A 238,313-nucleotide genomic window follows, 5' to 3' on the forward strand; every position below is an offset into this window, starting at 1 on the left:
CTCATACAATAAATGCGCATATATAAGCCAGAAAATATATACTTTCAGATCGAGGGGCGCCAAACTAAATAGATAAGTTTGAATTTGAAATAAATTGAATTTTCACTAATACTTACCTGCAAAAAGTACTATTTACTAAGACGTCTTGTACTCATGTGATTAATATTATTATTAGATCTTCGCCATAAACAAATTCATGTGTTTAATTTGATTTAGTGTTTGCTGTCAAGACCCGAGAGTTTTCACAAACACCCCGTAAATATATTGCAGCTCCGCACAACTTCTCTGCCGCCCCTCGTGCACAAGCTAGTTCCGGAGCTGTGGCACCTCGAAGGACCTTATCCCATCCGAACGGGTTGCCACACGGAAGCGGGCCAGGCAAACGCTTGGCACGTGCATTTCATTTGATAAATGTTGTCGTTGTCGCCGTCGCCTTTGCCTGATTATGCAGCGCAGCCAGCTATGTGTTTTCCCACTGCCCGACTGCCACCAACCGTTGTGGAGTCACCTGCCTCCTGCCCCGCGCCTCCTGGTCCTGCATCCGCCGTGGATGCCAAAAACTTGCCTCGACTTCCGTTATGCAGGGTATATAACCGACTGGGTATATCTTTTTATTGCACACGCGCGCTTGAATATAAACCGCAAAAAGGTGAGGAGCGGAGAGCCTTGGGTTTTTGTATGCGGCATCAGGTTTTGCCTGTGTGTAAAATTTACACTGACATGAGCTAACTAGTCCTGTTTTTGTCCCGGTGTGAGTGAGTATCTCTAGGCTGTGTGTGTGTGTGTATTTGTGCCTGTGGTGCGGTATCTGTGTATCTTTGGAAGCGGCACGTTGCCGTTGTAACTTGCAACTTAAATGCGCACGTGATGCGCTGCCTGCGCTTGCTTTATTGCGTGAGCTGCTCGAAAATTAACAAAGTTTTTCCTCAGGTTCCTCACTTTTCATTGTTTTTTTTTCATTTGACGCACTCAAAAAAAATCTTGGTATGAAAAGTACTAGAGGTAAAACTCGAAACAAATCGTGAATTCCCATTGATACAATTAAATTTTTTCTTATATTCTAAAAGTGGTTTCACATCATAACACCACTGATACATTTCTTTCAGTGCAGCGCACAATATGAATGAAGATGCCAGCGAGACAAGTGCGAATGAGCACGACCTGGCATAATATCACGCATACGACACGTTGTCGCAGCGAATTTTTGATAGCTACTGCAATCAGCTAAGTGAACGACGGCAATCAGGCCAACGGCATAACAACAGCGAGGAAAATGATTAAACGGAAGCGGAAGCTGGCAGGCAGGCAGCAGATTCGAGTTTTCCAACTTTCGAATGACATTTTTGCCAATGCCAGAAGTCGATGCATTCGAATTATAATCAGGTTGGCTTTGGGAAAACTGGCGAAAACCCGGAGCAAAAACTTACGCTCGCGAACAGAAATGGAAAGTCTACACAGACACCCACATCCACATCCACATCCAGTGAGGATGGGTGGATATCGAAATCAAATCACAGCATCGTCAAATGCATTTAGAGCTATTTGCATTGCTTGGCATTCCTTCTGCTCGCTGATTCCTGCTCCTTGATTCCATCCGATTCAGATTCAGATGCAGATGCAGATGCAGAGGCAGAATCAGATTCAGATGCAAAGGCTGTGCGCCTTGGCATGTGTCTCTAGATATTTTTCCTTTTGCCATCGGCTTTTTTGCTGGTACGCTGCATTGCAAATTGATTTTCATCGCCTTGGGGACATGCATTCGTTTCGTTGACAGATATTCAGCTGGAATTTTATAGTTTGTTAGTTTCGACTCGAAAATGTCAAAAAGTGTAAGACAGCTTTAGAAAACGAATATTGAATGAGTTCTCAACAAAATTCTAATTACCAAATTTGACCAAGTTTTATCTGAAATAGAGTTCGTAAAATATAGCAATTTAAAATTCTTCAAGATTATTTAGTGCAATAATTATTTTAACTTTAACAACACGCACATTTTTGTATATTTTTCAGGCTATATCCGTTTTCCTGTTGTTCAGATATCACAGATCAAGCACTTCTTTTGTTAATCAACAAATGGCAGTCATTTAAGCTTAACGCGTTTAATGAACGCGTATAAACAAAATTAAGTGCCCGAGTTGGATTTCGACCTGCATTATTAATGAAGATAATAAAAAGCGTAATGTGTTTGCAACTGATTATGGCAGCACAAATGAATCAGGATGAAAAAAGACCAATTGTAATTCGAAGCAGAATTCAATGTTTTTTTTATTGTGTTAATTATTGAAAATAATTATGCTTTAATCGGCAACAAATGTATAAATAATTGCTGGGGCAATTGGTTGTGCCTTGAATATTCCACATACGACATGTGCGCCAGCCATATGTTCTCAATTTCGCTTTCCACGCAATTTTAACGTGTTTGCGTAACTAAATTTCGTTGAGCAACCATTTGATCTATGTTCGAAAGTTTGTTATAATTTTAGTCTTTTGTTTCCCAAAGCCCGAAAAAGTTTGCCAGGAAAAACTGTTCTCAAATTGAGCCACCAGCCACGTGTTCCTGACTAAAAACCAACAAGAAACTTCTTCTTTCATCTGCTTTTAATTGAACATTTTTAATTTATGCACAATAAAAACTGATTTACCGCTAGCTACCCGTTCGGCTAGAAAAAGTTCAACTTTAACTTTTTATGACTGCCCCAAACAGAAAAAATTATGTCGAGAAGCACAAAAAGAAAAAAATCTGAGCCATAAAAGCGACCAAGGTGTGTGCGCCTGTGTGTCTATGAAAGCTAAACTAAAGTTTTGGTAGAGCAACTTTTGGTTTTTAGTGCCGGCAGCTTGGTCCATTTTACAGCATTTAAGTGGCCATGAATTTCCCGGCCAGTGAGCATCGGCTGCCGGCAAAGCGAGCACGTGGCTCCATAAAGACAACAGGGATTCGGTGCCGAACTCACCCAGATATCAGATATTCCATCCCAAAAGTCGAGCCACCTGCATCCACCTTTGTTTTAGTTGCGGCCATTTCCTCCATTTTCCCCGCATCTCAATTGGTTTTGGTTTTAATTCCCAAAACACGTGTGCACCAAAATTGTTTTGAGTCAGTTAGCGTCGAAACGTGGCAGCAATAAATGGATCAAAGTGAAATACTTTAACTGAAAGCTAAAATTATGTTTTGATTTTCAGATGAGCAACTAGTTTTATATCGCAAAAAGAAGTGTAAAATTGCAAAATTTTAAGAATATCATTTTTAAATGCAAATATATTTCGTAAAATATTAATTTAGACAGTTATTTCCGTTAACAACCATTTCAAATAAGATTTGCATGCATTCTTAATTTTTCAAATGTCTAGCCATAAGAGTACTATAAACTAATCCACCAGCCCATAACCAAGATGAATCTATATCTGGCTTTCATCCTGGCTGCAATTTCTGGAATTTCGTGTGCTCCGCAGCCTGGAGGTGGTTTCGCTCCCTATATATATGTGTGTAATCCACCGAATCCTGCTTGTCTGCTCTATAAGCCATTTAATGATACAAGGATCTAGAAATACATTGTGAATATAAGTAAAATATGGAAGACCTTACCTAAAGTGAGTTTAAATAAACTTATCACAAGTGTTCCAATTTCGCTTACCTTGGAAAAAAATCAATATTACTAATGTAACTATTAAATAATAAATTTATAAACGATACTCGTAAAGGACGCACATAACACCCTCGGCGTGCACTACAGGGTATGACAAATGTAGCACAACAATGCATCACGCTGTCGGAGGTTGGAGGTGGTGGCACTTTGCATTGCATTGTTGGGTTGACAACTGCAATGAAATGACGAAGACGTATGGCTACAGGAATAGGGGGAACTACCCGAAAGAATTGGGAGGGGAGCAGCAGGTGAAGCTGTTGGATTCGCCTGTTTTTACTACAGTGACAACAAGCTGGGAAGAATCCTGAGCGACAGCCACAAACAGAAACAGACGACACTCAACCCGGTCTACATATCCGTGGCTCCGGGATGTCCTGGCCATCTGCATCCAGCTTGTTTGGGATTTTCACATTTGCCACATGCAGTTTGCACATAGTGCAACGCCTGACATTGATGTGACATGCAACACATTAGACTAATGAAATTTCTGCATGCTTGTAGCCGCCTGCGAAAAAGGGTTCCGCTTTTACGCTACCAACCTTAGTATTAGCACTCAAAGAATCCAACTTACCATTATTCCATCCCATAAAAGTTAAAGTGGCTGGCCGACACAATTTACCAATGCCTCTGGCCGCCGGAATCGGTCCACAACTCACTGTTTTAATTATATTTGACTCTGTCTTCGGGGACACAAGGCTCATTAAAATGTGCTGCCTACTTTCAGGTGGGCCACCAAAGACATTTACCTTTAATTGCGGCCATAAATATATTGTTTGCTCTTCCTAAGATTACTTCAACATTTTGATCAGGTGTTTTAAAAGTCTAAAACTACCATCTTTATAAGCTGCACTTATATAATCTTCAATTTTTTCCCAAGGCTTTAATAATTTATATATAAGCTGTACAAGCTTCAGTTTGTATAGTGTATTTAAAATTTGTGCCTACCCCAGTTATCATCGATTCCACTTGAACTCAAGTTTGTCCACGTGCCGACAGCTTGTAAGCTTATTTGGGCCACCTTTTTAGACTCTTGCGAGAATTAATTTTGTTTCGTTGTATTTTTTTAATGAGTGTGTAATTAAAATGCGGACAGGCCAAGTAGCCCAATTGTTGAGAAGAAGGTGAGCAGCAAAAAGGAATATGAGTCTGAGTGGGAAATACGAAGCCGCTGCAGAATCGTCTACTGAATATCAAAGACAATTTTAGGCTTGAAGTGGCAACAAGAAAGCGACCCAGAGATTGACTAAATGTTGCATTGCCTGACTGACAAACTGGTCGAGTCTGTAACTTTCAAGTTGAATGATGAACTGCAGTTGAGTCGAGAATTGTCTGTGTCTGAGAACTGAAAGGCGTTGAGTCTTCAACTTTAAAACAAGGAAAAATTGTCTTTTCATTCTTTTTTTAAGCACACTGAGGATTAAACTAGCACAAATTTCAATTAAATAATACAAAAGGTTTTATATCATTTTTTTTATATTTTAATAGCGTGTGTGTACCTGTCATTCTTAAAATTACACTTTAACAATTTTTTTCGGTTTGCACAGATATTGTCAATGTCTGAGGAAGCTCCAAAACTGGGCTCGAGGCAATTTGGAAAAGTGGAACCACCTAACCTGATGATTCTATGCCATGATGAGGCTTCTGCCCCCAGCAGTCATTGCCATAAATCAACTCAAGTGCCTACGCCCCAGCTGATTTATTTTGGCCCGGCAACTCGTCAGATTCTTTGAGGCCAGAACGGAGTTTGGGGCTCAGAGGTTGAGGCATTTGCCTAAAATATTTAACCGGCACTTGTGCACAACAATTCCAAGTTTTCCTGCTGTATCTTCCATTTTCATTGCCATTCTCTGCCACTTTCTTTTTTTTTTTTGTTCTTTTATTAAATTCTCAAGTGGCATTCGAAGTCGAATTTCGTGCGGCCCTTTGCCTGTTTTCTTTTTGCTATTTTCAAGTTGGTAGCAACAATAAGAGGAGAATTTCATTGTCAATTTCCGTATAATGCACAATAATAATATAACAAGCGGAGCAAAGAGCAGAAACAACAACCATTTGCGGCTAGTGATTACCTTAGACATTTTGTGGCTCGCAAATTGCGCTGTTCCCACTGCCGCATCGCCCAAGGGGATGCGACCTCCGACCCCTGACCCCCCAGCCCCAACCAACCCCTCTGCTTCCCTGAACTCTGATTGTTGTTACTGCCGCATTTGAGTTTTTTTTTATACAAAACCAGAGCCGACGTGCCTTCAAAGAGATCACCATCAGAGCGAGAAGGTCGAATTTAATTTTTAAGTGTGTGGCTTAAAGTTAACTGGAATTATTAAATAAAACACAAAACATTGTTAAGCTATTTAAATATGTAGTACAATTTTTAAAAGAACTATGTTAGTATTTCTTTAGTTTTGTTACAACACGTTTTGAATTCTTTCCTAATTGGCATTCCGAAAATTTAAACAATCATGTTTTCTGCATTGTTAGTTTCTGGCATCCGGTGGCCATCAGTTCAATTTTCCAACACGACTGACGTTGATTACTCGTTTTAAATATCAACAAAACAAGAGCTACTACAACGATCAACCAAAATCCAGCAAAACGCACACGAAAAGGCAACATGAGAATTATTCACAAGCAAACTAGATTGGGTGAACGGGGCGAATGAGTAATGCAATATTGCAACTGACACCTGGCCGAACTTTGTTCTCTTTGGTTAATGCAATTAGATGGCAAATTACAGGCAGCTGAATGTGTGTGTGTGTGCGGGAGGAAGGGGAAAAGAAATGAGGAAAGGTTAAACAATAACATGGCAGGCAAACTAATTAAAAAAAGTTTTTTTGCCCTCCAACTTTCGACAGGCTGGCCTGTTTTGATGCTTCGGCAATTTCGGGCTAAATAAATACACACAGCGAAACCGATACCACAGAAAACAGAGTACCGAGTATGGAGTACAGAGAATCCAGAACGCACACACACATATTCACACACACACAGACCGGAAACTCACAGAAGCCATTTTGTGGTTTGTGCCACGCGTTGTGCTAATGAGATTTTGATAGAAGTTTGAGAGGCCTGAAGTTCCAGAGGAAAACGCCCTGAAAACTGTTGACAGTTGCCTAATTAAAAGGCAATTCCTTTGTCCGCTGTCAAATTCGCAAAGCAACCAAAAAAAAAAATAGAATAAGCGGAAATTTGTCGGAAAAAAAGTGTAACTTCATCTGCAGATGCAAATTTTTTGGTGGATCCATGGTGTTGGATTTAATTCTGAATCCCCATTGGGATGGCCAACAGTGGAGTGCCAGTGGCAGAATGGTTGTGATAGCGCCAGTAAAGAGCATAATTTATAAGCAGCGAGTCATAGGGACTCAATGTTGTTGTCATGTTGCATGCAAATGAGTTGAGCGAAAGCCAAGGGACCCATCATCCTGCAGAGGAAGCTGCCAGAATCTCGTCACGCGGCTCCTGTTGCAAATTAAATGTTTGCCAGATATGAGAGCGCTTCCAGCAGCAAACAAGAAATGCAACTTTAAGTCAATTTTTAGCTTCATAAAAAACTATCTTCCGTGCCAAAATAAAAACTTCTGGTATCTTTCTCGATACACTCGAAGCAATGAATGCCATTTTTAAATGAATAACAAAACAGTTAAATAAAATAATAATTAAAATGGATTCTTCGGAAAATAAAAGGTAAAGTTTTCACTTATTCACATACTTACCCGCATTTTAAAATATGTCAATAGGTTGGGCATTGCGTTCTTGTTATTTGCTGACTTATGTTTTACTTATTTAATGCTTCGCTTTTTGTATGCAACCACTTGGTGAAATAACATAAATTTCCGCTTCCCTTCCTCAAACACTTTACTTATTATGTGTTTTTCTTTGCGCTTAGCCCGAATAATGGCAGACTTGGCAAGGGAAGTGCTGAGAATCGTTGAGGGAAAATTCAGCAGCTGACTGACATAGTTTTGCAGCGAACTCATGCACTTCTCCTTCGTCCTGCCGAAGGTCCTTGCTGGCTGCTCGTTGCCTCGGGCATGGAAAGCATTGAAATAAATCTGAGCAAGTTCCTTAGTGCAAAGTTTGCTCCTTTTGGCCGGTGGAGAAGTGGAAAAAGGCGCTGATGGAATGAGGAATGCGTCTGCGTCGTCTGCTTCTGTGTCTCGCCGGAGGCCAGCCAAAAGTGTTATTTACCTTTTCCCTTTGTTGGCCAAATGCCTTGGGAAACTATGCAAAGTTCACTTGCAGTTCTCCACCAGCACTTTGCTTTATGTTTGTCCTGCATAATTAAACAATTGTCAGGCAAATTGTTGCAACTCCCCGTATGCAACGGCTGGCGGGCAAACAAAAGGTTCATTTGGCACAATGACAGAGGTGATCAGGCAAATGGCGCTGAGCCGCCGGTGGGCTTGAAAAAAATGAGGGCGGAACTTTAACTAAATGGTTGCCGGGAGAATTGCCATTTAGCCAACTCAAATGGAACTGCTGACACACATTCCACTACCGGCATCCACGCCCAAGATGTTGGCAAACATTTTAAAAGCAACTAAAAATAGCAAATGGCCAAAATGAGGCTAATTAAGTTGAGCTAAACAATTTGCCAACGACTTGCGCAGGCTCTGCTGCTCCAATGGCAGTTGGCCAACTGCTTCTAGTTGCCAATTTGATTAACCGTTAATTAATTTCATTATTAGACAAGGCAAGCATCGAGAATCGGCCGATGGGGCGGGGGCATCGCAATTAGTTCGCTAAACTTTCCGACAGCTGCGAACGGAAATTGTCAGAAATTGTGTGAGTAGCATACGAACACTCAGCGAATTTTAGTCTCTTAACAAGAAGTTAATCAAAACTTAAGAAAGCACATTAACATTACATTACATGCCAATCTCTTCTAATTAAATTTTTTTCGATTTTCCTTTTTTAATATTATTCACCTGTTCATTATTGTATTATTTCTCCTTGACATAACTTTTGTCAGTGCAATATCCCGGAAAGTAAGCGATACTGATGTCTATTAAATGCCGAAACTCGTTGCATAATTCATTTGCTCAATTATTGCCAAATGAGTTTCGCTCTTGAAATTTGCATTTATTTGCTTATAATTTCCACAACAATGATTGCCATAAATTTTGTAAAGCTTTTACCCACAGCCCTAATGTCTGCGGTTTTCCCCTGGAAATCGAAGTCGATAGACAAAAAACACCGGACTACAAATTGCACAGTCAGAGAATCGAAAACGAGGTAGAAAAAAAGTAATCCCCTGAGCATACAAATTGCAAGGCGAATAAAAAAAAAGAAATATTCACTATAGCGCAGTGGGAAAAACAAAATTGTGCTTAAAATTCACAAATAAAAGCCACGTAACATGCAAGTCAGAAAAACCGAAGGGGTAGGTTAGTTAGGATCCAGGAAATGTCCGTTCCGCCGGACAGGCAAATATGCAAAAACTGTGAATTTGTATTTCAATTTTGCGAGCGCACAACTTGCCGAGCGGGCAGCCGCAAAAATGGTAGCCAAGTGGATGGCGAGGATTCACCGACAGGTTGAGCAGTTCCTGTCCAGTTGTTCAGTTGTCCGGCTTTCAAGTCCGGCTGACCGGTTGGGCTGGGGTGGCTCTCTGGACTCTGGAACCGAAGCGAAAGGGGTCTGAATCAAACTGACACAGCGCATTTGAAAATTGATCACCGGAACATCCGTGCGCTGACCGGAAATGCACAAATACTTGCGTGATTTATGCCAACGAGTGCGTATGTGTGCGTGGGCCGTGTTCATGTCCGCTTCGGTGCATGAATAACTGTTTTACATCTGACAATTGTTTGAAATTTCCAAATGATTTCCATTGGCATGCCACTTAAAGCGCGGCTTTAAGATATCAATGTCACGGTGGAAATATGATTGATGGACAACCCTGATTCAGTAAGTCACCCTTTAAAGCACATAGGTTATATATTTAATATGCCTGCAAGGCACTTAACAATATAATAAATGTATTAAAATATAGATTAAAATCCTAGTTAGTATGTCATATCAATATGCAATCAATTTCTCATTCAATCACTACCTGCCTGCCTTTAAATCTTAAATCACAATCTTGGCTCTCAATTTTCCTGTGAATTTATTCAATATGCAGCTGCAATGAAATCTTAAATTCATGGATCTGAAATTGACAGGTCCTGGCTGAGAGCAGGTGGAAAATAACGTTTTGCTGAGGATACCATTTTCGCCATCCTCGATTAGCCAGCTCGCCTGTGGTCGCCACTTGTCTGCGTCTTAGCCATGATGAAGCTGGCAAAATCACCTGGCACGGACCATTTTTCAGCTGGCGCTTATTAACTTATTTATGTGCCAGGCAGCCAACGCTAGTAAAACCACCAAGTGTCAGTTCAGCTTTTTCGGGCATCCATGTCCTCTGCTAGTTATCCAACTAATGGAAAATTATGTTGTGAGCTGGAAGCGAGCAACTGGCAATATGTCAAGTCTGTCTTAAAGTTTATTTCAACTTGACACTTGGTTTGCCGTCGTTTTTTTTCTTTTTGCCTTCTTTTTGCGAGATAGCATTTTTGCTGTCGATTTTTCGGGGGAAGATTTGACAGCTGCACTTGGGATTTGTGTGGAAGTTTGGTCGCTGTTCAATTGCTTGAAAGTTTCGCCCGGAAAAGTTGGCCAATAGCTGACAGCCGAATGCAGGGCTATAGATAGTCACTCTTGCCACTTACCACTACTCTGCCAATGAAAACATTAATTATTTCAGCTGTAACACCAATCCGACCAACTTTCATGACAGGCGGCGAACAATGCCGGCGATGACTCCATAATGAGCATAATTAAACCGCACAATGTGCAGTTAAATTATAAATTAATTGAGCTGTGTATGGGTTGAAGGGCAATTGCAAAAAAATTGAGGAAATAAAAACCACAAACAAAAGCGGACCAAGAACTAAATAAAACAGTTGAAACTATTGTTTACATTTAGACAACTAATTCATTTATGAGTCATATGAAGTATAAAAAATGGGATTAACTTAATTTGCATAACATCTCTATTTTTTGTATCGGCAACTTACAATGGGAATACTTAATCAGCAAATTTCAATTTTCATTTACAAAAACTTTACGGAGGCCGAAAAATAAAATTCCTACAAATTGAATGGCTAACGAGCCAACATTTTATGACACATTTTTCACTGCAAAACGCTGACAATTCAATTGAAATGCAACTTCGGTGGGCGGGGCTGAAATGGAGTTTTGCAATGCTGTCATCGAAACCCCGCCCATTTGACAAATGAAAAAAATGGGGCAACCACCAGGAATAAAACTCGGTCCAAAGAAATTAAAACAAGCAGCAGGATCTGGGGAAAAAGAAGTACGGAGCGGAGCGGAACGGAGGGTTAAAGGGTTGTAAAGCATTCGAAAAAATGCAAATATGTATGCCAATGTAAAACAGAGCTGCAGCCGAGGTACCGTCATATAAAAGTGCTCCAGTTCTTTCCTCCTATTTTTCCAACAGCCAAAAAAGGACAATGGGGGGAGGACATAAAAAATGTAGGGTCGGGTGGAATGGGTGATAAAGAATAACCCTACTGAATGACATGACTAAAAATACATAAAAAAAAGGAAATTCCAAAACAAAAGAAATGATGAGAGTGTTGATGGAAACCAAGGACGCAGGACTCGGAGAACGAGGGACATCGAAGTGGCAATGCACTCGCCAAAAGCCGAGAACTAGTTGAAGATAATGCAAACCGAAAAAAAACCCGGAAAATTGAAGGAAAAAAGAAGGGAACGAAAAAATAAATAAAATGGATTAAAAAGCGGGAATAATGGGTATGAGAAGACATATTTCATTTAAATACGGGGAAAATATACAATTAGCGAGCAAACGTAAACAGAGAACGGAAGCAGACGGAAAATTGAGGAAAATGAGAAAGGGAAATGTTTGGAAAAGCTTTTCTAATTTAGTCTGACGTTAAGTATTGTGTATTTGCAGTGTGTCGGCGTTTGGCACTGTTTAATAATAAATAAAAGTAATATTAAAGTCAAATTTTAACTAAAAAAAAATATTAATAATATGTCATGATCATCGTTATGTCCTTTCATCGCGTCATTGAGCAAAGTATATGTACGGGTATTATGGCATTTTCTTGCTTTTCCAACCGTTTTTGCATGACATAAATTAAATTGCACATTTGGTCGGTTCTGCGAAAAATTCGTTTCTGCGAGTTCGTAGCTTTATATATATGTACATACATATATGCGTCCCCACTTTATGTCCTTGCACGAGATGCAATATAAAAACGAAATGCAGCCAATAAAATATTGACAGCCAGTTGACCAAAACGTAGCCAACGGAAAACTTTGTGTAAACACGAAAGCGAAAAACAAGACACAAGTTATATATTTGATCGGGCGGCACATATAGTAATTTGGTTTTTTATGCAAATATATTCTTTAGCCCATCTGAGCTGCAATCGGACGCTCATTAGCTGCTTTTCAGCGGACTTAACTAGATTCCAGATACATAAATTACGGGCGCGCGAGTCACAGGATGTTACAATAAACAGATTTATAAATTGCCAGCAGCAGCCAGCAGCTGGCCATAATTTATGGCTGTGGGTTGACAGACATTTTCCCCTTTCTCGCTAACCGATTTCTCGTAGCTTACGGAGCGTCGTCCTGTTTTCCCAGGATACCAGACGGTGGGGGGTCCGGTCCACAGGTTAGACAGTTTTCACCGAACTCTTCTTTTTTTTCTATATTTTTCCGCTAATTGGCAATGGCGAGCCGCCGTTCATTGAGGTTTTCCCTTGAATTTCATTTTCTTTTTAAAGATTGAGAGAAGTTTTTAATTAGTATACCAGTTTTTTGCCAGCATGCTTGAAGTAGCTCGATGAAACGGATGATGGGCGCACACCTGCGGCGCCATTTTCCACACATTTCAGCATTTTTCTTTCAGCTCGCCGGCATCTTATCATTTATCAGCAGTCGGGGAAGATCAAAAGCGAGGCGAGCCATCAAAAGCAGGGATATATATACTATATATAAAAGGAGGCTTCAGTTCGCAATTTCTCACCGTACTCGGTGGCCTCCTAAATTCCTATCTAAGCCAAGTTTGTTATGTGGGTCGAAATGCTGCGACTGCTAGCCATGCCATTTGCCCAAATGAAACTAATTTTGTTGATTGTACACTCGCGCTGGAGGAATGGAGCACCAGCAGATGCGAGGATGCGAAGCTTTATAGCCATCGACAGTTGATATATGAGCGGTTGGGGGCGTGGCATCGGGTTTTAGTGGCTCCTGCCAGTTTAGAGCAATCTTTTCTCGTTTTTTCGTACACATACCCAGTGTTTTATGGGTATATTGTGTGGCAAGTGGTGGTGTAATATTTTTCACTAAAAATACCTAAGAGATATGTATAACTTGTTTCCTACTGGGTATCTGTGTGCCATTCACAACTTACCTCACTAATCCCATCCCATTAGATTGCCTGTCAAGTGAGATGTCGGAAGAAAGTGTAGCTGTAGCTGTTGTGAAATTATCTTTAATTGATTGAAATCTCTTTGTCTCGTTGGGCAGAATTACCTCAGTGGAGCTGTCTAATCGGGGCCAAATCAATAGGGATAGTGGCTGCAATCAATTGGAATCGGCCCATCAGGGGACATCATCATAGAGTAATTCCCTTTGTCCCCGGCGAATTATTGATGCCTGAACCTGCTGCATTGCTCTCTCGTCTTATGACATTTTATTATACCAATTAGGCCTTCGTCCTTTGCATTGTTTCATTCTCCTGTCTCGTGACAGACATTTCCCGGGTCCATTGTTCCCTGCGGATGGAATTTTCTCGTTTTCCCATTTCTGCTTTGTGTTGGCCCTTTCATTCCTGGACTTCGCTCGCCTTTGCATTTTCTTACACCTATTTCAGCTGATGACTGCTCAGAATTTACGGCTCTCGATTGTGTTTTAACATTTATTCATGGAGTGTGGGCAAGTGGTCTTCGGACCGTGTCCTGGTTGTGCTGGCTGTGCTGGTGCCACTTCACTGGCAACACACATTTCTCAAATGTTGCAACACTTGTGCAACGGTTGTTGCTGCTGTCGTTGCTCTTGCCCCATACTCGGCACACAAATGACATTTACATTTTGAGCACATAATGTTGACAGAATTTGTAGCTAGCAGTTTTCCTTTTTTTCAACCTATTTTTTTATTTTTCCTACCTGTGACCAGCAGGAGCCCTCTTGGCCCTGTAGTATTTTTTCGGGTGATAATTGCATACGGCGACGTGCACTCGACAACAGCAACAACGAGTGCACTACAAGTTGGATGTTGCTGCTGGTGTTGCTGTTGCACTTGCTGCTGTTTCTCATGTTGCGAGCAACTAACAACTTCCTACTTATAGAGAAAGAGACCTTCATGGCTTTTATTTCTGCAGAGGCAAGCGAGTTTCACATGGGTAGCTTGCACAGAGAGAAAGTAACCCAAGGTATTTGCCCACAAATCATACACAAATTAAATAAAATATGCAAAGCAGGATTTTCCAAATAATTATAAAAGTGTTTAGATGTATGCATGGCAAAAAGACAGTAATACAGACTTCCTGAACCAAATACCTTGCTTATCCTTGAGTTATTAAACAACCTTTGTGCCGCTTTTTCCAGTATTCGGTTTCTAATACAATGTATTTTCCTGTGTGTATTTTTCCACAAAGGCAAATTACCGAATGTCGAAATAGGCAGCCAAATGAAAGAGAGAATTGCTGGCCAACGGCTAAGGCCGTTTATCAACCGAACTGACCAGCAGACCGACAGGCAATAAATTAAAGGACCTAAATATAAACAGCTGATACAGTTGCTTATTTCGATGGGGATGCTGCTCCAATCCCATCCAAACCAAATCTCACTTCAAAGAGTTTGCTGGCAAAAAGCCGCTAAGTCGGGATATGTTACCCCAGTTGTGATGGCGCAAAAAGGCCTTAAAAGTGCTCTCAGGGGAGAGAGAAAGCCACTTTAGACGCATGTGATGCGATGATCAAAGCACAAGGCTACAGACAAGGGCGAACTTTATTGAACTAAGTTTGCTACAAAGCCACCTGTAACCCGACGGGGGTCAGGCAAGTTGGTAAGTGGCAAAAGGCAGATTGTGGCCTTAAGTGGCTGAAACGTAAGTTGGATTACAGATAAATCAGCATCAAGATGAGCAGCTAAAAATAGAGAGTTGCGAGGCGGAAGGCTAACAAGATTATGCAGTTTACAGAAAGTTGGCAAAAAAGTTAGCTTCAACTAGAAAACCGTGGCATCACAATTATTTCTAGTCTCAACCGCAAGCATAACGAATTATATATGAACATATATATATGAATGTAGTGAAAACCTATAAGTAGAACTCAAATATATCTAATATAATAGTCACACAGTTTGCTCAAGTTAGTCATGTCGTTAGCTGTATTGACTTTTCTAGTACTCTGTGGATTTTCCTTTTTGGGGCAGCATCAGGCAGTTGGTAAGTGCAAGTGCATTATGTGTTTAAATAAATTGTTGAATTTATACCTAATAAACTAAAAACTATTGTATGGAGTTTGATTTTTAAATTTAAACTATAATTTGTAAACAAGAAACGAATTTTCCCAGCTGACTGCGGTGCAGAAACATCCGATCTCTGGAGGGATGATACGGATTTGGACGAAGGAAGTTGCAGTAGAACCACGTTAAATAATGATGGGGAAGATTCATTTGAAAATGATCAGTTTATAAAAGAATCAAAAAAGGAAGGGAAAAACAATGACAGCACTAATTCCGAAGTTGAGTCACCACTATTTCAGAATATATTAAAGATATTCAAGTTTATATGGCAGGTGCTGAGTATTTGGATAAATTGGAAGTAATAAAGGCGATAAGGCGTATCAGCTCACAGATCCTGCAAATTAAATTGCTTTGTTTTTTTTTTTCCAGGATATATTCCAGTCAAGTCTTTCTTTCCGTCTTCAGCTATTGTTTTACGGCTTTGTTCCAAACTGTTCTGTTGACGTTTCAGCCAGTAGCACTCTTTTATTTCCTCAGCGTTTTTTGTTTTTTTTTTTTCTTGTTTTTTACTCATAACCCCTTGCTGCATTTTGCAATTTAAGTTATGAAAAACGTTTCGTTTCGTTTGGCTTTGTTGTTGAATTGCTCTGCATTGTGGCTTTTGTTTGCGTTGTTGCTTTGCATGCATTTCACATGAGCCGGCAGTTGCCGCTTTCCATTTGGTTTATTGCGAATTTTATTGTTTTACGGTAGTTTATGGCAAATGCCATACAACGAGCCGTGTAAATATTTGTTCTAGGCCGTGTCCCCCACAATTCCCTTTGCATTTTGCCCAGCATCAGGGCTTCGTTTGAGCCAATTTTCACAGACACAAACACAGACTCGGGATACAGGAGCATGCTTAAATATGCACAAGTTGATAAAGTGAAATGTTTGCTGGCCCATTTCAATCAGTTTTATGCTGATAACCGACCGAACTATAAAAAGGCAAAAACCATGTTCATGCTGAGTAACATTCGCAATTTCCACACACAGATTACTTTATTTAAAGCAACGTGGGTGGTTTCTGGTCGGAAAGCAGAATATGTTTTCAAATTATAAAATATATTTAATGTATGATTGAGAAGGAAACTAAATGAAAATTTAATTGGTATGATATAACTTTTGATATTTTTCAAGAATTTTGGTTATAATAAGAGTGGATATGTTACATTTAAAAGACCATTTATTGAATTCCCCATTAGTATCTAGTTAAACACGATGTGCCACAGAAATAAATACCCCGACCGTATTCACATGCAACAAAAGTTAATTATACTATATAAATAAACAGAGGTTGACGGTGACTTCTGTTTGGGCTATTAGGCTAATGGGCTTGCGCAAAACTTTAGCCGGCCCAAAACAAACGAGCCAACAAACAAACCAACTGCAGTAAAAACAAAGCGTGTAGAAATAATGTGCTAAATGAACAAAGCACCACTTTTTGGAAAAGTGGCTCAACTCTGAAATAATTAAAAACTAATTAAAGGGGCGGACGAGTGGTGGGCATGTGGCAAGCTGTTGTAAAACTTAATTAACTAAATGAGTGCAAGCGCAACAACAGCTAAAACAAAATCGCCATAGAAGTTGTTGTCCAAGCGCACACACGAGGCGTATGAGTAATTTAATCATGTTTCATGCTGTCCTGGCCAAGAGAAGTCGGTCCAGAGCGCTGCGTTTGTTGACACCCACAAAATGCAATTTGCGCCACAAAAGCAAACAACGAAAATCTTAGAAAATGGGGGAAAATACGAGGCGGCGGCAAGCAAAAGTCAAACAAAGTTATATTCCAGATTGGATTTTAAGTTTTCGGATTAGTTGCAGCTCGGCAGATGCTTTTAGCATAATAAGAGCGAAAGAAACAAAACAGGAGAGTGCGTATGTTTACTAAGTTGTAAAATTCTTTACACCATCACAGTTACTCCTCAAAATTTAATGAAAGTAAATATCTGCATCCTCAGTTTATTTTCCCCTTTAATTGTTTATTAAGCTTTAAATACACTTAAAGATATTATTTTCAATTATAAATCTGGATAAGTAATTTAAAAAGCTAGTATGCAGTTTAAGGAGTGAAGGTTTGCTTATATAGAACGCGAACGTAGTCTATAAATTTAATTTTACTTTCGATTTAAGGACGCTTTTCCTGTGGCTTTTACTTGTTGTACTCCAAGCCGTCACCTCGTCACTTCGCCTCGGGGCAACATTCTGCTATTGACTTGCATATTTGCGTTTCCACTCCAGTCGAATCCACCCACCTCCGCCAGCCACCTCACCTGGTCTGAAAAGCACTCCACGCACGTGCCATCAAAGTGAAATAGAAACAAACAGGAGAGGCAATGGGATGCCAAGGATCCCAGGGATCCCAAGGAGCCAGGTTTGTTCTACGCTTTTTCCTTTGCCGTCTGGCTTAAGTACGTTGTTTGCCCAGGCGCAGACTCTGGGTATATATAGACCATACAATGCCCAAGGTGAGAAGCGGGCTGATATCCATAAACAAGGACCTCTAGGACTCGGACTTCATGTTGGCCCCTGATGAACAGCGACAGCTGCAGCGCACAAGATTGAAACCGGAAACAAAAAGGCAACTCCTCCGGCATTCATTTCTCACAAATGCCTCCGTTCATTGTGGGCCACAACTGATTGCAACCGGTGGCTATAATTCATTCACATAGATGCACTTGCGACTGAGCTCCGGCCCGGATTCCTATACTGAAAACGCTTTGGCATAGACAAATCTGCGACTCGAATTGCAACCCGCGGTGATTGAATGGCATTACTTTGGAACTGGTCGACTGGGCTACATATTTGCGATATCCAGCTGCTGGACGTCCGTCTGCCAATGGCCACTCAATTGGATTCCAAAGGCATCCATTGTGTGGTCATTGGCCAGACCCAGCCTTTATATGCTTAATTGAAACGGCGCATGTCAGAGTCAGATTGGTATTTCTGCATCCATGCGTCAATCATCTATTACTTCGCCATTAATCATTGTATTGAGTTGTTTTGCAATATCAAAACATAGAGACGTAGAATAAATGTAAGTTTCATTTGCACATCTACCAATCAACTGTTCCAAATATCCAATTTTCCAACTGATCTAGCTGAAGACAAGAAATTCATCTGCATTTCCATTCAAAATAATGCGAATACTACTTACACGAGCGTATATACGTAATACTATATGAAGTTGTGGCTCCAAAACTGGCATAAAGGGATTTGCACATGAAAACCCTTTGCATGTGTGTCCTGTCTCACTACCGAAATGCAAATTATCCAAATCCCCCAAAGGTCTGTTGCCATTTCGATTGCGGCTCGGCTGTTGCCCTATCGTCCTGTTTATGCCTGATTAAAGTCAAACAACAAACATATTCTGAGCTGCATTTACCAGACAATCGTATAAACATATACACTTGTGGTCATAAGAATAGAATTCCTTATTAGTTGGCAGATCTACACATCTGCCAAGTATTTCAAGCAAATTGTTTTTACTCCCCTTTTTAAACAAACAACTTTTGTTTATATAGTTGGTCACCCTAATTGATATATTACCTGCTTTGGAATACTTGTAACTATTGTTTTCCACACAATTATATATAATCCTGCATCTCTGGCCCGAAAAGTCCTCTCTAATCTATGCAGAGAAATGCTTGACAGTGCCTTGTTGTGTGGCTCAACTTTGGCCCCAATCCTAAATCCTTCGTGTCCTTCGTGGCCAGGATTTGCTTCTCATTACCAAGGAGCCCCCATTGTTGGCTCCACTGGGGAGAGCACGTGTGAGAAAGGTTGATGGCCGGGGACATGGGTTTGTGCAGTTTGGTGCTCGCCTTCTCCGCTCCCAAATTATGCAAATTGCTCGAAATTTTGCATTGGATAATTTCCCTATTTGCCCGTAATGCTCAATAAAAAAAATACAAACACAAAAACATTTTATGACCCAAGAGACCAACGATGGCAGAAAATGGCTGAGCAGAAAAAATACTGAACAGTTGTATAAATGCAGCAACAAAAATAAAAATAATATAAAAACAGAACAAACTGCGACGCATTTAATTAAAAATGTAATTACCCATGCTTTTCAACAGCCACAATGCTCGAAGCGGTAGCCAGAGGCTATGAAAACATTATTCGGGAAATTGTTGCAAATTTAATTGTTAAATCCAGCTATATTTTACTGGGGCGTTACTGCATTACGGAGATGTGGTCACATGCAATTTTTTCCATGTCACAAATTGAAAATGAGTTTAAGAACCATGTCAATTTGGCAATTAGCATACACTCAGAAAAACGCTTAAGACAACTAAAATTTAAAAAAAAAAACTAACTAGTAATCTTTTGTTGTCAATCCTTGAATTTCCCACAATTTCAGTCTAAATGGAAAACTCTCAATGAAAAGCCAATATTTCGAAAAACTAAATTTTAAAATTCATCTTTTTGGGAAATCCAAATTTTAGCCCAAGGTATACTTACACTTTGCCATGGATGACTTTGATTTCAGTAGTCCACCCCCGGAGGTACGAACAATTCATACCCACACGCTGAATGATGAGCAGCTCAAGGATTGTGAGGCGGCCTTCGCCCTGTTCGACGACGATAATGCCAAGGTCATTCCGATCAAGTTATTGAGAGATTGCTTGCGAGCCGTGGCCCACAATCCGCCAGAAAACGAGATACAGGATTATATCACCGAAATTGATACGGATGGATCCGGAGAGCTGTATCTCAGCGATTTCCTATACATCATGTCGAAACGGTACGAGAATATGACCGTCGAAGATGAGGTTATCCTGGCTTTCAAAGTATTCGACAAAGATGGATCTGGCTTTATACACGAGAATGAGTTCCGTCAGATAATGACTGAATATGGCGATGAAATGGAGGAGGACGAGATCGAGGAAATGATACGTGATGCCGACGCCAACACGGAACTGAAAATCGACTACGTTCGCTTTGTGACCATGATGATGGAGACATAAAAGTTTCCATAGTATAGAACTATAACCGATTGCAGATGTAATGAATACGTTTCAAAAGCATGACCATTGGAATCGGATGGCTTTTATGTTTGTCTACTATACCTTGGGCGATCTTGAAATATCGGATAACAATTGCCAACTGTTCGGACTATTCTTCATAAAATAAAAGCCAATGTACAATAGATTATAATTACAACAATAAAAATGATAACAAGAGTAGGCTTTTCTTGTTTTAAAACTATAAACATGAAGTTGTGAAATAAAGTTTGTCGAAAATTTGTAGTGAGTGTTTAGGGACCCCAAAATTTTCCCAGCCCCAACCCCTTTGGCCATGGATTTCGAATTCCTTACTCTGCCACCAGAGGAACGGACCATTCGCACCCACAATCTGACCGAGGAACAGGTCAAGGATTTGGAGATAGCCTTTTCCCTGTTTGACGACCAAGACACTAAGGTTATTCCTATAACAAATCTCAGGCAACTGATGCTGTCTGTGGCCCACAATCCCAGTGATCGGGAATTGCAGGAAATTCAGGCTGAGATCGATGCTGATGGATCCGGTGAGTTATATCTCAGCGATTTCCTTCACATAATGTCTCAGAGGTACGCAAACATGTCCACCGAGGATGAGATTATAGCCGCATTCAAAGTCTTTGACAAGGAAGGAACCGGCTTAATATCTGAATCGGAGTTTCGTCACATAATGCAGAACATGGGGGAGCAATTGTCAGATGATGAGGTGGAGGAGATCATCCGTGATGCAAATTCCGATTTGGAAGGCAATATAGACTATGTGCGATTTGTCAGAATGATGTCCACCACATAAGGAAAAAGCAGGCTTTAGGGGTTAGGAACCCGACCTGTCAGTATCACCAAAACCCTTTCGGCTCATTCTCTTTCGTAAATTCCTACAGTCTATAGCTCCGAAAGCATTTCGAAATATTACGATAAAAAGAGAAGATCTTTGAAATTTGAACAAGATGTCGGAACTAACGGAGGAGCAGATTGCCGAGTTCAAGGATGCCTTTGTCCAGTTCGACAAGGAGGGAACCGGCAAGATCGCCACTCGTGAGCTGGGCACCTTGATGCGCACCTTGGGCCAGAATCCCACGGAGGCCGAGTTGCAGGATTTGATAGCTGAGGCCGAGAGCAACAACAATGGCCAACTGAACTTCACCGAGTTTTGCGGCATAATGGCCAAGCAAATGCGCGAAACTGATACTGAGGAGGAAATGCGTGAGGCATTCAAGATTTTTGATCGCGATGGCGATGGCTTTATATCACCAGCTGAGCTTCGCTTTGTGATGATCAATCTGGGCGAAAAGGTCACCGACGAGGAGATCGATGAGATGATCCGTGAGGCTGATTTCGATGGGGATGGCATGATCAACTACGAGGAATTCGTTTGGATGATAAGCCAGAAGTAGTTCAGCTACTTTAAATGAAATAAAATATTTTGGGGTCACTGCATAAAAATCGTGTATTTCTCTTGCTACCACTTCAAAGAATACAATGTACACTTCTCTGCGGTCTAACTATTTTCGAACAGTTTTTAATACGCCCCCAATTATTTCAATTACATTTTTGCGGTCTGCTAGTTTTTCCTTAGCCTAATTCGGAGACCAAGAATTTTTCAAGCATGTCCTGCTCTTAAAAATGTTTGATGAAGGCACCCCATTTCGGTAATTGTGGTTGGTTTAAGGAATTTTCACCTCGCTTTCGTCAGGTGAAAACTTTCAGCATGAAACACTCGACGTGGTTTTAGTCCGCCTTTTCGTTTCCCTGGCAAGTGGTTTTTGCTTCCACATGCGGCACCTTTGTGGCCAGACGAACAATTTTCCTGTTGCTTAAATTCAATTTGCTTATGCATTAAAATTAAATTTTACTGTGGCCTCAGCGGGCCCGGCTCGCACTCCTGGCTGGAAGCAACCTCTTGGGGTCTTGGGGGCTTGTGTCTGGCTTTATAAATATTTCGTGTGTGTTCTGTACGCGCATGTATGAATTTTCAATTTTTTGGCCTACAAGTTTCGGTTTCAGTTCAGACATGTCAAAATGCCAACTTGCTTAATTGAGAGTCCGCAAAACATCAAGCATCGCATTGCATTGCATCGCATCAATTCGAATCGAATCGAATCGAGACCTTAACTGCAATGTGCATTCGCATGGAATAAGAACAAAAGCCCAAGCAGATTCCAATTTCAGATCTGACATCAATAAGCACTTACAGTGGCATAAATATTATATATACTCGAGTGTTGGCAAATATATATGTCTATATGCGGTTCAAACACCAGAACGACATCGGCACTTCGCCACCTCGCCGCATAGACGAGTTGGTTTTCAGCTTCAGTTTTCAGTTAGCAGCAGGCACAGGACATGTTCGATGGACTGGCTGCAGAGGAAATTGAATTTGTGGGCAGGACCTCCCTCCCCAGACGGTTCATCCGATGGTGTCGGCGGAGGGGCAGAAGGGGAGGGGCTTCTGCAATATCGGGGAAGGATATTTGAGTGGCAAGTAAATCAGAAATAAGAAAGAAAACACATCGTATACAAGGGAGCTCTCTTTGAGTTTGATCTATGTGTTTTTCTCGAAGACCAGACATTCAGAAAATTGATGTGTTTGTTTTCATTCGTTTCTCCAGAACTTAAGACATCATATACCTTACAGAAACTATGCCTTTTTTTATGAGGCTATCTCAACTTTATTTGGTTTGACTCATACCGTACACTTGAAAACACTTATATTAACTTTACTTTGAGTCAAACTAGTTATTGCTAATTCTAATTACATATTTGAATATTTTTATCTTATCACACAAATTTTCTCAAGTGTATGGAAAAAAGAAAGCATTCTGCTGGCATGCACATGAATTTCTTTTAGGATACTTTTTTTATGCGGTTTGCCGCCCACGTTCCTCACTTGGAGTGTCATTTTTGGGTGGAGTCGGTATGTGCGGAGGATGGGGCAGTGGGTATTGGTATGGAACACTTCCGCACAGGCACTTGAATACGCAAAAAGGCGAATGCAAGTGACGAGGTCCATGAACGAGGCCGAGAGTGTGTCCTGGTCGAAATACGGACTTTTGCGCCAGGGGACGACTTTGGTGAACAACCGCACTCTGGTCAAATTTGGACTGTGGTCCTGGCCACACATATACACAGTTTAAGCAGTTAAAGTTATCTGTTATCTCTAATTGAGAGAGAAATTTGTGTGCGTGTTTGGGGGCTTAAATTTTAAGTTGTTGATTTTATTACGCATACGCCTAGTGGCTCTAGCCATGGCCCTTTATGTTGGCCGTAACAAACTTGCCCGCTTAATGGCGGAGCTTTCTCGGGTCCTCAATCAAATGGGAGAAAAAGTAGGGGCTTTCGTCATGGGAAGCCGGCAAAAACCCTTTTCGGATTAACAGATCAACGCACAAATGACCCGAGCAATCGTCTTGGGTTTTCCCAGTTTTTTCCTTCCTGATTTTCTCTGCCATTCCGATAAGGCTGGAAGCTTATCGGGGCTGAAGGACTTTGACGACCCAATTAATTCTTGTTCAACAACCGGTCGAAAAAAAATTGTTGCCACATGCATTGTTAGTCTACTTTTCATGTCAAGGAAAAGCGATGGCTGAGAAAAATAAACACTAAGTGAATAAGGCACAAAAGAAAATAAAAATGAGAGACTCGTGAACGTTAAGTTAAATTGCGCGGAAAAGTTATGCGTCCCCGTTACCCAGAGTTTCTCTAACAAAAAAACTTTGTTAAACATTTTATTCCCTAGAACGCTTGCCACGTTGGCTTAGCGGCACTACTTGAAATGTAAAAATGTTCGAGCCTTGAGTTGAAAAGGCAAACTTGGCAGCAACTTTGAAGGTTCACATAATTATGCGCATTGCCTTGCCACGGCTCCTGTGCCACATCCTTCTCTATCACCTGTTCCTGATCTCGTCCAGCCTTGCATCCTGCTACCAACGTCATCCGAGCAGCCCGCAGCACCAGCAGCAGTCCAGATCCCAGCTTCTGGACCAGTCCGGGGATATTAACATGGGCATGAGGCACGGCAACTCCAAGCAGGCCGCCTCCAATATTGCCCAGAAGGCTGCCCAGGAGGCCAAGAAGGCGTCGGACACTCAGGCACCTGCGGCTCTGGCTGCTGCCCGCCAGGTGAAACACCACCTGGCCGAGAAGGCCATTGCTGCGGCCAAGGCCGCTGAGGCGGCGCTGGCGGGGAAACAACAGCTTATGGAGCAGCTGCAGGACGAGGTGCACGAGGCGGAGATCATCGTGCAGGAGGAAGCTTACTCGCTGGTTGGTTCACAGGTATGTGCTAAGCCCCCTTTAAATACCAATTATATCGTGATATGCTGAATTTCAGTCAAATGTCAATGTCGCTCTTGCCACAGCGAAGCAATGTCAAACGCTGTTGCAATCGCTTCGGAGCTCGGTGAAAGTTGCCGAGGAGGCAGTGAGCAATGCTGAGGCGGCTGCATCCGGTGCCCAGCAGGAGTTGTGCGAAAAGAACCAGCTGGTGGACACCGCTCGCCAGCGAGCAGAGATGCTGTTGCAGCAGCTGCGCTCCGCCAAACTGGACTATACCAACACGAGGAAGGCCGCCTACAGGGCTGCCTGTGCCGCCAACGAAGCGAAGAACAAGGCTGTAAGGGATCGAAGATCCTACGAGGAGGACATCGGTGGAGCTTTCGGGCAGCAGCAGCAGCAACAAATGCTGCAAAATCACGACCAGCCGAGAAATCTGCAAGCTCCAGAAGTTAAAGGACAGGTGGAGGGATGGGAGTACAATGAGCAGGGTGAAGCTATATTTTCTAATTGATGTGCCCTGTTCAATACATATTATTTTGCTAAAATCGTTATAATATATATAAATATTAAAATAACCAAATAGCGGACTTTATGTTAAAGTTTATCAGCAGCATGAAACCATGTTTCGAGTGAAAAGCGTGGGTACATTGGAACTTTCTCTGCCAAACGCCTGGGGGATTTTGCAACGCCAATCGAAGCGAACTCGAAAAAGGCAAAATGACAGAGCCAAAAAGGGACACGAAACCCAATTGGCTTGTAAAACAATTTGACCAAAGCTATTTTGTTATAACTTTTGGCTCTTTTTTTCACATTTTTCTTTCCTTTTTTTTTTTTGCGGTCACAGTGACAGTGGAAAAAGGTGCGACACAATAGGGGGCATTACTAAAGTTTTCACCACACGTTTTCAATAATGATTAGTTTCGGTATTCTCTTTGGGGAATTGACAAAGGACATTGCCAAGAACATTAAGTTTAAAGTTTTTCGATTCTCGCTCGCTTGCAAAAGTTTACTTACATGAGCAGAAAATGGCAATAAATAAATGTTACTTGTCACCGCATTAATTGGGTCATCAGTTGGGATATCGTGAAAGTTGGCTGGAAAGCCAAAAGGTTTCCATCCGTAAAAAGCGCATTGGGGAGCGGTTAAAGTAACGATGCGGATTTTTGGTTATTTGTGGCGTCCATTTGGACACGAATGCCCCAGAGAAAACAAGCGATTGGTAGTTGAGACAAGAGTTATCAGCCATCAAGTAGCAATCGATGGTAGCTATCGCCCAGTTCGGTTTATGATCTGGCTCAATACAATGTATCTTGGATGGGAAACTGAGCCCAAATAACTACCCAATTTATAGTTTGGATAGGTTTTAAGAGCTCCGCCATCCGTCGTTGACAAGCCCACTAAAAGGGTTCAATTGAGAGGCAGGTTTTGTCTTTCTTACCGTGGGATTTAGTCAAGCCTACTCCTTTGTTACACTGCAAGAATATTTCCTATAATTGTAAAAATAAAGTTTATTTGTTTAAAGAGTTCACAGTTTTGGGTTAATGGACTAGTTTTAAAAGAATATATTTTTATATAGATTTCTAGTTTCAAAATTGATTCAGCTACTGCATTTTTCTGAATGCAGACTGGAGTCAAGGCTTTTAGGGGGCATTAAGCAGCATGTGGCCGAATCATCACCGGAACAGGACCATTTCCCTCACTCCGGACATTCAGCTGCCAGATGCCAGACCCAACATTCCACTCTGGAGCCAACCAGAATCCGAAATATTTGCTGACACTTTAATGCCAAAGCAATCTGGCAAGTGTTGATCGGTCCAACAACTAAATAAACTACTACTAAAAGTCAGGCCCAGAACCCCGATGTCAGTCAACAGTATCAGCATAAACCACAATGCCACGCCCCCTCATCCGAATGCGAATAGGAATAGGAATCCCCAACCGAATCCAAATCCAAATGCCTGCCCCCCAGACACGCCCCGAAGTGAACCGAAATGTATTCATTTCGGTACTCGAATACACCAATTCAGATGGTGCCAGTTTTTGTTATCCGGGGTCCGGTTTCCAATTTGCGTCCTTGCGTTTTTCGGGGGAAACAAATCAAAACAAATGAAATGAAATCAATTCAATGAAGCAAATCAAATTTCATGCGTATTCCGTCGCTTTTGCCCAGCTTTTCCACAGCCTTTATTGCTGGACAATAAAAATTTTCGGCCTCGCAACGAAACCGAAACTGAGTAAAATCGAATCTGTTGTTGTTTTCACGAAAAGTTGCGGGAATATTGTATTTATGGTTGAGTTGGATGTGGCAAATGGGCGTTAAGTGGGTGTGTGTGTGTGGGGCAAGGACCGTAAAAATCTCGAGGAACAACATAATTTGTGAATTTATCCTCATTTCTCCGGCTCTTCAAGTTGTGCGAGTGGCATGCAAATGAATACCGACAATGGCATCAATTTTTGGGTCTTAAATTGACTTTTGAACAAACACGAGTGTTGCAAAACTCCACAGGCAAACTGTCAGAAACGAAAAATACTTTGAATAGTCAAAGAGTCAATTTATTCCTCTCAGCTTGAGGCCGATATCATGGCATATCATTTACATTTTCACCTGACGGCGACCACCGCAGCTGTGAAAATTCCCGTTGGTTCCACCCGGGAAATTGTATCCCATTTACTATTCACTTTAATGGCAAAGAAGCCTCGGATATTTACGCATTAATTTCATATCATTAAACATTTGCACGGGCATTGTTATTTACCAAACGGCGTGCCCCGCCACCGGAAGTTGGGCAAAGTGGGGGAGCTCCCCCCGGTTAATTGGAAATGTATTCAGTTGGGGGTATCATGGGTTAAGTGTTATGTACCTGGCTGCATATTGAAATTGATGCGAACAGCGAACTGTGAATGGCGCAATGTGTTTGTTTAGTTTAATGACGGTTATTATATTTCCACTGATTAATTATTGCCAATGTTGTTCCTATGGTGGCTATTAGCTTGATTAAAGTTTATAAACGAGTTGATTAATTGACCACTTAACGATTGAACCCTTATGGAAAACCAAACAAAACGTAGTTTCATAAAATAAATTTATCTCTGTACACATTTAGAGCTCTATTGTAAATTGATATGTGGCAATAATAACTTTTTCTTCATTCCCATACGCATACTATATTAAACACATGTTACTAAGATATTCTACCCCTAATAAATTGAGAGTCCCTCTGGTAAGTATAACTTCCATTTTGTTTGAAACTTTCGCTCGGAAAATGTTACTTCTTCCTGGGGTTTTAATAAAAATCCGCTATAACAGAAAACTTTGACGCTAAGCAAATGCACCCCAGTGGCAATGGTGAACTTTATAGCGAATGAAATGGGCTAAGGGAAAAATATTAATTTTCCGCAAACAGAGACAGCGAAAGGGTGTGCATTTACCACCCACGAAAAACTATGAAAACTCATTTAACAACTTGCAGGGTGCAAACAAAAATAGAGAAAAAACGGGACATACCGAGGAAAAACACATCGCCAAATGCAAAACTTGTGTTGACACGACAACTGCCCCGCCCCCAGTGCATCCTTAGATCTCCCGCCTTCGCCAGGTGTATGCTGATGTCTCTACAGGAAAGTGGATTACGAAAGGTGAGTGAGTGGAGATGGGTGCGGCATGGCACTGAACATGGACAAAGTGTTGCTGTGCTCCCTTTGCCATTTCACTGACGGAGTGACAAACTTCGCACGTTGCACAAAAGACGCCGGCAAAACTTGAGCAGATTACTCAACGCACTTGGGCGGATCTCGTGCCACCCGCGGCTGTATTCTTCTCGTGCAACTCACCTTTTCTTTTTTATGGGTAACACAAACCCGGTACTTAGTGAAAAGTGAAAAACCAGTGTAACAATGTTGAGCTTTTAACGGTAAATTGTTGCTAGAACCAGAGACCAAAAGACAAAACTTTCTTTTTCCTCATCCCAAATGAACAACAACAAAGTTGAATGAGGTGAGCGGGTCGAAAGGTTAGTCATGGATGGTTGGCTGGGTGGATGGTTCGGTCTGGGTAAACGAAATGTGTCAAGTAAGTGCAATGCTTCAAGTTGAAATTTATGCAAAGTGCGCCAGTTTAGGGGACAAGTACTCCAACTACCATCCGAGACACCCAACTCCTCCGCCCACCAAAGGCACTTCGAATGCATTGTAATTTCAGTGCGAGCTCGACAGTTGAGAGCGAATTCCGAGCCCTAACTGGAAATATTTTGCAAAAGTTTTTCATAAAAAATCGAGGCTAAACGAATGACACACTGGGGCAAAGTCGATAAGCTCTTCAAAACACACTTGCATATATTTATATTTAAATATGTATATATAAATTAGCATGTTGTGGAAAATATAGTTACATTTACTACTTTATAGCAATGACATTAACTTTCACAAGCTTGCCACCACACAAATTTGAGATAGAGTATAGCCATGTCATTAAATTAACCGCAGTTTGCCGGACTTAATCAAATTTTTTCGCTGGCCCAAAAAGTTTTTAATAAGCAGCCAACAAATAGCTGCAATAGCAGCAGCAGCTGCAACTGAAGGCCAGCTAATGGGCAAAAACCGGGCTAGTTGCTGACTTTAAGACAAGTCCTGGCACGGGGGTCGAAATTAAGGAGAGAGACAAAGGACACTTTCTGGAAGGGACCTGCCCGGCTGTCAATTGTCCGCAACTTTGGGGCCGAGGCCATCGTGTAGGAGCCAAAACCAATGAAATGCCGCACAACTGACACGCTGACTGACAGCCTAAGCGCTTCCACAGCATCCAGCTTGCACAGCTCCTTGGCCAGGATGTCCGCCAGCTCCTTCCACGGAGCAAAACTTGCTTAAAATTAAATCAACATAGATAACAAACTGCTCTATTCAATTAGATGGTGGGTGGTGTTTGCATAGTGATAACTTGTTTTAATTGGCCATGATTTGAATGAAAACTTTGAAGTAGTTTTTTCCCACAGGAATACCACCAACAATAATAATTAATAATGTATCTTGAGTATGATTTATCTCAGTGTGCTTCGAACTTGAGTCCTGCGGAGGCGCTCCGTCCGGCTGAGAATGAATGACATGCATGGCTGTTGTGTGCGTGATCCATTCAGCCCACTCGACGTTTGTTTGACGAAATCGCAGCTGAGTGGAGGGGCCGAAAGGAAAAAGGAAACGCTGTCCTGGCACGCAACATTTGTCCCACCACAGACCAGTTCCGTTGATGAGGCGCAGGAGTTGTGGGGCACACACACCACTCTGTTGGCTGTCTGTCAGTTTGGCGATGTCACTTCAACTTCGAAAGGCCGGCGGGTGGGGCAATTGACTGTAAGTAGCCAGGAGCAGGACCTGTGGCAGGGGCAGCCACCGGATGTTTAAACGACGAAGGACGCAGGACTCAGGACTCAGGACTGAGGTCTCAGCACTCGGGCGGCTGCAGCTTGCATGGCATTAGGATTAGAAGTGTTTATGCAAATGCGAACAACTTTGAGTGATTGCACGGCAAGCGCTTAAAAGACAGGAACTTGACTTGACAGCCACTTCTTGGCGGAATGCCAAAGGATGCCGAAGGTCGCAGGAATGGCAGCCATCTAATGGCATCGAGCCATTTAAAAACATCTGCGGCCAAATTGATTCGAAATCGTTTGCATAAACGTGGGCTGGATGTTTGGTTAACTCAAATTACCTTCGCTGCCTCACTGATACCATAAATAAACAATGTTGAATTGCTGCCAAATCTCCTACGTGCGATGAAGTAAAACAAGGACTAAGCCCAAAATTTGTCAGCTTATGATTGCCTTGAGCTTAAAGCCATTTATATCATTTACCCATGTCGGAAAAACGTTGCTATATTTTATAAACAAACAACCAGTTCATTGAATTGTTTGTTGTACTGAACTCTTTAAATGTAAACACACAGTTTTTTATTTTAGTTGCATATATCTACCATATCATCAAAATATCTGCATCACACTGTCTCAAATAATTTCAACTGGTTGAGCTGCGCTTTTTTCCGGCCAATTGTTATTTTTTCGATTCTGACCACACAATAAAATCGACAATTCTGCGCTTTTGTTTGTGGATATCATTTCGGGTTGAAATTGCAATTAATTTCTCACACATTTTTAAGTGATTTTTATGTTTTTTTCCCAGTAGCCGGCTTTATGCACTTTTTTGTGTACTTAACCAATGCAATTTCCACGCCTCGTTTTAAAATTGTTAATTCGATGTTCATTTCGAAATGGCCGTTATTTTTTTGCGAGGGGTAAAAGGGTTTTAAGTGCCAGCCACTTTCGGTGGCATTGTTGTAATTATAAATTAAAGCCGCAGCAACCGAAGCTCCGGAAGAACCTTACGCAATTTGCACTCTCACAAAAAAGAAGTCCATTAAAATTGCAAATCAAAACGAAACCACACCAAACGCTTGACACAGTTCACGATAAATGGCAGTGGCCGGGGAAGATGGTCCAATCTTTTCGCACAAACAACAGATGCAGCAGCCAAACCGCAACAATGGCAAAGTCCTTGGCAAAGTATTTCACTTTCACGCCGCAGCCACAAGAGTCGGGACTCGAGACCCCAGGACCCCCATTCGCCCAACAGATTTCGAGTAAGTAATTGCTGCAGTTCTCAATTTCCCCGACTTTTCCCCTATCGCCGGAAAATTCCACCCTTTCTCACACACACACACACACACGTACAGAGTAAAGCCCCTGGCTTAATTGTCTGCCGTTTTCTTTCAGTTGGGGCAAAGTTTTGCTTTTTGCCTACTGCAACTAGTTTTTTGTTCCAGCCTTAAAGCGAATCAATTAAGCTGAGCCAGCCGCAAATTGAAGAGCAAGCTGCCGTAGTGTAACTGTCGTCAAAGGGGAAATTGAAATTCCCCAAGGAATATCTCCTATATTGAAGAAGATACAAATATTTTGTTTAAATATTGTCAAATGCAAGGAAAAGGTTTTCTATACCTCCATATATTTGTAATATTACACAATAAACAAGGCATACAATTATAGGCTAAATATCGCAATATGTTTTATATTTGAATATTTCAATTAAATATTTCCGACCTTAAAATAAAATTGTTCTCATTAACGCCATTAAATGCTGCATTGTTGACCCTTTAAATAAAGTTGATTTTTCATCTGGAAAAAACATACGATCTGTGAATTGTAAACAAACCAATCATGCGAAAGCGTGCGCATTGATTAAGCTATTAAGACAGATTTAATAAACATTATTTCAGAAGTAAAAAACTTTTAAATGAGTTGTATTATGTCTGCAAAAACAACTCACAAAAAGTAGAAAACGCACAAACTATAAACTATTTGAATTTTAAATTAATTCATGTGGAAAATACCACCTCAATCATTTATATTCATATTTATTTCGATTTTACGTGGGTAAATCTAAATCGAAAAGAAATACAAATCATACACGCCAATTCAATTAATTAATCGAAACATCCATGTCAATAGATGGCTCTGGTTAGGACTTCAAACTCAATTGTATCAATCATATATTCAGTTTGAGCCACATTCGTGTGAAGCTGCGAGCGTGATTAACTCTCTGATTGATTCAAATCAAGCACAACTCAATCTGCCGTCAATACGAATTTCTTATCCACATTTCGCAGCTCGGCTGGGTACGTATATAAATTCCGGTGCAGCAGGAGCAAAAGCCTGCAGGTGTCCGTCCCATGGAGTCGGGAGTATGCCATTCAGATGGGACACGTGGACTGACTGACTGGCTTGGCCCAGTGCAATCATGGCCAGCTGATGGCCTCGCAATCGCAGGCGTTGTCGCTGCTGATTAATTTATGCCAATATGCAATTTTCACACCAACGAGCAGGGCCACTGCAATGACAGCTCAAGCGCATAATTGCATGGGTCTGGGGCTTATTTATGGCGCCGACTGCCGCCAGTTATCCGCCCGAGGGGCAAATTAAGAGCTCACGGGTCGAAAAGAGCGGGGAACTGAAAGGTCAGCCAGCCTCATGGAAAATGCCTTTGAGCCAGAGGTCACAAATTGAGCTGTCAGCTGGCAAATAAGTTTTAATCATTTTATTAAAATGCCCCGGCAAATGCTTGCCATTAATTGCTCTGGCCTTCTGGACGGATAAGCAGCAGCATATTCTCGGCTTTTGCCTTTAAGCCGAAATTGAGGTCATCAGCAAAATTTATGCTAAACATGTCAAGGATTCCCATGAACTGTGAACTCTGGGCGTGGCATTTGCGACTTCACATCCACACGTGTGCACTTTATGGGGTTCTGGAGCAACTACCTCACGGCGTCCACACATGCATTTGATTAGGTGGAATACAAAAAGTATGGCAAAAACCATAGCATACTTTTCAGAGTCTACTCACAGCTACAGCTAGCTGCAGCTTGGCTGCAACAGAGATGCTGATTCGAAATCGAATTAAAACTAATATCCGAAAGTTGTTAAATTAGTTGAAAATTGTCATATTCCCTCAATGGTTAACATATTTTTAATTTTATAACATTTCATTTGCAACACCAGAGCTCTAAATAATTGTAAAATATAATTGCCCAGGAAATGCAACTGGTCAAGGGAGTATTGTGAGAACTATCAAACCCAAGCGAATTGCATCTCTGGTGGATGCCACTTTTCCATTTTTCCTCTGGTTTTGGGTAGCTGTCAAAATGTTCGCCCGCCTGTCAACCACAAGACACAACACAAAAAGCATTGGACAATTTGCCCGGCACCGGATTAGATTGCTTTGGTGTGATCTTTCACTTATGTGAGGGGGGGAGCAGCGGGTGGGCAATCAACGTCAGGGCGGCGTCAGTGTTGCTGCACGGCTGATGGATTGCCAGGGTTGCCCGGCTCATCTAATAAGCAAAACACATTTTTGTATCGAAGTCTGGACGCTTAAAGAGCCGTGAAAATTCGCCTCTGCCTTGCTAGTTATTTCCCTTCGAGCCATTTTCCCTTTTGGCCTTGTGTGCTCGCCTTGACAAATGATGTTTGAAGGCAAAGTTAACTGGGGCGGCGTGTCGCTGGCCATTTTGTGGTTTCCACAGCGCTCTAGAAATAGCTAACATTTTTATACAAATTTGAATTATGGCTGTGGGCGGCTTATACCTTTTCCTTTTCCGCTTTTGGCTTTCAACAGAACTCTTTTGCTTTATTATTTATATTTTCTTGCGGGTCACCGCATAATAAATAAATGTGGACGCATTTTGTCCCTTTTGATACAACAGTTTTTCGTTTAATTTATGCAGGTTAAATTTTGTGAATTTTTTCCGGGCCCAAGCCCATGTTTACGGCCAATTATTTAGCTGTCAAATGTACATTTCGACAATTGCGGTACAAAGCTTTTGGCCAAGCTTTGGAGGAGCGCAAGAAGACAACCTTGGAGCTTTCTCTCCAGTCGTTTATCTTTCTCATTTTGTTGTCTTTTCATTAGGACAAAAGGCCACTGTCCTTGGCCCCCCGGCTTCCTTAAGTTTGCCTTGCACTTGAATTTTCGCTAGAGTTTTCCTGGGAAAGAGCGTGTGTGTGAGTTTTTTGTCCATTTCATGTCTTGGCCATAAATCGTAACTAACGTCTCGGGATAGGAAGGATTCAGCGAGATGGTTTAATGCATATTTATACTACCTAAATGGCTAATGAGCAAAACGTGCCACACATGCACCGAATTTTTGAGGCATGAATATGCGAAAACACGAAGAAAATACATTAATTAAATTTTTGGTTATGCCCTCCGTTGGCCAAGAGAAAACTGAAAAAGGGCGCTGTAACTTTTACTAACGAACTGAAAGCGATAATCATCAGGGGAGAAGCGGGGCAAGCTGGATGGAACCAAGAGACCTATAAAGAAAATCATGCCAGGCCATGTGTGTCTGAATTCTGATTGAGAATTACGCCGAAGAGAACGAATGCGAGAAAAGAGATTTTTCTTTGCATTATTTATAAGAAAAAAAAAAACGAAATAATGATGCCTCATAAAAATGGCGGGGCTCAAGCCATATTACGGATATTACAAACAAAAGATAATAATATAATGAGCAATAAGCCAAAGGCAAATAATAAAGGCCATCTGCAGGAAAAGCTTCGATGGCCCCAGACCACAGCACAGAATTCAATTATGTGCGATAAACAGAAGTCATTAAATATTAAAGTGCTAATGGAAAAGGAATCGTTGCCCATACAAAAGATATCGCTTTCCCGGAAAAATAAAACGCCTCAAAGGAAACGCATTCGGGGGATAAGGAAAAGTGTAACGGGCGAAAAACAATGAGTGAAGGGCATAAAGGGTAATGAGTACAGGACAACACGTGACCAACTGTCGTATTCAGCAAACAAAGCTGACAAGGCAAGACATTTAAATTTTGAAATGGTACCATAAGTTTGCACATTGGTGCTTCTCTGAGCTTCACTTTCATACTCTATTATGCATGCACATGGAGGGGAAACACCCACATCGGTTTGGGGCTAATTTTACGCTCCTCTAACTCCGCATTATGGGATTATTATGTTCCGGTTGTGGGGTTGAGAGCTGTGCAAGGAACCAGCTGGCCCACGTGTATTTTGAGGTTTGTGGCCATATAAAATATATACGTTTGTGACCTTATTTTCTTGGTAATGATTTTAGAGCCCAATAATGGGGGCTTTCCAATAGTTACCGTTCGCTGTCAACAAAACTCGTTGATTAGACCCATTAACAAATTGGAACGTAATTCGCAACTATGACTACTATCAGCAATTTAATCTGGGATTTAAGCCGTGCGTACATGCAAATCAGTGATGTTCAGGCCGCAGAATAAACTGCTCAACATGCTGATTTAGCCAGGGATGCAAAAATACATTTGAAGTTGCAATAGAAATTTATAATAGAACCAAAATCTTAAATTTTCTATACACACCTTACCCAAAATATTCAATTTCCATTGATTTAAGTAAGTACTAGATTCTTTATAAATCTTGATTGTAAATATTTTTTACATCCTTCATCCAAATGTCGAAAACTGGCGAGGCAGCCTAACCGCGAATCTCTAAACCGAAACCAGATTTTAAATGCATGTTATAAGAAGAGCGTTGGCCAAACAAAATTTGCGTCACTTTTGCGGCTGCACCTGCGGCCGTCAACGGCAGGTGTTTGCCTCGCCCTCGTAAGCTGCACTTTCCGGCAAATAAATTATAAATAAAACACATCGACATACCCATCCCCGTCCACATCCCCATCCAGATGCCCACGAAGTGCTGTCATGATTTTGCCGAACGAAGCACGCAAGCTCTTTGCCTGGGCGGGGTGACCAGATTAAATATATCCCTTTTTTCGGCATCCCGTCCACGCTGCGGATGCTTTATTTATGCCATGAATAAATGCAAATTTCCCAACGCCACAGCAGATTTTGCAACATATGAGCAAAGAAAAGCGGATGGCAGCGCTGTGGGCAGGGAGTAGAGCCATCGGAAAAGAGACTCCGCAGCGTGTCCTTTGCATAATAATAACTTGTAAATGTCATGTAGCGTAACCGTGTCCCCTATCAAAAAAAAAAAAAAACGAGGGGAAAAAATGCTGGAGTGGAGTACTCCATTTGGGATCGTGTGCCGTATGCGAATTAGCATTTAATATGGGACATAGGGCCATGAACATTAACATTGCTAATACGCCCGAGTGTCTTCAAAAGGAAACTGGGCAGCCAAGGCGGCTAACTCAGTGCAGGAAACTGCAACAAGTTGAAGGAAAACGAAAAAGAATTCAACCGAAGCAGAAATGTAAACATTTCACTTGGCCTCTGTTTGCTCTCTTCATGGAATCAGGCGATTAGTTTAACTTCCCAACCTTTGCAAACCATCGCACGCCACTAATTGACCGGAAACGAGAAAAATTGATTTATTTGCTTGGGCATTGGGCCGTCTCGGTCTCATTACTGTGATAAAGGCCAGGCACATAATCAAGGGCAATTGACTGTTTGAAAAGCGATTTCCGTAAGCCAAGAAATTTATAAATTTGTCCAAGCCTTGATACAAATCGAAGACCTAAGTAAAGAAAAGCCTATAATAAATTTAAAAAAATTTAGTAAACAGTACTAGCGTTTAGTAGCCTTATTCATTAAGTTAAACATACGATTATCAGATTCTTTTCGGAATATAGAATTCTTCCGAAACACAATGAATTTGTATCATTTGCGCCAGCAATCGTCTAACAACGAAATCCCAATCAACTTTCGTTTCCAATTTTTGGTTGCCATTAAATCGGAAATAAGGCGAACTTTAATTATTTATGGGCCTGAAGGAGTCTCGTCCACTGAATGGCATAAAACGGCAAATTTGCTGGCCAGCAACAACTTACTCTAGCCAGATTCATTGGGCCATTTTTCGCATTGGCAAGCGCTTTTGGCCCAAAGACAGCGAGCCACTTGTGTGCGATACGTTTGCCACAAAGACAGAAACGAATCTCTGAAAGGAAGGGAGAAGACAGTCATATACGTAGAGCCATTTGAAAACTATTACGCCCAGGAGATTCATTCAAGTAGTGCGGCACTTATAACTCAAATGTTGCCCAAGTAACAAAAAGCCTAAAAACTCGAGCACAACGGCAGGAGTTCAACTGTGGAGAAGGATTTCCAGAGTTAGTGATGAGAAACGAATTAGAAGTATACTATGTATTCCTTCATGGAAGGGCTATATAAAAATAATGTACAGACAATTCAAAAATAGCACATAAGTTAAACGTATTCTAAAATAGTTTATAGCTGGCTAAATGAGTGATAGTTTCTCCCTGTAAATGTTGAAACACTAGAAAAACTTTGCCCATCTCTGTTGAAGGGTATGGGAATAACGAACTATGGCAGGAATATGAAGAAACTGTGGATACATTCGAGCCAATGGCGAAAACGGCAACACAGAACGGCATTCTCTGTGCTTGCTTTTTATTAGAATGCGTCCATGGAGACGTGGGCGCCAGCCATTGTTTGGCAGCCTCCTCCATGAATCCCTATCGCCTTCAGAACGAGTGTATATATTGTATAATATATATTGTGCCTGTGCAGCTCGCTATACATTTCTTAGCACGTAGTTATCAATGGCAGCAACTGGAGCAACAATGCCACTTGAAACAACAATAAAAAGTTTGTTGAATACAGATACTCGTATATGTGGACAACTCCCTATGCCGCCATGAAAAAATAAAAGAGAAATAAAATATAAACTTTCTACACCTAACTGGCAAAACATGTAGGTATAGCAATCTAGTTTGTAATGTAAAGCTGCTTACTAACTACGTTTATATTTCAAATACATTTTGTGGCACATATTTCAAACATTTATTCGCACTTTTTAGTCTAGTTTGGTGCATTTAATTGGGCATAATCTTTATTATTATTATAACTCTCTCTAGGATGAGGATTTACACTCCTTCCGGTTTCCAATTCTCGACGACCGCGCTAACATATCGAGTACAGTTAGGCGGCAGGGTTAACTTCCTGAACTTAACTATTGGTTCGTTCTTCTTTAAACAACGCAGCATGTTGTGCATACTTCTTTCGGCATTAGTCGCGTTAATAGTGTCGGGTGTCGTACCGTTAGACCCCAGGACTCCACACAACAAGAGCAGGATCAAAAAGTGTGTTCCGTGCATCTTTGCAACTTGGTGAATGCTAACGATTGATAACCCTTGTAGTTGGTTTAAATAACATGAGATCAAATAGTTAATAGGCATAACAAATTGGATTGGTTAAAGTAAAAGACGTTATAGATATTCTAGATGGTTTATAACGGTAGCGAGAGTAGCGATATAACATATGACCAACACATATTTCTCTACTGCTTTGGATCTATCGAATGATTATCGATCAATAACAAGACATTTATATTTTATATCTCCAATTTATTCCAAAAACAATATATATTTCAACCCTAAACGATAACAAATAAATACAAAAAAAAATAAGTTCACATTTAATAGAATCCTTTATTCTTCTTCTCACAACATAGCATGTTGTTTAATTAATATTTATTACATTATGATTAGCATTAGAGTCAGAATCTTCATGGGCCACTGCAAAGCCAAGAAGCAGCAAAAAATAACCCGCAAGGAACTTCATGTCGATCAGAAGAGAATATAAATAAAACACAGACTCGGTATTTATATTATTTATAAGCCAGGTGTTACATAAGCCAAGCGAATCGATTAATTCTTTTAAACGGTGTCCGATTTTATTATCGTCATTTTTCGTTCGTTGGTACAAAAATCGTCAAATTTTATGAAAATTAGTTTTGGTTAATTTGGTTTTGATACATTTGGTTGTGAATCATTTGGCTTTGGTACCTTTGGTTTTGGTATCAGCGCTTTCTGAACCATGCTTTTTTAGCATAAAAAATATATATATTTATATATATATATATATTAAAAATATTATTAAATAAAATTAGACAAAGACATCAGATGTACTGTCAGATTATGAGTCTTTTTAAAAGCCATGACCCTTAATAGGTTTTGGCCAAACAAAGCTTCAAACAAAAGGTCTATGAAAAAGCTGGCATGTTCTTGGATACAAAAAGAGATTTAATATTTCAAGCTTAAAATAAAATAAATAGGCCATTGCTATTACATGCAAACAATTAAGTAAATTTTTTATTGAATTTTGGTGCCTGCAAATATCAAAAGATCATTTACTTTGTGGCGCTGGGACTATTGATGTGGATCACATTCTTGTTTTCGTTGGTGTTCGGATCCGCAGATTGGGCGAAAGCCACAGCGGCAAACAACAGAATAGCTCCAGCTGTGATCTTCATGTCGGCCAGTTGGGATTGAAAGTAATGAGAAGCTAGGTGAGTGCTCTTCTTATAAGGACGGGGTTGCGTAAGCGATACTAATTTAAATGCCAAATAATTTGAAATTAATTGCACGATGAAAGAAGAGGAAGTAGAACTAATTCCTTAAAACTGAGACATAATAGACCGATTCAAATTTAAATAACACTCGATTCCATTTGTCAATCTAACATACTTTTATATAAGCTGAACTTATAAGCTGATAGAAATCTTACTTGATTTCATAAATTTAGTATTAGTCTTTAGCAAACATTTTTAAAAAGAACCCCAAAGAAATTTACTAAGCCGAAGATATTTGTTTCTGCTTGAATTCAAATTCATAATCACCACTATTTCAGAACGATCTGGTTACTATCTACTATAGTTTTCAATGACTTGTGATAACAATAGTCAGCGTATGCAGTTTAAATAAAAACATAATTTTTCCAACAATATTAAGAAACTTAAATGGAATTTACTGAACCGAAGATACATTTTTTAGTTTGAATTCAATTTCATAATCACATCTGTTTGAAAAGGATCTAAGAAAGCAGTGGCCTGGTTATTATCTACTATAGTTTCCCATGTCTGGTCATGGTTTCAAAAGTCAGTGTATGCAGTTTGATATAGTAGTACATAGATTAAACACTTTAATAAACATATATTATGATTAGCGATCCATTTTATTAGAAGAAAATAACCTCTGACTCATAATATTTATGTTTCGGCGGGAGCATCGGCGACGCCTGCTTCAGGAGCAGCAGGAGCTGCGGCAGGAGGTGCAGCAGGAGCAGCGGCAGGTGCAGCTCCAGGCTTCTTACCGATGACGATGACGTTGTGATTTGTATTCTGGCTCTTTTGGCCGCTAACCAAAGCCAGAACAACCAGCAAAGTGACGAAAAGAGCTAGGAACTTCATGTCGGCCAGTTGGAAGTCAATTTGAAAGCAATGAGGAAATGCAAGAACCCTTATATAGGCAAAAAGAAAAGATCGCCAAGTGAAACAAATCTTCACATTCGGCACGCTTGACCTTATTATACGTGGTTCATTCGAGGAAAATAATCTCAATTTCAAATAAATGTATCCATCTTTATATTGTAATTATAATTGGCATAGATTTGATTATGCTGATATATAAAAAAAGAGGCAATAAGTAGAATTCAAGCATAAGTTACGTATTTACTTAAAATATAGAGCATTAACTCAAAAATATCATATAAAATATTTTCTTTCTAGCATATTGCTGTTTAATTCACAATTTCGTGTGTGAAGTGAAACTAATTTGGCTGTTAGTAAGGCGTAAGTTACGAAATGGAAGTGCAGTCTAAAATTCTCATAATGAAAGTGTCACGAACTTTAATCGTTGTAGGTTCTCTGCTCCTGATTATCAGCATCGTATTGACCTACAAATGGATATCATACAATCATGCTTACCCAAATGAACAAACAGAACTAACGAATTCAACGAAGAAAGCAAACCCTCTACCTAAAAATTCAATCGATAGCAAGGCTAAGAATAAAAACCATGTGCAAAATTCCTTAGCCAAAAAGGCAGTCAAGTCGGTGGCCAACCAACCCAAGTTCAAATCGGACAAGCTTTTTAAGAGAATTCCAGTCATACCCCTGCTCGATGTTCTAAAGTCCAAAAAGCAGCCAAGTCGTGGACAAAGTATATTCTTCCATGAAACCACGAATTTCAGGAGGATAGAAAAGAACGCCGTGGTCCAATTAACGGCACGGGAGGCATGTGCCATTGAATCGGCCGCCCTTCACAATCCAGGCCTCACTGTATTTGTACTTTTCGCCGGCGCCACTCATCGTCCATTAAGAGGAGATCCGCTGATCAGGGCTTTGCATAACTACAAGAACATAAGACTGAGGAATCTCAATTTGTGGCGCTATGCAGCCGGAACTCCCATCGCAAAATGGCTAAAAAGCGGAAAACTATTCAAATCGAAATTTCTTTTTCCACACGTCTCGGATCTTCTGCGTTATGTTACCCTATACAAGTACGGCGGTCTTTACCTGGATCTCGATGTCGTGGTTCAGCAGAACCTGGAGAAGTTGCCACCGAACTTCACGGGTGCTGAGAGCAACATATCTTTGGCCTGTGGAGTCATGAAGATGTCCCCCGGCGGTCTGGGCCACAAGATTGCCACCATGTGTCTGCGGGATCTGGAGGCCAACTACAATGCGAATAAATGGGGCACCAATGGACCCGGGGTCATAACACGAGTGGCCAAAAAGCAGTGCAATACAGATAATATTAAGTCAGTTATTAATAATCCGAAACACTGCAATGGCTTCCAGATCTTCGATGCAAATGCATTCTATGCCATTTCCTGGCGGCAGTGGAAGTATTTCTTTGAGCCCAACAGGCTCAACGTAACCATGAAAAGAATATCCAAATCTCCGGTGATTCATGTTTGGAACAAATTCTCAAAGGGATGGAAACTAAAAACGAAGACCAACTGTGCCTACACCAAACTGGCCAAAACTCACTGTCCCAGGTCATTTGCAGCTGCGGGGGAATATTTTTGATTAATTCTAAGCTTCATTAAGTTAGGAATAAGTTTCGATTAAATACGGCCTAAGTTAAGTTTAAAAGCAATGTATCTTCTTTTAATATATAGTAGAAATTATCATATTGATACCATAGTAAATTCCTCAAATGGAGAAAGCTAATTAAAGTAGCTTTTAAAGAGAAAATCGGATCAGCCAAGCGGAGAGAAATCTGAATCTGCTTAAAATGTAATAAAGCGAATTATATTTTTGATTCATACTCGGGGTAACTAATTGTCTGTTGAAATATTTATGATAAATTCCGAGGTCCATTCAAATTCCTACACTCATTTTTGTTGTCATAGCGCCATGAAGAACTAATTAATTGTTTCCAAATAAAGCCAAAGTAAATAGCCGGAGGCAATTTCAGACAGAGCATTATTAGCATTTTCGAGGATATCTCGCGGCGCTTTCAAGTTTTGAATAAATATTTTCGCATAATTAAATTTAAGCTTTATTTATGCACAGCGCAATTTTCCAATTTATTTATACCTTAGATACATATTCAAAATATTTCAGAGGCCAGCGGACTGTGGATTGGGCAAACAGAAGTTTAGGCAACTAATGCCCGAATTTATGGTGACTTTTGGCACTGCCTGCAACAGCTGCTCCACATTATGGGGTGTCACCCAAAACTCCATCCAACCAGCCAAAAATTGAAGAAAAAAACAAACTAAAATGGAGAAAAAGGACCAAAGCTCACATATGGGTCTCATGCTCAGTTTTATCTGCTGCACTGCACGCGGCACATTTGCATATTTCGTGCACAGGAGGAGCTGCGTTTTTATTTTTATTTCATTTTTATTAATGCGAAAAATGTAATTTCAAGCATTTGCAACTGCAGCGATCCCTTGGAGCCACACGACAGTCAGCCCAAAAACAAAATACATAAAAAAAAATTGGCATGTGAAAAATTGCACAAAATTTTGGAAAAGGCAAGGAATCCCATTCATTTACAACTCGTTGACTGGGCAAATCTCACAACTCTTTGAATTTAAATTCGGCTAGTTTCAGTTTGATAAAATGAATGGTTACATTCATTTAATTTCTTAATAAAATAAAAATTAAATTTATTTGTTTTTATATACATTTACATTTAATATAATGGCTTTTAGCATATAAATGCTTATAATTGGATGCACCAGCCAGCATCTATTTAATTGTTTTAAAAATACGACAACACAAGCATAAACGGGTTATTTTACCCTTTTCATTCTGTAAATGTCTCGGGAAATCCCAGGTTTGCACTTATATTCATAACAATTACTAAAGCAATCAAAACACTTGATTAGATTTTTCCCTTTTAGTCTCGGACTCTTAACTTCTCGCCTGTGTTACATCCACAGGGTCAACATGTAATTTGGCTCAGTTACTTCATTTGCATTTGTCACGCTCGTTAGTCCTACGGAATTCCCAATGGGAAGTACGTAGTTTTCGATATCCAATGACAGTCACGTGACCGGAATTCCTCACTGGGCCAAAACAAAAACTAGCGCCGAGTGAAGTTCAAGTAATGCTTACTAAGCTGAAAAGTTCTGTTCTCGCCGGAATGCAGGCATAGAAATGTATTTTTTTAAAAAGTAACGCAGAAGCGACAACATCACAGGACTTGGGACTCTTGGTCATTGAGCTCATAAATAAATATAAAAATTATTGTAATAGTTTTCAGGCTTCTGGTTGTACTTGGCAGCCGGGCAGAGTATAAACACCCAAGGAAAGCACTCTGGGCTGAAATCCTTTGGCTTTGCCTAAGCTCTGGAAATGGGATAAAGCGAAAGTCTGACTTGCTCTTGATCACAAAAAGGACTTCGTGGCAGCAAGATGATTTGAAGTGAAGTGAAGGAGAAAATTACAAGAAATAAATCTCTTGAAACATAAATAAAATGAATACCTAAAGAAATGCTGCTACCACTATTGTTTTAGAATTTAAAATAAGATACACTGTAGGAAAACCACCTTATAAAGGTATAGTAATTGTTTACATTATTAAGCTACTACATTTATTGGCATAGATGATGACAAACATCTGCGTACCAGCCAAATCGTAATTCGCATCAAATTGAACGCACACCTTTATATTGTCCACCGGAAAACACAATCTAAAATTTAAATGAAACTTCCAAAGGAGTTGATTAAATTCCAACAATGATTGCACAGCGAAATGAACGCTGTGGCACATTGAAATTTTACGAATGAGCGCCTCGGAATGCAGCACGTATTTGCATTATGATTATTATCGTGGCGGTGGCCACGCTCACAACAATACCGGCAGAAGAAAAGCGGGTAGCGCGAAAATATAAAGCCAAATATTATTTTTCCTTTTTTTTTTTTTGCATTCTGTGGCAGCACAAGGAAGTGGCCAAAAGCGCACTTTTCATAATCTCTTGCAGTTTATGGTCGGCAGCGGGAAACAAGCAGGCAGCCAGCTGAAAACTTAAATGAATAGCAAATTGCGGCACACGCTTATTCGCGCAATGCCACAAAGGCTTTTCCGAATATTATCCCACATCCCAGCCGACTAAGCCCAACCGTTCCTGGTTTTCCCTGCGGAAACAGCTGTTTCCTTTATACAGACACAACCCCCGTAGCCCCAGTTCCCAACCCCCCGCCCCAACCCAGAAATCCCAAGAAGATGCTGCAAAATTATTATTACATTTTATGCCAATTCAGCGCATTTTCCATGTGCATTTCTGAACTCGAACCCAAGGAAAACTGACGGAAACTTTAGTTTTCCCTGGCTTAATTAAAGCCATCGACCTGGGCCTAATATGGAAGCCATAATTTTTAAGCCACGCCACAGAGTATGCCATAAAAATGAAGTTTTAAAATATTGATGACCCCCGACTTCGCAGCTGCTTGTTTGTCGGCTGCACAGGAAGTTAATATTTTTGCAATTTCGCCTGCCTTTAACTTAAAAGACACACCGAATGGGTTGCCATTCAAAAAATCAAATACTCTACAGTTAATATATCAATATATTATCTTTATATCTTTAGTTAATATATAACATTTGATGCACTATAGAGCAGTAAAATGAATAGAATTATTTATTTAATTTATTTCCGGTACATTTCGGGTTTCTTAACCACTTTAACTCCAGACAGGGTAGATGCGAAACAAAGTAGTAAAAATGGGAACCCAGGCCCGCGAAAGCCATGAAATGTTCGTCCAGAGGAAAATAAATGAGCTCCGCCCATGAAACTTAAAGTTGGAGGCAGTGCGATGCGATGGAAAGTCGACTTTCCGCTAATTTTGTATGCAACCCACACAAATCTTGTCTTTATTAAAGGCCATCGCTGCGAACTCAACCTCAACTGGACTTTGAGGCCGAGGCGGTGTCTGCTTTTTGCTCGTTTGATTTGCTCCATTAATTTTGAGCGGAGTTGCTTTGGCCAGGAAAAAGTTCGGTGACAACAAAAGTGGGATCTCGTTGGGCCCGTTGATTTGTGTGGCGCTTTTCTGGGTGATTATGTCATTCATCAGGCGGCGGAGACAGACTAAGAGGCCATTTTCCTAACGCGGTTTTCTAATGAAGCGTTATGCCAAATAATTAGAGGCTTTCCTCAATCCCGCATGGCTTATCTGGGCCGCCAATATTTCCACTCACTTCTTGCAATTAAAAAGTTTCGCCTTTGTCATGGTTACGCAGTAAATTTCTACGCGGCGTATGCGTAATAAGCATTCAATGATCGACCTCACAGAGCAGAGCTAAGACCATTTAATTGGTATTAATTATGATTCTGGTCGCAGAGCCAGGCTGTTGCCGTGCAACCTGCTGGGAAATGGGGTGGTTGCCATTGATTCGATGGAGAATTAGTCTAACACTCGGGATAAATAATGGGCTTAGGTATATATACAAACATATACGATCTACTAAATCAGAAAGGTTCTAATATCTTTTCATTCAGTTGTATGCTACCATATTAAATTGATTTCTTTAAAGAAGACATACATTTTTAAAATATTCTGAAAATATATCTCCCCTTTCTCTAAGTGCACTTGGGGATGGCGGGTGTCATAGGACCTGTAAGGTCATCGCTAAGTAGTTTAGTTCTGCCATTGGCATGCTCAGCAGTGCAAATGCCTTGATAAACGTTGCAATTTTATAGCTCACAGCATATTTATTTCGCAGGAACTTAATACAATGAAGACGGCGACTTCTTTGTTGGCTTCCCCCATTTTGCTTCTCAGCTCGCATTGTTTTACTTGCCAAGTCTTTCAGCTGCTTTGTAAGCAAATTTGCTTATTTATTTGTTAAACTTGAAATCCCTACCGTGGAAGGGATGCCTTAAGATGAAATATTATCGACTCTACAGAACTCTCAAGTGTTGCAAATTAAGTTTACAAATTGTAGGCCAGGGGTTGGTTTTATCCCGATTGCAATTAAATGAATATCTAGTGGCTAGGAGATATCTCTTAATCAAAGTAGTCCTTTATAGTAGACTTTTTGATTTATAATTGAATTTCAAACATAAATTAAGTATTTAGTTGTATCTAGTTTAGAGCTAACTGAAAATGTAATATAATATCTATTCAACAAACTTTTTGTCGTTGTACCAATTGTATTTCAGCACTGTTTGGCCAAGGAAAATGCCACGTAGCATATATGTAGTTGCACTTAGATGGAGAACATGTCCTTTATGACACTTTACACCCATGCAGGTGTGAAGTATTAATTTCCAAGTTGCCAGTTGTTTTTTTTTTTTTTTTGCAACACATTTGTGACACTTTGTTGTCTTGTTTGTTTTAGTTTGTATCGCGGCTAGTTCTGCGTTGTTCATCTCGCTTTCATTATTAATACGACAAATGCCTTTTGTGTTCCGCACACACATTCCTAGAAATTCAAGCCAAGTTGCTTCGCTTTGTTGCCGTGTTAGTGTCAGAAAATATTCTTGTTGACACATAAAAATTGTTTAACCCTTTTTTTCGTGGCATGAAAAATGACAGCAAATGATAAAATGCTTTCGTACGTGAGTGTGAGAGTGAGGCATTTGGCCAAAACATTTCCCAGACATTGATGTATTTGGGTCAGATGCTGGGCGGATATTTTTCGTACGCTCAAAAGGGGAAACTCCCACGAAAAATACTCAAGATATATGTATATACACTTTCCGGCTCATTAACGGCGCTAAATTTGCATAGTTAATTGCTTTTTAATTGTTGTGTTTGGAATTTTCAATTCTTTTTTGGGGCGAATTCGTTTTTTAAGCCGTGCACGTTTTATGGCACAAAATTTCTTGAATTTATTTTTATTTTCTGGTCGGCTGCGGCCCATTAGGTAAATAGAGTTAGCAGCTGGGCTAATGAAGCATAGTTTTGAGATTTGCCACGCCCCCACGCGGCCCTCCGCCCACTCAGACAGACTGCAATTAGCCTGCCGGCAATAGCTGAATTTTTATTTCGCCCTCTGTTTTGTTTTTTTTTTTCTGCAGCACTTTCTATTTTTTGTTCTCGGTTGCCTTTTGCGGTCATTAAAACTAATGGCAGCTCGGCGATCCGCTGGCTTTAAAAATTCCACATCTGGCCTCGGGTCGAATGGACCGTCCAACCGACCGACCGGATACGGATATATCATTTGACCAACAAGCCAAAAAACAAACTCACACACAAGCCCCAAAAAAATTCGAAAAAAGCGCCCCAGTAACCCAAAGTTTGGTTGGCTTGCATGCGGTCACAAAAGAGCAGTAAATTAAAATTTACTCGACATGAAATTGAAGCGGCACAGAGCTGCTCCTTGCCACGCTTTCCATGCATTTTCCACATCCCGATACATTTTCCCGTGGAAATTCATTCAATATGCAGTTGCCACTGAAATATCAGGGCAAATTTTTGCGGAAGATATACATTTATATATGTACATATGAATACAAGCTATAATCAAGTTTTACAAATGGTAGTGAACCATTAATTTCTGATGAAAGTGGCAAGTTAAATTAATTTCCTGATGACATGCAAAGCTTTTTTATTGCAAGATTATAATTGGCAAAGCACCCTGGAGGGGAATAATTATTGCATTTACTATAAAATAAATATAAAAAACATTATTTAAATTCCCAGCTGTGCTTAAAAAAGCAAACAATTAATTACAGTTGCAATATAAACATAAAACAATTTTTTGCTTTATATAAGCTTAGGATTTTGCGAAATTCGTGTGGTCCCTCGCGATTTTTCAACGATCGCCTGCAGTCCTTTGAAGCCAACTTGGCATACTGCACTTCATTTGGTTCCGTCTCCTGTTTGTATTCATGGGTTTGGCCTGTGGCTGAGAGCACGAGGGGTCTCGTATTTTCGAGGCCAAAGTTGTACGTTCCCAACCAACTGACATGCAGATTTGGCCAAAAAAAAAGAAGAGCAGGCCGTTGGCCACTTTGCAGTCGGCACGCGTGCACACATTAAACAGCGGAGAGGAGAAAAAAAAACAGGGAAATGGCCTGCAGCAGCGGTCAAACAAACAATTTTAAAGAGCTCCAATCAATTATCAAGTTGAGTCCACTCTGCTTTTACCACAATTTGCCGTTAAGCGACAATTTCCGCAGCGATTATTCAATGTCAACTAAAAAGTTGCAAAAACGTTCGAAAAACCAGCAAAAGCAATTAAAAGCAGCTGCTGCCCGGCCACGCCCCGCTACGCCCCCCGCCCAGAAAAGTTCATGTTTATTTTATGTGGCAAAATATGTTTTCTTTTTGGGAGTAATATTTATGTAAGCCCTGCTGCAGTTTATTTGTCAAGCCGGACATGCAGATGTCGGGGGATTAGATGGATTTATCGCACTGTGACAAATATGCGGTGTAAATCATTGAGCTGCCTGCTTCTACAGGCTGCCCCACACGTGTTAAATTTAACGCAAGAAAAGGTGCATTAAATATGCAAGAGTGCAGCATAAAAACGAAAGTATTATTGGCTTTGTCGCAAAAATATGGTTAAATTCATGTGAAAAGTGCTTTTCACATTTGAATAACCTTTAGCATATTTTATACATGATGTATGTATTATTTAAGTTTCCATGCAAATTTAAACTTGATTACTCAAAGTATTATTTACATTTGTATTATACTTTTACCAGATAATTGTTTTAAAGGAATACGAGATATCCAACTAGGCAAAAGCGCTAAACCTAATTAATTAAACACTATCGTGTGTCAGCTAATTTATTTTATATTACATCGCGTTATTTGAAATGCATTTAAGCACAAATCCAAATATGTATTAATTCGCTGCATTTTACTAAAGGCCCGACTTAATTAGCTGCAGCTTTTCGCAAGCGCATAATTATGAACCAGCTTATCCCATGAACCTTAAATTAAATTGCAACCTTTATTTTCTAATCCATGGCGTCAGTCGCAAATTAAATTTCCCCGTTTTGCTGCCAAACTGCAGCTACACACCTCACCATGTTGAACTTAATTGAAATGTTGTTTTATTTGGCCCTAGATATTGCCCGCAAACCTTGTAGCATATATTAGTTATTGATTTCCCACAGGTTGAGAGGTTTAATGGCACTCAACTCGTAATGGGTGAAAACAGGAGCCTTGTTTTAATCAACTGTGTACATGGGTAGATGATAAAGAAGTTCAACTACTTAAATACTCATTCAATTTTAAAAAGTTCCTTTAAAAATGTAAAGTATACTTCAGTCAAAGTGATAAACTTGGTGTTTGTATTTTAAGACATCACTTGTTTAGTTTTAAAAGAAATCAATTGAGTATTTTTAATATAAAAAAAAAAACAAAAAATATATCATGCTGATCGACAATTTTTAATGGATAATTAGAGGTGCTGCCTCTACACAATACAATGTTATAAGTTTAGTTGATAAAAAGTCATGGATAGATCTCGTCGAATAAACAAAATGTAATAGAAATATGCATCCAAAACTCACATGCAGTTGCCAAAGATATGTAGCCCGTACATAATAAAGGCTCAACGACAAATGTGATTGTATGCTGTGCGATCTATGGATTTGATGGATTTTAATCCTTGAGCGATGACATGGATGTATACACATGCTCCCGTTGAGTGGACTCAATGCTCTCAACCATGGAATCTTCGCTCGATGATGAGACGGCTTCCTCCACATTGCCCACATACTCCTCTTCGTTTTCGCCATCGTAAAGCTGATCTAAGGCATCTAAATCGATGATCAAACGACGCAAATGGCGCAGTTCATCATGGGCACGCGAAACTTTCCGCTCCAGGGCCTTCATTTGGGCCTGCACATACAAAATGGATACAAGCATATTCGATTTTCTTTATATTGTTAAAATTTTAACTCTAACCTGCGGAATTAGCGGACAGCCCAGCAAATGCAAAATGTGCATCAGAGGATCCGATGGCAACGGATCGATATCCACCATTTGCTTTAAAATCTCCAGGAGTCGGGGGAAAATGCCAGTTTCCATCAAATACGCAATCGATTCTTCATCTCTTTCCGACATTTTACGTGATTAAAACGAACAATTTGATAATAAATTTGGCAAATTGTGAAATTTCCAATTAAACTTGTGATGGCGGGAATAACTGTAAAGCGAGGGCTGCACTTGCACCCGCATTTTGCAGCACCTGGCGGTAGATTTCGGTACTACGAAACATGGTGCTGTTAACTCATAACAGTGGGCTGTTGCACGCATGGCTATAATTCAAAAGTCTTTCGGCGCCAACTAGCATATCTAAAACAATTTTTTGGTTTGACAAACTATCAAATATGTTTGAACTCCTATAAGCTTTTGCCACCTTAAAAGGTATTGTTGAAAAAATGCAAGAAGCCGGCTGACGCTCCGGCAGCACTGTAAGTTCAGTGTGGCCAGTTGGATGCGAAATAAAAAAGTACCATTACTTCTCCCCGATTTTCAGTCTATTTGCCGGCAAACGGAACTGTCTCACTGTTTTATAAATATAAGCAAAGCAACAACAACGAATATAGTCAAAATTCGAAAGAGAAATAGAGTACAAGTTAAATATAGCACCGATTTTTGAATAGACAATGGAGAAGCTAAGCAAGGCGAAAAAGGTGGCGCGCGAGGAGAAGCAGCGCGACCAGAAGCTGGAGGAGTTGGTAAGAGCGCGTGGTGGCCAAAAGGACAGAACCAAACCCTATTTCCATAGACCAGAATCCATGGAAACGGGAATAAATAGACAAATTTAACGCGGAATTACATCTATTTTAGGTCATGAAATCCCTTGACGAATGCCCCTCCGCCGAGGAGAAGGTGAAACTTCTGCTGCAACGCCATGTGGACAGCGAAAAGAATGTAAGCCGGCTGACGGCGGAACTGCGTGTCCTGCAGCGCCAAATGGAGTCGCAGCAGAGGGAGAAGGAGCAGGTCCAGCGGGATCTTAACAAGAGCGTGCTGATGCGAGACAAGCTGCAGGAGGTGTGCCGCGAACAGCAGCGCATCATAAAGTCCGTAAAGAACGAGAGCCTGCTGCAAATCAAGGTGGAGGAGGAGCGGCGCAAGGAGAGCCAGACAAAGTTCCAAAGCTCCCTGAACGATGTCCAGAAGTCGCTGGCCAAGAACAACGAGGAGAACATCAAGCTCCGCGATTACAACATCGAGATGACCAAGAAGTAAACATCGCCGCAACGCTGCGGGGATCCGCGTTCTAAATATAGCCACTGCACACGCACGTTCTCCGTTTTCCGATTTTCCCTAACCATCTGGTCTCCCGTTTTAGGTTAAAGCTGCTGGCCGAGCAGTACCAAACGAGGGAGCAGCACCTGGAGAAGCTCAATGAACAGGTTCAGTTGGAGGCCCAGTTGCACCAGGCCAAGCTGCAAAAGTGCCAGGTGGAGGCTGCCATGGAGAAGGAGATATTAAGCAAGTATGTGCACAAAATGCCGGGTCATCCGGCGCTTCTCTGCATCTCGAGATAAGCAGACCATAGATGGTCACACATTAGAAAACAAGTTTTCATTTAACAATCTCGCTGAGATTACTGGTTTTGATTGAGGACAGCTGAGTGGCTAGCACTTAATACAATTTTAAGCCTTTACGTTCATATTACACGGTTTGCTCTTCACTTAATAGGATTTAGTCAAAGCTTAATCCACACAAAAAATATCTAAATTCCACATTTTTTTCAGGGAAAACCAGATTGGCCTGGAGAAACTGTTGCAAGCGCAACGTGCCATAAAGGATCTAACCGATCGGGAGCACCAACTCAAGGAGCAACTGAACATTTACACAGCCAAGTACGATGACTTCCAGCAGTCGCTGCAGAAGTCGAATGAGGTTTTCGGCAGCTACAAGGTGGAGCTTGAGAAGATGTCCAAGCACACTAAGAAGATCGAGAAGGAGGCGCTGGGCTGGCGACAGAAGTATGAGAAAGCCAATGCCATGGTGATCGATTTAGCCACAGAGAAGAGTCTGCAGACGCAGCACTCAGAGCGCCTGCAGAAGCAAATACAGCAGCTGCAGAAGCTACTGCGTGCTCTACAGCTGGAAAGGACCACACTGCACAAGTGCTTGCGGGATCACGAGATCGAAATACCCGCCCTGCCACAGTTGCCTCCTGAACCAGAGCCAGTAAACGTAAAGCCGGTCAGTGCTGAAAATGTTAAAATGGAAATGATGTCTCGCAATTGTGCGGAACTGAAGCAAACACTGGCCAATCTTCAGAACCAAATGAAGCTGCTAACCACGAATGAATCGAAGACTTCCATGGAGGAAAAGAAGAAGGCCGAGGAGCAGCGCCAGGCGAACAATGCCAAGAAGAATATACGTAAGAAGGAGAAGAAGTCCAAGGCAAAGGCAGCTGCTGCTGCGGCGGCAGAAGCTGCAGCATCCACAACGAACGGAGAGGAGAACGGCGTTCATGAACCAGCCGCCACGGAGTCAAAGGTCGAGCTAGAGGCAGCGGGAGATGCTTCGAACGTTCAGAACGGAAAGGAGCAGACCGTTGACATTGCGACAGACACCCAGGAGCTCGTAGGTGATGGCGACGCTTCCACTGCCAAGTCACTTGTTGATATATCCGAAGTGCCTCCCCTAATCGATGCCAATGCCAACTAAACTACTGACTGTTCGCCTATACTCCCATCTCCAAATCTCGGGCGGCCACCAAGCCTTCCCTGCAAAGCATTTTATGTCATCCATGCCTCAACTGAAAAACGTCATCAATTACAAACCTACATGGTCCGAATTTTGTACTAGTTATTTATTGTACTTTGTATATTGTATTTATTTAAAGGATGTCGTCGGTGATCGTGTATTGCTGTTCAACAACAAATTGAGTAAAACGTGTTTCCCGCAAACAGAATACGAATATTAGAATTATCTCTTCGGGTAAATATTTTGCAGAATGTCCTTCCAAAGATTTAAGCATAAATCTTAGCCCACATTTCGCATCAATTTGCATAAGTAGTGGAATGAGAACCTGCCAGAGAGCACAAGCTCGATGGCCATGGATTGCTTTCGTCATTGTTGGCGACGCCACAAAGTCTAGTGTTGCATGCAACACATTGCAATGCCAACAGGCGAGCGGATGGGGGTGGCTTCAACGGTGCTGATGGGTGGTGCTGAGTGCCTGCGGTTCGTGGCCAGGGTCATTATAATTGCGCCTTAATTATTTTCAACACGCAGCTGTCATTTTTGCCGGGCCCCAGATTTCCGCCATCAAATATTTAAGACGCATGCAACGTGGCGTATGCGTAACGACAACTGCTGCCAGCGGTCACTCGGTGCGGTTGAGGGTGTTGAAATAAGGCCCAGTTAAGCCACTAAAATAATTACACAAATTAATTTAAATTGCATAAAGAGGTGCATACGAAAGAAGGACTAATTATGCCAGCTCTCGAGGCAACAACTGTTTTTACCCCTTTTTTTCACAGCATGTTTATGTACATACCTACATTGTTAGGTGCCCGAGCGTTCCATGGTCATTATAAATTTAATTAAAAATTTTGATATTGTTAGGAGTATAAGGAATTCTATTTATTTAAAGCTTCTTCCGCCCGATTGCCCATTAAGCGGTATTAAAACTGTCTTCCCCTCGGTGCCAAAGTGTTATATACTTGTGCATACTTCACACCCTCGCTCGCACTCACAGAAATGTGTGCACATTTCGCAGGCAATGAGCTTTTGAACATTTAATGAGTTAATACGCTAAATTTGAAAAAAGAAGAAGAACCTCACTGGGGACCAGAAAAGTAGAGGCTGCCAGACTGCCTCACTTTCGGCGTTCAAGTGAAAGGACGAAGTCGCCGACACTGGTGTGGCAATACTTTTGGCAGCCAATTGTGCGGGCTGAGCAAGATGAATGAGGAATATGAGTGTTGCTTGCACAGTGGGCTACTTTCAAGGGTATTAAAAGATGCATAACTATCTTAAAGATGCTTTCAGTAGTACTCTGCGATGTTTAAAATCATATTGTAGATTATAGATATAAATAAATAAATAAATAAATAAATGTAATATAAATAATAAAAAAAATAAAAAAATAAAAATATAAATAAATATTTCCTTCTATTAATCAAAATCATTTATAATAAATAATAGTTGTCATGAATTTAAATCTTACTTAAACAGGCAGTCTTTCATTAGTTACACATTTTAAAAATTATTCATACGCCACGTGGTCAGTCAAGTAAATATATTTGCCATTTAAAACAGCTCTTCCAATATTATTACAATGCCAACTAATTATATGCGTTATGTGGCTACTTAGTCCACTGTAACCGCCGAGGGCTATGCTATACCCTATGTGCCGCCCGCAACCCAAGTGAGTGCGCACCCACTCTCCGGCGAACTCGCTCTCCGTCTCCGGCGGAGTGCCTCCGGATATTTCGGCAACAGAAAGCCTGGCTGCGATAGCCGGAGATTTTCCGAGCGAGGGAAACCCGAGTGCCGAAGCGTCGCTGCTGGCAAACATTTTCCATTTTCGCAGTCCTGTAATCAGTTGTGTATAGGACACTCGCGTGCGCGCGTCGAACGGTTTCTGGCTTTATTCGAGGGAAAAGTGTGTGTCTGACGGCGAAACGGTAAACGGGGAAAACGCTGCGCGGTTTTTGCTGCTATCGAGTTCTTCTTTTGCTGGATTTTATATATGGTAACGATTGTTGCTGCTGCTGCTGTATCATTGAAAAATGCAGCTTTAAATTTAACTTAAATGCTAAAACTTTGCAAGTGGCTTTAAAAAGCAACGCAAGAGTTAGGACAAACAAGTTGGAGGAAATTTTCCAGCTACAGCTACAGCTGCTGCCTCTGCCAGCGTCGCAGTCGCAGTTCGAGATAAAGGATATGCCCGGATTTAAAAGATACAGTTTTTCCTCTTGTTTCTTTTTCCGCTGCTGCTGCTGCTACATTTGCTGCTTGGCATTTTCCGCACAGCAACAACAACCGTTGAGACAGGACCGCAAGTTTTGCTAAAATGTAACATAACACCAAATAAGCAGAGTTGGGAAGAGTGAGCGCCAAAAAATGCAAATAAATGAATAAGCCCAAATCATTAACAAATTAAAACGAGGCACGCAAAGAAGGGCAGGAAAATATAAATATCGAAAGGAGTCAAGTCAAGTGCTTTCGAGGAGCTGTTTGCTGGCATGCTTTGAGGTTAATACCACCCACCACCCAACCAACCGCCCACTACCACCCATCTCAACCATCAGCCATCCACCAACTCCTCCCACCTCCCTCATCTCCGTTTTGGCCAATTTCTCCGTCTGCTTTCGCCGCTTTCTTCGTCACCGCCGCCATCCAAAGGCATCGAAGGTAAATATATATATGTTATATTTTAGCCGAGTGTGTGTATATAAGTCAATGGGCCAACAAACTAACCTACAAAGTAAACAAAAGCGTTACGCTACAAATTCAAATTTTTCGCACACATGCTCAAGAACTATAAACAACAACTCATTTAACTGACGCCATGCCCCCATAAAAAAACCAAAAACAACGCAGCTTAAGACTAGAAATGAAAAAAAAGAAAGAAAAGGAAAACAAACAGTGAAAAGGTGGAAATGGCACGGCAAATGAAACACAACAAAGCAAAACGCACGCTTCTAAAGCTATTTGTATAAAATTTTAATCGCATGCGATTTATTTGACTAGGCGCCAAAGTCGCACGCACGCACACCAGCTCAATTTCGCAGAGACACCCACACACACGCAGGCTAGTGAAAATTCACACACTCACCTTGGAAAATGCGAAAAAACAGCTTCGAATATTTTGTTTATTTTTCGCGAAATTATGGAAAATATTTATGGGCTCTATTTGAAGTTTGAGCTGTGCCAGGTTTTTCATTCATTCAATTGAATATTTTTGTGAGATTATATTTAAAATTGGATGTGAGCTATCCATTTACTATTGAAATTTTAATTTTCATATTTATTTAAACAAATAAGAATCTGTGTTTGAAGACGCACCTGGCAGCAATTGTTTACTGTTTACGGCACTGTGAAAAATATTTTAAATTGTTCATACATATTTTTAACTTTTGCCAGAAGTGTCGACAACTTGTTTATAATTTTCCAAAATAGTGAAGCTTTACATATGTTATATTTTAGCATTGCAGTCATATATGGATGAGAATCGAATATACAAGTAGTAGCATATTCCTAGAGTAAAAGATTTTTTTGTTTTATTTTCTATAACAATATTACAAAATTAATTATTCCCAAAAGTGACAACGCTCTCTTTATAAGGCGCTTATTGCGTCATTAAAAATTCCCATTTTTCAGCCCAATTTCCGTGTCATTTAATCCGCGACAAGCTGTTAAGGGGAAACAAACAAACAAACAAAAGTTGTGTGCAACAATTGACAAGCAACAAAAGCAACTATCGTGCTGCCTGGCAATAAACCATAAAATAAATGCCAATTCCATTTAGATGCACAAGCCGATTAAAAAGTCAACTTCTACTGGCATAGTTTTCCAACTCGTGCGACATTGATTCGTGATCGATTTGGGTTTAATATGAGGGCTGTCGAATTGTAATCCAATTTCAGCGATTCTAAAAGTAACTTCAAGTAGGAAAATCAGAAAATGCAATTATGTGATATATTTCATATATATTTTTATTTATATTTTAGGCAATTTTAGTACTTCCCAAGTTGGGAATCCCAACCTTTTGAATTACTATTTCTGACAAGTGTTACACGACGAGGTCCTTGCTAAGCTAAATTCGCTGCGATCTATTTATATAATCCTTTGTACTTTTTGGCCAACTATTTTAGGTGCTTCTAGCCGAGAAAAGCTGCATCTGCATCCTAAGAATAAAATGAACTTGGTCGCAGGAAGCTGGATGAAAAACACTTAACGCGCAACTAAGCGACAATTGTTGTTTTGTGTGGCATTTAAAAATAGAATCAAGGTGCGCTCTAGTTTCATTCATCCACACACAGACACATACCCACTCACACACACAGAGGCACAAACACACACACAGATGCAGGTAAAGAGCCTACATAAAAGTGGCTGCTGTTGTTTTGCAAGTGGGCGAGTGAGAGGCAAAGGGGGTGGTCGCCGGGATGTAGGCTACACGAAACTGCAAATAGAAAAGTTATAAATAAAACATTGAAAAAATGAACTTGGAAACTGTAAAAATAAAATAAAATATAATAAAGACCTGATGAGTGAATGCTATATAATGGCTGATCATTCAAACATTCAATTATTGAATGAGCATCGATGGCAGCCCACAAAATATAGTAGATGATATATGTTAAATTTAAACATTTTGTGCAGCACATCTGGGCACTATTACTTACCAGTTAAAGGTCAAAACAGCGTGGCCTTGGCCAAAAGGAAACTCTAAGGAAAACGCAAAGACACGCAAGGCAATTCCAAACGAGAACCGCAGCTGTGAGCTGCAAAGTGATTCAACGCTTTTCGGCTATAAAGTGCCTAATCACTTTGGGTGTTAGATGCGTGGGCCATTCAATGACACTGGTAATTACTGGCCCAATCGAATGATATTGTATTGGCCTAAGTGAGTAATGAGCAAAGGGCGTGACAATCGCCAAACGTCCTCCTGTCTTCGTTGAATAATTAAGCCTGGTCAAACGAACTGACTTTCAGTTAAGTAACTTACAGAAAAGACCACACAAGTATCAAGTTACCGCAGAATATTATAACAAAATACCTGCGCACATATAGCTCAAACTTTAGATTTTCATTTAATAATATTCTGGTATATTTTCTTTGTACCAAAAATATAACCACAAACCATTTAAAGGGCTTTAAAAATGTACATGTAAGCATTTTATGCCACCAAAGGCAACCGCAAGCCATTCCCAGCGTGAACATCAATTTGCCAGCATTTGGCGACCATTAATGGTCAACTTATCGTGCAAAAAAATACTCCTCCTCCCATGGTTAAAGCCATAAAACATGTGTGCAGGCATACACACATATGCAACAGCTAGGAAAAAAAGGAATCGTTTAGCTTTCAAACAGCAACAAACTTGAAATTTATATAGCCAACCGCCAGATGTGTCTATAAAACTTGCACATCCCATACGAACATCCATTTTGCGGAGATTTTTCCAATTTTTTTTTTCTTTGTTTCCCTCTTATATTTTTATCACCAGCTGATAAGAGCAAAGTTTGTCCGAAAGTTAGCGCCTGTAGCCGTAACACGCATACGCCATGTGTTACAAACATCCGATGGAAAGCAAGAAAGAAAGAAACGAAACGAAATTACCCGCAATTTCAGACAAGTTAAATGTCTTTGCAGCCAAGCATTTTGGTAACATTTTTTAATTGCCCCACTGGGGGATGGGCGGAAATCCACATTTACAAGCGAACATATGTTGGTAACAAGCCAAGTCCAAGCACTCCGCTGATGAGTACAGCGAAAATTGTGCAGGGCTCGACTATCACATACCCGGTACTTCTCTTTCTATGAAAACTAAATGATTTCAATCTTGAAACAACTCTTTTTTGCTATAACCATACTATAATAAACATTCCCTTATAGTTAAATCATACCCTAGTTTTTTACGAGCAGCCTATTAAAAAGTGTGGTAACAACTATGCTCAGCCACCCACGCGGACCACTTACAGGCATTAATTACTATGTCGGGCCTGCCAAGTCAGCAACGAGCCACGAAAAGTTGAAGGACCCACTGGAAAAAAATATTGCATACTTTTCGGAATTTTCCCCCCAATTTGGGCAGTTTCCACGCTTTTCACTCTCTCTCTCTGTTTTCTGACAAGTTGTATGAGTTGCGAGAGTTGAATGTTTCTTTTTATTGCCATTGCCATTGTTTTTGTTGCTATTGTGGCCCGTTGTTCTTGTTTTTGGCAACATTTTTATATTATTTGGTCGGCTTATTGTTCTTGTAGATTTTCATGTCCATGGCGAACAACAAATGTTGAGGAAGAAGAAAAAAGTTTGTTATGTAGTTGATTTTTCGCAGAACAACGTTAAGTTGAGAAAACAAATTCCCAAATATGTAATTGGTTTTTGAGTGCGGCGGGTACCAACCAAAAACCAAAACCAAAGTTCTAATTATTCGTAATGTTTTAAGAATAATAATTTCGTCTATTTTTTGACAAGTTTAACAGAAATCACATATACAGACAAATTATACCACTGCTAAGCAATTATGTTCTCTAAGCCAATTTAACTTGCTTCGATTGAATTTGACTTGTCCTTGGCGGAAATAAATTAAGTCAGCTCATAAATTAAACCAATCCTGGCAAGTTTTGCGGCTCATACACCCACGCAGCAATAAGTTCATGAACATATCTCGGCATATTTATAGCTTGGCCAAAGCCCGCTAAGCTTTTGCCATTTTGGCCAAGAAAAGGGCACAGCCACAGACCGAATGATTGTCTGCAAGTTGGCGCATATCGCCGAACCGGAAGTTCCGGGGGCCAACAGGGTTAGCGGGTGGAAATATCCTCGAACATCCGTGGCTCTCCTTATAGATCTGTGTGTGTGTGCGCCGATGTAACGACTTATTGTTTATTGTTGAATTTCGCACAGTTGAATACCAACTACTCCCCCAAAACCGAATAATTTCAGCCGAGAAACGCAGCCCATTTGAAGTCGTTGCAACTATTTTGGCAGTTTCCTTACAAGGCTTTTTGTTGGCCTGGCCAACAATGAAGTCAGTTTCTTGTTGGCCATTGCCAAAATAACTGCATTTTCTGGACGAGGGAGTTAGTAAAACTTTCCCCATGCCCGGAAGTGCAGCGTGCAAACTTTTTTATTGCTCGCCTGCCAGTTTGCATAGAAGTCTCTAATATTCTGCTTGCTGCCGTAGATTGCATTTTTAGTAAGTCCTAACGGCTGCCAAATTAATGAATACTGATTGCACCAGAGATTGTCAGTAACAAGCTTCCGCCATCACAATTTCCCTCAACCCTCGGAATCTAAACATGTGTGTATCCTGAGCTGATTGCCATCTAATGCTCGACTGCATCCAAGTGGCCCTAACACTCGAAATGTATACAGTTCATGGTTAAGTTTATCATTCCAGCCGACTTTAAGTGCAGGAATTGCTCATCTGTGATTGCTACTCCATTTTGGATGAGACCACTTCAGCTGCAATTTTGCTCCAGGCACGCTTGAATGGCTTCTTTCAGATGTGACTTAAGTCAAAAGTGTACAAACATTGGTGCAGCTATACAAATGTTGTTTTTCATAGGCATTTTCGGAAAGAATTTAACAGAAATTTAATTAAAATGTACAATTTCTACAGAGAATACTAACTACACATACTGCAACTAAAATATCTCAGATCCTTTTTCTAAAAATTCATTTAAATAGTTACTTCCGCCATGATTAACATCTATTTAAACTACATTTCACGTTATTTCCTATTTATATCCCAAATGTTAATGGCTTTACCCACAAGTTCGGTTACTCTTTATAATATATACCCCTAACGATATCCAGGTGCCGGCAATTACGTGTCGCGTGCCGGAAGTGCGATTAGAGCATCAGGAGCGACTAATAATGGCCCGGAGCTGGGTTCGCTCCTTTGTTGATTCTAGATAGGTGAAAATGTTTTGCAAAATTGCTTCTCCCTCTTATGTTTAACTAAAAAATTATTGCAAACTGAGAGCGAAAACCATATGCTGCACGCTGCTTTTCGAGACTCCTGGGAGTCGTTTGTTATTGCTGCCTTGAGCATTCAGCTGGCCCGGCTTATCTGGGATGATGTTGTGGTTGCCAGCTGGAAAATACCCTCTTAAATTATCGCATTCGTTTCCATTAACAACCGAAAACTAACTGCTAAGGGGGAGGGGATTTTCGTCAACACTTTTAGCTTTTAGCTGATTTCCCCAAGTGAATCTCAAAGTGAATGTCAAATGGTGGGGTTAAAGCCGAGTTTATGCAGTGCGAAGCTAATAGAGCTCAAAAGCACTTTGTTGCATCCTCATAGTGAATAATGACTTCCGTTCGACTATCTCATAACTCGCTGATAGGCCATTCGAATTCGTATGTTGGATCAGGGCCAAGTTCCTATCTCTTGGCAATCGGCAGAATATAGTTTGGCACAATTACCAACTTTAATTATGCGTCATGCTGTCTGATTTGTAAAAGATATAATTTATAAATAAATTGATATCTAACATGAGTGGCCTCTTTTCTTAGTCTTTCGATTCAATTACATCATCAATTATGCATTTAAAAAATATGCATAATAAAAAATCAGAAATTAGCAGTCAACCATTTTTGAGCTAACACCATTTTGTGACACCATTTGTCAACGTGCTCAACAATTTAGCAATAAATAATTAATTAGCATAAACCATACATCGGCTGGCAAACCATCAACTTAGGTGTCTTGTTCAGTGCAATCAGGTTGAATAATTAGAGTTTGCAAAACAATTAGGCCATTAACTGCAATGCCCAGAAGGCACACGTCAACAGCAAACTGCCCACAATTGATCAGCCAATAATTAGGATAGCGTAATGGTAATGCAAATGCACTTTGGGTCGAGTACACGCGAGTATTCCTCACGGGAAACGTACTTCATTATTTTCCCATTCAACATAGTGGCCCGATTTGGCCTTGGACCTGGCCAAAAGCCGGATTGAAAAGTGTTGAAAGCCCTTCATCAGCTGTCGTCATCGCTTGCCTTGGTGAAAAGCCACGAAAAAGCCGGAAAAGGGAGTAAAAAATGGCATATAATTGGCGTTGATTTATTGTCCTTTGTAGGCGCAACGAGATTTGCCCACCAATCTTATGGGCGAGTGCCAGCCAAAGCTTAGGCAAAAAAATTCAATTGCTGTAGTCTGCAGCACGGCAATTGGCCCAAAAAGAATGATATATACAGACCCAGATATGCCGTGAATATATCCGCAATTTAATAATGCTCTCGAATTTCTAGTGGCTCTGTGGTTTTTGTGGTTGCGTGCTGGATCGCTTCGGTCCTGGAGTTCCTATTTAGATATCGCTGCCTTTCGAGCTTGCCACTCCTCTCATCGTGCCATTCTGTCTGGGTTGTCCGTGAAAGTGGCATGAAACCAGCAGGAAATGACAATGGAACCTGCTCGGAGACATGAAAGCCGCACAGTGTCGTTGCGATTAAAAACTAGAGCTTGAAATAAAGTTTAGCAATTAAGGAAAGCACAGAAACATGGTAGATTGAAATTGTTATGGCCTAAATGTAGCTGTGAAAAATGTCTAGAGATAACCAAGAGAATAACAAATTTCAATAATCGATAGACATGTGTATAAATTTACCTGGCTTAGGGGATATCAATTAATGTTGAATTTATGCTTTGGCATATAAACTTCAGCTAGAATTTAATTGGATTTTTCATTTTAAATTGCGTTTAAACTTTGTGGCTCCTCGGTGAGTTTTTAATATTCGTTTTATTTGCTCGATGCAAATCATTAGGAGCATCTCGGCAGCTGCAAAATTGTATTTATTATACAAATACCCTCGTGGAAAGCAAATTAAAATATTATTTTGTATAAATACATAAACCACTGTTGACAATTTCAGTTTAGCAGAGTGGGCGGCCTGGCGTGCGTTCTTGTTTAGTTTCGGTTTTAGTTTTAGTTTTAGCTTTCTTTTCCATCATTCGAGTGGCATTGCATGACTGCATGCAAGCTGGTTCTGGTTCTGGCCAGGCCAAGCCTTGTCCTTGCCTCGAAAGCTGCTGCTGCTGTTGTCGTTGCCATTTATAAGTTTAAGTCCTGACATGCCACACAGAACCACGGGACCAGGACCCGCAAAGCGCCCTAAAAGTCCGTCGCAATTCCCCGTATCTTGGCAGCAACAAGAACAACACAATTAGACAAATGAATAAACATAGAGTTCTTGGCAACAAGAAAATTTGCATATCCCATTCCCAGCGGACTTGAGTGCACTTCAGTGTCTTGTGGCCTCTGTGTGCGAAAGTAATTCGTGTTCGTATTTGCAATTGCCAATTGGCTAATAGGGATTTTCACATTATTACGTTTGCACTATGACCTGGTTTAATATTTAATTAGCTTCGCCCTGGCAATGAATGGCTTCGACTCAACCCGCTCGGTTGGCCGTCTGTTCGAGGGTGTTCGTGCGCTCTTTGCCGGAAGCACATGCCGTATACGTGATATTTGACAAACATTTTACATGCACAGGCACACACACATCCACCCACAAACGCACACGCAGGCCTCACCAAAACTGCATTCAAAATCTGGTGTGTTAAAAGGAATGTGGCACTTGGAAAAATTACGCTGGTGTGAACATTTATTTTTAAACGCAGGTCTTGAGCAATTACTGCTGTTCCTTTAAGCCAATACTAATTACGGTCTTGGTTGAAGCGTTTAAAAAACTTTTAAGTGTTCTAGTGTGGGTATATATTTTCGTTAAGTGCATGTGAGGAAATCCTGACCATAGTAAAGGCGTGACTCCAACATGGTTTCAAATGTTGTAAAATGCAGGCAATTGCATGCTCCTACCACCCTACCCTCATTTATTCCACATTTTCCCACCAATTTTCCACCCCACTTTTCCCACCGACTGGGCCACAGAGATTTGTGCAAAATAGAGTCATGAAATTAGTTGGCTGCAGCTCGAGCAGCTAAGTATGACATTGTATTCGGTTTTATGGCTCTCTTCGCTTTTAATGCTATTTATGCTAATGGCAGGCAACATTTAGCAGTTGCTCTTGGCTTAAAGAGCTCACTCGGCGCATTTTCACGGCTCCGTCGGGTTAAAGCTATTGATTCCACTCTGACTTTGGCCGCATAAATATTTAAGACTTACTTTGGCGATTTATAAATTATTAATGTATTCAACAAGAAAGTTCGGAGGAGCCTGAAAGCCCTAAAGCTACTGGGAAATTAAGTTTCGCATTGGAAGTTTTGCCAAGCTGATTTAGCGTATTCTGATTTTGGCAACTGCGTTTCTGCGGTTGGGAATGGCTAAAATTCCTTAAAGAAGTAAATATTTTGGTTAGCTTTATTCATTTCTAACTTTATATAACAGGAGGCGGTAGCGTATCACTTAACATTTAGCTGAATGTATAAATAATATATGATGAGTGGGTGATAAGTATCATCGAGAAAAAATAGAAAAAGTTGCGAGGTACTTGAAGCTGTGCAAAAGAAATATAAATACTTTCACTTGGATTAAAACTGTCAAAGCTATTTCCTTTCGCAATGACCCCGTTTTTCGGCTAGCTGCCGTTTAATCATTTCCAGCTGAAAAATAACCGTGACGTCGGAAATGGAAAACCCCTGCTGCGCCGCTTTTCCGCCCTAAGCTAACAAGAGTCCTGCCTGTGTGTTATGTGAGTGTGGGTGGGCGCAAATAGAATGGAAATGCAAAATGGAAATAGAGTGGAAATAGTCCGCAGCACACACTTTTTGACTTTTCGCTGATAAATATTGAAGTGCTGTTGAAATTTGTCAGAGAGAAGCGCAAAAAGTTCGCCGAAGATTTGATTTAAGCCGATGCAGGCGAGTCATTGCGAGAAAAATTTAATTTGTGGATTTATGGGATTGGATTTACGAATTGGTTTTATTATGATGAATGCGCAATAAACGTAATCGAATAGTCAAATGGGAATTAGACAAGAAATATGTTCGGCCAAGATACGAACGGAAAAGCTTTAAACATAGATTTTAAGACCACTTCCTATAATCGCATAAAGTTTATTTACTTTCCTGAGACCTCTAATTACACTTCAATAACAACCTAAGCTGATTTGCATTGTGTTTGTGCGTTCGAAACGAATCAATCCGACCGTCAGAATGAGTTCGCATTCCATTCATTTGCATGTTGAGTGCTCATTAATTTCATCTGGGCAACAGCATTGCCCCGCCCCCAAAAAACACCGCACCCAGCGCCCATTTCTTGCGGCAGAAATAAAGGTGCTGCAAGTGCACCAAAGTGCGCGCATAGCTCGATTCGCCTTTGATTTATGGTACGCAATAATAATCTTCATTTGCATGTTGCCTCAGGCGGCGCGAGTCAACAGGGCGTATACTCGATGCCATTATATGCAGGTGTAGCTGCGGCTACGAGTTGCGCTTCCGGCAGCTGCAAGTGTCCTTGCCCCGACTTTCAGCACTGATTTAAGTGGAAAGGGAAAAATATTTGTAAATTGCGGGTGGTTTTTAAAATTCGTACGGCAGCATTTTTAAATTGCTCAGGCTTAAAATGTATATTCCTAAGCATTTACATTTAAAGACTCCGCTATTTTCTATATTTTTAAGATAAAATGCATACTTTTCGCATAAATATTCGCAGTGTATCAATCTCACCTGCTCTCTATTTTCCATTTCGTTTTAGCATTGGTAGCCTCATTAGCGACTTAGTAGAATGGCGCAAAGGAAACCGTAACCAAAAACCACCAAAAACGAAATAAAAAAAGGATACGCCGAAAGGGATTAGGAGCAGCAGCCACTGAAAAGGTTGAGAGCCCATAAAAAAGCACAAAGAAATTGAATACTCACAGCGAATTTTAGGCATAATGAGTTCGCTGTCGCGTCCCTAAAAACCGAGCACCTCAAATGCAAATTGATATTAAGCCGCCAATCATAATCAGCACCGATATTAATTAAAAAAAACCGCTACCAGTCAACAATAATCAAGGAACCGCCATGGCCTCACCACCGGAGAGTCCCATCGAGGAGGTGGTCTATGAGTTGGAACACACACGAGTGCCTAAGCCCATTCCCGTTGCCCTCGAGGATCTGTGCCGGCAGACCAAGTTCACCAAACAGGAAATCCGCGTCATGTACAGAGGATTCAAGACGGTAGGAAGCCATGTTCTTATAAACTGATGTTGCAAGTCGATGGGTTCCAAAAGTATTATTATTTTAGATAATAACTTTTAAATAATATAGTTCTTTATATGCCAAGAACAACTCATTGACCAGCTGCCATGTAAAAACGAGCGCTACTTAAATGTCTGTCATTTTAATGCACACGCGTTTTGAATTTCATTGCAAATGAATTCGCTCCTTTCAAGCGATTGTGTGTCCAAGCACTTTTATACCAAAGAGTGCGGAAAAAGGCCAACTCAGCGAAAAAGTTTCAATATGTGGGTCAACTAGAGATGAGCTCCGGGGTCAAGTAAATGGATAGTTTGAGCCAGACAGTTCGCCTTATTGACAGTTTGCCCCATTGATAGTTTGCCTTTGTGATATTTGGCTCGCTGGTAGTTTACCTTATTGATAAGTTTCGTTGGCTGGTGACTTGTACTTTTGATTTCGTTACGAAATAGATGGCATTCTAAACTTTTTAATTTTGCAAATAATAAGCACGAAAGTAGAGCATAGCTTTTTTTTATTCGACTACTGCATTACTTAGGCATTCATGTACTTGTAATTAAATGATCTCAAAGGTTTGGGTTAGTCCTTTTTGCCCTTTTGGAACTCGCTGTCCCTACATTTGCCTTTTTCTTTATTAACCGAGCAAACACTTACTTTCATTGCGATTTCATTTTCGTTATTTTTTTCGCAGGAATGCCCCGAGGGCGTGGTACACGAGGATTGTTTTAAGGATATCTACGCCAAATTCTTTCCACATGGCAGTAAGTATTTGTGTGTGAATAAATGTCGCCCATTTGGGGTGTGTCTGTGTGCGCGGGTGCTGTCGCTAAGGTCTTATGCTTCTGCTTTTTATAGTAGCGCGTCATAAAGCGCCATTTAAGCGAGCATTTCGTCCTTGCAGCAGCTGCCACCGTAATGCCAAAATACCCAAATAGCCAGAAACCAAAAAAAAAAAAAAAAATCACCCTGACACGCCTACTTTGCTTATGTTCTATTTATACAGATTCGAGTTTATACGCTCATTATGTGTTCAAAGCGTTCGATGTTAATTGCAATGGCGCCATTAGTTTTCGGGTAATTATTTATCATTATATTAACATCTACGCAGTATTACGTATATTAATACGTTTCAATGTTTATCAGGATTTACTGGTCACCTTGTCGACCTTGCTGAGAGGTTCTGTGTATGAGCGTCTGCGTTGGACCTTCAAGTTGTACGACCTGAACGGCGACGGAAGGATCAGTCGCGGCGAACTAAGTGAAATTATTTTGGCCATTCACGAGCTTATGGGTCGGAGACCACATCAACCGGAGGACGATCGCAAGGCGAGGGATCAGGTAAGATAGCAGATATTTAATACAGAGGGGTTCTGATTAATTAAAGTTCCTTTGGCCTAAACTATAGTAAGTAAAAGTTTCGACCTTGGTACTCGGCTCGTACCGCATTTAACAATCGATGCTAGGCTTTAATCAACTTGTTCGTGGTACAAAGGAAAATCTCTGCTTATCCGCAATGAGCATTATGTTCTAGGCCATTCTGTTGAAATGTCTATCTGCATATTCATCGCACTTCCTCTGGCGCAGATTTGTATGCTTCATTCTTTATGCAAAAGCCACACTTCATGAAACGTGCAGCATCCGCTGACGTTAGTCGGGCGCACAGTGCGTATGAGTAATTATGATTGGGAGCACACACACACACAGAAGTATGCGCGTACATACGGAATGCATAAGTCGGGAATCGAAATTGCATCGGCAACGGTGGGTGAAAAGCGAGCAGGGAAATACGGATGCATTCGTGTGCGGAAACAGCAGCGGATATTTTACTTAATGATGAAGGTTTCACTTTTTCCCGCGGATAATACTTAAACGAAAATGCCAATGAAAAGTCGCTGAAATTGAAATGAGCGATTAAATTGAAAATGACTTTGTGCCAGTCAACGAAATTTATAAGAGTAATAAACGGAAATGGGAGTAAGGGCACTATAACTTAATTTAATTGATCAGTAATAGGGATATTTCGGTGTCTTTATAAAATTTATGTATGCTCGTAATATTTAAAGATTCTTTCAGTAACTCATTGTGTTTTTTTACCTTTTATTACCCAGGTTGATCGTGTGTTCCGCAAACTGGACTTGAACCAGGATGGCATTATAACGATAGAGGAGTTTTTGGAGGCCTGCCTGAAGGACGACTTGGTAACTCGATCGCTGCAAATGTTCGACAACGACCTTTGATGACAAGAGGGGGAGCTAGAGCCAGGGCTACGCAATTGCAGGACTATAATATCTCTTATAGATCTATAAGTGCAATAAGCAACTCTAAGGAAGTGACAACCCTAAATAAAAATACAAAAATATTACAAAAAAAAAGAGGGGGGAAAACCCCAAACAAGCTTGAAAAACACCAGTGAAATTGATGGAAAACGAGGAAATGAAACATATTAGTAATTAAAATTAGTTTAGGCAAATATCGAAGGAAGAAATCCTTAAACTTTATGAGTGTGTTATTATATAACTAACGAAGAGGTCGACTAAGATTGATTATAAAGAATATGTAATTTTTTGAGCATATTATGAATTTAATCCTGCCGTGAAAAGCGAATTGGTCTTATATATATATATATGTATTTACTATATAAATATGTACATGTATGATATGATATATGTGTAAATGAAATTGATTTCGACAACAGATCTAAACTAAACCACCAAACCAAATGTTTGATTCAGGAATGGAATTGGTATACCGAAAACAAGAGAAACCGAGCTCTCAACACGATTTACTTTACTATAATTACGCAGTAACAAATAATAGAATACTAAAGTATAAATTTACACTTAGCTAAACGAAAAGTTACCAAACAAATGGATTTCCTTAGTTCACCTTTGTAGTCATATTTCCGATTTAATTGATTTAAAAGATACTTTTTTGCTTTACTGTCAATTAGGAAGAAAAACGCGAATTGCAGTATAAATTAAATAAATTCAGATTGTGGAAAGTTCTATTAGCCATATATGTTTTAATGTGTGTGTTATTGTTTTGCATCAACTAATTGAATTTACAATTTGTCTCAATAAAGCTATCTCCCAGCCATATTAGTTTAAAATGGCACAAAAAAAAAAAAATACTACATAAACAGATGAATAAATAATGCCTGGGTTTTGTGTGCCCGACCAACCACCGATATATAAATAGCACTTGACAATTACGCTTGATTTAATATTTATACAAAGTCGTGTTGATTTTTTAATGATAAATGCAATTCTCAACACGACTCTTCAATTAAATTACATTTTTATTAAATTACACTTGCCAGAACATATTTACACACAAGCACGCGACGCTTTGCCCGGTTTTTCGTGAAGCCCCCAGATTTTGTACACCCATTTCATCATTTCCCAAAAAAGCTTCAGAGGAATGTCTTTGGGAATGGAGAAAACTTGTGCAGCGAAATGAAAATGTAATAATATAATAATAATGAAACGCGACCGTTTTTATAAAAACATTGAATGCTTAATTGTGCATGAACAAGACAAGACAATCAATGTGGTTTGATATTTCCTATTTCCGCTTTTAGTTGTACACATTGTTCTTCCATTGTTGCTTCAAACAAAAGGCATTTTCTGTATAAAAAGCCTTAAGCGAAGGACACTAGGAAATGAAATGAAAATCAGGAATCAGTGGTTTAATGACGTCACAAGCTCTTAATTTAAATACTGAACTTAGCAGGTGTCGTTTGAAATGTGTTAACTGTGTTTTAGACGAAAAAAATCTAAATGTTGGCCTTTGAAAACTATGCCAACCGTAATTATTACTCGTAGGCGCTCTATAATGATTAAACCATAATTTAATTTAGGTTGAATCGGAGCTTCAGCAAGCCTACAACTTGGTTAAGCATAAAAATATTTAACATTTTTAAGCATACCTACCAGGCAAGGATTCTTCCACCATTCTTCAGACAGGGTTCAAATATATAAAAAGGCAAAGCCATTTAAAGCGATTCCATCATCAAATAATCTTAGCATTAGTAAATGTGTTGAACAAGAACATTTTGTTGAATATAAAAGTATTCTTGTCTAAAAAAATACCTATGCGACCTACTCGTTAAACCACCCACGATTTCTAACTCTTAAGAAACGATCTATGCAATATGAGCGTACACTGTCCAAAAACAAAACAAACAAATACAAAAAAGCAACTAATTGATATTAATCTATCATTCGAATTGAGGAAAGCTATGTGTCTAACTAGTCAACATAATAAATAATGAAATTGAAACGCTTATGCTAATGTTAAAAACTTAAATATTAAACTAAAGATTATTTATTTAACCAGTCGAATTGGAAGATACTGTTTAGAAATTGGTTTTAGCTGCTAAATGTCCGAAAAGATCACTATCTAGATTATCCAAAAGCTATGTCGAAATCGACGTTTGATTTGTACTAGCTAGCTGGAATCAGTTTCCGAATCTAGAACATAATAGGTGTAACTAAAGTGGTGTAACTTATTTTTAAAACAACGTTTAATTCGTATTCCGTTAAAAGTAAATTTAATCCAAATGTACCTATAGTAAATGTAAATTACGATAATAATTCTTTTAGCCAAGATTCCGTAGAACATGATGGAATCTTAAACCTTTTGTTAACTATATAAATGGTTTGCGCTATCCCAATAATAATAATAAATAACAACAAAATAATTAACAAAGAAAACGTGGTTAGTGATTTGGATTGTTTATAAGTAAATTATAGTAAGCTCTTTAAGCGATTATTTATATAAAACACCTACAATAATTAATCTATAAAATGACTCAAAACCATTTCGAAATATTCATTATTTTATTATTATTCACTAAAAATGCTGATATTGCCCTTAAATATTCATTATTCTTAAAGTGAAGCTATTTGTTGTAAACATTTTAAATTAACACTAATGGATAGCTTTCCTTAAAAGAACCTAAAAATGTGTTTATACCAAAATCCACTAAAATGTACCTATAGTTAAGTATTGTCTACTTAGAAAATACATAATGGAATTTAATTTTAGTAAATCACATTACGGTTTAAGTTCTCGAACATTTGATTTAAAATTGTGTTGTACTTAAGTTTTAGTCTGAAAATAAGACATACAATTTAATAACAAACAAAAAAGTTTTCGTGCCACTTAAATTGAAAACCAACCAAAGATTAAGAAAACACATTTAAAAACAAGCCCAACAACAAATTGGGTAAAGAGTAAAAGGGATAAACAATTTTAATAAAAATAACACTTTAATTATGTTTTACGCCATTTTATTTGGTGGGGTAAATGTTAACGAAATAAAAACAAGAAGAAGAACAGATACACTCTGGTAGTAGGAGTTCCCGTCAGAGATCCCTCCAGAAATCTCTATTTCCATAGATAAAATAAAACTAAAATATTGGATTTATTGTATGTTTATTTATTTGAAATATCAGTTTGTATACCGCGGTTCTCTATAATTTATCTCAATTATCCATAATGATTTAGTATTATCTGAACCTTCTTTGTTGGTATTATGGTGTTAAATACAGATCTTGAGCATCGTTAATATTGTTTAACTTTTCCGTTTTCATGTTAGATGCCTTGCTAAATGTGCTTTTTTATTTCATACAAACTACGTAATTTCCGTACGTTATGAAGATGCTGAGTTGATTGTATCTTTGTTTGAAGAGTAGATGCGTTTACTTATTTTGGTTTTTGAGTTTAGATGCTGATGGAGTTTTATGCTATAAATATTTAGCTACGTTCAATTCTGCTTAATATTAAGAGAACATTAAATTTTGAAGATTTTATTTCCTAAATATTCCAATGATTTGCTACAAATCCAACAGATGAACGTTGATTTTATGAGGTTTAGTTCTTAGCCTACAACTTTATTATTTATGTATGTATATGTGTTTCAACTCCATAAAATTCCGCACGTAACTACTTACTAAGAAATGTTAAAATAAATAATTTACGTTAATGTGTAAATTTAAATACAATATATATTTATTGCAATTTGCTTTGTAAATTTAATATAATTTTGTCCTTACGTTGATTTTTGTAGATTTAATTTATTTAAACGTTGTGAAGGGGTACAAAGTGTGACGTTCAGGGTACGCTTAACTAACAACAAAATTCACATATAACAACAATGAAATGAAAATGTTACAAAAAATATATATCCTTCAATTAGTTTATGGTGTATGGTAAAAATACAATGTAAATATAGAGACTTCTTGTTTCGTTAGTGTGTACTATTCATTTAACATTTTGTGCTGCTTCAACGGTTTCCCATATAAATAGTTCCCCTTGCACGAGGAGGGAAAAATCAAAATTTATTTCGATGCAGGTAAGTTGGATTCGACAAAATTCGTTTCAAGTGTGGGTGATTTTAAAGGTTACGAACTTACAGCATGGTCAACAATCACTTGAACTTATCTATATATCCTTGCAGTACTTACAATCCTTAATTGTATCTGCAAGGGTACACAAACATAGACATATGTTTAAGATAGACGTACGATCATACTGACCATTATACTGTTTGGGGATCGTGTGAGGAGTAAATATACAGAATGCTGTTTGTCAACAGAATGGCCAACACTTACATATAATTTCCTAACGTTTTGCTTTTGCTCCTTGCTTATGCTCAAATAAATAGGTCATAAATAAATTAAATTACAATTTTGTAAATACATAAAATATTTGGCATTTAATTTCGCGAAGCTCTACGAATTGAATGGTATTCGATTTTAGCACAACATTTTGCACAAGGTTCAGAAGTGATTTGAAAATATATTTTCGGCTGGGTCTTTGGATGGCAATGCGTTTTAACCAGAACAAAAATCTGTCAATCATTCTCATTCTTGTGGAATGCTATTATCATATGTTACATCATAAGTGTATATGATTTCATATCTCTTTTGGCATTGTGTTAGCATACCAAAATGGCAACATCAAACAAAAAATGTAATCGATTCAAAAGTCTTATGGGAGGAAACAAATCTTAAAAGAAATTTACATGATTTCTTTTTTACATTTTTCCATTTGTTTTGGCATTTAACATTATACTTTTGTGCTTATGCTTTGATCTATATATTTAATATATAGCATGTATCTATGAATTCAAAATTGTTTCGCTAGGCTAAGTATTATGGAGCTGCTTATGTTGTTCGTACATATATGAAGTTTACTGTCTGTGTTTTTTGTGGTAGAAATATTCTGTTAAAAAAGAGTTGTATGTTTTTGCTCTGCTGGCATATCAAGTTCATATAAAGTCGCTTCTGAGGCTCCTGTGGATTGTGCTTTAAAAATGTTTCACAAATTCCAAAAGGTGCCTCATCTCTAATACAATTGCTCAGCTGTCTCGTGTTGTTTTCGCTTGTCTTGTTGTTAAAAGTACTACAAAAGTGTGTTGTTTCTGTCGTCAGTAGTGTTGTTAAAGTATTGACCAGGGAACACCGAACATTATCTCGCTAGCCTGCGCTGCTAAATGCTTTTCCCCATTCGCACGTCTTCAGTAATAACGCTCGCTATGCATCCGTTTCGATTTGGTTTGTTAGTACTTCTCATCGTCCGTGATTTCCCTATGGGAATTCTGTAACTCTCAGGCCTTGTAGTGCTGATTCCTCACCGCGCAGCAGAGGCTCAGGGCGAAAGTCAGGGACAGCAGCTCCAGCAGAATGACAGCGGCGGTGACGGCGAAAATGGTGATCCAGTTCTCGTAGATGATCTCAATCAGCTTGTCCACGCAGCCCTGCAAGAGACGTTTAATAGGAAACTCATTAATCGGTTTGTATAAAAGTCAGCTCGATTTTCATTCGGTTTGTTTACAGCTCGCAATCTCTGGATCTGCTACCCAACCAACCAGACTGGCAGACAGAAGTTTGAGATGCGTGTTGAATATCAATATTAATTAATACGTTTTTATCGTCTCGGCATTGGCGGGCGTCAATTTTTATTAACCCAATGCTTTCAGACCGCAGAGAAAAGGATTATTAGTTTTTATGGCCAAGCGGCGATAGCGATCGGTAGGCGAAGAAATTATGATTCGGACACACCTATCAATTGAGTTTTGATGGTTTTTGGATATTCACTGAATCGAAAAACGATCGTTGGATGAATGTTCATTTAAATGGAATTTACAGAGAAAGAAACTATATATATGAGTGAGTAAACGGAATTATACAATTCTTTAAATATAATTATTTCATTTCCTTCCTTTCTGGTAAAATTCGTATGACTCGGGGTTTCGAAAAAAACTTCGGTTGGTCATTGGAATTACCTGCTGATAAATGGCGTTGTTTAATGGGCCACCAAATTTCAGCCGCCGCGACAGCTCACACTCGTTATCCTTTAGATTATCCTTGCAGCAGGACTCGGGTATGTTATAGAAGACATTCATGGAAGACACGGCGATCTCCACAATATTTGTGCGATCCACATTATTAAACCGACTGGTGGCCCAATCTCCAGGTCCATCGGCGCCGCAGCATTTCAACTGAAACAGATAAAGAAAGTTCGCATAAATCGTTTTTCCAGCAATGTGGTGGGTATGTCCAAGTACTTACATTCTTTTGCAGCGTATCAAAGGTGACGGTGCGCGAACTCATCGTGGACTGGCCGTACTCCTCCTGGACTGACGACTTGACTGCCGCCCGCACGATGTCATCCAACTTGTCTTTGTTGTGGAAGGCCCATGCCCCGGCTGCAATTTGTGCCACCATCACGATGAGTATGACACAGAAGAACTGCAAGAGAATTTCAGATTTATGAATGGCCGAGTCCCGTGGGCGTTGAGTAAATAAACTGGTTGCGATTTAAGAAAGATACGTTTGCACTCGCAATAAGGAACTCCATAAAATTGCAACTTTTGTTTTGTTTACATAATTTTTATATATATAAGATATACTCTCTGTTATAAATATATAATTAGTACTTTTAATGGCAATACTGTTAGATAAGTTTTCTGTATTTACAGTCCAATTTAGTTAATTTTAATTAATTTAATTTATTTGTGCTTTGTGCTTTATCCCTTATATATATATGTACATTTCATTAAAGCTAATGGTATAATTTGGTATTTACAGTGTTTAGCTAAGGCTTTCATCTGAAATATTTATTAATTATGTCTAGTTGACCTGTTTTTAGTTTTTTGTATAACAATATTTATTATTTATTAAGGAAAACAAGGGAGAAGAAAAACCTTAATTGACTTACAACTAACTTAAAAAACTAAGACTTGAAACAAAAGATTGTTAATATTGTATTTTTTGTTGAACTTTTTGTACACCTACTTTTATATGTAGGTACTTAGTGTTTGTGTAATAAGGTAAGTTCATTATTAATTTTAACAGCTTGTTTTGGCATATTTGAAGTTTTTTGATATGAGTTTGAGCACATCTACCCCAAACAGGTGACCCATACATTAATATTGGATTAAAAATTGTTTTAAAAATTATGATCTTATTGGATATTGATAATTTAGATTTACGATTTATTAGAGGGTACAGTGTGCAAATAATTTTATTAACTTTCATAATTGTGTTGTTGATGTGGTATTTAAATGTTAGTTTTTTATCAAAAATTATACCCAAATATCGAATGTTGTCAACCCATTGTATTGGAGAGTCTAGTATTCGCAACTGTCTATCAGGAAGATAACGAGGTTTCCTTCTTTTTGTAAAAAATATAGCATTCGTTTTATTAGGGTTAATTTTAATTTTCCATTTTTTGTAATATATGTCTAATTCATTTAAGTAACTCTGCATGGATTGATTTATCTCGCTGTACGAGAAACCAGCACTGTAGACAGCGGCGTCGTCAGCAAACAGTGAAAGTACACAGTTTGTAGCTTGTGGAATATCGTGTGTAAAAATATTAAACAATGTAGGTCCTAAGACAGAACCCTGTGGCACACCTGCATTTAAAATTCGTCTAGCAGATTGACTACTGTCCAAATTAACGCTAAAGTATCGATGTGTCAAAAAATTTTGAACTATTTTAATGAGGTATATGGGAGTTCCAATCATCTTTAGTTTGTGCAACAGTCCGTCATGCCATACAGTATCAAATGCAGCCTCAATATCAAGTGTAACCAGCCCTACAGATTGTTTGGATTGGATACTTTCTTTAATATAATTTCTTAGTTTTAAGGTCGGCAGTATGGTATTTAGACCATTTCTAAAACCGTACTGTACCGTTGGTAGTGTGTTGTGTATGTCCAAAAATTTCACCAATCTCAATTTAATTAATTTTTCCAGAATCTTGGACAATCCGCTTAATAGGCTTATTGGTCGGTAGCTTTCAGGGTTATCAGGAGGTTTTCCTGGTTTGAGAATTGGAACTATTTTTGCTATCTTCCAATCCCGTGGGAAATAGCCTGCCTGAAGACAGTGATTGGCAATGTTAACAATATGATTAATGGCGCTTGTAGGAAGGTTTTTCAAGGATATATTAGGTATTCCATCAATTCCAGGAGATTTTCTAGTATGGAGAGCTTTTACAATTGAAAAAACCTCTGGATAAGTGACTCTACAAATTTCTGCGATGTTGTTTGGGGTTTCAGCTATAGATTGTAAAGATATTTTGACTTGGTCAATTGTATTTTGGTTTGAATATGAATGTGTCAGATTATGCTTCAGTTGAAAGACATCAGCAAGAATATTCGCTTTTTCTTTTCCAGAAGCGTATATTTCATCAGCTTTACTTAGACACGGAACAATTTGTTTTCTTTTTTTAATTGCTTTGGTTATATTCCAAAAGGGTTTGCTGCATTTATCCAGCTTTTGAAGTTTATTGTTCCATTTTGCATTATTATAAATGAAAAGCTCTTTTCGTATGATGTAATTTAAATGATCACATCTTGATTTTAGTAATGGATGACGTGACCTAAACCATTGTCTTTGGATAATATTTCTTGTTTTAAATAATTCAGTTATATGTACAGGGAGTGTAAGCTTGGAGTGATGTATAGGTTTATGAGGGACTGCTTTAAGAAAGGCATAATTGATTACTCTAGTGAAAGAGCCGATTAAATTATCAATATCCAAAGTCGATATCTGTGAGCAGTTGACAACCACCTCTTCAACCATCAGCCTTTCATTTATAATTCTCTTAAAAAGCGCCCAATTTGCCCTTCCCAAAATCGGATATGTTTTTACATTGCGCATAAAATTTGTAGAGTATTTAATAACCACTGGTAGGTGATCAGAGGAAAGCTCTTGCATTACTGCTGGATTAGCCAGCTGGTTAGGGATATTAGTGAGGCATAGGTCCAATGTTGATGCTTTTGCTTTATGGTTATGCGGAATATATGTGGGTTGCGTAGGGTACAAAATACTGAATTTTCCCAGGTCTGAAAGTTCATTGAGAATTTTGCCCCAACCATTGGCTCGGGTACACTTCCATGCTCTGTGGCGCGAGTTGAAGTCCCCGCAAATTAGAAAATTTCCATTTATTTGTGAGATCTTAAGGAGATCAGATCTATACAAACTTTTTAAATGATTATGGTCCCAAGATAAATCACATGAACTAGGAATACATTTTGAAGTATTTCCAGCAAAGTAAATAGAGTAAATTTTTAGACTGGAATTAGAGTCAGTGTTGATTTGTATACCTACATTTTCAATAACATGACTTTTAATGCAGGGTATTTGTTCATGTATCAATGTGTTACTAACTGCAATGGCAACGCCGCCTCCCCTACTTTCCTTCCTGTCATTTCTGTATATAGTGTATTCGGGTATATTAAAACGGTCACTATGAGTCAGCCACGTTTCATTTATAAGTGCTATGTGAATGTGATTATTTTCTAAGAACTTGATCAGTTCTATACGTTTGTTTCTAACGGCACGAGCATTCCATGCCATAATATTCAAATTATCAATAAAATTATTTGTTTGTGTAAACATACTTAATCGCTAACTGAGAAATTACTTGAAATTGCTCTCCCTTATTGGAGCATTCATTAAGTCTTGTTATTAATTCTGACAAAAGAGAATTTATCTCTTCACATGAAAAGAGATTAGTTTCATTTGTGATATTTGCTTTGGGATTAGGCAAAGTATGAATATTGGTGAGTGCATTACTATAGCTACCAAAGTTGAGTTGTTGCACTCTCTTAGTTTGAGTAGGCAATGAGATCTGGGGTTGATTTCCAAAGAGAGCAGATGGAGCGATGTGTTGCTTAGAATTCCTCATTCCATGAGCTTCCAAGTTATTTCTTCCAATGCGTTGTGATGAGCGTTTGGAAAGTAAATTGAGATAAGAAATTCGGCATGGGCATGTCAGTTCTGTCGATGGATGGTCGCCTTTACAGTTAGCGCATTTTTTGTTGTTTACGTCCATACATACGGCAGTCTGGTGTGATCCAGCACAATGGGCACATGATGTTTTAACTGAACAATTATTTGATCCATGTCCAAATAGTTGGCAATTGTAGCATTGAGTAATTTTATTCTGCAATTTCACTTTATACTCCCAGCGTACTTTAGTGTGGTTGACATACATAAAGTTTTTGCGCAGTTCCTTTACTGTGATACTTTTGTTAACGAAATAAACAATGTACAGTAATAATTCATGATCAGACTTAGTTTTCTTTTCCACAATTTTGACTTCGGTGCATTGTAATCCTAGGTTTTGTAGCATGGATTTGACAGTTTCAATTGGTAGTTTATCCAGCCCGGATAAAATGGCTTTGTATGGCTTGTTTGATCTAGTATCGTACGTGTAGAACTCACAGTTATGTTCCTTGAGTTGGTTACAAGCTGCATTGAAACAGTCCATATTTGGTAAAAATATTTTAATTCCAATTGAGATGGTTTTAATAAAGTAATCATCAGTTTTAATTTTAGCCATTAGCTCGTGTACAAATTTTGTATTTTGTTTAATTAATGTTATAGGAGGTGGTTTGATTATTATTTCATCAAGTGTGTCCGTTTCAATAGGTTTATCATCATTATCATCGTCTAAAGTTTGTAGTGGACGAAAATAATTTGTAAATTGCTTGGAGCCCCGTTCGTTCTGGCGCTCCACTAGTGGTTTATTCCTTTTAGTACGCATTTTTTCAACGGCAGATGCTTCAGCATCACCAATTGCATCACTTGAACGTTTGATTGTAGTCCTTTGCGAATATCACAATTAAAGAAGAAAACAGAAAATATCTAATGTACACCACAATGTTCTCAGAGAGAACAGAAGATAACGATCGCAGCGTTCAATTTTTACAACCGCGTTCGACAAGAGCTAGTCGAAGACTGCAGTCCAATTTAGTTAGGTTTGAAATTATTTTGGCAAGTGCATCGTTTTGCCAAACTGCCAAGACATTGTGGGCGAAGCTCCGTTGCAATCTTATGAGCGGAACAGTGTGGGCCACACATTTGCATGCATTTTAATTGGAATTCCCAGACACTGGTTATGATAGTACTTTGCTGCACTTTTCACTTACCGAAACCAGCAGACATTGCGACTCCCGACAGACTCCACAACAGCCGAAGAATGCGCCCAATGTGATCAGTATGCCAATGGCCAGGAAAACATACAGGGCTATGTGATAGTGATTGTAGTTTTGTGTCATAGACAGCATAAATGTGGGATCCGTCAGCATCCAAACGGAGGTCACTACGATGGTCAGTCCGATGAGCTGCAAGCGAAAAGAATACAAAATATAGTAGAGCATTACCTATTTTTACACATTTTCGCTGTAATTCTCAAATTGTTGCATTCATCACGCTGGGCACACGCGTCAATGACGCCATCTGGCGGCAAGGCGGCAATTAAAGTGGGAGACTGCCCCGCCCAGTTTCGCCTTCCCTTAAACTTCTATAGTTTCATACATATGATGTCAGCTTAGTTGGACGCAGACTATATACATAGCAACTGCTGTTGCGCTTCTTTTAATTTAATTAAAGGCAGTAAACTGAAACCAAGTACAAATTACAATTTTCCCCATTCCATTCAATTTGTTTTTAAAAAAAATCTTTCAGTAATTTAATCAAAGCTCAAAAAGCTGAGCTCAGAACTTAAAAAAACCCTTAAGAAAAGGCCCATTAAGTTTGAAAATCAATGATGCGATAAAATTTGGTTTCGAGTTAAATTTTGCCCTTCATCGCCAAGACACACTGTAACTATATACATATAGCTAGGCAAGACATTGATCCCAAGCGAGAATATGAGAATTGCGAGCTCGTGTTATCTCACTTCTCGGGTTATCAGCAAACGAAATATGAACTTTTCTTTGGATTTCCGCTAAAGAAATTCCGGCAATGTATTTTTCCTTAAGTTTGCTACCCAGAAATTAAACACTCAACTTGCTGTTGCCAATCCATTCATCCAGAAAAATGTTGTTCCGCTCGTGCAATGAGTGAGAGAATCTAATAAAGAGCTAATGACTTAATGGGTTGGGCTTTCAGGCATCGAGGTGTCTATGCAAGTTCATTAATTATTCAGCAAAATTATTCATCGCAGGCAAATTGAGTGTGCGATGAGAGCTAATCAAGAGATGTAAACAAGTTCTATATAAGATATAAGTTCTAAGATACACCAAAGTATAAGATATAAATTCTAAGATACAGTTTTTGGCGCCCAGGCAAAAATGAGTAAAAAAGCAAGAGGAAGTGTCGTAAATTTCATGAAAATCTTATGGAATATAAGAGAAGCGGAGACCGGCTTTTATGTGGGTGGTCCATGAAAGAGAGAGCTGCCATAAAGTGAGCGAGACAAAAAGTGTGCCACAAAGTGCACGATATGCTGGCCCTAAAGTTCATGAATGTGCATGTGTGCAGCTAACGGAAAAACTACTCATGAACACGTAATACAATGTTGCCCCATTCGAGGGCAGTTTATTGAGTAAGTACATTGCAACCAGAAGCACTTGTTTGCATAACTTGCATTTATTTTTCCAGGTCAGGTTTCGGGTAGGGATCCGTGACATAATCTTGAATATTTCATAGTATATACATAGGTTCATGGGTTGAATTTGAAAAATTGTATTTGAAGAAGAGGTTTATTTCTAGAGCTCTTATAAAGTATGTGTATGTATATGCTACTTTGGATAAACCCCAATTCCCTTATCCTTTTAGGGAACAAAAGTTGACCTCGTTTTGAATCAGTCCCATTATCCCAGAACGAACTGAATCCACGCCTTGTTTGTAGCTATATTTGTTGGAATTTTTACGATTCCCCGAACGTTTTCACACACAAATATTTTTACACATCTGACACTATGTCGCGTGTCCAAGACAAATAAACAAAAATCCTGCCGAATGGGCCAATAAATGTGCAGAGTCCTTCGTTGACCCAGTTTTCAGAGCCGAGGCGTCGAAAGCGGAAAACGAGAGAGCATTTTACTGCTGCTAAATTGCAAAAAAAAAATAGTAAATGGGGCCAAAAGGCAGCTGGGCTTGCATTGCATGTCCAGTCACAGTTTTGTCCCACAATCATGAACTCATGCAACTCAAAAGCTGCAAATACAAACTGAAAAATGAATGAAGCGCCACTCATGAATAATTGAGTGAAAAATAGCACAGCGAATTAAGTATGTAGATGTGACATGTCACAGCGAATTGAAAATAGATACAGGCCAGCTTCGTTACTTGGAGAAATATTTTTAAATATTATTTTATTCACAGCGAAATATTAGATTTTTTTCTTTAGGAATTCAAGAATTCTGCACTATGGAAGTCTGACTGTGCAGAAATAAATGTCTTTTTTAGTGGGTGGACAGGATAGGATTGTCAGATGGTCGACGGAATATTTGAAAATCTTTCAGTTTTGATCACTGTCAACTTCAATGACGACAGCGCCGGCCGTTTAGCATTTTAGACGCTTTTGGCATAGGCCTCCCCCGGCATCTTGGACCTGGGATATCGGCCTCATTGGGGAACGCCAGCGTCCTCAGAGATCGTGGCGTTTGATCACGATGCCCCACGGCGACGATGAAAATGGAAATGTTTGGAAATCGATGCACAGTGAGGAGAGGGAGATTCAAAACTAATCGAACAGTGGTCACCTATTGCGAAGTTATATAAAAATACTACTATTAAATATATAAGGCGAAATTTCGGGTTTGTAGTATAATTGATAACATGCCCTGGCTAAAAATAGCCTCAAAACAATGTATAAAAAGTCTTCAAAGCTCCACACTTTCATTCATACATCGCTCTAAAAATAGTTCAAACGATTAGTGAAACGAACTGCATCACAAACACATCACAATTTCTATAACTTATTGTTCCTCCACTGAAATCAAAAACATACCACTGTGCATCCAACAACAACAACGATGAGTACTAAAACATCACAGATCAAGGAACATTACACAGAAACCAATTATTAAATATAAGCCTATTGGGTTGGGTTATTAGTCATTTGTTTTTACATCACATATATACAATAAACGAAAAATAATCGAAAGGTATTTGAAAGTTTCAAATAATGAAACTTGGCTAGGCATCAGTATTTTCTTGCTGTGTACAACAACGAAAAACTGAACGGACGCGTAAGTTTGTGTTGTTCCTCGCCCGTATTCGAAAATAGCTTTTGACTAATAAATACTATAGACAGAAATCGAAAAAAGGCAGCAACAATCAACAAACCGACCGAAAAAAAAATTTGAAAACAGCCCGCATAAGAATCAAAATTTTAAATTTGTTGCCCAAAGGAAAAGCGAAACTGATTTCGCAAGCCGCGGAAGACAAGAGGAAACCCCAAGAAAAACTCAAGGAAAACACAAACGAAAACAATCGCAGTAGCAGATAATAATTGAATGGAAACAATTGAAAGCCTAACGAGGCTATGTTGAAAGTCGAAAATTGCGTAAAACAACAAGCAGATAAGTTGGGCAAAGAAAATAAACCCTTTTTTTCGGGGTGAGGAGAGGTCCTTTTTTACCGAATTAAGCCAACCGAAGTTTGTAAAAATATCAACGGCACGTATACGTTATAAAAATAATAAAACGAAAAGAAGAGAGACAGGAAAAGACAGAAGCAAAAGAAAAACAACTGAACAAACATGTGGAGGGAAAAGAAAACAGTGGGAGGTGGGAATGGAGATGCTTAAATGTTTATCTGCCTGTGTGTGTGTGCGTGTGTGTCCCCTCCCACAACGGAACTTCTATTGTTTTTATGCGGGAGTACGAGCGGAGCGGTAGGGAGTACGAGCGGGAGAGGGAGAAATACAGTGATGTCGCTTTAAAAAGCCAGTTGAAGTTTTGAAGTTATAAATCGTAGAAAATAATTCAAAGTTAAATATTTCATAATAAACAAAACCAATTTGTTAAATTGCATAATGAAAAATGTTTCTGTTAATGTTTTCAATTAAATGTTTAACTGAATGTTTATAGAATGTTTAAGCCCGCCCATTTAAAAAATAAATATATTTTTAAGTTAATATATTATAAAGCCTGTTTAGCATTAAGTTTAAATATATTTTGTTTACTTCCTTTTCGATTAAATATTTCAAGTCGTACTTAAATAAGTTTCAACTTCTGTTTTGGGCACCTCTGGGATCGGGAGATTGGAAAGAGGGACTAAAAGAGCGGTAGGACTCCAAAGAGCGTGCGCACGGCTCCTCCCCCAGCCCCCGCGCCAACCGAGAGAAAGAGGGGCGTAGGGAATACACAACACACACACATTTGCTCACGCAACACCCACACACACGCGCGCGAAAAGGAGGTCCGTGTGTTCCAGTTGTTGTTGTGATGGGAGAGAATCGAATCTCGCATTGTTGTTTTTGCGGCTGCTGAAATCTACATACCCAGAATAAAATGTTTATAAGGACCATCAGATATTTGACGCACGAACAGCAGCCGTTGAGACCCATGGCGCGGATTGATATTCTCAAATAGGTAACTCCTTAAAAAGTGGCTGCTATTTAACTGGTTTGTCAACCACTTGGATATGCTCTTTTTCCAAGGAACCCCGAACTGCAGTGTCGCCTGCACTTTTCGACCTTTTACACTTTTTCAAAACACCCGCTCGGTTGTACTATATTTTTCGAATTTTTTTCAAATTTCCCGTGCTAAAATCCACCGATTTGAGCCACTGTTTGCGGGATTGGCCGTTGCACCCGATTTGTTTTAAAAATTTTATTTGTGCATCGAGGCGTCCGTCCAACGTAAAATTCTTGTATCAGTGCGACCATTAACTGGGACGTTCAAATATACCAGCGGGTATAGAGAGGCTAAATACTGAAAAGTGGTGACCCTCCAAAGAGGTGGGTGAATAACTTTGATGAGGCTTAGCATGGCTTGCAACCTTCTTGTATGTGCAGCCTTTACACAAACCAAAATTGCCTATCGATATATTAGATAACTTCTATTATATTATTATGGAAAGTAGGTAATTGAAAATTAAGATATTCTAGAGTTTAGATTTACTTTGGTTATGATTTTTCCAAAATATTTAATTCTGTAAATGTAAACAGTTTGAAATGTGGCCTTAACAGTTCATGGTTTGTTCGTTCTTCTGCGAAACGGTCACACTGGTCGCGCAGGCGATAATGGCCTAAAGCGTGAAATGTTTAATTCGTTGTTGTTTCTCCTCCGCAATAGTTACTAATAGAAACAAATGCAAAATGGCTGTCTAACGTTTAAGTGCAGCGACCGCCGAAGATCGTGGAAATCTGCATGAAAAGCGGCTCGCAGGCAAATGAAAGGCGCGTGAAAATGTAGCAGACACCTCTTTATCGCGAAAACGAATATCGGTGCAAAGGGAAAAACAAAAACCAAGGAAAATACAGCCAAATGCGAATGTGAATGTGAAGGCAAAGTAAGCGAAAAGTCCCCCAACTTTTTTGGGGAGTATCGAGTGCACCACATACGTTTTTCAATGTATATTTCGATTGCATTGAAATCAGAGACTTGACAATTCCCTCCCCCCTTCAAATTGCTGCTTCTGTTGTTGTTGTTCGGTTGTTGTTTGTTGCAAGTTTGTGTGAGTGTGTCTTGTAATTTTGTTACGCAGTGGAGCGAAGTTGGAGTTTTGTGGAATGGAAATGGAATGAAGTGAAACGAAGTGGAGTGTAACCAAACACGAAACGGAAAAGCGAGGAAAAAACCTTAAAGCGCAGCCTAAGCTTTAGTCCTACTGAAAATTTCTCAAGCGCTGCAAGCCAGACTTTGCCAAAGTAAAGCCCCTCCCTCCCCCCTTTTTGCATAATAAACGAAAAACTTTTCGCCCACTTTACGCACTTGTTTTTATGCTTTCCTCGTTCAGTGCACTTAAAACTTAATTGGTTCCCCCGTTGGCGGTGCTAATGTAGCGCATTTTACTGTTTTCAACGTAAATATAAGTATATTAGCAACGCAAGATTGGAATAATAATATGTAGTTTTATAGAAATCCTAATAAAAATATGGTTAATGATTATATATTCGGTTACAATTTTAAAGTTCTGTTCTATTTCATTTAATATTTTGGAAAGTTTTAATAGAAGAATTTACATATGTTTTTGCTAACAGCTACCCTTATATTGTGTATTTCTTTCACATAAAAAAAACTACTGTGTAAAAGGTAGCGGTAAATATTTATGTTAAAGTCCACTCTCTTCTATGTTAGAGGTACCCCTCTCCACCCCTCGGCCATTGCGAACGCTGTATCTTCGCAAATTTCACTTTCACATTCGTCGTGGGCAGTTACAGCGAAGCCAATTGCTTGGTACTTCTTTTATTTTGATTTTGTTCCCCACTTTGGGGCGTTTCAAATTAGAAAGTGTTTGCGTGTGTGTGAGTGTGTATGTAAGTTTATGCGTGTGTGATGCGAGCGGCATTTTCTCAATGAGTTTGGCTAATTATGTAGCTCATGTTCGATAACAGCTTTAAACTGTGAAAATTGTGTCAACTTTGGAGACTGTAACTTTACACCCGCCACATAATTTCATTTTAATTAGCGCTCGTTAACAGTTTTCCACCTCCCCTCGCCATTTTGTCGCCCCCTCGAAATTGCAATGTGTGGGAAACTTAATTTGTTGCATACAGGGGGGTGGGGGCAAAGAGGGTGATAGAAACTGTGGGAGACGGGAAAAATGAAATGAACAACACTAATTCAAATGCAAAATGAAAAGTACACACACAGATACAGTTGTGTAACTATTGTTAATTAATTAACAGAAACTTTTAAACTCAATTTTTTAAAGACGTGAATATTGAGTTCTATATCAGGATTATTTTAAGTACTAAGTAAAGCGTAGTTAAAATGAATTAAACCTGTTTTCAAATATTAAATGAGAAGAAATGTGGGTTATTTGGGCGCAAACAAGTTTTAATTAACTTGTAAAAATACTTGATATTTGTCATATTTCTCGATTTCGGGGCTTCAAAGAATCCCTAGAAATTTGGCCATCACTTCATTTATAAATTTGTACATATAAATATGTATGTATGTACGAATCAATCATTTGCATTCCGCACACAAACATAAAAAGGAACACCAATACATATGCACCTACATTTGCCAACAGTCAACATAAATTAGTGCGAGCAACGGCACTTGGCAACATGCAACAATAGCAACAAAAGCGACATGATTGAAGCAACAACAACACCGACCAAGGAAGTTGGCAACAACTTATTGTCATTCGCAGCTATCCCGCTCTGTCTCCCTATTGTCATTAACGAGTTAGCAGAGCGCCGCTCTAATAACAGCGCCTTTACATTTCCATTTGCCAAGTGCAACAACCCTGCGTGGGTGTATGTGTGCGTTGTGTGTGTGAAAATACTATAGAATTGGTGGCAATAACAATGGAAAACTGGCATCGTGGAAAACTGGGTAACGCTTTTATAATTTATTCCAATTTTAACTGCTTTTTACGGCCTTCTTCTTGTCTGTTAATTGTTGTTATTGCTGCCTGTAAATCCCATGCGGACAATCTGTTATTTTCTCACACCGGTTGTTGTTATTATAATTTCCCTACACAGAGAACAAAACGTATTCAGTTTCGAAAAACGGTTTCTTATTTTTTTAGAGATATCAATTTTGGGAAATCTTATGGAAATATGATATGAACGTTTTTAATTGTTATTGAAAAAAATTAATTTTCAAAATGATGTGGTATAATTTTTTTTTCTGTTTCTTCGCTCGAGGTCTAGAAAGGAAAGGTGCATTAGTCGCTGTAAATAAGAAATGGGGAATATAAAAAATAATTTCTATATATAGACAGTCCATACATGTGTTTGTTTATATGATATGTCCGGACGCGTTTTTACCGCTAGTTTTAAAAGTGTAAAAGTAAACATTCTTCCAAAAACAACATTGTGTTTTACGCAGTTTCTGTTTTTTGGGGAACCCTTTAGTTTACATAACATTGTGCACTACTAAACAAATAGTTGAGTTTTATTTTCATTACATTGCCTATTGCCTTGAAATAGGGGGTCAGTTACATGCATGTGATTTATTCATGAATATTTGCGAAAAAAAGCTATAATAAACAAATTAAGAATGCAGGAATGACATTTGCAGTTTATCAAAGTCATATATCAACATTTTTTAATTTACTATCCATTAGTAACATTTAAATGATGTTTAATTTATAAGTATATACAAATATCTCATTTTAAGATATGTATCTTGTGGATACAATAGATGTGTATGAGGCCCTACTCAATGTCTCAAGTTTCTTAAGATCAAGTACTTTCTGGTGCTTATAATGAAATTCGGGCTGCTGACGATTCTAAATTGTACTTCACTTTTTAAAGTGTGTGCAGCGTTCTAATTTGCTTTCATTACCCAATTCGTGAGGTGCGTGAAAGTTGACCCCAAGGTTTCCGCGCTCGACTTAAGGCGACATCGTGGAAAATAAACCTTGGGAGTGTGTGCTCCGAATAGCCTAATCGCAGCTGTCCAAATAACCTGAAGAAGGTAAAAAAGATTACGGGGTTACTTGCGATAAGGTCGGCAAACAAAATACTTATCGTTAAATCAATATTCCAAACCAAAATTGTACTTTTCTTTTCAGTTTGGATTGAAGCGGTGCAGCCGACATAAGAACGCGATAAACCCAGCGCAGGTCGACCGATAAGCGAAGAAGCCAGCCGACTGGCGACTACACGTGTAATCTGAAACTATATCTGCGATATAGATAGAAGTCGCATCCGGAGGAACCGGAGCGAGCATGTCGCACGGTGGAGCCGGTGGCGGTCTGGGAGCTCAAACTGTTGGAGCCGGCCAACTTGGAGGCGGTGCAGCGGCAGCTGGCGGTGGAGAATACCGCGAACTCCACTGGACGGTCTCAAGCGTAATGGACTCGTCTCGGGTCTCCACCTGCCTCATATCGATGCTGCTGATAGTCTACGGCAGCTTTCGCTCCTTAAACATCGAGCAGGAGGCCCGCGAGCGGGAGCAGAAGAAGCGAAATGAATCGATGACCAATCTCCTCACCGGCGAGCCCGTCGAGAAGGAACCAAGTATGTGTGAAGTGGATTTAAAAGCATAAGGAATGTTTTATAAGTTTCAGATCTGTATTTCACAGCGGATAAATTCGCCACTCTGGACACGATGCATGCCCTATGTTTGCCCCTCGGAGCTTCCATCTCACTGCTCATCATGTTCTTCTTTTTCGACTCGATGCAGCTGCTCTTCGCCGTCTGCACAGCGAGTAAGTGTGGTTAAAATGTATTTAAGTTTGCCCTTTTATCTGCTTATTGTTTCCTTCAAAAATATTTAATAAAAAGGATCCAAAATATTCTTTAAGAACACAATGCAGTACGCAGTCATAAGCTACACTTCGTATCACATTCAAGCTTTTTAATTATAAATTTAAGCGCTGATAAACTTATACTACTTTTAATTTTCAACTCGAAAGCGATAAAAGCCAGCATAATCATTATTTTGCATACTTGTTTTAAAGATGTCGAATTTGTTGCTTTATTAAATCATTTTAAATCTCTCTCCACAGTTATAGCCACCGTGGCGCTGGCCTTTCTGCTGCTGCCCATGTGTCAGTACATCATCAGGCCATGCACGGATGGAAAACGATTCTCCTTTGGATTCTGCGGTCGCTTCACAGCCGCGGAGCTCTTCAGCTTTACGCTTTCGGTGTCGATTGTGTGCATATGGGTGCTCACTGGCCACTGGCTGCTAATGGATGGTAAGAAGCGATGTGGAAAAGTAGGAAAGAGTTTCCTGTAACGAAGTTTTTCCTCTTTTTTTTTTTAGCAATGGGCATGGGCCTGTGTGTGGCATTCATTGCGTTTGTGCGTCTGCCCAGTCTAAAGGTGTCCACGCTGCTGTTGACCGGCCTGCTCATCTACGACGTCTTCTGGGTATTCCTCTCCTCGTACATCTTCAGCACCAACGTGATGGTCAAGGTGGCCACGCGACCCGCCGATAATCCCGTGGGCATCGTGGCCAGAAAGTTGCATCTGGGCGGCATTGTGCGGGACACACCAAAGCTGAATCTGCCCGGAAAGCTTGTTTTTCCCAGCCTCCACAACACGGGCCACTTCTCCATGCTGGGCCTGGGTGATGTGGTGATGCCGGGCCTGTTGCTCTGCTTCGTCTTGCGTTACGATGCGTACAAAAAGGCGCAGGGCGTCACATCGGATCCCACATTGTCACCGCCCAGAGGAGTTGGCTCCCGGTTGACATATTTTCATTGTTCCTTATTGGGGTAAGTCGTTGAAAAAATAGAAAGTTTGAGTTTATATAAAAATATAAATATATACTAATTTCCATTGCATTGCAGTTATTTCTTGGGCCTGCTAACGGCGACGGTCAGCTCCGAGGTCTTTAAGGCGGCCCAGCCGGCGCTGCTGTATCTAGTGCCCTTTACGTTATTGCCGCTCTTGCTGATGGCCTATCTGAAGGTACAGTCCATGCTTGAATAGTTCCGAATCGGTCGATATCTATAATGTTTTGTTACTTGTTGCAGGGCGACCTGCGGCGCATGTGGAGCGAGCCGTTTATCGCGCAACAACCATCAAAACAACTGGAAGTCTGAGTGTACTCTATCTAAAAGCAAAGAAAAACAAAAAACAAGCAACAAACAATGTGAAGAACACACACACATAAGATCTAATACTAAAGTTTGTCTCTTAAATAACGTATTGAGTATGTATTTTTTAACTCAACTTAACTAAGTTTCGTTTTAAGTTAGGTGATCCTCGTTTTCATAGTGAAATAAAAGCAAAAACCGAGTAATTATAGTTTTTAGCCTAAGCGGAAAGGTTTTATATATTCACATATATATATACTTCATACGAGAGTTCATTCAAATTGGCTTTAATGTCTCCAATCATGCAGATAACTAGCGAGTAGAACAAAGATCAAGCGAAATATTAGTTACAGTTCATAGGCATTACTAATAACTCTGTAAAACATAGCTAAAAGACTAGCAAGAAGACAGTTTGAGATTCGAATTTCAATCATACATCATCCACTCGAAATCTGTTCCGGGCAGTACGTTCTGTAAATACTTAAGTTATGTGTAATAATAACAAACCACCATGCAACAAATAATAGTTAGTAAGCTCGCCTTCATACACATTTAATCGCTATCCGTTTCCGTTTCACACGCCCATTTCCGTCCTTCGATTTTCTCGTTTTGTCACCCAATGTTTTTCCCACACATCTTCACAATCATAATGATGTTTTGCCAAAATGCATGTGTTCGTTGCAAACAATAAATCAATTAATAATGCTAGACAACAACTGTTGCACTGTGTGTGTTTCACAAAATTAAGTTTCAAGAATTTTAATTATTTACTTTAACGCAGCTAACAATAAATAAATACTGTATGCATATGGAAACGATAGTTACATATTAATTTTAAGTAAATGCAATTTCGAAACGTATAGAAACAATAAAAATGTGAGATTTAAAACAAATGGTTTGTATCTTTTTCTTAAACCCATTTCAATGCCTACAAGCTGTTTTTCAAGAATTGGATGTACGCTTTTTGAAATGTGATAGATAATTTTTTTTTGAAACTTTAAATGTTTAAATGTTGGCGCCAATATTCCTAAGTTTCCTACCAGCTTGCTTACCAAAGTTTACAACCTTGCGGTAATCGGGTTTTCTGTTGGAACGGTCACACCTTAGCGGGTAAATTCCTCTTAGCGAGTACACGTCTCCAGTTAGCGGGGTTACCAACCAAACAGAACATCGATAAAACAAATATCGATAGTTATATACTATGCATATCGATTTTCGTCCGGCTCTAATTTTCACGCTCGAGGTTTTTTCGTTTTAAATCGCAAAAAACACAAACAAATCAGTGATAAATAATATTTGCAACCAGGCGGTAGCTCAAGCGGAACTGGCGACCATTGATTACGAATTAACAACAAACAAGTCTATGTGCATTTCAGTTATTGACTAACTCGCCACTTCCTTTTGCTTGCAACAACAAAACAACGCAAAAGAATATTTTGAGCGGATGTGCGTGTGTTTGTGTGTGTGCGTAAGCGAGATATCATGCACTTTGTGTAGAAAAATAAAAGCATAAAGAAGATGCCGAACATTTAGATAATAGTTAAACCGCAAAGTGAGTTATTTACATGTGCCGAGTGGCTTATTCAATAGTATATTTGATTATATTATATGCGTGTTCCACGCGCATATTGCGATGTGACGTAGGCGTGGAAATTCCTGTGGGAAATTTTTCACCACCGCGCCGCTGTGTCGGTGTGTGTGTCTGCCCTCGCATTTGTGTGAGTGGGTGTGTGTGGGCTACGCCGCAAGTTTGTTTTCGTTTGCTTTTAATTGCCGAGAAAAAGGATTAATTGTGGCAATGAAAATGCGTGTTACTTAATGTAATGTGCAAACATGCGTAAATATTCATTACATAAATTTAAAATTCTTCATTGAACATTGTTATGAACAAAAATATGTGCCTAAGTCTGGGCGCTTATCATTATATACGCACTTTGCATATTCGCGGTTTAAGAAAATTTACCATTTTGCGCCATGTTAAATAACTCAATAAACAGGCTTGTAAAATCAATATTGTGTTTAAATAGAAGGAAAGCAAACTTTATTGTTTTGTTTTGGTCAGCACTTCTTATCAAGTTTCCTATAATTAAAGTTGGCAAAATTCCCCCAATTCGTTAAAAACTTTAATCCTGTGAGTCAGAGAATAGTAATAGATCGTTGCACATCGGCCCAACATATATATAATACATATAACAACTAATCTATACTATTATTGCTCTTGTAATGTTTAAAGGCGATCATAAATGAGCCTGTTTTTGCCAAGTAACGCGACTAAACCGCCACCACTTTTTTGTCTAACATTTCAGCGCTTTTGAAACGGACTCCAGCTGGGTAACTCGTGTGGCAAACTGAACCCGAACCGGCAGAGGCAGCGGCAGCAGGAGCAGGAGGAGGACCTGGACCAGCGGAACTGGCAACCACCTGGCCAAATGGGTGGCAATAGCACAGGAGCGAATACGAGCGCCTTTAGCGCAGGCGGCTACATTGGGCCCACGTCGGCCAGCAGTCATCACAGCCTGGGAACTTCATCGGCGGCGGCGGCGGCGGCAGCAGCAGGAAGTGACCTGATACCCGCACCAATTGGCACGGGCAACGCCATGGGAGTGTCCTCGTATGCATACGGAGGAACCAGTTGGGAGGAGTTCTGCGAAAGACACGCCAGAGTGGCTGCCTCGGATTTCGCCAAGGCCTGCATCACGTACATCAATGGCAATCTGCCGCCGGAGGAGGCGAGGAACATCCAGCATCGCAGCTTTGCTCAGAAATTTGTGGAATCCTTTTCGGCGCACTATGACACGGAGTTCTTCAAGCGGAGGAGCACTCTGAAATCAGGTGCGGGCTCGCTAGACTTCGAGGAGGAGCACGAGGTGCCAAAACTGCTCTCAAAGTCTCTATTAAGACGACTATCATTCAAAGGACTGCGCAAGGGAAAGGTGAGTCGATGCTCTTCTCAAATCCTCTCGAAATCATTGAATAGCTTGATTTTTGATTATTTCGAGGCAACACTTGATGCTCATACTTTTATAAGACATGTTTGCTGTTTTTTGACCGATAATAACCATTAAGAAGGTCACGAATCACGAACTAAAAGTATGCAGATAAAAGCATTCACTTTAGCATTCTTTGCATTCTGTTCATAAGTCCGATTAGACCTCACTGAAGTGGTATTATTATCTTCTACTTGATGTGTTGAATACGACATGATTATCAGAACATGCTGTCAATTATGCAAGTCTTTCTTTCAAGTTTGCAGTTCATGAAGTATTTCACATTGATTAACAAGGTTTTGAGTGCCAGGATCTTTAATAGTCGGAAACTCCGGCTATATTGTCGCAACTTGTTTTAACTGTCAAAGATCTCTTTGCTGCAGGCCTTCTTCCACAAGAACTCAGATGACGCGGACGGCAGCGGTGGCAGCGGCAAGCAGAGCAAGACGAAGCTGGCCAAGATCGTTGTGGAGTGCCGCAAGGAGGGCACCGTGAACAACCTGACGCCGGAAAGTCTGGATCAACCGACGGGCTCCCAAAAGTGGGAGAAGTGTCGACTTGTGCTGGTCAAGGCCGTGGGTGGCTACATGCTCGAGTTTTACACGCCGCACAAGGCGACAAAGCCGCGCAGTGGAGTCTTTTGTTTCCTCATCTCGGAGGCTCGCGAAACAACGGCTCTTGAGATGCCGGACAGGCTGAACACATTCGTCCTCAAGGCAGACAACAACATGGAGTATGTGATTGAGGCGGAGAGCGCGGAGGAAATGCGGAGTTGGCTAGCCACAATACGTTACTGCATGCGAACGCCACCCACTCAGCAGCCAACGATCGAGTCGGATGGTGTGATGGCGTCCGCCATGCAAACATCGCCGACACTTCCGAGTCCCAATCCCATTGGTGGCATTCAGAATCCGCAGTACCAGCAGCAGGGCGGCTCGAATGGCAATCTGGTGGGAGGAGGAGCTCCGCTCACCTCATCGATGTCAGCAGACAGTGCTTTGGGTCAGGGAGGAGCCACATCTGCCAGCGAACTAAATGTCATCAACGAATTGGGCACCACACCGACCTCCGGGCCACCTGATATACCTGTAAGACCCCATCGAGGTGAACAGCGCCTGTCCGCCTCTAGCAACTTTGATGGCATTGAAGGCACTGAAAATGATGCAGATGTTGCGGATCTGACGGCTGAGATGAGCGTGTTTCCCTGGTTCCACGGCACACTGACACGATCGGAAGCGGCCCGAATGGTACTCCATTCGGATGCAGCCGGACATGGATACTTTTTGGTGCGACAGAGCGAAACGCGCCGCGGCGAGTTCGTTCTGACCTTTAACTTCCAAGGACGGGCCAAGCATTTGCGGCTCACCATCTCGGAGAAGGGTCAGTGTCGGGTGCAGCACCTCTGGTTTCCCTCGATCCAGGAAATGCTCGAACACTTCCGTCACAACCCGATACCCCTGGAATCGGGCGGCACTTCGGATGTGACTCTAACCGAATGGGTGCACTCGCACAGCAGACTGAATGATCCGACGACGGCAGCAAATCATGACTCAGGACAACTCAACGATCTTTCGACAAATGGGAATGGCAATGGGAACGGCAATGGCTACGATAATGGTCAGGGTTCATCGACGGCATCAAATGCGGCGGGAGGAACTGCATCGGGAGCTGCTGGCGGTGGCCATCCGTCGCCGAGACATGTGAGATAGCCAAAATTTTGGAGTCAATTCAGTGTCAGTGATGGTTTTTTATTTTACTTTGATTTCAATTAAGTTGTTATCATTTCATATCAACTGGGATGGGGCTTGAACTGTGAACGGATGAATCTAGAGCTTAGTAACTAACTTACATTTTGTTTTGAAAAACCAAATATTAATTCCAAGTAAATCAATGAATCTTCATTGAAGCTTAAATTCTAAATTTTAACTTCCATATTTCAATACCTGCTAAATGAATTTTGGAACCCTTTGTTTCAAGTAAATATGTTGTATTTTAGTTAGTTCGTGTTTAGTTTGATTTGATTGTCGCATGCTTCATGTTTCACCACACCCAGACCGCCCTAAGAAACGACTCCAGACTAACTAAATTTTATTTGAAATACTCTTCCAACAGTGCAACGAAGTGATTACCATGAATCTGAGTGTTCGCCTAAAGACAAATGAAATCGAACTGCCACAGGAGCCAACACACGTCTATTTTCCGGAGCAAGTCTATTTCCATTTGGATCCCACAACGCTAACAGTGCACGGATCACCGCCACCGGCCCAGAATTTCCTGGACCAGCCACATCTCCGGGCCTCGAACGCCTCCCTTCAGGCAGCTGCCCACCATCCGGCGGGTTCCTCCGGCAACCGGCATCCCAGCGATGGTGGCAGCAACAGCGGCGGAGCAGGAGGCGGATCGGGATCCAGTGGGGTAGCCGAGTGCAGCGGACGGGCCGTCGATAATCAGTACAGCTTCACCTAAGCCCGCGCGATCGATCCTCAACTGCATTTCGCGGCTTTACCAGCGGAACTTTACTTTTGTGCCATTTTAATCATTGTCCTAAAGGAGAGGAAAATTGTGTTTTTTCGCATCAATGTGCGTTCTTTGCTTTCTTGATTCAATTGTTTCTATTTTAGTTAGTACCTCTTTTGGAAGACATGAAGTAACTGAACATTATTATGTATACATTATATAGCTAAATGTGTGTGTTCATTTTAAGTACATCAATGTTGTATGTATAGAAAAGAAGAACCTAAAAAAAAACGCAAAAGAAAATTGTACGATTTTTGTGGGCACCAAAGGTGCGACTCATGCGAATCCTAAAACTTCCTGCTTTACAAAACAAAAATATATACATATATACTATACTTATAAATATAAATTATATATACATAAATATATATTGAAATTGGTAAACTACAATAAATGAAGTTATGTAAAAGTAAACTAACGTCGGTCTTCTTTCATTTGGGTTTTAAAGTGGTTATTTTAATTACTTTTACCAAGCCTTTATATTATATTTAAATTCGTTTATAATAAGGTTTACTAACTCGAGTTTATATTAATAATACATTTTAACAAAAATGTTTTTCAAAATATTTTCATGGTATGTGTCCGTGCTAACCTCGCAGCGCTATTTTGACAAGTTGGCAGGTTGGCTTTTGTTAAAGTTTTCGATATTTTTGACCCACAAAGCATTGGTCATATTGCCACGCCGGTGAGAGGCAAAAAGTTAACAATTCGAGAAAAACCTGAAACTCTCTAAGGATATGGAAGATCTGGAACTGTATTTGGTGGATTCCCTAAAGGCGCTGTCCTTCCAAGGGCACTGCCAAAATCAGGATAATCTGAGTCGTGCCCTGGACGCGGGTATCGAATGTCCGGAAATCCGAGAGGTGGTTCATTGGCTCGCCCACGAATTGCACATTTTACGGAAAACCGATGAGCGCGTGAACCACGGCAAAGCGTTTAACAAAGAGTTTTCCTTCGAGCTGTCCCTGTTGCTCACGGAACTGGGCTGCCCGTACCGCGATCTGGTGCAGGGAGCCATAGAAGAGCGCTTCAAGAGCCGTATGTCACTGGTGCAACTGCTGGAGTACCTCACATCCGAACTGATGACCACCAAGATGGTTCTAAAGGCCCAGCCCGTGGGTCCACCCTGCAAACGCTCGAAGATGGACACAAATGTCCAACAGGTTGTCGAAAATCTAGCCAAGGATCTTCAGCTGGCCGAAGTGCCTAAGAACATCAATACCAAGATGCTTTTCGAGAAGATATCTCCCCGCTTGGAGCAGGCCATTAAGCAAACCCATCCCCAAGTGCTCAGCGAACCGCTGTTAAAGCTGAAGAAGCCCTTGACTGATGCACAATGGCAAGTGTTGGAGACCCTGCACCGAGAACTGGAGGAGGAATACAATCTGCGCCGGCAGATGATGTCTACGCGTCTGGAGGCCACTGTACAAAGCTTTCAGTGGTCGGAGTCTATGCGTCAGCGCTCCAATGAGATCATGGACCGCTTCAATCGCAAGATGAGGGAGCTGGAGCAGTTCAAAGTGGGCGGAAAGCAAACCGACTTGGTGGCCCTGTTGGCAGCTCGCTCAGATCTGGCCATCATTGAGAAGACAAGCTCGGCGAATGTGAGGAAGAATACGGCTTCCAAAATACAAAAGCATGTGATTGGTCGGGTACCCGATCGCGGAGGCAGGGCCAATGAGCATGCTCCTCCGCCACCAGAGATGCCCTCGTGGCAGCAGCACAGGGCTAGTGGTCCTCCATGTGGCGGACGCGGAGGAGGTAATTTCAGAGGAGGCAGGGGAGGCGGTGGCGGCGGCGGCTTCGGTGGAGGAGGAGGAGGAGGTGGTGGCAACTGGCAGCAACCTCAGCAGCAGCAGCAGCAGCAATATCAAAACCAAAGTTACCAACAACGTGATAGAAATGATCAGCAATGGATCAGCGGGAGTGGCCGAGTGCAGGGTACAGGCTGGAATCCACACGGCGGACGGGACGGAGGAGGGCGTGATGGCGGAGGACGAGACGGAGGAGGGCGTGATGGCGGAGGACGAGACGGAGGAGGACGTGACGGAGGAGCACGTTACGGAGGAGGACGAGGCAGAGGAGGTGGAGGAGGTCGCGGAGGATACCGTGGCGGCTACCGATGATCCCTAATCCCCAAAAATGTAGACCATAAACGACTGATCCTCTTGTAAACTACTAACATTACTCGTCTTTAGCGCACGCATAACCCAGTTTAATTTATTGCGAAGTTTAACGAATTTGTTTATAATTGCAAATGGGCAGACATTTATAAAATAAACTATATATGCCATCTATTTGCCAGCAAATCTCGCGTGTCGATTGCGCTTTTTGGGAATCTGGGTTAGGTGTTTCACTTTCAATGTGTTCGTGATTAGCCATTTTAGGTGTACATTATAGTCAAATTAATCAGATAGATAATAAGGGCAACAGATTAAATCCAATGAATTATTCCTATATTATTACAGCATTATGATACATAGTTTGTGACGTATATGTGGTATTACAATTTGTTTAATTAAAAAATTAAATATGCAACAGAGTAGATTTTTGTCATCGCTTTGTTTCAAGATATTGCATACTAGATATACACTTTTACGATGATTAGTTAAGGTTTAGATATATAAAGTCAACGCATTTCTGTATATATACTATATACTATATTATAGATTCACCAGTGCTTTGTTATGACAAATTTATTCTACTTCAAATTTGTGTAATATTATTATTATAGCTTACGTTTGTCAAATTACGGTTCGATATTATTGAACTGTCAACCGCTTCTGAACGTCTCAATAATGGGCTTGTGATCTTGCCCTCAATCCCCGCAAGAAGTACGCCCATGTGGCAGGTAACCAGGCATCAGACCCAGACACACGCGACACTCGATTGCCATTAGCTTCCAATCTAGTCATCAAATGTGCCGGCTATATATCTGTCTATATATCGCCACCACTGCGATCCGCAGTCCGGTGACAATTAACGTGGTCAATCGGCGTGAAAACCATGTCGAAGTCATCATGGATGAGCCGAGTCGGACGCTTGGATCAGTTCAACCGAAGCCCCAGAACGGTGAGGTCGCAAGTTTTCCACATTCGAGTCCTAACTTAACCAGATCAGAATGCTTATTAAACTGATACTGGCGTTGGTAATTGGCTATGGCGGCATTTTTGCGCCTGGCAGTGCACAAAATCTGTTGGATCGACTGCGTCCGGTGAATATGACCCGCTTCGATGATGGCATTAAGGTGGTTTCCGGCACCAAAGTGAAGCGCTACGAGCGCCTTACGGTTCCGCTGGGTGGTCCTGTGGGCATTCCAGGAGCCGCTGGCCTTTTGGGACCTCTCCTGCCTCCTCAACCGGCTTATTTGGGATACACCTATGTGAGTATTAATGGTTTTCAAATTAAACTTTAGCTTTTTATTTAATTTAGTTAATAATTTGTAAATTACACAGTCATTTAACTGATCGTTTAGATTTCTTTTGTGTTCCAACCATTGAATTACATTATATTGTGCAGATCCAATTTCAATGAAAGAATTTGTATTTCTCCCACTCGCATATTTTTTGCAACTAGCATTTAATTTTATAATGATCTGAAATGCTAATTGCATGAAACTATTCTCTTTTTTGCAAGCTATACACTTTTTAACCCAACATTTCAATTGTTTAAGCAGTTTGATCTTGATTTGTATACTTTAATATTTATTATATATTTGATTTATATTTTCCAGCAGTTGGTGCCTCAATGGCAGGCGGGTGCAAAACTGATGGGCGATGGCGAAGGAGCGGGCGTGGCCGGGATGATATCCTTTGTGCAGCTGCCCTACAACTCGGATATTAAGGTGACGATCAATGTGACTGGATTGCCAGCCGGCAAACATGCCCTGCATATTCACACCTTTGGCGATCTCAGCGATGGTTGCAAGTCCACAGGTGGCCAGTTTCCCAATAACTTTGTAAGCTCCATTGGAAATGATTTTTCATTTTATGTGATTTAATTAAGTCTTTGGACTTGTACAGCTCGGTAATGTGGACACAAAGGATGATGGCAGCATCTCGGCGGTCTTTCAGAGCATTTACCTGCAATTGTTTGGCATCAATGGGATCGTTGGGCGTTCCATAGTGATACACAGCAAGGCAATCGATCTGAATACTGCCCTAAATGCAGAGGTATTTTCCTCCTCCCTGCAAGCCATGCCAAATCCCGTGGCCTATCAGAACGAGGAGAATTCACTGGGTGCTGCCATCGCCTGCGGGGTTATAAGTATTATGAGCACAGCCGCCAGTTCATCAGGTATGGCAACAGCTGCACCAGCAGCACCGGCAATGGAAAACCCAGAGATTTAACTTGTAATTATATCATGCTTTTAATAAATAATTTTTAGTTACTCAATTGAGGCTTTGATCAGAGTCAGTGATCAGTGTCCAATCATCTTGTTTTACTATCTGTTCACCTAAATCTGTATGCTTCATTGCGAGCTCAAACATTTTTCATATTTTTCGGCATAATTGTTTTGAATTTTTATTAGTCTCGAATACATTTATGGTATTTTAATATTTATTTGAATTACAGCTAGAGTCTCATAAGTGGCCAAACTGTTGGGCTGTTTCACCTTCCACGCGTTTCCTGATCGCTCAATATTTTCGAGCTTATCAAATTCAGCTCAGCTTTAATGGCCATTACGTGCGGCGCATGCGCAAAGGTCTGGGTCGCCCAATGGGCCAAAACTTTCTTCGTCGGCTGCCCGCGAATCGAGTGGCCAGTTGCCCGTGGCGGTTCACGATGTCCAAACGCGAAAGTAAAAGATTTGCCAGCCTGGTGCTGATAGTACTACTGCTTTTCGGTTTAAACCAGGCTCGATGTGAGTCCTCCAAGGACGATTTCCCGCAGGCCAAGTTCGAATGGCCCTCGTTTGCCTGGATGCGAAATAAGACCACAAAGGTGACGCCCGCGTTGGATTTGAAGAACGACTACAGCCAAATGGAGTTGGCCAATTTTGGGGACTTTGATCGTCATCCCTGCAGAAGAGTTTGCCAGCAGGGTCAATCGCAGAACTGCTACTACCAACTGGTGGTGCACAATTACCAGCGACTTGGACCGGAGTGCCAGAGATGCCAGTTCGATGAGAGGGCCTGTGCCTCGGAGCATTGTATTTATGGCGATGGAGTGGCTAATCCAGTGATGGCTGTTAATCGCATGGTTCCAGGACCTTCCATAGAGCTATGCGAAAACGATACTGTCGTCGTGGATGTGTTGAACTATCTAAGTGAGCCAACAACGATGCACTGGCATGGAGTGCATATGCATAGAACTCCCGAAATGGATGGAGCACCCTTCATTACACAGTATCCTTTGCAGCCCGGTGAGGTTCAGCGCTACGAATTCCAGGTGGATCGAAGTGGTTCGTTGTGGTACCACAGCCATGTGGGTTGGCAGCGGGGATTCGGAGTGGCTGGTCCCTTGGTAGTGCGCCAAACGCGTCAGGAAAATCAGCATTCGCAGCTTTACGATTACGATTTAGTGGAGCACACCCTTATGATCCAGGATATCTTTTACGAATACAACCTGCAGGATGTGCGGAATATTCTGGTGAACGGAAAGGGCCGCAATCATCTTAGCCAATTGCCCGACAATGATAACCGTCATCGGTATGAACGACTTCGAGTTACTCCAGGCTATCGCTATAGGATTCGAGTTATCCTGAACGGAATAGCCAATTGTCCTGTGGAATTCTCCATCGAACAGCACAGGCTCTTGATGATCAGCACCGATGGTAATGATATTGAACCCGTGCTGGCAGATGGCTTCTTTTTGACCTCCGCGGAGCGTTTTGATTTTGTTTTGGAAGCTAATCAGTACAAGAAAAACTATTGGATCAGGATCAAAGGCTATGAGCAGTGTGAGAATCGAAATATTTATCAAGGAGCTGTGCTCAGTTACCGTGGATCTGCTCGCTCTGAGTTGCCACAAGGTGATATTCTGGAAAAGCCGAGTAGCAGGGCTGCAGAGGAGGATCTAATCTTGATCAACGACTTCCGATATAAGCCCGCAAATTCCACCCCCATATCCTCACTTCGTCAATCCTTAGATAAGGATAACAATGTTGGTACCGTGGCCTTACGATCCGTGGATCCTGTGCCCTGGAGTCGTTACACCAAGTTCCTGACTCATTACTCCAGTTTTGGTTCGAGAACAGCGCCAAACGGAGAGATACTCTTTCAAATCAGCGATATTTCGTACAATTCGCCGGGAATATCACTGCTGCAGGGCAGGCATCTCTACCAGGACGATGGATACTTCTGCAACAAGAGCTCCCTGGCCGCAGAAGGACGAAATTGTGAACGTGAGCTTTGCGAGTGTGTTAATGTGATGAGGCTTCCGGCCTATCGTCCTCTGGAGATGGTTGTAGCCAATTATTTGGACACCACACATCCCTTCCACATACACGGCTTTACATTCCGTTTGGTGGGACAGGGAGTGCTGGGTAATGTCAACGATCTGCGCAATGTGAGTAGAGATTATAGAATTACGAAGAGTCTTCTCAAAATACGTTATCCTTGTTCTGTCCTTATAGATTCAGGAGCTGGATCGCAGAGGACGTCTTCCTCGTTTATCGGATGATAGCGCTGCCGTGGCCAAGGATACTGTGCAAATTCCTGGACAGGGATACATAATAGTTCGATTCATCTCAAACAATCCTGGATTTTGGCTATATCATTGCCATGTTGAAGCACACGCCGTCCAAGGAATGGTGGCGGTGCTGAAGATCGGTGAGGATCACCAGATGAAAAACATTCCGGCACGTGTGCGCTGTTGAGTATTTGTTTTTAATATAATCATTTCCCCCACTTAAAATGCCCACTTTATGTATCTGGGTGACCTGATTTGCCAAATAGTGTTTAAAGATTATTTATATCAATTTTTTTATTAACTAATTATTCAACAAATAAATTGGTGATTATAGTTACTGATTGCACTTCCGTTTTTTATCTGTGACCCCCTTATGTTCCAGTTGACCATATAAATGGTTTACTTTATGCATATTATACTTATAAGTTATACACACAAATGCTTGTTAATTCAAGAACTAATCGCCTTGCCTTAACTTATCTGCCAGAGGCACTTAAAAATGTATTGATAATCTACATGGAGAATTTACCCCCATCAAATGGGCGCGTTGTTTTTGGCCTAATGGCCATTTATAGATTTAAAGAGCGGTAGTTGTATATTTTACGACCTCTACATGTACTGGGGAAAATTGGTTTTTGATTACAAAAGTCGGCTGACATCTATCGAATTATAATTTGCATTTGAATGAAGTGAGTACCAAGTGGGAAGTATAAATGTGATAAAGCTTTCCAACAATAAAGTGAGTCCACTTGGAGATGTCTATGTTGCATCCGTTAAAGATAAGATTGGATTGGATTTCATTAGATTTACATAGTATTAACTTTTGGTAACTTATAAACTAAACTAACTGTCGGAGGTTGTACGGTAAGAAATCTTTAGAGCAGAAAAGTGTCAAAAGTGTCGACTGTACACTCGAAAATTCGACAAAATGGTTTATTTTGGTATAAGCCGATTAACACAAGGAGCTAAATAGGTTCTAAACTCGAGAGGAAATCCACAATGTGCATCATCTCCAGGGATATATGGATTCTTAATTTAGTATTCGATAAAGTTTATGATGTTCCGACCACTTGAGTTTATTCCATTTTAATTGGCTTATGTAGTTGATCGGCTCGTATCAAATTAAGTACTTAACTAAAGTGCCCGACTAAAGTGTTTATAAGGGAGTGGTTATCAGAGAATGTTCACCAGTTGAGCCGCAAAATGTATAGATCACACATCGCTGTCTTTTGTGCCTTAGTGGGCATATTCCTGGGGCCAGTTGTCCAGTCTGCTCCTTTTTCGAACGATCCTGCAGAGGTCTCCAATTTTTATGAATTGTTCAATAACCCCGATGCACACTTATCCTTTATAAATGGTTCCGATACGGTATGTTTAACTCACCTTTCTTAAGATTATTGTATTAAATAAGTGCTCCCTGCAGATTCATTTCATCGAGGAACATGGTTATCCAGCTGAGCGACACTATGTGACCACTGAAGATGGCTACATTATCAGCCTCTTCCGAATTCCATACTCGCACAATCTCCAGAACCAGGAAGAAAAGAGACCCATTGCTTTCATACAACACGGTCTTTTTGCCAGCTCCGACTTTTGGCCAAGCTTGGGACCGGATGATGGCCTTCCTTTCCTGCTCTCCGACGCTGGATACGATGTTTGGCTGGGCAATGCTCGTGGAAACAGATACTCGAAAAACCATACCTCTCGCCTGACAAGTCATCCGGACTTCTGGCGCTTCAGTTGGCACGAAATTGGATACTTTGATATTGCCGCAGCTATTGACTATACCCTGTCTACGGAGAACGGACAGGATCAGGAGGGTATTCACTACATAGGACACTCTCAGGGCACCACGGTTATGTTTGTGCTGCTGTCTTCAAGACCGGAATATAACGACAAGATCAAGACGGCTCACATGCTGGCTCCTGTCGCCTTTATGGATCACATGGACGATGTTATGGTCAACACCTTGTCTCCTTACCTGGGATTTACCAATATCTACTCGACCCTCTTCTGTTCCCAAGAATTCTTGCCCCACAACGATTTCGTCCTGGCTCTGATGTACAGTGTTTGTCGTCCGGAATCGATTGTTTACAGATTTTGCAGCAACAGTAATGAAACAAATACTGACTCAGGAAGAACTAATTCGGTGAGTTCATCGAATTCCTTTGTTCCTTTAAGTACAATTTATTAATATTCCATTTCACAAAAAGACTGCCTCTGCGTTGACTTTTGGAGTGATGCCTGCTGGTGTTTCCACGGATCAAATCCTGCACTACATGCAGGAACATCAATCGGGACACTTCCGGCAGTTCGATTTCGGCACCAAAAAGAATAAGAAGGCCTATGGAACGGATGCCCCAGAGGATTATCCAACTGAGCTAATCACGACTGAGATGCATCTATGGTATTCGGACAACGATGAGATGTCCGCCGTTGAGGATGTCCTGAGGGTGGCGAAAACGCTGCCCAACAAGGTGATGCACCATATGGAGGATCCACTATGGGATCATATGGACTTTGCTCTAAACTGGGAGGTGCGCCAATATATCAATGATCCGATTATAGCCATTCTAAACGAGTACGAGGGGAAGTGATACGGACATTGTTCTGGTGCTTAACTTAACTTAGTTTTAATCAATGTGTACTTCTGTTGATCCTATCATATCATATCATAAACGGATGTATCACTCTTCAGCATTGAACAAATTTGCACCTCAAACTCGACATTAATTTCATTCATACTTAATGTACTCATACATGCTTACTAAAATCATAAGAATTCATTCGACTTTTTTTAGTAAAAAGAAACTTCCTCATTAACAAGTTTGGGTTATAAAATATACGACTACTGTTTTTTTTAAATCAATAAGTGGTTTCATAATCTTAAACCTTTGAAGGGGGCACACTTTTTTTTAGATTATCTGGACTGGTCAAGTGGCTAAATAGTTGATAAGCTGGAAAGTTTATTGAGGCACGTCGTTTTGGAATACGTCAAACTAAATAACTTTTAAAATAGGTAATTTATGGTTCATTTGGAATTTTATGTTTTCCAATTTGCAAAAATTCATGAAATATAAATGTGGTAACTATAAAATATTTAAGTATTTAATTCGCTCTGTTTATTACTTTTAGATTAGCACTTTCTGTTATTTGTGGATTATCTTGACAGTCTAAATATATATAATCAAAGCACCGATAGTAAGAGCTACTTGAAACTAAACCACCCAGGAACCTCTACAAAAGCTGAAAGTCATGTGTTTGCCAACAGTCAGTAGGCATCGGACCATTGAGGACACAAGTACATAGAATGAACCGATTCACGGGAAGTTTACTTGTCCTGGTTGCTCTTGCCGTGGGAGTTTACTCCGCGGCCATAGATGGACCGATTGATTTCTACAAATTGTTTGACAATCCAGAGGCTCACATTAGCCTCAAGAGTAAGGCAACCACGGTGAGTTTTATTTTAATTTGAACTTAATGGAATTTAATTAGTAATATTATTATACCATAATTGCCCACTTTAGGCTGATCGCACTGCCGCGCACGGATATCCTTCGGAGCACCATCACATAGTTACCGAAGATGGTTACATTTTGGGAGTTTTCCGAATTCCTTACTCCCACAAATTGCAGAACCAGAACGAAAAGCGACCCATTGTCCTTCTTCAGCATGGATTGACGAGCTGTTCTGATGCCTGGATTTTGCAAGGACCCAATGATGGTTTGCCATATTTGCTGGCGGATGCGGGATTCGATGTTTGGATGGGCAATGCTCGTGGAACTTCCTATTCGAGAAACCACACTACGCTCTCCCCGGATCATCCACATTTCTGGAAATTCAGTTGGCATGAGATCGGCATCTACGATATAACCGCCATTATTGACTATGCCCTTAGAACGGAGAACGGTCAGGGACAGGATGCCATCCATTATGTTGGACATTCGCAGGGTACTACGGTGTATTTTGCACTAATGTCATGGATTCCCGCATACAATTATAAGATCAAAACCGCTCACATGTTTGCCCCGGTGGCTATAATGAAGAACTTGTCCAGCGGATTGGTGCGTTCCGTGGGTCCATATTTGGGTCATAGGAACACATATTCAGTGCTTTTTGGCTCACAGGAGTTTGTGCCTCATAATGAGTTCCTCATGGCCATATTCTTTAATATCTGCCAACCGGACTTCATGTTGCGTCCAGTGTGTGAAAGTGCCATGAAGAAACTTTACGCCGGAGGTCGTGTGAATATGGTGAGTATAATTTGAAATCAAATGTATAATAGATTCTAATAGTTAAACCATTAGACTGCTATGCCGGAAGCTATGGCGACCCATCCTGCAGGCTGTTCCACCGACCAGATGTTGCACTACCTACAGGAACAGCAATCGGGTTACTTCCGTCTATTTGATCATGGCACCAAGAAGAATCTAGAAGTCTACGGAACTCAGGAACCCCCAGAGTATCCTGTCGAGTTGATCAATTCCTTGGTGCACATGTGGTATGCCGATAGTGACGATCTCGCCGCTGTGGAGGATGTCGAGCAATTAGCCAAAAGATTGCCCAATAAGGTGATGCACCACATGGCGGATCCTGAGTGGAATCATGGAGATTTCGCCCTGAACTGGGAGGTTCGTAAATATGTCAACGAGCCAGTAATTGCCATCATGAAGGAATTCGAGTCCAAGAACATTGGCACGTGATAAATAGGTTTCCTAATCTCTAATATACCTTATACCTGCGGTAGTCGCATTTACTTTAAGTTTTCACATAAGCTAGTCACACTTATCCAAAACTTATTTTCACAGAGAAAATATTAAAAAATATATTACATATATATGTAGTTTATCGACTTCAACAAACGAAAGCCGATATTAATATAAATACTGAAACAAGTTCGGACGATAAGATGTGCAGCTTAACTCTTTACGAACTTTAGCTTATGGATGGCCAACTTTTCAGACGCTTTTCCTTGTAACCACAACCGCTTTTCATTCCCCCCGGCCCCTTCACACATTCGAACAGAGAAATACATTTGATTTTTCCACTCGGCCAACTTCTGATTGCCAGTTGTTAGCCGGCCAGCCGAAGGAATAATGCATATTCAAGCTTTTCATTCCCATTTCATGGTTCTTGGCATCACTCCCCCAAGGGCCAAGTTGATTTCTGGGCTTTCGTCTGGGCATAAATGGGCCCGGGTGGATATCTAAAAAAAAGGCAGAGCAAGATATTAAAACAGAGTCTGGCTTCTGGCTAATGGATGCTGGTAGCTGGCAAGTTCAAGGCCACGACTTGCGTGGGCGATGGATAGTCCCTGGGTCCGAATTTTGATTTGATTTAATTGGTCTTAATTTGTGGGCCGTGTAATCAATGGCACTGAATAGTTCTGTCTGCCAAGAAATACGCCTGCGATTACTTAACTCGATTAATTGAAGTTCGCATGGCAGTGTGCTAGTTTCGGAATTGTGTTTTCGGCGTTTAGGTAGAAATTAAAGAATTTTTTTTCCTTTCCGAAATGTTCTATAGCACTCAGTCAACGAGGCGTGGCAAGTAAAAAACACACGGAAGCGTTAAATTGGCGCAAGTGTGCACAGCACAAAACACACACAACAACTATAAAGATATATAGTTGGAATGGAGGAGATTGCGACTTTAAGATACTTACTAAAGGGTAAAATGGGTAAAGAAAAAGATAGACAAACTATTACACTAACTAAAGGAAATCTTACAACAAAGTAGGCAAATAAAATAGAAATGTGGCTATATTTCGGTGTTAAAGGTTGTTAACTTTTCTGAAATTTAGTTTACCCTTAAACTTTTCAAATACTGGGTATAGAAATGAAAAAGCTCACAAGAAAAACTGAGCCAAAGTCAAGGCAACTGCACGGCGCTTTGAGCAAATCGAGCTGCAGTTGCAGACGGAAATGGGAAAATATCCAAACACTAACTGCACAAGCATTTCGCTGACTTCAAACGGGCTGTTGGGTGGGTGGGCGTGGCTTTTCCCCAGAGTTAAGCATTTATTTTGGGCGTCAAGTCATAAGGCCAAAACAGTTGCGGTTCCCAGACAAATTAAGCCCAACCAAAAGGGTCAAGTGATGGCGCTGCTCCCACTTTTTTGGGCATTATTTTGCATATGCTAAACTCGGTTTTTCATTTTCGCCTGGTTTTCACTTTGCTCGTCGGTCGTATAAAAATAATTACATTTTGCCGCACTTCGTGGCATTTGTTTTGCGTTTTTGTTTTCTGTTTTTTTCCCAGCGTCATAGTTACAGTGGCCTGGTTTTATATTGCGGCTGACACTGGCCACTATCTATTAGTTAGTTTGGCTAGTAAATTCCACACATAGGTACTTTACACACGAAATCGGATTTTATCTTTTGTTTTATGGCTACGGTTACATTGTTCATCCCTTCATTTTTAATCTTTATTATTTTACTATTGGCTTCCGTATGGTAGCTAATACGTCAGACTATAAATAATTATAGAACACGTCGGAATATAACTATTCACAGAATGGGGAAGCGTTACTATAATATGTATTATGTGATAAAAGTTTAGTAAAGAGTACTAATTTCCAATATCAAACATTACTTCGATTAATTCAGGTCTTTAATTTATTAGTGTGTACTTTTCCAGCTAAACGATTTATCTTCATAGTGTTATCAGTACTAACGTCATGTTTATTTTATTTATTATTTATTTGGGACTCTTGCTAACATTTTAAGCTGTCCTTTTTGTACTACACCTAATAATAGTGAGCTCCTACTGCTGCTCCCTACGTTTTTTGAAGGCTATCCTTCCTTACAAGGTATTAGCTCCGTAAAAGATTACCGAAAAGCCGAAGTCACGTTGTGTACGTTTTGTAGGTTTCTGCAAATTGAATTTACCTCCCACATTCGACCCTGCAGCAGACGTAAGTAATTGCTGTAATTGATTGTCAAAAATCAATTATTTGGTGTGCTGGCTAGTTATGCTCAAGCTATATAGTACAATACCTTACAACATATTTCACTGGAAATGGTTGCCTTTGTGCAAGTGCAGTCGAGTAATTGGCGCACAATTCCAGCGATGATATCATAGCCATTGTGCGCCCATTAATGTGCATTAAATCCAATAAAATTGCGTACACATCTGACGCGCTTTTTTGGCTGTTTCTATTTATTTATTTGATTGTGTTGAACTTTAACTTGATTTGCCTGCTAGTCATTGCCGGATCGGATATAGCCACGCCAGCTAACTTGACATTTTCGAAAATTCGATTCTAGAAATCAAATTACTGTGAAATGGATGCAAGCATTGGTGAAATTCATGGGCTGGCGCTTAGGGAATTTAGTATTAATTTATTGGTCCATGTACATCACGCATTTGTCACGCCTTAACCTTAACCTTAACCTGATCGCATTTGGTAAATATTTGGTATTCCTGTCTAATCTCAGGCGGACACGGCGATTTGGCCCACTCCCCAACGCCTGGTTACCGGGTTACCCGCGGAGCAAGTCCACATCAGCATTCAATTTTAATCTAAAACCAGTAGCAGCCCGTTTGAGTCAGCGAGCTCAGCGTATTATCGTGGAAATTTACCCTGTTTCTTTTCTAGAAGTTGTAAAATCCATTCCAAGGGATATGCATTTTTATATACACCCTGGCGCCGGGCAATAAAGCCACAGACGCGACACGTCCGCGTACAAAGAAAGTAATTTACTATCTGGCAGATCTTGGGCTAGCCAGAGATACACACCATCGCACACCGAATGGGGGGTGTGCACATATGTGCGCTTATCTATCCAGATCCGACATGCCCCTGGCAATTTATGCGATAAAGCTTTACACAAAGCCTCTGCCCACACTCTTACAAGATTTGCGTGAATTACGATCGGCCAATGTGACGATGATGCTGACTTGGATAAGATCTCCGGAGATTTCTAACGCAGCGGCGGAAAATTAGTTCAGTGCTCGGCGGAGATTTGGATCATACACTTGTGTGTGCTCTCTTTCAAATCGAATCGAATTGTCCTGAATCCGAAACTCAAGGATCTCGAGAGCGTGTGCGTTATACATCGGTTTAAAAGAGACTTGTTAATATTAAACTATACTTTCAGAAGTGCTTCGCCCGACTTCGATTTCCGATTGCAATTGAAACAATTTTAAATAGCTTTTGATAAAGTAGAATCCGTTGACCTTGAATACGACCGCGACACTTGCGTTTTAAAGGTTTAAATTATTTTCATATCATAAATAATTTTTTTAACGTCAGTTAAGAAAGAAATTTAAGGATCAAGGCGTTTTAAAAGCGAGATTTTGAATTTTCACTTTTATATTATTTTGTAGTTAACTTCCTAGTTAACTTTCAATGCATAAGCTAGGAACTTTCATGTGATTAACCTTAAAAAGAATCCTTTAAGTCGGAAGTGGCCTTCTATTCGTAAAAACGAACCATACTAAATGCAAAGTCGAATTTAATTCACAGTGATTGTGGGTGTGTTAAACTAATGCAAAAGTAATCAAAGCCGGACGCATTAAAGTGACGCGGCTGGAAGTCCATAAAAATAAACTACATAAAAGCAACTTGCGGTGCCGGAAATAATGTCAACCACTGCCGATCCCGTGGCGCAGGGGGTAAACTCCCCCGTGGTGGATGTGGTGGCCAAAACCACCACAACGGTGGCCAATGCGATTGCGAAGACAGTGGCCGTAATTAGCAGCACGGTCTCAACTAGCTCCACAACTGGCGCCACTTCCACCATCCCAACGAGCAGTAGTAGCACACCCACTACCTCGACCACTTTCGCCTACACTCCCACGCCCTCTCCCATTCAATCAACATCCCCATCCCTGGAGGATGGCGCGGAGAAACTCAGCGTGAAGGATTTGAGCCAGGCCCTGCAGCATTTCGGTATTGTTGATTACTTGGTCTTCATCGCCATGTTGGCGGTCTGCGCCGTTATCGGCTTCTATTTTGGCTTTATCGAAAAGAAGCAAAAGAAGCAGAAGCTGGCCGGCAAGGACGGTGGCGGGGCGGCGGGCGTCGAGGAGAGGCGTGGCTCGGAGGCGCTGGACTACCTGGTGGGCGGACGGCAAATGAAAGTGTTTCCGGTCGCGCTGTCACTTGTGGCCAGGTGAGTTACAGCTTCGGCTGGGGCTATGTATATGCAAATGGTAAATTGGCCCGGAGAATTTAATCCTGGCTGGCCCACGGGCTGTGCACGGAAAGCAATTTGAATACGTTTGCAGTTCTCAAAAAGGATAATACGAATACAACTGCAGTTCCATGGCAAATCATTTAAATTTCAAAAAATGAGTTCAGCTCTTAGAGAAAATAAGCTTATTTAAATAAGTATACTTTTTGACATTATTTTTCGCTGTGCAGGCCTGCCTAATTACTTTTGACACGGCCGCAGAAAAGGTGGTTGAGCATCCTAAATGGAAGTGGGGCAGCAAGGAAGCTTGCAAATTTATTGAGCGCGCCCGCTTTAAGCTGGCATAATCCGCAAAAATTGAATGCTATGCATTCGCTTGAATGCGGCTAATATTTGCACAAATTATCGTAATGGGCTAAGCCAAGCCCACGCAGATCAATCAAAATACTTTCAGTCACTTCGCCTTGTTCCATGCCATTGGCCAAACGTGCGTATACGTAATCTAGGCAAAATAGATAATCTGGCCCAGCCCAGCATTGTCTGGCGAATTGTTTTGCAAGGGCAAACAGTGAAGCATTTTATTTAAAAGTTTCCGACTCAGGACAGGGCATTGCGTAAACAATATTCATTGTCAGGGTCAATGGATGAGTGCCATGGTGTTATGTTGGTTGGTTGGATGCCTTTGGTTTGTGCTGATATTGAAATGGCTTGCGGAACTTTGCGAGTAAATATATCTGGCATATAAATACAACTTAGCAAATCACTGTGTCTAAGCCGGATTGAAGTTATTTAAACTTGTGCCCGGCCGCAAACTCAAATAATTTGCCCAAATTACTTTTTCTTTTGCTGTTCGGACGGCCAAGTGACCTTGGTCCTGCGGAATGGGGTGTCTTGTATTTGACACGTTTTGGTCAAGCACCTTTCGAAGGGTGCGGTCCCTTTGTCTTAGCCGTGTGCTCGACGCATTAATGACCAGGCGGACAGGTCCTGTTCCCCGAAATCCTGGCCGTGCTCTTGGTCAAGGACAATTGTTTCGTGAGCCTTTTATTGTTATGGCATTCTATTTGTTGTCGTTTGCTTTTTGCAACAAATTCAGCCAACGTGCCTTGAATTACAATTACATGGCATAATTTTTTTTTTTCTACAAAACGCCCTTTGTTCCTTGCAGATTTTTTCAATTGTTGTAAAACAAATTGTTTCGTTGTGTGTGTGTCTGCATACTTTAACGTCGCTTGTTATCAACTTTTAATGGCATTTTTCTCTCGGCCGTCAACTTTCTGTACCAATGGTGGCAATTCATTTTGTTTTGCGGCCAAAATTGAAATGATGATTGTTATGGATATTAATCATTAAAATCAGATTACCAAATACAGGCAAGGAAAAAGTTTGCTCCGCCAAATGCGACTAGACATCATTTGTTTTGGATTGGATTAAATTCATAGCAGCAGCACACATGCTAAATATATTATACAAAAAGTATCTTTACCATTCATGACAAACAAACTTTCAAGATTCAATATGGTGCCACAATGCCCTAAGCCTTCGCCAATCGATTACCTTAAATTTATTTCACAAAAGTTGGCCCACCTTCGTTATAACTTAGACCAACAGCTAAGTGACCATAACTTAATTGAATTAAAAAATTTCTCCGAGTTTGCTTTGCGGGATGGCAAAGATAAAAAAAACTTTGCGGGGGCCAAAATCCTGATCCTGATCAATCGACTGGCAATTAGCTTCGCTGAACTTTAAGCTTAAGCTATAATTAGCGTGAACTAATTGTTGGTATTTCACTTTTAGCTTTGTGTCTGGAATCTCGCTTCTGGGAACTTCAACGGAAATCTATGTATATGGCACGCAGTACGCCTTCATCCTGGTGACCCTGGCCATTTCGGGAGCCATTTCATGGTATATCTTCCTGCCCGTGTTCTGTAATCTCCAGCTGACATCCACGTATGAGGTAAGCAGAACGTTGTCCAATGCAAGTAAATTGTGTGTGTTTACCCATTGGACTGCATGATACGCATTAATTCTATTGGTTTGAGTATACGAATTTGGATTCTTTTGATATTCGATGGCATGTTAATGTGTAAGTAAGGCTAAACCCAACAGCAAGCAGGGAGTACATGTTCGGTACAAAAAAACACGGGACAAAACCGCCATGCAGCCAGCTGTAAGAACTCTTTGAATGGCTGTTTATTTGCATGCAGTAGATATCCACGAGGTTGTGGCGCACAAAGCCAGCTACAATAAGCCCGAACAATACCAATTGTACGGGCTGACAAACGGATAGTCGTAGTTTATAAGTTGGTGTTGGCAACATGTCGTATGAGTAATAGTCGATTATGTATGCGCCGCGTTGCCGCACACACACATTCTCGAGACCACTGCGTGTGGCAGTGCGTGTGTGTGTGTTTATTTGAGCAATCCTTACTGTGTGTTCAACGAAAGACAACAAACCATTGGAAAAAAAAATATTTGCAGTATTTCGAGATGCGCTTTAACAAATCGGTTCGCCTGCTGGGATCCGCCTTCTTCACCGGTGCAAATGTAAGTCTAATCCAATTACAAGTGAAGAGAAAATCGTTACGTTCCTTCAGATCCTAAAGGAATGCTTTTAGAGCAACTTTAATGCTAAGTGTTTTTTTCTTAGCTTATCTGGCTGCCCATCGTTATTTATGTGCCAGCACTGGCTTTTAATCAAGGTAAGATTATCTTAGAGCATCGAAGTTAAAGGGTACAAGTTTTGAAGGGACCTTAAAGAACAAAATATGAGTTTAAGAGTCTTATATAGCGTACTTATTGTCAAGAACCCTACATAGACATTACAATGGGATATACAGTTTTATATTAGTATCCAAAATATATACAAATATTACTATCTTTTATATTATTCTTCTCAGAGAAGAACTTTACCCAACTACTCGATCCCTGATTATGAAACCCTAATAACGGAGGCTTCTTAGTTCCCCCCAGTAAACGTTAATTTATTTTTCCAGTTACTGGAATAAATATCCACGTCATCACTCCAATCGTATGCCTCGTCTGTATATTCTATACGACGGCTGGGGGGCTGAAGGCCGTTGTCTGGACAGATGTGATCCAAACCGTCATTATGATAGGTACGGTTATCTTTGTCATCATAAAGGGCACCCTGGATGTGGGCGGACTGGGCGTGGTTATTCAACGGAATTTGGACAGCGGACGATTCGAGTGGCCTGAGTGGGTAAAAACTAATTAAGGGTCCCGACATATATTAAATGAAAGTAATTTTAAAACAGATTTACACTCGATCCCAAAGTTCGCATGTCCATGCTGGCCTTGATGGTCGGATGTGTTGGACACAATAGCTACCAGTTTGGCTGCAATCAAATGATGACCCAGCGATACATGTCCCTTCCTGGTGTAAAACAGATGGCTCATACATCATTCATTTTTATTGTCGGATTGATTCTATTGTTTTCACTCTGTTTGTACAATGGTCTCCTTCTGTACGCAACGTACTACGATTGCGATCCGCTAACAACCAAGGTTGGGAACTATTATCCATTAAATGGAAAAACACGATTTTAAACTCCGCTTATCGTTTCATCTAAAAGGAGTTTAAGCTCGCTAGTATTCCAAACCCCTTTGGGTTTGCTTATAACTTAGATTTAATTCCAGTTGGCAGTGGCCAAGGATCAATTGGTTCCGCTGCTCGTGGTGCAATCGATGAGCTCATTTCCCGGAATTGCCGGTATGTTTGTGGCCGGAGTGTTTAGTGCTGCCCTCAGTTCGCTGTCGACGGGTATGAATTCCCTATCTGCTGTTTTCCTGGAGGATTATATTAGGCCCCTTGCGAAGAAACCCCTTACCGAACACCAGACCGGCGTGACCGTGCGACTTTGTACGGTCATAATTGGCATTATCAGTGTGGCCCTGGTCTTTGTGGTCGAGCGGATGAGCTCCCATGTGTTGCAACTCGGCATCGCCATTGGCTCAGTGGTCCAAGGTCCGCTTCTTGGTCTATTTTCGATGGGTCTGCTGTGCCCAAGTATCAACTCAAAAGTGAGTTTCCCCTCCTCCATCAAAGCTGTTAGGATGAAAGTTAACAAATAATCATTTTGTTTAAGAGCGCCATCACGGGATCAATTTTCTCCTTCTTCTTCATGGGTTGGCTTAGTATTTCGGCCCAAATTGCCATTAACTCTGGGGAAATTCATCCCGAGGAAAAGCCAGTCAGCGTGGAAGGCTGTGATTATGAGTTCGACCGTTCCCTGCTGACACCTGCAAATGCCACTCTTCATATGGGAGAATCCGCGTAAGTTTGCGATATCCTTAATCGCGAAAATCTGTTCTGTTCGGTTCTCATCATAGAAGCCTAATCCCACAGGTCCCTTAGTTTCGCCGAGCAGTTATACCACATATCCTTCATGTTTTACACTGTAATGGGGGGAACATTGAGTGTGATTGTGGGCCATTTAGCCGGCTTCATATTTGGTCGCAATAAGCCCGGCGACGTGGAGGACGATTTGCTATCGCCCTGCATACGCAGATTCCACAAGTCGAAATATTCCAGTGTAAATTTAAATGAGGACTCCTTAAGGAGTGCTGATGAGAAGCCATAGAGCATTCTTTGACTAACCTATGTTTAATTTACTAATCCATTAATTTCTGTTATATTTTTATTCCCTTTCACTCATTTAAATTTTAAAAGGTACTTAAATGATTTAATAGAAATACTTAATTGCCAATTACTTAATTTTTTGACGCCCAGAAGATTGACAAAATGTAAATACCAAACCTTTCGTTTATGAAAGTTAGCTATTCAATCGCGTTCTTAAAAATAAAGCTTCAATGACTTACACTACCTTATTTTGGTTTGCCGTTAAAAAGATTTGTCTTTAGATTTAAGTTTCATGGGTTCTTGACAATTCATATGTGTAAATGTTAAAAATTCGTTGAAATTGCATTCTTTATTATTTTGAATATAGTTTAAGCTGAGTAAATCCAATATGCAATTCGAGAAAACTTCTAGCCTCCCTATACCCGAAACATAGAGGCTCCGTCAAATCGAGCGCCACGTGCTGACTTTTGTGCACTTTTCCAGTAACTGGAATAAATATACATGTCATCACGCCAATCGTGTGCCTCGTCTGCATATTCTACACAGCAGCCGGCGGACTGAAGGCCGTTGTCTGGACAGATGTGATCCAAACCGTGATAATGGTGGGAGCTATTTTCTTCGTCATCATCAAGGGCACCGTCGATTTGGGCGGACTGGGCGTGGTTATTCAGCGGAATTTCGACACCGGACGTATGGAGTGGCCTGAGTGGGTGAAAACTGTTTACTAGGGCAGGTACCACACATGGCAAGTAATCCTGCCAGAATGTGGGGTGCATGGGCTCGGCTCACTGGTCTATATGGTATAATATGGTACATTTTCGAAACAGATTGACGCTGGATCCAAAGGTGCGAATGTCCATGTTGGCAATGATGGTGGGCAACATGGCACACAACTCGTATAACCTCGGATGCAATCAGATCATCACCCAGCGATACCTGTCACTGCCCGGATTAAAGCAGATGGCCCAGTGCTCTTTCATCTTCATTTCCGGACTGGTTGTTCTGATGGCCATCTGCATGTACAACGGCCTCCTGCTATCCGCAACCTACTACGACTGTGATCCATTGACCACGAAGGTGGGGACTTATTAGCAAACCATGCATATTGTTACTAATCCTGAAAGTTACTTAAAGTTGGCGGTGGCCAAGGATCAATTGGTTCCCCTGCTCGTCGTGCAATCCATGAGCTCATTTCCGGGAGTTCCCGGCATGTTTGTGGCCGGAGTGTTTAGTGCCGCCCTCAGTTCTCTGAGTACGGGTATGAATTCTCTATCTGCTGTTTTCCTAGAGGATTACATCAGGCCCTTGTCGAGAAAGCCTCTTACGGAGCACCAAACTGCTGTTATCATGCGTGTTTGTACGGTTTTAATTGGAGTCATGAGTGTGTGCCTGGTTTTTGTTGTGGAGCAGATGGGGTCTCATGTAATGCAGCTTTCCATGACCGTGGGATCGGTGGCACAGGGTCCGCTGTTGGGTCTTTTCGTGATGGGCCTGCTGTGCCCAAGCATCAACTCAAAGGTATTAGTTCTAGAATTTTTCTTTCTCCTATTAGTTTGAAATATTTAACAAATTTCAGAGCGCCATAGTGGGATCCCTTTGCTCCTTCTTCTTTATGGGTTGGTTGTGCCTATCGGCGCAATTGGCCATCAATTCCGGCGAAATGCACTTTGAGAGCAAACCAGTTAGCGTAGAAGGCTGTGACTATGAGTTTGATCGCGACCTGGTGACTTCTGCCAACGCGACCATTCCCTTGATTGAATCTGGGTAAGTTTTTCTGGATGTAAGTATGTATATCGCTTAACTCCTAATGCTATTTCCACAGATCGCTAACTTTCGCCCAGGAGCTGTACCACGTCTCCTTTATGTTCTATAGTGTTATGGGAGCCGCGGTGGGCGTGATCACCGCCCACCTGGCCGGCTTCGTCTTTGGTCGCAATACGGCCGATGATGTGGATATTGAGTTGTTGTCACCTTGCATTCGCAGATTCCAAAAGAGCAGCTATTCCAGCGTTAAGCTGGACGAGAATACCTTGAAGAGTTTCAATGCGAAGACGTAGAAAGTAGTTCCATGCCATGTACTTGCAAATAAAATACATTAATAATCAGCACTTCAAGTTTTGTTTAGTTAAGTTAGGACTTTCCCTACCAAGGCCTGTAAATACCAACTAACACTGCGCATTTTAGCATGAATACAAATTCTCTGTTAACTTTATAATTAATATGTAAATTCTAACCAACTAACTCATTTTGAACCTTTAGTACTTTCAATTGCGCTATGGCGCTGGCATACGCAATTTGGGCTCGGTTCTATTTATTGTGGGCACGGTGAGTGTAAAAGCAATTAAATGAAGTATATTCACATTTATTTGGTTCAACCCACAGATGCTCTGGCTTCCTGTTGCGCTTTATGTACCGGCCATCACCTACAATCAAGGTGAGTTTAATTTTCGATTAAGCATAATAATTTTCATTAACTGGCTGCTTATACATGCACTAAGGAAAATGGAAGTATACCCATACCATTTACCTTGCTTTGAATATAACTTCCTTTCTTTAGTTAAAATTCACGAAAATATAACTTAATCTAAGTTTGTTGAGGTGTAAATCTTCCAAATATTAACATCTTTCAGTGACTGGCACTGGCATCCATGTAATTACGCCCATTGTGTGCACTATCTGCACTTTCTACACGTGTGTGGTGAGGCTTAATTAAATTTGCCTACCATTTTGTGGCCCATCTGGAAGACTTTCTTCATTTCAGGGCGGACTGAAGGCCGTCGTTTGGACAGATGTCATTCAGAGCTTTGTGATGTTTGGTTCCATTTTGGCGGTTTGCATCAAGGGCACCTTCGATGCGGGCGGACTGGGGGTGGTTCTGCAACGCAATGAAGAAGGCGGACGTCTTAATGCACCGGAGTATGTCTACAGATGATTAATTTTCTTAATTGTGTTTTTATATTTCAATACGACAGGTGGACTTGGGATCCCACGGTGAGATTGTCCATGCTGTCCGTGATTTTGGGTGGCACTCTGCATAAGATCCAGTCCTCGGATGTCAACCAGGTGTCCATTCAGCGATTCCTATCCCTCCCGAGTTATGAGCATGCCAAGCGATGTATGCTGGTCTTCACAGTGCTCCTCATCTTCCTACTCAGCTGCTGCAGTTACATTGGCCTGGTGTCATATGCCGTCTATCATGACTGTGATCCGATAAGTACTAAGGTAATTAAAAAATATTTAAATTATTTTGTCAGTCCTTAAATTTAGTCCATATTAATATTTTTTCTGACAATATATATGTTTCAGTTAGCCGCTGCCGTCGACCAACTGCCTTCTTTGCTAATGATGCGAACGCTGGGCTCTTTACCTGGATTACCAGGACTCTTTGTGTATGGCGTTTTCAGCGCTGCCCTGAGCTCACTTTCCACGGGTCTCAACTCGCTGGCCTGTGTCATTACTCAGGATATCGTAAGACCCTTGCTGAAAAAACCAATGACCGAGCGCCAGACGGCTTTTTGGTTGCGGGCAATTGTCGTTGTTTGCGGACTTTGCTGCCTGGGAATGGTCAACGTCGTGGAAAAGCTGGGACAAGTGGTTCCACTGGCCACCAGCACAGCGGCGGTTTCGATGGGTCCACTATTGGGCATTTATTGCATGGGCGTGGGTTTGCCTTGGGTTAAAGGAAAGGTGAGTTTTATGATTTCTTATATTTCATTTTTTTAATAATGTTTAATACCTTTTCAGAGCGTTCTCCTGGGCAGTGTGTTATCCTTTTTGGTATTGTCCTGGATTTGTATCAAGGCGCAGTTGGGTCAAATGCATGGAGAGATTCGTTATCCCAAACTTCGCGTATCGGTGGATGGCTGTGACTATTATTTCGATAATCAAACAGTTCACGAAACCATCCACGAGTACAGGTAAGTATGGGAAATCATAGTGCAGCTAATTAATACATTTGTATTGTATATTTTAGACCTTCGGAGCGAAACATCTACCACTTATCATTCTTTTGGTATACGGCGTTGGGCGGGTTTATTTGCACTGTGGTTTCGGTGTTGGCTGGATTCGTTTTCGGTTGGGAGGATCTCAATAAAATGGATCCTGCTTTGATTACGCCCTGTATGCGACGTTTTTTGCCTAATAAAAACTACGAGGCTGTTAATATGCAGGATCTCTTTAAGCGCAAGGACGAAATTGAGTACCAAAAAGCTTCTTAAACTTTGTCAATAAAACATGTACTCTCTGTTCTGCAAACCTGTTTTTAAATCAATTGTTTATGAATGTGTCGTAGCATGTTTCATTTAGTCAATGCATCCTGTAAATAACCATGCATACTATAAAATTTCGTTCTTGTTTCTGTTTGATTTCGTTTATCTTAGTACTTCGAAAGACGTTTCGATCGACGAGTTCGGGTCTTTGGTTCCTGCCTATTTGTGGTGATGAATGTGAGTTAATTAGCAAGAAAATAGTAGTAGATTATTTAAAAATAATAATATTTTTAGATCTTGTGGCAACCCATTTGCATCTATGTTCCGGCTCTGACGCTAAATCAAGGTAACTATAATTCTAGGGATAGTATTTTATTTTATTTAACATATATATTTGTTGGCTAGTTTCCGGGATAAGTGTCAGCAAGATTGTACCCCTGACCAGTTTTATTTGCATTCTATACACCAGCTTGGTAAGTAATATCGTCAAGGAACTCCCATATTACCAAGTTGAATACTTACATCTTTTGTAGGGTGGAATTAAGGGTGTTGTGTGGACGGATGTCATTCAGGGCACCGTAATGATCGGATCCATGCTCATAGTCATCATAAAGGGCACTTTGGATTTGGGTGGCTTGAGCGTCCTTCTGGATCACAATCGTCAGTACGATCGCCTGGTGGGTCCAGAGTAAGTACTTCTCACATAGTATTTAAATATATATTTTAATTAAATAATTATTTCACTTTAGCATGACCTTTGATCCAACTGCAAGAATGGGCGTTTTTGCCTTGTTTGTTGGTGGCGCTCTGTTCAAGTTGCAGGCAAATGGTATAAATCAGACTGTTGTCCAGCGTTACTTAACTTTGCCAAATAATAAGGACGTAAAAAAGGCTTTGGTTCTATCACTAATTGGCTTTATGTTCGTGATGTTAATGTGTGTTTATATTGGAATGCTGGCATTTGCTGAGTTTTATCATTGCGATCCCATTACAACGGGTGTAAGTGCTAAGACTAAACTATTATCGCAATGAGTCGATTAATAATTGTACTACTATGTTGTCATTGCAGTTAGCTCGTGCCAAGGATCAAGTCATACCCCTCTATGTGGTCAAAAACGTTGGCCATATTCCCGGTCTGGTTGGACTATTTGTAGCTGGAGTGTTCAGTGCCGCCCTAAGTTCACTTTCTACGGCTCTGAATTCTCTTTCCGGTGTGATTCTCACAGACTTTGTGGAACCCTTTAGGAAGAAGCCGTTGAGCGAACGGCAAACCGCCTATTTGTTGAGAGGAGTGGTCATATCCTTTGGCCTGATCTCGATGGCCAGTGTACCGATTGTCCAGAGACTCGGCCTGGTCATGCAGCTATCCTCAACAGTGGCGGCCATAACTTGTGGTCCACTCCTTGGAGCCTTTAGCGTGGGCATGCTACTGCCATTTGTTAAGACAGAGGTTTGATTGAACTTAAATGAATTGAAGGGAAAATACTTAAGAAAATATGTATCTTTATTTTTAGAGTCTTCTCACAGGAATCTCCTGCGCCTCTAGTTTCACTGCCTACATTGTAGTGCGGGCTCAAATTGCCATTTTCACAGGATCTCTCACTTTTCCAGCGAAACCAGTTTCCATAGAAGACTGTGACTACACCTTTGATCTCCCTGAGAATTGGAATGCCACAATCACAGCGTATGTACTTGTTCCTCTTTGTTTAATTGTATTGAACCTTTGTTTACCTGAAGTATTTTTTTTCTATACAGAACCCCAAGTGAATCTACCAGTCATGGCATTCATGAAATCTCATTTTTGTGGTACACCGCAGTTGGTTCTGTGGGTACTGTACTGGGATCTCTGCTGGCCACTCTCTATTTTGGACGACAAGATCCGCGAGTGGTGGATAAGGAACTTATCAGTCCTGTTCTGCGGAAATTCTGGTATGGAAAGTACGAAAGTGTGGCCAGTGAAGAGAAAAACAATTTCAATCTTCACGAGTCGGAAACTCAGCTCAAATTGGAGTAGCCTGAAAAGGCGTAGGGATAAAAATTATATTCTACTTTAATCCCGTAAATACATGTACCGCCTTGGCAAAACCAAAACATTGTAGTTTCTTCTTAGTTATATAAATTTGTTTTGTACCTAATCTTAACCGAATGCTTAAGCTTGATTTTTTTTAGCTAACTCTTATAATCAGCCTTCAACTGGGTCTGTTCTATGATCAGCAATTCTTGACGAATCCTTACTTATACACACTCACTCTTTCAGTATTTTGAGAGACGTTTTAGCCGGCGAATGCGTTTGTTTGGAGCTAGCTTATTTGTTCTCAAGGCGGTAAGTTCAAGTATATAACACAAAAATAGATCTTTTACCTAATATGATTTTACTATCTTAGATTGTTTGGCTTCCCATTGCCGTTTATGTGCCCGCTTTAACCTTTAATCAAGTGTCCGGAATTGGTATTCATACCATCACTCCAATAGTGGTCATCATCTGTACTTTCTACACCTGCGTGGGCGGAATTAAGGGCGTGGTCTACACGGATGTGGTTCAGAGCGTTATTATGTATGGATCCTTGATCGTGATCATGATAAAGGGAACATTGGATTTAGGAGGATTTGGAACTGTGTGGAGAATCAATCAGGAGGGCGGACGCCTAAATACCCCAGAGTAAGTGGAAATTGAAAAATATTTTAGCATCCTCTAATGCATTTGCATTTGGCCTAGATGGAGTTTGGATCCCACAGTTAGACTGAGTGTTCTCTCTGTGTTCGTTGGTGGAACTTTCTTTAAGTTGCAAAGCACCTCGATCAACCAGGCAACAGTTCAACGTTTTATGTCCTTGCCATCCCTGAAAGCCATCAAACAGACCCTCTTTATATTCTCCATTGGACTGGTACTGCTCTACATGGGATGCGTCTATGTGGGATTGGTGTGCTATGCCACCTATTACGATTGCGATCCTATGTCTACAGGAGTAAGTACATAGATTGCAGTTTGGTCCGGCACTTAATATGACAGTTTTCTTTTAGCTTGCAGGACGTCGGGACCAGCTGGTTCCCCTGCTAGTGATGCGGGTGCTGGGAGTTGTGCCTGGTCTGCCCGGACTCTTTGTCTCAGCTGTGTTTAGCGCTGCCTTGAGCTCGTTATCCACGCTCCTTAACTCTCTGGCCGCCGTTATCCTGGAGGACTTTGTTAAGCCGCGCATGGGAAAATCGATGAAGGAGAACCACGTGGCTCTGACCATGCGAGTGGTGGTGGTAACCTTTGGCATTAGCTCCATTTTTATGGTCTATGTGGTTGAGAAGCTGGGCATGGTACTGCAACTGTCGGCGACACTTCAGTCAAGTTTATATGGGCCGATGTTGGGCATTTTCACGGTGGGAATGCTAATGCCATGGGTGGGCGAAAAGGTAAGAATATAACATTAAATATTATGATATTTATATAAAATTTTTTTAATTGCAGTGTGTTTTCATAGGCAGCATTGCCTCCTTTTTGACCATGGCCTGGATAGCGGTTAATGCCCAAATTGCCAACATAACAGGATCCTTCCGACATACCAAACTGCCTGTTTCCGTGGAAAAGTGTGACTATGATTTCGATATGAATCGTTACTTGAACTCCACTTCGGAATAGTAAGTACACTTGGGGTTTCCGATAACATATGTTATATTAATTAAACATCTTTTCTATCAGCGAACCTCACAGTGGATCTTCTGTATACCACATGTCATTCCTGTTATACGCTATGTTGGGAGCCCTACTTACAATTATAACTTCAAACTTGGCTACTTTCGTCTACGGACGTCAGGATATCAAGAACGTTGATGAGAATCTTCTGGCTCCAGTTGTTCAGCGCTACTTGCGAAAAAACAATTACTATGAGAGCGTGGAGCTCAAGAAAGTTGAGGTACCAAAGCTCAGTGAAAGTTCCGATTAAGCGATTTAATGAGCATTGCGGTTGCTGTTACCATTGCTTAACAGTTTAGTTCCTATTGATAGTATGAATTAGTTCATACATCAACATATTTCCTAATAATACGATGGAGTTTTTGTTTGTTTGTTCCTAAAAGTTAAATAAGAGTTTAAGATGCTTGTACATTGGTTGCTTAAAAAGTGTAAATATATAAGAAAGAAAGGTGCATTCTTTTTGATCAATTAAAACTGTTTGTTTTTATTAAAATTTTTAGAATAAAATTGATGTCCCAATTTGCTTTAACTGCTAAGACTACCAATTGCAAAACACGAAAAGGATTCCCAATTCTTTGGATTCCTGTATACGTGCAATGGAATTGGGTGTCTTAAAAGTTTTTTGTTTAAGGGGCTCCATAAAATACTACTTCTATTTGCCTTTATTCTGACCAGTTTTTCGGATTAACTTTTGCCGGGGAATTGGACAATTGCGGACGTAAGGTGGATAGGTCATGGCCGGAAGGCAGACAATATTATCCTGTCTGTGGTTAGAAGATCGAGATGAGCTGCTTCTAGAGTCCTTTGAGGCAAGCTGCTTCTGATTAAATCGCATAGGATTGGGGGAAGTACGGCCGGAAAGGTCTGGCATGCTGTAAGAAGTGGCTTGGCTTCGGAGATTAGGAGCAGTTGCATGCCTTGAAGACGACCGGGACATCTGATTGCTCCGGGCGGTAGACTCCTGATCCGTACTGGAATTGTACAAGTGGTAAACCAATGGCGCCTGCTGTTGGCACAATTGATGTTGCGGGGCTTTCGGCACTCGTTCCTTTGCCTCGCCACCAGTGCTTCTTTTTAAGAGGTCCACACTCGAACTCCTACTTTTACGAACCCGTGCATTTCGCACCTCCTTGCAAGCGCACATCCGCTTCCGTTCTCGTTCCAACTTCCGGTCCCTTTCCAGATCTTGCTCTTCCTTGCGCCGCTGTTTGTTCGCCTTCGCTTGATTGAGCGCTCTGTAGTGCACGGTTTGATTGTCGATGAGCATTTGGGTGACGAATTTGAATTGGTTCAAGCTCGCTTCACTCTGAGCGGCAATTTCTAAAGGACATAATAATAATTGGGTTTTATTTAATAAAAATAATTAGCTGAACTTACTGTTGGTGACATCGTGATAGATTTTATTGAGCATCGCCTCCTGATTCTGTAGGTCCTTCGACAGTCGTTCCATTTTGGCCACGGATTGCTCAAAGCTCTTCGACACCATTCGCTGCACAGCATCCTGTACCGATTCCAGGACATTGTCGTGAATAATGCTAAAGAAGTCGGCGAAGGATTCCTGCAGATCGCGATTGGGATCGTTGCTGGGACTGGTGGTCATTTTATCCGTTTTTCTATCCTCGCCACCAGGTTTGCGAGTGTCTTTTTCACTCGAACAAATCACAGGCGTTTCCCGGAATCCTACGCTTTTGGAGGACGAATCTTTGACCCGCAAAGAGCTTGATTTGGATATATTCCGTTGGCGCTCCGTTCGATGGCGAGTCCTTCTCCTGCCGGCTGACGTCACTGAGGGAGAGGAATGCCGTACTACCTTTCTCTTCAAAACATCATAGCCCGACTGTCTGGCCGATTTCGTAAAGCAGTAATTTGGAAACATGACTTTTTTGACGAATTTTTAGGATGTAGATCGATTTAAAATTGGTGGCTCATGCTATTGTAATGAAATCTTTGCCTTCGCATTATGTGGACGTTAGCTCTTTTAATATTAAATAGCTTTGTTTTTTCAGATATTTATTTTGAAAGATAAATCGAAAATAAGATTGCTGGAAAACAATTGTTATTTTCTTCCTATTTGCATAATTTATTATACAAATATATTTATTTATTTATCCTCTTTTTGTACTTCTTGCACAAAATCATAATTTTATATTATAAAATCCATGACAAATAAGAATGAATACCAATCAATTTAGCAAAAATAAACAAACCTAAGTAAATAATTTCCCACAAATTTTTTTCGCAGGTCTTTGGAATAGTTTATTAACTCGCTCATAGCATTTCAATTAAAAGTTAATAAATAAATTGCAAAATTATAATTGCAAAAATTTTGCAACTGTCCGCCGTCCGAAGTAAGCTCCTTAATGGATTTTTCCTCCTCCGTCGAGTGCAATGAGGCGGATGGACCTGAAATGAATTTATTTGCCAACCATCCCATTAAGTAACCATAGTTTCCATCTGCTCGCCCAACCGATTAAATATCAGTCAGGAAGTGGAGCAAGTAAATTCGCAAGGGTTGATGCGTCTCATGAATTTAACCAGCCTCAAAACAAACATAAACAGAATGAATATCCCGAGTTGGCATGGTAAATTTGCCATTTGCCGACAATAAGAGTAAAGCACATAACCTTTGGCTGTTTGCAGAGCCCACAGTAACCAATATGTTTTCATTGTCTGCCTGGTTTGTCGCTCAATTTATTTGTGATGTTGACTTTTCAACAGTGACGTCAGTGGAGGCCACAAACAATACCACATCATCGCAACAATTATAAATGGTGTGGGGGCGAAAAATCGTCCTTGTGCCCATTGTTCAGTGGGGCGAACTGAAAAGGAGATTTTCCAGCGCGTGCCAGGAAAATGAATGAAAATGCGGGACATTCTTGAAGTCGTTGCCTTTATTCTGCTTTCACACATAATTATGAAATAAATATTAGCTTAAACCAAATTGACTACAACGTTATGCTCTATTAACTCTTATGGTCTACTTATGCTTAATGGGTTTTGGTTTAAGATGCTTGGGCATGTTTATCCACAATTACGGGTGGCTATATACATGGATGAATTGCAATTTAAATGGCCTTAGTAGCTAGTTAGGACTGGAAAGAAATGCATTTTAAATTTCCAATAAATGGCAGCGATTTACACACAAGTAAAATCAGTCTGTTAAAGAGAATATAACTAAACCGAGCTAATAATGGATTGAAACCTAGATTCTTAGTTATGTCACAAATATCTTAATAGTTTTTCAAAGACATGAAAAAATTTTCCATATACTTAAATGACTTTCTCCAGTTTAAAATTGATTGCAAGAAAGTACTAATTAAATGTTTCAGGTAAGCTTTGTGGATATATAAAACCTTTGTATTAATATTATCCTGAAAGTCAAATTATACTGGGTGTTTTAGTTAAAATTGAATAAAAATAAAAATCTTGAAAAGATTCAGTGACCCCTGTTGACACTTTAGATTTTTAATTTTAGAGTTAATTAAAAGCCGTATAAATGGTTTCTTAATTATAGATTGCGAAGTACAAATAGTTTTGAAATTCGTAGCGTAGACTTGGCGTACTTACGACTAGAGACATACATTTGGCTTAACCCATGCCTGGTACAACTATCGAACTTATTGTCTAAGCCTCTGGTGCATTCACAGGATGTCCTTGTTCCCATTTAGAGGAACTCCGCGTCGCTGAAGGACGTGGGACCATGAATCGAAAACGCGGATCTTTTCCGGCTGGTGTGGGCCAGCTATCATACCTCCGACATGGCTGGCACGGTTACCACCTTGGTGGGACGTTCGCATATGACCACACGGGCGTTGGTCTTGTTGGTGGACCTTCGGGAAACCGTCAACGAAGTGGTCAGTGTCCTCATCGAATCGCAGCTATTGTGGAGCCGACGACCAACCGTGTGGCAGCGGTTCTGCTGCGAGTTGTTGCGGTATGACTTGCAGCAGCAGGTAAACCACTTAAAGGGCGGAAAACGACTGGAGATAAAATAAATATAAAAATATTTAACTAAGTATTATTAAAAGATAAGGAAATATGTAAGATTTGTTAATATGAAATTTTAATATACCTTAATGTGCGAAAGACCTGCGATGAGAAGAGGCAATATATCAATGGATTGGCCGCCGAGTTCAACGGTGCCAGACTTTGGATGAAGGTGGCGATGGCGATGTTGGTCTGTGAGTGGGGAATCTGGCCAAAGACCTGCAGCAGATCGAAGATGATGTATGGCGACCAGCAGATGATAAACACAAACACGATGGTCAATGTCATCTTGACCGTTTTGACCTTTGCCCGTGGAATAATGCCTCTAGAGCTGGCCCTCCTGGCAGGTGCGGCTCCAAAACCAGCACGTTCTGTTAAAATATAAATAACAAATAAAGTAAAAATATTTTTGGGAACTCCGATTTGGCAATATGTATAACCAGAAGATATCTTACCCGTGGGTACAAAAATGGAACCCTTTGCCCAAATCGTCTTTACGATGATAGCATAGCAGGCGGATATGATCAGCGCAGGAATGGCAAACAGAGTGGCCGACACCAGACTCATGTACACCTGCCAGGCGATCGGTGAACCCAACTCAATCCAGCATTGCGGATGTCCTTGGATGAGCTTCTCCTCGTACAAAACCAGGATGGGAAGCGAAAACAACGCCGAGATGAGCCACGCGCCAGCCACCAGGTGACGGGCTCTTTTCCCTAAAAGTATAAGATTTCAAAATATATTTATGTGTAATATATTTCTAATTTAACTTAAATTTGTATATTTTTTCAAATTCCCGAACTAAATTATACAAGCAATGTAAGCAGAAGCCACAAACAGCGCTCATCTTTGGCTAACAACATTTGGCAATTAGAAAACTTTTCATCCGACGACTTAACTTACACGACTTTGAGAAGTTCATGGGGTGTGTGATGGCATCGTATCTGTCGATGCTCATGGCCACCAGCACGTAGGTGGACGAGTATGTGACGCAGACCTGCGAGAAGCGGATGGCCTTGCAGGCCAGGTTGCCCGCCCGCCACGAAATCGTGATGCGCCATATGATGTCGGTGAGGACGTTGAGCAATCCCACGCACAGATCTGGAAATAATGTACTGGGCATTAGAAGCCAGGGCAGAGGTCAGCCCCAATCCCAAAACTCACCTGCCAATGCCAGCTGTTTGATGAAGTAGTTCATCCGCGACTTGCGATTCTTGTTGATGAACATCACAAACAGAACGGCAGAATTGCCCAGGACGATGACGGTGAACAGGATCCAGAGCACCGCAAACTGCTCGGTCTGGAAGAGCGAAAAGAACAAAGTGTGGTCACATTTCATTAAACGCCTATCACGTTCATTGTCAACAAAGTGTTAAGCACGGAAATCACGCATAAAACTCAATTTAATGCCATCCAAGCACACACACACACACACGCCTTGTTTATGGCTCTTTAAATAGCCATAAAAATGATAGAGCTATGAATTCAAGCTGGGTGGAGCGGCGGGCAGGATGTGCCGGCGGAAGTTTGCTTCTTCCAGTTCAGTACTAACAAGACTAGGACAACACGACACCCGTGGACGCTCACCCACACACAGACGTGATGGAAGACAGACAGCCACCGTTATTCCAGCAGGAAATTGCTGCCAAGATGAAGGACCTGCACTCCGAGAAATATTTATTTCGACTCCTAAGGGCGCTTCACAACCCAAAATACGTGGATTGGTATTTAATTTTTTAGAACTTATACCTCAGGCATTCAAAATTCCATTTATGGCACCCAAATGTAACATTATAACAATGATTATATAGTTAACTAGTTGTTAAAAGATCATGAATTGCTAGTACTTAATTCCTATTAAATTTATATCACACCTAAGTGACTTTTGTGATGTTTTGAAATTTAGCTTTTAATATTCAAAAAATATTTTTAAACAGAGTAAAGTGTAGAAATGACAGTGAGTAGTTGTGCTAGCCATATATATTTTAACTGAAGAAAATGAAATATTCTTCATATGCAGTTTATACAGCAGAATATCCCATATATGCTAATATGACTAATGATTCATGGTATCTTCAAAGTTTTTGCTGCAAATTTAATTTGCTCTTAAGGCATCTGCCCCTATGCCCACGTCTATTGAAGGTAAGTTTGAATTATGGCCTCGGGGTCTTGCAGTCTGACGCCAACACCGATGTTGATGCGGACTTGCTTAAGGGCAGGCCAAGTAAACTTGTCCCGAAAAAAGCTGAAATCCTGACAGGCTTCGTCCTTGGAACTGCGCTCAGACTGAAGACGCCCCACCTTATGCTGAAACTTTTTGTCCATACCATACTTGCAGTATTCACTTTTTGTCTGCTTAATTTTTTTGCGGCCTAAGTGCGAGTTGTATATATAGAAAAATATATGTATATATGAAGATATTTTGTTCCGGCGACTTTTGGGCGCTGTTAGCCGTCTGGCAAGCCAGTTCATCATGGTGCGCAAATTGGCGCATAAATCAACAAACGAGCAAAACGGCTATTTTTACTCATTTTTCGCACAGCCCCGTTTTTCATTATTTGCCGGTGTCGCGTTCATTATTAAATGTGGCTGCCTTCATTTGTCAGGAGTCAACATTTTTACATCTCTCCATCCGGACTTTAATTTTGATGTTTTACCAGAAAATGACTTGGCTCGTTTCCTTTAAGCCTTTATCGGATTTGAGCCCTCCACCTCGAGTGCAATTTTCTAGAATGACTTTCTAGAAAGTAAAGTTAAGGCAGTCGGAACTCTTCACGCGTTGCAAAACTTTTTCCCATTTGATGTTGGCTCAGCAGCATTTCTGCTTGAAAATTTTCGCACGTGTCTGCCTTTATTTAAACCAAGAAGTCATCGAAAATATTTGCCTTTACAGATTCATGTATTTTACACTCAGCGGAAGTAAAATCGTTTGCTCTAGAATAGTCATAGGTATCGCTTTACATGAATAATTGGCGAACATTAAGGTGTTAAATTAGTTTATTTACAATGATTTATTGGCAAATCTATATAGAATGTTATCCGAACCATATTGACGGATGCATAATAAAAAAATAAGAGTAATAAATTCCCGTACTCTTTTTAACACAAAATAACTTTTGTCAGATTTCCTTTAGACAGCTTTAGATTTTTATTATGTCCCATGCTGTGGGCGCCATAAAAATGTAATAAACGGCACATTGTAAGCCTTTTTTAATGATCGACCATTTCTGGTTGCCTTTTTTTTTGCTTACTTTTCCACCATTTTTACGTGTGTGTCTGTTGCCCTTTTTTGGCAAGTCATTATGCCTTTTTCAATTTGGCTTTGCACCTCGAGGAAATTGCTTTTTTTGCCGGGAGAACATTAAAAGTGCGAAATTTAATTTCAGCCAAAGGAAAAAGAGTTGAACGCACAAGCCAAAGGCAAAGGATGCAGGATAAGACCGCAGAGCTGGGCAAGAATGGGGATGTTGACCCGCCGCAGCAACCGTAAATCCTCATTAAAAGGCAATTCTTGCAGAGCACCTGTTGCCGCTCACTTGGAGCTATGGAGCAACTTTATCTGCCGCAAACTATTATGTCTGATTATTAAGTGGCACAGCCATAACAATAGAGCCCACTTGGCACTGGAGAGCCACGCGCTGCAAAATGATGGTATCCGCTTTCCTTAACCCAGAAGAGCCCCTCCTCGCGACTTTAAGTGCACTTTGTGCGGCTTTGGGGCTCGTGGTTCACGGCTTTAATCCCACTAAATCGACCGTGCTGACAAATCTCAACCGCTGCCTGCGAATCGTAAAATGCAGCAACAAAGACAAATGGGTGGCCACAAACAAAGGCAATGGGAAATTAATTTCGCTTCACAAGAAAAGGAGCCATTTCCACGCCCCACACCCATTGTTGCACTTGTAACGGCCAACGGCAACTGCGCTTATAAATCAGTTCATGGCTACAAGAACTTCGCGGCAGTCCTGCACAAAATATAGTATATCCTGCGGACTCTATTTCAATTCAGAGAAGGTGGTCCCAATGTATACTGTATATGTATATTATTGCATATTTAAAGTTGGTTTCGATACAATATTATCTTTAAAAATTAAAATTAAAAATTAAAAACAGGCAATATTATTAATATATACTGTTAAAGTTAAAAATTATAATTTTATTCATTTAATTGCAAATATTTTGTATTGCTGAGACTCAGAAACTCAATCAGCACTGATGGTTATGGATTAGCAAAATCCATTGAATATCGAAAATAGCGGCAACGAAGGATTTTATAGGATACTTAAGAGTCCGCAATACTTTCGCCATAAGCTTAATCAACTTCTATTTTCGTAGCTCATATTTAAAAAGCATCCGAGCCGAGGACACGGAGCACATGGCACTCGGCCACCATTGTTGACTTTGTTGTTGTTTCTTTGCTGGCTTAAGTTTTTACGCATGTAGTGCCATTTGTGTTTTAGAGTGTGTGGGTTTTTCGTGTGGCATTCTGATTGTGTCTGTGTGTGTGGATGTGGAAATGTGTTTTGTTTGGCTGCTTGTTTGTTTGCGTTTCCTTCGCACTTTTCAGGGCATTCATTAATAGCGATTACATTGTGCCTGAGTGTTTTGGCTCCGAAGAAGTTGCATAAAGTAAAATTAAATTCCATATTACGTATACGCAGCGTGCTCAGCCGGCAAATGGTCAGATAATAGGCATTAGCAGAAAGTTTCCCAGGTCAACGAACTCTGCCAAAGCATATTGTTCTGTCGCCTGGACACTATTTCTGCTATAAAAATTCATACATATATTTATATATATATGTTGGAGAAGGACACTTGAGCTGGTAGGATATGAGAGCGTATTATTTTGGCATAAAAACATGCATTTGGGTCAAGCCGAGCACATCAATCATGGTTTTTATAGTGGTCGGTGCGGCTTTTCAGCCACAATGGCTGGTCGCTGCCGGTTTATGAACTGTCCTCTAACCAAAGCCAAAACCAAAGGACACTGCTAAGGACTGCGCTTTAATTCGCCTAATGGCCAAACATTTTGTCATCAGCTGGCTTAAATCTTCCCCTCTTGTCCGTGCATATTTGGCGTTGATGTTGACACAAATTGAAATTAATAAAAGCCCGGCATTACGGCCAAAACGAGCTGTGTGTACATGCTGTTGACAAACTGTTGAGTGGAAATTCGGGAGCGAGTGGGTGTAGAAATATGAAAAATTGCCAAAGATTTGCCAACATAATTGCGGTCGGTTATGAAAACGTGGAGCTAATAAAGACCAAGTGGCTGACATAATGGATGTTAAACTGGTTTCAGAATTTATCCTCAACTACCCGATGGACAACTCAATTTAAGCCAAGTATGTATAGCTCTGGCTAATAAGAGATTAGCAGAATGAGTCTTGGTAATCTTTTAGCCCCACTGACAAGTGACCTACTAAACGAGTCGATAAATTTTTGGCAAAAAAAAAAAAAAAAATAAAACAAAAAGAACCAAAAAGAAGCAAAGGCCAAACCTCAAATAGTTACGCTAGTGACTCGTAAATTTTCGGCCCAACAAAACGCATTAATCAAATGAGTCGAACATAAATTAAGCTAGTTGCTCCAAAGACGGCCATAAAAAGTAATAGATAGATAGGTCAGAGGACTGTTGTTGCAATGGAAATGCGTTCGGTATATAAATAAATTAAAAGCCAAAACATAAATATGAGTTGAGCTAAACTGATGTTTAGATAACCTTTGCGAGGGCCGAATTAAGTGTGTTGGCCAAAAATAACAGATAAAGCAGGCGCAGCCAGCCTTGATGACCAGACAGAAGGAAAACAAAGACAAGGTTGGACTGCACTGGAAACAAATAATATCATTCATTTAATTACAAAAATGCATAATTTTTTTTGTACTATGAGGCAAAAGATTGAATTTCTGTGAAAAATACAAATAAACGTCATAGGTTTTAACAGATAAAAATTGGTTAGGTGGGCTTAATTCATATCTGCATTCATTTTTTCGAGTGTAATTTTGCAAGCTAGAGGCAAACAGAGAAACAATAAATACAAGCACGCGCCTAGAACTCTGTAAAACAAATTACACCCTCCCCCTGGCCAGAAATGGGATGTGGAGAATCTGCTGCGGTTGGCGGAAGTTATGGCCAACATGCCAGTGTTTGCTTGTGCCTGTGTGTGTGTGTGAGTGCGGGCCTGGCAATTTGCATAAACAACATAGGCATTTGTGATAGGTACCAAAAGTCAAGTCAGGCATAAATTTGAATATTTTTCCCAGCCATTTACCGCTTGAGTAGGGTTTCCCTTGGGGCCGGCGATAATTAACACATAAGCATCAGACACATGTCCTGCCATCCCCCCTTTCGATGTATCCATGTAGCCTGTTATCCTTGTCTGGCCATCGCCATCTTCTGCCAAATGAGCTGAGGGACAGGGCATTAAGTAGCCATGCCAAATCGTTTTATTTGTGTGGTCAGCAGATAAGTTGACAGGCAACTGGGCGTCGAAAGTGAATCCAGATTTTAACTAGACACTGCCTGTCAGTCACTAAGTAAGCACTTTGATATGCGTCTGCAGACAACTTCATTTGTCTGGCGAACTCATAAATTCAAGGCACTCCTTAGAATAGTTGGTTTTGTTCAAACTAAAGGAATTTTCAGGCGCATTTCTACAACTTAACGATACTGATGTCTTTTACTTCCTTGTAATATACAGAATAAAACGTAAAAATTCAAAATTTCTGCACCCAATTAATTGAAGACGTACAAATTATGCAAGAACCCACTTTAAAATTGGTAACGAACTTTCCCAGTGCTGAAAAGTTTTTAGCTAAACGAGCAGCTCACCTAATGTACATAGGCATCATTAGAAGCCTTTTGTCTAACTTTGCTAGAACTTCCTCTGCACAACAGCAATCCAAAAGACTAAGCAAAATAGAAACTCTCAACTACAAAGTTTGGGCCAACATTTGTTTAAAGCTATTGCAAAGCAAAGAGGTGGAAAATGTAAGTGTGTATTGTTGATGTATCGGCTTTAACGCCAACTTTGACTACAACGAATGGCATTTCCTGCCCCTTCCGCCGCAGGAATTCAAGGAATTTAATTAACTTCTATTTGCCCAACGACTGCAGCACCTAGCGATTAACGAAAAGACAAGCTCTCAAGGGCTCAGAAAGGCCAGTTGGACCAGTAGGACCAGTAGGACCAGCAAGACCTATCGAAAGCTAAGTAAACTTTTTCTTAATTTAAAATTCCGCAAATGGCACTTGTCAAAGGAGCCAGGACGAATAGAGGCGGCCATGGTCGGTGGGGGAAGAAGAAGGATGCCCGGCAGCCGGAAATGCAGCAGCACCATGAGGAAGCAGATCGGACAAGTTGGCAAAGATGGTCTACTGTCAGACGTGGAAGGCTACTGCCTGGCAGGCAGTCAAGTGCTCACGACTCCCGACTCCGGACTTTCGAGCAAGAACAAGTCGCCAGAGTTGTTATTTCTGATTTTGTTGCATCTGCAGCCGAGCAAATCTGTGCTCCTTTTTGTTATTTTTTCCGCTTTTTTCACACCGTCAGGAACGGTGCACTGTATATACATGGTAGAGCCGCACTTGGTGGTTGGATTTGATTCCATTTAAAGTAGGACCTGATTCAGTTGGCACTCACCCATTCCGAAGGTGCCAAGTCAAATAATTGTGTGCTGCCATGTTCTGTTATGCAAATTGCTGCGGTTGTTCGCGTTGAGGGATTTCGCACATAAAGTTAGCAAGAACGGGTATAAATGTAGGTTCAGCTAAATTTCCAGCAAGTGTTACTAGTTCGTTTGGTAAACCACAGGCAATTTGTGCTGTTTGCGAAGCTATTAAATCCATTTTAAGTTTATAATTTGGCAAATGAGGACTACAGTTGGGCTATAAATGAAACCACTTGATTAAAATTGGTGTTAAAGTGCTAACACTTTAAAAGTGAATTTTTTGTTGCAATTTGATTTCTGAAATACGCTTTGAAAATTGAATCTAAGTGGAATACTCAAGCGTAATTTATAAATACAATGGAAATCTTTGATTGAAAAAGTGCTTTACTATAAATGTGAAATGCGAATCAAATGCAACAGTAAATGTCTTACTGCTCGAGCGTGTGTGTGTGTGTGTGTGTGAGCTGGCATTATAAAGTGCTTTGTGTCAAAGGCAAAAATGCATGGCGTATACGTGATGTGCAAACCAAATGCAAGCGCGCACTTAATCATTTATGCACACACACACACATTGTCGGATAATGCGCCTGTATTTGTGTGTGTCACATTTGACATTGCTCACGTAGAAAAAGGCACCAGGACGCGACTTTTACACGCCTTGGCAGAGTCCTGCCTTCAAGTTTATTCTGAAACTACTTTAGTGGAAACAGCAAATGTCATAAAGCTGACTTACGAATACAAACTAGCCGATAAACTTGTTGACGAATGATTATTTAGGGCTTATACAAATCTTTTTGTATTTAAATTCTTCGTAGACTTTAGTTTTTAAATTTAGCCTTGCATATAACAATTTTAATGCATTTGTATTCATCCAACCTGACATGTTCTGTTACTTTTCAAACCAAAGATTACGTGTATTACTTTTAATTAAAAACAAATACCACGTGTTGTACTTTATGTTAACAAGATTGCGAATTTGTTTCGTGCCATGGAACAATTTCTTTGCGAATTAAATTTTAGTTAGCTTTACAGTTTTGATAGATGAAATTCGTGCGAAAAACAGATCAGGTGTAAAACCAAAAATCAACAAGAGGTAAACATGGCTCTTAATTAATTTTGTAAACGGGTTGTGCTCTGTGAAACACAGAGAATATTACGTGATGTAAACACACGGAAGCTGTTTGGCATCTCTCGACATCTCGACGTCGTTCGACCTGCGAATGACAGAGCCAATCGTAAAGTGCCTGCTGAAATTGAGGATGTTTGTGCCAATTTTATCGACATTGCGTAAATGACGGGGCAATCCCACCACCTCCACCTCCACCCATCAAAAATACATCGTGTCTTGCCACTTTGAAGCTTTTTTGGCATGTACTTCCCGTCCTTTGATGTGGCATATTCGGTCCCATTCGCGATGGCGAAAGAAATTGTGTTTTTCTTTAGGTGTGTCTGCCTGCCGTCTGACATACTCATATGATGTGTATATATGCTACCCCTAGTTCGAGTATATTACAAGTAAGAACCCAGAAAAATTCCAGGAATTCTTTAAGTGAATTTCAACTAAAACTTGATTTTATGAGGGGGAGCGGTTGCTTATTTTGTTTAGTCCCAGATCAGGCAAATTCAGTGCACTTGAAAGCTAAGAGGTGAAGTATTAAAGGTTCTTCCCTGTTAAATATTTAAAGACTTGCTTATGCAAGAATAACTTCTATTTAGTTTTTCCCTATTTCTAACCACACTTTTCAGCTATATGCTCTTAACTTAATTTCACTTAAAGTGCCGCACAATTCATTGCATACTTCGGTGCGTTGTGAGATGTTGACCTACTTGTACTTGCCAGGCTATGTAAATAGCTCAGTCGCCGTCGGTGGATATACCCATCACTCCATCCACTTTCCACTTTCTACTTTCTATTTCATTCACTCTGCGTGCTGACACTTTTTCCGAGACTGCCGCACTTTAACTATTTACTGAGCATAATTTCGCTGTTGGTTTGTCGCCTTTTGCATTTTCTCATTAAGCGCATTTCGCGCACTTGCACAAAACCAGATGGCGATGGAGCTGAAGATGAATGTTCTCCGCTTCGGGGGATTTTCCCGGCATCCAATCCGCATTTTCATGCGGCTTAGTGTCGTAAAACTCCAAACATTCTACTGCAATTATCTGGCCGGGGGGGTCATCTGGTCCCTTAGGCGCGGATTTCAGCGCTTTTACGATTTGCATAATTTACACAACCGTATTTTTTTTCTTCGTGCCTCGCTGTTTTTTTTTTTGCAACCCAAATGCAGTCGTGTGTTACTTACGCTGCTTTTTCGGGTTGCCGCCTTGCATTGCTCATAACCAGTGTTGCCACCGAGCAGCAGCAGTGGCAGTGGCAGCAGTGGAGCTGTAATTGACTTGGGCTATGCAAAATTTATTGAGTGCAGCAGCTCTTACTGCTTATGCATGCAAATTGTAATGATGCGAAAATGTAGTTGCGGGTTTTTCACCCACCATTGTCAGCAGCACTATTCCATTTTCACTCGGAGATATGTAGACGCTTTTTGTGAGCCATTTTATGTGTGTTGCGGGCTGTCAACGGAAGTGAGTGGCGTTTTGCTCCTTATGAAAATGAAATTAAATTTTTTGTCGAGTGTGCGGGAAGTGATACACCCCGCAGACAGCCACGCCCCATTGTTCCGTCTCTTATCGTCGCAGCTTATTGTTGCACAAAATGTCGCTTGATGTCAGTCATTAAGTTCACTTCCGGGGCATGATTACAAAGCTTTTAGGAATGGGGCAATGGGAAATAAGCCACAAGGATATGTGCGCACTTATCTGTTGTGATAAATGCGGGTCTGTCCGTTTCTTTTGTAATATTGTTTTGGGCATGTTCTTGTTTTCCTATGAGAGCAATCCCCCTGGCTAAACGCAAATACAGTTCAGAATCCATAATTCAAGTTTTTATGAGACAATAGGATGAGCTAGGGAGGGTTTTTAAAAGCGGTCAAAGGTGGCCATTATTTTCCCTATCTCTAACAATTTATTATCAGCCGTACTCTCGTTTAAGTACTAATAATTTTAAAACTGATTAATAAATACAACTTTCATTGTTGTTTGATGGTTGATCGATTTATGGAAGTTCCACTGTAGTAATAAAGCATACATTTGTCAGCAATCTGTAGCAAGAATGGCCCTGGGCTTTGTTTGCGCCTCGCTGATTGCAGGAATACTTGTAACTGGGAGTCATGGAAAACAAACAGCAGCTTGAAATCGATGCCAAAGGTTGGATTGGGTGAGTCGTGGAGCCAGATGAAGCTCCCCAAATTCCGACTCGGCACAGCGGGGAAAACAAATCAATTAGACGTTAAAAAGGAAGCACAAATAGCAGCAAGGCACCTAACCAAAACCCACATGTGGATAGGTTTTCCCCCTCTGTTGTTTACTTCGATTTCGAGTATGGCGATGGCGTTGGCGATGGTGATGGCGATCTCCCATGACGACGCCCACTTAATGTTTATCAGTTGGAGGAACGCTATTAACGCCATGTTGATTTATTGCAATTTAATTTGGTTTCAATTTGGGGTTTTCGCCTCGCCAGCAAGTATTTTATTTCACAAATTATGTGCAGACACGACTGGGGCGTGGCATTGGATTTTGCCAGACTTGGGCGTTTTGGTCCTGTGGTTATTTATAGCGGTTAACTCTCCCAAGAGGACAGCCGCAAAGATTGATTATGGACAGTAAAAAGGTTTTCCCGTCCATAAGGGGAAGTTTACATTTTATTTGATTTTTACGGCTCACGAAAGGCACGAAGAAGTCTTTGTAATAAAAACTTTGAACCAATTTTTGAGTGCCTTTTGGCCTTTCCTATTATTTTCAGCACTCTGCTTCCTCTTTGGTACATATTCCAGGAAAATATAGCTCATATGTAGATGGCTTTCACTCTTTCACAAAGCATCGCTTCGGGCCACTCTCTCCTGGCTTTATTGATTTGCTGTTTAATGCCTGGCCATAAAAGTCAACCCATGATGGCGGGGGAGGGTACTAAAAGTTTCCGAGGCAGACTCCCCTTTTAATTGTTGTGCCGAGTTCAAAGTTCGAGCGTGACAAATAAACCAACAATTAACTTGAACACTCATTAAGTCAACTCCTCATCCGTCGTCCATCCATCTTCCACCCTCGTTTTTACTGCAAAATATTTGTGAAATTAACACTTTCATTGTTTCGCATAAGTTTATTGCCTGACGAGCTGGCTCAAATTCTGGCAGACTTTGGATGCCGAGCAGGCAAATTATAACAATTAGTTGGCTAAAGATGCTTATTGATTTTGCTGGTCAAGTGACACTTTGGGGAATTTGAAGACTCTTTGCGTAAATACCACCATTCAAAGACGGTACACTGAACCCGATATTGAACCTGAGATCTGAACTATTAGCGGCCTGTGAATTTTTGGTGTCGGTGAACGCTTGATGAGCTGCCAGAAATCGGCGAAGCTGAAGTGTCAACAAACCTGTCCGGCGACCTCATTACGGTTAGATTAAAGTGGCGGAAGTGCATTGACTTTCAATGCCAAATGAAATACAATTCTCATATTTTATCGAACGCAAACATAAGACGGGAAATGGCACACTGAGAAAAAGGGATGTTATCATTTTTCTGATGCTCTAAGTTCTTTAGCAGTTTACATATATGTGATAAAATGTGACGCAGATTTACTGAATGCTTTTTGGTTTTTATTATATAATGCATGCATAACTTGAGTCTAAAGATTACCTGACCCCAAAATATTTCCCATAATTCCCTCAGGAAAGGCTCAAGCCTTTGTTCCGTTTCATCTGCTTTTCTCTCACTGCAGCTGTCACTGGTTATTCCTGGTGGCAACAAATCCTTATAAATCGCTATGACACATCCAACTAACAGGCGACGTGCCAGATAAAACTCTTGTCAAAACGTATTTTATGGGCTGGGCCCAAGGATTCGTGGAGGCACAGCGAGCGACAGAAGTCATCAAGGACCTGCGGCCTCCTGCCATCTAGGCATCCTGGCCGTCCTGCCTTAATAAAATTGATGTTGGAAGAGCCACAGTGGTCGCAAAGGCTGGCCAATGGGCAAATAATGTTGTTAACTCATTTTTAGCCAAGTAAGCGATGCTCGGTCCCCACGGTCACATTTGAGGGCAGCCCATTGGCCATTGGCCCATCGGCCACTCAAGCACTTGATGGCCTTGTGGGCATTTTGTTGTGTCAACAGTGTGTAATTAAGCCCAGCCACGCGTGTCAGCCGCCTGGAATTATGCTTTAATATGCATTAAAGCTCGGCAAGTATAATTACACCTCGACTTGGTGGTGGCAGCAAAACGCAGTTCAGTTCGCACATATGTTTATTTACTGCCTCAAGGGCTGGGCAAACACTCAAAGCCGGGTACCATAAACAAGCAGCTCAGCTGAGCTCCATTCCTTGGGTAAATTTATTTTCGCAAGCCGCTTAGTGCTGTAATTTTCCCCACTGGCCAACGAACTTGACAAAGGCAAATTAAATTGCTTAAAAAAGCGGGAAAAATGGTAAAAACTGTGCGTTAAGTGGGAAAAGGGGCTCAGCCAGTCTGTTAATGATGCCGCTTTGTGGCCACTAAGTGTTTAACCTTGCTGAATCAGAAACAGGTTCAGAACCCAGACGCCGCAAGGACATGTGTCCTATATTTTACATGCGTCAAGTCTCGCCGTTCCGCAGCCTTCACATGCTTAATTTTCCTTAGCAAATAAGCTTAAGACACATTTTTACGCTAGATTAATGAGTTCTTGGAATGGACGCTCTGTTGCAGAATAATATTTGCCAAAGCAAAGGAAATTGTGGTGTGGGCCAAAATTTTGCTGGCAGGAAAGCCCTCTTAAACAGCAGAATTGAACGCTTGAAATTTAAGCTTAATCTCAAAAAAAAAAAAAACACTGTATAAGGTCTAAATATAATTTTACATAAAATAACTTTGTATTCACACGCATACATCCTTTATGGGAAAGCCAATTTAGCCACTATTATTAAATTGGCAGCTGTTTGTCTTTTATCAACATGCAAACAGGCAGTGTCGGTTTTGTTTTTTTGCCAAATATTTGTGCTGTCACCCTAGAAAATGGCAATTAATTTTGTCCTTTGATGGCCACATTAGCCCGCTCACCAGGGTCATCATTGTTTGAGCTAAATTGTGTAATATTAATATATACATACATACGCGTTGTAACAAGCGACCACATGAGGTCCGGGCTAAAATTAGATATAGTGCCACTTCATACGTAGGAAAATCAGAACGTGGGTGCCTTGGAAATGGCGGGGGTCTCATTAGAGCATATGTAATTATGGAGTAATAAGCTAAGATGCGATGTGTGAAGGATAAGCCAAGGACTATCGCAGATGTAATATTTTCCTCCCACGCGCAAGAATCTCCCTCAATGTCCAAACAAAATGTGCGGCTGCATAATATGCCATCGTTTCCTCCGGCCAGTAAACAAATATAAAATGGCGCAATGTTGTCAATTCTTTCAGGGAAAGTGGCTTTGAGTCGGAAAATTCGTTCGATTCCGTTTATTTGCGTCGTCTAATGCCCCCAGATCCGCATTCTCGTTTATTGGACAGCAACGCACAGTTGGCCATGGTCAACAGTGTGACATTGGCCAACCTTCCAGCTGACCCATCCCCATGCAGTTGTAATTGGCATATCTGGGCCAAGCGGACTTAATGTCCGAACCCTCAACTTTAAGGTGAGATGCCGAATTCACTGATCAACTTAAACATGATTTAATAGTGTTAACAGGGGATTTCATGAGATTTTTGGCAATGGGAAAAACCAATCACAATTGCGCCACGGATGACCGCTGGTCAGCCCAAATCCCTAACTAAGCCATTTGAATTGCAAATCATATGAGACCCCTTTACGCCTGGGATCCAGCGCACCCAAAAAAAATATACATACAAACATTCGGGATTCTCACGGCACTAGGAAAAATGTTGCCAGTTCAGCGACCTTTTTATGCCACCGCTTTTATCTTCACATTTTTTTTTCAAACGCCTTCTGTGTGACAGATTACCAAAAGCAACTTTCGTTTTGAAGTGAATCAGACCCATGTAAAATATTTTTTATTTATTTTTCATTTGCTGCGAGTTGTCAAAGGCTTGTTAATATGGGTAAAACTAAATAGAGTCCAAGAATAAATATATTTTTGGTTATTTTATTTAGACCGGATTGTTTCAGACAAATTCCATCTAAGTATAGAGCATGAAGCATATTAAAATAATCCTCAATTTATACAACTTTTAACATTTATACTAATTGATTAAATGATTATTATAAAAAACAGCTAATATGAAGGCACGGTCATAGTTATGTTTTGGATTATGTACTTTATGAACGAACCTACTACACAATTGTTTACTTAGCTTACAGCTGTGCAAATAATGCCATGCCGTAGTACCGAAATATGAATATAATATATTTTATTACCAGAACCCAACTATGCAAACAGAGAATCAATAAGACTTAGTCGCCATGAGGTTATTGTGACATCGGTTGCTCAGGCGGGGAGACAAAACCCTTAACATCGCTCTTTGTCAGCCAAGATGCCATATGGTGCTGCGGCTCCTAAAATACCGAACGCGACTCCGCTTCTCTGTCGTTCCAAGTCCTGCAAAGGACTCATTTAAATAAGCCCGAATTTATGGCACGCACATACGCACACATATACACGCTCACACTTTGAGTGATTGGCGCGTTTAAACTTGGCTGACTGGAAATTGGCTTGGCTGAGGGATACTTCCGTTCCAACAATGGTGTGATTTATACGATGGTGCGTATGGAAATTTCATTACATTCATGGTGTGCTCTTTATGGCATTCTTTAGCGGGAGAGATAGAGAGAGACAGAAGGACGAACGGAAGTTTAGTTTAATCGAAGTTGTTGTCACGATCTGCTGGGCTCTCTGATTGATTGCCCCTCATTGATAAAGAGTGTTCTGTTACCAAGCCCCCAAAAAAATATGCAAATCCTTCACGCCGTCTGAAACTTTCGCCTCTTCTTGGGTTTTCTTAATTTCAAACTGCCAAATGACATTTGGCGTTTTATTGTTTTTTCTGCGACTTGGCTGGTTGACTTGTCAGCCTGAAATGAAGTTTGCCCAGTTCGTTGCTTTTCCATTGCGAAAAAGGGAAAATTGTAGCAAATTGCAAATTGTACCGTCAAGCAACAAGCAGCGTCGGCAGCTGTGACTTTGTGACCCTTTCCACGCAGTTATCCTTTGTTTGAATTCGGCTAGGAACTACAGATAAAAATGCTGCAGCTTCTGGGAAAAATAAGTAGTTTTTGTTTTCGGGAGTGCATTGCGCAAAGGTCCTTTCTATTTTTGCATTATATAGAGAATATTTTTATCCAGCATATAGTCGTTTTAATATTGTACTTATGAAACTAAAATAAAAGGAATAATGTAGATACATTTTGTTTGCAGTGAGTCGATTAAGATGGAAATCAAATCGCACAGCTGCGCCTTTCATACACAATAAATAAATCGCATAAATGGCCAATACTCTTTCTATTTTTTCGCACCCACCTCATAAAAGTGAATCGAATTCAAATTGTTTATTTTTAAATTGATAGGAAGTAAACTTGTCCGAGGTGTGAAAATGTGCAGCACTTATTACAACGCCAGGCATTTGGCAGCGATCAACATTTCGATTTAAGTGCCATTTTTCAAAGTCCCATTGCATTTTGGAAGAAAAATCTTAAATCTTTTGGCGCCTACATTAATATTCAACCACCATAAAACTCATTCCGCAACGTAAATCATTTTAATTCGTATTTAAAAAGGGAGCCCATGCCACCTAATATCCACGAAAGAATAAAACCTCTTCCCCCAAACGTGAAATGAATTTAAATTTTTAAATCGCATTTTGCGGAATAAAACATGTATTACAAATTGCCACTTATTGTACTACTGTTCAAACGTTAAAATTCAAAATTGCATGCGAGTAGTACAGCTGTGGCTTCAAATTCAATAAATAAATTAGTTTGTGTGCGAATATTTTCGCATTTTTTTCCGTTTCTTTATTTTTTATTTGGTTCATACCCACCTCATAAAAGTAGAACGAATTTAAATTGTCAAATTCGTCGGGGTCGCTGGATGTGGAGTTGCCGCCCGTCTCCAAGTCGTGACTTGGCGCCGCTGTCGTCTGGATCTGGACCATTGTGGCCGAGGCTGTCGTGGTTGCTATCGTTGTTGGCGCCAGCATCACGTGTGATATCGCAGGTGTGAAATATGTCAGATTAACTGCCGCCACGTCGGTGGGCGTTAGGGACTCGCCGCCCACGGCCACGCCCCCCGCCCCCTGGGTGCCATTGAACGACCTTTCCGTGGAGGTGGAGGACGCCAGCCCCGAGGATTCGGAGGCGGAGGCCAGCGTGTGGTAGAGTGAGCTATCGAATAGCCTTAAGTGCAGCATGATTGCGCCTCAGTCTGGCATCGCCTGAAATAGGGGGGAAATTAACAGCGAAAATTAAAAGAGTGCTTAAAAGTGTATATATCTTAAAATATATGGCCTCAGCCAGCGGGCCCTGCTTAAAAACCCATAAATCCGAAATGAAAAGCTGCGTAATAAATGCTTTAAGTACTTTCGCAGCAAAATACAGAAATATTTGCCTCAGTTAACATGGCTTCTGTGTGTAAATTTCGGTACCCAGCAGGTGCCGGATTTTCGGCCTGTTATTAATATCGCGCATACGCCAGGGGTGACTGGTGCTTGGGTATGGTATCTCGGTCGTCCTGATTCCTTGGAAATTAGTAATGGCTTGTAAGATAATACCACCGGGCTGATACTGTAGGCAATAAGCCTAACATATTTTATTACTTCCCAGTTGGATAAGTACTCAAGAGGACGCCATTAGAATCTTTTGTTTCAGCATTTGAAAGCAACTAGTGCTTTTACCAATACGAGTTTTATACTAATTTAAGAAATAAAACATATTTTGTTCTATAAACTAACCATTTAATTGCAATATTTAGGCGTGACCCTTTTTGGCTTAACCCCTCAGCTAAGTTCAGTGATTTGGATTGATTTATGACACCAAGCGTGTGCGAAGTCATGCCAAGAACGTGTTCCTAATTGAATAGATGGGACTAACACACGATTTGAACCCTAGGGACAGGAACTCGAGCAATTAGCAGGCAACAATAGACATTTAAACCAAAAATGGCATTGTCACGTCGCCGGTGGCAAACAAAGGAGCTACACAACTTTGATGCGGCCTCTCGGAAATTTATGCATGCATATGTGCCTGCGTCTGGGATCCATCTGTCCATGTTCGTTGCTTTTTGGCTGCAACTTTAAATTGATTAGCCGCAACTTTGCGGGCGGCCCTCGAACGACGTGCCCGAAATTCGCAAATAAATTCTCTTTTAAAATGTGCAAAAACTTTTGTTCGCCGCAGCCAGGTATTTGGCCCACTAATGCGAGCACGCAACTATTTGGCCAATGATTTATATGAAAAACACCCGTCTGGGTCGCTTCTTTTCCATCTGACACATTCAATTTGGTCGAGCGCAGCTGCTCGGCGGGATAGTTGCCATATTCCTGGGTTTTTCCAGGGGAGGGGGAGGAAGATGAGCGGCACCACATGCCGCATGTTTTTGTAAATGTATCATTATCATGTGAGGCGGCTGTACTACAGATCTGTTTTGAAATATGTTGAGACCTTTATAACCATCTCTATTTGCAACTAATCCGCTTAAATAATAGTATGAAACTGACCCCCAAAAAACAATTAAAAACAGTAATCACCCTTTAAACTTGACGATTGTTAGTAGGAAAGCCAGTTGGCTGAGTTTGCCTGATATTTACATATGTAAATGGCTCAAGAAGCTTTGAAGTATTTTGACTGGCGAATCAACCCATTTGAGCTTTGCATAAGTTCGTCTCGGTATTAAAGTTTCAGGCTGCTGTTAATGCGCATTTAATTTGCATGCAAAATAGCCAGAAAAGTGTCTAGTCGGTAGGCGGCTTCACTCTAGACCCAAATCTGGATTCTTAGCATTATATGTGGCCTAACCTTAGCGGCGAAGAGGAAAGCGCAAGCTGAATTTGATTGACATATTTTGAGTAAGCTGTCAGTTGAGCCAACACTTTTCTTGGCGCCTGAATCGACTCAGGATACTGAAATTGGCATTTTTCTCCAGAATTGACGCCTAAGCCGTCGAGCTGCATTCAATTTGTGAATAAATCAGAGAAGCGTTCAAGAGGATTCCGATATATCGACAGAAAGTTTATCAACAATGAACCTGAATTAAGTATACTGCGAAAAATGAGCAGTCTGTAGCGTAAGAGCGAAAATGTGTTTTGTACAAATAAGTTTAAGTGTTCTCAGAAAATTCATTTACAAGAAGTGAAACTTTTCAGTTAAAAAACAATTTAAAAGCTGGAAAGATTTAATTTGAAAATCGAATCTATCTATGTGTTTTTAAGTTTGCAAGAGCGACATTCTTTGCAAAGTCAAACTTGGTTGAAAATATGACTTTGTCCCATTGCAAAAAGCACCACTCCTGGATCTGGTTGAAACACTTGAATCGCAGAGGACCCCTTTTAATCCTGTGACTCTACAAACAGAAAACCTCCTTTCTACCAAAAGCTCAGGAGTTGAAAATGGCTCCAGAGAACATTGAGTTCCAAATTCGAGGTGACTCGAGGAAAACTGATGCGCAGCGCTTCCATGATCGAGGAATCCCGGCGGAGGAGCAGCATCCGTTCCAGCCCGCGGCTTTGATGGCACTGGATTACGCGGACATCGAGTTCAAAATGCAAGAGAGTATACTTGGATGGTCGGAACGCGAATATGACTGACAAAAATGTTAGAAAATCCCAAGCAAGTGAAATAATTGTCATCAAATGTAAATTAATGCAAAAAACAAATCAAGCTTTTTAATTGACATTTGTGAATCCTGCCACCAGTTCTAGCTTATCTCAGAAAATCAGGATTACAGACGGATCAAGGACTTAGCATTAAGCCTTTAAGGTCGCAGCATGAGTTTCGTATTCAGATTCGGATCCTTTAGCTGAGTGCTATCTGTGTCTCGCAAATCTCAGTTGCCAACTTGGCAAAGGACTTTCTTTTGTCTGCTGCAGTTTGTTTTTGGGCGAACTCTTGTGCAACGTTGCGTATGAGTCATAAAAGTCGAAAGCATCTGGCTTTTGTTCTTCGGGAGCCACTTGCAGCATATTTATGTTATGTTGTTGTTCAGTTTTGGACGGCATTATATAAACCATTACACTGTCTGCTCCGGAGTCACTTTCAATGTCCTCCATGACAATTGCCGAGCATATATTGTCCTGGGAGGGGAAAATGGCGTCGTCATGCTGCCTCAAAATGAAAAATTGATTTCACAGCGAAAAATATGGCAGAGACAAAAGGCAAACGGCATAAACTTTATTAGGTCACTCCATCCTGGCCAGTGGAACACAAGGTCCACCCCAAGACTCCACCGTGGTCATTCTTTTCCACTTTTCCGCCTTATGTTTATGGCTGGGACGTTGCATGCGGTGCCTCTCTCCGCATGCACTTGCAGTTCATGGCAATCAGCGTCATAACGACCTAAGTTTAGTATTTCATTTCAGTTTTATGGAGCGTGACGCGTGTCCAAAGGATAATTGCCAGTGGGATTGTATTGGGAGAAATGGCTGGGATTATTTTCATTATGCTTGCGCATGTCTCTCATTCGATACTTTTGATTGTGCCAACAGCAGACTAATTGACAATCCGAAAACCATTGTCGGATAGCAGCGATCAGACGGTGAAAATCCACTTAAGGCGCTACAGTCTTTTAAGTAGCCACTAAATTTAAATCTAAATGACATCATTGTCGCACGTCGTGCTGAAAAGCAGACACCGAAACACACGCAAATTCGAAATGGTAGCCGAGAAACTGGATATCGAGGCTCGTTCGGCTGTCTCAAAATATTTTCCACCCGTGTTTCGTTCTGTTTCCCCCAAAAATTGTAAATAGTCGGGACGAGCAAATTGAAAAGTTGCAGCCAGCGAGGTAGTGGGAAATGGGTGTGAGTGTGTGTCTACAAAATTTGCGGCCCCTTTGGAATGGTCCCCATTGGCCGAAATGCCGACTCGTCTTTTCAACGTGGCTGCCAAGGCACGGTGGCCCATAGAGGAAAAATTCTTGGCGAATTTTAAAGTAAGGGGTTAAGTCTAAAAGTTCGCTAGTTATAACATATATTAAATATTAAATAAATAATTGGAAAAATTCTCATATAATAGTAATCTATCAAAGAAGTTCCCATTTTTGATTTAATTTCTGCAATATTTTTTTGTTTTTAAAATATCTCAAGAAACATCTTTCATCAGAACGTGCGGACTTTATTAAACGAATCCATTTTTCCCATGGCAAATGTTCAACCATTTAAAAAATTTAAAGCTCGCAAAAATATACCACAGTGCTGGAGCGGCATTGAATGGCATTTTATTTTATTATTGCACACAGCATGCTCGCTGGCTGCTTGTGTATTTATATTCAAATTTGTAGCACCTGTAAAACAGTTTGCAAAACAATGAAGACGCCGCCAGCAGACTCCGGTGAGGGAATGTCAGCTGCTGCCCCATCAACCTTTTTGGACCCATCCGCCCCATTCCGAATGCCAAAAGTTAGACAAATGTATGTAAATGGAAAATGTGCTGGGCGAAATTACGTCAAAACATTTGCCACACGAGATTAAGTTGGCCAGGTCCATGATATGTTTTAAAGTTTGACTTTCTTATCGGCCAGCCGGAGCCCAGACATTATGGATGAAATGAGGGGCAGAACTTGAAGGGCGCGTGCTAAGCTAAGTCTAAAGCCATAGACATGAGTTTCTTCTCGCCTGGCAATCAGACAAAAGAAAAGCTAAAAGAATTGCGTATACGACGCGTTGCCTTGACACCTGGCGTGGGCAGCTCAGCCATTTGCCATCCGCCATTTGCCATCAAGTGAATGCCATTTTTTTTCATGCTTTCTATATTTACGCAGAGACCCGAATGGGAAGACAATACCATTTATTATGAGTTTATACAATAATTTATAAATACTTTTATCCCCGTCCGTCGTCTACCTGTCGTCTGTCTAGTTTCCCGAATGTGTAAACACACTTAGCGTTTGATTGATATTTGGCAACAAAACATGAATGACAAGGCCCTGAAAACCGATATCCACATTGGCTAAAGGGAAACAACCCTTTCTTTATTTTTATATTCAACCAGCGAAAGGTGTAGGAAGAACGCCACTTCAAATTGGTGAATATAATTAATTCGAGTGAAATAAATACCGGGTGTCGAGTGAAAGGCAATGGTTAAGTCCATTAAGTCAATTATAAATGAATTATGCTGCCTTCAGTTCCTGCTGATTTCTGCGTAAAAGTAATCGCCAAAGTGGCTGGAGGGCCTTAATTACCAGATATGGGGAAAAATGAGGAAGAAATTCCGCAGTTCTGCTGGGAAATTATTATTATTTATGCGTATTCAAGGTATGCACTGCAGGTAATTGTTTCTCATGGCAAATGAGTTGTGTGGTTGTAGTAATAAATTTCCATTTAGTTTGAGTCCTTAAGAATTCCAAAGGAGTAACCTCAACGCATTCGGTATTCGCAAATATTGCTGTTCAACAGTTAAATCACTTAGTTGATGGGTTCTACTAGTTAGCTAATGAAAACCAAAGGCTTAACCACAGCCCCAGGCGTCTGTCTCTTTCACTAACTCCCCGTCTCCCTCTTTCATCATCGGGCATTTATATCTGTGAAGTATAGTACGTCAAGAGTGAGCTATATGCCCCGTGCTTTGGGTATAAATTATGCAGGGCACATACATTGCTAACTGCTCTGAGAGCAACGCGTTCTGTGTTAAGTAGAATTTTGAACTTGACTTAATTAGACGCAAATGCAGAAAATAGAAAACGCCACAACCGCAATTCCCGAGAAAATTCGAAAGCGATGGCAGTGATGCCAAGTCTGAGATTTGGCTTATTTGTGTGTATATAGTACAGAATATAAATCCTGAAATTCTGAAAAGAATGATTTAAGTCGATTTGAAACAATTTTCAGTCGATCTAAATTTAAATTTTCTTAACTACTAATGTTTAAACAACACTCTCAAAATGCTGTTAACGAATTTTTGTAGGAAAACAAATTTTAAAGAAGGAAAACGAAATTTCAAATTTTCAAACTGGATTTTTATGACCACAATAAGCTTATTTCGTAGATTATCTTTGAGTATAAAAATACTTTTAAGTCCTCCGCCCACGAATAATGTGTATTGAAGGCGGCCGTCCAAATTCTATTCCAAATTTCGCTGGCAGGAAAAAATGCAAATTCAAGTTTATAGTTTCCCCATCAAGTATCGCGCCCAATCTGGCGACTTTGAAATAGAAAGGATCTTACTCGCAGGGGGAGTCCTTACTGTGCGAAAATGGCCAAGTAAGCAGCTCCACTCGATGGTAAGTCCTGCGTTTGCGGCTTGACTGTGAATATTGAGGGTAAAGCCCGTGTCATGGTGTCCTGAGATAGGAGCTCGTAGCCTATTGCCGCCAAAGGCCGTCGCTCGTTAATTAATCAAAATACTTACCACCGAAGCTGCTGTCAGCGGGTTTTCCCCGACCTCTTTTTCCCTTTGGCCTGGTCAACGAACCTACCGCTGCCGCTGGAAAACTGTCGCTTCGTGCGTATGGACAAACAATTAAAGTCACGCGCGAGTATTTAATTAAAAGCTGAATATTGCAGCAAGTGCTGCGGCCAGGAAGTGTCCAGAAAGTCACTGGGCAGCGACTATGAAAAGCAATTACGATTGTATTGCTGGCACAAATAAAACTTGCAGCCAAAGGCAAATTGAAAATTTTTGCAAAAGGGAAATTAAATTGGGCACGGGGCCAGATGAGCAAATAAGTCAACAGCAGACAAGTCAACGGGCGTTCCAAAAGTATCTTTTTTTGGCCAACGCACAAAGAGAGATTGACACCTACAACGTTGATTTCAATCAGCTGCCACACGTGGGCCACCGGCCAGCCCCCTGTAATTATTGGTGCGCCCCTGGGTGTGCGTCACAAAACACGCATTTTAATTTGGCTGAAGCAATGAACTTCGAAATCAGAAGGCGCCAAAAACTTAAAGACAACTCTGAGCGTCTTTTATTTTTGAGTGCACTCGGAAATATTTTGTAGCCATTCCTGGTAAGTAATAATTTATTCAGAGTATACCTAAAATATCACAAATCAACAGGAGGAATAATAGTATACGACTTCATTTAAAATATATTTATAGTGCCCCTTTCTTTTCCCAGTGTATGTTTTGTTTTCAGCTTGGGATTTCTGGAAATGCTGTCAATCACGGGAAGGCGTTGCGTTGATTCGGCGGTTGGCGTTAGGCGGGCAGGTCGCAGACATATCACAAATCGCTCGAGTGTAAAATAATTTGTCTCGATTCCCTTCTGCCTGAATAAAATCAATAAACGCCGCTCGCCGTTTGGCAAGATGCTCCAAATGCCATTTTCGGCAATCACATTTACTGAAGGCAGCACAAGTCCTGGGCTCTCTCATTAGAGCAAGCACCTGGCGGTGTCAGGTGAGTGGAGCAGCTCGTCACCTCATCCCCGCCAGAAGCATAATTGCGACGACTTCTTGGTCTCGAAAATCTAGGGAATAGCACTTCTAATGCCTGGCACGTACGCGCCGACGACTGCAAATGCTGCTTACCGCTTACTCCTTTCATGTGGGCTCATCACCCTTTCCCTTTCACCTTTGATTGCAGCACTTTGTCCGCACACACAATCAACCAGATGTAAATACAATTGGGCGACAAACGTGCATGACTTTGGCTATGTTTGTTTTAAGCACCTCTCGAAAATGTAGATTTCAACAAGATGCTGCTTTCTTTTATGTGGCTCGACAATGATCTTAAAAATCTATCAGCTGTAGGTATCCTGAAGAGAAGTTTGAAATAATCTATCCGCGATTTCTCATTTTTCCCGTGTGGTTCAACAATTTCGTCAAGCTAATAAACTTATCAAAGTTCATCTGTCATGTGCACATAAACATAAAATGTGATTCGCATTTGACTCCCGAAATCGTCAACAAAATGAATCACGTAATGCGGACTATTTATGGAGCAATATTTGGATTGCATATAGACGAGGATATAAGGAATAATAAAAGCATAAAACAAAATAACCCATGCAGGCGTATAAGCAACTTTTCCGGATGGTATTATGTACGTATAAAGTTAAAGAAAGTTTTGTTTGTTGGTGTTATTCTGAGCGAAGGAATAAGTAAGTATACAACTTCTAGGGAACTTTCAATCTCAATTCCTGCGCCTCAGATCTGTTTCCGAGCACTCTGATTCACTCATAATTCATAAGTCACTCTCTTGTCAATCTCTACCATCGATTAGCGTCAAGGATTGAAGTTCAAGCATTCATTCAGCTGCACAAGGGCACTCACCCTGTGAAAACACAGTGCAGCTTCCACATTTCCACAGGGTGGGAAAAGTTTTCGCATTTAAATAAGTTGCAACAAAGATGACTGGTGTTCGATTTCTGATACTCTGTGCTTTTCAATTGATACACTGTGAGCATGTGCGAATAACTCCATAAATTATATGTGTGTCCATGCGATGATATTCGGCTAAAGTTTCAATGCGAAATTGAAACAAATTTCGTTTTGCAGAGTTGGCAGGAAGCATTTATGAACGACATTCAATCTGTAAGTTAATTTGTGCAAAAATTACCATGAAAACAATTCGCTTCTGGCGCTTTCTATATTGTTGTTTGCTATTTTTGGCACGTTGCGTGGGGCGGATTTCAATTTTGGTGTGAAATAACATAATATTTATGGCCAGCTGTTATAGTTTTGTTTCGCTGCCATTTTTGCCATCGTCAACGGCCAGAACGTGCTGCCAAAACTCCAACCTGCTAACATGTGTCTGCCTTATCGCTTATCATGCCCGTTTTTGTTGGCCTGTCCCACTAAAAGCCTAATTAGACAGTTGGCGGCACCGATAAAGGGGGCCATCGATAAATTTGGCCATGGCTCATCTGAGATTTATGTGACATTTTCGCCTGGATTTGGGTCTCTGACTCCTGCGGGCTGGTAAGAAAATATTCTTAACTTGAAAAATGTGCCAGGATTAGGATAATAAATATGCTTGACCCTAACTAATTAATTACCTAAGCTTTGTTATCTGTTAGGCTTTAAGTAGTCTCTGAAACGGTTTAACAAGCACTATTTGTCAAAACATGAAAAAATTAATTATAATATTATTACATTATTTATAAGCCTGCTGGCTTAATAGGGATACAAAAAATAGGAAAAGAAAAATGAGGAAAATGGAAGAAGGGCAACGGTATCATGGGACATACATTCCACTCGTGATAAAAATTATCTGATTAATATGAGTAATGGAAGTAATAGCACCATTGAGTTGGGTCGTCAAACTTGTAGTTAAACATAAAAAATATTAAATGGTATCATACATATTACGTATATTACTTATATATTATGTTAAAAGTTCTTTCCTTTTAATTAATAATATTTCTACCTTACTTTAATGTTAAGTAAATGTAAAGTAAAGTAAAATATATATGTATAATGTGGCATATTGTGCATAAAAAGCCATCGGAATATAATAAATGTCGAAGCAATAACAGTTTAAAATTATCGAGTCGTCGGGCGCAGCGATTCATGCATAATTGCACGGCCAATAAAACGAATGAAATGCCCGTTAAAATGTCAGCAACGATTATTGGCCTCCAGCCTCTTCGATAATTAAGCTGCGTGAGTGCTTGAATTAAAAGTAAATTGTTATGTTAAAGCCTTTTGGGCGACGCTGAAAGGCGGAGACGACAGATCATTAAAAATGTGGCTAGCGCAGCAGAAAGGAGTCTGCGAGTCCTGCGGCAGACAGCTCAGACAGTCGTCCTTGCAGAGGGATATGGACAGACTGGCAGTCAGCACATTAAAGGTAATCACAATATTTATGTGCGTTTAACGAGACACTCGGCAGGCGAAATGGTTGAAACAAATCATTGACAGCTGGCACAGCAGCCACACACTTGCGGTGCTCTTCATTGTGCGCATTTTTTTAACTTTTGTTCGCCTCCATGTTTTAAGACATTTGCTTTTTCCTTTTATTGCTGAGGAATTTGCCACAATAAATCAGAAGTTTTTTCTTTTTTGCTTAAGCACAAGCTCCCACGAGTCAAGTCGTAGGCACATTAAGTTGACAAAAAATGTCAGAAATAGCAAATTGAATGTGAATCGTGCAAATTATTTTTTTGAATATTTTATTAAATTCGCATTAGGAATTTAAGATTTTTTTTGCGTTTTTGGAACAAGAGAAATGCTGTTCTAATCGGCTGTTTTTATGGCGCCATTTGTATTTAAATGTGGGCTATTGTTAGAACGCAATTAACAGGCATATGTTTTTTGCTGGTCATTTTGTTTAACTTTTTTTTTCGCAAAATTCGAACACTTTGTTTTGTTTGAATTTCCTGTGTCAAATTAAGTGGCCACAGTAAAAAAAAACGCCCATTGCGGATACATTTAAAAGAATGTAAATCAGTGTGTACTTCTAACGAACTTTGAGTTTAGGCATTGTGACCCAATTTCTCAAACGATTTAACTTGAATAAATAAATTAGCTACATTTATCTGCATTCGGTTGAGCAAAACAACGAAACAGAATGTAGAAGATTCAATTAGGCATATTGGAGTGGCAGCAAATCAGTGGCACATTCAGCTGGAGATGATAAACTTTGGGCTGAAGTTTCCGGCAGCAGTGCAGCATACGAAAATAAATTCGTGTGGAAATGGAAAACCCGGGAAAAGTGATAGACAGTCTGTCTCCGTATCTTTACTGCAATCACGAAAGTATGTGTGGGCGTATTATAGACAACTTCCTGTTATTGCCGGCCCATCCCATGTCAGTCCCTCCCATTTTTTTTTCTTCTTCGAACCATCAGCATGTAAAATTTGTGAAGTGTAAAGTAACCCCGAAAAGTCAACAAATCAATGGCGGAGTTTCATTTTTATTTTGGGTCCTCTTTTTATGTCGGTGAAACACGTAAAGTTGCGATTAGCCTGAAGTTCAATGGTAAATGGATACAAATAAATTGTGGGGCTTTCTTCCCTGATAAGAACGTGACGAATGGCGAATCATTGTCCCATTTTAAGGTTTTCAGTTCCGTAGATGGATAGCTTTCAAAAAACTAATGTTTTCTTCGATAAAGTAGGGCGCGACTAAAAAAAAAACTTTGATTTTTAAAGGGAGATTTTGTGCCCTGCTTCCATACAAATCTTACCCGGTTCTCTACGTGTTGATTTATGAAGTTTGCTTAAGCAGCTGCTAAAGTACAAATATAAAACCGAGAATATCATAATCAATGCATCAAAAATGTCAGTTGCTGGAAATTGAAACAAACCAAAGCTAGGAATGCGATTTGCAATTTTACACGCACGTATCTCTGTGCAAATATGTATCTTGGGGATGGAATGGGATGGGATGCGAATGGCGTTGGATTGGATTGGGCAAATAGAGCTCATACGTGATATGGCTGGCACTTCCATTGCATACGTGAATGGGTTGGGATGCAAGTGAATACGGTCGTTTGGGAGCTGAAAGGGATTTCTGCTTCAATTCACACAATATCTTTTAAGGAGTACTCCAAGACAAACTTCACCTAACATATTCTTACACAGCAAACAAATAGTAAAAGCATTCTAAACTCACTTTCTAACTAACTAATACCTTTGTTAGTTATTGAGTGATCCGAATGCTCTTTTTCTAAAATAGTGATTTTCCTAATGTTACATTTTTGGGAGCATACAAGTATAATATTTTTCTGCGTGCACTGTTATTTATGCGCATTTTCCGGCCGTATTACCGCCACACAAGGACATGATTAGCCTTAGTCCAAAACTTATAAGCTCGTAAAATTGTGTAAAGGGAGACCCCGCATATGTCGGCCGTATTGCATGTCAACGCTGGCCACGGCCAAGTCAACAACTTCATAAATATGTCGAGCATGTGTAGCTCGGATGACTGGCCCCAACTCGACATCCCCATCCAGAACCAGAAAAGTTCTCCTCCTCGGATGGCGGGACCCTCTGGCAGAGATTTGTGCCACATCATCGCTCCTGGCTGACCATTTTTACGCTTCCGTCTAACAACAAAATGGCATTAAACGCAGATCAATCACAATCAACACCGCTGACCCACATATCCCCACAAAGATACATGACTTGTGGTTGTGGGGTAGGGGTTAGAGATTGATTTTGAGTCGGGAATTGAGTTGTCCATATGTACATACATACAAAAATAAGTTGTACAAGTATTCGTTTGAGTGTTGACTGCTCATAACTGACTTTCCACTGATAGTATACCACGATTCTTTTTTTGGGTAGCAAAGTTTTCTATTTACTCGACCTTCTGTGTGTTTTGTGCCTCGCTATTTCGCCAACTTCCGCACTTGCTGCTTCAACAAATGAAGCACAAAGGAACTTAAGTTTTTCTTTTGCCAACAAGTGCACTTGTTCAACTTTATCTTGCCTTAATTTCTCTATTAATTGGCAAACACCATTAAAGCTCGGTTTCAGCAAACAGCCATGGTGGTTTCGCTTCTTTTTCCCAGTTGGCTGGTGTAACCGCCACTTTGAGAGAAATTGTCAACTATACATTTCGAAGTAAATTTAATTTTATGTCAAGTTGCGGGGACTTTGCCTTGGTTTATTCATGCACATCAGTCTGGCTTACTTTCTATAACTCACAACTGTAGTTGAGGTCTTTTCAGGTTGAAGTACATTTATTTGTACAGCTTGCGGACATTCTCGGCAATTTAAATGGGTCAAAACGTATCTGACAAAGTTATTTTCCTATGCATAGCTGTGGTAATTATCCTCAGAAGAACTTTTGTAAATTTAATGGAGTGCTTTATTTTCCTGCTCTCTACTTTACAGCGCAGGCTTTCGTTTTTAATTGAAAATAATTAGTTTTCTGTTTTCCTGTATTGTTTATTTTAACTCAATTTATTATATTCAATTAATTCGAGCAATGTTTAATTAAAGTGTGTTAAGCAAGAACTCTAAAAACGATTTGACATTTTTGGATAAATCTTCAGAGTTGGTTGATATTAATTAAAAATTGCAGTTTTTGTACGTTATTCAAGCATTTTTGTTGCCTTGGCCACCACAAGTTACATACATAAGCTGACATTAAATTTTGTAATCCGTTTTTCATTATAATTTGAATTTTAATAATGTAAACTTCAACAGCTTGTTCCATATTTTTCCACGTAAAAACCGAAGATTTGTTGTGCTTTGGTAAACAATTTGTTATATTTTTGATCGTATTACGACTAGAATATTTTGATAGCAGCTTAATCCGCCAAAAAAACTGAAATTCATTTTAATTAGCTTGCACCCACAATAAAGAGGATTTTAACGGATTCCCACAATGATAGCATACATAGTAAGCTCCTGTAATAAACTTCAAATAATTCATAACGAGTTTTCTAATAATGCCACTGCCAAATTGAAATTGAAATGAAATGCCTACTAACAATTTTAATTACATAAAGTTCAGCTGTCAAGTGGTAAATATTTCCCAGAACAGTTACTGCAAACTAAGTGTTAAAAGTAAGTGAGAGGGTCATGACAGCAGGGCTATTAATTTGAAATGAAATTCCAACCACTATTCCGATCAATTAGCCAACGTGATGTTTGCATTGCTGGTACAAAATGAAACATTTTACGAAAAGCGAGTTTGAAATCCTGGTGTAACGAGCATAATTGAGTCGCATTCGCAAATTGAAATCCAGGCGAGCAAATTAATTGGCGAGCTTAGCATGAGTTCGCATTCAAATGCTAAGATTAATCACTGTCAACTAAATGCGAACGAATATATAAATTGAATAGATACTTAAGCGCTAAGAGGGCGACATGGACACGGAGTCCAAGGCATGGCGCTTAGTAATTGCGCAATCGCGGCGCGATACTCACTCAAACTACTTGCCGTGGCATAAATTGCAATTGCAATTGCAATTCCAATTGAATATTGTGCACTCGAAATGGAAATTGAAATTACACTTTGAATTCAAATTGCAACCTGGGTTCGGTGTTAAGAAATGTGTTAAACAAGCGGCACTGTCAATTGGCCAGCGATTTCACTGCAGGCGATTGACTTCGATGAGCTTCGTTTAGCCGGACAATCTTGTCTTACAAGCGAGTATCTCGAGATCCACACACGCGTTGACTTGATTTCTATGCAAAACTAATTGTTACACGTTTGGGTATTTGTTTTTGGTTTTATGTATTTTTCATATAATTTTTTAAACTATTTTAAAACAGTTCACTAATTAATAAACAATGTTTTATTTTGAGCTCCTTTCGTTGTTGACAATTTTTACGCACTCGCCAACGCGATTTTTGCCACGCGGCGCGTTAACAGATTTCGCGTCTGGTTCAAACAAAATTTCGCATTGAACTGAATTTCTGTGTGTGGCATCGTCGTGCGGATTTTCCTGTTTGGGCTGCTGCTGCTGCTGCTGCTGCGGCTTCTGATGTTGCTGCGGCCAGTGTTGCTGCTGCCGCTGTTGCTGCTGCGCCGACGATGGCAACACGAAGGCACACGACAAGTGACCTGCCTGATTTCACCCCACATTTTCATTTTCAGTTAGCCGGCTAACAAACAGCTGTTCTTTGTTTATGTTGCTGCCGGCTAAAAAGAGCTTATTGTTGAGCAACATTTCGCGGGTTGCGAGCTTTCTTATCACACGCGCTGATAAGCTGGATACCAGTTAAGCCTATGCAAAACAAGACACAAATATATTACTTTAAATTGCATCGTACCTATTAAAAGCATTGCACTCTACTGTAAAATGCATCGAATTGTTTATGACTTTAATTGATACCAGTGAAGTGAGGCAAAAAAAAAAAATCTGCTGACCCAAATACCAAAAAATTGTATTTTCAGTTCATTCAGTTTTCTGCGAACAGGCAAAATACAGAAAAAAAAGGGAAACACGTACCCCACTGATCTTCAGTGCGTATAAAAAATGGGAAACATAAAGAAATGCTGCGTTCTGAATTCGTGACAAAAACCCATCAAAATTCAGAAAACAATCATTAACAATCAATGTCGAGGCGGTAATTTTTTATTAAAAGCCGAAACAAAACAAAGCGACAGCAGCTGCATTTATGAGCCACTCGATTCGAATCGGAAAAATTTGTTCGAAACTTTGGCAGCATCGCATAAATAAGCAAATTTATTTGTATGATATCTGTAGCGGCAATTTATTTGGTTGTACCATTTATTTATTGTGAACATTTTGTCATAAAGCACACGGCCCAGAAAGACTGAGAAATTCTCGCTCGTCATGTTCGTCTGTCAGCGGGGATACTTATAAATAAATAAAGAGCAATAAATAGCTCTTAAATTAAGCAAATAAATAGGCATACAATTATTTACTCTCCGGTCGTATTAATTTATGTACTTTTTAATATAAATACAATCGGAAAGATGATATTCGATAGCTGTATGCTCTTTATGGATACAAATAAACTTATTTAATGCTATTTGAACTTGTTATCTGCCTCATATATAATTTTCTTTACGATTTCTTCCCCTCGTTTAAGAAAAAATTGTGCTCAGTTTAATGATCACTGATTAAATTTAATCACAAGAGCGCTCTGTTTTGAAATTCTCATTAAATGTTTTGCCATCAAACCAAAAATAGATTCCTAAAATCGTGCAAGTGACGTATTATGGGTGGGCAGTGGCAAAGTGTTCGGAAAATCATGAAAAGTCTTGAGGATCTTGTTGAAAGGCGGCAAATTTATGCGTGAGAGAAATGCTGCAACACTCACTTGCCTTTTAATTGACTCGGTCTGCAATTAAAAATAAAGAAGTGCCAGTGCAAACATTTCGTATTTCAAGTGCCTTACGAAAGCTGTACAATTTGTGGTCACCATTTGGATGATTTATCTGCGCCGCGGGGCGACTTTTTTGGGTGATAAATTTCTTGGAAATGTCTCCGCCTTAAGCAATTCTAATGCCGAGTCCCATTCAAATTTATCGTTCCGCATAATGCTAATGACTAATATTAATTTTGGAATGGCTCACGTTTTGCGTGCCACAATGTACAACTGTACTATAAGTCAGTTGGCATTTTCAGATAATCAGTGGCATAGAATCAGTGGCCAATCGAGTCAGTTTGGACGGAACAACTAATAATGGTGATTATTTTTTGTATCACCATGACAATGTCAGATGGGACTCAAAGGCTTAATGGCAGCTTCTCTGCGCATTTGCAACAAATAAAGCCTGTCTGACCTTTGTTGCTTCCTCGAATGTTGCAATATTTATGCGCACACATGCAGAGGACGGAAATTCAAGGCTCAACTGCAGGCCAGGATCTTAAATTATAGTCAACTGTCGTCGGCCGTTCATGGTTCATTTATATTTATGACCAGGGTACACACAAAACGAATTAAATGAGCTGTTCTTGGGTTCGTTTAGGGGAAGGGGACATGAAAAGGGTGTGCATTAAATGAAAATTATTCCCACAGATATCATCTCGTTCCTAATAGCATACGCATGCAACAGATTGTCAACAAAATGATTTGCTTGCGGAAAGGGGAGAAGGCCTCCTGCAGTTGGACGCAGCACACGCGTCGTATGCGCAATTTGCATAATGAGGACATGAGACAAGGCGTTGGGATGGGCATCTTGGGTTTTCCGTTTCAAGGCACCGTCCCCACGGACAGATGACCCAATTTTTAAGGGTCCTTCAGCACTTTATTGAGCGCCTTTCTAAATCCCTTTCGCTTTGCATTCCCTTTATGTCTTAAGTGTCTGTAACCTGAGGCTAAGCGGTCTGCTTTCAGCAGTCCAGACATGGCCTTAAAGCTAGTTGCCTACTTAAGGATTCCTCCAGCGTGGCCATGCCACGCATTCGAATCATTCGCCTTGGATACACGGCAGCCCGAGGAGGTTCAAAGGTAAATAATCGGATAAATATTTGTAATAATTTCTTGAACGATGAACCACTTCCAAGCGAACAGCAAGTGGCATCCAAAACCACACTCGCACACCACTTTCGCACTCACAATCAGATGCAGCTCATTAGCATTTGATTTGGCATCGAACCGAAGAAATATTTCCGGCAAAGCGGGCAAACATTGAACCTTTGCTCTGTGTCATTGCCATTTGCGGTTAGTTGAGCGGCAAAAGGTAAACAAATTTACAGGGAAAACTCCCTCACCACCTGTGGTTTGAATAATGAAGAGGTGTGAAAATAAATTTGGTAGCAAGCGAAGCGCTGGAGTGAGTAATCAATATGAATGCGATTTGGGTGCAGAGATCTATCATTCCGTGGAATATATATATATATATATATACACTCTATCCTCTTCGCATAAGGAAGTGAATCAAATGTGATGGTTCCGATTATTTTGATAAATGCGGAATGCGACGAAAATTGATCAAGAACACAATGTTTCAGTTTATTCAAACGATTTTCTCAGCTGGGGTCGAGTAAAAAAAAAGTACATATTTTTCCAATCTATCTCTCCAGTAGGCTAGTGTTATAACATTCAGTATCTTTCTATACCCCTCATTCATTTTAGCTAAATCATACAAAGAACATAAATAGATGTAAAATATATCAAATACAGTTTATACATTATTGTGCTTTTGCGTTTATTGGTACAACTCGAGGCCAACGAAAGTTTGTTTCGGTGAGTAAAGAGCCTTTGGATGAAGATGGTGCGCCCAATTCGTCGCAAGGGAATCGAGGAGGTCTACGGTTCCAAAATGGATACGTTGCATCCGGTAAAGTCGGTGGCGATATCCCATGCAGGTGTGAATAAGAAAACAGCAAGGACTGAGAGATCGGGTCCAGGCGGTGCAACTGGCGGTGGAGGAACCATTAGCTCCCGACAAGTCGATGCTCGCACTCAGCGCAGTTTTGTCACCGAAAATGATTACTACATCACCACCAATCTGCCGTTGACGGCGGCCAATCTGCGAAATGCCCCCGGTTCGATGGCTCCGCCATCAATATCGCAAATGATTCCCGGCCATGTCCAGCCATCTCCATACAACGCCATGCCCTCGAGGCGAAATCAAATGGCCAACAAGGCCAGTGCCCGTCAGGCGCCGATGAACAAGGTGCCGCATTTTAGCCCAACCGAGGGCACGGTGAACCCTAATGGCTATGGCATGTCCAAGTCGAAGGAGACATACCGAATGAAGCACCGCGAAAAGGGCAATACCCAGAGGAACGACTATCCAATGGATGACAACGACGACTTCTCCGATAAGGAAATAATGGTGCCCCAGCAGGGAAATATGGGAAACATGCGCCGGCACAATCAGCACTCTCATGCACATCAAATGCAAATGCAGTTGCAATCCGGAGCAATGCAGCATCCGCCGCAGCACCAGCTGCACCAGCAGCAGATGACTACTCACCACCACCTCAAGCAGCAGCAACAGCAGCGCCTCCAGCATTCGCAACCGCATCAGCATCAGCATCCGCATCCGCATCAGAAGCAGATGCGTGGGCGACAGCCTGTTCCGGCGAGCAAGGTGCACGTGAGTACCGCCGATGACGATGAAGATAAGGAGGACGATCCTGAGGAGTTCTTTGACCTGATTCGCCAGACTGTCAAAACGGCCGTTGGCGTGAGTTTCGCATAAGTTCATTAGATGATTAGTTAATACATTATGCACTTCCTTTAGAACACCATATCCGATGCTCTGGCAAAGAACTTTCGCGATCTGAGCCACAAAATCGAAAGGTTTTCGGGCGAACTGAAGCAGACAAACGCTAACCTGGATAAGCTGCAGGAACAAGTCACTAGCAGTGAGTTCTATTTACTTTTAGTATTTACAATATGTAACAATTTTTTGGCATCTGCAGAGGTAATTTACTTCGGTGAGGAAAACTCACGACACTTTCGGTACTTGTGCATGAAATCCGAGTACGATAAAATGTTTTACCAGCATCAATCGCTGATGAATGGAAAGCCAACTCAGGAAATGCTGAGTCTTTCAAAGGCGAACTTAGAAGCAGCGGCCTCAGTCAGTCAGAATCTGGCACGGAAGCCGTCGCATAGTTTAAAACAACAACCAGGAAAAGTGTCCCTGATGAACTCTTGTGCCTATCGTAGCATCTCCAAAGCTCAGCAGCCAGTTCATGCTCCACAAAAGTCGTCATCGGACCAAAGTTTAGTTGTAAAATCATCTGATGTGGGCGTGCTAGAAGCCCTGGATCAAATTCAGCGCTACTGCAATCAGGTGAAACTTAAGGATATGAATGGTCAGATGCCGGCTGAACTGCCCAATCTCGAGGACATCTTGATACCCAAGAATAATTCAGGCGGTGGCCTTTGTGAGCCAGCAGCCATGAGCTCTAGAACCCTCGCAGGCTGTCAGAAAAATAAAAAGGTTGACGACGCACAGATGGAAACGCCCATTGATAGTACTGATGAGACCTACACCGAAGTGGATGACTTCCAGCTCTCCTCGGACATCTCGACCTGCAGCGAGGACGATGACTGCGGTCTCAAGTATCCAAGTGGAGCAACCACGAGCCGGCCCAACCGCAAATTGAATCGAAGGGTAGCCAACCAAGGCGCCGGAGATGGTCAGTAAGGCCACTGGAGTGAAGATAAGGAGCATTTAAACTGAAGGGTAACCCTTTCCTAGATATCGCCTTAATACTTATTTAAATATTACTTTTGGAATGACCTAAATTATTTCTGATAATGTAAAACAAAAAAAAAAATTGGATCATATGTTTCGACAAATTAACTATAACTTATCGTACCTGGCGTACATGTATTCAATTAATTCATCTTTAGGATCACAATTAAACTATGTTCAAAATTTAAAACTGGCTTTCATATTCTTACTCATGTTATGTGAACAGCTTACATTGAGCATAAAACTGACCTATTTGGCCCTTGTCAATCCCAATTCCCGCTTAGTAATGCCCATTGGTGTCACTAATAACTGCATATTATATTGACTGCAAAACAAGAACCAACTGAGCTGGCCAAAACAAGGCATCACCCCCATCCGGCAACTGGGTAAAACTGAGTCGAGTGGAAAATAAGGCCTAAGACCACCCCCACTAGCCCTAACCTGCAGCTGCATTTTTATGGGCTTACGAGTATCGCGGCTCTGCCAGTTCTTCCGCTAGTTCAGTTGGCCAAAACAGCTTAAACGTGGACGTGGTCCCTCGGTGACATATTGGTGCGTCTATTCAAAGTGAAATAAATATTTAAATAAAATGCACAAAAGCTAAATAAGGCCATTAAGTGAAACTAAAATTACTTTTCGGGCAATTAAAGTTAAGCCGCTAGAGGAATAGAGCTCTATATCAAGATTATGCAACGCGGCCAAATGAAAATGCTTATTTTTCAGCTGATGTTGCGTTTGACGTGAATTAAAAGTGTTATGCAAAGCCCCAAAACCCGGAAAAGCGCCCTACGAATGTCAAAGCCCAAGGCCCGAGTGCCCGAGTTCTATTTTCAAGGATATTCCACTGAACAGTTTTCATTGGATAGCCATAAAATAAAATAAAACATTTTGATGAACCAAAGAGGATAGCAAACATTGTGCAAGCTATCACAAGTGGCCAAAATTGCAATTACTGATCGGCACCTTTGACAGGCCACCACCCTCTTCCACCCTGAAACCCGAAACCCTTTTGCCCAGCAAGTTGGCTAATTGCAATGACCAATATTTGAACTGGCTTCGGGGGGTGTACATATTTATTTTTATAATTATGGGAAATTGTACACTCGATGTGGAAAGCACTCAATTTCGTGAGTGACTGTTTGAGCCAATAACCATAACAACCAGCGAGTGCCGGGCCTAAGCCAAGTTAGTCAAAACAAAACGGCCAAAACAGGTGCAAAACATTGCCACATCAGTGTTCCGCCTTCGGTTTTCCAGGGGGTGGGTTCCAAAAGGGAAAAACTAAAATAAAATAAACTGAAATAGAGACAAAAAAATCGAATAGAACATAATTGCATTGTGTGGGCAACTGCAATGCTGCGCCCGTTAACACAGGGGCTTACCAAATCAAGTTGGTTGTTCGTGGGCCAACAATAAATATATATATGAATGGTTTGAGTACTGCGTACATCACTGGACAAATATAAAACGAGAAACGTTTAATTGACCCTAAAATCACTGAGGCGTTCAATTTGTGTTCCGTGGTTTTTTTTTTGCTAATGGCTGTTACCAAAACTATTGTGGCTCTGACTGTCAGTGGGTCCAGTGCGTGAATATGTGTACTAAGTGTGTGCAGTGCCATAAATTCCAGAATTCGGCTTCCGCAAAAAACCTCTATTGATTTTCCCGAAGTGAGAGAATATGCGAAACAGAAAATTTTTCCACCGTATTACTTTGCACTGATAGTGGGGAAAATCACGAAGAAACAGACATGGAAAAGTGGAAACTGTGCCAAGCCAACAAAGTCTGTGTTAGTGTGACAATTTTTAATGCGATTAAAGTGCAGCACTCTCCATGCAGTCGGCAAAATGGTTGAAGTGGCCGGAAAAAAATAAAAAATTAAACTGCAAAGTGGCTAATATCCAACTTACCATTTTCTTTCTTCCCTCTAGCTACCAAAAATAGAATAAAATGATATCAATTATCAGTACATGTTGAAGGAAAGACTGCTGCATTGCTTAATTATCAACGGACATTTTTTGTATTTAATTGAAAAGCCTTTAAAACTTTAGAAATGAAGGTCACGGACGCTTTGCAATCTGGACGGAGAAAGCCATTACCAGTGGGTGAGTGCTCAGTAAATGTCGTAAGGCAGAAGTGAAGTGCAATGGAATGAATGGCAACTTGAGGGAATTTCTCGTTCCGGGAATATTTCAAGACCTGCCTTTTTCTCAAAATGCCATTCAAGCTTGAGTTACTTTAGAAAATTCCATTGCATATATGGTTCAACTGAATTCCCTTGTTGAGTAATTCAATCAATTAACCAGTCAATCGACTTGGCTTTCAACAAGCCACCAAGCTAACCAATACAAAGGTACTTTAAATTAAAGGACGACGATATTTTTCATCTTATATCTTATACGAATAAGATTTTATTCATTGTTCTCCTCAACAGCTCTTCTATGCATCCTAGTCACTGAGTTCTGCATCTTGGAGTGCCATGGAGTAGAGATGACATCACCCACCAAGAAGTCCGCTCCCCTTCGAATAACCAAACCACAGCCCACAAGTCAGCAGGCCAAGCCCATCAGTATTACCACAAGGGCCACAACCACGGTGGCTTCAACCACCTATGATGAAGTCTCCAGCTCCGTCGATGGTCAGCTGGCCCAGCTCATCTCATCCACAACCGAGGGACCCAGCGGTGGAACAACTGCCAGCTTAGTGCCGGAAATATGTCTCAATGGTCTGCAGTTGACGGTTAACAGTGCGGATGAGGGAACGATAATACGGAAGCAGGAGGAGTTTGTCAAGATACTCGAAGGAGATGTGGCGCTCAGTGTCCTGACCACGGACCCCGACTCCGCGTTGTTCGTAATCAATCGTGTGAACCAGGCGAATCTTATAATGGCAGACTTTGAAATTGGTTTGTAAAAGTCCACTGTTTATATGCACCTAAATCAAATCCTACTTATTGAATTCCAGGAATTCGCGCTATCAGCATTGACAACGCCAGCTTGGCCGAGAACCTGCTCATCCAAGAAGTTCAGTTTCTGCAGCAGTGCACGACGTACTCGATGGGCATATTCGTGGACTGGGAGCTGTACAAACAACTGGAGTCTGTTATCAAGGACTTGGAATACAATATCTGGCCAATACCGGGAACGCGGGCGCACCTCTTTCCCAAAGTTGCGCACTTGCTGCATCAAATGCCTTGGGGCGAAAAAATCGCATCCGTGGAAATAGCAACCGAAACGCTGGAGATGTACAATGAATTCATGGAAGCCGCTCGCCAGGAGCACATGTGCCTCATGCACTTCAAGAGTGACGAGAATGTTTACATAATGTTTGGCAATAAGCTAGCTAGTCACTTCAAGGAAAACGGCACTCTCTTTTCCGTGCCCACCGATAGAACGGACGATGAATTTCTGGCAGGTGGGTAGTAACAACAACGAACGGGATTACTTAAGTTGTGAATTCTATTGATTTATTGTTTAAATTAAAGATTAAGACTGGCAAATGTTACTTCGTCATTAATTTATTCTATTCTTTTTAGACTTACCAAACAGAGCTTTTGTCCTAATGGAAAACGAAATAGACCTGAGCACTGCAGTTGAATTGGACGCCACGCCCACCGCTCTGGACGAGATCCTGATCGGGAAGAGTGTGTTACCATCGCGAGTCCTGAGCTTTGCCGGCTCCATAATCGACCTGATGAACTGGCTGCGCGGATCCCTGTCCAAGCACTGTAAGCGTGGTGAGGAGCACGACTTGTATGTGCTGGAGAGCTGCTTCAACTTCCTGAACTTCATCGAGGACTGGCGAACATCGGAGTACCGACAAGCCCATGATACGGCTGAGATCCTGTCGCTGCTGTTGATGCGCAAGTTGGGCACCGCCATGAACTTTCAGATGTACCAGAAGAAAGTGCTGACGCTGGACAAGATCACGGGTGAATCGCGTACCGAACTGCGCGAGATTGCGTCGCAGAACTTTGTGACCAATGTGACCACGTACTATCACTATAATCGGGACAATCACACCAGCTTGGAGCTGAAGACCAAGTTCGGTCAGGTGTTCAACTGCCAGTACAGTGCTGGTGATAATAGGCGGTATCCGTTCCTGTTCGATGGCGAATCCGTGATGTTCTGGCGCATCAAGATGGACACATGGGTGGCAACTGGGCTGACGGCTGCTATCCTGGGCCTGATTGCCACGCTGGCCATCCTGGTGTTCATTGTGGTGCGCATCTCGTTGGGCGACGTCTTCGAGGGAAATCCCGCCACCTCGATTCTCCTTCTACTCTCCCTCATCTTGGTCTTTTGCTCCTTTGTGCCCTTTTCGATTGAATACGTGGGTGAGCAGCGCAATTCGCATGTGACCTTCGAGGATGCCCAGACTCTGAATACCCTGTGTGCGGTGAGGGTGTTCATCATGACTCTGGTCTACTGTTTTGTTTTTTCCCTGCTCCTATGTCGCGCCGTGATGTTGGCTTCTATTGGCTCCGAAGGTGGCTTCCTATCCCATGTGAATGGATATATCCAGGCAGTGATTTGCGCCTTTAGTGTTGTGGCCCAAGTGGGCATGTCCGTGCAACTTCTGGTGGTGATGCACGTCGCCTCGGAAACTGTGTCCTGTGAGAATATTTACTATGGTCGTTGGTTGTGGGGCCTGTTGGCCTACGACTTTGCTCTACTGTGCTGTGTGGGCGCCTTGATACCCTCTATATACAGATCCCAACGAAACTATCGCGAAGGAATACTCATTGTCATTGGATCGGTTCTAATTATGGTGATTTGGGTGGCCTGGATAGCGTTATCCTTATTCGGGGACGAGTGGAGGGATGCGGCAATTCCATTGGGATTGCAGGCCTCTGGTTGGGCGGTACTGGTGGGCATCTTGATACCGCGCACCTTCCTCATCGTAAGGGGCATCGAACGGTCGGATATTGCGCAAGCTCTGCCTTCACTTACTTCTCTGGCCTTTGCCCAGAACAATCAATACTCCTCGGAACAGGTTGGTTCCTAGAAAATTAGCAAGAAACTTTTCTGATTAACTTAAAAATCTATTCTTACAGAGTGTTTACGAGTGCGTGAATCCCGCCATGCGCCACTGCTCCCAGGATGAGGTGAACCACCAATCGCCTAGTGAGATTCCCACGTTACCCCTTCGAGGAGGTGGCCCACGTCGCCAGCAGTTCTTCGCCAATCTCCGCCAGGCCAATGCCAACATCAATCCGCAACGTCCTCCACCTCGACCCCAGCAGAGTCCCTCCCGATCCTCGGTTTCCTCGCTGCCGCCCTCTCCCGATCACAACAAGATCACCCGTTTCTAGCCCACGAGTGTACAATTTGGCACTTCTAGTCAACGCTCCCAGTACGTGAATTCAGCTAAGAACTGTCCAACATTTTGAATCACTGACGAACCAAGAACTTATAGAAGTTGATAAAATAAATAATAAAACAATACAAATAATCAAAAGAATGTTTTTTCGGCCCCCAATCTGAAGCGGGCCGCTCCTGTAACTTTTTCATCGCAATTGGTATTTTTATCAGAACGGTTTGTGCGCCTGCTAAGTGAAAGCTGCGAAAGCTCAGCGGCTTTCTCCTCTTGCTCCTGCTTAATCGGGCTATAACTCTAATTGGCTGGGCAAACACGTGACAGGGCAAACAGCGAAAGCTAGACGAGCCGTAGGAAAAATCATCATCATAAGGCGAAACAACGACGGCAATCACAGGACCCGATATCCTTGTGCGTCACGCGACATTGGACGCCCATTTGTTTGGCCTTGGAGGAGTGGGTGTTGGCAAGGGGGCCCCAGGAGGACGCTGACGTCAGGGTGACACTGGCCGGGGCAAGAACATTGACCATGGTACATGGACAAATGCGCAACAAGATATGCTATCAAGCCGCCACAAAGGCCGGCAAAAAAGCGAGGTTGCCACAAACTACCGACTACACGCGACCATTTCAAATGGCGCCGACTTTGCTGACAATGCCACGCGCAAAGCATTAGAGGGTTAAGGTTGGTGGCAGGTGTGAGGTAAATCCTGTAGGAATCCAGGCCAACCTCAATAAAGTTAAGCTTTACCATGTAATCTCGCCTGAAATCCCCCCCGAAAAATCCTCACAATCTGTGGTTTGTGGATGGCATACTTTTTGGGGCATCGCGAAAAGCGCTTTGTTTTCCGCGCTTTTCCCTACACTGGCCGCTGGCATAATTTGCACTTCATTTGCCGACACACAAAAAGGAAATGCCTTGGCCTGCCAAGGACAGGGACTGGGATAAGGATAAGGATTCGCTCGTGGGCGGCTTGCTCTGATTGCCGGGCGGCGATAGTACTGCGAAATGAGTTTTCCCCGTTGCCATTTTCCTGTTTATTTTCGTATGGCCGTCATGTTCTTGCGTCCTTGCGTATGCTTCGGCATAATTTTCAGCACAGTTTTTGTAATTAAATTTTGTGCTTCTGCGCGAGATTAGAGAAGAAATATGTAAATGGACGGGAACTTCTGCGGCACCGCAGATCCTTGCAACCGCCTCCCATAATTGGCCATGTTGAGCAGCGCCTAATCTTAATTCTGGATTCTGGCTGGAGTGTGTGTAACACTTGACTGTCAAAAGCTGTGCTACGTGACATTATTAGCAATGCAGTCCTGCCGCAATTCAGCTCGTCCTTCCCAGCTTGGCGTGCTGCCGGCTACGAAGCGGTCCACGGGGAGTATGATTTATGACTATGACAGAACTAATGATGCCACATTCGTTAGATGGCAGGCGTGCGCCCAAAGGCGAGAAAACATCGAATGGCACAGGGACATCCATTTATTTATATATCTGTACACATATATTATGCTGCGGGATGTGTTTCCATCTCTACAATACAAATATCAAGTCGAAACTCAACGCGTCACCGGCTGTGACGTCTTGGCCCACGCTAAAGATAGCCCAAACCAATCATAAAAGTCGCTTCCACTTCTAAACTTCCAAGTTAAGTTCAATCTGGCAAAAGAAAAGTTTTTCCTTTGTCGAAACATTCTGCGTAACAACCATTCCTTGCACACCAACTGGTGAATCATTCAGCTGCGTTTCCATCGGTGTGACGGCATCAACCCATCTACCGGTAAAAATCAGAATCAGACATTTCGAGTTAAAGTTCAACACTGAGCGAAAAACTGTTTAACAAGCCTCTTAAGCGAATTAAAACATTTTAAATCAAAAATATCCCATGAATGATTAGTAAATGAATCATGTACATTATTTTGAAACATGTATTTACATAAATATTTATTATTTGGGAACCCTTGAAGTGCTTAAAATATTTCTTCAAGTATAGGAGCACATTGTTTGAGAATGAGTATCTACTCTGGCATGTCGCCAAATGTGCGCCACGTCCTGCGAGTCGCCTGCCATTTGCCTATATTAGTCATGCGGCCCAAAAAAAGACATGTGACGCCCGAGATACGAGCGCCACCCCCTCCCAGGAAGCCAGGAAGCCCCCACTTTCCCTCTCACAAGCTTTTACTATGCGGAGACGTCAGAGGATGGCGCTACTTTACAACTACACCGACATTGGCGGGAGTTTTCCGCCCCTTCGCCGACGTACTTGGCAATTTTCCACGCGACTCACAGATAGCGGTAAAGCCAAAACAAAAAGCTTTTCATTCATCAAAAGTAATCGGGAGCAAGTGAGAAGGATATAGGAGAGGGAGAGGGACGCAATCTAGGTTGAGTTTGCGCCATTTGGCAGCTCGTCGAGCTATTTTTCGCCTATTTTGTGGCTGGCTTTTTGCTATTTTCGACACATTTCACTGGCCAACTCGACGAAGCTTCTATTTCTGTGCAGTGGCTTTTCCTCTGCGGTTGTTGCTTTTCCCGTTTTTCACTTTGTGACTTCTTCAATTGCGCTTTGGGGTTCATTCATGAAATTTGACAAGCCGACTCGCGTTAACCAAACAAAGACGGGCTTCGAGCTTTTCCTTCTTTTGTCATTTTAATTGCCTTCAGCTGGCTATTTTTGGATAGCCAGTGAGCTCGCGATGGGGCTTTGACATTATAAATTATATATATTTTGGATTCTGAACAATCTAATTCAAAAATGTATAATTGGTTTCGGTAATTGGTTATCTAAATTGTAGGTCCCTAATGCACACATAATAATCTGTGACCATGAAAAATGCAAATATTTTAATGAATTATAACAAAAGACAGGATTCAAAGCCAAGCTTCCTCATATGATAAGCAGGAAAAATTTAAAACTTTACGAAAAGGTTAAAATTAAAAAGTTAAATTTAATATTTAATTAAAAATCAACGCTAGTAATAACATCGAAAATTCATTAGATTTTCCTATCTAAACAAGCTATATGTTCCATTTCATAGTGAAAGTCCTTTTAAAGAACGGTAGTCATAACTCAAAGACTGGCGAATTCCCCCGCTCCAATTCTCCGCATCACTTTCCCTCTCTGCGAACAGCTGTCAGCTGGTGGCCCCCACTTCGCAAAGCTTTCGTCAAGTTGGTGAAGCTTTTCCAATGCGATCCACAGCAGCATAAGCGACATCCTTGAACAAACGCATTGGAGTCCAAGGGGCTTTTCACGTTAGTACGCGACGTTGACTCCGAGAGAACGGACACGAGGGCAAACAAACGGCTAACGCAACGGGATAAACGCTGAGACAGGACCTCTCACACACGCGCACTCATACACACACACGAAAGTCCCAACTCGCCAAGTGCCAGTGTCCTAGAAATTTAACACAATACGAGAATAAATTCAAATCAAAGGCTATAATGGAAAATTAATTGGTAAGGCCCGCGAATGAAACGAAGTAAAGGAAAAGTGCAAGTGAAAAGTGACTGTAAGAAGCAGAAATTCACACACACACACACACGAAATCACTCACTCAAACACATACGCACGCACACAAAGGAAACGTCATATGCCAGAGGCATTGACAGGAGTCCGTGGAGCCCGCATTTTGTGTATCCTATTTTGTGTGGCAGCGCCAGGAGAAGGAGAGCGTGTCCTTAGCCATAGTGGCCAAGAAAAACAAAAACAAGCACAACACAATCACAATTACTCGTGTAGTTGCCATAATGATAGATTTCAAAAATAAATTGAGCAAATTATCGTAGAGAACGTGCCCCGCTTCGAAAGTCTAAAAATACTCGCGCGTCGCCAAGTTGTCGTGAGTCCAAAGTTCCCTATTCCCATCATCAGGCAAACAACAGCCAATGTGGATGTGGATGTGGATGTGGTTGTGGATGTCGAAGGGTCTAAAGTGCCGCAACAGACTTTAAATTATGCATGCACATTGATTTTCCGTTGCCGTCGTTATATCCCCATCATCTATATCTATATCACCAGGCCATCGGCTTTGTTGTCGCATGTTATCAGCGGAACTGGCGTCCTCGACGGCTTTGTTGAATGCGAGTTATCAGCGCAGCAACGGCCCCGCAAAAGGTAAGCATCCGCCTGGACCACACGGCGTATGGGTAATGGCAAAGCACTTTATTGATTAGGCCACGGCAGGCACACGAAAACAATGTTAATGAGTGCTCATCATGCTCAACGGAGGCTAAAAATGAAAGGAAAGCTATCTGGGATAAGCTGCATGAGCAGGCATAAGCAGAAAAGGTTTCTTAAAATTGTGGGGATAAGCTAAGAACGCTCTCGAGTATATAATTTAAGTATAATTTGGGTTAATGGACTTTGAGATTACGTTTCTTTATATTTTACTTTTAAAGTTTAATGTATTATTAACCAATACTTTTAGTTAAATATTTTTAGAATTGTCGCATGCCCTTCAGCGATGCTGTCTTATTCTCCTACCAACTAAGAAAATCTATGGGAATTTCACAAGAATTTTTGGATTTACTTCGCTTTGTTACCAAGAGCTCAGTTCCCTCTCTTTTGATTAAATGTTGAGGGGATCATATGACATAGCAATACCCTCGCTTTTCACTTGCCTGAACTATGACAGTCTCTCCTTTGGTTCTCTAGTTGCCCTTCCCAAGTCATAAATTCAATCAAAATGTCATAAAATACATTTATAACTCATTTACAGTGCTTATTAACACATACACAGAATGGGCGCCAACTCATTAACGCCCCCAGGACATGAGTTGATACGTGGTCCCAGTTCCCAGTTCCTTTCTCACTCCGAATGCTGCGTCATTGTTGGCACTACAACTGCTTTTAATCTGATTTCAATTATAATTCCATTTTACTGCACTAATGTCGTTTGGCGCCCACTGCCGGCTGCTGTGGCTCCCTATGAATGGCCTCGAGCCACCCACTATCCACATTCAGTTGCCACCACCCACCCACCTGATAAAGCCCATGAGGAGCGCGACTCACTCGTTGTAATTTCCCCTTTGTGCAACAGCATTTTAACGCAATTTATGGGGTCTGACAATGGGCAGTTCCTTTCGCCGATGGCGTTAAAATTTCCATTCGAAGTGCCACCGGAAGTACGGTTATAAAATGTCAACAACAATGCTAACCCAAAACAGTTGCCACACATCCGGTATGCAACTCGCCCGTGTCTGTGTGGGTTTTGCTGACGTTTTTCTAACGATTTTTACGGCTTGATGTCATGCACCGCCGTCCACCTTCGTTTTTCGCAAAATTTCCAACGGCATGCAACAAGGAGTCGGGCTGTAATTGACTTTATGGTCTGCATTCAACCAGGCAATTGGCTTAATTATACAAATTGTTTGGCGGATTATAAATTACACTGCAGTTTACATCTCGAAGTAGGTAAGAGGGACATTTCCTAGAAATCGAAACAAGCGTCCTGAAATAGTTTTTCATGGAAGCAGCTAGCTAGGAAGTCCTAAAGGAATTTGCTTGCATTTCGGTATCTACATACTTTGTTAGTGGGAAAATGTACATTTTCATTTGTTAGTTTTTTCATCATTCCAAACCCATTATATGCTGAAATGGGTTTGTTAGGCGTCATGTTCTTGACACGAAATCCAGTCACTAACATCTGCCTTTTATACTTACATGCCTTGCAGATGAAGTTTGCCCCTCGACAATATATGACAAGTGCCACACAACAACAGGAGCAGCAGCACCAGCAGCAGCAGCAACAATGACCAAGCAATTGACAACGGCAACTGCAACAAATGCGGCATCCAGCATAGGGCAAGCGGGTGATTTGGCCCCCACAGTTATATCCCCAACCGCGCCAGCCACACTAGCGACGGGCGGATCGGGCGGAGCAGGAGGAGCCGGAGGGTGCTCCGGATCAGGTGGAATCGTTTCACCAGTCAGCGAGGCAACAAAGACTGCGCCACCACCACAACCAGTTGAGGAGAAGCCCTCGAGTAGCGATGCCAGTGGCAGATCGGCGGCTCTGGAGCGTGCCTATGTGCACGATGTATACGAGCACTGTGAGGAGCCAACGGGTCCCGTCCGACCACGTATGGCCCACTTCCTCAGCGGGCTCGATCCCGGCTCCGTGGTCTGCGACGTCGGTTGTGGCAGTGGGAGGTACCTCACCCAGTGCAATCCGGCCATCTGCACCATTGGCGTGGAGCGATGCTACCGCCTGAGCAAAGTAGCCCACGAAAAGGGCGGCGAGGTAAGTTCTTTATTGTAGAAATCATAATAACATACCACATACCAATTTAGAAAAAATTGTTGTGTTCTGTGATAAGTAACTATTGTTTATCAAAGTTTAGACATATATAAACCGAGGGCATCTAGGAGCTTTAGGATTGCAAGGCCTTCGGGGTGGCTTATACCAATCTTTAATGGGTCCCCATGACCATTTGAGAGGCGGTTGAGGCTCAGTGGTCGCAAAAGTCGCAAGTAGAAAATATGAAATTCCAAAATTTGCATTCATATTAAAATAATGTAAATCTTTCCAGCAAAGTGCGTTTTTATACCACCTTTTAATGGAACTAATAGCATTAGCGGTACTTTAAAATCTGTATAATTACCTTCACAATTTCTTTTAAAGATATAATATACCGGAGATATGACTAAGCTATTCTACTCCTATTCCATTTTTAGATTGAAAGTAGCAGCATTCTTTAAAAGTTTCTCTTAACTTAATTCATTAATTTGGTTTTGGGCGGAATGAAATATTTCTCATAAAGTTTCCAAGTATGTGCTTGATTAACTGAATTCGCAAAATGAGCACCGCATAAACTCATCAAGTTTGTGTGCAATCTAATTGCAGCCTGCTGCTAATTGCATGTGTTTGGTGTGGTCGTGTTCTCCTTGAAGTTTCGTTCTCTTGGCCATAGAATTGACCCATTTTCCATTTTCCCCTCAACCAGCAAAAGGTGGAAAAGGGGAAGTGAGAGGGCCAGGAGTGTAAAACATTCGCTAGATTCAAATTCCGGCTGCTCCACTTAACTTGGCCATTAGCAGAACGCATAAATTATGCTTATCATTGGGTATTATGTGCACATGTTCCGTTCGCCTGCTGCATTGGGAGTTTTTAGTTCCTCATAATTGCAATGGTCCACAACGGTGCCGTAAAACGAGTCATTTGGAGGAGCAGTTAACCAGGCGGATACCATAAACTGCACATGGTTGGCAGCCAAAAGGGATGCATAATCGGCAATTGGGTTTAATGCACTTCCAGCTGCAGCAGCTTCCGTTTCAATTTAGATCCTAAATGGGGTTAGGATTAATATTTAATGAGTAAATGCATGCTGCATGAGTGAATTATTTACCCGAATCTAATATACACGCTGAAATGACAACTAATTTGGCTAAATTGTGAAAGTCGCTTGGAGAATTAGAGACTTCTATTGTTGGGGTAATGAAATGTGGATATATTTTTACCACTATAAAATAAATATATGCTTATGCTATAAGAGTATGCTGATCCAATCTGTTAGCAATGCCTTATTCTGTATTTTTATCTTATTAAGGAGCATTTTGAAAGGCTTTTACTATTCTTTGGGACAATTGCGCTGACAATATGTCATGTATTAAGCTCAGAAATTGTAAAGTTTATGGGATGGAAGAGCACGCCTCGAACTTCTGGGCACAATTAAGTGATACGCTCGGCTATGTCATAATGAACATGAAGTACAGCGCACTTAGTTGCCCCCTCCCCTGAACAATATTCGCTCAACAATGACACAACTCTGCTGCATAGTTTTCCCCATTTTCTTTTGTCCCGGTATTGCTGCAGTCGCTCCTGGCAACCCCCAACATTTCCCTTTACAAGGAACAACAATAAATTGCGATCCCCCTTCCTGCGCCGCGTGAAACCGACGCTATAGTGGTATATAGCCAGCTGCCTGAGGTATGCAATGCTTTTTGCCATAATCTATTACTAACGCTGGGCGTTTATTTATGGTGCCATTTGCAGGCGGAAAGCACAGACCGAGTACCATTTCCCAAGAAGAACGGGCTTTTCATTTGCTTTCCACTTCGCCGTAATCGACAACACGCATTCTTCGCATTTAAATTGCTTTCGCGTGGAATTGACAGCAAGGTTGCAGTAGCAGCTGCTGCATTTCGCCCACCGTTTACTTAATTTATTTAATAACGTGCCACATTACCATGACCCGGCTGGAGTTGCGGTGCCTCCAATTATTATTGTTCGCCGGCGAGTCCTTGACATTTAGTCCTTGCCACCGCTGATTGCCCACATGTGTTTCTAATCACATATAATTTGCCCGATAATTTGCATAGCAAAACGAATCCGATCGGAATTTATATCTATTTGCTATTTGCCTAATGTGTTTAAAATACAGCCGACAGCAAATGCAAAAAATGCGCACGTGACATGCAAGCGAATGCAAGTTTTGCTGCGGAATTGCCAACTTTATGCAAAACCAATTTAACTTGGTCCGGGCGCACAAAAGTTGCAACTTTCTGATTTGTGCAGCTCGTGCATGGCCTGATTTTCAATAATTTTGTAAAGCAATAAAACCGGAGCAAGTGGAGCAGCCAAAAATCGCACTTCACAGCACGAGACATCCTCGTAAATCTCCATCCGCCGCCCCAAAAAAAAAAAAAAAAAAAAATGGCGCATACAAATGGGTGAAAGGAAAAGCATTGCCGCAAACATAAAAAGTGAAACTCAATAATGGCAGGTGCAGAGCGCTTGGTTTTTCTGGGCCAGGTGAAACCTGCAATTTTCAGGCGGCCCGAGGCTCCGTTCTTTTGCTAAAGCGCCATTTAAATAAGCCGCAAAGAGATACTGCATAAGGGACGAGTATATATACTCATATTATATATTTCCTTTTCGGCTCACAGCCGCCTGTCTTTTCGTCTTTTGCGCTGCGCTTTGGCCTCATTAGCGTGCAACGTGGCGTATGCGTAACGTGTTTCACTCTCACCTGACACTCCCCTTCGCCCGTCTCCTGAAAGGCCCCGTCAACATAAATTCCAAAGGCGTCATGTGCCCGACCCGCGTGACACTACACACATCGCATTCACACACACAAAGGCCCTAACCCCCTGTATTTGAAAAATGGCCACTGCTATAAATACGATTTGTATAGCGCACTAGAGAAAAACATTGCAAATAAAGGAAAACTGTCAGCGTGCGCATTCATCGAAAGGAGAAACTAAAGTGCTGGGGATATGTTGTGGGCGGTGGATGCAGCTATGGGGATCAGATGAATGGAACCGCATCAGAATGCATTAAGAGTCGTGCTCATAACCGGAAAACAAAGGATTGCTTACCTAAAATGCATGAGATTCCGTTTGTTTGCCTGGGCGTTTCCACAAGGAAAATACAATGATTCACTTCGCATTGTTTATGTGTAGAGAAATTTAAGACTGGTTAAATTTTCTAAGAAAAGTTCATTGTAAGTTGCTGAATGGAAAGCCATTATCTTAAGTTTTTCCAAACTATTTAGCTCTCGAAGTATACTATAATATTTTCTGGCATTGAAATGCAATTCCAAGACCCCAATTCCTATGCTCAATGCCCATCCAAAGCTCAGAGGCCGAACAACACTTATGTTAATTGATATTTGCGAAAGACTTGGAGCTTGTAATGGCTCAGTCTGAGTTCCTAGCCACCTGGCAGCAGCACCTGAAGCGGAAAACTCTGGGCAAAGTGTAAGGCTAGGCGGGTCAAGGATTTTTATTTCTGCAGGAGAACACACCCACATCCATGGCAAGTGCAAATACACACAGAAATTTGCGATAACAGTAGAGCAGGTGGTCATGAAGACCACCATCCAAGACATGATGCGTAATCAAAACCTTTTGATACAAATGCTTGTAGCCCAACAAAACAAATAAACAATGGCTACCTTACGCATAGCTACGTGGAACGCCAATGGCGTCTCACAGCGCAAACTTGAGCTAGCTCAATTCCTACATGAGAAGCATATCGACGTTATGCTTCTTTCGGAAACTCATCTCACAAGCAAATACAATTTCCAAATAAGAGACTACCATTTCTACGGTACAAATCATCCCGACGGAAAAGCACACGGTGGCACCGCCATACTCATAAGGAACCGTATGAAGCACCACTTTTACAAAGAATTTGCGGAAAATCATCTTCAGGCCACATCCATCAACATTCAGCTGGAAGACAACACTCTCCTTACACTAGCGGCCGTATACTGCCCCCCCCGTTTCACAGTATTAGAAGATCAATTCCTGGATTTCTTCCAAGCACTAGGGCCACACTTCATTGCAGCAGGCGACTACAACGCTAAACACACTCACTGGGGATCGCGACTTGTGAACCCAAAAGGAAAACAGCTTTATAAGACTATAATTAAAGCCACTAATAAACTCGACCATGTTTCCCCCGGGAGTCCTACATACTGGCCATCAGACCTCAATAAGCTGCCTGACCTGATCGACTTCGCAGTTACGAAAAATATTTCCCGCAGTTTGGTTAAAGCTGAATGTCTGCCGGATCTGTCATCTGACCACTCGCCTGTACTAATTCACCTCCGCCGGCACGCAGAAAACGTTAAACCACCATCCAGACTGACTTCCCACAAAACAAACTGGCTCAGGTATAAAAAATATATAAGTTCACATATTGAGCTAAACCCAAAACTCAATACTGAATCTGATATAGAGAGCTGCACGTGTGCATTGCAATCCATCCTTACTGCAGCAGCTCTTACTGCAACGCCCAAAATAACAAATAATACAATTAATTCAAAAAAGACCAACGTACAAATCGAGCAACTCGTCCACGTAAAACGACGCTTACGCAGAGAATGGCAATCCTCCAGATCCCCAACTGCAAAACAAAAGCTAAAAGTAGCCACACGGAAACTGGCCAACGCTCTGAAACAAGAAGAGGACGACGATCAGCGCCGATACATAGAGCAACTCACACCAACAGGCACAAAACAAAAGTCACTGTGGCGAGCCCTCTCAACTCTTCGCCCACCGACTGAAACCGTTTTGCCGATAAGGAATTCCTCAGGTGGCTGGGCCCGTAGTGATGAAGACAGAGCCACCACATTTGCCGCTCACCTACAAAATGTGTTCACGCCAAACCAGGCTACTAGCACATTCGCGCTACCGTCCTATCCCGTAAACTGCCACCAGCAACACACCCCAATTGTGTTTCGCCCTAAAGAAGTAACTAAAATAATCAAAGACAATCTCAGCCCGAAAAAATCCCCCGGCTGCGACCTTATAACACCGGAAATGATCATCCAGCTGCCACATTCTGCAGTTCGCTACATAACCAAGCTCTTTAATGCCATCACCAAACTTGGTTACTTTCCACAACGATGGAAGAGGTCGATTATCATAATGATTCCAAAGCCTGGTAAGAACCACACAGTCGCTTCATCTTACAGACCAATAAGTCTACTCTCATGTATTTCGAAACTATTTGAAAAATGCCTGCTGATCCGACTTAATCAACATCTGATATACCACAATATAATCCCAGCCCACCAATTTGGATTTCGCGAAAGCCATGGAACCATTGAACAGGTGAATCGTATTACAACGGAAATAAGAACTGCATTTGAATATCGCGAATACTGTACAGCAGTATTTTTAGACGTATCCCAAGCATTCGACAGAGTCTGGCTCGACGGCCTAATGTTTAAAATTAAAACATCCCTACCCGAAAGCACACACAAACTTCTAAAGTCTTACCTCTATAACAGAAAGTTTGCAGTGCGGTGCAACACTGCCACTTCCACTGATCATACAATTGAGGCTGGAGTCCCCCAAGGCAGCGTTCTTGGGCCAACATTATACCTCATATATACAGCCGACATCCCTACAAATAGTCGCTTAACGGTATCCACATTTGCCGACGACACAGCTATCCTTAGCCGTTCAAGGTCCCCTATCCAAGCCACAGCACAGTTGGCACTGTACCTCATCGACATTGAGAAGTGGCTCTCTGACTGGCGAATAAAAGTAAACGAGCAAAAATGCAAGCACGTGACGTTTACGCTAAACAGACAAGACTGTCCTCCGCTCTTGTTGAACAACATACCACTCCCGAAAGCAGATGAGGTAGCATACCTAGGAGTACACCTTGACAGAAGACTCACATGGCGCAGGCACATTGAAGCCAAAAAAACCCAACTTAAACTCAAAGCCAACAACTTACACTGGCTCATCAACTCTGGTTCTCCGCTCAGCCTAGACCACAAGGTCTTGCTCTACAATTCTGTATTGAAACCTATCTGGACCTATGGCTCACAGTTATGGGGCAATGCCAGCAACAGCAATATTGACATCATACAGCGAGCACAATCAAAGATCCTGAGAACCATCACTGGGGCACCGTGGTACGTTCGGAGTGAAAACATCCAAAGAGACTTAAATATCCCATCAGTTACCAACGCAATCACGGAACTTAAGGAAAAATACCATAGCAAGCTTTACACGCACCCCAACCACCTAGCGCGAGGTCTAATCCAGCTCAGCAGCCGTTCCCGACTCCGGCGAAAGGACCTACCAACCCAGCGAATAAATTATTAGGGCCGCTTAATCATAGAACAGTTGGAAAAATAATACAACTGTTCAAAAAATACTTGTTATAGTTAAGATTTTTAAACTTATTGTTAGTTCTTATACAAGAAGATTCAATAAATAAAAGAAAAGCAAAAAAAAAAAAAAAAAAAAATAATACGTATGTAGCTTTTTCCAATATTTAATCTAGTATTTGCTCCGGCAATGTAACATTGATTCCGCAAACGAGGATTGAGAGCAATGAAATTTCCAAGGAAATTGTGAATTTATATTGGCTGCAAATTGCATTTCCTGGAACAGCTTGAATCGATATTAAATTTCTCCATTGACGCGTTTAGCAGTTTGTCATCCGATATTTTATTGAACGAACGAAATACACCTTTGTTTGCCTAACTCCCCTTCATCCCAATGATGGTAATTGACACCATCAGTTCTGGCCATGACACGAAAATGAATATAAATGGCATGGATATGCCTGAACGTGCACCGGTTTTGGCCACATTGTGTTAGGTCAGTTTGTAAAAAAAAGCATTCAACTTACGAAGAATAGGACATTTCCCCCAGCGTACGTTTGAATGACAAATGGTCGAAGCTAACTTCCAATCAGCCGGCCACACAGATAACTTTGTTTTTCCAGCGAGGAAAAGTTACTAATTGCCAAATGATGTAGCCAACCGAAAGCGATACTGCTTGTGGATTATTCAATCAGGCTGCATCGCTTTGAAATGGAAATTTTCTATTTCTTGCCATCTATCCTGAATGCTCAACTTTTCTCAACGGCGATTGATGGTCCTGTCCGTGGCTTGAAATTGCATCATCTCCTCTTGCTTACTGCAGCTTACACTATTTCAATAGCATACTTTTGCGGGCAGCACCCGTGGGAGGTTTCTGGCAAGGACTCGATTTCAGCGACAAGAGCACGATGTCGGCAGCTCTGACCCCACAAAGAGACTCCTGCGAGGACTTATCTTTGACACAGCTTAATTGGCATGGCTTCCCCGGAGATCGTTGGTTTCGTGGTGTTGGGCTATCACCAGGGGAAATCATTAAGTCCGCAAAATCAATCAAATTATTGAAACCATGAGAAAACTAAATACGGCAATAATGCTAATATCAATAATTAACAGAAATTCAATAAATAATGTGCGTTAATGAAAACCTCTTTATTGTTATGTTTTCCAGGTGGCACTGTGCGACAATCTGGAACTGCCTTTCCGGGACGACAGTTTCGATGCGGTGTTGTCGCTGGCGGTGGTGCACCACTTTGCCACCACGGAGCGACGTGTCCAGGCACTCAGGGAATTGGCTAGGATCCTTAGGATCGGTGGTCGTGTTGTGATCACCGTGTGGGCGCTGGAACAACGACATCGACGCTTCGAGTCGCAGGATGTGCTGATACCCTGGCAGCCACCAAAGAATCGAAACTACTCGTACTCGGATGAGGAGGATGACGACAATTTCCAGCCGCCTTACCATGCCTACACCGAGGACTCTACGAATTCTAGTCGATCAGCCGGAGATGGCGATAGCTCCAGCCTAAGTTCGTCTTCGCCGGGGGAATCCTGCTACAGCTTTGTTCGCCGGGCCATTCAGGTAAACCAAAAACTCTGGCGCTTCTAATTGATCATTTAGTAATTATTATTATGTTCTTAAACCATAGAAACTAGCCCGTGGACGCCGGCATGCGTGGTTCATGGACTCGTGGTCGTCAAAGGACACCAAGAACGACAGCAGCTTGGACTACGAAGATGCCAAGGATCTGCCCATAGAGCTGCGTCGCTTGGAGGATTTTGAGGACTTTCCCGATCCGCCACTATCAGCCGGCCTCAAATCCCGCAGCTTGGGTAGCATTCTGCAGCCTCCACCCCGCCAGATTGTCCGCTCGCGCTCCAGTGTTCCCAGTCTGGGTGGTCCTCAGATTCCTGGTGAATCAAAGGCCAGTGCAGCGGCGCTGCTACTCAATACTCCGGAGAGCCAGCAACTTCAGCTACAACTCCAGCTGAATGGAAGGCATTCACCCACCACTACGGCAAGCGCTGGGAATACGTTGAGCAGAAGACCAAAGCTCATCAAGCAAAAGCAGTCCTTGTGCGATGATGACGCCGCTACACCACCCGCCCCCGATACCTTTCAGGTGGTAAGCAGCCTGAATGGCTTTAATGGCGTGGTAAGCAGCAGTTTGTACACAAAGAGTGGCTGCTATGCTGGGAATTTCCATCAGCATGCCTCAGCGTCGGCCACGCCTCCTTCGGGTGATTCTGGTGAAGGAGGAGTCACTGGCGGAACCACTGGTGGGCCGACTTTCCTGCGCAAACAGAGTTCCCTGAACGAGGATCTGATGGCCTGCAATCGATTAAGAGAAAAGGAGAGGGTGCGCAAGCGCATTCAAAAGCAAACCTCGCTGAATGAAGCATTTCTCTGCAGATCAGCTCTGTTCTCCAAAAGATTACAAGTAATCCGTGAGGGTTTCACCACCAAAATCAAGAGCTCGACTGGCAGCCTGGAAAGAGTGACCAAGACGGGCATAAGTAAGCTGATCCAAAACATCAAGAGTGGACCGCAGGCGCAGCCGAATCCTGCCCAGCACCCCGCTCAACTGGACAAAAACGCCACGCTGAATAATAACAATAAGCAGGGAGTGGCGGCGACGGCTCATCAACACCACCATCACCACCACCACCATCCTGTTCATCATCTGTCCCACTTGATTCTGCCTGCATCCTCGACTTCGGGACCCGTGACGTACTGCAGCAGTGTGGAGTGCACCATGGGCAATCTCTGTCACTGCAGCCAGTACCAGCAAGAGTGTCCCGCATGTGCGGATGGCGGTCAGGGTGACAAGGCTAGAAGGCATTCCCGGGAATCCGGCTCGGACTCCTCCAAGGACAGCAGCCTGCAATCAGACACAAGTATCGAGTCCGAGGACAGCTTCGCTTCGGTCATATTCATACCCAAGCCAGAGCAGCACCAGCAGCAGTTGAACTACCAGCAGCAGCACCAGAACTCTAACTCCAGCTCGAGCAACTCATCCTCCAGCAATGGGCAAAGGGCACCGGGAGCGGCTGGTCGGGATCAGGGGATGAATCCCGGCTCCCGATTGCCGCCTACTCACTCAGTGCCAACGTCGCCGCTCATCATGCCCTGCCCTCCCACTCCAGCTCATTCTCCGGCTGCCATACAGGGCACGGTGACTTCTCCGCCTCAATCCACATCGGCCGTTTCCGCAGCCATGGCTATCTTGACGCCACCCTCGAAACCTGCTCGTTTTAGCTTCGATGAGGCCCACATCAAGCTGCAAAAGGAACAGCACGTAGATCTGCAAAAGGAGCCACCCAAGGAGAAAAAGGAGCAATTGAAGGAGCTGCCAAAGGAACCACCGAAGGAATCGCCACCGGTGCGTAGGATAACCCGTCAGGCCATCAGAGATTTGCCACCCATTCCGAAATTCCGGAAACAGCAATCTCTGCAGCTGCAACGGCAGAGCTTTCCCATCGTTAGGAGAGCGTCGGGATCGGGCGTGTCCACTTCAGCATCCACCACATCTTTGGCCACCAAACTGCTCTCCCTGGAGCTCTTTAATCCGGCCACTGATGATCTGGACAGCGATTCCAGTGAGCCCTCCTCTCCCGATTCTATAGACAGTGTTATAAGTGCACCAAGATCGGCAAAAGTGCCCTCGGGAAGTGAGGAAGGAGAAGCCGCCTCCGCGAACTCCAATTCGGCCTCGCAGGACGAAGGAGAGCCCAGCTTGGCGCAGCTCATCAGTCTGCAGCAGGAGCAGTACCATAAAGGGGAGCTTCAGATCAATAGTTCCCGGTCCCAGGCCGAAGATGATATAATCCTGAATGCAGACAGTGCTCCTCTGCTCCCCGAAAAGAGGGAGGCCGCTCAGAAGCAGGATTGTGCGGAATTCGCTGAGCAGCTAAGTGCCCAACTGCAGCGGGAACTGGATGACAAGACCAATCGGACTGAGTGCCGGTATCTGGATGGAATCGGAATGGGAGATCTGACCGAGATCTTGGGTGGCGGTAAGAAGCGCTCTAATGGTGATCTGAGTGCTTTCCGGGATGAGCTCAGGGAACGTCGCTTGATGCTTGCTAACCTCTCCACGCAGCCAAGTCTGCAACAATCCCCGGTGAGCTCATCCACCTCATCACTATCCTCCCAAACCCGCAGCTTCACCATCCAGGAAGAGGATGGTGAGGAAGAGGAGGAGGAGGAGAACGAGTCCAGCTACTCACTGGGCGTTTATGAGCACTGCAAGATCTCCAAGTTCAACTACAAGAGGAATCGACACTATCAGCTGAATCCGGAGACAGCCTACCTGCTGCAGGACGATGGGGATAGTGATGTGCGCGAGGATGAGGACGATGTCATACCAGAGGAGGAGGAGCAGGAGGAACAGGATGAGGATGCAGAGGCAGAGGCTCTGGAGGCCCGAGGTGGTGATCAGTTGGGCGAAGGCATGTCGGACTATGGCCAGCGCAGGCGCAACATGGCTGCTCTGAAGGTCCAACCACCGACGACCCAGAAGCAGCAGCAACCTCAGAAGGAGCCAAGCCAGACACCGAATCTCCAGCAGCGGCCCTCCAACGATTCCCTGGAGCACTCGAACAGCTCCACCAACTCCCTGGACAGCCCCTCCCAGGGCGGAGCCAGCACTCACCACCGCTACTACCATGTGTTCCGCGAGGGCGAGCTGGACGCACTGATCAACCACCATGTGGCCAGCCTGCACATCGTTAGCTCCTACTACGAGCGGGCCAGCTGGTGTGTGGTGGCCGAGAAGGTTCAGGTGTGGACCATCTAAGCACCCAACTCTCGAATGGGGATTCAAAACGAAACTTAAGTTTATTTGCTATTACTGGGACCGAAGCATGTATACCAAATATTTAAAGATACGTTACTTTGAGTTACACTTTTTATACGAATCAAATATATTTTAAGTTGCACTTGAATATCTTTTTAGGACATTCGATATCCAATTAGCTTTTTTTTTATTTTTTCAAGGCGTAGTTGACCCGTTTGAATCCCTGCTCTAAAACAAATGCCCATTTCCTAGCTGTAGTCTCTGATCTGATGCCCCCAAAGGAATTGTTAAATTTAGTCTATTACTCTAGTCGGCTGGCGATGCGGGGCGGGGAAGGCCCGTCCTGCCATCCAGCACTAATTTATTGTTAGCAGGCCTGCTCAAGGACGCGAACGCAGGATTGCACTGCATTGAAATCCAATTTCAAAGGAAAACGTAGCTCTAAGAACGAAACCAATCGAATCGAAACAACGCAAGCTAAATACAAATCTTACTAGTTATACGAACATATTCTATTTACAACGATCATCTGTTTGTATCTTGCGCTATCTGCAGACTAAGTTTCAAGCACTGTATTGCTATAATTTCGAAGCGAATAATCATCAAACGTCCATTGCAGCCAACATATACCACTTATACAAGAGAAAATCAAGATACCAGATAATAAGCAGCTAGAAAAAAGTAATATAGCAACTACAAGCATGTATACACTCCTTAAAACTACAAAGTTAATAGAACTCTCTAAAATATCAATAACTGCATTTAAATCTACGAGAGAACCGTACATATATCGAATGCAAAGTAAAATCAAAAGTATATACACAAAACAGTTTAAGAAGCTCTTTCCGCAAGCTCACAATTTTTCACATATATATATTTTTCACCTTTTTAAAGCACTTTTTTATTTACTTTACTTGATTGGATAAAGTACCCAACTCACTTCCCAAAAACGGCCAATAAGACGATTGTAACATAAGCCTATGCCTAAAGTTAAATTTTTGTTAGCTTAAGAAGGGTTATTTGAAAAATAACGCAAACATTTTCAATAAAACCAAATATATACATATATATACCTATACGCGACTGTACATGTGTTTTTTAGCTAGATAAACTAACTTTATACCGTAAAATAATAGAACAATTGAATAAATATTAACTAACGTTGGACGCAACACTAAATTACAACAGATAGAACTCGATTTGAACCTATTACTGCTCGAAATGCTGAAACATTATAAACATTAAGTATTGCTGGAAAATATGTATAATTTGCACAGAGCCAAACAGGCACACTCAAACGGAATAAACACAAAACCCAAGCTACAAAACCATCTGAAATATTTAATATTAATAATTTGTAATGCATTAACAACAACATTAAATAAACTAATAATACTTACTGAACTGAATCTGTGTTTTTCAAGTTTATTGTAAATTTTTATTTGGGGGAATTAAACAATATAATATAATATAATATCAAATGAGATATAAAAAAATTAAAGTCAGATTTTTTTGAATTTTTATGCGCGCGCATTTAGTTAGGGCTTATGGTCACCCTAAGGAATTCAGTTGGTCAGATGCCATCACTATTTGAAAATAGGCGATATATCGATAGGCTGAAATTGTTATCACTTATAAAAGCGTTTTGGTATTGTGGAAGAAGTGGAAGGCGGTACACACACATTATAAACATCCAAATAACAGCCTGTAAGCCCTTAGAAAATTCCCATAAAAAAAGAAACAGTGCCAGTTTTGCGAAGCCAAACCATCCAAATTGCTTGAGAAGGAGGAAGTGAACGTCTCAGGAACTGAAAAAAACACCAAGGATTACGAACAAAGATGCCACTCAACCAATTGCCACTCCCCCAGCTCAACGAAAAGCTGCCCCATTTAGTTGCTGAAATGCAGTAAAAAACGCATAAACAACTGTTAAAACACCAAAACAAGATGACCCAGAAGCCAGGCGAGTGGGCCAGCGCCCTTTTGGCCCGTTTCGAGGATCAGGCAAGTGTTTTCCAATGGCTTTTCCGCAGTTGCGTTTTCGCAGGCGAAAAAGTGTACCTGCTGCTCTGCCTCTTCCTCCCCCACACATGCTTACTGCGACCTTGCGAGTGTGCGTGCCTCACCCGCTCTGTCTGTGTGAGCTCTCAATCAAATGCGTGGGAGAGCGAGATAGCAACAATAACAAAAACACCGGTTCCCGCATGAATGAAGTGGAATTGAGCAATCAATGGTTTACTTTTTCAGCTGCCAAACAGAATCGGCGCCTATGGCACGCAGGCCAGGATGAGCCAGGACCAACTGGTGGCCTGTCTGATCCACATATCGCGGTACCGCTTCTCCCTGGTCATATCCGGTCTCACCAAGATGCTGCAAAGGGTCAATGAAGCGGTAAGTACTCTAAAAGCATTTCATCAGCTACTAAATAGAGCATTCTCCATTCTTAACCCCTAAAATATGTTGCCTATTTTATGGGGCCAGGATACGATTAAATTACTTAAATAAAAACTTCATTGCAGGCACTTCAAAATCGCCATGAGCCAGAGCGTTGCTACTTCGAGTCGCTGGTCATTATACTGACCACTCTGGAACGCTGTCTGACCAACCAGACCAAGGACACGGCACGTTTCGAGGAGGCCATGAATGTAAAGCTACTGCTGCGCGAAATCTCCCAGTTTGTTGACGTCCAGAGCGACAGCAATCCGAATGCCGCCCAGCTCAAGGCCCTGGCATCCAAGGTGCTCTTTGCCCTGTCCCAGAATCACTTCTCGGCGGTGTTCAATCGCATATCGGCCAGGATTCAAGAGCTGACATCCTGTTCCGAGGAAAACCCGGATTACAACGACATAGAATTAATTCAACACATCGATATGGATATGATAAAGCTAACCAAGCTGCTGCAAGGTAAACCAACTATTTAAATATTTAATAGTAATTTAATAATAAACATCGTTGTACATTTATAGAAACCATCACAAAGTTTCGATCGAAGCGGGCTCCACCTTTGATCTTGCTTTACTCGCTGGAGAAGGCTATTTGGAACTGGATCGAGTACCATCCACAAGAGTTCCAAGACTTGCAACGAGGCACCAATCGAGATATATCTACGTAAGAGGAAAAACAAGCATTTTTAAAAGCCAAATAAAATTAATCTGTTTCGTTTAGCTGCTGGGAACCCCTGATGGACTTTGTAGAGTATTTTAAAACCGAAAACAAGAAGAGCAAGACTCTTGTGTGGCCGCTTCAAATGCTCTTGCTGATATTGAATCCCTCTTGCCTAGAAGCTGTTGTTAACGAACTTCAGCAGTCGGAGAAAGAGAAGGAAAAGGACAAGGAAAAGGTTGCCTCGAAATCAGCGCAATCCACATCCCGGGACAAAGACTTCTCGGCCAAACAGTTTATTGAGAGCATCAAGAGAGGCTTGGGCCAGCACTCACCATCAAAACAGGTGACCGAATCTGCGGCAATTGCCTGTGTAAAGCTGTGCAAAGCATCCACCTACATCAACAACACCGACTCCAATAATGTGGTCTTCAAGTTGGTGCAATTCTTTATCAACGATCTCAAGGCTCTGCTCTTCAATCCAGCCAAGCCCTTTTCGCGCGGTCAGGGGTACAACTTCGCTGATATTGAGCTGATGATTGACTGCTGGGTGTCTTGTTTCCGGATTAATCCTCACAACATCGAGGCTCTAAAGGTTTGCCTGAATTTGTCCTCGCCGCAGGCTTACCATTTTGTAATTGTGTGCTCTCTGCTAAGGTAATTCATTTGGGTAGTTCTATAAATCTCTTGACTTATCCATATATACTTCCCATTATAGGTTGGCTCACATATACGTCGACTTCCGTTTGCAGAACAAGAACCCCTTCCGAATAGTAAACCAACCGAGATTGTCTTGGTGGCCACAGACGGATGTGGTTCACTACCGTTCTGCTGAGCTACGAGCTTTGTTTACGGATACGCTCAATAAGGCCACCCAGGGTTATATAGCCCATACGCCACTTCGCTACATAACCTCCCTGACGCTCAAATCTAAAGATACCCAGAAAGGTTTAACCCGCGCTGAGGAGGGTCCCGCCCACAAAATGTTATTGCTGCTACTCGTACGGCTAATTCATGCGGATCCCACGCTTTTGTTGAATGTGAGTTCTTTGATAATTTCATTGCTAATACTCTCATATTGAACAATTGTTCCGTATTCTAGACCCAAGGAAAAGTGGCACATGAAGTGCAGAGCTCCACATTGGAGTTGATTAACGGCTTAGTAAGTTTGGTGCATCAAACTACCATGCCCGATGTGGCACAAGAGGCTATGGAGGCGCTGCTTGCACTGCACGCCCCGGAGAAAATAGAGGTTTGGAATCCAGAGGCTCCGATCAATACGTTCTGGGACGTTAGCTCCCAGGTGCTGTTTTCAATCTCGCAAAAGCTCATCCAACACCAAATTGCCAATTACACTGATGTCTTAAAGTGGCTACGCGAGATCCTCATCTGTCGGAATACGTTCCTTCAGCGACACAAGGATTATGCACATGTGGGAAGTCAGATTGCCATCTGCAAGCAGGCTCACATTAAGATGGAAGTCGTTTTCTTCATGTACCTGTGGAGTGTCGATTTAGATGCGGTGCTGACGTCGCTATCGTGTTTTGGACTACTGTGCGAGGAGGCTGAGATTTGCTGCAGTTCCGATGAATTGACAGTCGGATTTATTATGCCGAATTATCACATTTACCAGGAGCTGGCTCAGTTGTCCACATGTGAGTTGGTAAATTCATCATATATATTTTTATTAATAATATTTTCGTTTTAGCTGCAACGGACTCTCGCATTTGCTTCTTTGACAACACTCACGGCAATGTGCTGAGCCGTCTTACGCTTCAAAAACGCATAATGACCCTATTGCGCAAGATCGAGCACTGTGTCCATGGTGTTCAGCCCGCCTGGGAGGAAACCTTCCGAAACTGGGAAGTATCTAGCAAGGTTTTGCAAACGTACCCCAAATGTAAAGGAGAAGATGGTCAAGCGGAGGTTTTCCATCGTGGCATGGGCAAGCGACGAGCAAGTCACCAAAGCTCAGAGCACGATTTGGAAGAACAAATCAACGAATGGGCCAATATGACGTGGTTCCTTTTAGCCTTGGGTGGTGTTTGCCTTCATAAACGCAGCAGCAGTCGTCAAATGCTGCTGCAGCAATCACAGAACAATGCTTCTTTGGGATCACTTGCACAAAACTCTCTTTACTCAAGCTCCACGAGTTCCGGACATGGCTCTCTGCATCCTAGCACGGTTTCTCTATCAACCCTTCCCCCAGCACCGCCACAAGATGTCAGCTATTGTCCTGTAACACAGTAAGATATTATTTATTTTAAAATGTCAACTATTTAACCTGTAACTTTAATTTAGATTCGTGGGCCAACTATTGCGCCTGTTAGTTTGCAGCAACGAAAAAATTGGCCTTAATATTCAGAAAAATGTGAAGGAACTGGTGGGTGAGGAGATGTCCACCCAACTGTATCCTATACTCTTCGACCAGGTTAGAGCCATAGTGGAGAAGTTCTTCGATCAGCAAGGTCAGGTGAACGTCAATGTGACCGACATCAACACGCAGTTTATCGAGCACACCATCTACATAATGAAATCGATTCTGGATCCCAAAGCTAACAAGGATCCCAACAACGATCAACCCTCGCCGTCGGAACATTTAGGTGTTACAAGCATCGAAGGCATGATGCTAGGAATAGTGCGCTACGTTCGCCACCTCGATATGACTGTTTATGCCATTCGAATCAAGACAAAATTGTGCCAGCTTGTGGAAGTAATGATGAAGCGACGCGACGATCTCGCCTTTCGTCAGGAGATGAAGTTCCGGAACAAGCTTGTTGAATACTTGACCGACTGGGTGATGGGCACCTCCCACCAGATTGCACCGCCCAGCTCGGCGGATGCCGCTATTCTTACCAACACATCCCTCATCTTTCGCGATCTAGACCAAGCCTGCATGGAAGCAGTGGCTGCCCTACTTCGGGGCCTTCCCCTTCAGCCTGAGGAATCGGATCGAGGCGATTTGATGGATGCAAAGAGTGCGCTGTTTTTGAAGTACTTTACCCTCTTTATGAACCTGTTGAATGATTGCATCGATAGCTCAGAAGCGGAAAAGGAAATGAATAATACCCCACTATTGCCTCCGCGCCCTCGAATGGCAGCTGGAAAACTGACCGCTCTGCGAAATGCCACAATCCTAGCCATGTCCAATTTGCTGGGTGCCAACATTGACTCTGGCTTGATGCACTCCATCGATTTGGGCTATAATCCAGATTTGCAAACCCGTGCCGCTTTCATGGAGGTGCTGACTCAAATCCTGCAACAAGGCACCGAATTCGATACCTTGGCTGAAACTGTTTTAGCTGATCGATTTGAGCAACTAGTCCAATTAGTTACAATGATCAGCGACAAAGGAGAACTTCCCATAGCAATGGCTTTGGCTAATGTGGTGACTACATCCCAAATGGACGAGTTGGCAAGGGTTCTGGTCACCCTATTCGACGCCAAACACCTGTTGTCGCCACTCCTATGGAATATGTTTTATCGCGAGGTGGAGGTCTCAGATTGCATGCAGACACTCTTCCGTGGCAATTCTCTGGGCAGCAAAATCATGGCTTTTTGCTTTAAGATATACGGCGCGAGCTATCTTCAAATGCTACTAGAGCCCCTTATTCGTCCACTCCTGGATGAGGAGGAGGAAACCTGTTTTGAGGTGGATCCAGCTCGTCTGGATCCGACAGAAGACATTGAGCAGCACAGGAACAACCTGATTGCCCTAACACAGAAAGTGTTTGACGCTATTATCAACTCGTCGGATCGCTTTCCTCCGCAGCTGAGATCCATGTGCCATTGTCTGTACCAAGTGCTAAGCAAACGCTTCCCGAATCTGCTTCAAAACAATATCGGTGCTGTGGGCACAGTCATCTTCTTACGGTTCATCAATCCCGCCATAGGTAAGATTATAGAAAAATTCTAGAATGCCTCTTATTAAAATTCGCTTTGTTTTCAGTTTCCCCACAGGAATTGGGAATCGTTGACAAACAGGTGCACAGTTCTGCCAAACGAGGTCTTATGCTTATGTCCAAGATCCTTCAAAACATTGCTAACCACGTGGAGTTCTCCAAGGAGCAGCACATGTTGTGCTTCAACGATTTTCTGCGCGATCACTTTGAAGCTGGACGCCGGTTCTTCATACAGATTGCATCAGACTGTGAGACTGTGGATCAGACCTCGCACAGCATGAGTTTTATTTCAGATGCGAACGTACTGGCACTGCATCGGTTGCTGTGGACGCATCAGGAGAAGATCGGCGACTATCTGTCTAGCAGTCGAGACCACAAGGCAGTTGGAAGGCGGCCCTTCGACAAGATGGCTACTTTGCTAGCTTACTTGGGACCTCCGGAGCATAAGCCCGTGGATTCACACATGATGTTCAGCTCGTATGCGCGCTGGAGCTCCATTGACATGTCGTCGACCAACTTCGAGGAGATCATGGTCAAGCACCAAATGCACGAGAAGGAGGAGTTTAAGACCCTCAAGTCGATGAACATATTCTACCAGGCCGGGACGAGCAAATCTGGATATCCTGTTTTTTACTACATAGCAAGGAGATACAAGTAAGTAAATCGCATTTTATATATATTTCCCTTAGTAACTTTATATTTTTTTTAGGATTGGAGAAACGAATGGGGATTTACTGATTTACCACGTCATACTCACGCTGAAACCATTCTGCCACTCGCCCTTCGAGGTGGTCATCGATTTTACACACACCTGTTCGGATAATCGGTTCCGCACCGAGTTTCTGCAGAAGTGGTTTTATGTTCTGCCCACGGTAGCCTACGAAAATGTCCATGCTGTGTACATCTATAACTGTAACTCGTGGGTGCGCGAATATACCAAGTTCCACGATCGCATTCTGGCACCTTTAAAGGGAAATCGCAAACTTTTGTTCCTGGAGTCGCCCAATAAACTTACTGATTTCATCGACGCGGAGCAGCAGAAATTGCCTGGAGCAACTCTTTCCTTAGACGAAGATTTAAAGGTATTCAGCAACGCGCTGAAGCTCAGCCATAAAGACACAAAGGTGGCTATCAAAGTGGGTCCCACCGCATTGCAAATAACATCTGCAGAAAAGACAAAGGTCCTGGCTCACTCCGTGCTCCTCAACGATGTATACTACGCCTCCGAAATTGAGGAGGTGTGCTTGGTGGACGACAACCAGTTCACCCTGTCTATAACCAACGAAAGTGGCCAGCTTAGCTTTATTCACAACGATTGCGACAACATTGTTCAAGCCATCATACACATCCGAAATCGATGGGAGCTTAGTCAGCCTGATTCCGTGACGGTTCACCAAAAGATCCGGCCAAAAGATGTGCCTGGAACGCTGCTGAACATGGCGCTACTCAATCTGGGATCATGTGACCCCAATCTAAGGACTGCTGCCTACAATTTGCTATGCGCTTTGACCGCTACTTTTGATCTAAAGATTGAGGGTCAGCTGTTGGAGACCCAAGGACTTTGCATACCCTCCAATAATACCATATTTATCAAGTCCGTTAGCGAAAAGCTGGCCACCAATGAACCGCATCTGACTCTGGAATTCCTTGAGGAGTCCATACAGGGCTTCCAGCGCAGCACCATAGAGCTGAAACATTTGTGTTTGGAGTACATGACGCCATGGTTAAAGAACCTGGTCAAATTTTGCAAGTCCAACGATGACTCAAAGAAGCTTAAGGTCTCTCAAATTTTGGACAAGCTCATCAATTTAACCATTGACCAAAAGGAAATGTATCCCTCAGTGCAGGCCAAGATCTGGGGATCGATTGGACAGATCCCCGAGTTGATAGACATGGTCTTGGATAATTTTTTGCACAAATCGATCACATATGGTTTGGGATCACCACAGGTGGAGATTATGGCTGACACGGCAGTGGCTCTCGCTTCAGCGAACGTTCAGCTGGTGTCCAAAAAGGTCATAACGCGGATATGCCGAGTCATGGACAAATCCTGCACAAATCCCACACAATATCTGGAGCAGCACATGATGTGGGACGATATTGCCATTCTTGGTCGATACCTGCTCATGTTGTCGTTCAACAATTGCTTGGATGTGGCCACATCGGTGCCATATCTATTCCACACCATTACGTTTTTGGTATGTTCAGGATCCCTGTCGATGCGAGCCTCTACTCATGGCCTAGTGATCAACATCATTCACTCGCTGTGCACATGCACAAATCCCTCCTTTTCAGAGGAGGCGCAGCGAGTACTCCGTCTGTCCCTAGATGAGTTCTCACTGCCCAAGTTCTATTTACTCTTCGGCATCAGCAAGGTCAAGTCGGCAGCAGTTACTGCTTTCCGCTCCAGCTGCCGTCACCCTACAGATAAATGGCTAGGAAATGAAAGAGTTACACAGCCTCTGCCTGCCGATCGAGAGCGTTTATCCCTACCATCGCTTGAGGTTATCACTGATGCCCTGCTGGAAATCATGGAAGCCTGCATGCGAGATGTTCCGGACTGCGAGTGGCTCAACACCTGGACCTCTTTGGCTCGCAGTTTTGCTTTCTGCTACAATCCAGCACTACAGCCTAGAGCCCTTATAGTTTACGGATGCATCAGCAAGAGTGTTACCGATCACGAGGTCAAGCAGTTACTACGCATCTTGGTTAAGGCCCTCGAATCTTTCAACGATCTCATTCTGATCGAGGCTCTAGTAATGTGCTTAACTCGCATTCAACCACTACTCCGGCCAGAGTCGCCTATTCATCGAGCCCTCTTCTGGGTGGCCATTTCGGTGCTGCAGTTGGACGAGATTACCCTGTACGGAGCTGGTCTAGCTCTGCTTGAGCAAAATCTGCACACACTCAAGTCACAGGGCTGCTTTGATAAGAAGGAGACCATAGCCGAGGTCATGATGAAGACAAGAGAAAAGCTGGAGTGGCATTTCAAGCAACTGGATCACGCCGTGGGTCTCTCCTTCCGCAGCAATTTCCACTTTGCCCTAGTGGGACACTTGATTAAAGTAAGTTTTGAACTACCCATAACCGAACTTCTTAATTTACGGATATCATAATTTACAGGGCTTCCGCCATCCTACACCTACAACCGTCTCACGCACCTCTCGAGTGCTGACGATGCTCTTGGGCATTATAGCCAAGCCCCTCCATCGCGACAAGTTCGAAGTAACACCTGACAGTGTGGCCTATTTGACTGCGCTGGTGGCTGTCTCCGAGGAAGTCCGTTCCAGGTGTCACGTGAAACATGCCCTTCCCCGCTGGCCAGCCGATCTGAGCAGTAGTGTGGAAAACGGTGAAGCATCCGGCGGAGTGCAAGCTGTTCGTTGATAAAAAAGTGAAATCATTCAGGGACCAATGACATTTCTGACATTTCTTTTAGATCGGCCTGCCCCTGTCACGCCGTCAAAAAAGTTGGGACATTCTGGATCAGTCCGCCTTGCAGTTTGCCCGTCAACACAAGGTTCCCACTCTTCAGGTGAGCTCATAAGAACTATCCAGCCAAGCCGTAATTCCCACTTGTTCGAAATTTGCTGTTCAAAAGTTGTTATAACCATCTGCTATGGTAACTTTTGGCTATCTATTTGAGTTTATATATTCAAACCTATATATCCTATATATCCCATCTACTATGTAATATCAACTATCTATCGAGATCAGCCGTTGCATAACTAATAATCGTTCAATGATTTTTTCTTTCTCTTTTTATGTTTGATTTGAATATAAAAAAAAAACGTTACATATAAATCACAATGTATACTCGTTGAATCCATATTTATTCCATAATCTGCCTGCCGAATCTTACATCTAATTGGTGCTTGTAACTCTCATCAATATCGATATTACTATATGTCCTATATGAACTCTAAACATGTAACTGCCACCTGCCACTTCTACTACTACTACTACTACTACGCATGAACATTGTCATTTGATTTACGTTTACGTTTGATTTGGTTACCGAAACCCGCTAAAACTACAACTCCAACATCAACACTGTGCAAAATCAACAACCACCCCGAACACTAAATTAAACTCCGTAGAACGCGCGAGTTTTGTTCAAAACTCAACGCTCATTCTCGGTGCCGACGACCAAAGATCCGAACAATGCAACCGGCATCGAAGAACGTCAGGTACTGCTCAACAAAACTTATCTCTTAGCTAAGACTAACTAACTACTACCCCACTAAATCAAATATGTTTAAGTTTGCTACTAAAACCCATTCTAAAATGAGGTCATTAATGTTTCGCTGTAATGTCATTTAGTTTGGTTACTCTTGCATGGCACCGAATGAAGGCAGTCAAAAAGCCGTTCAGTTCACTTTACCCATTGCCAACATGCACATTTCGTATATATCGTAGATCTTTCATCTTCACTAGTACTTTTTTACCATATCTGTGTGTAATTAAATATCACATCAATTGTATTACAAATCAATATGTATTTGAACAGGAACGCGGTTCGCGTTCGTCGGTGTCCAACGAGTCCAACGTATTGCTCGATCCCGAGGTCTTGCCTGATCTGTCCATTCAAGCCCTGGTACTGACTGTCTTGGCCACCCTGGTCAAGTACTCTTCGGATGAGGGCGAAACGCGCGTTTTGTATCAGTATTTGGCCGAAGGATCGGTGGTCTTTCCAAAGGTGTTTCCAGTCATGTGAGTATTTAGATTTCTATCGTCTTTCATGAAATGTTAATATAATTTTTGGTTTCACAGCCATTCACTGCTGGACCAAAAGATAAATAATATTTTGTCAGTGTCACACGACCAAGTGGTGCTCAACTCTGTGCAGAACATTATACAGAATATGCTGGCCAGCGAAGATCCTTCCCAGCAGCAGCTGCACTTCCTGCAGAGTTGTGGATTTGGTGGACTCTGGCGATTTGCTGGTCCCTTCACCAAGGTGGGTGCTTCAAAGTGCATATTCCGAAAAATCTAAGATTTATAAGTTAAATCTATTCATTTTAGTACAATATGATGGGTGAGTCCTCGGAGCTGTTCGTCAACTGTTTGGAGGCCATGGTTGAGACCTGTTTGCCAGGCGACGAATCCGCGCCTGTGCCACCATCCCCGCGCCCGTACAACCTGAGCTCCAGTCTGAGTAGCCTGACCCTGGGATCACCAACGGATAAAGGTTAGTATCCTGTAGATTTAGCTTTAGCTTTTGCCCAAGCTATACCGTAATGCATTGCTTTAACCTATAGCGTTTATTTTTCAATAGCAAGACCCATTGAATGAACACAGATTTTTACAAACAGTATTTACTCAAACTTAACCTTTTCTTTATATCACACCAATTGCGATATATAGCATTCTCATCGGAATCATTAGATTTTTATGACAATTGCCCAGGCAGCGTCAGCAGCCTGCGACGCGCCTCACACAGCAAATCACGCGCCAAACATCGAATTAACGACAGTCCATCACATTGAACGTTCCACAAGTAAAATACGAAAATATTCAAACTGCAACTTAAGACAAAATAAGAATAGCTGAAAACAATGCAACAAAATAACACCATGATTGGGAAACATATGTATTTCGTAGTCATATAAGCTTTGCCAAATGGAATTATTGTCCCAACACTCCAAGCGATTTCACTTTTGTAATATCGAACACAATATCCAATATGCAAATTGTTAATCTCGAAAAGAAAGTCCAATGAAAATTACACAAAATAATGCACCTAATCCTACACGCATTAGCAAATTGATGTTGAAGATTTGAGAATTATATTGATGATAAATCTGGTACCTTGAAGCATTTACAACATATTTTCGACATAATGTAGGTGAATTGAAAGCACCTTATGTAGCGTAGAGTAGTGTCGTCATAAATATTTGTTGTTCAAAAATTAAAACACACAGTCAAAAAAAAAAAAAACAAAATTCACGATAGCTAAATTAAAACAGAGACCCAAAATATATTTCTGATAAATGCATGCCAAGAGTATATAAAACTAATGCAACTTAAAATAGCTGACAACCTTTAGTTATTGGTAGCTGCTAATTTACCTAAGAACAGTTACTAGACACAGAAAATACATCAAGATTTTATATATTTTCATTGACAACTATATTTTATACGAGCCAATAGATAATTGAAGTAAGTCTAAGTAAATTGAATAATCTTCACTGCTTCTTTGCCCCAAATTTCCTTTCGCCCCAATTTGTTCTTCCCTCGATATGTTTATGCAAGTTTTGTCTTACTTTCAGCTGCATGAATAACAACTACAAACCCGCGCACTAGACGTACCACACTTATCGCAAAAGTAATGCGTTTCCTAAATCTGTTTAAAAAGTGCTTTTAGAGAACGTGAAAACACCCCCACAGAATGTCGTACAAAATCATAGAATATTTATATATATATGTATGTATGTATAGAATGTCCAGAAGCGATGACCACTGAATGCGAAAGGAGGAAATGAACGCGTGAATTGATGTATGAAAACAGAATGTATATAATTGTATGTGTAGAAGGGAGTGGATCGAGGATACTATAAGCCCCGCAGAAGAAGATATCGAATGGAAATATTTTTAAACGATTACCAATTGTACATTTTAATGTTTGCAACCCACAAATGCAACTAGGCACACCAAGTCCACCAGTTCCTCAAAGGATGACCGCGACCAGGCGAAACGGAGTTAACCATGAAAGCGATTAAAGGCAAAATCAAACGAAACGAATACAAGAACAAGAATAACTTAAAGCTTTAAGAAGACGGCATGTTGCACATGTCGTTTGCATTACTTTGTATTATAGATGAATCTCCCCGCAGCAAATGTATCAGATGGCATTTATTATTTTTTTTTCGTATTCTATATAATTTTACTTTTAAACCAAGTTCACCTCTCATTAGTCCTTACTAATTTATTTCATCAGCACATTTTCCAAGAAATTTCCGAAACACCAAAAACTAATCGAGTATAAGCTTAAAACGGCCCAGTCCGCTTTAATTGTAATTTAGTTTTAAGCACAAACAAAGATTTTAATCGAAATAGAGTTGATAAGCGAAATGAATCGAACCAAAATAAAAACTTACGAACGTTCTGTACCTCTTATTAAACAATAAACGAAGCAAATTAGTCCGTTACACTTACTTTCTAGCACATGGATTTTAAACTGTATTTGGCGTTATCCGCATTAAACAAGAACGTTTTTTTAACTAGATGAGCAAGAATGGAACTGGATTCTATACATTATTATTTATCTAAATGTATATGTGTGTGTTGCTATATGTGTATTAAACGAATATGTATCTTTGTAAATTACAGCCACTTGAAGATATTTATGAAATGTTAATGTCCCAAATGTATCAATGTACAAGAATATCGAACAAATGAATATACTTTCAATTAAAATGTTTATTGAGTATCAGAACGTTTCTTTTATTGGGAGAGATTAAAATTATGAACGAACCTTATTCTGTTATTTTTTTTTACTTTCAAAAGTAGGATGATTCATCATTGTCAACAGTTTAAAATCTCTCTTTCTTTCTCATGGAAATTGGCGCAATTGAAATCCCTGTTTTTGCATATGGCTGTCTTCCTTAAATCGTTCCAATACCCATATCAAAACATTGCCACTCTGATGATCTCAGAAACCTCCCCCACGAAGAAAACTGGAAACGAAATGTACGAAATCAGTGCCATCAGATGTCAGCAAATGTCGCCGGTGTCTTGCTGCACTGTTTGTTAACTTCTCGATTTCATGGCTGCGATTGCAGCGACCCCTAGTCTTGAATTTGAACTGGAACTCACCCTCGGGCAGGTGGATTTCGTCAATGGCCCAATCCGAATACCCAATCTCGCAAAATGCGCCAAACAAGTGTCACAGCTGACCGAGGCCGAGGAACCGGGCAACCGGCAGCAGAAGTGCGGCACAATCCCAATACTTGTGGGAATGTCTCCAGTACACTTTCTCACGATGCACATGCACCAGCCAACCGACCGACCCATCTCGCAGCACCGGCTGTTTGCCGCTTGCCTGGGTGGTGCTATGCTGCCGTTCCGTTGGTGGTGGTGGTTGCTGCTGCTTCTGCTGCTGATGATGGTGCTCCGTGCCCGTAAGTGTAACGCAATGTCGCGCCGAAGAGGAAATGAGGTCTGTGTGACTGTGCGCCAAAAGGGAAGAGGCCACACTGCAAGAAAATTCGAACTCTAAACTAGCAACCTATAAAGATGGGTTATAAAGACTTCGGGATTGTATTGCTTTTAAAGCAAAGTAATGGCAATTATAGTTTAGTTACAGAAATTATTACGTTCAAAGGAAAAAAAGAATATTAATATATATTATTTAAGCACATCTTGCATATTTCTGAATATAATATTTCAGTTTATCAAAAACAACTTTTCCCAAAGTGCACTTGCACGCACACAAACAGAAACCCACACCCATGTGCAACAATGGCATTGCCTCGACGAGATTGGCTCTTTGGCTTAAGTGAGGACGGCACGCATGGGGCACGGCTCTCTTTCCTCGAGGGGAGTGGGAACCAGGGAGCACGGATGGCTGCCAGGCAGGTCGAGGTCAAGTCGCTGCTGATGTCGTGTGTGCGTGTGGTGCGCTGCTGGTGGTGGTGGTTGATTGCTCCGGCTCTTACCTCCTGCTCTTCCTCGGAGACCCTTCTTCAGACTGTTGCGCCGGCGCACGGCAACAGCACGAGGAAGAGAGACGCCCGAAGAGAGCGCGCTACTAGCTCGGGCGAAGATCCGAAGAACGTGTTATTGGACCCTAGTCAATACACTGAAAATAACTTTGAGGGACCAAGGTTGAAGAACCTTTGATTACTTGAATAAATAAAAATGTTTAAAGTATAATAAAACTATTTTTCTTAGTTTATACTTTTCGTTGTAAGATACTTTAGGCACAAATGGACATCCAGCAACTTGTAGAATCTTGTGTGCTTTAAAACTTGTATATTTGATAAGTATTTTTTAATAAGTATTCATATAGATTGTTTTCAGTGCAAGAAGAGAGCCTCAGCGGCTTCCGCCCGATCCAATTTTTTTGATGTTGCACACGTGCAGCGCCGAGGGAATCTTGCCACAAGCAGAGAGTGACCCGATTGATGCTTCGTGGTAATCGTCGGCGTGTAGGAGCGTTGTGATCGCAGTGCGTGGTGGCAGTTAGGGGAGGATTTCGATTTCGCAAGTGTACGGGACCAGCAGCTACAAAAAGGATCAGCTTACCTAGCGGCAAGATCATTTCTCAAGTGACTACCGTGCAGTGCGGAGCGGCAGCAGCGACATCGCAACATCGCAACTTTATTTACAAACAAGCACAAGACCAAATCAAAACTCATTATACACAATGGCCGTTCAGGGTCAGAGATTTATGACCAAGACTCAGCATTACCGCAAGGTGACCAAGCCCCTCCTGGAGCGCAAGAGACGCGCCCGGATGAACCTGTATCTGGACGAACTTAAGGATCTCATCGTGGACACCATGGATGCGCAGGGCGAGCAGGTCAGCAAGCTGGAGAAAGCGGACATCCTGGAGCTCACCGTCAACTATCTGAAGGCGCAACAGCAGCAGCGAGTGGCAAATCCTCAATCCCCACCACCCGACCAAGTTAACCTGGACAAATTTCGGGCCGGATACACCCAGGCTGCCTACGAGGTCTCACATATATTCTCCACGGTTCCCGGCTTGGATCTCAAATTCGGCACACACCTGATGAAGCAATTAGGTCACCAGCTCAAGGACATGAAGCAGGAAGAAGAAATCATTGATATGGCCGAAGAACCAGTTAATCTAGCCGACCAAAAACGTTCAAAATCTCCGCGAGAAGAGGATATCCATCATGGCGAAGAAGTCTGGCGCCCCTGGTGAAGGGCATTCCATATATACGCAACCAATTAACATTGATAGCTTTACTACTCAGTTTCATTAAGAAACAATCCAAGTTTTCCAAGGTCTAGTGTAAACATTTGCCTCAGAATCGTATTTTAGTTGGTAGTTGATTTGATATGATGTGATGTTCCTGTGATAGTTCTTAAGTTCGTATTTTGTATTTGATCTCCCATAGGCTTACTGATTCATGTATTTAATTCATTGTAATTTATTTCATCAACTTTGCAAGAGCTTCCCCACCGAGCTTCCACTTAGTCTCGTTAAGAACACATTTTTGTGTATGCTTTAAAATTATATTTTTTGATTTAAACCATTAAGTATAAGCCATGAACATTTAAATAATAAAACGATCGTAAACTAAAATGTTAACAGCTTTATATTATTTGAACAAAAGAGGGTGCTATAATTTTCCTACTTATTGGGTGGATTCTTATTATCCATGGCTACTCGTTTTCAGTATCAGCAAATTTCCGAAAGTCATTTCTTATTTTCAAAAACAATTTTTTTGTATTCAATCTTCTTATTTTAAATCATTGGAGAGATATAATGCGCTTGATTTATGAATATTTTTTTGAAATCTTTCGCGTAATTTGAAATATATTGAAAATATATATAATCCTTGCAATTTTATTACCAAATACATACTCTGCACTTGAATTCAAGTCAATTGAACTCCCCACTCCGTTTACAAATCCCTGTAATGCACCACCCATTCAACCATCCATCCATTACAAAGGTCCTGGAACGCGAGCAACTTACAGCCGAAAGTGTGTCCACAGCGAGCCACACGCGAGCAGCGCTCCAGGATCAGCATCGCTGGCCCCTTTTACATGTCGGATGGAGGGAGAGGCAGAGGTCCTGCCAGGTCGGGGGGATCGGTAAGTCGAACACACATTAAGCACACTCGACGCACACGAGCAATGTTCCCACAGGATCATAACAGCCGACCAACAAGTGCAGGATGCCTCTGTCCTTGTCCCTTCCTCTGCCACCAAACACGAACCCGATCCAATTTGGAATGCCAACGGTAAACAGGAAGTCGTCGAGGAATCGCAACGCCTCGTCCTTATCCTTATCCCCGTCCCCCGGCGGAGGTCCCCGCTATCGTGGGAACCCCAGAGGACCCCGATGAGATGGCATAATGCAGGCAGTTCATTATCCTTATGCCCCTCACCCTGCCCTGCCATAGTCAAATCATAACACACAAATCTAGAAACGGCAGCTGTTCGCTCTGCAAATTCCCATGCCCATGGCCATGGCCATGCTCGGCTGCTTTTTGCGGGCAGGTGAGCGAGTCGATGTGAGAAACCGAGTAGGAAAGTGTTTCCCACGATCCTGGCAGCGATCCTGCTCCCTGGCCCGTTTGATAAGGGTGCCGGAGCCAACAATAAGAAATCGCCCTAACAATAAGGAGCGGTCTCAAGAAGCGGAAGGGTCGATGCCGAGCAACCCTCATGCCAGCACACGAAGCGTGTCCCCGTCCCTTTTGCTCCTCGAATGCCAGCACACACGACGGCGACGACAACGATCCCTTTGGCCCATTTTGGGGGTTGTTTCTGGCCAGCTATATAAGGCCGATCACCGAAGGTCTAGCAACACACAACGTCTTCGACTGTCAGAGCAGCAAGAGCTCAAAGAACTCAGCTTACACCAAAACTACAAGAAGAACAAAAACACAAAATGTCGTCGCTACAAATGTCCGAGATGTCCAAGACCTATCAGTACCGCAAGGTGATGAAGCCCATGCTGGAGAGGAAGCGTCGTGCCAGAATCAACAAGTGCCTGGACGAGCTAAAGGATCTTATGGTTGCCACCTTGGAGTCCGAGGGCGAGCACGTCACCCGCTTGGAGAAAGCCGATATCCTGGAACTTACCGTCACACACTTGCAAAAGATGAAGCAGCAGCGTCAGCACAAGCGGGCTTCCGGCGATGAGAGCTTGACTCCGGCGGAGGGCTTCCGTTCCGGCTACATCCATGCCGTCAATGAGGTCTCCCGTTCACTCTCCCAGCTGCCCGGCATGAATGTCAACCTAGGCACTCAGCTAATGACCCACCTGGGACAGCGCCTCAATCAGATCCAGCCAGCAGAAAAGGAAGTCTTGCCGGTAACCGCTCCACTCTCCGTGCACATCGCCAATCGGGATGCCTACTCCGTGCCCATTTCGCCAATCTCCAGCTACGCCGGCAGTCCCAACTCCAATACCAGTTCGACCAGTCATTCCCTGTTGACCACCATCGATGTGACCAAGATGGAGGACGACAGCGAGGACGAGGAGAACGTCTGGCGTCCATGGTAGAGAGGATTACTTCACACCACAACTAAAAAAGAACGAAGGAGAGATAATAGAAAGTAAAAGTCTTCCGAGTCACTGGATTTCCCCCAGTCGACTCCCACCTAGTTATAAGTAAACACCATACACACACAAAGCTTTAGATGAGGACGCGCAGTTCATGTGATAACTAAATACATAATAAATTATATGGCTAAAATTGAAAGATCACGACTTTTTCTGCCACTATCCAGCGACTCACATGCAAATCGCTGAGACACTCCCGTGTCCAAACATTTCCCAATTGTCTGCGGTCTAGAACGGAAACGCTAGAAACTCAATAGCACCTCTCTCTGTCCCCTGTAACTATTCGATCGCCCCACGGATGCACATACACGATCGTCGGACAAAAGAAAGCGAAAACAATGCCAAGGCCGAAACAAGAAGAATTAGGCAGAAGAACGAGAAGAGAAAGAAGCAGTCCAAAGCCGGGGCTACCGATGGGACATAGCCTATATGCCAGTTGGTTGCAACTCCAACACGTGTGCGGACAATAAGCGAAGGGAACAGAAAATATTAGAGTCTTATCTTTGAGCGTATCTAATCGAGTTACGACAATGTCGCTCAGACTTAGAAGAAAACAAATGGGCATAGAACCGGCAAGGAACCCAAAAAAACCAAAAAAAGGGATCGAGTCATCATTCATCCCGCATCCATCCTGATTTCGCTTTGTTCTCCTCGATTTTTTGTTGCCGTGATTCTCCCTGGCCACTCGGCTAGAAAATCGTGTGCACAATGGTCAAGGTAAGCTATGGGCACATAATTGCTTCGGATCAGGTAAATGAGTGCCTTGCCCTAGGGCAACTTTAAGATGGAGGAGCTCCAGCCGGGGACAGGATATCGGTTTTTTTGTTGTTTCTTTTTTATGGGCTCTGCTCCGAGCCTTTTTTGATTTTTTTTTTGGGTTTTTGTTTCGTTTTCTTTTTTTTTTTTTTGATTTGGCTGACCCAGCATCATTTGGTTATCTGTGTGCCAAGACCAGTAGCCGATCCACAGACGCCTCTGTCTTAAAAATCGACGCAGGGCAGATCGAGGGAATAGTCAACGAGATCGGTATCGGGATTGGCTTGGGACTAGTCCGAGCTGGCGGGGTGTAATAAATTTGAAAAGGAACTGAATTTATAGAGATTTTTCAGCTGATTAAAATTCTGTTAACTTGCTAAAGCCGAAAGTAGATTATCTTTGAGAAGATCTTCTTCACAACAGCCGTAAGTGTTTATACTTAATTTTACATTTCCGTCCTTTTGTTTTCTTGGGTGCCAGCAATTATTTATGGAAATTAATAAGATTTATAGCTTAGGGTTACAAGTAAAGAAGTAAAAAAAAACGTTTATAATTTTTTAAATTGTTTAAATCTCTCAGAAATATCCTTTTTAGATAATGGGCTAGAAATATATGTGTTACACTTGCAAATTCTGTGTAATCTTAAACCCTATAATGTACTGAACAAGGTCATATTCTTCAATGTTTGAATGTCACCCTAAGATAACATAAAGTGTAATAAAGGACACACTTTAAGAGCCATGTTAAATTATAGCTCACTTTCGATCCTAGGCCATTCCTGGATGATCCGATCAAGGCGACACAACTATGGACTCGACAATAAGAGGACCAACACCAATCCAAACCGAACCAAGCAAGCCCAGTTGTCATACCATACAATGGGCAATAAGAAAAAGTCGGTTATAGGGACATGCGGAGGAATCGCACCCAAAATGCCAAAAGGAAATGCTGGCACAAAAGATACTTAATCTTATAGGTAAACCCGATGAATGATGAACGAATGGCGGCGACGTAACCGAACCCCCGATACGTCAATCCGGCAATCCGGCGATCGAGCTCGAACGCAAGCCCAAGTCATTAAAAACTACAATACACAAACTGCATACGAATCACTCGAAGACCGAGGCCCAAAGAAAGGGTCTCACTTTTTAGGTAGGGGAAGGGACTGAAGACCGAAGACCGGGGACCGTGGCCAGAAAAAAAAACGAAATATCAGAAGCGAAGATCGTGAGAAAATGGTTTGGAACGTGGTTCTCACACGATCGACACACCTGCCCTTTTCGTGTGTGTGTGTGTCTGGCTGGGCCACCACTCAATGTGTGTGTGTGTGTACTTTTACGAATTCAAGATACAAGACCACTTACGGGCAAGATCACGACCGACTCGAGCTGCGGCTATATGGCTATGGATCGACATGAAAGAGAAAAGCAGCGTGCGGTAAGTGTGTCTCAGTCGCAGAGTCAGCTCAGCTTCAGCTTCGACTTTTGTGCATTGGCCAACATTGTAATGACTGTGGACACACGATCGTTAAGAGCGCGCCGTGTGATCTGTGAAGGAAAAGGGGTACGAAGTGTTCCGGGGGGTACAACTATGGGTTCGGGCTCGGCGCATGCGTCTCTGTTTTGTTGAACGAACTCAATTTAGTTGGTTTATGACCAAAAAGCGAGAGCGAGCGGGATGCACGAGGAGATCGGTTATGGTGATCGGAGTGGGAGATGCTCGTTGGGGAGTATGGGAGTTGGGGAGTTGAGCAGTTGGTCGTCGGAGCATTGGAGCGCTGGAGAGGCACCCAACCACACTTATATGGTGTGCTATTGACTCTGTAATATCTTTAATATGGGATGTTGTTACACTACATTGGCACACGCTCTTGCTGCCACTGGACAAGCTGCCCACAGGTTGTGTTTGTATGGGATCGTATGGGAATGGTTTTGGGTATGGGTATGGGAATGGGAATGGGAATGGGAGTGGATGAAGATCGAGGCACGAGTGCCGACTCCATCCCAGTCCCATGCTCCAGCCTCCATGCACAGCCCATTGCCAGGCCGGTTTGCCGCCGCCTCTCCTTTATTAAGTGGTGGTCTTACGCTTACTTTAATATGGCTGCATTAAACCTTAGCGGCGTGCGGAGTATTATGACTGAAGTAGGTGGCCGGACCCGCGGTGCCTGCGATTGGGGGTCCGCCGACACACAGAGGTCACGTGATGGATGACGTGTGGCTCTACTGTACCTCCTGTCACAAAATACGAAATGGGTTGGATGAGGTACGAAACACGGAAAGGGATCATGAAGTGCTTAACTTAAAATCAGTAATTGCAAACTTTGGTGAAATCTTCAAAAGGTATTGCATTCGTTATACGCTGCTTAAAAATACCAATTAGCAAGCTACACAGTGTAGAATTTACGAAATATTCTATTTATGAGCAAAGCAATTTTGAGTCATCATTAGGTTTTGTTCCTGAGTTAATCAGGTATTAGATAGATATGGAAATGATACCCACTCTGAAGTCAGCAAACCTCACATTTAATAAACTCTTATGAATGACGCACGTTTCGGCAAAAAATGAAAACCAAAGCGCCGACCAGCTGAATGGGAACCCCTCTAGATCAGTTTCGCCAACGAAGCCATCCAATTAGCCCCCGGCAGTGGCCAACATTGCGGCACTTAGTCAATCTTGGAGTGAACTGATCGCCTTTCAACTGGTCCATCGCAAAATAGATCACCCATTTTCAGCGGACTACCGTTGAGCCCTATAAATAGCCGTTTTGTAGCCCAAAAAAAAAAAACAAAATAAGCGGAGAAGCGCTAACTTGGCCGTCTCGATGCCAAAGTTACGTGACTAATCACATTTTCTGAAGATTAACAGCAATCAGCGACGGCTTGAACGGTCCCAGACTCGAGACGACCTGGTAAGTAGTCATCATCATAGTTGTCCGCCAGACAAAGGCGCTGAATCCGAGGTTCCGTAATCGAACCGCACTCCGATACACATACCCCTATCCTTGTCCCATACAGTGTTGGAGTTTTAAGACTTAAGTGCCGAGACGGTCGCGGTCGCGGGCTTAATTTGCAATGTCTGACCGCCGGTCCGTCCGCGCATGTGCCAAGCGGTCAAGCGCAGTTAAAGCTGTCAAAGCCTGAACAAAAAAAAAAAACTAGTAAGTAAAAAAAGTGCAAAAGCTGAAAAAAAGCGAAACACAATGACCACAATGCTGAGCCATTGACAGCGGAGCCGCGGTTCTCACACTCGGCGGGCCTCATAATAAATGACGTTTCCTAGAACTGACTTTTTGCTTTATTTTATTATTTAATTGCGACAGCGCCGGCGCAAAACTTCCCGCAGATATATGTACGTATGTATGTGGTATGCCCCCTGAAAGCCCCGCATACCCTAGCAATCCGAATTCTCGGGGCATAATGAGGCCAAGCCGCAGAGACCAGACGATAGTCCGAGTGTGGGAAAATATTCAGCGACTTCCGGCTGTGGGCTCTGCGATTCGGTTCACCACGGAGTTTATCTCCAATTCGTTTCTTGTTTTAAGGGGTTTCTTTTTTTTAGTTGCTTTAGTTTGCGGTTGGACGCCCACTAAATGTCTGGGAAGTCAGCTCTATGGGAAATAAGTAAATGCAGAGGTTCTTGAGTTGGAATTTCATTTATTTTCATTTCTTTATGACTTTAAGAAGTGAACAGCAGCCATCTCTATAGCCGGAATTTGAGGCTCTGCTAGAGATCGGTGGCTCTGCTGGGCTGCTGGGAAAGCCAATCCTGGGCAGCAAGTGATGGTCTCCAAGGAGTTTGGTGCGGAATCAAGTCCAGCACCCCATTGGGGCAACAAATTTGTGTAGAAGCCTTCCGCTTGAAGGCGATTCAGGTGAACATCATCCGGAGTCCAGTTGTTCACCAGGGACGCCACATGGGGCCAGAGGTGGAGCTGGCCTCGCTGGGCGCCGGGCTGCAGGCTCCACTCTCCAAGCTGCCGCATTCCGAGGGAGGTGGAGTGACCATAGCCTGATCCTCCAATGGAGCTTGAAGAGGCACTCCGATGGGCAGCGAGGGAACCACCACTTGCAGGTAGTTGAGACGATGGCCAAGGTGACTCATCAGCTGAGTGCCGAGATCCACACTCACTCCAGGAACAGCGGCCAAGGTTTTGGACACTTCATTGGCAGCATGAACGTAGCCCGCACGGAAACTCTCGGCGATGCTAAGCTTGGGATCGGCACTCGGAGACACTCCACCGGAGACGCTGGTCAGACGCAGCTGCTTCTGGGCACGCAGCTTCTTCATGTGCTCCACGGTCAGCTCCAGGATGTCGGCCTTCTCCAGCCGGGTGATGTGCTCGCCCTCCTGGGTCAGGCACTCCACCATGATGTCCTTTAGCTCGTCCAGGCACTTGTTGATCCTGGCACGGCGCTTACGCTCCAGCATGGGCTTCATCACCTTGCGGTACTGATAGGTCTTGGACATCTCCATTTCCAGAACCATTTTGTTGTAGTTGGGTTTTGTTTTTTGTTGAGGGTAAAGTAAACTCGCGTAATCCACAGTCGCAACGTTCCACTAGATTCAGACTCGGAGACTCTGTGTGCACGCAACGAAGTCGGAGCTTTGAATGAGTCGGCTGGCTCTGGGATCGGCTTTATATAGCCTCTGCCGCCCTGGGAACTGGCCAGTGAGTGCGAGCGGGACACTCATTTTGCCTCGTGCGCGGCCTGCTGCTGTTGCCAGCGGTGGTTTCAGATGGCTTGGTGGTGCTTGGTTGTGGTAGTGGTGGTGGTGGCTTCTGTTTTTTTGTATACTTTTGCCTGTATATGTGAGGGCAATAAAATGACTTGAGCGGGCTGCGCCTTCTCGCTCTCTCTCCCTCCCTCCTTATGTATGTGCTGTGATTGTTATACCGTGGGAAACTGTTTCGCAGCCGATTTCCACGACGACGACGATGACGACGGCTGGCCTGACTTCTTCTGATTGTGCATGCTTGGGGTCTTGTACGATCCCTCGTCCCTCGTCTTTCCGTCCACCGCCTCTCTTGAGCGGACAGACGGACGGACGGATGGTTGGACGGGCCGCCTTTAAGAGGTCTGTGCGACTTGGGATCCCAGATACGATGCGAGGCGAGCACATGCCTTCCATCCATAACAAGATGTTTGCATTTCAATTCATTTGTATGGTCGACTATGGTCGGGGTCCGGTCTTTTGGGCTTCAATTCGGTGCGGTTGGGTTCGGTTCGGATGGGTCTCAAGTCTTGCCATGTGCCTTCACCCTTTTGCAGTAGCTTATGGCACGCTGATAATTGTGGAATCGTCATCGGGCCAACCTGAGACGGGCCAGTGTTTCTGTTTCTTGCTTTTTTGTTAGCGCTTTATGGATCATTGATTGGATCGTGGTAGTCGTGGGTTTCGTGGGACGAGCATTACGCTTTTCGTTTACATGATTATTCTTGATTGTCGGTTGGGGATCGTTTGGGGATCAGCTGGGGATCGGTTGGGGGTTTTGGGTTCGCTTCGGGGATCTTGGGTCGTCGCTCGCTTCTATTTGTAGACAATTACCATAGCGACTTCGGGCTGGGAACCGATCGAAGTCGACGTGTGCGCGAAAGTCGGTTACAATCGTAATGGTTGTTGCCAGCACACGCTATAAATGTTATGGCTCGTGGACTATACCCGATATATGTATGTATGTATGTACATATTTAGCACATTCGGTATTTATTTTTAGCGCTATATCGTCGTGATTCATCAGCTTGAGATGCTAGATCTGCATCCGCCGGCATCTGACACATCTCGGATCCTAAGATCGGCTTTCTCAACATTTAATTAGAAGTGCCGGTGACGATGACGCTCGCTGGCGTTCATTGAAAATGACACGAGCCCGGCTCATTGGCACACAAATAAGGAATAAAAAAAGCCCCGAGACGTCAGCTACTCACTCACTATGTGTATATAAATTCAAACTCAAATAAGACAAATTAAGATTGCCCCTCGACGCATTCGAAATGAGCTACAGTTAGCCGAAACAAAGCAGCAACGGCGATAAACGGGCCAACATACAAACGGCTAACAACTTATCTAACCGAAACGTTTTGTCCGCTGGACCGGGACACTTAAACTGTTGATGTCAAAAAGCTGAATGCTCCGGAAATGGCTAATTGGATTTTATGGGTCGGCAGTGTGTCAAACTGTTCGGCGGAGGGTGGTGGTTGCATTTTTTTGGGTGAGTTGGCCGCATAATATTTGCAACAACCAACTAAGAAGTAATTCCTATTGGATTTTTAAAGAAACGTTGCTATAAAAAATATGGAATAAATATTCCGTAAATTTAGAGATTTTTAAAACCAAGATAGCTATAGTAGATAACACAATAAATTATAAAAATCACTAATTAATGGATAAGATAGTTCAGAAATAATTTTTAAAAACAACAAAGACTACAATTTAAGACTTATACTTTTATATAATCCATTCATGCAACTAGCTTAAGTTTAAAGTAAAATAGTATAGGGGCTCCAATTGTAATTCAAATAATTAAAGATATCGGAAGTCCAATTTCCTTTAAACGCCACTGAATGACTTTTCTAGCTTAACCACATTGTTGTGAATCACTGTCGTAACTCGAATCATTAATATCAATTGCAGCAATTAGAGGAAACCCAGTGGACGAGCACGTGCCCCTAATAGAAGAATTTATCGAGTGTGCCCTTATAGTTTGAAATGCAGAAACACAATCTGCTGCCCATTCCTAAAATATAATTTGGAATAATAAGGTAGCATTTCACAAATTTCATCAGATTCTGCAATGCTTGTTGGGGTGTAGCGCATATGGTCAAGTCGCTTAAGACCAACTGGCCTTTATACACCCAATCATCCAAAGATACAGCTACACATACAAAAAACATATATCGCGAAGACCTCATTTTTCTCGGTTTATTATTTCTCTTGCTTGCTTTTTTGTTAAACAATTTTTGTGCTTTATTTTTTTTTGTCGATGGCATACGCACGCGCGAATTTCAGTGCCCCCGCGGAGTTGAGCGATCGCCCGACGGGGCGGAGCGGTAAGGGGCGGGGCACGAGAGCGTGCAAAACTTGGAGATGGAGACCAGAGACCCAGAGCAACAACACCAAGCAGTGTGTGTATGGCCATAGCGTGTTGTTGAATTAATTTATATCCAACAGTGCGCTTTCAACTTTATTGCGCCGCGAAAAGCAGCCAGCCAAGTCAGCAGTCGTCGGTGGGGCTGCCCCGCGTAAGCCCCACTTGAAAGCCCCCCGCAAACCCACAGATACACCACAGCTCACAGATACAACGCACACCAAGGCAACGCCAGACCGTGGGAAACCAACTCGTGCCAGTCGTTTCATTGCTGTCAAATAATATCTTGATGGGGATCAACTTGAAAAGATTGGTTGGGGCTTGGGCCCGAGCTCAGTCCGCCGCTCCGGGTCTCCGTGTCCGTCCCGTTGGCCCTCATTCGCTGGTTGCCGCTGTTTAGGATGCGGTCGACGCTTTTGTGTTTTTTTCTCTTTTTTTTATTCAGCTTTTCTCATTTTTTTCGTATTTTTCAGATTTTTTTTTTAATGCTTTACACATTTGTTCGTCATAGCCGCGTGTTAAGTATGTGTGTCCATGGCTCTGCACTCGAAAAAAAGGGTTATGGGTTGGCACTTCAGATCATTTGCGGCAATCCGTAACCATCAAGTACATAATAAACTACTTTTAGTAAGTTTCTTATACTATACTTTATATTGTTGGTCTGCAATAACTACTTATTCAGTGCAACTCAAACTTGCACTTAAATTAACGATTTCTTTTGCATTTAATTGAAATATTTCTCACAGTGCACGCATGCTGGCATTGGTATCTCTAGTGGTGTATGTAAAGATCCAAAAAGCCACAAACCAGTTTGCCATCCGCCAAAGCCAGTGGACTCTGCTCTGTGGTTGCTGGGATGCCGACACATACTACGCTTGGAGATCACATAAAAGACCCGGCACACCTCCTACTGCAGCCTCAGACCCCCTCGTGGATCCCCCTGCCCCTCCCTAACCACCGCCTTGTGAATGGCTCCTCCGCCTGCTTTTATGCACTGTTTGTTGTGTATACACGGTCGGGCACTTGGCACGTTGCCCATTATCTCTCGGCGACTCAAACTCAAACTGGATGTGAAGCTGAGGCTGTGGCTTTTATTTTTTGTAAAGATTTCGAGTGCATATATCATATTACCACCACCAGCAGGCAGAGATGCATCATCATTCCAGGGCTCCGCCAAGTGTAAGCTGTCAATGGCCCCTTGACAGGGGGCTCCCAGATAGTGGATAGGATCCCCCCAAAAGACTCCCACTTTACAACTTCGATCTTGAGTCTCATTTCATTTGATTTTTCACATAAACAGCTAGACAACTATTCCTGGCAGGGGGTGCAATCTCTGCGATCCATTAGTGGCACTGATAAAAAGCGAACCATTAAACAGGATCCCCTAGCCAAACAACAAGTCATTAAAACGTATCTCTAAGTACGCGTTTGTATCTGGCCCTCAGCTCGCTTTGCACACACTTTCTCCCTGCGCCTTATCGGGTAATCCCTCTCCCTTGAAACAATATTGAAGAAACCCTCCCTATCGCTCCACACGTTCAGCACACTTGGGCCGCAAGAAAGGGAATTAATTAAAATATCTATAAGATTCCCAGCTCACCCCTGGGGAGTGTTTCCAAATTGAAGACAAGTGGCAAGTCCGTATTTTATTGGTGGTGGTTTCGGTGGTGCTAGTGAATAGTGGTAAATGGATTCATCGAGCCCTGTGGGAAAGTTGGAAATCAAAACACCATAACAAGTGATTCGAAATGCCTATACAAATAGAAGATCCAACCCCTTATGCCCTTTCATATGCACGAAACCAGAGCCAGGACGAAGTAATGTGTGGGAATGCGTGGGAATGGTCCTGGGGATTCGAAACTCAGAAACGGTCCCCTATCCCTGCCTTTATGTTGATTGCCCATTAGGAATACAATTTGCAACTCCTTTTCCATGATGTGATCCCCTTGTTGATCCTGGGCTTCCTTCGGTGTCGTGAGAAATTTTACCAAGGAACACCTGCCCCGTATCGGTGTGTCCTGGATTGCCAGTGTGTTGGTGATTTTTTTCATGTCCTCTGGGGATTTCACGCAGCACTTGAATACGTTTCCGAAAATTTTGAGGCCAGCGAAAAATTGTTTCCCACACTCGTCGGACAGTTGCATTTTTTGTAGGGGTTTGTTTCCTTTGCCGATGCACTCTTCTCTCGTCTCATCCCGTCTCGTCTTTACCTGCTCCTGGAACTTCCCCCGACTCTTGGTGAGCGTCGTATTTCAGGTTCTCCGCCCCGATTATCTCGGCTCTTTGAGGGCGAGGGCCTGCGTACTCCGTTTCTGTCTCTGTTTGTATTCCCCTCCCTGTCTGCGGTGCGTGTCGCGGGCAGGGGTCCGTTCTCGCCCTCTCTGTCGCTCGAGCGCACAGGAAATGCACTTCGAGCCGGGCCGTCTATAAAAGCCGTCCGTTTGCCGGTTGGGAAATCATTCTGACATCGTCAGCCTTTCAAGCAACACGCACTGTAAACAAAACTACCCACATAACTTCAACCAAAAATGTGCCAACAAGTCGTTGTCGTCGCCACCACCAACAACAAGATGAAGACCAGCTACAGCATCAAGCAGGTCCTGAAGACGCTCTTCAAGAAGCAACAGAAGCAGCAGCAGAAGCCTCAGGGCTCTCTGGAATCGCTAGAATCCGTCGACAATCTGCGCAACGCCCAGGTTGAGGAGGCCTACTATGCCGAGATCGATGAGAACGCCGCCAACGAGAAGCTGGCCCAATTGGCCCACTCTCAGGAGTTCGAGATTGTCGAGGAGCAGGAGAACGAGGAGGAGGAGGACGTCTATGTCCCAGTTCGCTTCGCTCGCACCACCGCCGGCACCTTCTTCTGGACCACCAACCTTCAGCCAGTCGCCAGCGTTGAGCCCGCCATGTGCTACTCCATGCAGTTCCAGGATCGTTGGGCTCAGGCTTAAGAACACACTGCCTCACCCTTCGATCTTCATGCTTTAAGAACTCTACAAACATTGTGATAGCACCAGCGGCTTTAACTCCCCAACAATCTCGGCGATCCAGCGCTTCCATTAGTTATTAAGATATTGTGATAGAACAAAAAGAGCTTTAAAACACACGTACAAAATACAAAACAAGAAATATCAAAATCAAATTCACGCCAGAAGGGCGCAAACAGTTGAGCGGCAGTGTAAGCGGCCAATGCTTTTACTCGAAGCTCCTCCACGGCTCGCAAGCACCGCTGCTCGCGCTCTCCTTCTCTTCTCTCGCTCTCCTCCCTTCCCGCAATGTATTCACCACTCCGCGGTCCCGCGGTATTTCTACTGTTAATGTTAAGGTAGTCTTAAGTTACAAGTGCGCGAATAAAGAGCGGAACTCTCGTGAAGTCGATCCCGAGTGTTTCATTTCAGGGAAAAAATCAGCAGCAGCCGCAGCAACCACCACCCCAGGATTTTCCGCCCACTCCACTTCATGGTCCTTCGAGCCGGATGAGCTCTGATCCTGCCAGCGCTCCTTGCGGAAAATTCAAGATAAGTACGGCTTTAAATCCTATTCCGTCCGTGGTCGCCATTTTCGTTTTTCCAACGGCGTTTATTCTTTCCGTCCATCCGTATCAAGTGAAAAGTGAAAATATATAAGTACATGCGCCCAGCCACCGTGATTACTTTTTTTTAAGTGCATAAACAAGCACTTTGCCAATACCGGCCTCCTAATTACGGTGCTCCGCTGATATCCAAGCGCATGTACACACATATATACACTGTCCAAAATTCACTGTTATCGTCCGCTGCTAAACTGCTGTTTTTTTTGTGTGTGCCTCAATAAAATACAATCCACAAATACAATTAAATTAAATTAAATATACACATATATATTAAATATATAATTTTTGTAAATTAAATATATACATACATATATTCACCAAATATATTCACATACAAAATATCCCAAATAAAGTTCACATACACACAAATATACATAGCCATATACATACATTACGACATATCCATTGTCAGACCTAGCTTCCAACGATATTGACATACACACAGTCGCGACTTACGCAGACTTTCCAAGTGCAAGGTCTTTCGTCTCCTCTTTGTTCGTTATTGCCCTGACAAAAACCAGCGCATAGCGACGAGAGAATACCCTATTGTCGAGACATAAAATAAAATAAATAAGTCCGACGATAAAATTTAAAAATAAATAATTTAATAAAAAAAAAAAAGGGAAATAAACGATTGTTTTAATTATTATTATTATTGATTATTATTTAATAATTATTATTTAATAATTATTTAACCCAAATAATAATTTTTTTTTTACAAGCTATTTCTGGCTCCCATTTCTGGTTACTAAATTAAAATAATAAAATTGTGGTCCTAAATCCGGTAGCTATTTTTATAAATTTAAACTTGAATTTTCTAGCTATTTTCCATATATTAGCTATTTTTTTCGGGTTTTCCAGTCGATAGCGATTTTTTATAAATCCTTGGCAATTTTCCAGACTCCAGCCGGTAGCTATTTTTATAAATTTAAACTTGAGTTTTCTAGCTATAGCTAGCTATTAGCTAGCCAATTTCTAGCTATTTTCTAGCTATTTTCTAGCCATTTTCTATATATTAGCGATTTTTTGGGATTTCCAGTCGATAGCGATTTTTTATAAATCCTTGGCTATTTTCCAGACTCCAGCTGGTAGCAATTTTTTAGCAATTTTTTCAGAAATTGCAATTCATAGTTTTTTTTTTATATAAATTTGAGCTATTGTTTTTCTGGACCACCAATATAGCTATATCTTCTTGTGGACTTCACTCTAGCTGTTGGTTTTCTTTTGTGAATCCTCCTAGCTATTTTTTTTTCACACTGAATTTTAGCTATATTGTGCTTCATTTAAGCTTTTTTCAAGTTGATTGAAGATCTATTGGGCCTTATTTCACAAAGACTGCGATTTTTGTTTCTTTCGTGCTCCAATCTCCAGATCCCAATTGCAACTTTCTCCCGAATTCCGACGGGATCCTTTGTCCATCCAGATTTGGTGCCCTCTGTGTCTGGTTCTTGTTCTTTTTTTCTCAATTCCACACTTTTTTTGTTTGCGGCGTGCAGGCCTTCGTGACTTCCTTCTCTTAGGGCATAGCTGAGCATGCCCCTAGAGGGAGACAAGAAAAAGACCACCGCACCTGGAAAAGAACAAAAGTTCAACCCGCAATCTCCGCTATCCACTCGCGGTAAGCCAGCACCCAAGTCCGTTAGTCCTAGGGTCAAACCCGCGACTCCCACTCCGAAAGCAAAGGGTTTGCCATCGACCAGTTCGAAGACAACTCCTAGGTTGGTCATTTCCCGACCAGTGACGCGAGCGTCTAGTGAGTCTTCTCTATCGAGAAAATCCGAGAGTCCCTCCGCTGTCGGGACTGATTTCCTCCGCGTCACACGCTCTAACACAAGAAAAATGGCATCCTCTGAGCAGCCAACGCCCGCAAACGCAGCGTTGCATAAATTCATCGCCGTCAGCGATCGCGTAAGCCTTTTCGAAGCGAAGATCAACACTCCTGATCAAGCCTCTCCGTCCCTACACACGTTACAAGTCCGTCTGCAACAGGTGCGAGCCTTATGGGACAAAGTGGAAAGAGAGTACGAAACATGCTCTGACCTAATGGCCCAACAAGGATCCCTCGACACAGTGCCTATTCTCCAGGCCAAATATGACTACTGCTACTCAGTATACGAGTCATGTGCAGCACAAATTGGCGAAACAATCGACAGAGCAACGCCTCAAGTCGCGCAAGCACCCTCTCAGCCGTTAATTTCGTCCGGCTGCCGCTTACCTCCATGCGACACGGAAGTCTTCGATGGCGACTACCTCCGATGGCCCACTTTCCGGGACCTATTCACGGCAATTTACGTAAACAACCCCAGGTTGACTCCGGTCGAGAAGCTATTCCACCTCCTTACCAAAACAAGTGGCGAAGCAAAAGCCATCGTGGCGAAATCTCCTCTCACGAATGATGGTTTTGCTTCGGCTTGGGAGGCGCTTCGAGATCGGTTCCAAAATAAGCGACTTTTAGTCAACAGCCAGCTCAAGCTTCTTTTTAACTTGAGCTCAATTTCACAAGAATCTGGTCATGCTCTAAAAGAGCTACAATCCACGATTCAGGGGTGTTTAATAGCACTAGAGCATTCCCAGGTATCCACAGAGAACTGGGATTGTATCTTGGTTTTCCTTTGCGCGAGCAAACTGCCCAAGCAGACCCTGTCCTTATGGGAACAGTCGCTAACTGCTAAATCCGAGATCCCAGCTTGGGAAGAAATGAATGCCTTCCTGAGCGAAAGGTATCGGACATTGGAAGCCATCGAAGATATGAAACCGACTCAGGCAGTTCCAAAAAGGCTTCAATCCTTCGAGACAAAGGTCAGCACCAAACAGAAAGGGTGTGACTTATGTTCGAAGGAGAACCATCCGGTAAGATTGTGCCCGCGGTTTCTTCAAATGTCTGTTGACTCGCGCTCCGGGTATATCAAAAAGAAGCAGCTATGTCTGAATTGTTTTGCCAGAGGTCATCAGCTACGTGATTGCACAAGCACGCACAGCTGCTTTACATGTAAGGGCAGGCACCATACGCTGCTGCATCGCAGCCCCCCAAATTCCGAAAACGCGAGTTCCTCAACCTCGCCCCCTACACAGCAACTTCCGAGACCCTCTAGCAGAAATGCATCGGCAGGCACCTCAGCGGTGCAAACTTTGTTCGCGTCCGGCACTTCAGCCGTCCTACTGAGCACAGCGATGATTGACGTGTGCCATTTGGGGATGAGCTACCGAGCCCGAGCCTTAATCGACTCGGGATCCGAGGCGACGTTCATTTCAGAACGCCTGTTCAACCTCATCAAGTTGCCATTCCGCAACACCCAGACCCAAGTCTCCGGGTTAAATCATTCAGTCTCCGCGAAGTCCTCGAAGCTGTGTCACTTCGGGATTCGCTCTCCTACTAAGCCAGGTCTACAGTTAGACACTGAAGCTTACGTCCTTCCGGAGCTCTCAGGCAAACTGCCCTCCTATCCGATCCCTCGGAATTCCTTGAAGGACCTGCCCGCACTCCGCTGGGCAGATCCTACCTTTTTTGAGAGCTCTCAAATTGATGTATTGATCGGGGCTGACATTCTACCATCCATAATGATGGATGGCACCCGACAAAATATTTGCGGCTCGCTCCTGGGCCAAGAAACTATTTTCGGGTGGGTGCTAACGGGGCCGATTTCCAAGGGCAAGCCGAAACGGGTCGCATCCTTCACGACCCAGGTGCATGAAATAGGCGACCCTGATACGCTCGACACGCTTCTCAGCAAGTTCTGGGAGGTGGAGGATCTACCAGTAAAGATGGTAAAAGAGTCGGACTCCTATTGTGAAAGGAACTTCCTCCAAACAACGACAAAAGACGCAAGCGGGAGATACGTGGTGACGCTCCCGTTCCGGGATCCCGAGAATATCGGATCCGATTTAGGATATTCAAGGTCCATTGCGCTAGCTCAGTTTCTTAGAAACGAAAATCGTTTAAAAAGAGACTTTCCATTAAAAGAGCAATATGACAGCGTGATCCAGGAGTACCTGGATCTGGGTCATATGAAAGAAGTTCCGCCGACTCACAATTCTCCATCGTATCATCTTCCTCATCAAGCGGTAGTTAAGCCCGAAAGCACCACTACAAAGCTTCGCGTTGTATTCAACGCTTCGAGTCCGTCGGCAAAAAATGATATCCTTCATGCTGGTCCAGTCCTACAATCCGCTGCACGCCGCAAGAAAAAAAAGGCACAACATCAGCAGTTTAGTGCACGGTGGAAAGAGGAGTATCTTAAAGAACTCCATAAACGAAGCAAATGGCAATTTCCGACCAGGAATCTCCAAGCCGACGATATGGTAGTTGTCAAGGAGGACAATCTACCACCGCACGAATGGCGGCTCGGCAGAATCGTTTCTGCCTTTCCAGGAGCCGACGACCGCATTCGAGTCGTCGAGATCCGTACGTCTCGCGGCACCATAAAACGCCCTGTCCACAAGGTTATTCTGCTACCGATGGAGGACAAAGAGTCCTCCGTTCCTAGGGATTAGGGCACTTCCCCCATTCCGGGGCCCAAATAGTAGTCGGCGCATACTAAGCTTCTTCATTTCTTTTATTGGCAGACTTACTCACTTCCTCCAATAATGGCTCCTCGACCTCGTGCCACCCAGTCGTTGGAAAGCAGACGTACTCGAGGTATCAAATCCTACCGCTGCCGAGTCTGCTCTGGAATCCATCCTCTTCGGAAGTGCAAGAGGTTCCACAAACTGAGCGCTGAAAAGCGCCTTCGGGCAGTACTTATTAATAAGTACTGCTCGAACTGCCTCGCCCATCAGCACTCAGGAGGAGACTGCCGAAGCCAAGAGGGATGCAAGAAGTGTGGAGGAGACCACCACACTCTACTCCACATGCACGAGGTCCGTCCCGCTCCGTCCCCAGCAGCGCTACCAGCTCCGACGCGCAGAGAGCGCCATCCCGCTGCACCTCGTCCGGTCCGGATTTCCCGCATTCCACCACCAGCCCCAGTCGCCAACAATCAGCGGCGTCCGAAGGTCTCCGTCGCGTCTCCGGCGGTGGCAACGGGGCAGCAGAAGGCTGTTCCCATTCTGCCTACAGCCATCGTCGTGCTGGACACGGGCTCGAAGACCTTCGAGACCGGGGCCATGATCGACCCATGCATGCCGGTGAGCAGCATCGACCGGTCGTTGGCGGCTGCGTTCCGGCTGCCCATCGCCCGGCTGGGAGGCAACGAGGTCTGCTCGGTGACACTCCGGTCCCGAACAAGCACCTTCCGACTCAACGTCGTCCTGAAGGTCGAACCCAGCCTAAGGATCCGGACACCCATCCAAGCTCTGAGCGACGCCGCCAGGGCCAAGTTTGACGGTGTTCGTCTCGCGGACGAGCGCTTCCACCGGCCGGCCTCCATCTCCCTCGTGTTGGGATCAGATGTATATGCCAACTTGATCCAACCAGGGTTCCTTAAAATTGAGGATGGCTTGCCCGTCGCGCAGAACACGGTGTTCGGATGGACCGTTTCTGGAGCGTGCACGGAATGAAGAGGCCGATCCTGATGTCTAGCCGGCCAGGGATACCTTTGCCTACGCAAGGGGGGGGAGAATGTTCACGCCAGAAGGGCGCAAACAGTTGAGCGGCAGTGTAAGCGGCCAATGCTTTTACTCGAAGCTCCTCCACGGCTCGCAAGCACCGCTGCTCGCGCTCTCCTTCTCTTCTCTCGCTCTCCTCCCTTCCCGCAATGTATTCACCACTCCGCGGTCCCGCGGTATTTCTACTGTTAATGTTAAGGTAGTCTTAAGTTACAAGTGCGCGAATAAAGAGCGGAACTCTCGTGAAGTCGATCCCGAGTGTTTCATTTCAGGGAAAAAATCAGCAGCAGCCGCAGCAACCACCACCCCAGGATTTTCCGCCCACTCCACTTCAATCTTATAATTGGGCTGGGGTTTTGGGTTACACCCCACAAGGAAGGAAACACTTTATTTATCTTCACTGAGATTGTTATGATTCGGTTGGCATTCCACATGAATGAATCGCTTGTTGTCCTAGCATAAATATTGTTACCGAAGTCAACATGCCGATAAGAACCACTGCTGGCAGAGATACTTCGAGTTATTTCCAGAGAATGATAAAACAAGAGAAAACACTCGAATTACTTGCTTATGAATTCGGGGTAGTTTACTCAGTAAGAGTTGATTATTAAATAGACAATGAGTGTTGGCTGTATCTGTTTATTGTTTACTAATATGAGCTGGGTAATAAAAAGTAAACAATCAATGGGGAGAGTAAAAATTGTTATGAATGAGTATGATTACCAGTATTCTAAGTAATTTTATTGAAATTTGTTTATTGAGAGTAGAGTGGGTTATTTGATCGGGACAAACTGTCCAGGAATCTCTATCCAATTCCAAATCTTTTAGAATCTTAGAAGGAATGAATAATTGACTTCGTCGCAATTAAAATGCTCCTGTAACTGGGTCATTGAAGAAAAGTGCGACTTCAGCACATCCTGCAAGAAACCAGCCCACGCTCCGCAAGATAGTCAATTCCTCGGATAGCTCTGTCCCAAAATGGACAGCCTTGTGGGCAGCCTTGTCTTGTGGCCATTGTGGCCAGAAGGTGTGATGTGCTCGCACTTCGGCGAGATGGCCGCAAGCCAAGTTGGCCAAGAGCCAAGTGTTATGGCTATCACCTTGGCTAAGGCCACCATCGCCACCTGTGTGCGTCCAAATATGGATGTCGTGCGCATAACTTCACGGCAGCTCCTGGCAAACTCGCTGGTTGGTTGTCGTACAACTTATTTATGAGTCGGCGAGGGAGTGGAGAAAGGCCGGCAGGCGGGGAAAACCCCAAGAACCCGGTGAAAGATCCCAGAACCGAGAGGCAAACACCAAAAACCACAATTAAAATGCAACATGTAGACGTCAACACCTCAAGACATCGAATCACATGCCAAGGCGTCTCGAGGCGGACGTTGAAATTGGGCATAAAAACAGTTGCCGCAAAAGATAATCGGTTTGGCTAGGGAATCCACAATCCGACGCAGGTCCCTCACACGATGCCCACTCTTTCACACACTCTGTCCGTCCTTCTCTATCAATCTCAAACGCATTTCTCCTACACTAAAAATGCAAATTGATGTCGACAGCACGGGAGGAGCAAGCGAAGGAGTTGGATAAAATCAAATAAGAAACCAACATGAATAACCAGAAAGATCGGGAACATATCGAAAGTATCCGAGACTTTAAATACTCTTTCTAAAATGGAATTTAATTCTTCAAGCTATATGTAGCTTTGATACTATTTGGCACAAAGTTACAATGATATACAGGTCTTCATAAATTTAATTAAATAGTACATATCAATCATTTACACATATTTCATACTTAAATTTATATAATATGGTATTTGTAAAAATCTAAAATATTTATTACTTATATTAATGCTGAAACACGAATGCCCATTCAAAAGTGAGAAGTTTCTGGTAGCGCCGTGACGTAAATTAAGTAGCAATATAAGTTTTTGTTAAATTGCCTTTGACAGCACATAATTAATTTCGTATGCAAAGCGATGCTTGTCTGCACGAAAGAATTGAAAATTGGAAGAAAGAACCCATCATGGAATGCCGTTGATAATGCTGATGACACTGTTCATGCCGATGGGCGATGATAGCGATGAGTCCGGGGGACGAAACTCCGATGGCTATCTAGATGGGCCGTGGCTCATTTGCATACCTGTGCACCGAGTCAACCTGATCCTGTCCCGAGCTGTCTTGGCCGTGCTTCTTTATGTTTTGCTTCGGATCTGGGATTGTAAATGGGAGTGAGAATGGGAATGGGAATGGGTTGTGGCTCGTAGTCTTCGGCGATGGGTTTAATGGACGCGTGTGTACCCAATTCTCGATGACCAGCGGAGCGGCCTTCGCGTGCGTGACGAGCATTCGCTTAGCGGTCATTGATTGGCCAGGCCTGTTGGTTTTGGCCAGGTCTATGGAGGGCGCCGTCAGCAACAAGTGTGTGAACACCATTAAACGGTGATTAGGCCCGGCCACCACGCTCCCTTGGCCATCGCCGCGGATTGGGATTCCCCCCTTCCCATCTCGTCTTCTGTGCGGCGAGACGAGAGGCCTCAATTACCATTATGCCCCATGGAGATCGCCAGTTTCGATGAACTGTGCAACCATGTGGGCGGTCAGAATGTTGTAACCGAATTAAACCGAAATGTGTGGAAAGAAACAAGATCATTTGTCACAACTATTGGAAGTGAAGGGAATGGGGGATTTTTTTGGGATTTGGGTCTTGATGGCTATTTTATAATGAGCGGAAAATAATTATTTAATGTTTCAAATGAAATTATTAGAACGTTGAGATAACATAATCAAAACCCCACAATGTGAACAGTCAAAACATCCAATAGAGTGATGAAAAAAGTACCACGTTCCTAAAAAACATAAGTCGTCTAGCGAAAGAAAAACATTACCTCAACTTGAGCATCTCTGTAAACAATGATATCACACGCATAGCAATAAGAGCAACATAGACAAATTTCTTCCCCGATATTATCAATATTTTCAGACAGAATCGTCGATATCTGTAATAAACAAGATAGTAACGAGAATATTAATGATGCTCTTATGAAAATATATTTCTCTCAGGCAGCAGACAAACAAAATTTGCCTTCGAGGAGCTAAGCAAACATTTTGTAGCCCACGTTTAGATACCCTTACTTAGATAAAAACTAAACTTTTGTATCTAGCATAGTAGCATGACGAACAAAGGACATGCCCTCAGGACGAACCAACATATGTTTGGGCCAGCCGCAGCCGCAGAAAGAGTTCTCCCACTCCTCCGGAGAGTTTGGAGGCCCACTGTTGTTATCCAGATTGCGGAAAGTCCGCTCAAACGGAATGGGCTCCATCGGCTGATCAAACAGCAAGAGGAGATCCTTCTTGCAGAACATATCAGCTAACTTTAAATTATAAGTGTAAAAGATCCCTCCAACAGAAATGCATTCCGGTCTTACATATAAGCAACAATCTAACCAACATATAATCATAATAAGTATACCCTCTCTAAGGGTATAAGTACAGTTACTCATCGAAACAGTGCCAGTACCTTGTAGAACTTCGTAGACCGTATAAACGAGTTTTTGTTTTGGTCTGCTGATAAGAAGCCGCTCTTATCAGCACTCTATAACTGATATACTATCTACTAGTAGCTAGAGAGAGTCATAAAAATATATAAAAATCAATGAAACTTCAGACAGTCATACCAATTGAAATCAATAGCTACTACAGAGAGAACGCATTCGTCGGTAAAAACCCAAAAAATAAAAACGAAAGTAAAAAACAACTTCAAAATGATGAGCCAAACTTTGACCCTGTGCTGCCTTGCATTGGTGGCATGTGTATACGGAAATACAGTGTCCACCAACGATACCGCCTGTCCAACTTTTTGCCCCAGTATCTACAAGCCAGTATGCGGAACTGATGGCCAGAACTTCAAGGAGTTCGCCAGCACCTGCAACCTATTGTCCCACAACTGTCGCCGCGAAAGGTACAGCGTGCAGGGTGAGTAAAATATAAATAAAATAGTAAAGGTTCCTATCTCTAAAATCTATATGATTCCATAGCCTATGCTGCCACCGATGCCGCCTGGTGCAGCTCCGAGTTCGTCGAGAATCTGCACGAGAAGTTGGGCAACTTCAAGCTGGAGGTCAAGGAATGCTTCAAGCCCTGCTCGATGATCTACCAGCCGGTGTGCATTACCAATGGAAAGTATCGTGCCGAGTTAGCCAACTCCTGCCTGCTGGAGAACTTCAACTGCGCCCTGCAGGTCTCCGGCGCCCAACCCGCTGAGCTCTTCCGTCTTTTGCGCGAAGAGAAATGCTAGACGGGATCGGTCGTAAAGACGGAACAATGGACAGGACCATCTTTTGTTCGTCAAAGTCATCCTTTTGTCGTCGACGAAAATACAACCCTACGAATTTATGAGACATGCGTAAACGACTTGTTAATTGGGGTGAAGAAAGTGAAAAGGATTTCAGTTGCTACAATTCGATATGGTCAGCATTGCAAATTTGTAATTAGGAAAATGTTTAGAAATTTTAAAAATAGTCTTAGAAAAATTATTCCATTTGTTCAGCATAGCTATTTATTCTTTTTGTACCCAATTTTTGTGTTTCCTAAAACATTGTACTATAGCTTTACCGCAAATTTCGCGCTCGTGGCTTCAAGTTTCCTGCCCCAAAACTGTTTTATATCCGTCTTTGCAACGTGTGTTGTGGTTGAGCTGATAATTATTGGTTCCAACTTCCCTAAATGGGGCAAGCTTATCAGTTCCCCTGATAGCTTTTTGTTATTATTAGCTCTAGAGGTTAGCTCTAGATTATGCACCAAAGTTTATCAATGATTTTTTATTGAGATATAGCCACGTAAAAAATCCTCCTTCCACTGAAGAGATTAATCTTACAGGTCCCATTGACTTTAGCGCCTAACTGGGGACATTAACACAGGATATTGTCTGCAATCAACCTTAATTCTTTTACATATAGTCTGGGAGCATCGATGTGACAGTCACCGCAAGATGATACCAGTTTGCACATCTACCACTCCTTTCATCTCCTTTGATCGGTTTACCAACCCGTCTGGGCACACCGCTCATCTGTCAGGGCTCATTAGGTTCCACTCATAACACTGCTTCCGTTATCCTTTGCTCTGATCTTCGTTCTTCCGTTATGCCAGTGCTTCAAGAGATCGGGTTCTCCTTTCCGATCCCCAAGAATGATAAAGAAGAATAGGTGCCATTATCAATTTTGTATGTCTGCTATCTCAAGATGATGGATCAATATAGCTTGAATTGCTTCTCAAGGTGATGATAAACCAAAGGAAGGTCCAAGCTGTTGATTGCATTAACAACGAATCCTACTCAGAGCCCTAATAACCATAAAATCCTAAAATATAATGGTTTTTATTATCAGGCTCCTTCCTCGCAAGCCCAATCAATAATAAAACATATCCTTTTCTTGTTCTTTTCATCTGTATTGTACAAAATGATTATTTATGTTTTATTTTACATGCAAATTAGTATCACATTAAGAACGTAAATATTGCGCAGGGAAATAAATAAATGAAATTACAATAATTAGGGGTACGACCCCCATGAGAATGAGATCTATTTAGTGATGGGATGAGGTGATTGTGGGTGGAGTACAACTAGCATAGCGTTCCGGGCAGCTGACTGAAGCTCTGGCAGAGCAAGGCGTGCAGGAGATCATCGTCCACTCGATCCTGGGTGTTGGCCCAGAAGAAGGTGCCATTGTCCGTGCTGATGTACTGGAGGGGCAACTGCAGATCCCAGAGATTACTGGGCAACTGTGTTGCACTGCTGCTGTTCATGTTGCTGCTGCTGCTGTTGATGTTGCTGCTGCTGTGATGTCGGTGCTGGCAGTTGCGTCCGTGCTGGCAGTTGCCGCAGCTCTGGGCGCTGACCTTGTCCACATGCACGCTGCTAATCAATGTGGGTGTGTTGGGCGGCTGGGTGAGGGACTCCTGCTCCTCCTCGGGCAATTGCCTCAGCTCCAGACCGTACTTGTGGATAGACTCCTCTGGCGTTGACTTGGTGTCATCTTCAATGAGCAACTCCTGCTGCTGTTGCTGCTGCTGCTGTGTGTTGTTGAGATCGACGTTGTTGGGATGGGCCAAGGTCGTCTGTGCGGTGCGACCCTTGCCACCCACTTTAAGCAGGCGACTCAGCGGCTTCCACACCTTGCGCATGCGCCGTGTTGACTTTGAGTTCGATGCTGTGCCCGCTGTCAGCGCTGAAGTGCTGCTGGCTGTCAGGTTTTTCGTATCCAGATACATGTTGCTGTCGTGCTTTGCGGAGCTTTTACTTGATTCTTGCTGTAATGTTGTTTCGTGGACAGCGAGCGTTGCGTGTGCGCACCTCGCAAGAGCTGGTCGTTTACTGATGCTGCTGCGCCGGCGTCGCTCATATTTATATATGAGGCGAAGTTGCTGCGCTGCCGATGGCCAGTCAAGAGTGAAATCGTACGCCGGCTGATCTCACGAGCGGCTATAACCCAAGCACCGTACGAAATTTGAGTGCACTCTCACACACAGAACACTGAACCACAGCCAGGCCGGGGTGAGAGGTGAGCCCGCTGGAGGAGGCGGGGGAGGAGTTGAGGCCTTTTTATGTGCGCGTATTTCCCAAATAAATTCCAACAGGAATCCACACAAGCATCAGTCTTCTGTGTGTGTACTTTTCCCATGCACGTACAATCGACAAGGGCCGCTTGATGAGTTTTGGCTGCAGGTAGATGAAGACCACGTTTCCGCACAGTGGTTCAAGGGGGCTGAAAAATTGGTAACAAATATAAATAGAATTTTAGCTTATATCCTGCTAATACAATATGTAAATTATGATATTTAATTTACGAAAATATTCAACATATATTTAAGTTACAAAAAAAAACATTGTAAGTCTTATTGCAAGTTCTATATTTACATCACATGTATTTATTTTTTGGTGTTACCGTAGTGTATATATCAATTATCCATAATCCTGTTATTGGCCTGGAACCACTGTGCGCATCGCCTGTTCGTCATTTATGCACGACTGACTTTGTTTTCACATTCACACGGTACCCAGAGCCCGGAGCCCAGTAGTACATGGGTTGTTGTCCGGTCTTCAGGCTTCGGGATTTCGGGCGATGTGGTGGGGGGGAGGGGTTAGGGCTCGCCACAGAGCCGTCGTCGAAGGGGCCTCGAATAGCACCTGTTCCCTTCTGCGAGCGTGGGACTAAGACGCTGCGCATTTCCGTCCTGGGGAACTGGCAATGGTTAGGGCAAAGGCAAAGGCAAAAGGCGCAGGCGTCGCCGTTGTTCGATGTCGATGTCTTCGAGTGTGGGAAAGGGCTTATAAGAATTTCACTTGGGTTTTCGGCTTTTTCGGGGCACTATTATTGTTGTTGCTTCTGCTGCTGACGCTGTTATTTCTGTTTCCTTTCGATGTGATTTTTGTTTCGGCTGAGCAGCTGTTATTGCTACTTGTTGGCCTGTTTGTTGTCATTTATAATCAAGGCTCGCAGAGCCCGGCGCTGATAAGTTCATTTTAAAAGGGACTAGTCGCAACGAGGGGATTATGACATGTTGTGGTTCACACGCTCCGAACTGGGAACGGAAAACGGGATGGGAATCGGATGGCATAAGTATGGGTATGCCATGGCTATGGGCATGGCCATCGGTATGGGGGATCTAATGAGGCCGTGACCTCATTCAGGCAGCAAGTCCTTGCCGGATCGCAGGTTCCCACACTGCACAACAATCGGAGTTAGCTGCCATAACTAGTTAGGCCAGCTCAGCTACGAGCTACGAATCGGGTTTTAATTTTCTTTTATATATATTTTGTGCCCGAAACTCGTGCCAATCGCGTGTGCACCGCACGCTTGCGCACCAGAGATCTCTCGACGCGACTTGACTCTGTTGCCTTTGGCCGCTATTAATCTTGGCTGAAACACCACCACCACTTCCCTTACCCCGCCACTTACCCCGCGCACTTTTGCCCCCAATCAGCGTCTAGGCTTTGAACTGCACGTTTGCCAAATTGAAAGCGACTGACTTGGCAACACGGACACCGGCTGAGACTCCAACTCGCGCAGCTCGACTTCCAAGCCAGCTCCGACTCCAACTGCGATTGCGATTGCAGCTCCAACAGAGGCCAGCTTGTGCCTGGGCTTGTGCCTTTCAGCGACGGACGCTGGTAGTCGTTAGGCGGTTCATACTCTCTCTTATATGGGTCTTTGGGACATATGAACATAGATTCAGGAAGAGATGACTTCCATGATATGCTAGGAAACTGCTGATATAACATTAGTATAAATTATCATATTTTGTACATATGTCTACTTTAAGTGTTTAGTTTGCAGACTAGTAGTTTATCTTATTGGGTATTTAATATAATTTATTATCTCCCTCTCTAGAGCATTGGCAATTCGCTGCTCGATGACACGTCAAGACTGTCTTTACCCATCAGCAACTATTTGGCTTTTAAGCTTTTGGTTCACACGACTGGCGATGGCAACAAGTTTTGTGCAGAACTATATATACATCGGCAGACAAACAGACGGGCATATATGACAAGCAATTAGTGTGCATTGAGGTTAGTCGAAAATAGTTTTGCGGTCTCTCTATTTCTGTCCATCGGTGTCTGCGTGATTATTTTGCATATTCGCATTACTCATACGCCACGTGTGCCGGCCGAGTTGAAAGTTGAGGCATCTTGAAAGGCGAACCATCGAAATGCCTTGAGAGTCTTAATTGTTATGGCTCCAGTCAGCAGAAAGGCAAGCCAAGTCAAGCCAAACGGCTAACGGAAGTCATGGCCAGAAGACAAACAAACAGAGCGATTCTGCAGCATCATGGGAAATGCTTAGCCAGGCAAAAAGCACGGCCACAAAAAATAACTCCGAGGCGTCCAACCACAAGTGTCATATTGCTGCGATGGTGATAAAGTCGGCCCAACAGCAGCTGTAAAAAAAAGGGGCATAAAAAACAGGCAACATTTTATACACTCAGTGCTGACCAGTAGCCCTGAGATCAGCGAATTAAAAAAAATATGCGGAGGACGGGCGAAAAACGAATCTTAGAACGACAACCGGATGTTAAAGTTTATTACGAAAGGCGACAAATGCCGAAGGGTTGGTAATCGGACTATGCAAAAACAGTTTTATTTCTTTCATTTTGGAACCCCCAATGCGCCGAGATAGCTAAACTGTTACACTTAATCGATACGCTTCAACGAAAAGTCAACCCACAGCCCCAGCCATCGTAGTGGTTGTGCACTGTGAGAAATGTTTGAAAACTTTGAAAAAAAGTTAACAGAATATTAAACTGATTACATTTGAATTTGGCTTTAGGTAACATATCAAAATATATATATTTCGAATTCTTCTGAAATGGGGTGATCTATTTTTATTGTTAATTAGCTTAGTTGCTGTTATTGAAATGGTTTCGAATCTACTTTAAACTCCCAAATATACCCAATATTTTGTCCACATGCATTTGTCGCAGTCATCATCATCAGCCAAGCATGCGACATAATTGCGCGAGTTAAGGCTGCCCCTCCGCCCAGCCATCCCTCACCAGTTCGCCCACTGCCCCCCATCGGCGGCTGACAGTCAACCCGCTTGAAATCAACCAGCAGCAACAGCAACAACATTTCAGCAATCCATCGGATCGCATCACAATCCAGCCATCCGTCCAACGTGTGGGAAACACACGACAAATCTGTTTCCCACGGTCTCGTAAAGTAGGCACACCGCACACACACACACAGAGACACCCATCCACTGAGCCATGGGACCCACAATCACATAGGCTACTGCCTCGTAGGCTCCCTCGTGTCTCATTCTCATTGTTGGTGTGAGCGGTACGGAGCAGCGGTCTTCGACAGCGAATGGGAGCCGAGCACTGTCATCATTGACAATAAGTATGACATGGATGAGGGGGGATGGAGGACGGGGTGGAGCGGCCTGAGAGACACGCGCAGTCGCCGAGAATGAGATCCAATCCGAAAGCCGACTGTCGACTGCCGACTGCTCAGTTTCCCTCTGGCCATGCAATCAATTGAAGACGACGCGCGCCAGAGCACCAAAGCTGCAGATACAGATACATTTGTATCTGCGGCGGGGCACGCTCTCGCTCGCTCCCATTGCATGCACCTTGGTTCGAAGTCGAGTAGTTTCGGTTAATAATACTAATATTGGGCTAATAGTAATACTTCCAATAAGCAGATCTTACGAAAATAATTGCAGACAGTTTGTCCATATTTATTGCATTCTTCTTGGAGTTCTCGAAGGATATACAACCATTAACCGCATATAGGTAGTAAATATTATATACTAAAATTTCTAAATTGTTTTATTGATTGTGTGAGTGTTATAAAATGTTTTATAAAATTTATTTCTTTCAGATCTCAATATTTATCAAATTTTTAAATCGTCCTTTTGGTTTGACAATTTTTGTAGCATACTTTTGAAAGTTTTTAAAAAAATGCTACTACTATGCTAAAAAAGACTAATTTAACAAAATAGTCTATTGATATTGAAAAATCTAGGCATTATAAGTATGACCAACTATATTTTCGTTGCTTTAATGAATTATTTCATTCTTATAAAACAATTTTAATTTACAATATCTGCAACATTTGGATGCTTATTAAGAAGGTACTCAGTTTCACAGTGATGGTCCCACTGTACCCCCTAAAGACGGTCCAACCCCCATCATCGATGCCCTACAGTAGCCTCTCTTTGTGCCGCTGCCGAGCGCCGCTACCGATCCGCGACCGAAAAGAGCCGAAGTGGAACTCGATCTTGGGCCCGAGTGCCTGGGAGCGTGTGTGAGTGATCATGCGGGAGCTTTGTGGCCGGGAGAGCCTGATCCCCGCTTGCCGGGAGACCGTGGCTGTCATATAAAAGTAGGGCTGGGAACTAGTTTGCCACTCATTTCGTAAAAGTGCCGCCACTCGAACGCACCGCAATCGGTGGAACGCGCAACGCACGCGCAACAAACTCGTCAAAAAGAAACCAATCTATGAAACCAACCAAAATCAGTAGTGATAATGTGCAGTTGAGAGACTAAATGCAAAAGAACAATCCTTAAAATACACAAAAAACAACCCAATCGATCATGGTCATGGAGATGTCCAAGACGTATCAGTACCGCAAGGTGATGAAGCCGCTGCTGGAGCGCAAACGGCGAGCCAGGATCAACAAGTGCCTGGACGATCTCAAGGATCTGATGGTGGAGTGCCTGCAGCAGGAGGGCGAGCACGTCACCCGTCTGGAGAAGGCGGATATCCTGGAGTTGACCGTTGATCACATGAGGAAACTCAAGCAGCGGGGTGGTCTTTCGCTGCAGGGAGTAGTGGCTGGTGTTGGCAGCCCTCCCACCTCAACCAGTACCGCCCACGTGGAGTCCTTTCGCTCCGGCTATGTGCATGCTGCCGATCAGATTACCCAGGTCCTGCTGCAGACGCAGCAAACCGATGAGATTGGCCGCAAGATAATGAAATTCCTATCGACGCGACTAATTGAGCTGCAGACGCAGTTGCTCCAGCAGCAGCAACAACACCAGCAGCAGCAAATACCGCAATCATCGGGCCGCTTAGCCTTTCCGCTGCTGGGAGGATATGGACCGGCGGCCGCCGCTGCCGCCATTAGTTACAGCTCCTTCCTGACCAGCAAGGACGAACTGATCGATGTGACATCCGTCGATGGCAACGCGTTATCCGAGACGGCGTCGGTTAGCTCGCAGGAGTCCGGCGCCTCTGAGCCCGTCTGGAGGCCCTGGTAATTGGGCGTGCCCAATATGGATCTTATCCCTAACATTATAATCGCAACCCAAAAAAATGGCTATTGACCGTTCTGCAACAAGATCCGTTGTCTTCCAAAGTAAATCATATCAACCTAAGTTAATTGAGGTCTAATCGATTTCTGAATGGTTTTGAAATACTTTTAGTTTTAATTCCGATAATGGTAATTTGTAAATTAATTGTTTAATTTCAACTGTGATATAACTAAAGTACGATGATCAGTGACTATATATATTCGAGTGCGCTATTTTCCTACTCCAAAAGTTTCCTAAGTTTAATAGCTCGTTGCGCTCTCTTTATTGTTTAGCCTATATTAAGCTTTAAATAATTTATAAATGTTAATTTATGATTAGTTGAGAAAGAATAATCAAAAATACACTATCCAAATAAAATAAATGATTTAAATTGAAAACGAACACTTTTTCTTTTGGGGTTTAGAGGTTCAGATGAAGATATAACTTGTGTTTAAAAGCATGATACCTTGGTACTAGCTTGCAAGTTATTATATAATTAATTTATGTCGTTTACTGCCCCAATAAATACCCTTTAATTGGCGTGAAGCCACATCAGCTTTAATGTATGCAACACATTTTCGACTCGACCCTGATTCATTCCCATAAGCAGATCATCTAATTGGAGCCTGTTCTTACCACCAATCCGATCGGCAATCAACAGATCCTCTCTACCTGCCCGATAACTGGTTGGCATTGTGGTCAAAATCAACAGGCCAAACAACCCCCGTCTATATGCACTACCTGCTGGCAGGTAAATTGATCAACAATAATACCAATAAAGGTTCAGGATCGAATCGGATTAGGGTCCGCTCGTTTTTCAAATGAGTCATGCCAATTAAGAAAGGACTTCGCTCCCTATTTATTTTCTGTGTTGATTTGTAAACGGAAAATTGTTGGAACAATAGGGGGAAAACAAAGAATTTAGATTCCTATTCAATTATTTTTTTTCGGTGAAATGTAACACAATTTTTGGTAAAGATGACCAATTTCCAAATGTGTGATTTAAGAGAAGCCCCATTTCATAAGATTTATCAATGATTAAAAAGTAAAAAGCAGTGGTTGATTTCGTTTAAATTGTATATATATTTTGATTTTTTTTGTGTTTGTTAAGTAAAATGTATCACAATTTTTGTAAAGCTCTTCAGTTGAGTTGATCGGCTTGCGTGTTAATTTTTGTGGAGTGGTGTCAAAAATTAACGGAAGACGTTGATTAAAGCTGGAGATCCAATGGAAGACATAGTTGCGGGATGATGGATGCAGGTTGCGGGACGCTGATATTTCTTAGGCCTGAACCCAACGATCCTGGGGGATGGCGATGGCGTTGGAAGTGCTGCAGTAGAGGGGCTCGACGAGGTCGTTGTCGGCTGGCAGATCGGAGACGGCGGTCCAGAAGAAGGTGCCGTGGGCGGTGCGGACGAAGTGAACGGGTACGGTGGGCAGTTGCTCGAAGTCGTAGTCCTCAATTTCGCAGGACTGGGAGAGACGCTCGTTGGCCTCGTTCTCGCAGGACTCCAGAGAGGCGCAGATGGAGGCGGACTCCAGATCGGCATTGCGGCTGTTCTCCATGGATTCCAGAGACTCCAAAGAGTTGGCCTTGAGGGCGTTCTTGAGGTTCTGCTCCTCCTCGACGCGCTGCTGCTGCTTGAAGATCTTCTGCAGCAGTTTCTTCACGCTGTAGGACAGCTTCTTGTTCGACTTGATGGTCATGGTGTTGTTGGTGTTGATCTTGTTCTGGCACATGATGATGTGTTTTGGAATTTTGTGTTTAGCTGCTGTGTAGCTGAGATGTGTACAGTACGAAGCGTTGAGCTCGAATGATGCCTGATCCTCCGATCCAGGGTCCTTTTATACCCGCCAGGACGTGGAGAAACCCGAAGCCGAGCAGGTCACAAAACACCGAGTGTGGGAAACTACAAGGATACGTGTCCCGAAAAATCCTATACACAGTGCGGATACATGGCGAGGCAACAACAAAAACGGCAGGTGTGTTTTTCGAAAAGGGACTGCATCGGCATTAACCTGCGTGCGTCGGAGTGTGACGGCATGTAGTGCCGCTCCGCTCGCACCTGTTGAAGGTGCGGGCAATTTTATCCTGCTGCAGGATCGTGAGAAACGAGACTTTCTACCAGTTCCCACAGTCTCGGTTCGAAAGGATCCTTTTTGAAAAGGAGAGTCGTTTTTTTCCCTTTTTCTGCCGATCACTTTTGGTTTTTATGTGCACTTATCTCATTATGTAGGCAGTGCGAGCGGGACGGAAGATGATGGAGCCAGGAGGCGGGGGAAATCCCTTTTCCATTTCTCGAACACGTGTGCAGCTCGAGAACGTGGGAGAATATTTTCAATTTTCAACGCTCGAACGGAGGCGAACAATTAATGCCCGAAACCAGAAGATAAAATAGCTCAATAGGCAAACAATCCGGAGAATTTGAAGAAGGTGGGGGCACACAGATCCCAGACGAGGACCAGGAATCCTTAACTGCGAGCATTTAATGCGCTGTAATTTGAAATTTATCAAATTGTATGTGGAGGCGAGGCGTTGCCCGAAGGAGCGAGATGGCGAAGGAGCTGGAGGACAAGGATCGTCGACGAAGGAGTTGCTTTTAATTTCTGTTGCTGATGGCACACAATTAGCAGGGGACCGATTCGTATTATGATGGGTAAAAAAATATGTAAGAGGGAAGGAGGAGCAGGACCACGAGGACATCGTTGGAGGAGCACACGCACAGCGAGCGCCTGATCTTTTTTTGTGCGGCTCCTTCTTCTTTTTTTATTTGTGGATCGTTGATGGCGCGTGAGGCGCTGAAGCCAAGGTTTCCCAGGATTTCTTTCGGCTTTTTGTGTCTCGGCTCCCTCTGGATATCTTTGGCGTACTTAATGGATTGTCCTCTGACTTAACCATAAATATTTGGAACCTGGTGTGAGTTGGGACAAATTAAGCAGGACTCCTCGGTGAGAAGTTGTAGGCTGGCGTTAACAGATCGTCCTGGATCTCAGATCTATTGAACTGCTGTGGAGGTGATGATGATTATATGGTTGGCTTTGTTGGCTGGGATAGTTGTTATAATGGATCGATGAGCGGGTCAAAGGATGGGATAATTGGTTTTATTGGTGGATACTGTTGGATCCTTTTATTTCGAAGAAAATTAGAGAACCAATACAAGAAAATTCGTAACAATATAATTGACATAATGTTGGGGATATCTCAAATTATGTTTATATTTTAAGTTGGAAATTGTCTTTTATGTTAATAAACTCCTGCTCCTCCTTTGGGTAAAAATAAAATAAAATAACTTAAATAAGATACTATTACAATTTTTCATTCATTTCAACAATTCAATGCTCAAGTCTCAATTCCAAGTTTGTACAGCTTCATTTTGCCCTGGTCCTGAAATAGTCATCATTTAGTCGTCATCATCTCAAAAGGCAATATGCTGACAGAGAACTGGACCAATTTTCGG

The 238,313-nt window shown here is 42.1% G+C and overlaps 38 protein-coding genes and 1 long non-coding RNA gene across 59 annotated transcripts; 26 read left to right on the top strand and 13 right to left on the bottom strand.

Annotated features, from left to right (window-relative positions):
* The first annotated feature begins 15,005 nt into the window (after positions 1-15,005).
* On the top strand, positions 15,006-15,555 carry LOC116801507. Its single transcript, XM_032721576.1, has 2 exons — positions 15,006-15,129; positions 15,258-15,555. The coding sequence occupies exons 1-2, from the start codon at positions 15,060-15,062 to the stop codon at positions 15,509-15,511; spliced, it is 324 nt and encodes a 107-aa protein (XP_032577467.1). The 5' UTR covers positions 15,006-15,059; the 3' UTR covers positions 15,512-15,555.
* Positions 15,556-19,538: 3,983 nt separating this feature from the next.
* On the top strand, positions 19,539-20,380 carry LOC6616970 (calmodulin). Its single transcript, XM_002041262.2, has one exon. The coding sequence runs from the start codon at positions 19,664-19,666 to the stop codon at positions 20,159-20,161; it is 498 nt and encodes a 165-aa protein (XP_002041298.1). The 5' UTR covers positions 19,539-19,663; the 3' UTR covers positions 20,162-20,380.
* Positions 20,381-20,437: 57 nt separating this feature from the next.
* On the top strand, positions 20,438-21,009 carry LOC6616971 (calmodulin). Its single transcript, XM_002041263.2, has one exon. It carries the CDS (start codon positions 20,493-20,495, stop codon positions 20,985-20,987), a length of 495 nt encoding a protein of 164 aa, XP_002041299.1. The 5' UTR covers positions 20,438-20,492; the 3' UTR covers positions 20,988-21,009.
* Positions 20,995-21,624, top strand: LOC6616972 (calmodulin-related protein 97A). Its single transcript, XM_002041264.2, has one exon. It carries the CDS (start codon positions 21,142-21,144, stop codon positions 21,586-21,588), a length of 447 nt encoding a protein of 148 aa, XP_002041300.1. The 5' UTR covers positions 20,995-21,141; the 3' UTR covers positions 21,589-21,624.
* Positions 21,625-23,936: 2,312 nt separating this feature from the next.
* LOC6616973 lies at positions 23,937-25,023 on the top strand. The gene is made up of 2 exons (XM_002041265.2): positions 23,937-24,469; positions 24,525-25,023. The coding sequence occupies exons 1-2, from the start codon at positions 24,035-24,037 to the stop codon at positions 24,978-24,980; spliced, it is 891 nt and encodes a 296-aa protein (XP_002041301.1). The 5' UTR covers positions 23,937-24,034; the 3' UTR covers positions 24,981-25,023.
* Positions 25,024-37,757: 12,734 nt separating this feature from the next.
* LOC6616974 (accessory gland-specific peptide 57Dc) lies at positions 37,758-38,176 on the bottom strand. Its single transcript, XM_002041266.2, has one exon. The coding sequence runs from the start codon at positions 38,174-38,176 to the stop codon at positions 37,865-37,867; it is 312 nt and encodes a 103-aa protein (XP_002041302.1). The 3' UTR covers positions 37,758-37,864.
* Positions 38,177-38,404: 228 nt separating this feature from the next.
* On the bottom strand, positions 38,405-38,574 carry LOC116801554. Its single transcript, XM_032721913.1, has one exon. It carries the CDS (start codon positions 38,559-38,561, stop codon positions 38,460-38,462), a length of 102 nt encoding a protein of 33 aa, XP_032577804.1. The 5' UTR covers positions 38,562-38,574; the 3' UTR covers positions 38,405-38,459.
* Positions 38,575-39,062: 488 nt separating this feature from the next.
* LOC116801454 (accessory gland-specific peptide 57Db) lies at positions 39,063-39,284 on the bottom strand. Its single transcript, XM_032721144.1, has one exon. The coding sequence runs from the start codon at positions 39,250-39,252 to the stop codon at positions 39,130-39,132; it is 123 nt and encodes a 40-aa protein (XP_032577035.1). The 5' UTR covers positions 39,253-39,284; the 3' UTR covers positions 39,063-39,129.
* A 601-nt stretch (positions 39,285-39,885) lies between these two features.
* LOC6616975 (accessory gland-specific peptide 57Da) lies at positions 39,886-40,214 on the bottom strand. Its single transcript, XM_002041267.2, has one exon. The coding sequence runs from the start codon at positions 40,186-40,188 to the stop codon at positions 39,988-39,990; it is 201 nt and encodes a 66-aa protein (XP_002041303.1). The 5' UTR covers positions 40,189-40,214; the 3' UTR covers positions 39,886-39,987.
* A 394-nt stretch (positions 40,215-40,608) lies between these two features.
* On the top strand, positions 40,609-41,921 carry LOC6616976 (lactosylceramide 4-alpha-galactosyltransferase). The gene has a single exon (XM_002041268.2). The coding sequence runs from the start codon at positions 40,609-40,611 to the stop codon at positions 41,809-41,811; it is 1,203 nt and encodes a 400-aa protein (XP_002041304.1). The 3' UTR covers positions 41,812-41,921.
* Positions 41,922-49,568: 7,647 nt separating this feature from the next.
* Positions 49,569-50,361, bottom strand: LOC6616977. The gene is made up of 2 exons (XM_002041269.2): positions 50,110-50,361; positions 49,569-50,043 (listed from the first exon to the last, which is right to left on the bottom strand). The coding sequence occupies exons 1-2, from the start codon at positions 50,266-50,268 to the stop codon at positions 49,804-49,806; spliced, it is 399 nt and encodes a 132-aa protein (XP_002041305.1). The 5' UTR covers positions 50,269-50,361; the 3' UTR covers positions 49,569-49,803.
* A 352-nt stretch (positions 50,362-50,713) lies between these two features.
* Positions 50,714-53,089, top strand: LOC6616978 (alpha-taxilin). The gene is made up of 4 exons (XM_002041270.2): positions 50,714-50,885; positions 50,998-51,398; positions 51,506-51,652; positions 51,915-53,089. Exons 1-4 carry the CDS (start codon positions 50,814-50,816, stop codon positions 52,840-52,842), a joined length of 1,548 nt encoding a protein of 515 aa, XP_002041306.1. The 5' UTR covers positions 50,714-50,813; the 3' UTR covers positions 52,843-53,089.
* Positions 52,980-54,568, bottom strand: LOC116801800. Its single transcript, XR_004362235.1, has 2 exons — positions 53,678-54,568; positions 52,980-53,549 (listed from the first exon to the last, which is right to left on the bottom strand). It is a non-coding gene; the product is annotated as an uncharacterized LOC116801800 (long non-coding RNA).
* A 149-nt stretch (positions 54,569-54,717) lies between these two features.
* LOC6616979 (Kv channel-interacting protein 1) lies at positions 54,718-71,285 on the top strand. Of its 3 annotated transcripts, XM_032723471.1 has the most exons (7): positions 54,718-54,877; positions 55,159-55,539; positions 65,521-65,987; positions 66,697-66,766; positions 67,009-67,079; positions 67,149-67,343; positions 68,114-71,285. In XM_032723471.1, the coding sequence occupies exons 3-7, from the start codon at positions 65,832-65,834 to the stop codon at positions 68,240-68,242; spliced, it is 621 nt and encodes a 206-aa protein (XP_032579362.1). In that variant the 5' UTR covers positions 54,718-54,877; positions 55,159-55,539; positions 65,521-65,831; the 3' UTR covers positions 68,243-71,285. The 3 variants fall into 3 exon arrangements, with proteins under 3 accessions (XP_032579362.1, XP_032579363.1, XP_002041307.1); XM_032723472.1 differs by lacking the exon at positions 55,159-55,539; XM_002041271.2 differs by lacking the exons at positions 54,718-54,877; positions 55,159-55,539 and adding an exon at positions 57,123-57,139.
* Positions 71,286-71,427: 142 nt separating this feature from the next.
* LOC6616980 (CD81 antigen) lies at positions 71,428-84,146 on the bottom strand. Its single transcript, XM_002041272.2, has 5 exons — positions 83,769-84,146; positions 79,462-79,656; positions 74,585-74,764; positions 74,299-74,514; positions 71,428-73,770 (listed from the first exon to the last, which is right to left on the bottom strand). The coding sequence occupies exons 1-5, from the start codon at positions 83,832-83,834 to the stop codon at positions 73,621-73,623; spliced, it is 807 nt and encodes a 268-aa protein (XP_002041308.1). The 5' UTR covers positions 83,835-84,146; the 3' UTR covers positions 71,428-73,620.
* Positions 84,147-84,492: 346 nt separating this feature from the next.
* Positions 84,493-90,834, top strand: LOC6616981 (signal peptide peptidase-like 3). 2 transcript variants are annotated; one of them, XM_032721695.1, is made up of 7 exons: positions 84,493-84,781; positions 87,965-88,412; positions 88,463-88,603; positions 88,904-89,095; positions 89,164-89,617; positions 89,693-89,813; positions 89,879-90,834. In XM_032721695.1, exons 2-7 carry the CDS (start codon positions 88,121-88,123, stop codon positions 89,945-89,947), a joined length of 1,269 nt encoding a protein of 422 aa, XP_032577586.1. In that variant the 5' UTR covers positions 84,493-84,781; positions 87,965-88,120; the 3' UTR covers positions 89,948-90,834. The 2 variants fall into 2 exon arrangements, with proteins under 2 accessions (XP_032577586.1, XP_002041309.1); XM_002041273.2 differs by having other exon boundaries at positions 84,494-84,781; positions 88,478-88,603; positions 89,879-90,830.
* A 323-nt stretch (positions 90,835-91,157) lies between these two features.
* Positions 91,158-95,863, top strand: LOC6616982 (SH2B adapter protein 1). Of its 5 annotated transcripts, none has more exons than XM_032721437.1 (4): positions 91,158-91,493; positions 92,248-92,874; positions 93,297-94,628; positions 95,041-95,863. In XM_032721437.1, exons 2-4 carry the CDS (start codon positions 92,371-92,373, stop codon positions 95,392-95,394), a joined length of 2,190 nt encoding a protein of 729 aa, XP_032577328.1. In that variant the 5' UTR covers positions 91,158-91,493; positions 92,248-92,370; the 3' UTR covers positions 95,395-95,863. The 5 variants fall into 5 exon arrangements, with proteins under 5 accessions (XP_032577328.1, XP_032577329.1, XP_032577330.1 ...); XM_032721438.1 differs by having other exon boundaries at positions 91,158-91,405; XM_032721439.1 differs by having other exon boundaries at positions 93,297-94,661; positions 95,041-95,131.
* Positions 95,864-96,107: 244 nt separating this feature from the next.
* On the top strand, positions 96,108-97,754 carry LOC6616983 (protein FAM98B). Its single transcript, XM_002041275.2, has one exon. It carries the CDS (start codon positions 96,183-96,185, stop codon positions 97,569-97,571), a length of 1,389 nt encoding a protein of 462 aa, XP_002041311.1. The 5' UTR covers positions 96,108-96,182; the 3' UTR covers positions 97,572-97,754.
* Positions 97,755-98,487: 733 nt separating this feature from the next.
* Positions 98,488-99,840, top strand: LOC6616984 (superoxide dismutase [Cu-Zn], chloroplastic). Of its 2 annotated transcripts, none has more exons than XM_002041276.2 (3): positions 98,488-98,827; positions 99,179-99,403; positions 99,468-99,840. In XM_002041276.2, exons 1-3 carry the CDS (start codon positions 98,567-98,569, stop codon positions 99,792-99,794), a joined length of 813 nt encoding a protein of 270 aa, XP_002041312.1. In that variant the 5' UTR covers positions 98,488-98,566; the 3' UTR covers positions 99,795-99,840. The 2 variants fall into 2 exon arrangements, with proteins under 2 accessions (XP_002041312.1, XP_032577163.1); XM_032721272.1 differs by having other exon boundaries at positions 99,182-99,403.
* A 98-nt stretch (positions 99,841-99,938) lies between these two features.
* Positions 99,939-102,424, top strand: LOC6616985 (laccase-3). The gene is made up of 2 exons (XM_002041277.2): positions 99,939-101,955; positions 102,023-102,424. Exons 1-2 carry the CDS (start codon positions 100,141-100,143, stop codon positions 102,263-102,265), a joined length of 2,058 nt encoding a protein of 685 aa, XP_002041313.2. The 5' UTR covers positions 99,939-100,140; the 3' UTR covers positions 102,266-102,424.
* An 838-nt stretch (positions 102,425-103,262) lies between these two features.
* On the top strand, positions 103,263-104,923 carry LOC6616986 (lipase 3). The gene is made up of 3 exons (XM_002041278.2): positions 103,263-103,446; positions 103,502-104,227; positions 104,292-104,923. Exons 1-3 carry the CDS (start codon positions 103,282-103,284, stop codon positions 104,673-104,675), a joined length of 1,275 nt encoding a protein of 424 aa, XP_002041314.1. The 5' UTR covers positions 103,263-103,281; the 3' UTR covers positions 104,676-104,923.
* Positions 104,924-105,388: 465 nt separating this feature from the next.
* LOC6616987 (lipase 3) lies at positions 105,389-106,986 on the top strand. Its single transcript, XM_002041279.2, has 3 exons — positions 105,389-105,532; positions 105,606-106,331; positions 106,386-106,986. The coding sequence occupies exons 1-3, from the start codon at positions 105,389-105,391 to the stop codon at positions 106,779-106,781; spliced, it is 1,266 nt and encodes a 421-aa protein (XP_002041315.1). The 3' UTR covers positions 106,782-106,986.
* Positions 106,987-110,011: 3,025 nt separating this feature from the next.
* LOC6616988 (sodium-coupled monocarboxylate transporter 1) lies at positions 110,012-124,181 on the top strand. Of its 7 annotated transcripts, XM_032721043.1 has the most exons (12): positions 110,017-110,126; positions 110,184-110,292; positions 110,549-111,197; positions 113,016-113,175; positions 120,201-120,266; positions 120,324-120,375; positions 120,435-120,502; positions 120,563-120,717; positions 120,779-121,028; positions 121,099-121,479; positions 121,544-121,713; positions 121,785-122,043. In XM_032721043.1, the coding sequence occupies exons 3-12, from the start codon at positions 110,665-110,667 to the stop codon at positions 122,041-122,043; spliced, it is 2,094 nt and encodes a 697-aa protein (XP_032576934.1). In that variant the 5' UTR covers positions 110,017-110,126; positions 110,184-110,292; positions 110,549-110,664. The 7 variants fall into 7 exon arrangements, with proteins under 7 accessions (XP_032576938.1, XP_032576936.1, XP_032576939.1 ...); XM_032721042.1 differs by lacking the exon at positions 110,184-110,292 and having other exon boundaries at positions 121,785-122,120; XM_032721044.1 differs by lacking the exon at positions 110,017-110,126 and having other exon boundaries at positions 110,181-110,292.
* Positions 118,770-120,174, top strand: LOC116801444 (sodium-coupled monocarboxylate transporter 1-like). The gene is made up of 4 exons (XM_032721049.1): positions 118,770-119,043; positions 119,128-119,508; positions 119,566-119,738; positions 119,795-120,174. The coding sequence occupies exons 1-4, from the start codon at positions 118,825-118,827 to the stop codon at positions 120,036-120,038; spliced, it is 1,017 nt and encodes a 338-aa protein (XP_032576940.1). The 5' UTR covers positions 118,770-118,824; the 3' UTR covers positions 120,039-120,174.
* A 177-nt stretch (positions 124,182-124,358) lies between the features above and the next one.
* Positions 124,359-125,708, bottom strand: LOC6616992. Its single transcript, XM_002041284.2, has 2 exons — positions 125,089-125,708; positions 124,359-125,031 (listed from the first exon to the last, which is right to left on the bottom strand). Exons 1-2 carry the CDS (start codon positions 125,585-125,587, stop codon positions 124,364-124,366), a joined length of 1,167 nt encoding a protein of 388 aa, XP_002041320.2. The 5' UTR covers positions 125,588-125,708; the 3' UTR covers positions 124,359-124,363.
* Positions 125,709-126,584: 876 nt separating this feature from the next.
* On the bottom strand, positions 126,585-159,707 carry LOC6616993 (cardioacceleratory peptide receptor). Its single transcript, XM_032722650.1, has 7 exons — positions 158,399-159,707; positions 144,463-144,855; positions 128,863-128,998; positions 128,602-128,799; positions 128,154-128,414; positions 127,784-128,069; positions 126,585-127,691 (listed from the first exon to the last, which is right to left on the bottom strand). Exons 2-7 carry the CDS (start codon positions 144,829-144,831, stop codon positions 127,457-127,459), a joined length of 1,485 nt encoding a protein of 494 aa, XP_032578541.1. The 5' UTR covers positions 144,832-144,855; positions 158,399-159,707; the 3' UTR covers positions 126,585-127,456.
* A 2,265-nt stretch (positions 159,708-161,972) lies between these two features.
* On the top strand, positions 161,973-164,287 carry LOC6616996 (GATA zinc finger domain-containing protein 10). Its single transcript, XM_002041288.2, has 3 exons — positions 161,973-163,085; positions 163,143-163,266; positions 163,324-164,287. Exons 1-3 carry the CDS (start codon positions 162,156-162,158, stop codon positions 164,055-164,057), a joined length of 1,788 nt encoding a protein of 595 aa, XP_002041324.2. The 5' UTR covers positions 161,973-162,155; the 3' UTR covers positions 164,058-164,287.
* Positions 164,288-164,576: 289 nt separating this feature from the next.
* Positions 164,577-169,570, top strand: LOC116801596 (protein bride of sevenless). 2 transcript variants are annotated; one of them, XM_032722159.1, is made up of 6 exons: positions 164,577-164,660; positions 166,040-166,213; positions 166,543-167,013; positions 167,073-167,522; positions 167,644-169,103; positions 169,165-169,570. In XM_032722159.1, the coding sequence occupies exons 2-6, from the start codon at positions 166,162-166,164 to the stop codon at positions 169,420-169,422; spliced, it is 2,691 nt and encodes an 896-aa protein (XP_032578050.1). In that variant the 5' UTR covers positions 164,577-164,660; positions 166,040-166,161; the 3' UTR covers positions 169,423-169,570. The 2 variants fall into 2 exon arrangements, with proteins under 2 accessions (XP_032578050.1, XP_032578051.1); XM_032722160.1 differs by lacking the exon at positions 164,577-164,660 and adding an exon at positions 165,350-165,368.
* Positions 169,571-172,685: 3,115 nt separating this feature from the next.
* LOC6616998 lies at positions 172,686-188,212 on the top strand. Of its 2 annotated transcripts, XM_032721933.1 has the most exons (5): positions 172,686-172,887; positions 173,450-173,545; positions 175,105-175,673; positions 183,176-183,586; positions 183,654-188,212. In XM_032721933.1, exons 2-5 carry the CDS (start codon positions 173,470-173,472, stop codon positions 186,801-186,803), a joined length of 4,206 nt encoding a protein of 1,401 aa, XP_032577824.1. In that variant the 5' UTR covers positions 172,686-172,887; positions 173,450-173,469; the 3' UTR covers positions 186,804-188,212. The 2 variants fall into 2 exon arrangements, with proteins under 2 accessions (XP_032577824.1, XP_032577825.1); XM_032721934.1 differs by lacking the exon at positions 173,450-173,545.
* A 260-nt stretch (positions 188,213-188,472) lies between these two features.
* Positions 188,473-201,242, top strand: LOC6617001 (neurofibromin). Of its 5 annotated transcripts, XM_032720532.1 has the most exons (19): positions 188,473-188,807; positions 189,051-189,194; positions 189,323-189,707; positions 189,770-189,911; positions 189,969-190,562; positions 190,624-190,945; positions 191,008-191,560; positions 191,614-192,151; positions 192,207-193,798; positions 193,855-194,461; positions 194,517-196,872; positions 196,931-197,185; positions 197,247-197,342; positions 197,908-197,997; positions 198,318-198,520; positions 198,581-198,767; positions 198,833-198,998; positions 199,175-199,307; positions 200,249-201,242. In XM_032720532.1, exons 1-18 carry the CDS (start codon positions 188,751-188,753, stop codon positions 199,294-199,296), a joined length of 8,409 nt encoding a protein of 2,802 aa, XP_032576423.1. In that variant the 5' UTR covers positions 188,473-188,750; the 3' UTR covers positions 199,297-199,307; positions 200,249-201,242. The 5 variants fall into 5 exon arrangements, with proteins under 5 accessions (XP_032576423.1, XP_032576425.1, XP_032576427.1 ...); XM_032720534.1 differs by lacking the exon at positions 197,908-197,997; XM_032720533.1 differs by lacking the exon at positions 199,175-199,307 and having other exon boundaries at positions 188,474-188,807.
* A 211-nt stretch (positions 201,243-201,453) lies between these two features.
* LOC116801742 lies at positions 201,454-203,124 on the bottom strand. Its single transcript, XM_032722997.1, is given in 4 exon segments — positions 201,454-201,817; positions 201,819-202,005; positions 202,259-202,492; positions 203,057-203,124. Coding segments are annotated over 4 exon segments (747 nt in total). The 3' UTR covers positions 201,454-201,559.
* On the top strand, positions 202,796-204,078 carry LOC6617003 (enhancer of split mdelta protein). Its single transcript, XM_002041295.2, has one exon. It carries the CDS (start codon positions 203,178-203,180, stop codon positions 203,697-203,699), a length of 522 nt encoding a protein of 173 aa, XP_002041331.1. The 5' UTR covers positions 202,796-203,177; the 3' UTR covers positions 203,700-204,078.
* Positions 204,079-205,308: 1,230 nt separating this feature from the next.
* Positions 205,309-206,217, top strand: LOC6617004 (enhancer of split mgamma protein). Its single transcript, XM_002041296.2, has one exon. It carries the CDS (start codon positions 205,401-205,403, stop codon positions 206,016-206,018), a length of 618 nt encoding a protein of 205 aa, XP_002041332.1. The 5' UTR covers positions 205,309-205,400; the 3' UTR covers positions 206,019-206,217.
* A 4,253-nt stretch (positions 206,218-210,470) lies between these two features.
* On the bottom strand, positions 210,471-211,454 carry LOC6617005 (enhancer of split mbeta protein). The gene has a single exon (XM_002041297.2). The coding sequence runs from the start codon at positions 211,320-211,322 to the stop codon at positions 210,735-210,737; it is 588 nt and encodes a 195-aa protein (XP_002041333.1). The 5' UTR covers positions 211,323-211,454; the 3' UTR covers positions 210,471-210,734.
* Positions 211,455-216,338: 4,884 nt separating this feature from the next.
* Positions 216,339-217,061, top strand: LOC6617006 (enhancer of split malpha protein). The gene has a single exon (XM_002041298.2). It carries the CDS (start codon positions 216,453-216,455, stop codon positions 216,873-216,875), a length of 423 nt encoding a protein of 140 aa, XP_002041334.1. The 5' UTR covers positions 216,339-216,452; the 3' UTR covers positions 216,876-217,061.
* Positions 217,062-226,738: 9,677 nt separating this feature from the next.
* On the top strand, positions 226,739-227,466 carry LOC6617007 (enhancer of split M1 protein). The gene is made up of 2 exons (XM_002041299.2): positions 226,739-227,037; positions 227,100-227,466. The coding sequence occupies exons 1-2, from the start codon at positions 226,827-226,829 to the stop codon at positions 227,357-227,359; spliced, it is 471 nt and encodes a 156-aa protein (XP_002041335.1). The 5' UTR covers positions 226,739-226,826; the 3' UTR covers positions 227,360-227,466.
* A 1,020-nt stretch (positions 227,467-228,486) lies between these two features.
* LOC6617008 (enhancer of split M2 protein) lies at positions 228,487-231,133 on the bottom strand. The gene is made up of 2 exons (XM_002041300.2): positions 231,018-231,133; positions 228,487-229,823 (listed from the first exon to the last, which is right to left on the bottom strand). Exon 2 carries the CDS (start codon positions 229,327-229,329, stop codon positions 228,682-228,684), a length of 648 nt encoding a protein of 215 aa, XP_002041336.1. The 5' UTR covers positions 229,330-229,823; positions 231,018-231,133; the 3' UTR covers positions 228,487-228,681.
* Positions 231,134-233,958: 2,825 nt separating this feature from the next.
* Positions 233,959-235,228, top strand: LOC6617009 (enhancer of split m3 protein). The gene has a single exon (XM_002041301.2). The coding sequence runs from the start codon at positions 234,157-234,159 to the stop codon at positions 234,820-234,822; it is 666 nt and encodes a 221-aa protein (XP_002041337.1). The 5' UTR covers positions 233,959-234,156; the 3' UTR covers positions 234,823-235,228.
* A 702-nt stretch (positions 235,229-235,930) lies between these two features.
* On the bottom strand, positions 235,931-236,681 carry LOC6617010 (enhancer of split m4 protein). Its single transcript, XM_002041302.2, has one exon. It carries the CDS (start codon positions 236,593-236,595, stop codon positions 236,137-236,139), a length of 459 nt encoding a protein of 152 aa, XP_002041338.1. The 5' UTR covers positions 236,596-236,681; the 3' UTR covers positions 235,931-236,136.
* Between the last annotated feature and the right edge of the window lie 1,632 nt (positions 236,682-238,313).

The sequence above is a fragment of the Drosophila sechellia genome, chromosome 3R, assembly GCF_004382195.2.
Source record: "Drosophila sechellia strain sech25 chromosome 3R, ASM438219v1, whole genome shotgun sequence".
Classification (NCBI taxonomy): domain Eukaryota; kingdom Metazoa; phylum Arthropoda; class Insecta; order Diptera; family Drosophilidae; genus Drosophila; species Drosophila sechellia.

Coding starts and splice junctions, on each gene's coding strand:
- LOC116801507 (XM_032721576.1), top strand. CDS start 15,060: ATGTCGTTAGCTGTATTGACTTTTCTAGTACTCTGTGGATTTTCCTTT. Junction 15,130..15,257: donor GGGGCAGCATCAGGCAGTTG/GTAAGTGCAAGT, acceptor GAATTTTCCCAG/CTGACTGCGGTGCAGAAACA.
- LOC6616970 (XM_002041262.2), top strand. CDS start 19,664: ATGGATGACTTTGATTTCAGTAGTCCACCCCCGGAGGTACGAACAATT.
- LOC6616971 (XM_002041263.2), top strand. CDS start 20,493: ATGGATTTCGAATTCCTTACTCTGCCACCAGAGGAACGGACCATTCGC.
- LOC6616972 (XM_002041264.2), top strand. CDS start 21,142: ATGTCGGAACTAACGGAGGAGCAGATTGCCGAGTTCAAGGATGCCTTT.
- LOC6616973 (XM_002041265.2), top strand. CDS start 24,035: ATGCGCATTGCCTTGCCACGGCTCCTGTGCCACATCCTTCTCTATCAC. Junction 24,470..24,524: donor ACTCGCTGGTTGGTTCACAG/GTATGTGCTAAG, acceptor GCTGAATTTCAG/TCAAATGTCAATGTCGCTCT.
- LOC6616974 (XM_002041266.2), bottom strand. CDS start 38,176: ATGCCTATTAACTATTTGATCTCATGTTATTTAAACCAACTACAAGGG.
- LOC116801554 (XM_032721913.1), bottom strand. CDS start 38,561: ATGAAGTTCCTTGCGGGTTATTTTTTGCTGCTTCTTGGCTTTGCAGTG.
- LOC116801454 (XM_032721144.1), bottom strand. CDS start 39,252: ATGAAGATCACAGCTGGAGCTATTCTGTTGTTTGCCGCTGTGGCTTTC.
- LOC6616975 (XM_002041267.2), bottom strand. CDS start 40,188: ATGAAGTTCCTAGCTCTTTTCGTCACTTTGCTGGTTGTTCTGGCTTTG.
- LOC6616976 (XM_002041268.2), top strand. CDS start 40,609: ATGAAAGTGTCACGAACTTTAATCGTTGTAGGTTCTCTGCTCCTGATT.
- LOC6616977 (XM_002041269.2), bottom strand. CDS start 50,268: ATGTCGGAAAGAGATGAAGAATCGATTGCGTATTTGATGGAAACTGGC. Junction 50,044..50,109: donor GCTGTCCGCTAATTCCGCAG/GTTAGAGTTAAA, acceptor TTGTATGTGCAG/GCCCAAATGAAGGCCCTGGA.
- LOC6616978 (XM_002041270.2), top strand. CDS start 50,814: ATGGAGAAGCTAAGCAAGGCGAAAAAGGTGGCGCGCGAGGAGAAGCAG. Junction 51,399..51,505: donor AACATCGAGATGACCAAGAA/GTAAACATCGCC, acceptor CTCCCGTTTTAG/GTTAAAGCTGCTGGCCGAGC. Junction 51,653..51,914: donor GAGAAGGAGATATTAAGCAA/GTATGTGCACAA, acceptor CATTTTTTTCAG/GGAAAACCAGATTGGCCTGG.
- LOC6616979 (XM_032723471.1), top strand. CDS start 65,832: ATGGCCTCACCACCGGAGAGTCCCATCGAGGAGGTGGTCTATGAGTTG. Junction 67,080..67,148: donor ATGGCGCCATTAGTTTTCGG/GTAATTATTTAT, acceptor AATGTTTATCAG/GATTTACTGGTCACCTTGTC. Junction 67,344..68,113: donor ATCGCAAGGCGAGGGATCAG/GTAAGATAGCAG, acceptor TTTATTACCCAG/GTTGATCGTGTGTTCCGCAA.
- LOC6616980 (XM_002041272.2), bottom strand. CDS start 83,834: ATGGGTCTCAACGGCTGCTGTTCGTGCGTCAAATATCTGATGGTCCTT. Junction 79,657..83,768: donor TTATAAACATTTTATTCTGG/GTATGTAGATTT, acceptor TTTCGCTTGCAG/CTCATCGGACTGACCATCGT. Junction 74,515..74,584: donor TTGATACGCTGCAAAAGAAT/GTAAGTACTTGG, acceptor TATCTGTTTCAG/TTGAAATGCTGCGGCGCCGA.
- LOC6616981 (XM_032721695.1), top strand. CDS start 88,121: ATGTCGCACGGTGGAGCCGGTGGCGGTCTGGGAGCTCAAACTGTTGGA. Junction 88,604..88,903: donor CTTCGCCGTCTGCACAGCGA/GTAAGTGTGGTT, acceptor CTCTCTCCACAG/TTATAGCCACCGTGGCGCTG. Junction 89,618..89,692: donor TTTCATTGTTCCTTATTGGG/GTAAGTCGTTGA, acceptor ATTGCATTGCAG/TTATTTCTTGGGCCTGCTAA.
- LOC6616982 (XM_032721437.1), top strand. CDS start 92,371: ATGGGTGGCAATAGCACAGGAGCGAATACGAGCGCCTTTAGCGCAGGC. Junction 92,875..93,296: donor AAGGACTGCGCAAGGGAAAG/GTGAGTCGATGC, acceptor TAACTGTCAAAG/ATCTCTTTGCTGCAGGCCTT. Junction 94,629..95,040: donor GCCATCCGTCGCCGAGACAT/GTGAGATAGCCA, acceptor CTCTTCCAACAG/TGCAACGAAGTGATTACCAT.
- LOC6616983 (XM_002041275.2), top strand. CDS start 96,183: ATGGAAGATCTGGAACTGTATTTGGTGGATTCCCTAAAGGCGCTGTCC.
- LOC6616984 (XM_002041276.2), top strand. CDS start 98,567: ATGCTTATTAAACTGATACTGGCGTTGGTAATTGGCTATGGCGGCATT. Junction 98,828..99,178: donor CTTATTTGGGATACACCTAT/GTGAGTATTAAT, acceptor TATATTTTCCAG/CAGTTGGTGCCTCAATGGCA. Junction 99,404..99,467: donor GCCAGTTTCCCAATAACTTT/GTAAGCTCCATT, acceptor GGACTTGTACAG/CTCGGTAATGTGGACACAAA.
- LOC6616985 (XM_002041277.2), top strand. CDS start 100,141: ATGCGCAAAGGTCTGGGTCGCCCAATGGGCCAAAACTTTCTTCGTCGG. Junction 101,956..102,022: donor ATGTCAACGATCTGCGCAAT/GTGAGTAGAGAT, acceptor CTGTCCTTATAG/ATTCAGGAGCTGGATCGCAG.
- LOC6616986 (XM_002041278.2), top strand. CDS start 103,282: ATGTATAGATCACACATCGCTGTCTTTTGTGCCTTAGTGGGCATATTC. Junction 103,447..103,501: donor TTATAAATGGTTCCGATACG/GTATGTTTAACT, acceptor TGCTCCCTGCAG/ATTCATTTCATCGAGGAACA. Junction 104,228..104,291: donor ACTCAGGAAGAACTAATTCG/GTGAGTTCATCG, acceptor TTTCACAAAAAG/ACTGCCTCTGCGTTGACTTT.
- LOC6616987 (XM_002041279.2), top strand. CDS start 105,389: ATGAACCGATTCACGGGAAGTTTACTTGTCCTGGTTGCTCTTGCCGTG. Junction 105,533..105,605: donor TCAAGAGTAAGGCAACCACG/GTGAGTTTTATT, acceptor TGCCCACTTTAG/GCTGATCGCACTGCCGCGCA. Junction 106,332..106,385: donor CCGGAGGTCGTGTGAATATG/GTGAGTATAATT, acceptor TTAAACCATTAG/ACTGCTATGCCGGAAGCTAT.
- LOC6616988 (XM_032721042.1), top strand. CDS start 110,665: ATGTCAACCACTGCCGATCCCGTGGCGCAGGGGGTAAACTCCCCCGTG. Junction 113,176..120,200: donor AGCTGACATCCACGTATGAG/GTAAGCAGAACG, acceptor CGTTTATCTTAG/TACTTCGAAAGACGTTTCGA. Junction 121,714..121,784: donor TGGAATGCCACAATCACAGC/GTATGTACTTGT, acceptor TTTTCTATACAG/AACCCCAAGTGAATCTACCA.
- LOC116801444 (XM_032721049.1), top strand. CDS start 118,825: ATGCTGTCCGTGATTTTGGGTGGCACTCTGCATAAGATCCAGTCCTCG. Junction 119,044..119,127: donor GTGATCCGATAAGTACTAAG/GTAATTAAAAAA, acceptor TATATGTTTCAG/TTAGCCGCTGCCGTCGACCA. Junction 119,509..119,565: donor TGCCTTGGGTTAAAGGAAAG/GTGAGTTTTATG, acceptor ATACCTTTTCAG/AGCGTTCTCCTGGGCAGTGT.
- LOC6616992 (XM_002041284.2), bottom strand. CDS start 125,587: ATGTTTCCAAATTACTGCTTTACGAAATCGGCCAGACAGTCGGGCTAT. Junction 125,032..125,088: donor CTATCACGATGTCACCAACA/GTAAGTTCAGCT, acceptor TATGTCCTTTAG/AAATTGCCGCTCAGAGTGAA.
- LOC6616993 (XM_032722650.1), bottom strand. CDS start 144,831: ATGCTGCACTTAAGGCTATTCGATAGCTCACTCTACCACACGCTGGCC. Junction 128,800..128,862: donor CAAACAGCTGGCATTGGCAG/GTGAGTTTTGGG, acceptor CATTATTTCCAG/ATCTGTGCGTGGGATTGCTC. Junction 127,692..127,783: donor CAGGTCTTTCGCACATTAAG/GTATATTAAAAT, acceptor TTTTATCTCCAG/TCGTTTTCCGCCCTTTAAGT.
- LOC6616996 (XM_002041288.2), top strand. CDS start 162,156: ATGAAGATGGTGCGCCCAATTCGTCGCAAGGGAATCGAGGAGGTCTAC. Junction 163,086..163,142: donor CTGTCAAAACGGCCGTTGGC/GTGAGTTTCGCA, acceptor CACTTCCTTTAG/AACACCATATCCGATGCTCT. Junction 163,267..163,323: donor GCAGGAACAAGTCACTAGCA/GTGAGTTCTATT, acceptor TGGCATCTGCAG/AGGTAATTTACTTCGGTGAG.
- LOC116801596 (XM_032722159.1), top strand. CDS start 166,162: ATGAAGGTCACGGACGCTTTGCAATCTGGACGGAGAAAGCCATTACCA. Junction 167,014..167,072: donor AATGGCAGACTTTGAAATTG/GTTTGTAAAAGT, acceptor ATTGAATTCCAG/GAATTCGCGCTATCAGCATT. Junction 167,523..167,643: donor GGACGATGAATTTCTGGCAG/GTGGGTAGTAAC, acceptor TATTCTTTTTAG/ACTTACCAAACAGAGCTTTT.
- LOC6616998 (XM_032721933.1), top strand. CDS start 173,470: ATGTTATCAGCGGAACTGGCGTCCTCGACGGCTTTGTTGAATGCGAGT. Junction 173,546..175,104: donor CAGCAACGGCCCCGCAAAAG/GTAAGCATCCGC, acceptor CATGCCTTGCAG/ATGAAGTTTGCCCCTCGACA. Junction 175,674..183,175: donor CCCACGAAAAGGGCGGCGAG/GTAAGTTCTTTA, acceptor TATGTTTTCCAG/GTGGCACTGTGCGACAATCT.
- LOC6617001 (XM_032720532.1), top strand. CDS start 188,751: ATGACCCAGAAGCCAGGCGAGTGGGCCAGCGCCCTTTTGGCCCGTTTC. Junction 190,563..190,623: donor ATTGTGTGCTCTCTGCTAAG/GTAATTCATTTG, acceptor TTCCCATTATAG/GTTGGCTCACATATACGTCG. Junction 197,186..197,246: donor CATCCGGCGGAGTGCAAGCT/GTTCGTTGATAA, acceptor CATTTCTTTTAG/ATCGGCCTGCCCCTGTCACG.
- LOC6617003 (XM_002041295.2), top strand. CDS start 203,178: ATGGCCGTTCAGGGTCAGAGATTTATGACCAAGACTCAGCATTACCGC.
- LOC6617004 (XM_002041296.2), top strand. CDS start 205,401: ATGTCGTCGCTACAAATGTCCGAGATGTCCAAGACCTATCAGTACCGC.
- LOC6617005 (XM_002041297.2), bottom strand. CDS start 211,322: ATGGTTCTGGAAATGGAGATGTCCAAGACCTATCAGTACCGCAAGGTG.
- LOC6617006 (XM_002041298.2), top strand. CDS start 216,453: ATGTGCCAACAAGTCGTTGTCGTCGCCACCACCAACAACAAGATGAAG.
- LOC6617007 (XM_002041299.2), top strand. CDS start 226,827: ATGATGAGCCAAACTTTGACCCTGTGCTGCCTTGCATTGGTGGCATGT. Junction 227,038..227,099: donor CGAAAGGTACAGCGTGCAGG/GTGAGTAAAATA, acceptor ATGATTCCATAG/CCTATGCTGCCACCGATGCC.
- LOC6617008 (XM_002041300.2), bottom strand. CDS start 229,329: ATGTATCTGGATACGAAAAACCTGACAGCCAGCAGCACTTCAGCGCTG.
- LOC6617009 (XM_002041301.2), top strand. CDS start 234,157: ATGGTCATGGAGATGTCCAAGACGTATCAGTACCGCAAGGTGATGAAG.
- LOC6617010 (XM_002041302.2), bottom strand. CDS start 236,595: ATGTGCCAGAACAAGATCAACACCAACAACACCATGACCATCAAGTCG.